The sequence below is a fragment of the Typopeltis vanoorti genome, chromosome 9, assembly GCF_054136105.1.
Source record: "Typopeltis vanoorti isolate ZY-2024b chromosome 9, IOZ_Tvanoo_1.0, whole genome shotgun sequence".
NCBI classification, from domain to species: domain Eukaryota; kingdom Metazoa; phylum Arthropoda; class Arachnida; order Uropygi; family Thelyphonidae; genus Typopeltis; species Typopeltis vanoorti.
The window spans coordinates 139,488,323-139,776,680 of NC_143557.1; the positions used below are offsets into that span (position 1 = coordinate 139,488,323).

Here is a 288,358-nt window from a genome sequence, read left to right on the forward strand (position 1 = left end):
TCCATCTGAAAAGAGCATTGCATTTACTATCTGCTAATAATAGGAATATGCTTACGTTATTAATATTTTGGTAACTATATTCTAATCTAAGTTAATAAATTTGCTTTAGTTGGATATTTTTTTTAATTAAATATTGTTACTGGGATCAAAAACAAAGGAAAGACTACTTTGTAATAAAAATACATACAGAAGTGAAAAATATTAAAAAAAAAATGCAGTTTTGAAAGTTGCATATAAAAAGGTCTTGCTAGCGTTTACATGGTACAGCTTTGTTTTAATTATTAAAATTTTTGTCTTGTGTAATTTGAAAATATAAATTATGCAAGGCAGTTTCCTTTTCAGCTTTGAGCTAATTTTAGAGTTCTTGAAAATACCTTTATATACCTAGACTGCTTTATTATTATTATTATGTGACACCTCCAGTGAGAGTGGTGTAACAAAATTTTTCCAGCTGCTATTTGCTTAAAAATTATTTGCACTGACAGTTATTCTTTTAAACTTTAATAGTTTGATTCAGTAAACCTCAGGGGGGGGGGGAATAATCACTGGTGCATGCTAAAGTATTATTATTTATACCGGTCCTCCATGGAGTCAAAAGACTCACCATGAGGAGACCCACATTATCCATTAACACAATACTTGTCATAAGTCTCCTTAAAACTTATTTACTGTTGGGGCACTCACAACCACCTCTGGCAATCCATTCCACTTATTCACTCTTAGACAACTTCCAAGAGTGACCTTATTTTTCCCCTACTCACCCCTGTATTGAAAAATTTCTTTTGCATCAATCTTATAGAATCCCTTTAATAACTTATAAGTTTCTAGCATATCCCCTCTCCTCTGCCTGTTTGCTAAACTCTACAACCCACACAGCTTTGTTGTGTCGTCCATCTTGCTAATTGATCCATTTATGTTGGTTAGTTGAATCTATTCTTATTTCTTTAAATTCCATTTTTATTTTGTTAGATGCTGATTGATACTGATCTGAATATAAGATAATTTATATTATACTGCGCCACTCTATATTCAGATTAGTCTATATAATACAGAGGAATCAATCATCAACTACCTTTTGCAATCTCACTTTATACAGGCCGAGGCTAATATTATCATTTAAGGCTTCCGCAAGATTCGAATAAATTTTATGAGCGGTGCAATGAAGAAAAATCAGGCAAATAACAAATTGAATTCAATAAAATAAACATTTAACACAGGGTTATAGAACATGTACATTTAAGCATAATTTTCTAAGCAAGATAATCTAATCGAACAATTTTCAAAATATCTCTGAGACACTAGTAGCCTCTTGGTTTGGTTTAAAGATTGAAGTTAAATTTACAGATCTTATTCTCCAATGCTTAAATACTATTATCACAACTTGTCTCTATTCAATGAGATAATTCAATTCTTTTATACATCAGCTTAGTTCAAATACTCATAACAAACATAAAACATTAGGCATTAAACATTCAGCTGTCAAGTCTATATTCTTGTGAATAATTGAAAATGGTTCACACAGTTCAATGTTCCAGAATTTTACAGTAATTATTCTTAAGGTAGAATTTTCTAATTCTCTCTTAGTCAACAAACACTTAATTTAATTATGAGGCAGTTATCATTTCAAGGGGGAAACACTTTAAAGCTCCATACTTTGGCTATTTTTAGTAGAATGCCACAGTTAATGTTAAGATATATCAGGCAGAGCTAACTCTTATTTCTTCACACTGAAATATAAAAAGGACTGTTCTTATCGGGTTACATCTTTTACACACTGGATTTACTATAGGCACACTTAAAACTGTAGTTAAATATTACTTTGAAGTAACATTATTCAAAAGAAATCTTCACTATAATAATTGAAATATTAAACATAGAGTTTCACAAGTCTTGACACTCATTTTAGGTAATTTACTTATTTCTTGTTTTCTTCTATGCATTAAATTCAGCTTTGCACTATTCTTCCTCGAAACAATTGAAATTCGTCGTAATTTTAGAATTCCGTAGAAATATTCCGAATTGCCTATTAATTTCCCGGTCTTTTCTTAATCTATTTACGGCATTTCCAAATCCCCTTTACTGCCAGCCGTTACTTCACTCCTTGCTGTCCCGAATGCTTCTCCTCTGTTTACTTTCGTTTTCCAATAAAATACCTTCATTCTTCCCGCCAAAATTCGGTTCTAGCCAATTCAGCACATATCAACTCCTCCTCCCTTCGAATACCACAGCTCACGCTCCACGCACACGCTATCTAAAATTAACTCCGTTTCCATGACAACAGCCAATCAAATTCAATCAGAAGTTTTCATAAAATTACTTTATCTTTCAGTAATGTTAAATAAAAAATATCATAGTTCACATAGGGTACATTAAACTTACATATATATAATTTCTTACAATATTATTATAGGAATAAATTAAATAAAATGAAGGACATTTTTATACAGAGTCCTTTTTATTACTATTACATTACTTAAGATTATATTATTAAATAATAATAAACAAAATTCAAGGCAATTATATGAATATCACACTATAAGTAAGAGACAAACAATAAATAATATTTACAAGTCTTGCCTTTGACATGGAGGATTATGTTGGATTCTGAAAGAAGTATTAACAATTTTCATTTCTCTTCATTTAGAATCCAACAGCTTCAATCTATCCTCATAGGGAACATTCCACAGACCTGTTACCAGTTGATCATTTGTCTCCGAATCCTCTTCACCACCTCCCATCCCCAAGAAACGCAGGTGACCAAATCTGTGCACAGTTGTCAACATGTGGCCAAATCATAGCCATATAAAGAAGGATAATAACCTCCCTATCTTTACTTGGCAATGTTTTCTTCAACATCCAAGTAATCCTCTGTGCTATTTTGCCAACTCTTGCAATATGCCCTCTAAATTTCAAATATCTATCCACCATCACCCTCATCAAGTTCCTGTAAACTAGTACCATCAATATGACACAAAGCATGTAATCTTCATGCATTTTACAACATTAAATTGACAACCATTGTCCTTTGGCCTCACTGCCAATTTATTTAAATCAACCTGTAAGATATCTGCATGACCCTTACTGACTATTGCTCTCCCCAGTTTTGCATCATCAGCAAACAACTGATTATCTATCTCCCTCTCTCAAATCTTCTGCTATATCATTAATGTACAAATTAAAGAGCAGTGGTCCTAGTAGCCTTGGGGTACTCCAGCAGTCACCCTCATTCACCTTGATTCTACTCCACTCTCTGATATGTCACCAGCCACATACCCATTCCCATTTGCTCCAGCTTATGTAATATTTTTCTATGCAGTATTCTGTCATATGCCTTTGCAAAATCCAGCAGTATCATGGGTAGCCATTTCCTTTATATAATTCCACTGTCACCTTATTATAAAATTTGAATAAATTACTGAGGCAGGACCTACCTTTTACAAAGCCCTGCTGTCCCCTATAGAGTATCATTCCTATCCACCCATTTCTGAATTTTACTTTCAACCAACTTTTCCAATACTTTATAATCACCACTCCAGAGATACTAATTAACCTGTAATTTGCTACTTCTGTCTTGTAGCCACCTTTATGTAATGGAATTATCTTACACCTTTCCATTCTCTTGGAACCTTGCCAGAGCTGAGACTTGGATAAACAATTTTGTTAGAAGCATTGCCAGTTCACTTGCACATTCTCATAGCACACGAGCTTGACGTACCATCCAGGCCCACTGCTGTATTCACATTGATATGTTTTAGTAAATATAAAATATTTATTGCATTATTTTTACATTCCATTTGTGAAAATATTGACATTTGCTCATGTTATTTCCAAATAATTATCTTTCTCAAAAATTTTATCAACATTGTAAAAGAAACAAAAAAAATTCTCATGCCTCAAAAGCTCATAAATTACATATGACATGACATGAAAGGCTGAAACTTGAAATTTTGCCTTTTTTACCCATTTTAGTTTCATAAGTAGAAAATGAAATAGTTTAAAACTTTGAAAGATTAAAGAAAAACAGTCAGCCAAAGCCAATAAGTGGCTTAATTATAGGATTTAGGTCACCCTGCATCTCTCCTGTTCCTTCTTTGTTATTGACGTGTACCTTCATGCATGTGTTTAATACCAGTGCATTAATCCCTGAAGGTGCCAATTTAACTTCGGCAAAATATATGATAAAGCCAATTTTAGCAATTGGTTTCAGGTTGATTTTCTGGGGCACACCTTAGTAATGCTGAATCACTAAACTTATCACTGAGATATTTCCCAGTGATTTCATTTGACAAACAATTTAAAAACCTAACCATCTCAGCCATATCCCCACAAGTTGTTGGAAGGTCTAGGGCTTGAAACATTTGTTCTATTTTATCACGACTTTTTTCAGATTTAATTTTATTAACTGTACAATAAAGAAGCCTCAATATATCAGATAATCACCAATTTTTTTTATCTCTTCCAATGCTGTCTCATGTGAAAATGATTTCATTATGTATACTTTAGCCTGCATGTATTCATATGCTGTAATCTTTCCATTGGCATCAGTATAGCACATAAGCGTGAAACAAAGTTTGGTGGTACTCTCGTTCAATGAACAGGATGCTTCCATTATCTTTTTAGGGTATAAGTCAATCATACTTTTTTTATGTGTGTGATATCGTACAAAGATATAGCTCTTCTTTTTGCTTCAAGATCAGCTGAGGAGCCTTCTTTAATTAATGCAGACATGTCACACACATGGAAACACATCTCTCTTACATCACCAACTTTGATTATACTAAACGCATCATCTCTCAATTTTATTATTATTATTATTATTAAACAAGACCTCATGGAGTCAAAGACTCATCTAGGAGGTCCTTTTATCTCACACACATCTCATCATACCGGGTCTTAAACACATTCAAACTCCCTGCAGACACCACACTCTCAGGCAAGGCATTCCAATCATTCACAACTCTGCATGAAAAAAACCTGCCTCTCACTCCCCTACTCACACCCTCTTTATACAGTTTCCAGGTATGACCTCTGGTTCTCCCCTGATCTCCCACTATTCTCTGTAGAACTTCTCCACCATTGATCCTATAACAACCCCTTACCAACTTGTAGGTCTCTATCATATCTCCCCTCTTCCTTCTCTCCACTAGACTCTGCAAATTACATCTTTTCAATCTTTCCTCATACTCGACATTCCAGAGGTCAGAGACTACCTTAGTCAGTCGCCTTTGGACCCTTTCCAACATCTCTTCATCCTTCTGAAAACCAGGTGACCAAATCTGGGCACAATAGTCCATGTGTGGCCTAATCAAAGCCTTATACAATGGAACAAGAATCTCCCTACTTCTACATGTCAGTGTCCTCCTCATCATTCCCAGAAGTCTTTGTGTTGTCTTCACAATTTTGGCGATGTGTCCCCTAAATTTTAGATCCTTATCCACTATCACTCCCAGATCTCTTATTTCCTCTACTTCCAACAATATATTCTCACCAAGCATAAATTCTGCATCCCATCTTTGTTTTCCAAATTTTAAAACCTTACATTTTGCAACATTGAACTCACATCCCCATTTGCTTGCCCAAGCACTCAATTTATTCAAGTCTTCTTGCAAGGCCACAACATCTTCACTACTCTTTATGGTTCGTCCCAACTTTGCATCATCTGCAAACAACTGAATATCTCCATCCAAATCTTCGCCAATATCATTAATATACAAGTTAAATAGTAATGGCCCTAAAACAGATCCCTGAGGCACTCCACTAGTGACTTTCCTTTTCCTGGATATTGCACCCCCATACACAACTTGTTGATACCTATCAGATAGCCAGTCTCCAATCCAATGCACTAATCTAATATCCAACCCCATCTGCTCTAGTTTGACTGTCAACTTATCATGAGGTACTCTATCAAAAGCTTTTGCAAAATCCAAGTATATTACTGTGTATCCTTCTCCTCTGTCCAAGGAAGCAGTCACTTTATTGTAATAAGTAAGTAGATTACTAAAACACGACCTCCCTTTAGCAAATCCATGCTGTCCATCAAAGATTATACCATTGTTGTCAACCCACCTCTGGATCCTAGTTCTCACAAGCTTCTCCAACAACTTAACCACAACACCTGACACACAGATAGGCCTATAGTTTGATGCTTGAGTTCGATCACCTCCTTTATGAAGTGGCACAATCTTGCCCTCCTTCCACTCTTTAGGGACTTGACCAAGTGCAAGACTCGTATTAAAAAAATATGTCAAGGCAGGTGTCAACTCTCTGGCACATTCCTTCAGAATACGCGGTGATATATTATCAAGTACCACAGCCTTATTTACATCTAGTTTACTCAACTCCCCAAACACCTCTTGCTCACTTACAGTCAGTCTCTCCTCCCCATCATCAACTGCTCTTAATCTCTCCATGAAGTCACATTCACAAGATTGAAAGATCTTTATGAACTGCTCATTAAGTATCTCCACCACACATTCTGCAACAGCTGTCTTTATACCATTTCCTCCAATCAATGTCATCCTTCCATAATCATTCTTTCTTTTGCTGGCTACATATCGAAAGAACTCCCTAGGATTCTTTTTAGCTTCATTAGCTAACTGCTGTTCATACCTCTCTTTAGCTACTCTCACCAACCAAGTCACTCTCCTTGCCTGGTCTTTGTAGAACTCATGAAATTGGTTACTTCCACTTCTCTTATGCTGCCTCCACAATGCCCTTTTTCTCTGTATTGCATGCTTAATCTCTTTATTCATCCATCTCACATCTAAATTATTTAACCTTCTCACCCGTGGATTTACAAGCACTATTGTCAATTGTTACAGTTATACTTTAGCCTGCATGTATTCATATGCTGTAATCTTTCCACTGGCATCAGTATAGCACTTAAGTGTGAAACAAGGTTTGGTGGTACTCTCGTTCAATGAATAGGATGCTTCCATTATCTTTTTAGGGTATAAGTCAATCATACTTTTTTTATGTGTGGAATATCATACAAAGATATAGCTCTTCTTTTTGCTTCAAGATCAGCTGGGGAGAATTCTTTAATTAACGCAGACATGTCACACACATGGAAATACATCTCTCTTACATCACCAACTTTGATTATACTAAATGCATCATCTCTCAATTTACAAGCACTATTGTCAGTTGTTACAGTTTTGAAGAATGTCAAATCAGTTCTGCGATTCATATCTATGGTGGAAGAATAGATACACTTGGAATAAGTTCAGTAAAATCTCATTTACTAGCACATCTAAGTTTATTGGATTTATCCTGTGATTCTTATTGGGAAGAGATTGAAAACAACTTAGATGTGCTAGTAAATGAGATTTTACTGAACTTATTCCAAGTATATCTATTAAGATGCCTTCAGGCAAGAGACTTTCTTTCTTCCACTGCACAGTTTGGCAAATCCATGTTAATATTTAACATCATCAGTGGGAAGTGAATATCAATGGGTAACAGGACATATTCACCTGTTGGAACTTTGAATACTGTTCCAGCCTGACAACTCCAGTTTCTTTGCAGAATACGGATTATTCTTCCAGAAGGAAGACATTCTTCTTTGCTGTTAGTATGATCTTGCTTCATATCTTCTGCATCCTCAACTGACCTTGGCAGTCAGTTGGTGAATTGAGTGGTGGAGACAGAGTGTAGAGCAGGTGCCCCTTCCTCGATGAGTCTTTGGACTCCCTGGAGGTGTCTAATAATAATAATAATAAATATAGGAAGTAAGTGATTAAATATTTTTAGTTGTTATCTAGTCTACGTTGTCAATTTCCTTAAACAACTATTAAAGAAAAAGGATCTGTTTTGAAACTTGGAAAATTTCATTTCATTTCATTTCAAAAAAAAATCAAGATTGAGCATTTGTTATTTATGAAGCAGTTTTTTCTTCTTACATCCTTCAGTATTATAACTTGAACTATTTTTGGATAGAGTAACTTGTTTTATATTAATTGAACACTTAATATGCATAAAGAATAGCAAAACAGCTATATTAAACAACTTCGTTACAGGCATTGCCAGTTCACTTGCACATTCTCATAGCAGATGAGCTGACATTCCTTCCAGGCCCACTGCTGTATTCACATTTCTTATTTCTAATTACTTGAATATCAAGGTGATTAATTTATTTCATTTTCTGTAAAAATAAAAATGGTCTCTTGAGCAGAAAAGCTTACCTTGAATGCCACATTAAATCCTTTTGCTGTAAAAGTGTACGCTTTCTAAGCACAACATCACTAATTAATATAAGCTAGTTGTGGTGAAATAAAATATGAACATCTTTTAATTAGTAAAATTTCTTTGATCAGTAAAATTAACTGGAAAATAAATTGCAAAATTAACTGCACCAGTGTTTGTTAGATTTATAATTTTGAAATAAGAATATTGATGTAAGCTCATAATTAGTATATTAAGTTCTCTGTTATTTGCTGCCTAATGGGAAAAGGGACCAGTTTTTTAACCACCTTACCGGCCATTATGGGTCAAATACACATCCTCATACACTTCGTATTCATCATATAATTCAATGTAATATCAATGGTATTACAATTTTAATATGCACTTTGCATCCATTGTAACTTGGACGTATATATATATACGTCCTGGCCAGTAGCGTGGTTAAATCATGTTGCCAACTAATATGTTGTGAAAATATTAGGAATGAATATCACAATACCTTATATCTCTTAGTTTTCTAATGGAGCATTGAGATTACTTACATTGCATGAAAAAAATTGAAGTAACTTCTCTAAGAAATAAATCAGTCGTGAAGTCGGGAAAGGTTCTGTGGGTTGAGACGAACATAGTTAGTCTTGAATATTCGGTGAGAAGTAGACATTTTCTTAATTATTTGATTTATTTTCTGTGATGTGTAGGGCGATTGTTATATATTGTAAATAAATGGGATAGAAGTTAAAATTTCTATTTTCATGAAGATTATATTATTTTAACCTATATATCTCTGCTATATAGTTTATCAAGATGAAATATTATGAATTATATAAAATTTATTTTAAAACCTGCTTTTAATTTTAGACTTTTTTTAGGACAACAAAGGTGGAAAAAATGTCATGTGTCTAGTCACATAGGTAACCAAATATTTTATGCTATGATTAAGTGTTACACCCAAAAACCATAAATATTACTACTATTATTATTATATGACACTTCCCTGGAGTCATTGCAAGAGGGGGACTTCACACATTCTACCATACATAAACCGTTCACACACTACATATTATATTATATTGTAGATTGCATAATATTCAACCTATTGTACCATGGATGGGTAGGAAAATCAAGAAGAAAAAAGAAACTTGCTGATGTTAGATTTAAAAATCAGATTTTAAAAGAAATGTAGTAAAGGGAATGAATGAAGAAGAGGATATGTTCTCTTCATAGAAAAATGTTCTGTGGGTTACAAGTTGAACTGGGCAGTTTTTTATTGTAATATGTTTATTTTTACTTGTTAAAAATAATTTTATTGAGTTTATATCTGGTTTATACAATAGGGCTGGATCTTAAAATTTTCAGATGTTTTCATCTCAGTAGAGTGTGGTTACATATTGGATGTTTCCATATATTTTTAAATAGGGTCAGCCAATCCATTATGAGTGTCTACTGCATTTGAAACAGATGCATGAAAAAAAAAAAAAAGAAATATCACTAGAAATTCACTTAAATAGGAAACAAAATGAATTATTAAACTTTGAGGATTATGCCTTATTATTTTGTGGAGAGGGGATCCTAAATATTAAAAGAAATTTTGTAAATGAACTTTCTATTTAGTTTTTAAAAAATAGATATAAATTTACGGTATTCCTATTATTCAACACTAGTTGTCTTGTTATGAGGGGGAAGGAAGAGCTGACTTCTTCCAAATAATTTGAAAAATTAAACATTTTGACACCCGTGATGGTGTGTTATTTATGCTACACGTTACTTGCCTCCATTCAGAGGTCTGTGATATTGTAACAAGTTTTTTCAGTCAGAAAGTTGATTATACTTTTTCTTCTGGTTCCCATCTGCCATACGGCCGTGGGAGGGTAGCTAAATGCTACCATTCTAGGGAGAGATGATTATGAGCAAGGTGGTTTCCCGTTGCCTTCCTTGCCGTAAGTATTTATGACTGTAACCTGTGTGTTCACGGGGCCGGTTTGCCTGCTTGCGGGATGAAAAACCCCAGATAAACTGGCGGAAAAAAAACCCTGCTGCCCACGCCCAAGACCGGCTAACTTGGCTATGGCTGAGGAAGATCCTTAAGCTCCTCATGTCGTGGGCGGGAATCGAACCTAGGACACTCCTTCCCCAGGCATATGGTTGCAAAGCGCAAAGCCACTAGGCTAACTGCGCGGACTTATACTTTTGAAGAAATTAAATTCTTGCTTTAATCCATTATATTAGCAAGCAGGTAGCCTTAATCATGAAGATACTTCATGTGCAAACTTTTTGTTGCTCATGCTTGGGTAAAGGATTAAAATATAATTTTTTGCCAAATATAATTCACTTTTTGACCAAAGTGGAAAATTTATTACAACTATCTCTCATCCTGAGTATTTTAGTAATATTATGATACACCATTTTGAAATGGAAAATATGACTTCTGTTTTTCCTCATCTCCCCAGGTATATTCCATTAATTGGAAACATTTTATTAAATGTATTCAGAGGATGCTTGCATAGAGCTGGTTTCTGCCAGACTTGTCTTGGCACTATGCTGTATGTTGCTGTCGCTTGGCATGCTGTAATTTATAGATCCAAATCACCTCCAGATCCTGGAATGATCTAGGTGTAGAGGTATCAGATTTTGATACCTATTTTTACATCACTTATTTTTTTGGAACCCTTGGACACTGAACAAATTGTTTTAAAGGTTAAAGGATCAAAGGAAAATTTCCTTGGCTTTTTTCATGTAAGGCATAACTCGATAGTCTTGGAGGTAGCAGAGTTTCCCAAAAACAGGCACACACCTGTCTGTGAACACACACACATTTCATTGACTGCTAATCACTTTACTTGTCAAAATTATATATATATATATAAATTAACCTGTTAGTAACTGGCTACTAGGTGTGATATGGAAAAGATGATGATGATAACAATAATAATTGACATTCCTAAAGAAAAGGTTGGCCAGTCCAGCTTTAAAAGATTTATTTTTATTTGTTATAGTACTGTTGTTTTGATCTACTTCAATATAGTAGTGAATGAATGATTGAAAGTAAATTGTCTGAAACTTTCCTTGTAAGGTTGTTTTTATATGTAAAGTTTTGATGCTGCTGATAGTGGGTGCTTTATGATATATTGTTTTAACCATATATGAATAGATTTGTGCCAAAGTGAACTAAGTCCAGTTTTTGAAAATTGGAGATAACATTTCCGTAACACAATAATTTTGTCAAGAACATTGCTATCCTTGTTGGCTTATTTCCTTGCTCACTAGTCCTGCATCATGTGCAGTTTGATCATCAGACAGTGTTGTTTTGTTACCCATATTTTCTGGTAAAAACAATTATGCAGAGGATTACTTTCAGACAGTAAAAATGTCTTATATATATATATATATTATTACCCCAAGACCTCATGGAGTCAAAGACTCATCTGGGAGGTCCTTTTATCACACACACATCTCATCATACCGTGTCTTAAACACACTCAAACTCCTTGCAGACACCACACTCTCAGGCAAGGCATTTCAATCATTCACAACTCTGCACAAAAAAAAACCTGCTTCTCACATCCTCTTTATACAGTTTCCAGGAATGACCTCTGGTTCTCCCCTGATCTCCCACTATTCTCTGTAGAACTTCTCCACCATTGATCTTATAGCAACCCCTTACCAACTTGTAGGTCTCTATGATATCTCCCCTCTTCCTCCTCTCCACCAGACTGCAAATTACATCTTTCTTCATACTCAACATTCCAGAGGTCAGAAACTACCTTAGTCAGTCGCCTTTGGACCCTTTCCAACATCTCTTCATCCTTCTGAAAACCTGGTGACCAAATCTGGGCACAATAGTCCATGTGTGGCCTAATCAAAGCCTTATACAACGGAACAAGAATCTCCCTACTTCTACATGTCAGTGTCCTCCGCATCATTCCCAGAAGCCTTTGTGTTGTCTTCACAATTTTGGCAATGTGTCCCCTAAATTTTAGATCCTTATCCACTATCACCCCCAGATCTCTTATTTCTTCCACCTCCAACACTATATTCTCACCAAGCATAAATTCTGCATCCCATCTTTGTTTTACAAATTTTAAAACCTTGCATTTTGCAACATTGAACTCGCATTCCCATTTCCGTGCCCAATCACTCAATTTATTCAAGTCTTCTTGCAAGACCACAACATCTTCACTACTCTTTATGGTTCGTCCCAACTTTGCATCATCTGCAAACAACTGAATATCTCCATCCAAATCTTTGCCAATATCATTAATATACAAGTTAAACAGTAATGGCCCTAAAACAGACCCCTGAGGCACTCCACTAGTGACTTTCTATATATAGTAGATGAATTTCATTGCCTGGTGCAAGATCACCCATCCTGCTTTTTGGCTGAAGTTTCATGCTTGGTCTCTAGAACAGGGGTTTCTGAATTATCTAATCCTTAGCCCTCACACATTATTAACATATGAATCCCATCCATGGAAAATTATAAACCTTCTATGAATAGAATTCACATTAAAGAAAGTTGCTTAATTCTCTTTGACATAGAACCATTTAGATGGTAATTCATAGTAAAAAAACTGCTTGACTCACTTTAGCATAGCATAATTTATTTATTAGTTCAGGATCTGCATCAACAAGTTGAAATAAACTGATTGATATATATACACGTATCATTTTCACTATCATGTTTTTGGTTAATTTTAGTTGTCAAAATAGCAAATTAATTTTTGCATTAATATGAAATGATTGAACTGTATGTGGTACAGTTTAAACTTTTTTCTTCATTGTATATTGCTGTTAGTTTCATTATACAATAGTAATAATGTATTTATATTGTATATGACATTTGTTATGATGTAGTCAGTATAAGGTATTGTATATATATTTCTTAGGTATGTTAGTAAGAATAAATGGTATAAATAGAAGCATTTGAACCAAGTGGATTAATATTAGCGGCATCATTATCCTGTAAAACAGTGCTAAAGAAAATTATTGCTAAAGAAAAGCATTTATTGTTGCAGTGGCTTTACCCAGTGTGTTCACCATTGTTTATCATGTGTTTGCCTTTTTCTACACAAGCACTAATTTTTATAAATACTTTTTATATACATTAAATGCATTATGCTCCATTGTGACTGCACCATATATATTTGAGTTATCTTTGTTTTCTGTTTCATTATATGGTATTTAAGTAATTACATTTTTAAGGCTATGTTTGAAAATGCTTTCTTTAGCTTTTGTTTTAAATGTATGATATAATTTCTTGTAAACTGTTAGGATGACTAACTTTTTTTGCATGCACACAGAAATCTTGTGGTACCTTTCGAGCAATTTTTTACTGCCAGTAATATGAACTTGAATTTCTTAAGCATTGTCTAAATTGTTGTCTGAACTTATTTGAACTTTGTTAAAATTTGTCTATATAATTCATTTCTAAAAAATAGTTTTTTTTCTTCTGTCTTATTGCAAGGTAGTGGTATTAAAAGGATTACATTTTTCTGTATCAAAATCTGTACTGCCAGAAATAATGTAGAAAACTGTAAAGTAATTTCTTGGTAGCAATGCATAACAGAGGAGTCTTATAAAGTGTGTGTTTAGGATATCTAGCAAAAGTGCACTTCCTTTTGCTAGATATCATAAGGTGATAACATTAGATCATCTAATGTTATCATACTACTTATTTACTTATTTATTCCTCTCACTCCTTATGGAGTAAGAGGAATAAATAAGTAAATCTCATGGAGAGCATAGGACCTCAACCACATATCTCCATCTAACTATTTTGTGCCTCTCTTCATCTGTGTCCAGTCTTTCCAACCACTTGTTCTATTCCTCTCTGCTAGCTCATCTTTGGTCTATCTCTCTTCTTCTTTCCTTGCAGATTCGAGTTTAATGCTTGTTGAGCAGATTTTCTGAGTGGTGTCATACATTATTGGGTTTTGTTTAGTTTTCTGGAAAAAGATACTCAATTCTTGATTGGGTATCTTTTCCAGCCATTTTGATTGTAGAATTCTTTTGTTTATTAGTTTCACGACTTTCTGTTGGAAACTCCTAGCCTACGGTTTTCACAGCATAATAGGCACATATCTGTATTAATATGTACTGAACATTACACAAGTTACAAACAAAAATTTATCCACTTTAAGTTTTTTCCTTCCATAAATTATTAATGTTAACAACTTGGGATAATTCTGTATTTTATCATGTGTGAAATACTTACCATTAGTTTAAATGGTGAGCCACCCTGTTTGGTTTGCATGGATGGTGTATCTACTTTCTGATATGCTTTGGGTTCACCTTCCATTTTGGGCATGTTGTTTGTGAGTTCTTTAGATAGGTAGTAGGTGAATCTATTGCCTCTTTTGTCATCATTCCTAATTGTGTGTGGGGGGGGGGGGGGCTGAGGTTACTTGAAAGTTACATGTTTGATCAAAAGAAAGATTAAATGCAAGTAGTTGAATCCTGTCTGCTGTTCTGTTTTGACAAATGCATTATTTTAAATACTGTAAAATTAAAAACCACAACATTAACCCATATAAAACCTATTACCTCAACTATTAGCTTTCTACATCACGTTGTTTCAGAAAATTTATAATGTAGACTAAATAATAACTAAAAATTTTAATTATCACTTCCTATATTTTGCCAAAATTAAATTGGCATCTTCAGGAATTAATACATTGGTATTAAACATGTGCACACAGGCACACTTCAGTAACAAAGATAGAACAGGAGCGATACTGGCTGGCCTAAAGTCCTATAATTACACCACCTATTGACTTTGGTTGGGTGCTCTTGGCCATAGGGTTGAATGTCTGCAAATAAAGATTTCCTGTATGAGAGGTAGTTTGTGATCAAACCATAAATTAAAGATATCAAGAAATTATAATTTTGGTTTAATCCTTTATCCAAGTGTAAGCAAACAAAGTTTGCACATGAAGTATCTTCATGACTGGGTTACTGTTATATTGAGGCTAATAACTTGACATCAATGACCTTAGTATCTCTAATGCAAAACACACCACTTTCAGATGTGTATGATGCTATGCATTATGAAAAAGGGCCACAATCCAGACCAGTTTCAACCTTTATTGGGGTTTCATCAGTGGGAGCCAGGCCCAGAAGAAATTCCAAAGTTGAAGTAATATATTTCCCATATACAGTACAAGTATTGAAAAGGTGTATCACCTTCTTATTAAATTACTCTAGATGAGAGATACTGTCTGCCCACTGTTGAGAGAACCGAGCTGGAAAAGTGCCAAGAAGTCAATTCATGTTGAAGGGGAGAAAAAAATAAAGGATATACGAATTCGCCACCACCTCCGTAGTGCAATTGGAAGAACGACGGTACATTGCGCCCTTCGATTGGAATAGGCCTAAGTTCGATTCTCGTCGCGACGGGAGGAATCTTTATCTGGACGATTTTCAATCGAAGGTGAGTTAGCCGATCTCATACGGAGGTAGCAGGGTTTTTTCTCCCGGAAACTCGGGTTTTTCATCCCGCATACAGACAAATCGGCCCTTCAGAACACACGCAATTTACAGACATAGAATACCAGTTGTGGTGGTGGAAATAAGCGGTAGATGGCGTTGATGGAGACGATTCGTAGTAGAGGTTCAGTGTAGTGGTTGAGACAGGTTTAGGTGTCCTCCCGCGATGAGTCCTCGGACTCCTTGGAGGTATCAGGAATAATAATAATAATATAAAATCACGTGCTTTACATGTAAAATTTTCCAACTGTTATACAAGCAAAAATAGTTGCCACTTTAAAAACTAGAATGTTTTTAAAAGAAAAGCTAATTTTCCTGTGTGTAATAATAAACACTCATCCAATGTAAGAGCTTGATTACCTTATTATTGGTATGAATTTGCCTCCTTCTGCCATGTACAGAAGTGTCAAGTTGGTCACACTAAATTAAAGATGCCAAGAAATTATATTCTTGGTTTAATCCTTCATCAGACATGTTGGGTAATTGCCCTTCCCATAATGCATAGCATTATATACATCTGAAAGGGGCTTTGCTTTGCATTATGGGATACTAAGGTACTTGTAAAGTCATTAGTCCTATATATAAGTAGCCCAGTCATGAAGATACTACACATGCAAACCTTGTTTTCTTATGCTTGGATAAAGGATTAAACTTTCTTTTAAACTGTTTTATAGCCACTTCTGTGTTTCTATCCTGAGCTTCTTGGTGCCAGGGAATTCCAATTGTTTTCCTTATATCATCTGGCCATCTTCTTTCAGGTCTTCCCCAGATCTTTTACCTTCACATGGCTGCCACTCCAGTGAAACTTTTTGTCCATCTGTTGTCCTTGAGTCTTGCAATGTGTCCTGCCCATTTCCATTTCCTTTTAAATATGTTTTCTCCAATATCTAAATTTTTTAGCTCTTATTTCTTCATTTTTGATTTTATCTTTGAATCTTATGTTTAGCAGACATCTTTCCGTTCTTCATTTTGTTTTTTGCATTTGTCTATTATTTCCTTTTTGATTGGCCAGGTTTCTGCCCCATATGTCAAGGCAGTGCACATTGGTTAAACAATCTTTCTGTGTTCTTAGGTTTTATTTTGCTGTTTAAAAATCTTTTCAATTTTCCAAAAGCTGACCATCCCATTCCTATTCTTCTTTTTCACTTTTTCCATGACTCCTTGTTTCTTCATTGTTAACAATTTTCATGTTTGTAGTAGATGAGTATACATACTCATCTACTATAAACCCAGAGTATAATTTCTTGACATCTTTAATTTATAGTTTAACCAAGTGAAAAAACTTTAACACGATAAAACCATATTTGTTTAGGTTGGGATAGTTGGTTAGAGCTGCAACAGAATTTGAGGAAATGCCTATCAAGTTTAAATTTGCTTTGGTGGAGTAAGGTGGCTTTTTTTCAATGGATGCTGTGGATATCCAGGGCATGGTCTACTAATCCTGTGCGACCATAGGTGGAACCAGATGTAGTCATGGTGTCCTTCTTGTTTGGCCATAGTATGAACAATTACAGCTGCAGGGTACCTAGTACACTCTAGGTAAATCTGGTGGTTGTAGTTGGTGTGTGGGGCTTTTGCTAGCTTTCTGTGCAGTTTATTAATGGTCACAAGATTGTGCTTTTTTAAGATCTCGGACACCTGTTCTGAGATACCATGAATATAAGGGATGGTGATAATTTGCTGTAATCTATATTTGGAAGAGGTGGGGGTATATGGTGTTACAATTCTTTTTATCTGGTAGGAGGTGTAGTCATAGGCTAAAAAGGTATTTATGTGGGTGAGTGCAGAGTTATCTGAGCAAATTTATTTTTCCCATTGGAAGGGTTAGTGATGTGACTGTTGATAGATGTACAGTATTTACTTGTGTGTTTGTCGGGGGGGGGGGGGTCTATAGACGGTGAAGGTCAAAGATCCATTTGGTTGTCTTGTAATAACAAGGATGTTACAATGTACATAAGAGCAAGTTAGTTTCTATTTCTGTTGTGAATTGGATTTTTAGATGTTGGCTGTTCAAATTGGATGGGAAAGTGTGCAAGTTGTCGAGGCCATGTGGCCAATCGTGAACATATCTTTTGCAATGTGTTTACACACTTTCCTATTCCATTCAGAGGTGGTGTAATTATTACATAATATAGGAAGTAATAATTAAAATGTTTAGTTATTATTTAGTCTATGTTGTCTATTTCTTGGAACAATATGATGTATGGTAATCAACAGATTCGCCTAAACACAACTATCACTTTTCTAGGAGATGGATAAGCACAGAAGGTCACAAATAATCTTAAATTCAGAATTAGTAACAGTAGTTGAATTGGAAAGATGGTCAGAACATGAGAACATTATTCCTCAAGTTTTGTGAATATTTGTCTTTTAAATTCGGTAAAAGATTGAATATCAAACACCACACCTAGAAACAGTCTAGACACTGCTATACTTCAAGTGACTTGTACACTCCTGAAGTGTGGCATCCTTGAGTATATATGTTCATTTTTGTCTGTCAGTGGATTTTGCCTCCCAGTCTTCTAGGATTAATTTCTCAGAAGAAAAACTAATTATTAAGTTTTATTTGCTGATCTCTTCATTCACAGTAACAACTTATATTCACATACCAAACAGGATGAAAATACAATGGTCATTTCAAAAGTTCTGCACATGTCTGCTTCTGTTGTTTAACCAGACATTTATTTAATAAAATGTTTTTTTTTTTGTTTTTTTTTAAATAAACTGCTACTCACCATTTCTGCGGGTCTGGTATTTTTGTTATGTGCAATAAGTCTGCCACTTTGGTAGAAATCTCATGAGTGGTAGTGAAGGGAAGAGACTGAAATCTGGATGGATTGTATCAAGATTCTAGGAGAGGTTGAAGAAACACTTGGCCTCCATACTTTCCATAAGATCCAATCTGCATTGTCTGAGAAAAATGTATAGTGTTCTGCCTGATTGAATCTTTTTCCATTTTTACGTCATATTTTATAGAACAAAAACAGAAAAGAAGCATGTGTTTAAAACTGACGCAAAGTTAGAAACTATTACATCTTACCACTAGTGATGTACGTAAAGCATGCACAATGCTTGAAATGATCTCATAATTGATGTCTGACTGTGATAGCAAATTTTATTTCATTCGCATTTCAGGTTGCAGCATGTAGCATTTAATCAGTTAATTGGCATGATTTAATTTATATTCTACATTACAAAGTTCAAACTAAACATGCAATAAAAATTATTTTTAATAAACAGTATTTGGGATAAAATTTCTGTGTGCCTGTGCATTCTTCTGTGCTTATTTTAACCTCACAGTATGATGAAGTACTCAACTGTATCATCTCTTGACCATGTTGTACTTTATTTCTTGATAAAACTTGAAAAAAGTTTCTGAATTTATACTTCTGCTCTTGTGTTATTGCTATTTTAAATAATCCCATTTACTGTGTCATTTAACACATCCCTCCATGCATTGCAAAGCTGTGATATCAATAGCTATTATTTAAACTACTCTGTATTGTGAAATCCATCATAATATAATATTCTTTGTATAGTTTTTCACTACTATTGTCACCAGTTTTTCCTTTCATTGTAAGTTGTATAGTTCCTGATAAATGCTTCCATAGATTTCTTTGGCTCGACAAAGGTCTCAGGGTCAAAGAATTTTTCCATCAACAAGAGTGGGGAGGATACACTTGTCATGTTTTAATGACAGTCAAACCTTTAGGTTGTATTAGTAATGACTGTTATATATGTAAAATACTCTTGTACATACACAATGTACATAAATGGATGTTGTATACTATAGTAGTTGCTTATAAAGATATCAAAAAGACAATATTATGTGGAAAGATGTATGCTGACTTGCATTTTACTGATGCATGAGTTATATATCACATTATTGTGATAACTCATGCATCTAATTGTGATGCTTTTATAGCAATTATGTTTTCAAATCAGTTTGTATGAATATTATTCGTTTTCTTGAACTTGCCTGATCATATTCTGCATTTGTTTTTTTTGTTATTACCAAAATGTCAGATAGCAAGTATGAATGTGGAAACGTTATGCTTATTACAACTGATGTCTCAGTGCTTTCTGGTAACTTCATAGTATGCAATGCCTTGGTAACAGAATACCAAGACATGTCAAATAATAATATGTGGAAACCACATATTATAATTTGACACCTCCAGGGAGTCCAAAGACTCATCGGGGGAGAGTGTGCCAACAGCATCGAACGATTGTACCCCTTCCAACTACTAACCGTGCTCAAACTTACTTAACTGAGCCATTAGTAGCAGAGGCTCTACCAATCGACCAACCTTTGCCGGCATATGTATGTAACATTCGGTGTATAACAACATTTCACTGGTAATTGTGATAAGCATTTCACATTTTGAAGGAACCATTAATAGCCTTTATTTTTAATGGAACATGTAAAGTTTCAGCCATTTTTATGTAACTTATAGATACACAATACTTTTAAATTTTTATTAAGGTATTGGTTTCAACTGTAAGCTACTCTTTTATTAGATAGTATGTTTTTTTTTTTTTTTTAAGATTCTTTACATCCAAAAATAAACAAAGATGTCTTATTGTGAAGTTCATTTACCACAAATGAATTATTTTGTCTCATATATGAAAGCTCTATCAGTATTCTGCTTTGAAGCAATCTTTAAAGGCTTTCAGTATTAGATGGGTAGAATGAGTATGTGCAAATCATATTGATTGTATTTTTTTTAGAAAATGTCATGATTTTGACATCAAAAAGATTCAGTTGATTGGTGAGCTCATGAGTTGTTGTTTTTTTTTCCCCCTCTGTGTGGTGTAAACCTGGTATATAAGAACTTAATTTGTGTATTTGTTTTAGTGAGCTGTGCAATAAATTAATGTAATGTTTTGCCTATCTTTCATGTTTAATGTAACGATTAAAAACCTTTAGAAATAACATGTTTATAATAAAATACTCAAGTAATTTTATCTTTATAGATGTTTATAATTGTTTCACTTTTTTTAGACACTTTTCACTTCCCTTATAGTTCAGCAATTCATTTAGAAAAACGAAATTTTTTTTTTTCTTTTGCCACATAATGGTAAAGTATGTTGCAGTTATTACTTATTTTTAATTGGATGCCCTACAATGTTAATTGATTTATTTGCTATTAGAATTGTATTTTTATACTAGTGCTCAGAATTTCTCAGTAGGAAGCAGAAAATATTTCTGCATAATTTTTACTTCCAACAAGGTATCATTCCATCCCAATAAAGTTTTATAATGGTTACATCTGCATTAACAAATGACAAATAAAAATGCAGTTTTTTGCTGTTAGCTCAAGTGATAGTTTGTTAGTTTTTTCCATGAAATAAATACAAAAAAAAAAAAAGAAAATCCTTTTGTATTTTTTTTTCTGTGCTATTTCATTTTAAATATGTCATATAATGCTCTCATAGATTTAATAGTGAAATGAGTCTTGTTTTGTGCTTATAGTGAAATAGGTTGTTGATCTTGCACCCGAGGCATGATTGTTACATAAACAGAAGCATTAGCTTTCTGATGCACGAAAAGTGATAGTAGGTACTGGATTAATCATTTCTCTATACACTTGCAGTAATATCTGCACAGTCTGTTAGAAAATTTATTGCTGTTTCTTACAGGGAAAGATAGTAATCTGAAGTAAAAGAAAAAAAAAATAGTTAAGTTAGGAACCTATTATAGATTTTCAGATTGTTTTCCCAGATAGAACTGATAGATTTAAAAGAAAAGAAAAAAGTTTCTTATTCTTGTATGTATATCCATTTTAAATGTCTTAGGTAGAGTGCTGTAATATTTCTATAGAGCTAGCTGGAATGAATAATCAAGTTCTGTTTTGATTTAATAATAAGCAGTTTTATTTTGAGTCTCTGATTGCATCAGTGTAAGTCACAGAGTTGAGTTGCACTTTTATTTGCTTCACTAGATTCGACAACATACAGTAATAGAAAATGTAAACTGTATATAAAGTTGAAACTTGCAGCTTTTTTTTTTTTTAGAATTCACTTTGCTATAAAGCTCAGATAATACTTTGAAACTCTCAGAGTTAAACTGTTACAAAATGTATTACAGAAATGAATTATGTCACTCTGTAGCAATTTTTTTATGATATCTCATCCACTTCCTTCCTGGCATTTGATGTTTTCTTCTAATTTCAATGATGATTGAGACCTCAGAATGGTAGACAGGATAAGGAATCTATAAAGCTTTATTTAAATAAGCTTGAAATATTTATTTCCCATAAAAAAAAAAAATATTTTTTCCAAAGATTGGATTTTAGCTCTAGTTTTCTTTTTATCTTAATCTGTAATTTTGTAATAGCTTACCTCTGAAGGAGATGAAATTTGTACACTTGCACAATTAATTTAGATTGGTGTAGTTGACTATGAAATCCTTAGCTTATCAAAGGAGAGCAGCTTACTCTTTTAATGTTATACACTCTCATTCATCCTTTCCATGCTTATCCACAAGTGAACTGTCTGAGGTAATGGATTACATCTATTTCTCCAAGATGAATTCATGCATTTTCAGTGCAGTTATCTATCCTGTTTACTGTGGCTCTATTCACATGTAATTTATACACATATTAGGAAATTTTGGCATTAGTCTCTATTCATTGCATATTCTTGTAACCTTCCTAATGTTTTATACCACTGCAATAAGCTGCTTTGTGTAAAAAGTTTTCAGAGATGCCACTGCTCTCTGATATATAGAATTTGTATAACAAATCTGACATCGACTCTCCTGCTAATGCAGGTTTAAACTGCTGGCAAAGTCATGGTTATACTGTTGCCAGTAAAAGCATTTCTAAGACCTCAGTTTTCTAAAGAAGTAAACTTTTTTGCATTATCTCACAAAAGCTAAAAATCATGAGTAATGCCTTAGATTGATGTACTGTGTGTTTGTATCATTTGATTTAGTACACTCACTATCGATATTAAGCAAATTATAATTTGAACAATGGTGTGAATATAGTGCTGTTCTAATATTATATTTTTGTAAATTCTGCTGCAAAGAAAAAAAAAAAGCAAAATATCTTTAGTTCCCTACTGTTAGTAGTAGCCAGCACCAGGTTGTAAGTTTTCATTATGTTCAAAACAACGAAATGAAAGTAAGAGTCCCTCATTAAATTCTGGTAGGAGGAGACTAAATAGCATGGGAAAATTAGATATGTAATCTGGTGTTTTTACTATCTTTACATTAGATGTCTTACAAGATTCCCATAGAGTTGTAGCAGCAATAAAAGTGAATAAAATAATTTCTCACATCAAGTTGTTTACTAATAAACACTTATTTTTAATGATGCTACATTATATTTACAACAAATGAATACACAACAAATATACAAAGATACATAAATTTATATCAGTATGTTTTGAATAGGCATGTTATGGTTTTGGCAAAAAGGTTATGGTTCCCCTGGCTTTGATCAGGCCACATATGAACAGCTGTGCACAGATTTTGTTGCATGGATTTGTGTGTGTGTGTGGGGGGGGGGGGGGGTGAAGATGTTTTGGAGAAGGTCTACAGAAGGTTTATTAAGTTAGTGTCGGGTCTATGGAATGTCAGTTATGAGGAGAGAGAGAGAGTGAGAGCAGGCAACTTACAGAGCCTTATGAACAGTGGTGTAGCTAGAGCTTTTGTTGCCCAGGGTGGTCCCCGAGTTTGCCACCCCTCTCGATACACATCAAAAATACTACAAAAAGTCACAACGACGTATAGGGAAATAAATTAAAACACTATGTTTATTTTTGAATTAAAACTTTAATTTCAACATTTTAAAATGTTATTTTTCTTGCTTTTCTGTTAGCAAAATTGTCGATGACATTGGCAGAGTCTATTTCATAATAATATAGGTAATTCTTAATCTATTTTATTTAGAAAAACTCTTCTCACAACTAGCAACACTCACAACAATTGTGAGGAAAATTCGCAATAGTATTACAATATTTGGAACTGAGTTCTTGAGACTGTATTTTAGAATTAACTGCAAAAGTTCAAAAAGGTTCAAAGTGTCAGCCGGGGTGGACCACTCCCTCTGCCTCTCCTTAGCTACGCCTCTGCTTATGAATAGAAGAAGAGGGGATATGATTGAGACATTTAAGTTGGCAAGAGATTTTTATCAGGTTAATGTGGAGAAGATATTTCATAGAGTAGGGGGAGGCAAGGGTAGAACTAGAGACCATCCAAGGAAGCTGTAGAAGGAAGGGAGTGAGAAGCAGATTCTTTGCAAGGGAAGTAATTGGTAAGTGGAATGCATTGCCTGAATTGTGTGGTGAATGCAGAAAAACTGTGAATGGGTTCGAGGGATGGTTTAATGATTTTTTTTCATGAGAGAGTCCTTTCACTCCATTGAAGTCGGATAATATCATCATCATTATTATTATTAACAATGATGATGTAATTTTATTGACTTAGCAACTTTTCATGCCTCACTTGCAGACTTCTACTTCATGCACAGTTTAATGTTAATCCTTAGTGTTAATTAACAAACACTTATTTTTATCACAACACTGTAAGATGAGTGCTTTCGAACTTTGTTGCTGCGATCCTAAAAAGAAAAATTTATACACACTTCCCTATTATAGTTATTACATAAAATGAATAGCTTTTTTTTGTGGTATAAAGTAGAAGACAGGGAATGATAGAAGAGGAGAGAATGGAAATATTGGAGACAGAGAATGAGAAGAATGCGAGGGAGTGCTGGAACCAGGGATAGAGTAATGCCAGGACAGCAGGTAAGTGGGGGAAACACAGAGAGAAAAGGTTAGAGGAGAGAGAGAGTGAAGGATGCAGGTGAGTAATCAAGGAACAGAGTGATAAGAGGTGTAATGTATGGAGACTCAATGATCCATGGCGTGCAAGATAGAATGCCAGAGGAGTGTTTGCCTGGGGGAACGATAAAAGAAAGTGTGGCTATGACAATTAAGTGGGGGTGAAAGGATGGATGAGAGGCAGTGTAAATTGGGTGGCGAGAGATCTGAGATTCATGCTTGAGGTTGTACAAAAGAAAGCACAGAAAGATGATAGTGTGTGTTATCCACGCATGATAATGACAAGTTGAGCAAAAGAGCAGTAATAATGAATAGCTAATAGTCAGAAGAGAGGATTGGAAAATCTGAATGCTTGGAGGACATTTGAGAACAGAAAGGAACTATGTGAGAGACCACTTGCATTTGAATGAGGAAGCACATAGGCATTTGGAGATATTGCTGTTTTCTGAACAAGTCGGTGTGCCAGTGCAGGGAAACTAGAATTCCCAGGGTGGATGGTAGCAGGGAGTGGCCTCTTGGGGGAAGGGGGACAACATCATGTAACACTGAGTCCAGTGGAGTCTGGAGGGGATAATGACAGGTTTAGAAGTGACATTTTTATGCTTTATACTAATGCCAGGAGTATCCAGAATAAAGGAGATGAATTGGTGTTGCTGATAGCATCAGCCTGTCCAGAGATTATTGGAATCTCTGAGACATGGTTGACGGAAGAGGTTATAATAACAGAAATAGAAGTAGCAGTTTTCAGCAGGATAAGAAGGGAAAATGCAGTGGTGGAGCACTGCTTTTGATAAGTGATGACTTATGTCCTCTAAGAGTGGAGGCTTTGAAGGCATGATTGTTATGGGATATTTTTTATAAGTTGGGAAGAGGAAAATGCATGTAGTAATAAGGGAATGGAATGTCTTAGGCAACATGTAATAGAGGGAACAAGAGTTTTGGATTTGGTCATAACATCAGAAGAGCTGATAATAACAGATGACATCCCTCCCACCAGTTGGGGAGAGTGACCCTGTGGTTTTGACTTGGAAGATGACTCGACATGCAGGAGTAGCAAAGAAAAGGGAATGTATATGGAATTATAAGGCAGGTGATTATAATAGTCTTAGATATCACCTTGGGGCAGTTCCATGGAGGGCAGTGTAAAGTGGATGACAAACAATACCAAACAGGAACTGTAGGTGAAAAAGAGGTTATGGAAGAGATGCAAGGAGATGGGTGGAGAGCAGGTGCATGAAGAATATAAAACTCGGGCCAGGAGAGTGACTAGTATGGTGAGGAAGGCAAAACTGGAATATGAGGAGATTGGCCCTAAGATCCAAAGAAAATCTTAGGCAATTTTTTAGCTATGTGACCAGTAGGAGAAGAAATGATTGTGGGATAAAAATGGGAATAGAGTGACTGATGCAGAGGACATAGTGGAGTTGTTCAATGAGCACTTTATTGGCGTATATCATCCTGGAGAAGTAGGTTTTAATACTAGAGAGACAGGGCAGTTTAGAGGTGCAAGAGGAAAGTGTGTTTGAAATGCTGAGTACTCTGGATGTCAATAAAACTTTGGAACTGGATGGAATTTCACCATGCTAAAGAACTGACAGCTCTGTTGACCTGGCTTTTCAATGAAAGTCTAGCTATCGGAAAGGTACCCGAGGAACAGAAGGAAGGTAAGATAATGCCATTGCATAAGGGTGGTAGCCCTTATGCAGTGAAATTATAGACCCGTTTGTGTTTCATCAACAGTTAAGATCTTGGAGAAATTAGTGAGGGACTATATGCAGCGTTAGGCAGATGAGGGTAATGTTATCTGTGTAGTCAACATGAATTTGTTAAGGGGAACTCTTGCTTTAGTAATATGATTGCCTTTTATAATAAAATGACAAGAGCTGTTGAGAGGGAAAGGTATATACTGCCATTTTTTTTGAATTTTGCAAAGGCATTTGATAGGGTACCACATGATAGCTAATACTTAAGTTGCAGCACATGGGTTTGGATGTCTGTCTAGTCAACTGGATTCATGATTGGCTGTCTGATAGGTATGGTGGAGCAATATCAAGTAGGCAGAAGGTTACAAGTGGGGTCCCACAGGGCTCAGTAGTGGGACCTGTATTGTTAAGCCTTTATCTATATCAATGACATTGTCAATGGATTGCAGGGGAATATTTAATTGTTTGCAGATGATGTGAAGCTGGGAAGGGTTATCAGTAATAGTGCAGATGTGGCAGCCCTGCAAGAGGATTTGAATAAACTAGACAGATGGGGAAATGAATGGAGATGTCGGTTCAATGCAGCAAAATGTAAAGTCTTGAGGTTTGGGATCCATCGATTGGAGCAGCTGTACTGGAGGAGGCAGGGGAGACAAGAGATCTGGTGGTGATGATTGATAGAAAACAAATTCAGGGAACATATTGCAAAGGTGATGAAGATAACCCAGTGGATTGCTGCAATACTGAGAAGGACGATGACCTGCAGAGATAAAAGAGTTTCGTTCCATTATATAAGACCCTGATTAGGCCACACTTAGACTGTTCTCAAATTTGGTCCCCAGGATTTGAAGGGGATAAATTAACTGTGGAAAGGAAAAAGAGGCAGATAACAAAGATGGTTTAAGGACTATACAATGTTAGTTATGAGGATCGGCTGAGGGAATGTGAAGTGCAGAGTTTGGTAGATAGAAGGAGAGGTGATATGATCGAGACTTTTAAACTGCTGAGAGTAGTTAAAGATGTGACACTGGTGAGTTCTTTCGCTTGGTGAAACAGTGGTAGGAAGGAGCGATGACCATGGAAGTTATGAAAGGAACATGTGAGGAGTGGTTTCTTTGCATGGAGGTCAGTCGAACCATGGAATGCATTGCCTGATAGAGTGGTGAGAGCAAGAACGGTCTAGGAGTGGTACGATAGACTGTTTCCTAGAAAGGACCGCTTGCAATGAGTTTTGACTCCATGGAGGCCTGAATAATAATACTACTAATAATGAATTTGTAATTCCTACATAAAGATTCCTCTTGTGATGAGAGGATTCTTTATATAGCCTTTTTTTTTTTTCGATTGAGTTAGCCAATCTCATGGAGATAACACTTGTTTTTTCTCCTGGAAACTTGGGTTTTTCACCCATGCACAGGCAAATCAGCCAGAGCGCTCACACAATTTAAGGTTTGTCGAGTGGTAGGGCCTCTATTACCTCTATTACTTAACTTGCAAAAAGTTAAGCAAGTTTGAGTGCGGTTAGTAGTTGGAAGGGTTCAGTTGTTTGATGCTGTTGGCATGCTCACCCTCCCTGGAGGTGTCGCATAATAATAATAATTTACAAAGAACACTATTTGCATTAGATATTGTGTGTGTTCACTTGAAGTTATATTGAAATTGATCATTAAATAGTGAATGGTGTTTGGAATGGAGTGGAGTACCTTCCCGTGATGAGGCCTGTTACATTTTGGAGATCGTGAAATAACATAAAATTGTAATTACCAAAAACCTATTATTATCATATTCAAAACTGTATTACAGAACATGGTTCATATTAGATTACATAAAAATGACACTATGGAAGAATTTCATAGATAAATACTATCAGATCTATTCCAACCCACACTTTGAGAATTACTGTAGATCATACATTTTAATTATGACTGTTTCTTGTGGAAGATGGAACATGTCTCAGCAAATACTCCCACTCACTGAAATGAGTTTTGTTCAAATTAGCATTGAAAGGATGGATATTATTGATAATTGCAGACCAGATTTGAGTAATACAGTCAGATATTTGAATGTACAGAGTTGGATGAGAGAGATCAGCTCATATGGAAAAGTGCAAGAAAAATGGTGCTCTCTCCATGTTCAAGGTCTCAGTATTGATAGGGTACCATAGGAGTGAACAGGCCATTACACAAAGGAGACTCCCACAGTACAAATTAAATTAAAGACTGTTTAATATTCAGTGCAGATAGGAATATGATACTAGGTGATAGAATGACTTTGTGAAGGAAAGGTATCATATCAATAACGTACTCACTTTCTAGTTAAAGTGATATCTGAATTGGGTAAGAGGAAAAATGGCTACACCATGATTGCAAAATCACTTGACAGGATACTGCACAGAGGCCTATTACACAAGTCGTGCAAATTGGGGTTGGATTTGAACTGGTGGCTGATGGATAAACATCAAAGGTAGTATATGGGGATAGGGTGAAAGTGATCAGTAGTGTGTCACAGGTTCTTTTGTATATATCAGTGATATTCTGAATGATTTGAGCAGTGGTGGCTCGTACATAAGCACTGCAGTACCCCCAAGGAAAAAATGAAAAAATTAAATTTTATTTGTGTTCATAAATAATAACTGCTTACAACATATAAATGCAATGCAACATGTTAAAGGTTACAGCTTATGTATTGACTGATTGAATAGTTAATAATTGGAATTGTTCGATTAATGCTTTAGATTACGACATAAATGCACTGCGATCTAACTCAGTGTCGGGATTATCACATTCAGCCAATTGCAGCTAGACTTGCCGATATTCGTTTGCACTTCTCATTTCATGTTACAAGTGATTCCAACACTGCTTGTTTGGGCAGTGTCGCTTACAGATAAATTGTATGCATGCATGCATTATTTCTGTGAGATACGAAACTTTTATTATTAGTGTTTGTTCATGGTGAGGGTGAAATGTTTTTAATAAAGCAATTTTTTAATATGTAAATAAATTTATTTATTAATAAATTGGTTACTGGTTAGGAAAAAAATAATTTTGTTTTCTATATGCTGTACTTCCACTTAAAATATTTACTGGCCACCACTGGATTTGAGGGAAAATATTCAGTTATTTGCTGCTGATACTAAATTGGGAAGAGCAATAGTTAATAAACGTGATCTAGAGATCCTGCAGTAATTTAGGCAAAGGGTAAATATGTCAAAGTGTAAAGTTGTGCTTTAGGATGAAAAAATAAAAGCAGGCTGTGTATTACATAAAGGGATCTAGGCCTGTGAGAAACAAAAGAAGCCAGAGAACTAGAAGCAGTGATGACTGAATTGAGTTTCCAAAGACATTGCAAAAGTGCACAAAATATCTCAAAAGATCATTTGGGTTTAAAATCAAGGTGGTGTAAGTTATCCCTCTTTGAAGGCTTTGATGTGAACACATTTGGTCACCTGAGTTTCTTGGTGATGTCAGTGGTTTGTGGGGTGCTTCCTGTTTGACACTGTATTTTTAATAAATTATTTTTCTTGTTCTCTTGTTTTTTCTATTACTACAATATAATTAGCATATTCTAATACTTCAATTAATAAATTGGGTGAGTTTGAGGACCATTGCTGTTTATTAATGATATTGGGAAGATTATGAGAATATACAGTTGTTTGCAGATAATGCAATGTTGGGATGAACCATGAGGAGTAGAGCAGATGTGGCCTTACAAGAAGACTTGAATAGTCAATGGGAGTGGGGATGCCAGTAGTTCAATGTCTTCTTCTTTATAGCAAATAACTGTGGGAAACTCCAACCTGCTTGTCTTGTTGCACAGTCTGCTGTTGAGGGGTAACAATTTTTATGACTAGAAATGGGTGTTCTGGGGAAGAAAAATCCTAGTTTCCAGATGAAAAACAAAAAAAAAGACTACTTCAATGAGACCAGCTAACTCACCTTTAGTCATAAGAGATCAGATAAAGATTCCTCACATCTTGGACAGGAATCAAACCCAGGTCTTACCAACCAAAAGGTTTCGTCTATATTGACTGAACTACAGAGGCACTCAATGTTGCGAAATGTAAGGCTTTAAAATAAAATTTGAAAAACAAAGATGGGATGTAGAATTTACTCTTGGCTGAGATATTTTGGATGTAGATGAAATAGATCTCAGGATGATGGTGGATAAGAATCTAAAATTTACAGGACATATTGCTAAAAGTGTGAGGACAACACGAATTCTTGCATTAATGTGGAGGACACTGACTTGTAAGCAGATACTGGTTCATTGTATAAGGCTCTGATTAGGCTGGATGTGGGCTACTGTGCACAGATTTAGTCACTTGGTTTTCAAAAGAATCAGATGTTGGAGAAGGTCCAGAGGTGATTGACCTAAATAGTTTCTGAAATGAAGAAAGGTTGAGAGGATGCAATTTGAAAAGTCTAGTAGATAAAAAGAAGAGGGGGTGATATGTTAGAAATGTGAATATGAAGTTAGTAAGTGGTTGTTCATCAAATGGTGGGAGATTGGGGGGGGGGGGACAAGGTCATCCCTGGAAGCTGTATAAGGAGAAAATGGACCTTCTAGTGAGTCTGACTCCTTGGAGTCTTTAGGATAATAATATCTCCTTGGTATACTCAGGGCCGTCTTAACACATTTGAGTACCCTGGGCTAAAAAAAAACCTGGCGCCTTAATTGGATTGGATTGAGCAATAATTAAATGATACATATAATGAATTAAATAACTTTCATTGCAAAAAAACATTATTTTAAAATATATCAACATTGTACATATTTATTTAATTCAACAATATTTATAATATAAAAGTAGTTTATTTGTATTTATAAAAATACACACAATAGAAAAAAGCTTTAAAAAAATCTAATTTAAAAAAATTGCAGCATTTACTTTCTACAAATCTGTTTATAATTTCAATATTATCTATCCTTTCTAATATATCATATTCTATGGATAGAATACTTAAATTATGACCGCAGATAATTTTTAATTCGTTCCAAAGTAGAAAATGACCTTTCCTCACCAGAGGCATAGCTAGAGGGGGGGGAGTCCGCCCCGGGCGGCACTTTGGACATTTTTGAACTTTTGCAGTTAATTCTAAAATACAGTCTCGAGAACTCAGTTCCAACTATTGTAATACTACAGCGAATTTCAACTACAGCTGTTGAAATACACATACCAAACCTTAATCACAAACTTCTACCACCTGATAACACAGATGTTGATACAGACTTCATTGAAAAGCTAAGTGAAGCTCCAACTGATACAACCATCATACTTGGTGACCTAAATACAAAATGCCCAACCTGGGGCTTACCCGATTTAGACCATAAAGGTCAACAATTGGAAGACCTCTTTACAGATTTGGAACTCACAACAATTAACAATGCACAGAGCACCTATCTCTCTAAAACTGTGGGAACTGAATCTGCTATTGACATCACAGCTATTAATTATAGCATTGCATCAAGTGTATAATGGAAAATTTTGGGAAATGCCATCAGTGAACACAGACCCATAATAACAACATTAAACTTCAAGATTGATCAAGAACAGCAAATGACGTGGAACTTCAGAAAAGAAAAGCCGACTGGATAAGGTTTACTCAAATCTTGGAGCCTCTATCAAGATGAACCTGTCTCTGGAAACCTTGACAGAAAATTATAAATCCTTACTTCACACATCAATAAAGCTGCCAAAGCAACAATACCAAGAGGCAAACGGAAAAAAAACCTGGATACCATACTGGAAAGATCACAATATTGATTCAATGATTACAGAGAGACAATATCAACGAACAATTGAGAATTAATAAAACCCATGAATCCAGAAAGAAATTAATAGACATAACATACAAAATAGAACAGGAAATTTGGAAGTGCAAACAAGAGAAATGGGCAGAGCTTTGGGGAAACCTGGACCCAAGAAAAGGCAGCCAACACTGGAACATTATTAGAATCCTAGACAACAATATCAAAGAAGAGAACCAACAAAAAACAAACTTCATTATAAATGCTGGGAAACAAGCTATTACAGATCAATAAATTGCAAACACAGTGGCAAAAACCTATTCAAACAACTCCAAACTTCAGTATAACAGAGAGGACAAGACCCTCGATAAACTCACTAGTAAAATAATAAAAGAAGCAAGAACATACCAAACTAATGACATATTCTCCGAAGAATTTACACTAAGTGAACTAAATTCATCAATCGAGAAAACTGCACCTAATAAATCCCCTAGTAATGATCTTATCTTTGGTCATATGGTCAAACACCTTGGCAAAAACGCCAAAGAACAATTTCTGAACATTTTTAATACCTCTTAGCGAACAGGCAAATTTCCAAAGGAATGGAAAAAATCAGTTATTGTACCCATCCTGAACCTGGACAGAAATGCTGCAGAATGTCAAAGGTATAGACCTATCGCATTAATTAGCATATTCTGTAAAATTACTGAAAGAATCATACACTCCAGGCTCGTGCACTGACTGAAAAAAAAAAAAAAAAGAAATTAACTACAACCAAACTGCATATAGAACTCATCATTCGACAACAGATCAATTATTCTCTTTCTGTCAAACAATAATAGACTCATTTCAGAAAAACCAACAAAAAAAAGACAACTGTCATATTCCTTGATATGATTGCCGCTTTCGGTCGTGTTTGGATCAAAAAAATAATAATACAAACAGTACACGATATTGGAATTAGAGGAAACCCTTTAATCTAGATTGCTATTTTCATTAGAGGAAGAAAGATCAAGATTAGAATCAATGCAGCAATATCAAGAGAGCGGAGAACCTGGGCTGATGTTCTCCAGGGCTCAGTACTCAGTCCCTTACTATTCCTTTTATATGTCAATAACATTCATCCCTATCTTGCACAAAAGTAGCTTGCTACGCAGATGATATAGCCATCTGGCACAGTAGTGATAAAATCAAAGAATCAGAGGAGATTCTAAAGAAATCCATGAGAGGATTAGAAAAATGGTCAGATGAACGTAAACTCAAAATCATCTCAGACAAAACAAAAATAAACACCTTTAGTACAGACAGGAAAAATAGACATTCCTAAATTCCAAAGTCATGATCAACAACAAGCTAATTGACATTCACAAATCCAAAATACCTTGGTATTACATTTGATCTGAAATTTCGTTTTGCACAACACATCCCTAATACTTCCAACAGAGCTCTAAAAAATTAAATATACTGAAAAGGCTTTCTGGAACAAATTGGGACACAAAGCCAAAAATTCTCAAAACTACTTACACTAATAAAGCCGATAATGGAATATGCAGCACCAATCTGGTCACCTTCGGCCAAGGCAAAATTGGTAAAGGCAAAATTAGACAAAATACAAGCAAAACATCCAAGATTATCATTGGTGCAGTCTCAACCACTAACAACATCAGTGCCCAACCGGAATGTCGGCTCGACTGCTGAAGGACAGACGAAAATTTGCCACCATAAAATTCATAAATAATATCAGAATCTAACAAAGTGACATATCTTCCTAAAAATTTATGAACATTGGAATCAAAAATGCAGATCTCACAGCTCATCAACTTTACAATATGATGACACTATCAGGAAAGAAATAGGTCTTGATCAGCTAAATGCCCACATAAACAAAGAACCTCTACTTTCCAGCCCTTTACCTTCAAATACCTCCATAAATCTAAACCTTACCAAACTCTGTACAAAAAAAGACCAAACGAAATGCTCAAAGAAAAAAGCCTAAATACTATCAACCTTCTTTCATCCTCCAAACAGGTTATTTGTAATACCGATAGATCATCAGACACCAATATGAAGCGCTGCTGTTTTTCTTCTACTCCTGAAAGGTGAAAAACTTTCAATAAAAGATGGATCAGGAAAAATTGTTTCCAATTTTACCAGAGAACATCAATAATCTGAGGGAATTATAATTTATGGTGACTCAAGATCAGCTATGGAGGCAATCAAAAATGGTCATAACAAGCTCACACAAGACACCCATAAACTCTTAAATCAATTAAAGTGTTTAGGAAAAGTTGCATTTTACAATGGATTCCTGGTCATGTAGGCATTGATTACAATGAAGCAGTTGATAAATTAGCAAAAGAGGCCAGAGAACTCAACCAAGAAATTCACACGATAACCCTTGCTTATGCTAACGCACTAGCAAAAGCTAAACAAATTCCACTGAAATCAGTGATACAACATCAAATTCCCGAAATTAATGCTGACAGAAAGACCTCTGCCACGATAGCAAGACTACGAACAGGACATTACAGAGGAATGAATATCAATACAGATGATAAGAGAACATATAGAAACTGCAACAACTTTCCCAATACTGAACTAACACCACTCGCATCGTTACCTGTTCAGCAATTACAACAGATTGCAAGAAATAGATCCTAATCCTGAATAACAGCTCTACACAAACAAAATCAGCAACATAGCCAGAGCAGTTGAAGGAGCACATGGAAACATCTAAGACTCTTCAAACGACAAGATCACAACAACAACTGATGCCATCTATTCACTCCTCTAATCTTTCTCAGGATTCTCATATCTGTGGTTTCTAGTCTTTGGTCAAGTATTTTATTTCTTACCCAGCTCTCAAATCCAAAGGTTGCTCGATTGGTAGAACCTCTGCTACTAATGGCTCACGCAAACAGTTAAGCAGGTTTGAGCGTGGTTAGTAGTTGGAAGGGATCAAACGTTCGATGCTGTTGGCGCACTCTCCCTCGATGAGTCTTTGGACTCCCTGTAGGTGTCACATAATAACAATAAGTTAAAATTGGTTTGAGCACTGTCTTGTATACAGCTAATTTATTATTTTGACTAATTTCTCTCTTTTTCCATATAAATTAATTCAGTTGACTTCCTACCATACCAGCTTTGCTGAACATGTTGTCTATTTCCATATTTAATTCACTATCTTCACTAAAAATCGTGAATCAGTAGCTGAAATGTTTTACTTGTTCTATAGGTTCTCCATTCACAATGCAGTTCATATTTTCATTATCTTTGCCTTGTTATTGCTGACCTTCACACCATATCTATTACAAACAGTTATTCTATTTAGTCAGGGAATCTTACAGAATTGTAGCAGATTCATTTAGAAGTATAATATCATCCGGATAAAGCAAAAGGTTGACATTAACATCTCCAATTTTGATATCATGTTTAATACCACATTCCTTCATAATGTGATCCATATAGATAATGAATAACAGAGGGATAATGTACATCCCTGTCTCACACCAGATTTAACATTAAACCATCTTCCTGTACTTCCTTCAATTCTAACTGCTGATTTACAACTCAAATAAAGACTAAGTATTGCTTGATATAATGTCCCCATTGACACCATATAACTGCAGCGTATTGAATAGCTTCTCTCTTGGCACCTTGTCATATGCCTTTTCCAGATCTACAAAACTTAAATATCGATCTTTGTTATTTCCCATTATTTCTCAGCTAATTGTCATAAAGTGAAGATCTGATCCTGACAGCCTCTATTTGGCCTGAATCCAGTTTGTTCTTCACCAAGCTTGTCTTCCACAATCCTTCTCAACCGTTTCTCAAGTATACTTGCATAGATCTTGCCAGGAACACTCAGTAGGGAAATACCTCTGTAATTCTCACATGCAGTTTTATTTCCCTTTTTATATATGGGTACTATGAGCGCTCTACTCCAATCATCCGGAATTCATCCCGCTGTCCAGGCTTTCTGAACTATACAGTGAGCCACTGTAAGACTTTTATACCACCATACTTTAGCATATCTGGTCGAATATCATCGACTCCTGCTGTCTTTCCACATTTTACGTCTTTGATGGTTTTTTCTACTTCAAGTATGGATATGTATTCCTGCCTGTATGCTGGTGGAGTGTTTTTTAACACTGCTCTATAACTGCTTGTTTCATTTAGCAATTTTAGAAGTAATTACTCCATACTTCAAGGATATCTTTTTCTCCTGTTTTCATGTCACCTTTATCATCTTTAATTCCTTTTACAGCACTCTTTCCTCCATTTTTAAGCTTCTTCATCAACGTCCAGAATATCTTACCAACTTCTTGATATTTATTTTTTATGTTCTTTCCAAAGTCCTCTCATGACTTTTGTTTAGCCAGTTTCCCACAGTGTTTAGCTTTCTTACTTTTTTCTCAGTATTCTCTAAGAGCACAAGCTGACTTATTTGCCAGGAACTTTTGATATGCTTTCTTCTTTTCCTTCACTGCCTCTTTAACTTCCCATGTCCACCATGGAGTTCTGATTGTTTTATCCTTGCATACAAGCTCACCACATGCCTCTCTGGCTGAATCAATCAAGGTTTGGCACTGAATCTTCAATGTTTGATTCCTGTTCTCAAACTCTTTCATATTTTCTTCGATAATCTTTGTGTATTTTAATCTACAGTTCACATTTGCGAAATGCTCAACTTTGGCTTTTTTTTCTTTCGCTAAGTGTCTGTTCTCATAGCCAGACTTCTTTTTCCTTCGTGGATTCATATCACTTGACAGAAATCATCATCATCATCATCATCATACGTATCAAGGATTTAGGCCTAGTATGGCCTGTTCCGGCCTTAGAAGTCATCGTTGAATCGTTTAAGAGGATGTCCTGGTTTTCTTTTTCCTAATGGCTTGTACTTTAAGACTTGTTTTGGTAATCTTTCTGTTTTCATTCTTTGAACGTGTTCCATCCATCTATGTTTATATTTTTTAATTTTTTCAATTACTGGTTCTTGGTTTAATTCTTTCATAATATCTTCGTTTCTTTTGTGATCAAATAGGGTATACTTTGCAGTTTTTCTCATAAACTTCATTTCTGCTGTTGTTAATCTTGGTTTGTCTTTTTGTTTTATCGTCCAGATTTCGCTTCCATACATTAAGACCGGTAGGGCTAATGTATTGTATACTTTTAGCCTGGTTTGTTTTTGAACTAGGTTTGGTTTAAATATAGAGTTAATTACACCTGTTATTTTTAAATATTTTGCAATTTTTACGTTTATATCTTTTTCATTTTCATATGTGATCGTACATCCTAGGTAGTTAAATGAATTCGCCTGTTCTAAGATCTTGTTATCTATTACTATTTTAGTTCTTGCTGGATCTTGTCCTTTAAAGGCCATCCTCTGCCTTTTCCGTTGATATTATCATACCATAATCTTTGGATATCTCATTTAGATCTAAAATAGCTTTCTGTGAGTTATCTTCAGAATTTGTAATTATTATTTGGTCATCTGCAAAGAGGAGAGTGTTTAATTTAACTGTAGGTGAAAGTTTAATTCCTTGATGTAAATTTTTACTCCATTTTATTATTATTTCATTTAAGTAGATATTAAAAAGAGTTGCTGAGAGGGGAAATCCCTGTCGGACCCCCTTGGTTTATCTCTCTTGTATATGATAGCTCATGAATTAATCTTATTTGTATTTGATTATTTTCATATATACTTGTGATAGCTTTTAGGATATTATTTGGTATTTGTCTTTCTTTTAATATGTTAAATAATATGTTTCTTTTAACTTTGTCAAATGCTTTTTCAAAGTCAATAAATGCAATATGTGTTTCTAAATTATATTCTCTTCTTTTCTCTATTATTAATTTTAAGCAGAAGGCTGGGTCTATACATGATCGTCCTTTTCTAAATCCATTTTGTACCTCTAGAATAAAGTTTTCAGAATATTTCATTAGTTTGTTATTTACGATTCTGCTGTATATTTTGTAACATGAATTTAGTATACTGATACCTCTATAGTTTTTAGGGTCATCTCTATTACCTTTCTTAAAGATAGGAATCACAATTGCTTTTTTCCATTCTATTGGGGGGAATACCAGTTGAGTAAATTTTATTTAAAAATAATAAGTCTCTTTTTGAATCTTGTTCCTGCGTATTTATATAGTTCTGAACCTCGTTTATCTTCTCCAGGTGATTTTTCATTTCTTGTTTCTTTCAGGCTGATTTTTAATTCTTCTTCAGTTATTTCCTTTTCATTTTCGTTAATTGTTTGCCAGTTGTCTTTTTTAAAATATTTGTCTGTCCACAGTTCTGTGTAGTAATTTAGAAATTCTTCTAATTTCAATTCAGTGTTTAATTTTATGTTTTCTTTGGTATCTGCATTTAGGTGTTTCAAAATCTTATATACATTGGGTCTTATTTTATATAAATCATGTTCTAAATTAGAAACAAATTTATTCCATGATTCTCTATGTCTTTTTCTGACTTCTGTTTTAGCTATGGCTCTTATTCTTTTATATTCTATTTCATCTTCTAATATTTTAATGCTTAACCATTTGTGATAGGCTTCTTTTTTCTTTTTGATTATTTCTTTGACTGTATCATCCCAGATCTTCAGTTTCTTTCTTTTATTGAATTCTTTGGTCTTTCCTAAGCTTTCATTTGCTGCTGCATTTAGTATAGTGTTTATATTAAACCATTCTATTTCTATTTCTTCATTTTGTTTTATTTTATCTAGATACTGGTTAATTCTTTGCTCGTATAGCCATTGTACATTTGTGTCATTCAATAGTCTAGTTTTATAAACAAATGTTTCAATTTTTCTTTCTGTTCTTGTTATTTGTAGACATTTAGGTGGTAATCTTAATTTTATTTTAACAAGGAAGTGGTCACTGCTTATTTCATTTCCTCTGTGAACTCTGACATCTAGTGAAAATTTTGATGTCTTTTCATTTAATATGAAGTAATCTAATATTGATTTCCATCCTCTTGCTGCCAAAGTATATTTATGTATGTCTTTATGTTTATATAAGGAATTCATTATTTTTAGGTTATTATAAACTACAAAGTCAATCAATTTTTTACCATTTCTGTTTAGAGTGTGTTCTCCATGTATTCCTATATCATGATTAATTTTCGTGTTTCCAATTCTTGCATTTAAGTCTCCTGCTAAAATTATGTAATCATTTTTATTTATTTTATTATATATGTTTTGTAGCTGATTATAAAAATCGATATTATCCTGTTCTCTTCCTTCTTCTGGGGCATATAAACCAATTATTGTTAAATAGCCTCTATCTATTTTTATTCTAACTTCTATTATTCTTTCATTCCATAATTTATAATGTTTTAACTGTTTTGAAAGGGAGTTATGAATCCAAATCATGACTCCTGCTTGTGCTCTTTGGTCTCTGTCGACTCCACTGTATATCACATTAAAATTTTCAGTTCTCATAGTTCCTTTTAATTTCTTTTTTGTTTCAGTGATTACTGCTATTTTAAAATTTCTTTCATTTAATAATTGGTCTAATTCTATTTCTTTATATGCTATTCCTCTTACATTCCAGTTTGCTATGTGTATTATATTTTGTCGTTTCCATTTTTGTTTTCCCTTTTCCATTCCAGGGTCGTTTCCCATAGATTCAATCCGATTATCTTTTTCTGGCAGCTTACAAGTATGGTTATGTTCTCCATGTCAGGGGACTAGCCTGACGATGGAATAGTTCAGTGGTAGCGCTGCTACCTTAAGGCTTCTGAACTCGCCTTCTTCCGAATTTAAACCCATAGGAGGAATAGGGTATATTGAAGGGGAAAGGATAGATTATAGAAGAAATATAGTAAGGTTTATAGAGAGGACATAGTTGTAAGGCCAGAAATGAAGAGACCCCATGGACCTCGAGTACTCTAATAGCACAAGGGTCATAAAATAAGAAGAGTTGGCTGATAAGGCCTTATAGGAAAGATTAAAGTGAGTGGGTCTTCCTCAAAGTAGAAGAAGGAGAGGATAGATCCAGCTAGGGGTCCATGGGAGTGCCGCTTCCCTTATAATCAAGATGATTGCCCCTTATGGCCCTGTTGGTCCACGAGTCCTTATTCAGTATATTCGGACCACCCCACCATATATATATATATATATATATATATATATACACACACATGTACTCACATGTACACACACACACATGGTGGGCTCCCCTATCCGCCACCCAGGGAATGCACTCTCTAGAGGTTATAGGGTCCCCTGAGAGCTTGAAAGAAATAAATTACAAAATAATATTTACTATATATATTTACAAAATATTTACAAAATAATATTTACTATGAGCCTGTGTAGCTCAGTGGATGTGGCGTTTGCACACCACCGTGCTTGGACGCACGAAGGAAGACTTCATTTCGAGTCTAGTCGGCGACTAGAGGAAATTTTTCTAAGCCTTTTTTCGACGGGTTCCCGAGTTAGTCGATCTCTGGCACGTGCAAGCAGGTTTTTCCTCCCGGAAACTCGGGTTTTTCGTCCTGTAAACTCAAGAAAATCGACTGTAGAACCCACATTATTTTCAGACATTAAATATATTGTGTTAGGGTTAGGGACCACGAGATGGCGGCACATTTGAGCCGTCTCTCTTCACTGCGTACCGCTTAATTAGTGATAGCTTTAGGCCATCTGTCTCTGATTGGGTACCAGTGAAGATTGAACTGCCCACTCAGTCTCCAAAAAGTTAGATAGGGCTAAATGGCCTTGCCTACTCCCGTATACGGGAATAAAAAGGCGTTAGCTGATTTATATATATATATATATATATATATATATATATATATATATATATATATATATATATATATATATATATATATATATATATATATATATATATATATATCAAGTTTTTTACCTTGGGTATACTATAGGTTAAAGATACCAAGCAATTTTATAAACTTCGTTTTATCTTTTTTCCCAAGTAAGCAAACAAGCAGGTAAGTCAAGTTTGCGCCTGAAGTATTTTCAGGTCTAAGGCAACTCGTGGTAAAGGTGGAATATACTCTGATCACTTTCTCTTAGTATCTCCACTAATGCAAAGCACATCTCCTTGTAGACATGTATGATGCTATGCATTAAGGGAAGAGTCACTATCCAGACCGGTTTCGACCTTTATTGTGGTTTCATCAGTGAGATCCAGACCCTGAGATATATATATATATATTATTTTATTAAATGGATGAGTATTATGAAATTTTCATATAAATATCATATAAACATAATAAAAATCATTGTGCACTCAAAATTGTATAATTTAGAAAATGTTTAAAAATGAAAAACTATTAATAAACACTTATAATTACAATAGTTTTATTATTGTCATGTGTAATTTTGAAAATAATTTATTCTGTTAATTATTATTAAATATTATATTATATCCTATGAATGTTATACACAAAGTCAATGTATTTATAATAATCACAATTCACTTTACAATTCACAAATAGCTAAGTAATAACACCACACACAATATATTTGTAAAGGTGATTCGAAATATTAACAATAGAAAAACCAGAAACAAAAAAAATTTTTTTTTTAAATCAGCTAACGCCTTTTTATTCCCGTATACGGGAGTAGGCGAGGCCATTTAGCCCTATCATCTAACTTTGGAGACTGAGTGGGCAATTCAATCTCCACTGGTACCAATCAGAGATAGATGGCCCAAGGCTATCACTAATTAAGCGGTACACAGTGAAGAGAGACGGTTCAAATGTGCCCCCATCTCGTGGTCCCTAACCCTAACACAATATAACCAGAAACAATATTATTATTATTGTTATTATTATTATTTGACACTTCCAGGGAGTCCAAAGACTCATCAAGGGAGAGTGTGCCAACTGCATCGAACGATATCCTCTTCCAACTACTAACCGCGCTGAAACTTACTTAACTGAGCATTTGTAGCAGAGGCTCTACCAATCGACCAGCTGATTTCTGAGTATAAATAAATAAATCAGCTAGCGCCTTTTATACCCTTATCGTTAACTTCTGTGGTAGATGGAGGGAGCCCTTGGCCCTTTATCCCTTTATCTCTATTTTACTTGAGGTAGCTGGGTGGGTATTATGCCCGCTCATAGTGAGCTTTTCTGGTGGGTTTCATTTTAAGATGGCTTTTGGTTTCTGTTTGAAGTGGTCTGTTGGGCTGTAGTTTGATGCCTGTCTTAGTAATTGGTTCTTGTGTTTTTTTTTGTTATTGCAAAGAATTTTTCTGGGACGGTTTCCATGAGTGTCTTAATGCTTGGTAGTTTAGTATTGCGATGAAGTTGAGCATTTCTGACAAACCAGGGTGCGTTTAGCGCCATCCTGAGACACTTGTTCTGAGTTGTTTGCAATTTTTTTAATGTTTCTTTCTGTCGTGTGTCCCCAGGCTGGTGAGGCGTAGATTAATTGGGGTCTTATTACTGTATTGTATATGACGATTTTGTTATTTTAGTTTATTAAGCTTTTCCTGTTTAGGAGAGGGTACGGCTGTACTATGGTCTGATTGACCTCTGTGATGATGTAGTCGGTGTGCGTCTTTAAATTTAATTTCCTGTCCAGGTGTTCTCCTAGGTATTTTGCTATCTTCTGCCCCCAAACATTTGAATGTTGTCTGCAGGTTCTGTTTTCCTTCTGCTGAATAATACTGCAGTACTCTTTGTTGGATCAGTTGCTATTCGCATTTGCTGTACCAGCTTTCTAGGGTGTTGGCTGCGATTTGAAGTTTCTTGGTTGCGAGTTTTGTTCTGAGGGATCTAGCTATGATGACTGTGTCATCGGCATAGAGTGCAGTGGTGGTTGGTGATAAGTTGGGGAGGTCTGCCATGTATATGGAGAAGAGTAGAGGAGATAGCAGGGATCCTTGGGGAACACCGCCCGTTATTTTTCGTTCAGTGGATCTGATTCCTTCTATTTTAATTCTGAACTTTCTGTTACTGAAGAAAGATTTGATGAGTTGGACAAGCAGTGTTGGGATTCTGGCCTTGTGTAGCTTGTACAGTAGCCATAGTGCCAGATCTTGTCAAACGCCTGGGCTATGTCTAAGAAGATTGCTCCTGAGTGTTGGCGCCATTCGTATCCTTGAGTGATATGTTCTATGACTCTGTAGACTTGATGGGTTGTTGAGTGTTCTTTTCTGAAGTCGAATTGTTCGTCAGCTATTATGTTGTTGTTTTCTGCTGCTTCTTGGATTCTTACAAGGATTATGTGTTCTGCTATTTTGCCTATGGAAGATAGTAAGCTGATGTGCCTGTAGTTTTGTGGGAATTGTTTGTCCTTTCCTGGTTTAGGAATGAGAAAGACATCTGCTAGTTTCCAGCGTTCTGGGTAATGTTTTAGTCGTAACATGGCGTTGGTGATGGCTACTAGGTGCATGATGCCCTTGCGGGGAAGTAGTTTGAGTGCTATATTCGGGATCCCATCAGGACCTGGTGCTTTCTTGGTTTTTAGTTTTTTGATGACCTGATATATTTCGTTTGGTGACGTGGGTTCTGGGTTCTGGATAGGTTTGGTGTTCCAAGTTATCTTGCGTACTTGTTTATGGATTTTCTGGATGAAGTTTAGGTCCGTGTTGTCATAATTGGGGCTGCATTGTCCTTCAAAGCTGTCTGTGAAGGCTTCTGTTTTTTCTTCTTCTGTGTATGCTATCTTATTCTCCCCTTTGATTGGGGGGGTTATGTGCTGTGCTTGGACCGAAGTGACTTCATGATTTTCCATATTTGTTGGTCGTCTGTGTTTAGTTGTTCTATTTAGTTGTTCCATTGTTGGTTGCGATGGTCTTTAAGCGCGTATCTGTCTTCGTTTGTTGCTTTGTTCATTGTTGTTTGTCTTTGGGGGTCCATGGTCCTCTGGTATCGTCTTCTCAGTCTGTTCTTTTCTTTGATGAGTTCTTTGATTTCTTCTGGGAGTTTATTTGGGGATGTCCTTGTGGTTGTGATTGTTATAAGAGGATATTGCTGTCTCTATTTGTTTTTCAAATGTTGTCACTGCACTTTCCATCTCTTGTGTGTTTGTTATGTGGGGTACTGGGCCAAGATTTTCTTGAAGGGCTGTGGGCAGTTGGTTCCAGTTTACTGTGGTGGTGCTGTCTTTTGTTGGGTCTTGTATGGTGCTCAGTTGTAGAATGATGGGGTTATGGTCTGAGCTCAGCTAGTTTACTGACTGTATTTGGTAGCTATATGGTATATTTTGTAGTATAGCTATGTCGAGGACACCTGGTAAATCCATAGTGCGTGGGTTCTGTTGGTCCTATTATTGCCATATTTCTTGTGGTGGCGTATGCGTTGAGTATTTTTCCATTGTTATTAGTGTTTCTACTGTTCCAGGTCGGAAGTTTAGCACTGAGGTCTCCGGCTATGATTACTGCCTTTCCTGTGTTCAGTATTTCTTCTAGGTCTCTTTCTAGGCGTTTTTTATTTGGAGGGGTGTAGGCTGCAAATATCATGATACTGCTTGTGTTCTCCATGTGTATTTCAATTCCTGTTGTTTCCATATATTCTGTTTGAGGTCTGGCTATTGCATTGTGTTTTATGCTCTTCTTAATGAAGATGGCTGTACCTCCTCCTCTTGCATAGGTTCTGTCTGTGCGGTATGTGGTGTAGTTGTTGATTCTTGTCTTGTCACTTGGGCGCAGGTGTGTCTCATTTACTAGGATGATGTCTGCTTGGGTCTCTGTTACGAATTCTTGTAGATCTATTGCTTTGTTGCGTAGTCTATTAGCGTTTCAGCTGATGATCTGTAGAGAGTTGGTTTTCTTTTGCTTTTATCCATTAAGGATTGTAGCGAATAAAATCTGTGTGTGTTTTAAAATGATGTCCTTGGCCTCTTATGTTGGGTTAGTTTGTTGGAGTTCTGTAAGCATCTCTCCTATGCAGCTTGTTATGTTGAGGAGATTGGTTTTGCTGTGGGCGGTTTGTTTGGGGTTTGGAGTCTTCTTGTTGGGTTGGTCTTGCAATTTCTCCATATGTTCTTCCGTTTGTTGTGGAGGCTGTGATTTGTTGGGTGGGTCTATATTTTTGTATCGGCTTGCTACTTTGGGGTTGGATCTTCAGGTTTTGGGGGGTGTTATACACCCTTTGTAGTTGTCGGGATGCGGGCCCCCACAGTGAGCACATTTTGCTGGCTGGGTGCGTGGTTTCTTGCATTCTAGTGTGGCGTGTTTTCCTCCGTATTTCACGCATCGGAATTCAGCTTTGTAGCATCGCTGTGCATGACCGAACTTCTGACATCTGTGACATTGTGTTGTTGTTGATTTGCGTCTCAGAGCCTCTACTTTTATTATTAGGTCGCAGATGGTCTGGAGGTCGTATATGTCTTTCTGGTCTTTAGAGATTTCGACTAGGATCAAGGGATAGGGAGTCTTGTCTGCTCTATGCATTCTGCTTACTTTAATGGGTTGAAATCCCTTGTTATGTAGGTCTGTGATGACTTCTGTTGATATTGTTTCTGTGATTCCTCGTAGTATTACTTTCAGATGTTTGTCGCTGTTGAGTTGGAATGTGTGGTATGGTAGGTTGCTGTTATCCAGGAATTTTGTTATGTTTCTGTAAGCTGTCGGTGTCTTAAGTTGGGTGCGTATATCTTCGTCTGTGTTTGTTGCTTTTTAAATGTGATTCCTGTTGTCTTTAGAGAGGTAGCAATCACCCTCCAGTGTTCCTTGGCCCTTAGGGTGACTGGAGGTATACTTTCTTTTGTTCCTTTGTCTGTCTCTGTTGTTTTGGTTGTTTCTGTCGATATTTTCCTTTTCTTTTGTACCTTCTGGAAGTCGGTATGCGATTGTGCTGTCTGGTAGATGCTGTTTTGTATTGCATGTTCTTCTGGTTCAGGGAAATGTGCTAAGTCTTGCTGTGGTTGTGTTTCGTCTTCGTTGTCGTCCATGATGTCGTCTGTGACTGCTGTGGGGGGGGGAATGTGTCGTACAGTTTTACCTTCCCTGGCCAGTTGTAGTTCAATAGTTTTCCTAGTCTTAGGAACTCTCTATAAACTTCCTCAAATGTTAGGGTCTTATCCATAGTTTTGGTAATGCTAGGTTAAATAGAAAATTTGCTTCTACTTACCTTAGTAGGTTTTCTCATCACTCACGATATTCTGCTGTATAGCTCTTTCACACAGAAACGTTCTTGACGTCCTTTTGTAATTTTGTAACGCTTTGAGATTAGTCCGTAATCTGAGAAATGAATGTGCACTATTCTCATCGGTAGATCACTCGATCAAGCCACCGTCTCTGGGCCCAATCGATCACTCATCGGTCCCCTCGCTGCTTATGCCAAAGATCGTAATCTCACTCTATTTCCTTATATGGAGTAGGTGAGGCCTTTATACCTATATACTAGCTTTTGGATACTGAGTGGGCAGTTCAATCTCTGCAAGTAGCCAATCAGAGAGCGATAGCCTATGTCTATCACTAATTATAGCCGGCATCGATCAAGAGGCTGGCAAACAAGTGCTGCTATCTCTTAGTACCTAACCTTAACAGGATATGATACTGTCTAAAAATAATGTGGGTAATATGGTGATTTTCTTGAGTTAACGGGACGAAAAACCCGAGTTTTCCGGAGAAAAACCCGCTTGCCCGTGCCAGAGATTGACTAACTCGGGAACTGGCTTAGTTAGAAAAAGATAGGCTTAGTTAGAAAAAGTTCCTCCAGTCGGCGACTAGATTTGAAGCTAAGTCTAATAATTTCGAGTGACCAAGCGCCAATTCCACTGAGCTACACAACTATATAATAAAATGCCAGTGGTGCAGCCGAAAATGAAATTATATATTTTGCCAGCAATTTTTAAAATAAATATAAATTCTTTTATTTCGAACAGCAATCGTTTACATTAAAAATATTATTGAAAATATTGTTAATGATTTGCTTAGTGGAGAGGTGGATGCCAGGCATCCTATTAAAAGATAAGAAGCGAAACACCTGGATAAGAAGCCAGACTCACATCACTGACATCATTCTTCACTACAAGCCTGAAAGGGACCGGACATCTATCCAGAAGAGAAGATGAGCGATGGACCACCATATTAACAAACTGGATTCCCAAAGAAGGGAAACGAGGCCGAGGACATCCTAAAAGAAGGTAGAGTGATGAATTGTCATATTTTGTTGGGGAAAATTGATCGACCATTGCCATAAACAGAGAAAGGTGGAAAGAACTGGAGGAGGCCTTTGTCCAGCAGTGGACAGAAAATGGCTGAAAAGAAGATTTGTTTAGTTAGCTGTATAAAAAATCCTAATAATATTTTTATTTAATTTTGCCAATATTTTCAAATTAAATAGAGATTTTTACATCCAAAATTGGAAAGAAAAAAATATTTCAGCCTACTCGGTTCTTAAACACCCTTGAATCAATGGCACCCCTGAGCTATAACCCATTTAGCCCAATGGATAAGGAGGTTCTGGATGTACTCCTTTATTTATTTGGATGGGGATGCTTTGTTCGTATATGAGTATAAGGATATTAGCAGTTATTTTTCTATGTACATTCTATTGCATGTACTGTATATAATGTTGATGTACTCCATATTTCTTAATTGCTATTAGAATTGCTTATTTTTCGACTGAATCAAATGTTTTTTTTTTTAATCTATAAAACCAAAGTATAGTAGTAAGTTGTATTCTCGGCATTTTTCTCTTAGATTTAATGTTGACAGATGGTCAATTGTGCTAAATCTCTTTCTGAATCCAGCTTGTTCATAAGCTGATATATAAACAGTTTACATACTTGTGATAGCAAGCTAAATTACGGACATATAATGTCCGTAATTTTTTATCTTCTGACCCTTTATGAACAAGGGTATTATGATAGCATTGTTCCAGCTGTTTGGTGTACCTTTATCTTTTAAGTATTTATTAAATAGATTTTTGTAGTTCTATTAAAGAACTGAAGAAAATCCTTCCAGCTCAACAGTCAATTTTTATTTATTAAAGAAACATCGAAGTCAAAGGTGACTGCAGTTACATCCTTCTGAAAGTCGATAGTAGATATTGGAGATCTTGTGTAAAAAATTAGTGGACATCACTGATGTAGACGATGAATAACAGCAGAGATAAGGTACAAAAATCAACTGCCTTACACCTTATTTTACATGAAGCCATCTTCCTATACTTCCTTCCATTCTAACTACTGACTTACAAATTAAATATAGCCAATTTATCATCCTGTATATGTAGCATTTTGAATAGCTTTTCTCTTGACACCATTTCGTCAACTACAAACTTAAAACAGATCCCCGTTATATCATATTCCCATAATTTCTCACTTATTTGTCTTACTCTGATCCAGACAACTGTTTGGCCTGAATACAGCTTGTTCTCCAAGTTTCTCTTTCCACAGTTTGTCTCAGCTTCTCAAGTATACTTTCAGAAATCTTATCTACAATACTCAGTAGTCAATTCTATACTTTTTCTTTACTAACCCTTTCTCTCCCATTTCGTTTAAGTGACAGTATTGATATTACTTCCAAACCTCCATGGAGTCCAGACTCATCGTAGGAGGTCGATTACTCACAGACAACAACTATCATATCTCACCTTGAATACACTCAATGTTGAAGCACTCACTACCCATTCTGGTAACACATCCACTCACTACCCACCAAGCAAAAAAAAAATTTTTTTCACCTCTTTACTCACGTGACTCTTGTGTAGCCCGAAGGATGACTTCTGGTTCTTACATCACCCATTATCCTATGCAATAATTCCTGTGTATTTATTTGATAGGCTCCTCTCATTAGCTTATATATCACCTCTCATATCCACCAAGCTCTGAAGACCACCTTTATTAATCTATCCTCATCCTTAATATTCCAGTTTTCCGGTTGCTCTTAGTTATTTTCCTCTGCACCCTTTAAAGTATTTCTCTATCACTGATGTAGTTAGGTAACTGGATCTCTGCACAGAAATTCAAATGAGGCCTAATTTGCACCTTATAAAGTGAAACTATCACGTTATCTATACATGTCAGCATTCATTACATTATAGCAGCGATTGTCTGGGTAACCCTTACAACTTTTGCAATGTGTGCCCTAACTTCAGTTCCTTATCTACTAAGCTGTCCAGATCCCATGCCTCCTCCACCTCTTGAAGCAAAGTTCCTCCAACATAGTAAACCTCATTCCATCTTCTCTGGCTAAAGTGCATAAGTTTATATTTAGCAACCTTGCAATGATGTCCCTATTCTTTAGCCCAAAGCACCATAGCCTATTTACAAATCCTCTTGTAACATGTCAGAATTTCCTGACATTATTCTTCATGGCATTGTCACCAAACAACTGAATATCTTCTTTCACACCTAACTTCAGTTCCTTATCTACTAAGCTGTCCAGATCCCATGCCTCCTCCACCTCTTGAAGCAAAGTTCCTCCAACATAGTAAACCTCATTCCATCTTCTCTAGCTAAAGTGCATAAGTTTATATTTAGCAACCTTGCAATGATGTCCCTATTCTTTAGCCCAAAGCACCATAGCCTATTTACAAATCCTCTTGTAACATGTCAGAATTTCCTGACATTATTCTTCATGGCATTGTCACCAAACAACTGAATATCTTCTTTCACACCGTGAACTATAATCACTGATATACAAATTAAACTGCAGTGGTCCCAGAACATAAAAAGATGATGAGTAGGATGCCCCTGTTTGTGGCATCCCACTCATCTTTTTTTTTTTGGGGGGGGGGGACCTCCATACACAACTCGCTGGCTGCTATTAGTGAACTAGGCTTGTAACCAAGCTACCAAATGACTATCTAATCCCATCCTGTACAATTTCAAGTTTATCATATGGTACCCAATCGAATGCTTTAGCAAAATCCAAATAAATAAACTTCATAAGCACTCCTCCCTGCAATATGAAAGTCATCTTATTATAAAATGCATGACCTTCCTCTAACATTTCTTGAATGTTAATGATGCAAAATTCTTTTCTAATATTTTTATTTTTAATTTGATTTTCTCATGATTGTCATATTTTTATTCCCACCATCCCAATTTTATTTGCATAACTTCCACATCTATCACTCCATGTCTAGTCTTGGACCAGATTCATAAGTTAAAATTGGTTTCAATATTGTCTTGCATGCTGCTAGTTTAAAGTTTTTGGGTAATTTCTCTTACTCTATATACACATATCAACTGATCATGTTTATTCTGTTATCTCAAGTATAATTAATCATGACTAGATGATACAATGTAGCTATAGTTGGTGCAGGGAATAAAATTTCCATCATTACTAATTTCATATAGTAATGATGTAACCTTTTCATATAGTACTATTAATATCCTGCACACCCTTGAAGATATTATGTGATACCTCCAGAGAGTCCAAAGACTCATTGAGGGAGGACACCTACTCTACAACTCTATCTCCACCCAATTCTTCAACTACAATCATCTACACCAATGCCAACTACCACCAACACCACTAGTATTTTCACAAACCATCACAAACATCCATGTCCACAGCAGGATTCAAACCCACAGCCTTTTGACTGGAGAGCGGATATGCTAACCACTCGGCCAACCAGGACGGCAATATAAAACAGCAATTGCAAAATAACATCACAGCTTTCTATAATTTAGAGTTCAAAAAAGAAATGGCTCTTTTTTTTTTATTGAAACAGAAATTTTACATACACACAAAACAGAAAAAAAACAGTGAGAACCATACAACACGGGCTCTTATTTCTTCTTTTAGTGAGAGAGATCAATTTCAAGTAGTTACGCAACCACATCATTTCAATAAATTTTTAAACATCCAGTATATTTGGCATTTAGGTTTCTTAATATCAGTTTAGTGTGATTAGGACAGATTCTTTTAGAAACCAAAATGTACATATTCTCAATATGTGGTTGCTCAATTCAAATTGTTGAATTGATACAGAATATTTGCTAAGCCTCATGCAAAACTTTTATACTACCATATTTCAGAATTTATATAACCTGGATATACATATAACCCTCGTATAACGCAGTACTTATACAACGCGGTCTAAAAATTGTAGTAACCCTTTATCTTTTCATATATTTTTCACCGCGCGACTTAAAAATCAAATTTTATCTTCGTTAAATTTGGACCTGCCGTATCGCGCATGTAGTTATAAGTAGCGAATTTATATTACGGGATATATCCTTTAGCACGCATGTGCGTGAATTGTTTACCGTATAAAGTGTTTATTGTTGAAAGTTGTCTTCGTTTTCTGCCAGGAAAGCACATTAAAAATCATAAGTGTGTTAATCTCAAGCTGAGCACTTTATTTTCGGGTGAGTTACAGACAACATGTAATGCTTTTTTATGTAAAAATTTTATTTTTATAGCAATGGTCACTTAGAGGGATTTTGCGATATGGTTGAAAACAAAATTAGTGAATTAACTGATGGGTAAATAGATTTAAATTAGGAAGTGGTATAATTAATAGATGACGCGGAAGTAAATGGCAGGGAAAGTGCTACCTGTGATGAATCCGTTAAAGAATTCAGTTTAAAGAAATTAGCGGGATTGGACTTGGCACGAAAGTTAGGAAGTTATTTTACGGGAAATGATCCCTCAGTGGAGCGCTCTGGAAAATTCACGAGACAATTGGATATTTGTTTAGCTCCATATTATGAACTTAATAAAAATAAAAAAAAAATTGCAGCATAGTGGTAAGCAAGGTCTTATTACTGACTTCTTGATAACTAAACCAGCCGAAGTATGCAATGAGAATTATACAAGTGATGTCCAAGAGATTTCAAGTGATGACGACGTCCGGCCACTCGTAAATAAAGAACATCTACGAAATATTCGTTTTGAAGACAGTGATAACGATTAAACTATGCGCTTTATTTTATTTTACATTATGGGCAATGAAGTCAACGTACAATTTGTATTTTTATAAGTTTATACTATGTATTTTGTTTCATAGTTTATGTTTTCTTAACTTACATGAATTACCTCAATCAAATAAAAAAAAAAATTGTTGGATGTCATTGTCATATAATTAAAAAATATAACGATTTCAAAACATAACTCTACTTTTTCTATATAATCTGAGTCTCGCATAACGCGGCATTTCTATGGAACCTAACATCCGCGTTATGCGAGGGTTACCTGTATATATACAGGGTGTTTCAAAAAGAATGTTCCGATTTGAAAATTGTATATCTCTGCAACCACGAAACACAAATGAATGCGAGTTGTACAGTGAACGGCCTTGGCCGAGTTTGATATGACGACCGCTAGATGCCACTACTAGCGGCCAAATAGCTGCAACGCTTAGTTAATGAGAAGATGGCATCTAGTCAACAGAATAAATATAATTATTTGAAATCGGGTCATTCTTTTTGAAACACCCTGTATAAGGAAATTAATGATGATTAGTTATTAACAGAATCTTGTGTTTGGTGTTCATCGCAGTAACAGCAATTATGCAGAAGCGTATTTAATTTTTATTTTTTTGTTATTGTTTTATATTTTAATGGAAAAATTCACACATTGGTATTGGTTCACAAATTTTAGCTATCAAAAGTATTTATAAAATCAAAGGTATTGATAAGCACAAAAAAAAAGCTTACAAACGCAAAACTCGCGCTCATTTAAAACGGCCAAGTTTTTCGCGCTTGAAATTAATGTTTCATTGTTAGTGTACACAGGTGCGGCGATGCGCGGGAAAGAAATACGCTTGGTGTGTATGTTTTGTATTGAATATAAATGCAATAAATAAATATTATAATAATATATGTCTGTATTAGGATTTTTTTTTTTTTCTTCGAAGGGGGCCGTGAAATCTTTTAATTTTTCCAAAGGGGGACCTTGACATCCATAAATTTGGGAAGCACTACTCTAGACGTGCTTTACATTATGGAAAATATTAAGGAAAGTGATCTGGAGCTTACTCCACCTTTAATACGAGTTTGGCCATAAGATTGCTTATGCTTGCATCCGCCAAGACGTTTAGCCTCTATATATTCGGCTCTGAAATAATGTCGGATTCAATATCCACTTAATTTATACCATCATGTATTATATTTGCAGTGTTTTTTAATTTTTGTGTTTTATTGCTTGTTTGCCAAGGTCTGGAGAGTGATTTTGCTTGTTATCGTAAAAATTTTTGTTGATAAGAAAAAAACTAAAACTGTTCAAACGACTCTTGATAACTTCTTTTGATAAAAAAAAATTGCAGTAAATAATGAAAGTACAAGTGCTAGGGAACGGTATTCCCAAAAATTTCAGTCTTTTGATGTCAACCAGATACCACTATCAGCTGTACAGAGGAGACATCGAATGGGTTTTTTAAAGGAACTCCGGGACATTTCTTATAGTATTTATTAATCATTTATCATTTACTTTGTATTCATTTTTTATCTTTCCTAAAAGAGTACCAACCACATAAAACGAATTATTAATACATTATCGATCAGGGAGGACGAATCGCAATTTTTACCATTGATTATTAGATTTGATATACGCGGTAACATCGAGGGATACCTGTACTTCTCATTTGATGATACCTACCTTCAATTTTGGTGATGTTGAATTTCAGTTGTTCAAACAACTGACTTATCATCTGCCCTAGTTCCCCTGATGAAAACAATTCGGGGGTGGCTTGTTTTGAAATCAGCAAAGCTTGCATGACATTTTCATCATGTTGTACCATAATTTCATATTTGGTTTAAGCTAAAACAGAATAGAATTTTGTTGGCTATATCCTAAACTGTCAGCTCATATTCATTAAGCATCCAAGTGAATACTTATAACCATACACGAGAACTGGACATTATTAAAAGCTCCAGTAGGTTCTCTGCAGTCCTTAAGAACTCTGTAGTTCTCCACTCAGTTATCTTTAATCCTTAAGCAATCCCTTTCACTAAGTACTATATGAAGTGTAGTCTTAGCAATATTCTTCTCCATACACACATTCCACCCCTCTTACTTTCTCTACAATATAGTAGTAGCAGCAAGATAATTTACTAGCACCTAGAAGCATTCTAAAGTGAAATAAGATTTTATCCAACAGCAACTAATGTGAAAGTAAAAACAGAGAATTTGGTTGCTGCAGACTCATCCCATTCAGTATACACTTGGAATGTGGTGGCATATACATCAATCAATTCTTTTGTTTTAAACCCATAATTAGGTTTAATACAGTTCATCATCAAATTCCTGACATTTACCCTTAAGGGGTGTACAAGATATGATAGTACTACATCAAAAATTTACATCATTACTAACTTCCTACCTACAATTTTCTGCTAAATCAATCTGTTATCTGTCAAAGCTACAACATTGTCAGATCTTATATTTCTATCTTCTAAGGCACTTTTTACCATACCAATCCACCTATATCTTGGTCTTTTTGCTGCCAACCTGGCAGAGAACACTTGTTTTGCTAATCTTTCCTCACCCATTCTGTTTAAGTGACCATACCACCAGATATTAGCTCTGCTAACACTTTCCTGGATGCTAACAATGTCAAGTTCTTTCCTAATATCCTTGTTTTTAATATGATATTGCCATTGATGCCATCTGTTCACGCCTTTAATCTTTCTCAGGACTCTCATATCTGCGGTCTCTAGTCTTTGGTCAAGTGTTTTACTTCTGACCCAGCTATCAGATCCATAAGTTAAAACTGGTCTTGTATACAGCTAATTTAGTGTTCCGACTAATTTCTCTCTTATTCCATATGAATTTATTCAATTGACTTCCCACAATACCAGCTTTGTTGATTCTGTTGTCTACTTCCATATTTAATTTACCATCTTCATTAAAAACTGCCAAAGTAGCTCAAACGTTTTACTTGTTCTATAGGTTCTCCATTCACAATGCAGCTGATATTTTCAATGCTTCTGCCTAATTTTATTATCTGTCTTGTTATTGCTGACATTCTTGTGATAGATATGGTATGAATGTGAGCAATAACAAGACAAAGATAATAAAATTAGGCAGAAGCATTGAAAATATCAGCTGCATTGTGAATGGAGAACCTATAGAACAAGTAAAACGTTTGAGCTACTTTGGCAGTTTTTAATAAAGATGGTAAATTAAATTTACCATCTTCATTAAACATGTTTTCATGAAACAGTTATTCAATTTAGTCAGGGAATCTTGCAGACTTGTAGCGGATTTATTTAGAAGTATAACATCATTCGCATATAGCAAGGAGCTGACATTAACATCTCCAATTTTGATATGAGGTTTGATACCACTTTCCTTCATAATGTGATCCATATAGATAATGAATAACAAAGGGGATGTGCTTTCTTGTCTGACACCAGATTTAATATCGAACCATCTTCCTGTACTTCCTTCAATTCTAACTGCTGACTTACATCTCAAATAAAGACTAAGTATTGCTTGATATAATGTCACTCACACATCCGACTAACGTTTTGAATAGCTTCTCTCTTGGTACCTGTCATATGCCTTTTCTAGATCGTCAAAACTTAAATACAGATCTTTGTTATATTCCCATGACTTCTCAACTATTTGTCATAAAGTGAAGATCTGATCCTGACAGTCTCTATTTGGCCTGAATCCAGCTTGTTCTTCACCAAGCTTCTCCCACAATCCTTCTCAACCATTTTTCAAGTATACTGGCATAAATCTTACCAGGAACACTCAGTAGAGAAATACCTCTAAATCTCACAATCAGTTTTATTTCCTTTTTTTATATATGGGTACTATGAGAGCTCTACTCCAATCCTGCTTCAGTTTCCTGCAGCATTTTTCCTTCAGTACTTCCTTCGATTCCTTCAGAGCTGTTGAATAAACTGCTGCTATAACAGTTTCACTTTTTTTTTGAGGTATTTGGTAAGGATTACATATCCATATTCCAAAAGACAATGGCAAGAACCTTCTTTAGCCATGGAGAACTTTTGTGACAGCACACATTCCCTCTTTTGGGCAGCATTCACACATTTGGGGACCCACTTCACTGAATTTCTGCATGTCCAGATGTTGGTCGATAATGATCCAAACTCGTTCCCTGGATATTCCCAGTCAATGCAATCATCTATCATCAAGTATCATGGCAAGCACTGCATCAATGTTTTTAGTTGCAATGATTTTAATTGGGTCTTCTGACTGAAGGCATCTGTTGTCTCCAAGTGCCCAGTTTTGAACTTGGCCACCCATTTGGCAACTGTTGAATATGCTGAGGCACAGTCCCCTAAAGTCTAACACAAAATTTTGTGAATCTCAGTTGCAGAGATTTCTTGCAGCAAGAAAAATTTGATGATGGCCTGACTTCTGTGTCTTCTAATTTCTTTAAAACCTCTGCCATGTCTTCTTATATATCCTAAAAGAAAAAGAACAAACAATTTTTGATGAAACATGGGGATTAAAGGGGTTTAAGATATGTTCTTCTTGTGGTTATATCAGTTGCATTAATATCATTTTTGTTCTAGACGTTTATCAGAACTTTTCAGTGGGATCTGTTAATAAAAGTTTGCCAACAGGAATATATACCCGAGGAATGGTGGGAAAGTACTCCTGTCGTCATGTACAAGAGTAAAGAGGATGCACAAGACTGTAAGAATTACAGAGGAACAAAGTTGATGTCCCACACAATGAAAATTCTAGAGAAGGTTCTTGATGGAAAACTGAGGAAGGAGGTGGAGATTGCAAATGAGCAATTTGGTTTCATGCCTGGTCGATCGATGACATGCTATCTTTAGGTTACGACAGATGATGGAAAAGTTTCGAGAGAAGCAACGGGAGCTACATCTGGTATTTATTGATCTGGAGAAAGCATATGATAGAGTGCCAAGGCAAGAAGTCTGGAGGTGTCTGAAGGAGAAGGAGGTACCAGAGAAATATGTCAGATTGGTGCAGGAAATGTACAGAAATGTGAGGACAATAGTTTGAACCTGCCTGAGAGAGAAGGAAAGTTTTCCAGTGACAGTTGGCTCATCAAGAGTCAGCATTAAGTCCTTTCCTGTTTAATACTGTGACGGAGGTGGTGAGAGAAGATGCACTTTGGACTATGTTGTATGCAGATGATATCATGCTGTGTGCAGAATCAAGAGAAGTGGAAGCTAAACTGGAAAGTTAGAGGAAAGTACTGGAAGAGAGAGGTATGAGACTGAGCAGAAGTAAGACAGAGTATATGTGTTGCAAAGTGGATAGCAGCCAGGAGACAGATCTGGAGCTGGAAGGAAATGTCATCGGGAAGGTCAGTGACTTTAGATACTTAGGTTCAACAATGAAAGAGGATGATGAGGCTGAGAAGGAAGTAGGATGCAGAATGGAGGAACTGGAGAGAGATGGCTGGAGTGCTCTGCGGTAAGAGGGTGCTGATCAATCTAAAAGGTAAAATCTATAGGACAGTAGTGAGACCAGCTATGACGTATGCTATGGAAACTGTGGCCCTGAAGAAAAATAACATCAACAGGATGGAGGTAGCAGAGATGAGAATGCTTAGGTGGATGTGCGGTGTGACCAGAAAGGATTGTCTGAGAAATGGCTATGTAAGGGGAATGGTGAAAGTTATGAATTTAGGAGCAAAGATACAGGAGGCAAGGTTGAGATGGTTTGGTCATGTGATGAGGAGGGAGGAAGAGTATGTGGGAAGAAAGGTCATGTAGATGGATGTGCAGGGGAGAAGGAGGAAGCACGGATGGCCAAAGAAGAGATGGTGGAGGACTTGAGGATGAAGAACTTGGATGTGGCTACAGCCCAAGACAGGAGGTTGTGGAGGAGACTCACCACAAACAGTGACCCTACTTAAGTGGGAAAAGCTGAGGAAGAAGAGAGAGAGTTGTCTAGCTGCATGGGTTAACATGCAGTGGGAAGATTATGAGAAATGTCCAAACTTCACAAGATTGGAATGCAGCCACCTGTTATTTTCAACACACTAAAAACACTCAGGATCAGTAGATGTTTGTGTATTGAGCTATTAACCATTATAACAATAGAAGCTGTATCTGACTGCCAAAGAACAGGTTGACCACACTGCATTAGGGCAGTGTGAAGTGTGCTTGTGAGGGCTGTGAAGGCATGCCTCTACTATAATCCTGTAAGAATGTAGAAAGTGATGTTGCGAGAGATGAATATTTTACAGCAAATTATGTCACATGTATTAACTGATGACCTGGGGTGAGATCTTATCATTGTTCTACTGGACACTTCCTAACACCACAACCTATGTGGTAGAGGGTGATAAAATCAAAGGCATTTCATTTCTCTGGTGGTATGCTAACAGAGACATGAGAACATTTTTACCATCGAAGAGTCATTTAACAGCCAAAATGATCAGGTACATGCTCCAGATAGTTGCACAGCACCTAGGATTCAGAGCGGTCATCACCCTGATAGTTTGGTGGGGTATCCAAGTTACATTTCTGTGAGAAAAGGGTCAAAACCTCTGCCAAAGTGTTACAAGATACTGTGCTGGAACCTGTGGTACGGCTCCTGAACAACATCTTCTTTCACAGTAGACAGTTGACTTTCTAACAGGATTCAGTCCCTGCACCTGCACACAAGGTGAGGACCACAAAACAGTAGTAGGGGTGAATGTGCCTGACCACATATCACCATCTGACTGGCCATTTGGAAGTCCCGATTTGAATCCACTGAACTTCAAACTGTGGTTGGAGCATGAGAGAGAGAGTAACATGCAAGAAACAACACCCCAGCATTACTAACCTGAAGGTGAATTTGGAGTGAGCAGTGGCAGTGTTTCTGTTGAATGTTGTGTGTGCCACCATCAACACGTAGCCTCACAGACTTTGGCTGTGCTTAAAGGCAAACATTTCGAACATGATGCAAGTTATATATGTGGTTTGTATGTGCTGAAAGCTGTAAATGATTTACTGATAGAGTAAAGATTTATGCTATTCAAGGTGTAACAGTATTTATGGCTAGAATGTATTCAAAATAGAGAGAGAGCATGATATAACTACCTATTACCTGTGGAAAATTTAATTGATGTTTACCATGTAATAAAAGTGAAAAGTATGTATTAAGATAACCACCAGGTCATCTTCCAAAATAATAATTATTCAACTTTATTAAAAATTTTATTAAACAAACAGTTATTCATACTTGACTTGTAAACCAGCAACCCATACAACAACTGTAACAAATCAAAATAAGAATAATTTAAAAAAAATTAATTTGAATGACATTTTTAAATATATACAATATTATATGCAGGTTGATATCTTTTCATTTTGCTGAGGGTAACTTTCCACTGAGCAGTTGCTTCATTTGAACAACTATGATAAAACCTGCTGTTATATTTGTTCATATAATACATTTAGGTCATGGCATTAAACAATTGTTTCAAGTAGGAGATTTTGATCAGCCATCAATGTATGAATAATTTTATTTATGATAAATTCAGTGTCAAATACTAACTGTGCAGTATGCACAGTTAATATTTGAAAATACATGTGCAGTATGCATTAATTTGATGTGATCATGCATCTAGCATGTTGGCATCATTTCCACACTTCATACTTGATGAAAAATTACTACTAAACTTTTTCTACTGATCAACTCACTTGGCAGATTTTTTTTGTTTGTTTGTCCTCCTACCGTGATACCCCCAGAAAGGACAAACAAAAAAACTGCTCCAGTGAGAAACTGTACAGATGTGTATAACAGACTTCCTTTCCTATAACTACATTCAAGAACATATTAACCTTGACAGGCAACAAGCCAACAATAGCCTTACTATTTTAGCAGTTGGGAAAAAAAAAATTGATTACAAACAATATTAATTATTCAGTATCTTGATCTATGGATTATTGTGGTCAAACCTTAGTAGAGAAAGAGAGGAGGGAGGAAGGGAGAATAGGTTAAGTAATAATACAGATAACAGTTGCAACTGTGATAACAGATAAACTGAAGAATGAAATAAGAGAATAGCGGAGAGATGAATATTTTGTGGAATGTAAAAACAACAAGAACAGAAGAAATTAATAAAAATATATTTAACACAGAGAATATATTTTGTGCACAGAATGATCAAATATGAGTGAGAAGAGCTTATCAGATTAGCAAGCTCATATATCAGTGCAGTGCAGTGCATTGGGAGAACAAGAGGTCATCCCTGGCAGCTGTATAAAAGGTACTGCAATAAGGAGAAAGACAAGATTCTTTGCCTGGAGAATGGCATTTGGCAAAGAATCTACTTAAATGGTTAAGTGTACTGATAATGAGGAAAAAAAAAAAAAAATTAACATAGGATATGACAGGAATTGGAATGTGAGTGTGTAGAACAGAAGAATCAGTTCCTTGTAATTAGTGTTGCATAGAGAATGACCAGTAAAAACAAAGATAAATGTCCATTTGTTTTGATAACATATTCCATTAAAAACAAAACTTGATAACGTGATATCTGATCATAAAATAACTTTATAGTGTGATATCCGATCATAAAATGGGAGGGACACAAGTTTGCCATCTATAGCATATTAAAACAATAACCTGACATCTCTTTTCTTATAATATAATGCTTGTAATATCATGTTCTTGTATTTCTCATTGTTTTATAGCTAAATGTCACTATATTTTATTGATAATAATTGCAGCATTATCAACATGTGTGTGTGTGTATATATTTTTTGTTTTTAACTAGTTAGCCTATTAAATACTTGTTCATTCTAGTCAGACAGTGTAATTCATGGTCTACTGTTTATCCAGTTATTTGATGGCCCTCAAAATAATCAGAACCTCAGTTTTACTAGTCCTTTAGATTAACATGTCAAATGATTTCTGAAACAGTTTTATAATTAAAATTCAGTTAACCAGCCAACAAATCTTATTTCTTGACATGACTAAATACAATAGATATTTAAGAAATCATTATTTGTTTTTTATTATACAAATTGTAAAAAAGTAAAAATCCACGGCAAAGAATAATATACTGCAAACGATATAATCAACTTCAAAAGTAAGGATTCCTCTTATATGAATTCAGTAAGAGAAAGAGAGCTGGCTAAAAAGCTCATGAAAACACTCAATACTAGCCACCACTTTAATAAATAAAATTAAAAAATTAAAAACCAAAAATCATAGCTGGCTATAATTTTGATTGACAGTACTATTCAAATAAAAAACCTGGTTCTTGATAAATCACTTGTTAATAAAAAGCCAGGGCAAGGACTTTATTCAATATCATCACAAAAAGTAACAGCTAATTTTCATCAAACCTCATTGTAAAATGATCACATTAAACGAAGCCTACTGCACATCAAATGCAGCCTATCAAACAATAAGACTAATATAATCTGGATTATTAATACTTTCATGTCATTAGGAATAACACATAACAACCCTAATACTTAAATGAAACCAAATGAACCATAATTCTAGTTCACTTATGATAATAAATTTCAAATATAGATATGTAAAAAAATAAATAAATACAAAAAAGTATACTGCAGTAATAATGCAAAAAATATGATGCAAAGAATCAAAAATGTGTTTTCAGATAATTTATGATAAATACATATATATTTAGGCCTTTTTTTTGTACATAAATACATTAATTCATCCAAAGTTGCAAGATGAAACTAGTGTGCTTTATCATATAATATAGTGAGAAGTTCTATCTAAATATGCAGGCTCATCAGTAGTGCAGGGATTCATAATGTGACAGGGGATTATTCCTACCATTTCATTTGTTCTGAAATCATTTTTGATCAAAATACTAAAAATTCTATTTACTGACAAAAAAGAGTACAAGAAGGTTAAAGCTTTGTAGTTTAGGATTTTCAATGTGTATAACTTTACAAACACCCAAAGAGCTACCGCTCCAGTTTTTTAAGTAAAGTGAATGATTTCATTTGGGTCAATGCAACAACTTCGTGTTACACAAATTTACTAAAAACAATATTTATTACATAGCAATCACATTGATGAACAGAACGTAATGCCTATTTAGATTACTATGAATGCACTTCTCACTACAATATAGTAACTCAAAACACTGAGAACAGTTGGTGAGAGTCAAGAAAACTTTTCAAACGATCAGTTAATGATGGAAGGGACTATTTGGGAGTGAAATCCATAAAGTAAGTTTGGCACTACACTGTAAAACTTTATCATCTCTTTAAACAAATTTCACAATTTTGTGAAATTAATTATATCTAGCAACGCAAAGTTGCTGCAACAGTAATTGGCATTTACTGACTCTATACTGACAAAGTGGTAATAGGTTCATTAATCACAAACAGGTAGAATTTTTAAGTGCTGTAAAATGACACATTGACATGATAGCAACTTACATATGATATCTTTTTCTGCATGTAGAAAGTCCCAGAAATGGACTATAAACAGAATGAGGGTCAGAGTTGATTTGTGCTTTCTTTTCTTCTAACAGAAACTGAGTAGTTCTAGTTGCTTATGACTTGACTTGAAGAACACAAGTTTCAAACTTGAAAGTTCCTGAAGTCTATCTCACATTAAATAAAAAAAAATTCTCTTTACTTTCTTTTCGTTTTTTTTACAAAAAAGGGAGAGGTAATTGCATATTTCAACAGTGTGAAGTTTTCAGGCCAGGAAAACTTAGGTGTAACACATATCATCACAACCAAATATACATGAGAAACAAAGAATTCATTAAGAAAGACAATTCAAATTTGAGAAACAGTTTTGAAAAGTTCAATTACATATATAAAAAAGGAAAACAAAGGAAAGGGAGAAGGACCATTTTATTTGTAAATTACCTCACAACCAGATAGGTCTATAATACAACTGGTCCTATAAACAAAGAATTACAATCTGGCATGTTATCACAGAAAGATTTCAATAAATATGCCCAAAACTTAACAGATTATTCATTTTTTGATGACTATTTGGTTATACAGATATTATAAAGGAGAGCTATTTTATTAGAAGTATATGTGAGATTGTTAAACTGTGAGGTTCTATAAATGAATGCATTCATAATATCTATATTTCTTTCTTTCTCAAATATACAAAAAAAGTTCATTTAAACTCTGGTACATTTCTATGATCTCTTTCCTAATTTCAAACTTTGATATTCAATATAAAATACATACATCTTTAAGGGAAAGATCTCACACTCCATTTTCAAAAACATGGAAGTAATGGGAACACTAAACTGGATTAAGTCCTTTGCTTTATAACTGGTTCAAGGCCACTTGAAACACACTCTAAATAAAGGCTCCTCAAGAAAAAAGAAACCTCTGGGGGGAAGTTACAGCTTGCACTGTAGTCAGTCATGAATGCATTAACTCCATGCCATGCTATAAACATCGTGAAATTTCCTCATTTATAACCTGGTTGCTCCAGTCCTGGGTGATATCATCCAAGTGATTATCAAAATCAACCAATTTCCTGAAGAGTTTGGAGTGTAGTAGAGCTGAGGTCACACTTAAGGTTTTATGGCCTTGTTCCAAATGCACACTGCAAGTTAAAGAAATGTATTAAAAATCAAAACCTATGTACTCATGTAAACAATATTATTGGTTGATGAATTAGCTTAACATGAAGGCAACACTTAATAAAGATTTTATCATTATTTCCTGATATGAACTCTGAAGGAATGTACAGGAGACTATTTTCACCTAAATTAACCTGTTATTTATTAGATCTCCAATATTATCAAATCTTGCATTTTGATCTTTTAAGGAACTACTAACTATACCAATGCACCTAGATCTTGGTGTAAAGATGGTTAAGTTTGTTTAAACATCTTTACATAATTTGTCTACAGAAAAATTTTATTTGTTAGTTCAAATTAAATTGAAATAAAATATTATATATCATTATGCTGATAAGATTTTAAGTTGTTTGTCAGAACAAATTCTATACAGATTGTAGTGTGGCATGAGAAAAACAGCTATGAACATGTGTATAAGGAGGACATGCTAAGAGAAGTGAAAAAGGAATAGATATATGTAAATGAGAATGAAGACTTGTAAATGATACCCTTAATGTGGAGAGTACAGCAACAGTGCTTGCAGTTTTGTTATCAGTAGAAGACTAGCAAAACTATAGTCTAGCTATGCCCCAAGGTTGGTCACCAATGGCAACAATACTTCATTCAACACCATCAAGGAGGAATTAAAATATACATACCTCTTACATCAGTGGAATTAAAATATCTATACATGCTGTTTTTCTGAAGATTATGTTAAACAGGCATCGACAATGATAACATGTCTTGTTTGCCATTACTGCCATGGTTGGGTTCGAGGCCATCTGGTGAAAAGACCTGCTGTTAGTAAGATCCTGAAAGATCTGTGCTTTTTGTTGATTTATTAAGTGTTTTCTTAGATGGTGTACTTTTAGTATATTATTATAGTTTTTAGTGTAATTGTTGTATTACAGCATTTCATAACATAATTGCAGAAATATCATTATTTTTTACTCCTTTTAAGAATGGCAGCAAAAACTCGTCACAACATGGCAGTGACGAGTGTCTAAAGCTCAATTTGTTATTACTGAGGAGAATGTTTGTCCTGATGAACAAAAACACTGCTGCAGTGATGATAATAATTAACTGAGAATAAGCTGACATTTGAAATATCTTGATTAAAAGAAATTATTAGAAAAAGTGGAAAAACTTAGGATAAGAAAAAGGATCAGAACAGGCAGGAAAGCACTGAACTTGGTAATCATTATATTAATAACAAAAGTATGTCAGTTAAAATCTAAGAAAAAAAAGAGGTGATATGGTAGGGTGATTCAATCTTAAAATTTGCACTTGCCAACCACTTCTAGTTTCCTGGGGACAAAAATTAAAGATATGACGAATGTAATTGAAAAACAAAAAAGAAAAGTAAAAGAGATGGTAGTTCTGGTAGGTACTAATAATTTAAGTAGCAACAAATATATTATGAAATAATATATTTGTTGCTACTTAAAAAATACACAAAAGATCTGTTGGAAGAAGTGAGAAAGAAATGTGAGAGAGTAAAAATTGTAGGTTTGCTACTCAGATATGATAGTATCGAGTTAAGAAGGAAGGTGATGATAGCAAATGATTTCACATGTAGACTGTGTAGAAGAAATGGATGCAAGCAATGTGTGGAGTGAGTTTGATGGAAGACAAGACTTGTATAAGAGGGATGGCCTGCACTTAAATAGATTTGGCATCAGGAGACTGGAAAAATTACTTCTTAGTATAAGACCTAATGCAGAGTCAGGGAGACTAAATCAGCAAAGGAGGAATGGGGAAAATGTGTGTAACAGTTTACCTATGATGTGCAAATGTCATAAAGATATGAAATATCTTCAAACATGACTATGTATGTGACAAAGAGGTGGAAATATATGCTTTAGGTTTGGACCTTTAAGTATGTCTGGGAGGAGGGGAAAAGAGAAAGTTCTACAACAAGGCCAAATGGACTGCATATCTAATTATAAGAATAGGAATTTGTCTATACACAAATGACAGGAGCATCAGAAACACAGGGGTTGAGTTCGTTGCTTTAATGAATATGATGTGGCCTAAGATTGTTGCCATTAGTGAAACCTGGCTATCAGAATCAGATATGGTAACTGGGGTCGAGTGTAATGGGTATACTATTCTTAGGAATAACAGATGAGATGGGGAGAGGAGAAGGAGTACTACTAATGAAATCAGATGACTTAAGTCCAGTTAGGGTAGAAATGCAAAAAAAAATACAATGTCCCATGTAGCGGTGAGTTTGAGTATCTGGTGGAGAGGCTAAGAAAATGAAAGACATAGTAGGGTATTGATACAGACCTGGCAGCTCAGTTGCAGGGGATGATGAAATGCCCTGCCAATTTAGCCTTATGGGTACCAAACAAGTGATCATTATGGGTAACATCAAATCAATGAGGGGAGGGGATAATTGAATAATTTTTCAAACATTGATTGGGTAGATGAGAAATCTCATCATAAGAAGAGGAATTTATTGAATTGTTGTGAGACAATTTTCTCAAGCAGCATGTGAAAGAAGGACTCGAGGTCAAGGAGTGTTGGATTTGTTCATAGCATCAGAAGGGATCTCTGTTAAGAATATCGCTATCTTACCAACAGTTGGTGACAGTGATCATGTTGTGCTTTCTTGGGAAATATCTAATTATGTTGATGTTCATATTAGAACAGGTTATATGCTGAACTACAAAGCTGGAAATCATGACCAACTTAGGAGAATACTATCTTTGGTTCCATGGTATCAGTTATTGAATAGTAAAAATCTCAGTAATGCATGGAAATCTTTGACAAAGTGCTTAAATGAGGTGGTATCCAAATGTATCCCTAGTGTTCGAAGAATAAATAGATTGGGCATGAAATGGACATGCAATCTTATTAAGCAAAAGATCCACAAGAAGATGATGTGGAAAAAATATCGTGAGAGTAAGAGCAAAAGAAGTTATGAAATATATAAAGCTCGGACTAACGAGTGTTATGTGGAAAGCTAAATCAGAGTATAAAAAGAAACTGGCCATGCAAGCTAAAGGCAATCCAAAAAAAATTTATTGTTATGCCGCAAGCAAAATAAAATAAAATGAATGTGCAAAAATAACTTTATTGAATGCAGATGGTCCTCTAGTGTTAGAAGCTAATGAGATTGTTAAGTTAACGAGTGCTCACTTTGCTAAGATGTATCAACGAGGTGTATGTAGCATAGTGCGCAGTGCTACTGCAACATTAGATGAAGAGTTTTAGAGGTTCATGAAAATGAGGTTGAAGAGCTGTTGCACAACCTGGATAAGAATTTGTCACTAGCGGCAGATGGAATATCAGCCCATTTGCTAAATGAATGTTCAGCTGAATTAGCAAGGATTTTCACATGTTTGTATAACTTAAGTCTCAGTTTAGGAAGTTATTTTTTATTTATTCATATGAAGTTTCCTCCCTTTTCTCCCTCGTCCCTACTGGGGTGGGTTGATCCCCCTCATGGGGGGTTAAGTATTTATGGCTGTAGATCCGTATGTTCATGGGGCCAGTTTGCCTGCTTGCGGGATGAAAAACCCCAGATAAACTGGGGGGGGGGGGGAACCCTGCTGTCCACGCCCAAGACCGCCTAACATGGCTATATGGCTGAGGATGATCCTTAAGCTGCTCACGTCAGCGATGGGAATCAAACCTTCCCCAGGCATATGGTTGCGAAGTGCATAGCCACTAGGCTAACCACATGGACAGTTTAGAAATGATACTACAGGAATGGAAGGAATGTATGATAGTTCCATTGTCCAAGGGTTGTGTCTAAAGCAAAAACTGATGTGTCTAACTACTGACCTATCAGTGTCTCTGGTATGGTAGTGAAGATTTTAGAGAAGTCGGTAAGAACTTGCATACAGAAATGGTTAGAGAAACAAGCTATACTCTGCAAAGAGCAGCATGGGTTTACTAAAGGAAGGTCATGTTTTAGCAATTTGCTCATATTTTATAACAATATTAAGGCAAAGTTGGATAAAGGGAATGGATACACTATAATAATGCTGAATTTTTCTAAGAAAAATTCAATAAGGCATTTGATAGGATATCACACAAATGACTGTTGCATAGTGAAGAATATGGGATTGGAATATAAACTCTTGACTTGGATCAGGGGATGGCTGACAGACAGATATCAAAAAATGTTATACAGTGGGTGTGAATCTGCCAGATTTAAGGTGATCAGTGATGTACTGAGGGTTCAGTTCTTGGGCCATTATTGTTCAATCTATACACTGACATCAAACAGGGTCTAACATCAGATGTGCAATTGCTTGTTGATGCTACAAAGATAGGCAAGGCAATCAGGGATGTTACTGATATTCAGCACATACAAAATGATTTAAACAGGCTGGAATTTTGGGCAAACGAAAATGGCTATCAGTTTAATGTTAGTAAGTGTAAAGTTATACACTTTGGCATGATGAGATTTCCAATGGCATATTGTACTAGTGGGGGCTATGCTACAAGAAACTGAGGAGGCAAGGGATCTTGGCATATTGGTGGGTAGGAATAGTTCAAAGGTCACATAGCAAAAGTTGCAAATACAACTCAGAGGATAATTGCAATGTTGAAGCAAACCTTGACATGTAAGAATAAGGAAGTCATTTTGCCTCTTTGTAAGGCTTTGAAAAGACCGCACATGGATTACTGTGCACAGATTTGGTCTCCTGGATTTCAAGGAGATAAAGAAGCTGTTGAAAGGGTGCAAAGAGAAGTTACAAAGATTATATCCAGATTATGGAATTTAGATTATGAGGACAGATTGCAAGTATGTGGATTATAGACTCTCGTTAACAGGAGAAAGAGGGATGATATGATAAAGGTCTATAAACTTTTGGTGTTATAGGATATCGTCTGATGAAATTTTTTGTTATATGGAAGGTGGAGAGAGAACATGAGGCCATCCATGGAAGTTAAATTTATTTGCAGTCAAGAAAGGGATAAGAGCTAGGTTTTTCTCTCGCAGAGCAGTGAGTGAGTGCATCTGGTGTGAATGAATTTAAGGGAAGGTATGACAGCTAGTTTTCAGTGGTTAATAGCCTCTCTTGATGAGCGCACTTGACTCCCTGGAGGTTTCAGATAATAATAATATTAATTACAAAGCTGCTCTTTGTGATACCTACCTTGCAGTGACATTATTCATACAGTTGTAAATTATTAAGCATACTCAGTATTCTTATGTAAATATTTCCCTTATGAAGATAAGAGAAACATTTACATATATCCATTCCTATTTTTCACTTCTCTTAATGTATGTTCTACATGTATCCATCAGTTGTTCTTTTCATATCATGACACAAGTAGAAGAGATACATTATGACAAGTGAAAAATAGGAATGGATATATGTAAACAAGAAAGGAAATATACATGTTTCCCTTATCTTCATAAGGGAAAAATTAAGTATCAGGAAAGAATATTAGTTTCCTGTATTTTCTTTATTAGAAACTTCCTATGGATAAATTAATTTACCTTTAGGGTAAATGTGTTGTAAAATTTTGTGCCTGAAGACTGAAATTACACCAGAGTTAAAGATCGGTACTATCAAGATAAGAAGCCTGAATGGCAAAGAAATGGAGCTAGCTGAGGAATTAGATAAGCACCAGATCGACATAATAGGGGTGACTGAAACAAAAAAGACAAAAACTGGTGAGATCTTTCTCAGCAATAAATACAAAATGTTATATTCAGGCAATGACAATCAAGGACAAGGCCATAATATTCAACACTAAATACGAGGCAAATCTTCTTGAATGGCAGGCAGTTTCAAGTAGAGTGATGTGGGCAAATATCAGAATGGGGAATTAGACAATGAGACTTATTTGTGCCTATGGTCCCACAGAAGGTTCTACTGAGGTAGAAGTGGAGGAATTTTTTGATGTTTTAGAGAAAGCAACTGACACAATGAAAAAGGAAAAGTTGGTCCTTGTTGGGGATCTAAATAGCAGAGTAGGAAATGATTGTCAGACATACAAAAATATTTTGGGAAAATTTGGAGAAAAGAGCAAAGCTAATAATAATGGCAAATACCTGTTGGATTTCGGCTCAGGACATGGACTGGTTATTACTAACACCATGTTCCAACATAAAAATGTGCGCAAATTCACATGGAGAGAAGAGGCAAGGAATAAGAAAAGTCTCATTGACTATGTTATTGTTGATAGTGATGTTTTCTCCATGGTGCAGGACACCAGAGTGTACAGAGGATTTGAAATTGGAAGTGATCACTATTTAGTCTTGAGCAGGATAAAATTGAATTTCATATTGAAAAGAATAACATGTAAGAAAGTTTTAAAGCAAACAAAAGTTGAGCAGCTCTCAGATGTGAAGTATAAACTAAAATACACAAAGATTATTTGAAGAAAAAATGAAGAGTTTGAGAACAGGAACCAAACCTTGGATATTCAGTGACACGCCTTGAAGAAAACCCTGATTGATTGATTCAGCCAGAGAGGCATATGGTGAGGTTGTCTGCAAGGATAGAAAAATCAGAACTCCATGGTGGACACAAGAAGTTAAAGAGGCAGTGAAAGAAAAGAAGAAAGTGTAAAAATAATCATATTAAAAATTCTGAATATTTTTACGTATTAATTTTGCTTGTTAGTTTTTGTTTTCATACACGCAGTGTCTGCACTTGTGATGTGCTCGTTATGAAAATATTGTGTTAGAAGTAATATGTAAAGAAGTAAAAATATTGAAGTACTTACTTAATTGATTATTTGTATTATTTATAAGAAAGTTTGTTGTATTTTTAAATGTTGAATTTTGTGTTTGTGAAAGACTTTCTTCAGCGCTGGTGGATACAGCGAGTCAGCCATATTATTACAATGCGTAGTTTCTGACGTTGTTGAAGTGCGCATGCTCCCGGAGTGAACTTGATGTTTGATTGACAGCTGACAAGAAAAGCGTTGCGTATCCAAGTTACAGTGGTAAACAAGAGAGCGTTCGGAAAGTTTTTAGAACACTGGCCGAGGAATATTCAAGCTGGAAGGAACTTGATTTTTTTGTGTGCGGCAGTTAAAAGGAAATTTCATATTGTATTCCGAAAAAGGAATAGTGGAAATAATGTTTCAAGAAGGAATAAATAAAGAAAAGGGAAATCTTGAAACTAAGTTTTTATAAACTGGCCAAGATATATTCAAGTAGGAAGGAACTTGATTTTTTTGTGTGCGGCAGTTAAAAGGAAATTTCATATTGTATTCCGAAAAAGGAATAGTGGAAATAATGTTTCAAGAAGGAATAAATAAAGAAAAGGGAAATCTTGAAACTAAGTTTTTATAAACTGGCCAAGATATATTCAAGTAGGAAGGAACTTGATTTTTTTGTGTGCGGCAGTCAAAAGGAAATTTCATATTGTATTCCGAAAAAGGAATAGTGGAAATAATATGTTTCAAGAAGGAATAAGTAAAGAATAAAAAGGAAATCTTGAAACTAAGTTTTTATAAACTGGCCAAGATATATTCAAGTAGGAAGGAACTTGATTTTGTTTTGTGTGAGGCAGTAAAAAGAATTTTAAAGGGATCCAAAAAAATGAAGTACAGAACCTTGTAACTTCTGGAAAGAGCCTTAACAGAAAGAGAAAAAGACTATGAACATTTTTTTTTGTGATTTTGAAAGAAAAGGTGTTTAGTCTTAAGAGTAAGTTTATATTTTTTTAAATAAGGCCTTGGATCCATATAATCTGTAATTATAGTTATGTATTTTTACTAGAAGTGTATATATGTTGTTTTAAGTTTTATTAAATGTGCTTATTTTGTACTTGGTATTGAGTCAATGATTAGTTGGATTCTGAAAGAGTGAGTTAAAGTCATTGCACCAATTGGAGTGAACTCTTTGTGCAAATATAATAACATATAGGGACACTCGGAGTCAAAAATAAAAATAATTGTTAGTAAATGAAATATTATTTATAATACACATATATAAATATTAACAATGGCACAGTCAGCCTATAGGATAATTCATTATAAATAACAATGGCGCAGCCTATATAGGATAATTCATTAAATATTAACAATGGCGCAGTCGACGACAGGATAATTGGTTATGACTAAACTATTTTAGAATCCAAAAGGCAAATCTTGACTCAAATCAAAAAAAAAAATGGCTACAGAAAATAGTAATATTAGTAGTAAAGTTCCTTCAGTTAATGATGAAGAATTTTTTAGGTTAATAAATCCAACCTTAGTAATACCTTCTTTCTCAGGTGATAGTAGTGAAAGCATAGAAACATTTTTTAGGTATGCAGAAAAAATTAAAGATTTAGGAAATTGGTCAGATTTTCACTTGTTAATTATACTTCGTAATAAATTGTTGGGAAAAGCCAAAACATTTTTAAATACATCTCCTTTACTAAGAGATACTGACAATTATGCAACCTTTAAAAGTTTGCTAATATCAGAATTTTCAAATGTAAGAGAATTAGGGCCTAACATTTGGAAGATTCAACAGTGTATCCAAGGTAATAAGGAATCTGTTTCTGAATATTATCATAGATTATGGACCATTGCTCATGGATTTAATATTTCATCTGAAGAGAAATCCTCTTTAGAATGGTTGCTCTTTAATCAATTTAGGCTTGGCCTCAAGGATAATTTAAAAGAAACAGCGTATAAGAAAAAAGTTAGAAACCTTGAACAATGTTTTGAGCTTGTTAAAGAAAAGGAAGAAAGATTAAGAGATATTTTTCATTCCTCAAGCAATAAGCAAGTAAATTCTTTTCAGCATAATCAAACTCATTCTTCTAGCATTGTGGGTACTGATAAAATGAGAGAAGAAAAGCTTCAAAGGGGTAAAGCTGAAAATAAAAAGAAAAAGTCTAAGGAAACTTCTGTGAATTTTACTAAAGATATTCCAGAATCTGATTCCAGGGTAAAATTACATGATTTGGAAAAATATGAGGAACTGAAAACATTTCTGAGTGAAGAAATAGAAAGACAACAGAGACCCATAGTACAAGGACAGGAACTTCTATTTAAGATGATGTCGGATTTATCAATATCCAAAAATCTTACAGATAATCTTTTTCTTGTAAATCTGATGGCATTAACAGGAATAAAGCATCTCATAGAAGATACATTCCAAAATGTTTTAGATGCAATAAACAGGGTCATTTTGCTAAAGATTGTTATGTTAGAGATAGATCTTGTTTTCAAAATAAGAAATCGGAGAATAAAAGTAAATCTGGAATTGGTTATTATTCCAATATTATACTGGCAAGGACAGAAATGTCAAACTATTCACTAAACATGGGTAAAGCCAAAGACAGCTATAACCATAAAAGAAAGTTTGATGTAGCATTAGCTCCTTATGCTAATGAAAGTAATCCTTTAACAGTATTACAAGGATTTATTGAAGATGTACCTTGTGATATCTTACTTGACACAGGTGCACACATTTCACTCATTTCTTATAGCTTATTTAACAAAATTAAATCTCTAATTCCAAATGATATTTCAGTTTTAAGCAATCCAATTAAGTTAAAAGGAATATTTGAATCTGAAATTTCAGCTTATAAGCAAATTAATGTCTTTATTTCAATTCCTTGTTTTCCATTGAAAGTTTCTCATTCATTAATTGTTCTTCCAGAATCTTCAAATCCAAATGTGCAAATAATATTTGGAATTGATTTTCTGAAACGTCATGGGTTTGTGTGTAATTTTGTTGATAATACAGTATCATTGTGTGGAGTAGAATGCTGTTTGGATAGGAAATCAGGTGACAGTGGAAAATTAGAGCAGTCTCCTGAAGTTTTTCTAGATACTAGTGATAGTGATCAAGTATTTAATATTGAAACTCTAAAGAATAAGGATCCTAGTATACAAATTTGGGAAAAGGATAAGATTATCCAAGCTCAGAAGGATGATCCCATACTAAAAACTATTTATGAGGCAGTATTGAAAGAGGAAACTCAACTAGATACGTTTTTGAATCTGGAAAACTTGTATTTAGATAAAGATGGGTTACTCTTATCTAGACAAATGGAAGATGGAAAGTTGAAGGTGAAAATATTGGCACCAACTGAAATGATTCCTTGGATTATGTATACTTTCCATGATTCTGACTTAGCAGGACACCAAGGGTTTTCTAGAACTTTGGAAAGAATAAAGGATCGTTACATCTGGAAAGGTATGAAGAGTGATATACTCACGTATGTCAAGTCATGCCATAAGTGCCAAATAAGATCCCCTTTTAGAGGAAAAGCTCCTTTACAACCATTTCCAATTCCAACTAGACCATTTCAAGCTGTTGCTATTGATGTAGTAGGTCCTCTACCAATTACTAAAAAAGGAAATAGGTATATTCTAGTAGTCATAGACATGCTAACTAGATTTCCTGAAGCAGTATCAATGAAAGACCAATCTGCAAAAACTATTGCAAGAAAGTTTTTGAATATGATAGTTTGGAGATATGGAACTCCTCAGACCTTACTTTCAGATCAAGGAGCAAATTTCACATCTGAACTATTATTACAGTTATGTAAATTGCTTAATGTTAAGAAGATTTTTACAACACCTTATCATCCGCAATGTAATGGTATGTGTGAAAGACTAAATAGAAACATAAAGCAAATACTTTCAAAGTTGGCAAACACCAAAATGAATGATTGGGATACACATATCTCTCAAACATTATTTGCATGTAGGTCTGCTTTTCATTCTGCTATCAAGGAAAAACCATCTTTTGCATTATATGGTTTTGACCCAGTTTTTCCTAATGAACTTGTTTCAGTTATTCCAAATACAGGATACAGTGATATAAATGAATATTTAGAATTAGTAATAGATAAGTTTTCCACTACTCATAGACTAGTAGGTGAGATAAGTAAATTAAGTGCTCAGAAAACTAGACAATATATAAATCGTTTTAGAAAATATAAATCTTTTGTACCAGGTGATTTGGTATTGTTAGATGATAAATCTAGTATTAAAAGAGTTGGGAAATTAGGAAAGAAAGCCTTAGGTCCATTTAGAATTTTAGACAATTTTTCTCCTGTGAATTTTAGAATTCAAGATGTCAATAATCCTAGTAAAATTTTAAATGTACATTCTGATAGATTAAAAAGGTACTTTTTGGGAAATAAAAATTAGGTGATAATATGAATTAGTTACTTAGTTAATATAATTAGTTACTTTAGGTGATAATATGAATAAAATATTGAAGGATGAATGTAGTTTTCCTAATACTAATTGTGAATCTTATTCAAAGTTAAATGATAGAAAAGGGAATAGATCTAATATTCATAATTCAAATATGCATCGAAAGAAAAAATTAAATTTTGGTAAAATGAACCAAAATACAAGAAATTTTAGAAATCCTAAGACACATGTTTCAGATGATGTACAATGTAGGAATAATGATAATCAAATTGATTCTAATATTGATGAAAGTATAGCGGAATTTCATAGGTTGATAAATATAGGATTAAATAAGAAAAGGGAAGTTAAAGATACCTCAAATTTAGTTAGTAAGGATAAGGAATCCCAGAAACTTATAGAATCACAAAAACCTGTAGAAACTGATTCTGATAGTGATGATTCTATAGATTTAGGACATCATTCAAGTAGTTTAAATGAAGTGTTTGAAAGGTATAAAAATGAAATTTTTAAGTATACTAATTTGGAAGAAGAAAGTTCAGAATTATCTCTAGTATCAGATGATTCTGAAACTAGTGATTCAGAAGATATACATAATGATTAGATAATTAGATTAGAACTTAAAATATAAAGATTTAGAAATAAATATTAAAAGTTTGTTTAGATGTAGGTTAAATATTTAAAAAAAAAAAATTTCTTTTAAAAAAAAATTTTTTTTCACAGAAAAATGAAACTGATGTAAAAATAATCATATTAAAAATTCTGAATATTTTTACGTATTAATTTTGCTTGTTAGTTTTTGTTTTCATACACGCAGTGTCTGCACTTGTGATGTGCTCGTTATGAAAATATTGTGTTAGAAGTAATATGTAAAGAAGTAAAAATATTGAAGTACTTACTTAATTGATTATTTGTATTATTTATAAGAAAGTTTGTTGTATTTTTAAATGTTGAATTTTGTGTTTGTGAAAGACTTTCTTCAGCGCTGGTGGATACAGCGAGTCAGCCATATTATTACAATGCGTAGTTTCTGACGTTGTTGAAGTGCGCATGCTCCCGGAGTGAACTTGATGTTTGATTGACAGCTGACAAGAAAAGCGTTGCGTATCCAAGTTACAGTGGTAAACAAGAGAGCGTTCGGAAAGTTTTTAGAACACTGGCCGAGGAATATTCAAGCTGGAAGGAACTTGATTTTTTTGTGTGCGGCAGTTAAAAGGAAATTTCATATTGTATTCTGAAAAAGGAATAGTGGAAATAATGTTTCAAGAAGGAATAAATAAAGAAAAGGGAAATCTTGAAACTAAGTTTTTATAAACTGGCCAAGATATATTCAAGTAGGAAGGAACTTGATTTTTTTGTGTGCGGCAGTCAAAAGGAAATTTCATATTGTATTCCGAAAAAGGAATAGTGGAAATAATATGTTTCAAGAAGGAATAAGTAAAGAATAAAAAGGAAATCTTGAAACTAAGTTTTTATAAACTGGCCAAGATATATTCAAGTAGGAAGGAACTTGATTTTGTTTTGTGTGAGGCAGTAAAAAGAATTTTAAAGGGATCCAAAAAAATGAAGTACAGAACTTTGTAACTTCTGGAAAGAGCCTTAACAGAAAGAGAAAAAGACTATGAACATTTTTTTTTGTGATTTTGAAAGAAAAGGTGTTTAGTCTTAAGAGTAAGTTTATATTTTTTTAAATAAGGCCTTGGATCCATATAATCTGTAATTATAGTTATGTATTTTTACTAGAAGTGTATATATGTTGTTTTAAGTTTTATTAAATGTGTTTATTTTGTACTTGGTATTGAGTCAATGATTAGTTGGATTCTGAAAGAGTGAGTTAAAGTCATTGCACCAATTGGAGTGAACTCTTTGTGCAAATATAATAACATATAGGGACACTCGGAGTCAAAAATAAAAATAATTGTTAGTAAATGAAATATTATTTATAATACACATATATAAATATTAACAATGGCGCAGTCAGCCTATAGGATAATTCATTATAAATAACAATGGCGCAGCCTATATAGGATAATTCATTAAATATTCAGTGACACGCCTTGAAGAAAACCCTGATTGATTGATTCAGCCAGAGAGGCATATGGTGAGGTTGTATGCAAGGATAGAAAAATCATAACTCCATGGTGGACACAAGAAGTTAAAGAGGCAGTGAAAGAAAAGAAGAAAGCATATCAAAAGTTCCTGGCAAATAAGTCAGCTTGTGCTCGTAGAGAATACAGAGACAAATGCAAGAATGCTAAACACTGTGTAAAACTAGTTAAACAAACGTCATGGGAGGACTTTGGAAAGAATATAGAAAATAAATATCAAGAAGGTGGCAAAATATTCTGCAGGTTGTTGAAGAAGCATAGGAATGGAAGAAAGAGTGCTGTAAAAGGGAGTTAGAGATGATAAAGGTGACATGAAAACAGGAGAAAAAGATATCCTTGAAGTATTAAATAATTACTTCAATTTATTCAATTACTTCAATTGAATAAAGAATATAGAGACAAATGCAAGAATGCTAAACACTGTGTAAAACTAGCTAAACAAAAGTCATGGGAGGACTTTGGCAAGAACATAGAAAATAAATATCAAGAAGGTGGCAAAATATTCTGGAGGTTGTTGAAGAAGCTTAAGAATGGAGGAAAGAGTGCTATAAAAGGAATTAGAGATGATAAAGGTGACATGAAAACGGGAGAAAAAGATATCCTTGAAGTATGGAGTAATTACTTTGAAAAACTGCTAAATGAAACAAGCAGTGATGATAGCACAGTGGTAAAAAACACTGACCAGGCATGCAGTCAGGAATACATATCCATACTTGAAGTAGAAAAAGCTATCAAAGGCTTGAAATGTGGAAAGGCAGCAGGAGTAGATGATATTCGACCAGAAATGCTGAAGTATAGTGATATAAGAGTCTTACAGTGGCTGCACTGCATAGTTCAGAAAGCCTGGGCAGAGGGACGAATTCCCGATGATTGGAGTAGAGCTCTCATAGTACCCATATATAAAAAGGGAAATAAAACTACATGTGAGAATTACAGAGGTATTTCCCTACTGAGTGTTCCTGGCAAGATCTATGCAAGTATACTTGAGAAACGGTTGAGAAAAATTGTGGAAGAAAAGCTTGGTGAAGAACAAGCTGGATTCAGGCCAAATAGAGGCAGTCAGGATCAGATCTTCACTTTACGACAAATAGTCGAGAAAGCATGGGAATATAACAAAGATCTGTATTTAAGTTTTGTCGATCTGGAAAAGGCATATGACAAGGTGCCAAGAGAGAAGCTATTCAATACGCTGCAGTTATATGGTGTCAATGGGGCATTATATCAAGCAATACTTAGTCTTTATTTGAGTTGTGAGTCAGCAGTTAGAATTGAAGGAAGTACAGGAAGATGGTTTAATGTTAAATCTGGTGTGAGACAAGGATGTACATTATCCCCTCTGTTATTCATTATCTATAAATATGATATCAAAATTGGAGATGTTAATGTCAGCTCTTTGCTTTATGCAGATGATATTATACTTCTAAATAAATCTGCGACAAGTCTGCAAGATTCTCTGACTAAATTGAATAGTTGTTGTAATAGATATGGTATGAAGGTCAGCAATAAAAAGACAAAGACAATGAAAATAGGCAGAATCATTGAAAATGTCAACTGTGTTGTGAATGGAGAACCTGTGGAACAAGTAAAACATTTCAGCTATTTAGGCACGATTTTTACTGAAGATGGTAAATTAAATATATAGAAATAGACAACAGAATCAGCAAAGCTGGTATGGTGGGAAGTCAATTGAATAAATTCATATGGAATAAGAGAGAAATTAGTCAGAACACTAAATTAGCTGTATACAAGACAGTGTTCAAACCAGTTTTAACTTATGGATCTGAGAGCTGGGTCAGAAGTAAAACACTTGACCAAGACTAGAGACAGCGGATATGAGAGTCCTGAGAAAGATTATAGGCGTGAACAGATGGCATCAATGGCAGTATCATATTAAAAACGAGGATATTAGGAAAGAACTTGACATTGTCAGCATCCAGGAATGCATTAGCAGAGCTAATCTCAGGTGGTATGGTCACTTAAACAGAATGGGCAAGGAAAGATTAGCAAAACAAGTGTTCTCTGCCAGGTTGGCAGGAAAACGACCGAGAGGAAGACCAAGATATAGGTGGATTGATACGGTACAAAGTGCTTTAGACGATAGAAATATAAGATCTGATAATATTGGAGTGTTGACAAGTAACAGACTGATTTGGAGGAAAATTGTAGATAGGAAATTAATAATGATGTAATTTTTTTCATGTAGTACTATCATATCCTGTACACCCCTTGAGGGTACATGCAGGAATATGATGATGATGATGATGATGATGATGATGAATAAATTCATATGGAATAAGAGAGAAATTAGTCGGAACACTAAATTAGCTGTAAACAAGACAGTGTTCAAACCAATTTTAACTTATGCATCTGATAGCTGGGTCAGAAGTAAAACACTTGACCAAAGACTAGAGACCGCAGATATGAGAGTCCTGAGAAAGATTAGAGGCGTGAACAGATGGCATCAATGGCAATATCATATTAAAAACGAGGATATTAGGAAAGAACTAGACATTGTCAGCATTCAGGAATGCGTTAGCAGAGCTAATCTCAGGTGGTATGGTCACTTAAACAGAATGGGCAAGGAAAGATTAGCAAAACAAGTGTTCTCTGCCAGGTTGGCAGGAAAACGACCGAGAGGAAGACCAAGATATAGGTGGATTGATACGGTACAAAGTGCTTTAGACGATAGAAATATAAGATCTGATAATATTGGAGTGTTGACAAGTAACAGACTGATTTGGAGGAAAATTGTAGATAGGAAATTAATAATGATGTAATTTTTTTCATGTAGTACTATCATATCCTGTATACCCCTTGAGGGTACATGCAGGAATATGATGATGATGATGATGATGATGATGATGAATAAATTCATATGGAATAAGAGAGAAATTAGTCGGAACACTAAATTAGCTGTAAACAAGACAGTGTTCAAACCAATTTTAACTTATGCATCTGATAGCTGGGTCAGAAGTAAAACACTTGACCAAAGACTAGAGACCGCAGATATGAGAGTCCTGAGAAAGATTAGAGGCGTGAACAGATGGCATCAATGGCAATATCATATTAAAAACGAGGATATTAGGAAAGAACTTGACATTGTCAGCATCCAGGAATGCATTAGCAGAGCTAATCTCAGGTGGTATGGTCACTTAAACAGAATGGGAAAGGAAAGATTAGCAAAACAAGTGTTCTCTGCCAGGTTGGCTGGAAAACTACCCAGAGGAAGACCAAGATATAGGTGGATTGATACAGCACAAAGTGCCTTAGACAGTAGAAATGATCTGATAATGTTGGAGTCTTGACAAGTAACAGACTGATTTGGAGGAAAATTGTAGATAGGAAGTTGGTAATGATGTAAATTTTTCATGTAGTACTATCCTTGTACACCCCTTGCAGGTGTACAAGGATAATACATGTCAGGAATTTGATGATGAGACTGTCAAGTTTTTCCATATTACTGATCCTTTTGTGCGCATATCTGATTTACTGATTGAATATGTTGAATTCATGTCTGCAGATATTTTAATGCTAATGTTAAAAATAGGCTTAACCCATAATTTTAAGATTTCAATGTGTGAGTGAGTAAAAGGGCATTATTTTATAAAGTCTTAATACTTCAATATTGAATTCACACACACACACACATGCACGCACGCACAGATAAAATATTGCAAAGACATATTTTAGTCTGATTCATTCAAATGCATGAAAACTTAATCTTAATTTCCACATATGTAGCATAGTGAAACACCAAATGCACAGGCTTGGGGATGGATAAGAACCTGTTCAGATAAAAAAAAAAGGAAAGAGTTAACACATTCGATGACACAGTCCATGACAGTATATATAAACTAATTTCAGAACCAAAGAGTCTTCCTTTGGTTATTTTTCTTCCTTACCATTCTAGCATCAAACACACATTCTGATAACATTCTCTTTCCCCATCATTCTGTTTAATGTAGTTTTTACTGTCAAGTGTTAGAATTTATTGAATTGAACAAGACATATCCTCATTCTCTCCCCCTTCACAGAGCCATTCTCAAGGTTAGAACAATCTTGAAATTACCATATTTGCTGGCGTATAAGATGCATCCCCCTTTTTTTTTGTAAAAGGGGGTGCGTCTTAGTCACATTTTTTAGGAAAAAAACTTTATCACTGAATATTATAATGAATTCACAGTATTCCAAATATAAAGTAATAAGTAGGTCTACTTTCAACAAATAACAACAAAGAGTGCCCAACTTTTAATCTTCTTCATCAAAACCCAAAAATTTATCGTAGGTTATATTTACTGTGAGTTGCTTTTTTTTAGATCTCTCTGTAGCCCTGTTTCCATTTTCTTGTATGCAATATTGTAGCAATGGCAATGTTTTTCAGCCATAATTTGCCAAGAAATTTAGAGAAAATTTAACAGCAGAAATTTATCACCGTTCACAACAACCGCGACAACAATTGGAAAGTTTGGAGCACAGCTGTTATTGTCGATGACAGTGCATGCGCATCCACTGAACTCTACGCAATTGGAATACTCTCACTCACACACACACACACACACACACACACTACAAGGAAGTAAGAAAGAAATCATGTAACTCGGAACAGAGAAATTTCCAGTATTGAAAGTAATAAAAAACTGAGTATTGGCATATAAGACGCACCCTGTTATTCAGACCTATTTTTAAAGAAAAAAAGTGCATTTTATATGCCAGCAAATATGGTAATCTCAAAGGTGTACAGAAATGAAGTTGAAGACAGCATTCTAAGACTCTCACATTGTCCTCTAGGAGCAGACAAAGATGTCTGGTTTACTTTTTTCTTTTTATTGGCTTGATAATGACTTTTCTTATAGCCAAATTTATTTAGATGAAGAGTATTTAATAGATTAGTCTCATTTCTGAAGTAGAATATTTTTAAGATTGGGGTTTTTCTCCATCTTACTTCATGAAGATGGTCTTGAGTACATGATCTGCTAGCTTTTTTTTTTTTTATCCCTAATCAATATGGGTTAATTTGCAATTATGTAGTTTGGGTTCTCTACTTTTAGATGGATAATCTTGCAGATGTACAGATATGACAGGCTACTATGAATGCAGCTTTATATATGGTTTGTACTTGCTACTTTGCATTTTATTTATTATTATTTTTTTTTCCCAGAAGTTTCTCTAATATAAACCTGCTACAGATTCAGAAGTGGACAGCTTGGCTAATCAGTGATCCCTCTCTGACAGACTCACTTCAAGAGTTCCCATAGTTGTCTAAGTCTATTATTATTTTTCAACAGGTATTTTCATGGGTGCTGTTCTCAGCTGCCATCCATTATCCACCCATTTCTACAACACATGTAATGTGAGCAGTAGTTGTCCAATATCCATTCACATCCTGCATTTGACTGCTCACTGGCCTGCTTCTTCTCCTCCCCCTCTTTCATTCTGTCCACCTCTGCTTTGATGTAGTCTTAATCACAAAGTGTTTCCCCACGGACTATAACTTCCAGTTATTTTTAAAATAACTGACCTCTCTCTCTCTACTTATATATAGTGCTAATAGTTAAAGGTGCTACACCATCTTGTGTGTGTTGAACAAGAATCTTAAACATACACACACAGACAAATAATCTACTGCTTATCCAACCTTCAAGATTCACTCTTGCATGACACTCAAATTCTGGTACAGTACCACGTAATTATACTTCAATTATCAGAATGGCAAACTCTCTTCCTGAGGTGATCAAGTAAACAGCAGATTACTGTGTGTGTTCAAGATTCACATTTCTAACAAAGTAATTAAAAATTTTAAAAAGAATTTACTCACAATTAAATGATTCATGACAAATGTTTAGGCTTATAATAAATTATATTAGAGATTCATAATTCTGAGAATTACACAACAAAATGGAAAAGTGAAAGGAATTAAATTAACTCAAACAGTTAAAAAAATAGTATGTATTGGCAATATATGAATAATGTATAAGATCTGGGGTGCTTAAGGGTCAAAGCTGTATAACTGAGAGGAGACCTCCACATAGCCTTTAAAGGAATGCAGAGAACCAACCAGGGCTTCTGACCTAATGTCCAATCCTCACCTTCTCGTGGTGCACCCTGTTGGGTATCTACTTGGATACTGAACGAACGAGCATAGGCTGGCAATTTGGGATTTAGCCGACCAAATTGTATTCTTATTGATTAAACCAAAATAAAAAATGATGGTACAACATGACAAAATTTCATGTCGGCTGGGGCATCGCCCGGTTAAACAAGGCCCCCGTTGTTTTCACCAGGGTGAAGAGCGAAAAGTCAGCTACTGGAACAAATCTGAAAACAAACCCCAACTCAATATCACCAGAGTTAAAGATCGGTACTATCAATGTAAGAATCCCGAATGGCAAAGAAATGGAGCTAGCTGAGGAATTAGATAAGTACCAGATCGTCATAATAGGGGTGACTGAAACAAAAAAGACAAAAACTGGTGAGATCTTTCTGAGCAATATATACAAAATGTTATATTCAGGCAATGACAATCAAGGAAAAGAAGGAGTAGCCATAGTATTCAACACAAAATACGAGGCTAATCTTCTTGAATGGCAGTCAGTCTCAAGTAGAGTAACGTGGGCAAATATGAGAATGGGGAACTGGACAATGAGACTTATTTGTGCCTATGGTTTCACAGAAGGTTCTATTAAGGTAGAAGTGGAGGAATTTTTTGAGGCTTTAGAAAAAGCAACTGACACAATGAAAAAGGAAAAGTTGGTCCTTGTTGGGGATCTGAATAGCAGAGTAGGAAATGATTGTGAGACATACAAAAATATTTTGGGAAAATTTGGAGAAAAGAGCAAAGCTAATAATAATGGCAAATATCTATTGGATTTCTGCTCAGGACATGGACTGGTTATTACTAACACCATGTTCCAACATAAAAATGTGCACAAATTCACATGGAGAGAAGAGGCAAGGAATAAGAAAAGTCTCATTGACTATGTTATTGTTGATAGTGATGTTTTCTCCCTGGTGCAGGACACCAGAGTGTACAGAGGATTTGAAATTGGAAGTGATCACTATTTAGTCTTGAGCAGGATAAAATTGAATTTCACATTGAAAAGAATGACATGAAAGAAAGTTTTAAAGCGAATAAAAGTTGAGCAGCTCTCAGATGTGAACTGTAGACTAAAATACACAAAGATTATTGAAGAAAAAATGAAGAATTTGAGAACAGGAACCAAACCGTGGATATTCAGTGACAAGCCTTGAAGAAAACCCTGATTGATTGATTCAGCCAGAGAGGATTATGGTGAGGTTGTCTGCAAGGATAGAAAAATCAGAACTCCATGGTGGACACAGGAAGTTAAAGAGGCAGCGAAAGAAAAGAAGAAAGCATATCAAAAGTTCCTGGCAAATAAGTCAGCTTGTGCTCTTAGAGAATACAGAGACAAATGCAAGAATGCTAAACACTGGGTAAAACTAGCTAAACAAACGTCATGGGAGGACTTTGGAAAGAATACAGAATATAAATATCAAGAAGTGTGGGAAAATATTCTGGAGGTTGTTGAAGGTTAGGAATGGAGGAAAGAGTGCTGTAAAAGGAGTTAGAGATGATAAAGGTGACATGAAAACGGGAGAAAAAGATATCCTTGAAGTATGGAGTAATTACTTTGAAAAACTGCTAAATGAAACAAGCAGTGATGACAGCACAGTGGTAAAAAACTCTGACCAGGCATACGGTCAGGAATACATATCCATACTTGAAGTAGAAAAAGCCATCAAAGGCTTGAAATGTGGAAAGGCAGCTGGAGTAGATGATATTCAACCAGAAATGCTGAAGTATGGTGGTATAAGAGTCTTACAGTGGCTGCACTGCATAGTTCAGAAAGCCTGGACAGAGGGACGAATTCCCGATGATTGGAGTAGAGCTCTCATAGTACCCATATATAAAAAGGGAAATAAAACTGAATGTGAGAATTACCGAGGTATTTCCCTACTGAGTGTTCCTGGCAAGATCTATGCAAGTATACTAGAGAAACGGTTGAGAAGAATTGTGGAAGAAAAGCTTAGTGAAGAACAAGCTGGATTCAGGCCAAATTGAGGCTGTCAGTATCAGATCTTCACTTTATGACAAACAGCTGAGAAATAATGGGAAATAAGAAAGTTTGAAATTTAAGTTTTGTAGATCTGGAAAAGGCATATGACATGGTGCCAAGATAGAAGCTATTCAATATGCTACAGTTATGTTGTGTCAATGGGGCATTATATCAAGCAATACTTAGTCTTTGAGTTGTAAGTCAGCAGTTAGAATTGAAGGAAGTACAGGAAGATGGTTTAATGTTAAATCTGGTGTGAGACAAGGATGTACATTATCCCCTCTGTTATTCATTATCTATAAACATGATATCAAAATTGGAGATGTTAATGTCAGCTCTTTGCTTTATGCAGATGATGTTATACTTCTAAATAAATCTGCGACAAGTCTGCAAGATTCTCTGACTAAATTGAATAGCTGTTGTAATAGATATGGTATGAAGGTCAGCAATAAAAAGACAAAGACAATGAAAATAGGCAGAATCATTGAAAATGTCAACTGTGTTGTGAATAGAGAACCTGTGGAACAAGTAAAACATTTCAGCTACTTAGGCACGATTTTTAATGAAGATGGTAAATTAAATATAGAAATAGACAACTGAATTAGCAAAGCTGGTATGGTGGGAAGTCAATTGAATAAATTCATATGGAATAAGAGAGAAATTAGTCGGAACACTAAATTAGCTGTAAACAAGACAGTGTTCAAACCAGTTTTAACTTATGGATCTGAGAGCTGGGTCAGAAGTAAAACACTTGACCAAAGACTAGAGACCGCAGATATGAGAGAGAGTCCTGAGAAAGATTATAGGCGTGAACAGATGGCACATCAATGGCAATATCATATTAAAAACGAGGATATTAGGAAAGAACTTGACATTGTCAACATCCAGGAATGCGTTAGCAGAGCTAATCTCAGGTGGTATGGTCACTTAAACAGAATGGGCGAAGAAAGATTAGCAAAACAAGTGTTCTCTGCCAGGTTGGCAGCAAAACGACCCAGAGGAAGACCAAGATATAGGTGGATTGATACGGTACAAAGTGCCTTAGACGATAGAAATATAAGATTTGATAATGTTGGAGTCTTGACAAGTAACAGACTGATTTGGAGGAAAATTGTAGATAGGAAGTTAGTAATGATGTAATTTTTTTCATGTAGTACTATCATATCCTGTACACCCCCCCGTGATGGTACATGGCAGGAATTTGATGATGATGATGATGTATAAGATCTCTGAATTAAAATTCTAATCTATGAAACAAATACAAAATGTTGTGCAACAAAATTAGATGAAGAGAATCCAGTGTCTTCAATGCTCATATCATCCATCAAGAAAAAAATAAAATAAAATAAAAATGGACAACTACTCAAATTCAATACAACTGAAATGTAAATTGTGTTTCTTCCTTCTACCTGAAAAAAAAAATCTCTCTTTATTTATTGATAATACCAAGATCATCAAACAAAAACCAGTATATCTCCATATAAAATTACACGGAGAGTATTTCTCCATATAAAATTACTTGTAATTTTGCATTCTCTTCTGTTTCAGGTATTAGTCTTTATTTATATAGATAGATTAACTAGCTGATACCCGTATCATCAGATTGTCAATCTGAAGCAGCCTTAAACATACCAGATTCTATTTAAAAGAGGAGAGCAACTGAGCTAACTGATGGCTAGGTCATCACACATGCACTCTCTCTCTTTCTCTCCTTCCTTGAATAAAGAAACAATCTACATGAAGTGAGTGAAATAAGTGACTTATTCCACTCATTGTTATAGATCGCCTCTTTATTATGTCTTTTTCAACACTAAGGCAGATGATTTTCGTCCCAGTTTTAAATATTTCATGTCTGGTCACTAGAGGGGGGGGGCGGATAATGGATTATATAATTAACAGTCTGCCAGTTTAATATAGCCTTTCATGGATTCAGGCCTAATAGCCAGTTTAGGCTTTTCCATTTTTTCTTTGGTTGTCCCTGCCTTCTATGTACTACAACTGAGTCGATCAAAGTATCTTTTTGGGTAGTCTCGAAATGTCCATTCTTTCTTTTATCATGTTCAATCGATTTCTTTCTATACTTTATCCAAGTCTATTTTTATTTCATTTCTCTATTTTCTATTCTTTTTTTTTTCTGTAGACTTTATATTCCATATATACATCCATTTTCAAGGCCCACTCTTCCTAATTGGGTTGTGGGGGCAACAGCTGCAGAGGAACTTCCAATGGTCACGATCCTCTGCCACCAAGCTCAGGTGTTCTGGTGGGATTCCCAAACGTGTCCACCCAAGGTTTTGGATATAATCTATCCAGTGAGTCCTTCGCTTTCCATGTGGCCTCCCACCCTCTGGCTTGGCAAAGAGGGCCTGCTGAGGGAGCCTCTCTCGTGGCATTCTGACCAGGTGCCCGTACCAGCGTAACTGTGATCTCTCAACACGGAGAAGCAGCGGTTGAGTATTGAGGGTTTCCCAAATTGCAGAGCTTCTGACTCTGTCGAGTTTTGTCAGCCCCGCAACCCCTTGAAGGAACCTCATTTCAGCCGCTTGGATTCGTGTCCGCATTCTTTCGGTCATCACCCAACTCTCATGACCATAGGTGAGGATGGGGACATAGACTGTATTGAAGACAGCCAACTTTGCCTTCTGGCTTAACTCCCGCTTCAATACTACCTAACGGTCAAGCTCCCGCAATATTGAGCTTGCTAAGCCAATTGGAGTATCTATCTAGCTCTACGTCCCATTTTCCATCATCCGTGAATATGGACCCAAGGTATTTAAACTTCTCCACCTGTCTCATTGGGACTCCACTTACATTTAGAGTGCACTGGGATGGTTGTCTTGAGACCACAAATGTTTCAGTTTTGGCCACACTGATCTTCATTCCGGCATCTGCACAAACAGCTACAAACCTATCCAGGGTCCGCTGGAGGTCATCTGCGGAAGAGCTAAGCAGAACTAGGTCATCTGCAAAAAGCAGACGTCCAATGCTACATTTTCCAATTCTGAAACACTCACTGCCTCGGCTGTGCCTATCGATCCAGTCCATAAATATTATTAAAAGGAGGGGTGACAGAACACACCCTATGGACCTATATATATTCCATATATATATATATATATATATAGGTCCATATTTCACTTCAATACAAGAATATATTGCAGAATTTTAATAAACTCTTATTCTCATGCTTTCAAACTTGGTTAGGTTTGAAAATATTACTGATCATTCCTGTTATCTTTAGGAAGGATGAAATTTTGGTATCATTGTCAGCTTCTTTTGTATCTGATATAGAGATCTGAAGTATTTGAAGCAGTTAATTTGTTGTAAAATTTTATTTGCAATCAGTTTACTTCTGAATGGAGATAGTCCTAAATCCATGATTTTCATTTGACTTAATGATATTTGCATTCCAAATTTTTTGGCAATTGTGTTTTAGGTAAGCATCGATCTCTGGAGTTCAAATAATACTAGTAAAAAGTAAAGATGGTCATCTGCAAACAACAGGTATAGTTCTATAATCTAGTTTACATGCTGCTTTAATAAACAGATACAGCATTAAAAAACTAGTTATTTTCATATAATTAATCTGGAATATCAAATATGCACTTAATTAATCAGCTCTTACCATAGTGAAAGAAGAGCAAACATCAATGTTAAAGGAAGTTTGAGGACTATTCTTTTCAGCAGTTTGTTATAATGAGTTCACTATAGTAAGAGTTGACTGTAGAGGAATTATTATACCATGAAATAAAATGTCTTGTAATTCCATTATGGTCTGCATAATGATGACATAATAAAATTGTTGTAAGTTATTATGAAGATAGATAAATACTTCTGGAAGTACTCAATGTTACCTGTTTTTATCTTTCAGTTTCCATTTGTTATCATGACACTGATACAGCTGAAAGGCCACTTCAGTGCAATCCAATGAAAGTTTCTGATTCTCAACCTATTAACATAATATTAATTTAGACATTTAACAAGCAAGAAATAGTGCATTTCACAACATCATTCTTATATACTAACATCATCATCATCATCATAAGTTAATCTAGAAGCATTGTAGCATATGTACTGTAGGTGCAGTGCTTAGTTGTAATTTCAAATGTATTTAATGAGTTATCTTATTTGTTTGTGCTACCTGAACACATAGCTGTTCCTATTGGCTGAAATTTATTGGTATTTAGTGAGATTGACTAAAGATGATATAATTACTGGTATAGAAATTGAAGGTTATAGTATTTTTAGTGTGAATAGAGCAAATAGGATTGGGGGGGGGGGGAATATTACTGATGATATCAAATGAGTTGCAGCCCAACAGACTGCTAGTGCAACAGGAAATCAATAAAATGGAAAACAATACTTTGAAGCTGTCTGGGTGAGAAACAAGCTAACACGACAAAGGATTTGGTTGGCTGCAAGGTGGATAATTATTATGGGTAACTTTAATTATGGGGATATACACTGGAAGGAGAAAAGGTCATATCTCATCTTCCTTTTCCCTCTTTTATCTTAGTGTTGAGGGTTTATTAATCAAACCTCAAACCATTCACAAGATAATGTGGACGCCCCGGTGTATCCGATGTCCGTAGTGTTGAGTTCTCAAGACCAGTTTGCCTGCTTTGCAGGATGAAAACCCCCCCAGGATAAACTGGGGGAAAACCATACTGTCCATGCCCAAGACCAGCTAATTTGGCTATGGCTGAGGAAGATCCTTCACGTCACTGATGGGAATCGAACCTAGGACACTCCTTCCCCAGGAGTGTCCTAGGTTCAATTCCCATCAGTGACTGCAAAGCGCACAGCAACTAGGCTAACTGTGCAGACAGAAAAGTTAGCCTACTGGCTGTGCGCTTTGCATATAGGTGGAGAAATGGAATTTATGCAATTTCTTAGGGATAATTACCTAAGGCAGCATGTAATGGAAGGCAAAAACGGGTTGAGAGTGTTGGATCTGAGGATTTGCATATAACTAAGATGGATATATCACTCTCAATTGGTGAAAACGATCATTCAGTTTGGACCAGGGAGGTAGTTAAGCATGCGGAATTTTCAGTAAATAAGGGTTGGATGTGAAATTATAAGGCTGAGAACTACAGGAAAATTATAAGACTGCTTGGAGTGATATCATGGGAGAATATACTTCAGGGAAAAGATGTTGGAAGTGCATGGGAAGTGGTAAAAGGGTCTTTGAAGGAACAAGTAACTAAGTGCATATCAATAATTAAGAGAATTAATAAACGGTAATTAAATGGATGAGTTAATATTAAGCAGGAGTTAAAAAGAGACCAGCAAGCCCATGAGCAGTATAAAGTACAGTTCAAAAAAGTGACTAATATGTAAGGAAGGCAAAATCGAAGTATGAGAGGAGATTAGCTGAATGAGCTAAGAATAATCCAAAAGAGTTCTTTCAGTATGTGGTAAAAAATGAAAGAATGCAGATGGAAGTAAATAATGCAGATAAACTAGTTGAATTATTGAATAATCATTTTGCAAGAGTGTATCAATCAGGATGATATTACAGTAATAGATATGTCAGGAATTAATATGGAGATAAGGATAGAGGGAGTTGATATCTCTGACTAGATTGATTAATCTAGTTCTCAGCTTGTGTAGAGTCCCAAGGGAATGGAAAGAAGTAAAAAGTGTATAAAGGTGGTTCCAAGACAGAAGTAGCTAATTATAGACCAATTAATATTTCAGGAGTGGCGGTCAAAGTATTGAAGACATTGGTTAAAGACAAAATTCAGGACTGGGTGGATAGAAATGGGATACCATATGGGGAGTAAAACATGGCTACGTGAAGGATAAGTCATGCTTCAGTAACTTACTCACTTTCTATAATAAGGTGACATCCGAGATGGATAAAGGTAATGGCTACACGGTCATACTGATGGGCTTCACAAAGCCATTTGATATGATACTACATGAAATCATGATACATGAATTACATCAAATGGGTATGGATATAAAGCTGGTGTTGTGAATAAGAGAGTAATTGATGGAGAGATATTAGACAGTAGTTTAAGAGGTGCAGTCCTGTAGAAAGCCTGTGACTAGTGGCATGCCACAGAGCTCTGTACTTGGGACCACTACTGTTTAATTTGTTCATAAATGATATAAGAAATAATTCTGAGGGAAATATTAAGTTGTTTGTAGACGATGCAAAATTAGGCAGAGCAATAGAAAACAAAAATGATGTTGATATTTTACAGGATGATTTAAATAGACTGGTGGCAGTATGGGCAAAGGAGAACAGATGCTGATTTAATGTGGCAAAACATAAGTTTATGCATTTTTGGATGAAAAGATTATCAGCTTTGTACCATATTGATGGAACTGTATTCCTGGAAATTAATGAAGCCAGGGATTTATGGGAGTTGAAATTCAGAAGGGATACTGCAAAAGTGGCTAAAACTGCTCATAGGATTATCTGATTATTGAGAAACATCCTGACATGCAAAGATAAGAAGGTTATCATTCATCTTCATAAGCCTTTGATAAGATCTCATCTGGATTATTGCAAACAGATTTGGTCATCTGGGCTTCTTGGAAATGCAGATGAGATGGAATGGATTCAGAGGTGAGTAACTAAGATGGTAGCAGGACTGTATGATGCTCCATATGAGGAGAGATTGAAGATTTGTGACTTACAGAAGATGGTTGATTGGTGGAGATACGATAGAGACATAAGTTATTTAGGGGGTTTACAGGATTGATATGGATGAAGTATTTCAGTACATGAATAATTTGAGAAAGACTAGAGGTCATCCATGTAAATCGAATAAAAGTGTAGTTAGAAGGGAATAAGCACTATTTTTGTGCATGGAGAGTGGTGAATGAATGGAACAGATTGCCAGTAACATTAACAATAGTTAGGTAATGTTTTTAAAAATAAACCTCCCACAATGAGTCTAGGCTCAATGGAGGGCCTATACGTGTGTGTATGCGTATACACACACACATACAGGATGATAAAAATTAAAGTATTCCTGTTTAAGGTCTTGCAGCATGTTATCCTGTGATCAAAATGATTCAGAACTTTGACTTTGCAAGAATACATTGTGTGTCATGCAGAAGTGATATCTGAGGCAGCGGAGGAGTAGTTCCAAAATTCACCATCACTGTGTGATGTAATAAATATAGTTATAGTAATTCTGTGTGTGAGAGGAGAAAGTAACGCAAGCATAAATAACACATTTTTATTCATTTCCATTATGCATTCACAGGCTGTACTGTTTAATATGCTGCCCTTCCTAGTATGCCACAAACCGCATCCTTTGCACGGTGTGTTCAATGGCAGATGCAGCTGGTCATGACTGATGTTGCACACATGTTGGGTTATGCTGTCTTTCAGCATTTGCAAGTTATCAGGATGATCCTGATAAACCGAGTCTTTGAGAAATCCCTAGAGCCAGAAGTCACAGGGGGAAGGGGATCAGATCAAGTGAATTAGGCGACCATGCAGTGGGAAATGCAGGGCTGATCACTCTTGCTTCCATGTAAAGTTCTTGAAGAACCTATTGTACAGATCGATTGATGTGTGGATGGTGCCCATCCTGCATGAAAATGACTGAATCCATGCACAGACACTGCTGTAGCTGTGGCATAAATTGTTTATCATATCATGATACCTCTTGCCAGTAACTGAAAAGGTCATAGGACCTGATTTGCATATATAGTTAAATGATAAATGAAGCTGTACTTTGGGTGAATGCAAAGGAATCTGCTGGATTGCATGTAGGTTCTGTGTAGTCCATACCCAGCAATTAAGGGTATTCACAACTCTGTTCAGGTGAAAGTGTGCCTCATCTCCTCACAAAATCATCCATACAGCATCCAACTTCACCAAAGCAAGGAATGTTAAAGCAAATGTCAGTCGACTTTCAAAGTCCTGTGGGAGCAACTCCTGTGTCAGGGTTATCTTGAATAGGTAGAAATGTAGAATCTTCTATAGAATTTTCCAGACAGCTGTGCAAGGCACATCCATGTGTCTTGATAAGCATGTTGTTATACTCTGAATGAAAGGAAAAGTCAAAACCTTTACCCTCATTCAGATTTAACACGGTTTATCAATTCCGGAGCCAGTATTAATATATCAAGAGAAAAATAACCAATTGTAATTTATCAGTTACGTTAATATTTAAGAAAGTTTTACCTAATGCATCATATTGAAAATAATTAAGTGTTTTGTGAAGTTTAAACTATGTGTAATCTATGTAAATGCTATTACAATGTTGAAGGCAAAGGACAATCCGATTATACAGCAATGGTCTGAAGCCATACACGTGCACCTAATAGAACGCGCATGCGGATGTCCTCCGAAGAGCATGCTAGGGGAGAGATTGGCACTAGGTGCTGAAAGGAGTGATGCGCCACGAGGAAAGGGAGAAATCAGGATGACGTAGGTAAGAAACATAGGGTGCGCATTTTAAAAGGCGCTGCAGCACCAGCTCGTGGCTTTTTTCTCGTTCCCTGTACTGGAGTGGTCATCAGCGGAGAAGTCCATCATGAGGTCATCGCAGCAAGTGGCAGTATCCATGGGCAGTTCTAGGCTATGGAATGACCCGACATGGTAAAGTTCCAGATCACGCCGGAGATCGAAGACCCATGCCCAGCTGATTGATGAGCGAGTGGGGAGCCAGAATTGCTTCCCCCGTCAGCGATGTGTCGTGTCCAAATTCAACTGATGTGTAGAAAAGCCGAGGTAAATCTGGAAAGTAATCTGGAATTTGAAGGTGCTGTAGGGATATACATGAAGGCCTAGTGCGTCCCCAACTACTGGTAATGTAGACTCTTATTTGTTATGTAAAACTGTGTAGGGGACAATAATTAGATATAGGTAAAATCTTCAACTCAGGACTGAGCCCTCATTGAAAGAACTTTAGGAGTTATGCTGATGAAACTTAGGAACTCTATACTTTAACTGGAATAATAGTGTGAAAATAATAGTGAATGTATGTGAATTATAGAAAGAATAGCCTTTAATGGTGTCATATATAGATGAGAGTTAGATCCTTGTTAGAATTAATGGTATGAAATTAGGATCTAATATGTTAAAGGAGATTTAGCAATCATAAGTGAAACTACTCGCTTCCCTATATTATCAAGATTAATTTTATGTCAGTAAAAATTTCTTATAACATGTATTATGTCTATTCAGTGAATTAAATGATTCCAATCTTTGAGTTTCTTATTCGGTTTTGAAACAATGTGGATTTTATATCCCCTTAATTTAAAATAAATGTTAACTTCTTTTAAAATGAACATGAAGACTTGCCTGATTTTCATTTTACTGAATCGTTCATAAAAGTTCGAACCAAAGTGGGAGGTAAGAATAACAATCATAAAATAGGGGACTATGACTGCGAGATAAATCCTAACAGTGAGATTAATTGAGAATACTCTGCTAAGTGTTTAAGAATTACGAGACAGTGTGCTTATCTAGACTTCGGTTCCATGAATAAATATTCATCAAATACATTTTAGGGTGGCGCAGCATAAATATAAATTTTCCCTAAAATTAAAAAAGAACCAGTACCAGAATTGAAACAAAGGAATTGGCGCCGATTAACGACATTTCCTTTGTCTTCATGGCCAACGTGCACTTGTAAAATTTCTCAACGGCCTAGATTGATAGTTAAGACATGACTCACTGATGTTAGATTAAGAAATTACTTAAAGGGGTAAGTCAGAACAGAAGACAAATATAAAGATATATATATATATGAATACAAGTATTATAATAAAATTGGAACCCAAGTTAACAATGTGTACTGCAGGAACAATGCTGTTATCATGGCCTGCTCCACAACAGTAGTAGCAACTTCATTCACATGTTGTGAATTGATTGATTTGTGACCCCTGTTCCTTGTTGGTGAATGACTAACTCCCAATGATCCCATTTCTTCAAAACAATTAATTATTCGTCATAGAGCACGTGGAGATAGGAACTCATTGACATTTGTTTAAGGCAATGAACAAAGCATACTGGGCAAGGTTAGTGCCATCACTGTGGACAGTATTAATAACCAGAATGAAGAGAAAATCCCATGTCCATCTTTTTTTAAACCCTCCTGAGTTGTGTGATTAGTAAATTTCACACATCGTTTATAATGCCCCTGGTGGTGCATTTTGGAACTGCTTTTATTTTTCTCTCAGATATCGCTTCAGAATGACGCACAGTGTATTTTTTCCTGCAAAGTTTCACAGCATTTGGATCAATGGGTGACACTCCACAAAGCCTTAAGCAGGGATACTTTAATTTTTATCACCCTGTATATATATATATATATATATATATTCATTGCGATATGAATTCTGGATAATCAATTTCTGTTCTTTTTTTTTTTTTTTTTCAAGATATATGATGTTATCCATGACAATTTAAAGTATTCAAAAAATTCTAATAAGTACTTTCATTGGTATTTTCATTATGAAAAAAAAAAAACATCTTGAAAGTTATAGCACACATATGACATATCAACCAGTTCTTGGCTATGTAAAATATACATATAATTTTGTTTTGCCTAATTTTGTCACAATAAATTATCCAAATGAACTGAAACCAAAGCTGAAATATCTCAACAAATTTTGATAGAGATTCTAAAATACCAAATTTCATTATATTCCACCAATCAGTGAGGAGTTATTATACCAATTTGAATTGTTTTGTCATATTTCAGTAAAACCCATTAAAAATATTCTGAATCACACACACACATCTTCTTGTGTGTTTATATATATACATATATATATATCATAAACTCTAAATGCTATTAAATTCTATCCAGTCAGAGCAGAGTATCGCAATACAAAATTCTGTCTGTTTGTGCCTGTATCTGGCTAACTAGTCTGAATGGGAAAAAAGTATGGCTCAACAAATTTTTGCACAGATTCCAAATATGAATAAAATCTCTCCAGCGAATTAGCCTGTAAACATAAAAATCTACTGGGTGCTTATACATTTAGAAATGTGCCCAATAAAGAAATACAACTGAGATATGCTTTAAAAATTGATGACAGATTGGTGAAACGTGGGTGGTGTATGAGGGTTTTTTTTTTTTTTTTGAGGGGGGGGGGGTCGACCAATTCATTGTTACAAAGTGTAAGGTTCTAAAATACAGAAGGTACAGATGGGATTGGTATATATACAGGGTGTTCGGGATAAATTTGACAGTTTCGTAAGGAAAAAGAAAATCTTCTTTGTATCTATTAAATTTAATGAATTGACAAAAAAACATTACAGGCAGAGTTAATTACAATACTATCAACAAGATTTACTCAAAATAACCACCATTAGCATCGATCACAGCTTCAATTCTGCTTCGGAACCTCGAACAAGCTGATGCTACAGTCTCCCTGGGAAGGGCCGCAAAAACTGTTTTAATTTTATCCATTAACTGGGCTTTTGTATTACTGGAAGTGCGATTGGTGTCTTTTTCAACTGTGCCCCATACAAAATAATCCATGGGGTTAAGGTCTGGGGAGTTTGGAGGCCAAACATTTGGACTGGTGAAGTCGTAGAAATTTTCAGACAACCATTTTTGACTTTTCCCAGAGGTGTGGCAAGGGGCCGAATCCTGCTGCCATACATACGGCCTACCATTGGCTACCCTTGTTATCCAGGGCTTGACTACAGTTAGCAACTCCACGAACAAAGCCCGAATTCCAATGCCAGGGTTCTTCAACACCTGTTCCTGCAGATTTGCGAGGAATTCTGCTGTACGAACGCAATCAGATCGTCTGCTAGGGATCTTTCTTCTTGCTACATCCTTGTAGTCACCATTGCAAGTCTCTAATTCATGCCTGATTGTTTTTACTGTATTCAGGGAGCATTGGGCAGCAGTCGTAATATCCTTATTTTGATGGCGGGCACGAATCGTCATGATACAAGTTATTCTCTTCCATGATTCAGGTGGGTTCCAGCTATCCATCCTTTCTGACATCTTGTATATGAATGAAGAAGGGTCCAAACTTTTAAATGAAGAGAAGTGTGTGTTAATACATGTAACTTACGGAAAAATATAATTAATTATAAATATGTCAAATTTATCCCGAACACCCTGTGTGTGTGTGTGTGTGTGTGTGTGTGTGTGTGTGTGTGTGTGTGTGTGTGTGTGTGTGTGTGTGACTATGTATGTTCTAATACACAAAACAAAAAAAAGTTCTTTAACTTTTTTAAAAAATATTTATATCAATTTTTATATCAAGCTCACACATAAAAGGCTGCAAAGACCTATAACACATCAACACTGTGTGTATGGACAAAACAAAGGATTGTGGCAATGGCAAACAGGACACTAACATATTATTATCATTCAGGCCTCCATGGAGTCAAAAGACTCATCGTGGGAGGTCCTTTCTAAGAAACATAAGTCTATCAAGACTCGTTGAGAGAGGTCCCTCCTAGGAAACGCAAAGTCTATCATACCACTCCTTAAACGCATTGACCGTTCTCGCTCCCACCACTCCATCAGGCAATGCATTCCATAGTTCAACCACCCTCCGTGCAAAGAAACCACTCCTCACCCTCTTTCTCAAAGTTTCCTTTCGTAACTTCCAGAGATGGCCCCTTGTCATGACTCCTTCCCGCTGTTCAACCAAGCGAAAGAACTCCCAGTGTCAACCCTGTAACCACCTCTCAACAGTTTAAATGTCCCAATCATATCACCTCTTCTTCTTCTATCCACCAAACTCCACACTCCCTCAGCCGATCCTCATAACTAACATTGTACAGTCCTGAAACCATCTTTGTTATCCGCCTCTGTACCCTTTCAACAGTTAATTTATCCCCTTCAAATCCTGGAGACCAGATCTGAGAACAATAGTCTAAGTGTGGTCTGATCAGAGTCTTATACAATGGAATGATAACGTTTTTATCTCTGCAGGTCAGTGTCCTTCTCATTATTGCAGCAATCCTCTGTGTTACCTTCATTACCTTTGCAATATGTCCCCTAAATTTCAGGTTTCTATCTCATCAACCCCAGATCTCTTGTCTCCCCTACTTCCTCCAGTTTAACCCCTCCCATAGAGTATGCAGCATCCCATCGACGTGTCCCAAACCTAAAGACCTTACATTTTACTGCATTAAACTAACACCCCCATTCATTTGCCCATGTGGTAGCAGGGCTGCCACATCTGCGCTATTACTAATAACCCTTCCCAGCTTCGCATCATCCGCAAACAACTGAATATCCCCTTGCAATCCACGGACAATGTCATTGATATAAAGGTTAAACAATATAGGTCCCAGTACTGAGCCCTGTGGAACCCCACTTGTAACCTTCTGCCTCTTTGATATTGCTCCACCATACACAACTCTCCGAAACCTATCGGACAGTTAATCCTGAATCCAGTTGACCAATCTGACATCTAGACCCATGTACTGCAACTTGAATATCAGCTTATCATGTAGCACCATGTCAAATGCCTTTACTAAGTCTAGGAAAATGGCAGTATATGCCTTTCCCTCATCTAATGCTCTTGTAACTTTATTATAAAAGGCTAGCATATTGCTAAACCAAGAGTGCCCCTTCACAAATTCATGTTGACTCTCACAGATAACATTACCCTCATCTGCCCAATGCTGTATATGGTCCCTCACTACTTTCTCCAAGATCTTACTAACTACTGATGACACAAAAACTGGCCTATAATTAGACACTTCCAGTCTGTTACGGCCCTTATGCAATGGCACTATCTTACCTTCCTTCCATTCCATGGGTACCTTTCCCGCAGCCAGACTTTCATTGAAAATCCAGGTCAAAGGCACTGTCAGTTCCCTAGGACATTTTCTCAAAACTCGTGGTGAAACACCATCCAGTCCCATAGCTTTACCGACATCCAGAGTACTCATATTTGGAACACACTCTCCTCCTGCACCTCTAAACCTCGAACCTGACCTATCCCTCTAGTATTCAAATTGACTCCTTCAGGATGAAATATGAAGTAAAGAACTTCATCAAGCTGCATTTTGACTGCTGCACACACATTTAGTCATCCATTTTTTTTGAGGAGATAGATTATGGAAAGGGTCAAAAGAAGAAGAAGAAATCACGGTATCAGAGCCTTATGAATAAACCACTGTCCAATACCATAAAATGTTTGCAAGTCAACCTCTTTTACTTTTTATTGACCTGAAGAAATCCCACGTGATGAGGATGAAACCGTGTTATCAAATAAACCACAAGGCATTTTTGTGTTTCACCTTAATTGCAGCTTCAGTCATAAGAACTTTTCTAACTACCTATCTATCTTCGACACAAAAGAGGAGACAGCACAACACCCCGAGAGAAGTATCTGCTTGCAGCTTTTAGACAAAAGATGAGATGCAGTCTTCTGCATGAGCATCATCACAGTGAAAATAATACTCTTGATCTCTTCTACCAATGCTAGAATAAAATTAATCAATTTCTGGCTGAGTTCCCCTAAAAAAAAAAAAGCTTTTTCTTGCCTATTTAATGTACTAAAACCACATAAACAATGATCCTAAAATTGACTTATTGTTCATCCATCTTGTAGTTATTTATACATAAGATTTTATTTTTATTATAATTATTAAAAATAATAATTTAAACAGATATATATATATATATATATAGAGAGAGAGAGAGAGAGAGAGAGAGAGAGAGAGAGAGAGAGAGAGAGAGAGAGAGAGAGAGAGAGAGAGAGAGAGAGGGAGTGCCAGATTAATACAAAACAAATTTTTCAGAATAAAAGGCCATACCTGAGATAGCAAGTTTTTTTTTTTTTTTAATTTGTAGAGGGGGAATGCACTGAAAGTGTGGAAAGTGAAGAAACAGTAAGCCAGTTTAAAGGTTGAAGTGAACTTCACCACTTAACAGTGAGGACTCCCAAGATGAAGCTTTTGACATTGAGATATGACAACATTACTTACCCCTCATTTGTTTTCATGCATCATATATATATATATATATATCCAGCTGATTCTCATGATAGCAAATTTTCTTTAGCATAGTATAATACAGAATAGTACTATACTATAACAAGCAAGTTTTATATATAAACAACAATACTAATATGTTCAACAGTGCTAAATTAGGTAACCATTATAGAAATCTTGAATTAGCTTGTCTTCTAGCCATAATAACTAATTTTTTCTCAAAGATAAAAAATATATAAATATATATATATATATATATATACACACAGTAGACTCTCTACTATCCGGCCTCCGTACTGTCCGGAGCCCGGATTTTATCATGGAGAATTATAATAATACAGTAATTCTCCATGATAAAATGAGGAATACGTACTGTAATTTACTTTGCCAAGGCGTTGCGAGCAGACGTCTGCTAAAAAAGAAAAAGTATCGTCGCCGTCTTCTCAGTTCGTTGATATCAGCGATTGATAATAATGAAGACTGTGTAACCACCCTGAAAAAGATTGACTTGCTAGATGTCATAAGGTGGTTGGCCGAAGCATGGGAAGAGATTCGAAACATATCACTTGTAAAGTCTTGGAAAATTCTTTTGGACCATGAAGGTGGACATTTCAATCTTGAACCCGTGTGTGAAACCGAAGTGGAAGATGAAAAAGATAAACTTGTTTCGTTGCTCAAAAATGCACCGAGCTGTGAGGATGTCAGTGAGAGGACATTACAGAATGGATGTCAAACGACGATGTTGATGAAATAAATGACAACGATATTGTGGAAATGGTGACACAGGGGGAAGAAGAAGAGGAGGAGGCATCCTTATATGACAGGAAAAATCTCATCCCACATTTGGAAGGGTTCAAGACAATTGAGGCAGCGCTGTACATTAGTGAGAAGGAGGAAGTGATGCCAGCTGATATCATCTGCTTGCTTAAGTGGAGGGATATTGGTCGCGGAAGAGGGCTAAAAGGATGAAGCAGTCATCTATCAAGGACTTTTTCAAAAACTAAAAACTGTAAGTTTTGACTCTTTCATCTTAGGCCTACCTTTTCACATTTGTGTGAAAAGGTAGGCCTAGAACTCCAGCCAATCCGGCTTTTGTGTTATCCGGCCTGCCCTTCCGCCACATTAGGCCAGATAGTCGAGAGTCTACTGTATATAAAATATAATAAAAAAACAAAGATAAAAAAAAAGAAAAAAATGAAATAAAAATATATAAAAAAAAAGAAAAACCTTTTCTCAAAGATAAATTAGGCTGTTTCAATGATCCAACACTAAAAGTCATCTCCATACTTTCAACTCTAAAACAATTTTTTGTCTTGATTAAATTTTTTTTGTCTTCTAGTAGGGTCGGATTCATCCATGTGCCACAAACTCCAGCCATCTTATATATTCTTTGAAGTAACTTAGTTCGCGTGGTTAGCCTAGTGGCTATGCGCTTCACAACCATATACCTGGGGAAGGAGTGTCCTAGGTTCGATTCTCGTCAACGACGTGAGAAGCTCAAGGATCTTCCTCAGCCATAGTCAAGTTAGCCGGTCTTGGGTGGACAGCAAGTTTTTTTCTGCCAGTTTATCTGGGGTTTTTCATCCCACAAGCAAGCAAACCGGTCCCATGAACACACACAGATTACAGTTAGGAATACTGACCCAGCCATAGGCCTGATTCGTCAGCTATGTCAGTTCTGGAGCCTGCATAAAATTTAAGGGGACTCAAATGGCCGTACATTCCCATAAAAGGGAATTCACGGTATCATCACATGGAAGGAAGGAAGGAAGGAAATAAATTATGGCAATATTCATCATTATTTGTATAATAATAACCATTCTCATCATTAACACAATTATCTAACATTGTTGCTCTTACACACAGATTCTTACGATTCCTGCCATCAGAATTCAGTTTCTCTGACTCTGTGACTTGTGACACTTAATAATTTTTCAAGACTCCTGATGCCAAATGCATTCAAGACTGTCGTATACAAATCCAATCTTCCTTCGAACTTACTTGACACATCCAAAAAGTTACATCCATTCCTTCTACACAGCCTCTGATACTTTTTGATTTTGGCGAGGCTTTTGACATAATACAGCATAGAATACTCTTGCATAAATTGGAGAATATGGGTTTGAATTATAAATTATTGGCATGGATAAGAGGATGGGTGGATAACAGATATAAATAAGTCATATATTCAGGAGTGTGAATCTGCAAGATTCTGAATAACCAGTGGTGTAACTTGAGGGTCAGTCCTTGATGTATTATTATTCAATAAGCACATTAATGATGTTGGGAAGGAGTTGACATTTGACATACAGCTATTTGCTGATGATGCAAAGATAGGTAGGGTAATCAGGAGTGCTGCTGATATGCAGTACTTGCAGAATAATCTGAATAGGCTGGAATTGTGGTCATGTGAAAATGGCTGTCATTTCAACATTAATAAATGTAAAGTTGTGCACTTTGGTGGAATTATACTTGACAGAGCCCATAGTTCAGTCGGTATAGACGAAGCCCTTTGGTTGGAACAACCTCGGTTTGATTCCCCCTCATGATAAAAAGGTTCCTCATGACATGAGGAACCTTTATCTGATCTTTCAACTTTCTAACTCACCTTTAGGTGAGTTAGCAAGTCTCATACAGAGGTAGAGGGTTTTTCACCTGGAAACTCAAGTTTTTTGTCCCCCAGAACAGGCAAAATGGTCTGTGAACACACGCACGAATCTACAGTCAAAAATAAAAAATCCTTCATTGGAGGCCCAACTAGTCCTAAGGAAGGGATGTGGAAAACTGGGGGAATCTCACATGACAACAACATTATGCTTGATGAAACTGATGATGCTAGGGATTTTGGAGTTGGTAGACAGGAAGGTGAAGTTCGAGGGTCATATAGCAAAAGTTGTAAATATAACTCAAAGAATAATAACAATGCTGAAATGAACCTTGACATGTAAAGATAAGGAAGTCATTTTGTCTCTTTACAAGGCCCTGATAAGACCTCACTGGACTACTGCATCGCACTCTCTCCACTGTATCAAAATAACCAGAAGACCAGATTATTTTGATACAGTGGAGAGAGTGCAAAGGAGAGTGTCAAAAATGATATCAGGATTGTGGAATATAGATCGAGAATTTGTAGGCTGCAACACTAGCAAACAGGAGAAAGAGGGGTGATATGATTGAGACTTATACATTTTTGAAAGGATTATACAAAATTTCGGTAGATGGAATTTTTCCTTTATATGAATGGTGGGGAAAGGTGAGGGCATCTATGGAAGTTGGGAATGAATGCTGTCAAGAACGGGGGGATTGGGGCTAGATTTTTCTCTCATAGAGTAGTGTGTGATTGGAATGGACTGCCATTGGATGTTGTGTGCAAGTTGCATGAATGAATTCAAGAACAGGTATAAGAGCTGCTGCGAATAGTATGGCCTCCCTCGATGAGTTCCAGACTCCATAGAAATTAGCTAATTGCTGCTGTCTGTATCTATTTAGGTTACCATGCTACAAGGAACTGGGTACCTCACACCATATCCTATAATCTCAGCACTCATATTTCATTATGAACAAATCAGTGATATCGACAAATCAAGTATTTGTAATGAACTGCATTCCCCTAATAGATGTAAATAGGTAAGGTCAACATACAAAAAACTATTTATGACATAAAACAAATATGACATTATGTAGATAAAACTAACAAATAGACCAAAACTTCTCTTCTGATTTTTACAACTCATCAACTGAAAATTCTAACTTGTCTGGACCAGCAGAAGAGTGCATTTTCCAAAGTCCTGACTTATTTTGCAAAAACATGAAAATCACTAAAGGATCCTAAAAACACAGGGAACTAACTATCAAAGAAATATAGACCATTCATTAAAACTATACTCACCATCACAAGACATGCATCACTGAAATTTTCATATATTCTTTCTGCTATCCTATTAGCTACAAAATCAGGGCTGTAAAAGACAAAAAAAAAAAAGGTACAGATAAATTAAGCAATTCAAAAAATCCCAATACTAAAAAACAAATAGTCAGCTCTTGCAAATAGCAAACCACTGAAAACTCCTAACCAAAATCCCACAAAAAATGCTAACATGAAAGAAATTCATGATTATTATTATTATTAATACTAGACTCATTGAGGGAGGCCCTAAAGATCATGTCAAGAACTATCCAACATTTGAGCAACATCTAGTATGCTTTACTTTGAACTCATTCACAGTCATGGCACCCACAACAGACTCTGGCAACCTATTCCACTCATTCACTGCTCTCAAACAAAAAACTTACTTCTAACATCCTTGCTAACTACACTCTTACTCAGCCCATAGTTTTCCCACCAACCTGAAAAATTTCCTCTGAATTAATCTTCTAAAAACTCCTCATTAATTTGCATGTCTCAATCGTATCACCTCTTTTCCACCTATTAACACACAAATCTTCAACCTGTTCTTGTAAGGTTCATTCCATAGATCTGCTACTATCTTGGTCAATCGCCTCTGGATCCTCTCCACCAAGAAGCCCTGGCACCCAGATCTACACATAGTAGTCAAGATGGAGCTTATCAAGGCTTGATAAAGAGGAAAAATAACGTGCTTGTCCCTGCTCGTCAAACTATTCTTCAGTAATCAAGTGATCTAATAAGCTGTTTTAGCCACTTTTGCCATGTGCGCCCCTAAACTTTAACTGCCTATCCACTAACACTCCCAAGTCTCTGGCTTCGTCAATTTCCTGGAGTGCAGTTCCACCAATGTGGTATACAGCTGATAATATTTTCATCCCAAGATGCATAACCTTACTCTTTGTCACATTAAATTGACATCCATTTTCCTTTGCCTAGTCTGCCAATCTATCCAAATCATCCTGCAAAATTTTAACACCATCTGTTAACTATTGCTCTACCCAACTTTGCATCATCAGCAAATAACTGAACAGTTTGTCTCAGATACTTTCCTATATCGTTAATGAACAAAATAAACAGTAGTGGCCTAAGAACAGAACAGAACCCTGTGGCATGCCACTAGTCACAGGCCTTCTTTTGAACTCTACTCCCGAAGAAACTACTCTCTGATATCTCTCCATCAATCACCCTCCTATCTATCTCACCAACCCTATATCCATCCCCATGTGCTGCAGTTGACTGATTAGAATTCCATGTGGTATCCTGTCAAAGGCCTTAAGAAAAGTCCAGCAGTATTACTGAAAATCCATTACCTTTATCCAACTTAGCTGTCAGTATATTATAAAACGTGAGCAAGTAACCGAGGCATGACCTACCCTTCACAAAACCATGCTGTTCCCCATACAGTATCTCATTTCCATCTATTCATTTCTGTATTTTGCTCTTGAGCAACTTCTAAAATACTTTGATAACAACTCCTGATATGCTGATCAGTTGGTAATGTGTTACATCAGTCTTGGAGCTTCCTTTATGCAATGGAACTATTTTTCCCTCTTTCCACCCTCTCGGGACTAACCCAGAGCTGAGACGGATTAAACAATATGGTCAAGGGCACTGACAATTCCCTTGCATGTAAAACTCGAGCAGGTTTTACGGGACCATCCAATCCCACAGCTGTATTCACATTAAGGTTCTGTAATATTTCATTTACCTCAGTTCCTGTATAAGCCATTAGCTCTCTCTTTCCTGCAATATCACCACATGGATGATATACTCTTGCAAAATGTTCACTTAGTAATTCTACTATTTTGACTGATTCGATTACCTCCCTACCATTGCCATTCCTTAAAATCACTCTGCCATATACATTCTTTCTTTCTTTAACTTGCAATGTATTGAAACGACTGTTAGGGATTCTCTTTAGTCTGCATTGCTAACTTCCTTTCATAATCTGCTTTTGGTAACAAACTTATTCCTGTAGTCCCTATAGTGGGAATCAACTGTACTACAGAAAATTAAAAAGCATCATGCCATTACTATTAGCTTTCATATATTGGAAGATTTCCCCCCCCCCCCCACCCGGTTAGACTATAATAAATTTAGTTTAATCCTTTATCCAAGAGTAAGCAAACAAAGTTTGTGACTGAGGCAACTCGTGGTAAAGGTGACCAAGCTCTCATCACTACTTGTCTTAGTATCTCCCATAATGCAAAGCACATCTCCTTGTAGACATGTATAATGCTATGCATTAAGGGGAGGGCCACTACCCAGACTGGTTTCAACTTTTATTGAGGTCTCGTCGGTAGGAGCCAGACCCAGAGGTGGCTCCACATAATTAGGAAATGACAACAAACTGGGCAAATTAACAAATATTTCAAAAGGAGTGGAAAGTGATATTTTCACTGGAAAAACAAACACCGGTATCAAAATTTAGTTAACTACACAGTTTTACTAATATTCAAAGCTAAAAATTCACTTTTTTTCTGTTCAGTACTTCATGGGTCCTCCTCTTGCCTCTATTACAGTTTGGCATCCGCAGGCATTGGCAAAATCTATTTCTTGATGGATGCAACTATCAATCCATGGTACCATACCCTTATAATGGCTTCTTGGAGCTTCCAAAGTGTTTTCGGCCTCTTCTTGTATATGAGTGTTTCAGTCTCCATTTGCTGCGACAAATTCTCCATGGGGTTGAGATCTGGGCTGTTTCCTGGCCATGGTAGCTGATGAATTCAGTGTTCATTCAGCCACTTATTAACCTGCAACAAAAATTAAACTTTTTTTAGTACTAAGCTCAATTTGTATGGTACATTTTAGGGTTGTAATAACTTTACTTACACTTTTTGCATATGACAAGGGGTAGAGTCATCCCGAAAGATGCAATTTATTGTTATGGTACAGCAATCTCTGATAGTAAGCAGCAATTCTAAAATTTTCTGGTACACATTCACTGAACCTTGTGTGAAATGCAGGCGACCAACACTATGATACAACATGCAAACCTAGATCATCTGACTGGTGAGAATTTGACTGCTGACACCTGATAGTCAGAGATGAATTTTTTCTCCCTGATCATCTTCAAACTGTCTGTCTGCCATAAGCACCCTGAAGTTTAAACTTTTTCTCATCAGAAAAAAATTACTCTTTTCCACTGATCAGGAATCCATTTGGAAAAAATCTTTTTTTTTTTTTTTTGCAAGTCTTCTTTTTAGGGTATGTGGCTATCAGTCCCTGTCAAATAAGTCATCTCCTGACAGTTACAGAACTTGCCACAACTCCCATTTCTTCTTCCCAGTCCCATTTCAGTTTTCCAGACAACGCATGGTGATTTTTGAGGCAGAGTAGCTTTAGAACTTGATCTTGGCATGGTGTAGACGGTGGCTTTCTTCCTTTCAGCAGATCTGGTTTTGAAAGCAGCAGTACCATGGCAGATTGACCTCAGGACACTGTTTAAGCTATTTCACAAGAGGAATAGCCTTCTCCATTCAAAGCTTGAATCACCTTTTCTGCGAGGTGTTAGCTGCATGTAACTAGCCATAGCGATCTCAGCAAGAAAATGCGAAAGCTAGCTCTTGCTGTTTATTTATAGCACAAAAAATTCTCATCCAATACAATGAAATATCAAATGGTAACCAATGAAAATGACCATTTAACTACTAAAAATTATATTTATGTAAGGTGATCGATTTCTATGAACATAAGAGTATGTGGTACAAAATGAAACATAGCATCGAATTCTATTAGAGTATATATATATATTTTTTGTTATATGAGGATTGTTCTGGACATATCATCAAACAATAATGTACATTTTGAATGGCCACTGTTGAGTGGTTTTGCCATGTATGAACCTGACTAGGTAAAAGAGTATTAAGTTCAAATCCTCTGTGATGGAAAGAACTGTACATTTTTTTTTTTTTTTTTTGGGAGGGGGTGGTGCTTTATATTGTTGCACAAAAGCATAAGACATACACATGTACTGCCATAATACTGACAGCCATAGACAGTGGCTAGTAAAATGAACAGGTGACCAGATTACTATTGATCCAGGTAAGGGCTTGGTGAAGATAAGAAAATGTGTACTCTTACTAAACAAGTAGGCAAACCAACAACAACAAGAGAAAAAATGTCATCTATCTTGTTGAAAGACAGCTAAATAATCTTTGAGATGTGAATGTGTAGTTTCTGAGAAGAAAAAATAATGTTTTGCTTAGAAGATACATCATCAATTTAGGTTTTTGATTTTCATTATGCAAATCCCACCCATGAAAGTTTGTAAACCTAGTGTACATTTAGCATTGTGGGTAGGCAAAGGATTACATAATTTGGACCCCCTTACCATTCTAAGAAGCCAAAGATGGTATTACTTCAAGCCAATTCATGTTCCTAATAAGCAAGGTGATGAAATCTCACTGTGTGGTAAAAACTGCCTGCCACTTAGACTTTCATCAACATTCATGGCAAAATAGGATCAAACCCCCACTTCTATTTCCACTACCATTAAAATCTTAATATGAAATAAGAAACAATTTATTAAAATAAATTCACAAATACAAAATCTTTATATACAGGAAAGTCTAAAACATGTAACAATTCATTTCTCTCTCTAACTACAACAAAATGATGGAAACAGGATCCTAAGCAAAAGTTAAATCATAAGAATGTCTAATAAACTGTTATGCTATATTTTGCTTATATACATTGGTGGTTCCCAGTTAAACTGTAACTGTCAATGAACAAATGTCACAGATCTGGATTCATAAAACGACAAAACACATGTGCATTCTGCTACTAATAAGACAACATTATTAGCAGAATGTGACTATGTTTAACATGGTGACTATGTTAAAAAAAAAGGAACCAAGTTCCTTTTAAGTACCCACTTCATTTCTGCAATTGTTTTCAGTTATTTTTTTTTAACAATAAAAAGAAACTTTAAAAAAAAAAAAAAAATTGTAAACCTATAGTGTAGTGGAACTTTTTGAAGTCGAGCACATTTAAAATCCTACAAATAATTGTAAGCACACTATATACAAATGTCTGAGAAATATGTTATAATAATTAAGTCAAATATTACAGAAAAAAAATAATGCAATAAAAAACAATAAAATGAAACATACCTTAAGTTCATTCATTCTTGTGTTTATGAGAAACATGAGCCTGATGTATCCTAGTAATTGCTTCAATGTTTGGGCATATATTTGAAAGGCAAACTCTCATTTCCTCGTCAATACATTGAAGAGTTCCTCTCTTTTTACACTTAATCGTCGCCGCTAGATGAATTCGTAATGTGTAGTGTTCGTGCAAGCTCCAGATAAGATAAGTATCATTTTCAGTTATCGATACAAATTACTTAATATTGTGTAGTTTTGTGTTGTTTGCCTTGCGTATTTCAGTGCGTCTGTTTTTGGTGTGTTATAACGTATAATTTGACAAAACACGTTGCAAATAAGTATGGCACCTGTGCGAAGGAAAATGGCGGCCAGTAATGATGGTTCGCCATCGTTATCAAAGAACGGTAGCATAAAAGAAATGAGTCAGTGTACTAGCTGTGAAATGTACGTTTTGCGGAGTGCGGTCGGAGTGTGGTTAGATGATAATAAAGGATTGAAAGTGTGTAGAAAATGTAGGGAGAATGAGGAATTGAAGTGTATTTCGGATCGTGAGTGTGATATTTTTGTCAACCTTCAGAATGAAGGAAATAGGGATATGACAAGAAACGGCAAGGTTGTACATGAAAATTGTGAGAGTGTGAATGTAGAAAGTGTGAATGATAGTATTAATGGTTTCTCAGAGAATAAAAAAGATGAGATAGATGCATTGAATGAGATCGCGTTGTTGAATGGTGCAATAGAAAGGGCAAAACAACAGCTAGAGTGCATGAACAAAAGTCGACTGAATGAACCAACCAATAATAAAAGGTATGACAGGAAAAATAGGCGTATGAATGTGAACATGAACAAAATGAAGGATAGAGTGCTGTATGGAGACTCGTTAGTACTAGGTGTGTTAGTAGAGGATTTGACAAAATCGTACCAACCTGGTGCGACCATAAAGGACGTAACTGAGTGTATTAGAGAGCAAAAGGAAAGGGTGAAAGAAATGATTGTTGTGGCAGGTACGAATGATTTGAAAGGAGATAAAATGGAAATGATAGAAGACCTGAATGAATTGTTCGAGGTAGCAAAAGAAAAGAGTGAGAGAGTTAGAATGATTAGTCTTTTGCCATGGTATGACAGTGAAATGTTTAAAAGGAGGGCCATAATTGCAAATGACTTTATGCGTGGGTTATGTATGACGAGTGGTGTGGAATTTGTGGATGTGTGGAGTGAGTTTGATGGGCGAAAGGATCTATATAAGATGGATGGCTTGCATTTGAATGGTTACGGTGTAAGAAGACTTGAGAAAGTGTTGTTGAATGTAGTGGATGTGCAAATTCAGGGAAACTAGATTTGTTAAGGGGGGGGGGAGTAGATATACAGTTCTTATGGAGGCAGTTGAATGTAATGAATATAATATGCCAGAGCAAATAAGGACAACAAATCTGAGTGGGATAGTTAATATTAGGTATCAAGGTAGGGTTGGGGCTAATGGGGGTCTTAAATTCATGTACACTAATACTAGGAGTATTAGGAACAAGAAGGAAGAGTTTTTGGCCATGGTTGGCACTTCCAGACCACAGGTTATAGGTATTAGTGAAACATGGCTGATTGTAGATGATATAACTAGTGGGATTGAATGTGATGGGTATAGTGTGTTCAGGAATGACAGAGAGAATAAAATGGGGGGAGGAGTATTGTTGATGATAGCTGATGAGCTCCAGCCAAGGAGAATAGAAGTTGAATTGCAGGATAGAAAAAAGAGCACATTTGAGGCCATTTGGTGTGAGATTGTGGCTAGCAGAACTAAATATACAATTGGGTGCTGCTATAGACCAGGTGATGGAAAAGATGGTGGTGACAGTATGCACAAGCAAATAGAAGAAATGGGTGGAAGGAGGGTGATTATTATGGGAGATTTCAACTATGGTCGCATTGATTGGAGTGAGGAGAGGACGCACGGAAGGAAGGAACTGGATTTTATGCGGTTATTAAGGGATAACTATCTGCGACAGCATGTAATGGAAAATACTAGGGGTCAGAGAGTGCTTGACCTAGTAATTACATCTGAGGATTTGGCTGTAACAAATATGACCACATTGCAACCAATCGGTGAGAGTGATCATAGGGTCTTAACTTGGGAGGTGGCTAAAGGTGTAGAATTTTCAATTAAGACAGGGTACATGTGGAATTATCGGGCTGGAAAGTATGACAAGCTTAGGAGTTTGATTGGTTCAGTGCCATGGCATGTACAACTGCAAGGACTAGAAGTTGATAGTGCATGGGAGGTAGTTAAGAAGTGCTTGCATGAAGCAATGGCTGACTGTATACCTAGAGTCCGAATAATAAATCAAGTAGGGGTTAAATGGATGAATAACACCATTAAGCTTGAGCTGCAAAAAAAGAAACAACTATGGAGGGAATTTAAGGAGAAGGGTGACCGGCAGGCACATGAACGGTATAAAGCGCAGGCCAGAAGGGTGACGAGTGTGGTAAGAAAAGCAAAAAAGGATTACGAAAGAACATTGGCCATGCAGGCTAAAGAGAATTCTAAACAGTTTTTTAGATATGTAGCAAGTAAAAGGAAAAATGTACATGGCAGATTGATTTTAAAGAATGCCGATGGTAGGGAGGTAACTGAATCAGTTGAGATAGTTGAGTTACTGAGTGAGCACTTTGCAAAAGTATATCATCCAGGTGGTGACATTGCAGAAACGAATAAACCAGTAGATTATACGGGAATTGTGGTTAATGAAGTGGAAGTGAGTAGTCTATTGCATAACCTCAATGTCAATACATCTGTGGGATTGGATGGTATACCAGCTCGTGTTGTACGAGAAGCAGCTAAAGAATTGTCAGTACCCTTGACCATTTTGTTTAATTTGAGTCTCGGGTCTGGGTTAGTCCCGAGTGGGTGGAAAGAGGGGAAAATAGTTCCACTGCATAAAGGTGGTTCCAAGACTGCTGTTGTAAATTACCGACCGATTAGCACATCAGGAATCATTGTCAAGGTCTTAGAGAAATTAGTCAAGAAAAGAATACAGGATTGGATAGATGAAAATGGGATATTGTATGGGGGACAACATGGTTTTGTGAAGGGTAGATCATGCCTCAGTAACTTGCTCACGTTTTATAACACAATGACGGCTTAACTGGATAGGGGTAATGGGTTTACAGTGATACTACTGGACCTTGCCAAGGCCTTTGACAGGATACCACATGGAACCCTAATCAGTAAACTGGAGCAGATGGGTATAGATATAGGGTTGGTGAGATGGATAGGAGGGTGGTTGAAGGAGAGATATCAAAGAGTGGTTTATTCAGGAGTGGAGTCTAAAAGACGTCTTGTGACTAGTGGAGTGCCACAAGGCTCTGTTCTTGGACCACTGCTTTTCAATTTGTTCATCAATGATATTGGAAAGGATCTGAGAGGAAGTATTCACTTGTTTGCTGATGATGCAAAGTTGGGTAGAGCAATTGTGAGTGCACAGGATGTCAAAATTTTACAGGATGATTTGGATAGTTTGGAGGACTGAGCTAGGAAAAATGGATGTCAATTTAATGTGGCAAAGTGTAAGGTTATGCACTTTGGGGTAAAAAGAATAGCAGCAGTATATCGCATTGGTGGAACCATACTCCAGGAGATTGATGAGGCCAGGGATTTGGGAGTGTTGGTGGATAGGGAGTTGAAGTTTAGGGGGCACATTGCAAAAGTAACTAAAACAGCTCACCAAATCACTTGGCTTCTGAAAAATACTTCAACATGCAGAGACGAACAAGTTGTTGTTCCTCTGTATCGAGCCTTGATAAGACCCCATCTGGACTTCTGTGCCCAGCTATGGGCACCAGAGTTTCTTCGTGATGGGGAGGAAGTGGAGAGGGTCCAGAGACGAGTGACCAAGATGATAGCAGGTCTGTGGAATGAACCTTATGAGAATAGGTTGAAGATTTGTGGGTTGCAGAAATTGGACGATAGGCGAAGGAGGGGTGATATGATTGAGACATTCAAATTACTGAAGGGATTTTATAAGATTGATCCAGAAGATATTTTTGAAAATATGACTGGTGGTGGGAGGACTAGGGGCCATGCATGGAAGCTGGGCAAGAGCGTGGTTGACAAGGGTGTTAGAGCTAGTTTCTTTACTTGGAGAGTGGTAAATGAGTGGAATAAGCTTCCAGAGTCTGTTGTGGGTGCTACGACCGTGAATGAGTTCAAGGCAAGGTATGATAGATACTGTGTGAATGTTGAATAGTTGTTCTTGACATGTTAGGGCCTCCCTCGATGAGTCTGTCGACTCCTTGGAGTTTCCCGGAACAACAACAATAATAATAATAATAATAATAATAATTAATTGTGGTGAGGGTAGAAAATCCTAATTCACATAAATATGATGTTGAAAATTGTAGTAAAATGTTCAAAGCTTTTTTAGATATTGACACATATTCTTCTTTTATAGAAATCCAAAAGGGCTTCAAGAGACAATTCCTTATGTTTAATCATCAATCCACGATCAGTGGATATAGCTGTCAGTTCTTCTTTTTCTGTTAATGTTAAACCAAAATCACTTGAAGTTTCCATAAATGGGTTTCTAATCCAATCGCATTGTTCAGTGTTAAGTGATGGAAAATAAGAACTCAATTTTTCTTCTAAACTTGTTAAGTGTTCAACTATTATTGGAAGTGTTTCATTTATGCAAGTGTTACTTACCAATGGAAACATTTCCAAATTACCTTCAACAGCTTTTCTTTTCCAAATCCATAGTTTTCTCTGAAATGCTTTCATTTTGTCAGTTGATGTGAGAATATTTTATTCTTTCCCTTGCATGCTAGTATTCAAAATATTGAGCTGCTGAAATATATCGGCCAAATACTGTAACCTGGCAATCCAAAATTCGCACCGAAGGAGGTTACAAAAATGTAATTGTTTCACTCTTCAAAAAATGCAAGAAGTTATTGTCATAGCTCGTGTACACAGGTAAGTACTTTCCCCCTTGACAGCCACCTCACCTCAGTGTGTAAAAGCAGCCGTCTGTGTCGTGAATCCATATCGATACAAAGCTTTTGGAATAAACGTGATTTGACAGGTCTTGTTTTAATAAAGTTTATCATCTGAACAACTTGATCTAAAATTTTTCTTAATTTTTCTCCCAATGTTTTTACCATCAAGGCCTCCCTATGAAGAAAGCAGTGAGTTAAGATAACATTCTCATTTTGGTTTATTACAAAAGATGTAAGGCCCTTAACACAGCCTACCATGGAAGGGGTTCCATCTGTACAAATGCCTACACACAACTTCCATGTTAACTGCCATTTATCAAGATAGCTATTCAAAATGTTAAAAAACGTCCTAACCTTTTGTAGACACACTTAATTCTTTGCAAAAAAGAAACTGATTTACTATTTGATCTTCATTAATAGAACGGACGAATGCTAAGAGTTGCACCTTGTTGGTAATGTCTGTTGACTCATCAACTTACAATGCAAAATTTGAATACTGAAGTTTATTACTGCATACATTTTTCTCGATATCAGAAGACATTTCTATAATATGCCTATGAACTGTATCGTTGGACAGAGGAATCTTGCTTATTTTCATTGCTGCTTCATTTCCTAGCATTGTCATGACCATTTTTTTACATGCAGGCAAAATAAGTGACTCACCTAAAGTATGATCTTTCATATTTTTTGCTATCAGTTCTGAGACTTGATAAGAAGCGATTTGAGCTTTATCAGAAACAGTCATTATACTTTTAAAAGAATTTGCTGCTTTTGTTTGCTGTTCAGACAATCTCTTGAAAAAACTTACAGATTTATCTTGTAAATTAGAGTGTATAGTTTTAAAATGTTTACTCAATTTACTAGGAAGCAATGATTCATTTGCCATTTTACGTCCACATACTAAACATAGCGGCAAAGGATGATCTTCACTTCCGGTCCAAGTGAAACCAAAGCTTAAATAACTTTCATTATATTTGCGAGTAGGCCGCGATTTTGCTTTCTTACTTGCACTTAACTTCTGCTTACTTCCAGAATCTGATTCTTCAATATCACGCTTGTTTTTGAGAAATCTATCCATTTTATTTGGGTGTATTTATCTGAAAATAAGTAATATGCACATAACATCCATTTCCAACACTTTTAAAATAAGTAATATACACAACAAGAATAAACCATATTCTTGTTCTCTTTGCAAGAAAAACCGCTGTTAATTAACACAATAATGATGTGTTGACAAAAAGAGCGGTATATCCGTAATGAAAAGGTATAATAGAGTAACTATATTTATTTTTATATCTGGAATACCACAGGGCGCACCCGGAAATCTTCTAGGGCACACCCTTTGAGAACCACTGCTATAGTGCATTAGTAATGTGGATGGGTTAAGGATTTTTCAATTTTTATGCTTTCAATTTTTAATCATTTTCCCACCCACCAAACTACAGTTTGGTGGGTGGGAAAATAAGAGATGATATGATAGAGCTATTCAAGATGACTCCATGGAAGTTATAATGCTAATCAAGGTGACTACTTGGCCTCCAAATGGGAAAGAATGATCATGCAGTTGTGACCCAGTAGGTGGCTAAGTATGTGGAATAATCCATTAAGAAGTATACAGTGATAATATCTGCCTGTTGTATCCCACTGCTTGGCAAAGGTCCCCTCAAATTTCTCTGCTTTCACTTCTCTCTCTCTCATGGGTCATACTCACTCACAGTTCCTGCTATTCTTATAAGTATCTCTCTCTCTATCTTCCTCTGGATCTCCTGCTTTCTATGGAAATCCAAAATAGAGTAAAGAATGTCTATTTGTCATCTTTCATCCTGACTACATGGTCAGCTCAGTTTCACTTTAATTGTTTCATATGAGCTAATGTCCGAATTTTTTTACTGTCTGATTTTTGAATTCCCAAAATACGTCTCTCCACTGATTGTTGGCATACTCTTTCTTTATTTTATTTTACTTTATTTTTTTGACAAAGCCCAAGTTTGGGCACTATATATGTCAATGCTGGAAATATAATGAAATCCAACTGCTTAGTTTTAAGTTGGGGGGGGGGGGGAATCACTTTTCATCCACTGATCCAATCCCCCAGTAATTAATCTATGCTTTAGTTACTTTAGACTGCATTTCTAGTCTTGTGTATTGTTGAAGGATTCTATATTGGTATATCCTGGCACACATTCAGTGCTGATGCCATCTAGTAAGACAGAATTCGAGCTGTTAGTCATGATTTTTGTTTAAGCAAAATTAATTTCAAGTCCCACCAGAAAGAGGTATATGCAGAACTAAAGTGCTGGTTATTATGTCAAACTGGGGATGCAGATTGGAGTCATGCTTTATAATGATTGGAAAATGACCAAGGAGTATTTAAAGAAAGCAGTATCTGATTGCATAATAGTGTTAAGAGGATAATATATAAGGTAGGAGGTAAATAGATAAGTAGTATCATAAATACTGCAAAAGAAGATAAGCAGGTTCATGAGCAACATAAAATGTGTAAGAAGGGTGACTAGAATGGTGAGGAAGACAAATAAATAAGAAACTTAGCCAAGCAAATGGAAAATGATTATGGAAGGATAAGTTAATGAATGCTGATGGCAGGCAAATGACAAAAGCAGAAGAAATGGTGGTTATTAAATTATTACTTTGTGAGTGTGTACCATCCAAGGTCAAGATAATGAAGTGACTGATGAGACTGATTGATATGGGAATAAAGATACATGAAGTTTGGGTGTTTAGGATCTCAATGTGAGGCGAAACATCAGCCTATACGTTATGGGAAAGTGCCCTAAATAAATAAAAACTTCTTAATTTAAGTCTCAGCACTGGCAGAGTGCCAAGGGAATAGAAAGGAGATGAAACAGTCCCACTACATAAAGGAGGATCTAAGTGGTGGTTAAGGTATTGGAAAAGTTAAGGACAGAATCTAGAGTTGTACCTGTAACACTTTAGTCAGAACATTTCAGCTGTTATAGTGAGAATGCCATTTTAGAGAATGGTAATGCAAGAAATCAATGAGGCTAGAGATTTAGGGGTAATGGTGGACAGAGTTAAAGTTCAAAAGAACATACTATCTGAATTTCAGAAAAACATACAGTCAAGTAGGTTATAATTCTTCTTTATAAAACTTTAATACATCCACATCTGGATTATTGTATACAGATTTGGTTTGCCTAGATTGGTGGAATGTATTCTGAAGTGAGTGACTTTTTTAAAATAGTGAATGGTTTGTGAAGTGTTATGAAGACAGAACCGAAGTTTTGTGGGTTACAAAGTTTAGCTGAAAACCAGGGATATGACAAAAAATTTCTTTGGTAATGGAGTGTTACTAAAGAAATTTTCCAATACATGACTGGATGGGAAAGAACATGTGTCTCATATTTGTGGTCTTTGATCAACTGTTTTCTTTCTAATTCAACTCTCATCAGATCCATAAGTTAAAGCTGATTTGAATATCATCCTGTACACTAATAGCTTAGTGCTTTAATTAATTTCTTTTTTATTCCATATAAATTTATTAAAAAATGGCTCTCAACCATGCCAGCTTGGATTATTCTGTTATATTCCCATAGTCATGCGCTATCATCACTAAATGGCATTTGGATCCAAATGGCTGAAATAATTTATTGTTTCTGAAGGTTCTCCTTTGAGCATGCAATTGATTTTTTGTGTTTCTGTCTAGTGGATTTATTTAGGAGTATAACTCCATCTGCATAGAAGAGATGAATTGAATATTTCCAATTTTGCTATCAGGTTTAATGCCATCTTTCCCTCACAAAGTGATCCATATAAATGAAAATAAATAAATAAAAAAACAGAGGCAACAGCATACATCTTCATCTTACACCTGATTTCACATCAGACTGTCTTACTGTATTTTCCAATTTTTACTGTTGACTTAGAGCTTAATAAATATGTCTTTTCCAGATCTACAAAACTTAAAAATACAGATACTTGTCTGATTTCCATGAATTTTAAACTGTCTGTTGTGAAGTAAAAATCTAATCCTGACAATCTCTATTTGATCTAAATTTGTCCTTTCCCAAGTTACTCTTCCACATTTTTTGGCCTTTTTACAAATATTCTTGAATAATCTTACTTAGAGCATGTGGTAAGAAGATTCCTCCATTCTTCTGACTTTAGTTCTCTCTCTCTCTCTATTTAAAGTACTATAATAGCTCTGTTCCAAATTATCTGACATTCCACTTTCTGACTAAGCCTGTGGTTTTAAATAAAGCATAAAATTTGATTGGTTAACTCACAATCTATCAATCTATTCACATTTGTTCAGTATTCTGGTGGACACAATAAACAAGAAGGGTATGTAATGAGAAAGTGAGGATAGGACAATTGGGTCACAGGTTCTCCAATCAGTTCTCTACATTCTTACAAGCTATGTGGAAGTCTCTTATAATAGGAGTGCAGGGATATATATATATATATATATATATAATAAGATCTTTCTTTCTTTACCAGTTCAACCTATTTCAGAAAGCTAGCAAACATTTTTAAAAGTGTCATTAACAGTCGTAATATAGTTTAACTATATTAAAACCTAGCAGTGCTCATATATTCTACACTACAAGATCTTCTATAATCAATGAATTAAAAAAGTAATCACTGTGCCATATTTCATTGGGATGAGGATAACCTTGCCCACTTCAATGTCACCAAAACACAGACCTATCTTTTTCATGTAAGACAGACCACACTTCACTTCCCTCACCTTTGATAATACTGAGATCTCCAGGAGATTAGATATCTCTTCCTTGAACTGCCTTATATTTCTAGCATCTTCTGGGATAAGCACTTCACACCCATGGCCTCCTTTTGCCTCTAAAAAATAGTTTTTTTTTTATTATTAATTTTTAAATATCGATCATATGTGAGAAATAGAAGAAACTATAGCATATCAGTGCTGTGTGTGGGATACAGAAGAGAATTGGAAAAGAAGTCCATTTCCACTAAAGATATTACTTCTCACCTGCAGTTGCCAAAAAAACTTTGTGTACTTTTTCACATAAGACACTTCATGCCTTCACAGCTGCTAACGCTATACAAAACCCAAATCCACTCAGCCATGGAATATTGCTCCCATGTTTGGGGTGGTGCACCAAAATCATCTCTAAGATTGCTCGATTCTATCCAGGAGAGCAATCCACATAATTAATGATCCCCCCCCCCCTCTCTCTCTCTCTTTCTCATAGATGTTCAGTTTCTGTCTTGTGCCTCTTCTACAGATACTTCCATAGACAGTACTCTGCTGAACTGGCCACTATTATTTCTCCTCTCCTCCAAAATCATTAAAACAAAAGCCACTGCTAACCAACATCCATTTACAGTCACTCTTGAAACACACTGAACCAACTTCACTGCCTCCTCTTTCATTCCATCTACTTCTGTCCTTTGAACAGTCTCTCCCACTCTGCCTTTCCTAAAGATTACAACCCTCAGCTGTTCAAGCAAAATGTGAACAGATTCCTCCTTTCTTCTATTCCTCTTGCCCAAACATAGCACTAATGTGCTATAGGTCTTGTGGCCTCTTGGTGTGTGGATCCCTTTATTTACCAGTTGTTCTCAGGCAGCATGACTTTACAGTTATTCTATTCCTATTTCAATAAGAGTTTCTACCCAGTTGTTATCACTGTTGCTTCCAGGCAACATTCACCTTCATGGATGCACAGCGAGACAATTTTTTGATTCATGTTTTTGCCACGGATGAGCCACTCTATTCACTATGATGAGAAGGAGCAGGAAAATGGAACAGAAGCTTTGTCATTTTTTTTTTGTTTTGTAATCCAGCAAGTATATCAAAGTTAGTGTTATTGTGTTTTCTTGATTTTATAAACATGAGTATCATTTTCCAAGTGCTTTTTTTTTTTTTTTCCCCAAGGAAGACAGATGAGTGGGAAAATTGCATTTTCTGCTAATGCTGCTTCCAGTTAACATTGCATTACAGTTATTATCCGGGAAATTATCTGTTACTATAGTTATAAGCAAAGAACAAAAGGTATGTTACCTTTTAATGCTGTTTCTTTTTATGGAAAAAAAAGAAAACATTGAGAAACTGTCATGCCACCACCAAATCCATAAACTTCAGATAGCGATAATTCATATTCTGAATGATCCATACAATTATCGAAATCAACTTCTCAGAGAGGAAGGTTTACTAGGTGTGTGTGTGCGTGTGTGATGATAGTGATTCTGATGAATCACTATTTATTGTTCCAAAGGTTCTTTTGGCTGGAATTGTCAATTGCCAATGAAATCTGCAAAACAATGGAACAATGAAGAAAAGAAGAAATCTGATGTGAAATGCCCAAATATTGTCACACAATACAAAAAACACATGGTGGAGTTGATTTAGCTGAAATACCATGGAAGTCAAACGGCTGGTATCTAAGGATTTTTGGATATTTGCTTAACCTCTGTGTAATGAACTTTTGGCTACTTTATCGAAGAGAAACGTGAGACCAAACGACCCTGCTAATGCAATTCAGGCTTCGCACTGCAGAATGCACTGATGCATACAAATAAAAGAAAGCCAGGAAGGCCATCAGTAGTTAAACAGCACCAAAGAAGAAGGCAGCAGTGCCAGTACCTGTACAGGATGTACGGTATGATTGTATGGATCATTGGTTAATTCATGGGGCAAAAGGTCGATGCCAACATTACAAAAATGGATTTTCAACTACATGATGTACAAATTGTAATTTAGTTTTGTGCCTCTAAAAAATAATTGTTTGTTGCTTTTCATACAAAGAAATGAAATTATGCTGTCAGAAACATTAAGAAATTGTTGTCTCAAATCTGGACAATGTTGATTCAGAACAACAATGCATAATAACTAAAAAAAAAAAAACATATACAGGGTGTTCGGGATAAATTTGACAGTTTCGTAAGGAAAAAGAAAATCTTCTTTGTATCTATTAAATTTAATGAATTGACAAAAAAACATTACAGGCAGAGTTAATTACAATACTATCAACAAGATTTACTCAAAATAACCACCATTAGCATCGATCACAGCTTCAATTCTGCTTCGGAACCTCGAACAAGCTGATGCTACAGTCTCCCTGGGAAGGGCCGCAAAAACTGTTTTAATTTTATCCATTAACTGGGCTTTTGTATTACTGGAAGTGCGATTGGTGTCTTTTTCAACTGTGCCGCATACAAAATAATCCATGGGGTTAAGGTCTGGGGAGTTTGGAGGCCAAACATTTGGACTGGTGAAGTCGTAGAAATTTTCAGACAACCATTTTTGACTTTTCCCAGAGGTGTGGCAAGGGGCCGAATCCTGCTGCCATACATACGGCCTACCATTGGCTACCCTTGTTATCCAGGGCTTGACTACAGTTAGCAACTCCACGAACAAAGCCCGAATTCCAATGCCAGGGCTCTTCAACACCTGTTCCTGCAGATTTGCGAGGAATTCTGCTGTACGAACGCAATCAGATCGTCTGCTAGGGATCTTTCTTCTTGCTACATCCTCGTAGTCACCATTGCAAGTCTCTAGTTCATGCCTGATTGTTTTTACTGTATTCAGGGAGCATTGGGCAGCAGTCGTAATATCCTTATTTTGATGGCGGGCACGAATCATCATGATACAAGTTATTCTCTTCCATGATTCAGGTGGGTTCCAGCTATCCATCCTTTCTGACATCTTGTATATGAATGAAGAAGGGTCCAAACTTTTAAATGAAGAGAAGTGTGTGTTAATACATGTAACTTACGGAAAAATATAATTAATTATAAATATGTCAAATTTATCCCGAACACCCTGTATATATATATAATAAATACATTCTTTTTATACCTTCTTTTTAAGTATCTAATTATTCAAAAAAAATTTTTTTTCTAATGTGCAATCTGCATCTTCATGGTATATCCTGTTAGCTATTATATAAGGATACTGAATAAACAAGGATGGTGTGCCAATTTGGGATTTAGCTGACCAAATTGTATTCTTATTGGCTTAAACCAAAATAACACAATGGTGCAGCACAATAGAACTTCATGCTGGTTGTGGCATGAAGTTCTATTTTGAATGTTATATTCAGACAAAAATCATCAAGGAAAAGAAGGAGTATCTGTAGTAATCAACACTAAATACAAGAATAATCTTCCTGGACATGCAATATCAAGAAGAGTGACATGGACAAATATCAGAATGAGCAACTGGACAATGAGATTTTATTTGTGCCTCTGGTCACACAGAAGCTTCTACAAAGGAATAAGTGGTGGAATTTTTCAAGGCATTAGAGAAGGCAGTTGACACATAGAAAAAGGAAAAGCTGGTCCTTGTTGGAGATATAAACAGTAGAGTAGAAAATTATTACAAGACACAGAAATGTTCGGAGAAAAGAGCAAAGCTAATAATAATGGTAAGTAGCTGCTGGATTTCTGTTCAGGATATGGACTAGTTATTACACCACTATGTTTCAACATAGATATGCACAAATTCACATGGAAAAAAAAAGAGACAATGTTGGTTAGAACACAAGAGTACACAGAGTATTTGAAATCAGAAGCGATCAGCATTTAATTTTGGGAAGGTTGAAATTCAATTTCAACCTGCTAACTTAAACAACACCAAAGAAGAAGGCTGGTTTAAGTTAGTAGGTTGAAATTGAATTTCAACCTCAAATTAAACGCTGATCGCTTCTGATTTCAAATACTCTGTGTACTCTTGTGTTTTAAACCAGCATTCACTTCTATCTTATCACCATTTCCTCCTGTCCTCCAAATTCTGCAATTTACAAATCCCTTGACTTAACCACATTAACATTTCTAGATCCTAATATTGCCTTGTTGATTCATCTCTGGACCCTCTCCACTGTTTGCATACCACAATGAAAACCAAGTGACTTAATCTGACCACAGCAATCCATGTGTGGTCTGACCACTGCATTATACAGTGGAATAACCACATTCTTATTTCTACTTGTCAATGTAGTCCTTATCATAGCAGCAACACAATATGCAATTGTGTAATCTTTACAACACTTGCAATGCACCCTCTGAACTTCAGTGCAATGTCAATGCAACCACATCAGATCTTATCCACCTCTGCACAGATCCACCAACATAGTGCACAGCTTCAAAGTGTGGCACCTTGTATTTATTAACATTAATAATACAACCCTCTCCTACTCATCTATTCTCATTAAAGTATATTCAAATCTTCCTGAGTGTAATTAATAACCAATATTACTGCAAACCTTCCCAACACTGAATCACCAGCAAACAATTGAAGATCTTCACTTAAAAATTATATTGAGATTATTAAATGAGATAAACAGTGATTACAGAATAGTGTCAAGGATTATTTAAGAGGATTGCAACCAAGAGTATCTTAACACTCCAGCTAGAAAAAGACATCAGAAGCATGAAATGTGGAAAGGCAGTTGGAGTAAATGATACTTGACTAGAAATGCAGACTCTCTTCACAGAGAGAGAGAGAGTGTGAAACCATAAATTACACCCCCACTCACTCAAGCGTCTATGAGAAATGGGTTGTCAATTACTGAAACCACTCTCTTCTGATCACCATCAAGAATTATATCAGTGCATTTTAGGCACATCACCTCCAAATGTGAGAATAGTAAACCAAGGTTGGACAGATTTTTAAATTTATACAGAGTAAGTAACTGGAGAAAAGGACAAGGCTAATAATTACTGGGAAGTATCTGCTGGATTTCTGCTCAGCATATGGACTATCACAATTTTTCAACATAAAGATGTGCACAAGTTCCCATGGAGAGAAAACACAAGAAATAAGAAAAAAGTCTCATTGACAATGTTATTGTTGATAGTGATATCTTCATGCTGGTTCAAGATACAAGCCTGTAGAGATGATCTGAAACTGGAAGTGACCATCACTTAGATTTTAAGTAGGATAAAAAGTGAATAGCACATTGAAAAGAACAGCACGTAAAAAAAGTTTTAAAAAGAATTAAAGTTGAGCAGCTTTTACAGGTAAACTGTAGACTCAACTATACAAACATTAGTGAAGAAAGAATGAAACAGTTTGAAAAGAAGAACTAGCTGAATCAGGCATTGTTTTCTTCAGAGTTTGCCAATAAGACCCCAAGGTTTGGTTGTAGTTTGGTTTTTCGAAACTTTGAAGAGGTATGTGGTGAAGTTATATGCAAGGATAGAAAAATAGGAATACCACGTTGGAACAAGAAATTAAAGAAACAGTCTCAGAAAAGAAGAAAGTATAAAAGTTCCTAGCAAATAAGTCGGCAGATACCCTAAAAGAATACAGAGAAAAATGTAAGAGTTAAACTGTGTGTAAAAGTAGCTAAACAAAAAAAGTCACAGGAAGAGTTTGGTGAGAAGCCTAGTCTAGCCATAAATATTGTTACAAATTGAACAGCACATAAACCTTTAATCTATTAATAAATCATTTACAACTTTTTTTTCAGCATATACAAATGATGTACAAAAATATTCGAGTGGCACACCTCAGGACTGTCTGAAACTAAAATGTCAAAAAGAAGAAGCATATACAAACCACATGTATAACATGCATATAGCAGCACTCAATGTTTGAAATGCACAACATTCGATGGAAATGCTGGCATTGCTCGCTCCAAATCCATCTTCAGGCTGGCAATGCTGGGGTGTCATTTCTACTCTCTCTAGCTCAGACCACAATTTGAAGTCCAACGGATTCAGATTGGGACTTCCAGACAGCCAATCAGATGGTAATATGTGGTTAGGCATATTCACCTCCTGCCACTGTTGTATGGTCCTCACCTTGTGTGCAGGAGCTGAGTCCAGTTGGAATGTCTACAGTCTTCTGTGAAACAAGGTGTAGTACCATTTACAAAAAACAAAATAAAACTGAATGTGAAAATTACAGAGGTATTTCTCTACTGAGTGTACCTGGTAAGATTTATCCAGGTGTACTTGAGTAACAATTGAGAAGGATTGTAGAAGGGAAGCTTGGTAAAGAACAAGCTGGATTCAGGTCATATAGATAGGCACTATCAGGATCAGATTTTCACTTTACAACAAATAGTTGAGAAATCTTGGGAATATAACAAAGATCTGTATTTAAGTTTTGTAGACCTACGTTCAGGGACAGTACCACAGGTTCCAGCATGGTGTCTTGATACACTTTGGCTTGGAGACACCCCTGATACATCACCTCCCCCCCAAAATCATGATGCAGGGTGATGACCTGTCTGAATCCTGGGTGTCATTGCACATACTGTGCAACCATCCAGGGTATACACCTGATCATTTTGACAACTCTTCAATGGTAAAAATTTTCTCATTTGTGAAAAGGATTTCATGTACAGTCAGAGAAGTGCCTTTGATTTTTGCATCCTCTACTGCATAAGGTGTGGTGTTAGGAGTCCAGCAGAATGACAATAGGCTCTCACAGGTCATCAGTGAGTACAAGTGAAATCGTTCTCTCTGAAACATTAATCTCTTGCTCCATCACTTTCTGCATTTCACAGAATTATGGCAGAGGCATGCCTTAACAGCTCTCACAAGCTGTTGCATCCTAATACAGTGTGATCAACCTGTTCTTTGGCATGTAACAATACAGATACATCTTCTGTATTGTTATTATTATATGGGCACCTCCATGAAGTCCGAAGACTCATCGGGGGAGACCCAATCTATCCACAATCTATCATTACTTCTCCTTGAACCCATTAGCAGACAAAGCACTCACAACTAACTGGCAACCCATTCCACTCATTCACCACTTCCCAAGCAAAAAATCTAGTCCTCACACCCCTACTGACCAAATCTTTATTCAACTTTCAGGGATGACCCCTTGTTCTGGTTCCTCTAGCCAGAACATTTCCCCTGCATCTACCCTATAAAATCCTTTAAGCAACTTAAATGTTTCTATCGTATCCCCTCTTTTTTTTCCCCTTTTTCTCATATCAACCAACTTCTGCAATCCACACACCTTCAATCTATCCTCAAAGGGAACATTCCATAGGCCACTCACCATCTTGGTCACTCGCCTCTGAATCCTCTCCACTGCTTCCTCATCCCCAAGAAACCCAGGGGACCAGACGAGCACAGTAATCCAAATGTGGGCATATCAAGGCCTTATAAAGAGGAATTACAACTTCCTTATGTCTACTTGTTAATGTGTTATTCACTAGCCAAGTAATCTTATGGGCTAATTTAGCAACCTTAGCAATATGTCCTCTAAACTTTAATCTCTCTGTCTACCAACACCCCTAAATCTCTAGCTTCATCTATTTCCTGGAGTACAGTGTTATCAATGTGATACACAGCTTGTAATCTATTTATCCCAAAATGCATAACTTTATATTTCTCGACATTAAACTAGACACCCATTAACTTTTGCCCATATTGATAGCCTATTTAAATCTTCCTGCAAGCTCTCTACATCACCTTGACACATTCACAACACCACTAGTCACCTGTTTTTGCCTCGATTCTGCCTCTCCATATACCACTTTGTGATATCTGTCCAGCTGCCACCCTCTTATCCACTTGTATATATATATATGTATATATATATATATCTTTTTCATCATATCCATCCCCATTTGTTCTAATTTGCATAATAGTGTTCCATGTGGTATTCTGTCAAATGCCTTCAAAATCCAGCAAAATCATTGTAGCCATTTCCTTTATCCAACGCAATTGTTACTCTATTATAAAAAGTTAGTAAATTACTAAAGGCATGAGCGACCCTTCACAAAGCCATGTTGACCCTCAAACAGTATTATATTTTTATCTACCTATTCTTAAATTCTCTTTTTTACCAATTTTTCTAGTACTTTTACCACACACCTGAGATACTGATTGGTCTATAATTTGCTACTGTAGTCTTAGAGCCTCCCTTATGCAAAGGAATAATTTTGCCCTGTTTCCACTCCCTTGGAACTCTACCAGCGCTGAGACTTAAACAACTTAGTCAACGGCATTGCCAGTTATCCCATCTAATCCCACAGCTCTTTTTACATTAAGATTCTGCAATATCCTAAGAACCTCTAATTCATCCACCTCTGTTTCCACATAAGTGTCTGTCATGTATTAAAGCAGTAACCTCACTAGAAAGATATATGCTTGCAAAAGTGGTCACTCAGTAAATCAACTATTTTATCTGCTTCTGTCTCCTTGTGACCATCATTACTCATTAAGGTTAATCTTCCATAGTTATTCTTCCTCTAACTTGCCACATAACGAACGAACTCTTTAGAATTTCTTTGGGCCTGCTCGGCTAAATTCTTCTCATAAACTGATCTTGCCTTTCTTGCCATGATTGGTCACCTGCAGGTCATGCATAATATTATTCATCCATCTAACTCCTATTAATACTGCTTCCTCTAGATCAGTGCTTCCCAACTGACGTGCCGCAGCACACTGGTGTGGTGCGAAAAATTTAACCGCAAAGTCCTGATTATGGGACGACGGTACCGGAGGGCTAAGCTGCCGAGTGGTCACCTTCACACTAGCTACGCACGTGTGAAGGCGACCTCCCAGAATGTCATAGGTGCCATTCCTCCTATTACTCCCTCCCTCGCATTTTGCATCTACAACTCAATCATTATTCTGCTTCAGTTCCAACTCATCTGTTGTGTTGTTAGAGTACCAGTCGAGTGTTTCAAGAGAGTATCATTTTTGTAAGAACTGCGTTCGAGTGGATGTTCAGGATTGCTAAGTGGTCTGTGTAAAACACCTTAGTGGGAATGTCTTATTGCATCTTTTTCTGAATTTGTGTTTTAACAAATGTGATAGTTTGTTAAAATTTAAAATTATTAGCGTCGATCTATAACATTCATTTTAACTGAAGCTATAACGGTCATACAAGAAAGAAGTACCTTCGCATGATAAAATAAACACTACTGAGTCATTTTTTTTCTTATAGTTAACCATTTTTTCATAATGTATTTTCTTCAGAATCAAAAGGTATCTGAGATATTTTTTGGACAATGGACACTGACATCATGAGTTACAAAATGATTAATGTGTAATTTGCATAGCTTAAGCTTGGTAAGTGTAGACTTTCTGTCATTAATAGGCATTTTCCTAACATAGTTTTGCATGTTCTGGTATTTTGGATGCCCTAGTTACAATGCTTATTTGATATCCTTGATTATAATGTAGTATTTTTAGTTTCATGTGATTTATATCTTTCTATTCAATGGCTTGTTTATTTGCATATATTTCAATTCCATTAAATTTAATTTTCAGTTACCCACAATAATGGAAAAATAATTAAAAAAATCAGAAAATCTATCAAATTCGTGAGCCCAAAAAAGTGAACAAAGAAAAAGTTTAAGGTGCAATATAGTCATAGACTATATAAAGAGGATGAGACTTTTCTTATTCCTTGCCTCTTCTCTCCATGTGAATTTGTGCACATTTTTATGTTGGAACATGGTGTTAGTAATAAGCAGTCCACGTCCTGAGCAGAAATCCAACAGGTATTTGCCATTATTATTAGCTTTGCTCTTTTCTCCAAATTTTCCCAAAATATTTTTGTATGTCTCACCTTCATTTCCTACTCTACTATTTAGATCCCCAACAAGGACCAACTTTTCCTTTTTCATTGTGTCAGTTGCTTTTTCTAAAGCATCAAAAAATTCCTCCATTTCTACCTTAGTAGAACCTTCTGTGGGACCATAGGCACAAATAAGTCTCATTGTCCAGTTCCCCATTCTCATATTTGTCCACGTTACTCTACTCGAGACTGACTGCCATTCAAGATTAGCCTCGTATTTTGTGTTGAATATTATGGCTACTCCTTCTTTTCCTTGATTGTCATTGCCTAAATATAACATTTTGTATTTATTGCTCAGAAAGATCTCACCAGACTTTTGTCATTTTTGTTTCAGTCACCCCTATTATGTTGATCTGGTACTTATCTAATTCCTCAGCTAGCTCCATTTCTTTGCCATTCAGGCTTCTTATGTTGATAGTACTGATCTTTAACTCTGGTGATGTTGAGTTGGGGTGTGTTTTCAGATTTGTTCCAGTAACTGACTTTTTGCTGTTCGCCCTGGTTCCCTGGCGAAAACAACGGGGACCTTGTTTAACCGGGCGACGCCCCAGCCGTTTCATGAGATCAGCCACAACGGTATCTAATGGAGCTCTAGAAGCAAGTTATAAAGTTGTGAGATTGATAGCTAAAGCCAAGAAGCCTCACACAATTGCCGAATCACTCATTTTATGAACTTGTGTCGAAATTGTCAAAACTATGCAGGAATTGAGGAAGTAAAAGAAATTGAAAAAGTATTGCTTTCAAATAATACGATCAGCAGGTGCATCGAAGACATGTCAGTTAGCATAGAAGGAACACTAATCCAGAAAATTTGTGAAATTAAGAAATTTTTCTTACAGGTTGATGAATCAACAATGTTAGCAACTGTTGTCAGCTAATTCCACTTGTTCGAATTCCTGATGAGAAAGGGTTGAAAGAGCATTATTTATTCTGCAAAGAACTTCAGAAACAAACAACTGGGAAGGAAATCTTTAAAGTGATCATGAATACTTTGATACAAACAAAATTTCATGGAAAAATTGCGTAAGTTTATGTACTGATGGCGCAGCTGCAATGACAGGAAGGGTCAGAGGCTTGGCGTCCGAAGTTCGGTCTGAAAACACTGATGTTAAAATAATACACTGCTTTATTCATAGAGAAGCTCTCATGTCAAATAGCTTACCTCTAGAATTAAAGTCCACACTTAATGACATTATAAAAATGGTGAATTTGATCAAAAGTTGACCACTTCAATCGCATCTTTTTTCAATTTTATGTGATGAAATGGGATCAGATCATCAATCTTTGTTGTTCCATACTGAAGTTCGTTGGCTGTCGAGAGGGAGAGTTCTGTCCAGAGTTCATGAGTTGAAAGAAGAATTAAAAGTATTTTTTGAGGGTAACTCTCAGTCTTCAGCTAAGTTGGAAGACAATTACTGGTTGCAAAAAATGGCCTACTTAGCTGACATATTTGAATACCTAAATGAACTTAATCAAAAAATGCAAGGACTGCTTGAGAAAATATTAACTTGCACTGACAAAATTAATGGATTCAAAAACAAAATTCAACTTTGGAAAGATGTGGTGAAAAATGGTTCCCTTGAAATGTTTAGTCAGTGTTATAGTTGGAATCCTAAAAAAAGAACTACTAGAACTTGTAGATCAACAGCTATGCATGCTTGAGAGAAAGCTTCATCACTACTTTGAATTAACAGAGACAAAGAAATTCGATTGGGTTCGAAATCCATTTGCATCTTCATTAGATCACATGGCATTTGATTTATCAGTAAACGAAAAGGAGGAGTTATTAGACTTAAAAAGTGATCGTATTCTTGAAGTTGAGTTTAAGGATGTTCCATTATCTCAATTCTGGGTCACTGCAAAAAAAAAAGGAGTTTCCATCCATCGGCAAAAAAACTATAAACATTCTTTTACCATTTGCTACAACATGCATGTGTGAACAAAGTTTCTCTTCTATGCTCACTATCAAGAATTTAAAGAGATCATCATTGAAGAGTCTTGATCATGAATTGTGTGTAGCTCTTTCGACCATAGACCCAGATATAAAAAAGTTGTGTTCACAGAAACAAGCCCAAGTATCTCACTGAAATAAGAAGGAAATATATGTATTAACTGTGGCAAAAGAATATTGTAGATATTTATATTAATACTTAAAATGTTTATTTTGTCATTAAATTATTATTATTAGCATATTTATAAATAGTCAGTAATTCTTTTGTGTATAATTAATTTTACTTTTGTATTTTCACATCATAATTTTATAAAATAAGTGTTCTAAAAATTTAATCACAGTTTCACTCAGTCAAATCTGACAATTTAGTTCATAGATGCGATATAAAAACTATGTCAAATTTCAATCACTGAGGAAGTATGGATTAGGTATTTTCATTCCATTTGTTTCGTTTATTTCGTGCTTATGACTCCATAAGAAGATTTATCTGAAACGAATGTCTAGCTGGAATGTTTATGTATTATAATACAAAAATATTTGAAAGAAAGGTCTTATTAATTGAATCCCTGTATGAAATAGAAGAAATTAATCATGTTAATAGAAAAATGTTCCTTCATAGTGTGTCGTAAAATTATTTATGCTTGTGAGGTGTGCCATGACGTGAAAAAGGTTGGGAAGCACTGCTCTAGATGACCCTTACCTATATCCCATGCACTACTAACATCCTTACCCTGAAGTGTTTTATGCCATGGTAGAGATTTAAGCTTCTTCCTAAGCATGTCATAATCACCTGCTTTGTAGTTCCACAGATACCCCTTCTTGATAGAATATTACTCATGTTGTCCCTTTCAACAATTGGAGGCAATGTTGTCACCTCCATTATGGATAGCTTTTTTGGGTTACAGGAAAATTCATCGAAAGACAATTCATCAAATGAACAATTCATCGAAAAACAATTCACTGAAAAAATTTTAAATTTTTGATAATGTTATGGTAAAAGTAATCCATTTAGAACAAAAACATGCAGACAGCTTCTTGTACCAACAACTTCTACTAAGTCATTTAAGTCAGAGAGTTTTTGTAATACAGTACATAATTTGGACACATTATTTCATTGTCTCCCTGAATATAGCTGAACTGAAAACTGGAACGGTTCGACATTTTTTTGTAAAAGTTTCAAATAGCGAATCTGAGTAAAATTCATCCCATAATAATTGCTGTATTGAAGTCGCATATTACTACTAGCAACAATAATAATGAAGCCCTCATAGTTCAGTCGGTAAAAACGAAGCCGTTTAGTTAGAAAGACCTGGGTAGTTGGTCCCATTTACGCATAATTTTTATCAGTCCTGTTCTGCTAAAGGTAAGTTAGCAGTCATAATATAGATACGGCTGGACTTTTCTTCCGGAAACAGGCAAATCAGTCCCATGAACAGACATGAAACAGTTATCGGACAAGAAAGACTATAAGAACCATATTGTTCTATAATTTTTCCCTATGAAAGTAGCATTGTAATCTCCTTATTCATGGTTCAGGTTTTGTTCTAAATGGATCAATTTTCTCATAACATTTTCGAAAATTTTAAATTTTCGATGAATTGCATTTGCGACGAATTGTCGTTCGATGAATTGCCTTTTCGATGAACTCTCCGGATACCCTTTTTTGATCCTATGACCAGGTCCAATGCTCTCCCACCCCTAGTCCCCTCCATCACATGCTTTCTTAAGTAATTATCCCTCAGCAAGTGCATAAATTCTGTTTGCTTCCTGCCATTTGATCTTTCTTCCTTCCAGTCTATATCTCCATAGTTGAATTCCCCCATAATAATCACTCGACCTGTACTCGTACTAATTTGGCAATGCACATCTTCCAGACCATCTGTGAAACTCACTGGCCTATAGCAACAACCAACTGTATATTTTGTCTTATTGGTCTTAATCTCACACCAGATTGCTTCAAATGAATAGCCACCCTCCCGCCTGTTATTCTTTTTGGTTGGAATTGATCTGCTATCATCAGCAATATTCCCCCGCCCCCATCCTATCTTCTCTGAAAATACTAAACCCTTCACATTCCAGAACTACATCATCTGCTGTTAGCCAAGTCTCACTAATCGCTATAACTTTTGGCGAGGTTGCACTAACCAATACCAAAAATTCCTCCCTCTTGTTCCTGATACTTCTGGCATTAGTATATAGAAATGGCAACATCCCTTTATTCCCCCACCCATCTTAACTTTCTGAACTGACTACCCTATTCAATATTCTCCCTTGAGAGACTAGATTCTTCGCTTGGTTATTATAATGGCTAATAGCTCAATAGACAAATACCCCACTGATCTCGAGTATTTTTAGTATGCTGAAAATAACAGGTGGCAGCATTCCAATCTAGCAAAGTGCTATTATAGCTACACTGTTCTCATAATCTCCATGCTGTGTGTTAACCTGCACAGCTAGGCAACTCTCTGCTGATAAACATGTGAATATTGGCCACACACAGTGCCACTGGGTTTGCATAATTCAGTGGGAATTACAGGGGTGTGCGGAAGTTGTAACAATATTTATGGCAAGACTGTGTGTGTGTAGAAGGTAAATATCGAGAAGGTGGCAAAATGTTCTAGAGACTATTAAGAAGGCTTAGAAATGAAGGAAAGAGTACCATAAAAGGAATAAAAGATAACAGTAACGTGAAAACTGAAGATAAGGATATCCTAGATGTCTGGAGTAATTACTTGGAAAATCTATCATATGAAACAAGCAGTAACAGAACAGTAAGTAGAAAATTTTCTAGAAAAATGCAAACAGGAGCACATATCAATACTTGAGGTGAAAAAAAGCTGTCAAAAACTTGAAATGTGGAAAGGCAGCTGGAGTAGATGATATTCAACAAGAAATGCTTAAGTATGGAGGTATAAAAGTTTTGCATTGGCTACACTCCATAATTCAGAGGGCCTGGTCAAATTCCCAGTGATTGAAGTAGAGCTCTCATAGTACCCATCTATAAAAAAGGAAATAAAACTGAATACGAAAATTACTTTAGTAGAGGAATCTCTAATAAGTGTTCCAAGTAAAATTTATGCAAGCATACTTGAAAAGAGACAGAAAAATTGTGGAAGAGAACTCGGGAGAGCAACCTGGATTAAGGCCAAATAAAGGTGAGGTTGTCAGAATCGGATTTTCATTTTATGACAAATAGTTGAGAAATCAAGGGATCTGTACTTAACAGTAGCACACTCAGGATTTAATCTTTTTTTTTTTTTTTTTTTTGGGGGGGGGGGGGGGGGGAACTGACACTCAAGATTTAATCTGGGGGGGGGGGGAGTTGAGTAGACAATTTAAGAATAGACGCTATGCATTGCATACGATCCATGACTGAGCACCTGAAGCGATCGCTACACAATACCCGTGATCTCCTCTTGCTCGACTCGGGCAAACGAAGTAGTGCTCGGTCCACACGAGCACTACCTTGTTCACCTTGCATTTACAGCAGCCGTGATTCCCCGAGAAGTATAGCGTATTCCCACCTTATGTGACAGCTAATTCGTAAGTGGTATAGAAATAAAACACACAACAGAACACAAATTTTAAAAAAAAATTATTTTAATTAGGAAAAAATTTTTGGAAAATTTTCTAGTATTTTTTCCCCTTTTCTTTCTTTTTTTTGGGGGGGGAGGCAGCCTCCAATGTATGTCGTCATTATCTGGACATAGATGGCATCTAGAACAAATAACTATCTTTATTATACAGAAATAGTTATTTCTGTTTAGTTATTATTTTTGAAAATGGATAGTAATATGCCATCTGACCAATAGATGCCATTTTCTAGTATCAGGATTAGCTAATTCTGCAGTTATCTAATCCTTCGCATTTAGAATGGAATTCAATTCTCTTCTATGAGAATTTTTTCAAGCCCCTTAAGACACCAATAAGTGGAATTGGTAGTCTGACACCAATAAGTGGAATTGGTAGTCTGACACCCGAAGACGAAAATTATCTACACTTATTTTCATCGTGTATTGAAGAGGCGGCTATTCTCTATTAAGCTAGCACTTGTAATTATGATAAACGAAGCACAAAATTATTGCAACAAAATCATAAGGAATATGTCAAATTTAAATCATGATCAGTGTATTGAAAGACATTTTGAAATAAACATTATTATTTACAATGTCGCAGTATCAAGATCATATTCACATGAATGAAATGGGAAAATACAATATGGGCTCAATGGATATGGTCTTTTAAGTTATATGCATGCTTCAAGAAATCTTTCCCTGCCAATTGTCCACAAGTGGCTATCACAATAATTAAACAGTGATTTGTATTCCGGCTATAGAAACTTTTTTTTTTGTTTGTTTTTCAAATGATTCAGAGATTCATAAAAAATAGAAAAAAAAATCCTTAACTAACTCATGGTATAAATAAATAAAAATCCAGTACAAGTCTTCAAAGACAAAACTGTGAAAATAGGCACAACCATGGAACGCTTGAACTGCATTCCCAATGAAGAACTTATAGAACATGTAAAATATTTCAGCTATTTAGATACAGTTTTTAGTGAAGATGGCAAATTAAATATGGAAACACCAGAATTATCAAAGCTTGTATTTAGTGGAGATTCTGTTGAATACATTTATATAAGATGAAAATTAGTCAAAACCGTAAACTATTAGTATAAGAGATAGTTTTAACTTTTAACTTATGGATCTGATAGTTGGGTTAGAAATAAAACAGTTATTCAGAAACTGGAGACCACAGATAGGGCAGTTCTAAGAAAAATTAAAGTCACAAATAAAATAATATGAAACAATTATGTTAGAAGATATAGAATTATCTGATTGTTATGTGTGAGCAGATCTCTGATCTTGGAAGGTATGGGGATTTAAACACAATGGGAAAGGAATAGTTAGCTAAACAGTATATGATGGCAGGGAAAAAAGGCCCAGAGGAAGACCAAGATGTGGGTGGATTGATGCACTGGTACAGTAGCACACTCAGGATTTAATCTTGGGGGGGCAAGTTGAGTAGACGATTTGACTACACATCGCATACGGCGTATGACTGAGTATCTGCAATGATCACTAATTCATAAGTAGTATAGAAATAGTAGAAGACACGATGCAACATAAATAAAAAAAAAAAAAGGAATTTTAATTAAGGAAAAGATTTTTGGAAAATTTTCTAGTGTTTTTTTTCCCTCTCTCTTTTCTTTTTTTTTTTTTTTTGGGGGGGGGGGGGGGGCTGGTCCCCCTCTGGGTGTTTACCTGGCACTTAAGTTCTGTAGATCTGGAAAGGCATATGACAAGGTTCCCAGGGAACAAAACATTACAGTTAAATGGAACATTATATAAGACAATAGTCGATTTAAGTTGTGAGTCAACAGTTAGAATTGAAGGCAGTACAGCAAGATGGTTTGATGTAAAATCAGGTGTAAGACAAGGATGCACATTATACTTGATATTAGAATTGGAGATAAAAACTAGTTCTTTGCTTTATGAAGATGATGATGTACTCCTAAACACATCCAATACAAGTTTCCAGGATTCTCTAAACTGAATAAGAACTATAACAAATTTGGCATGAAAATGAGCAATAAAAAGACCAAAATTATGAAAATGGCAGAAACATTGAATGTATCAACTGCATTCTGAATGGAGCTTGTAGTACAAGTAAAATATCAGCTATTTAGGCACAGTTTTTAGTGAGGATGGCAAGTTAAATCTGGAAATAGACAACAGAATAAGCAAAGCTGGTATAGTGAGGAACCAGTTGAATAAATTTATACGGAATAAGAGAGAAAAATTAGCCAAAACACTGAACTACCAGTATACAAGAAAGTATTCAAACCAGTTTTAAGTTATGGATCAGTGAATTGGTTAGAAATAAAGCACTCGATCAAAGATTAGAGTCCGCAGATATGAGGGTTCTTAAAAAATTAGGTTCTGTTTAAGTGACCATACCAACTGAGCTAATCTCAGGTAGTATAGTCACTTAAACAGAATGGGAGAGGAAAGATTAGTAAAACAAGTGTTCTTTGCCAGGTTGACAGGAAAAAGACCCAGAGGAAGACCAAGATATAAGTGTACTGATAATACAGTAAAAAAGTGCCTTAGAAGACAGAAATATAAGATGTGATAATATTGGAGTCTTGACAGGTAACAGACTGATTTGGAGGAAAATTGTAGATAGGAAGTTAGTAATGATTATACTAGGAATTTGATGATGATGATGATAAAAAATTAGAAGCCTGAACAGATGGCACAATCACATTAAAAATAAAACATTAGAAAGGAACTTGACATTGTTTGCATTCAAGAATGTGAGAGCAGGGCTAATCTCAGGAGGTATGGCCACTTAAATAGAATGAAAGAGGAAAGGTTAGCAAAACAGGCATTTGATGTCAAGATGGCATAAAAAAGACCCAGAGGAAGACTAAGATCTAGGTAGATTGATTCAGTCCAAAGTGCCTTAGAAGGATGAAATGTTAGATATGACAACATTGGAGTGCTAACAATGAACAAGTATTAGAATAATTTGAAAGAAAATTGTTAATAGATTAATATTCATGTAAACTTAATCATGTAGTGCCGCCATAGTATGCCTGAACACACACCTTGAGGGTACATGTTAGGAAATTGATGATTTTGGAAGAAGTATTGTGACTAAGAGTTGTTATCTCACCCACTGAATGATAGTATGGAGATCAGTGTTTGGGGCACTTACTGTATATAATCTTTGAAGCTTGAGATGTTTAAGTACTGCAAGGTTTTCAATGTGAATAAGATGAATGGAGAGTACAATCAGGAACAAAACTCTGAACAGGGTTTGAGGTCAGCGAAAGAAGATCATTTTATGTATATGAGGAAGAGGATGGATGAAATAACAGAACCTCAAGGAATACCTGCATTAATAAGAAAATCTGAAGAAACTATTACACATAGTAAATGACCTGAGAGAAAACTGGTAATCCAATTACAAACAGGAAGAAAGCAGACCATAAGATGGTTTCAATCATTTGTCAAGAAATGTCAAATTTTTCGACCAGACCATTCACGAGGACAAAATACTTCAAAATAATGACTATACAAAATAATAACTCTACTCTGGCTGGATAGAATTTTATGAAATTTAGTATTTAGGAAACACACAAAAATTTGTCTCTATTTGCATCATTTCTGGTTTCAATTGGAGTAGTGACAAAATTAGTCAAAACAAAATTATATATATAGGCCAAAAACACATCTAGATTCAAATGTAATAATGGATGGATGAATGAATGACTATACAAAAATGATATTATAAAAACACTTTTTTTAATGGTTATTTCTGATCATTTTCATCATTGTTCAATTATCTGGTTAATTGGTATAATTTAAGAAAAAATAATTGCTAAAAATTTGTTTTAATTGAAGTCTGCGAATCTCAGTATACTTTCATGATGAAACTTTTTGAAAGGTGCACACTGTAAATGTGCTCATGTAAATATTCCATTTAATACCAAATTAAATATTTAATCAAAACATAATAAACTATCATCATCATCAAATTCCTGCCATGTACTCTCAAGGAGTGTACAGGATATGACAGTACTACATAAAAAATTTTCATCATTACTAACTTCCTATCTACAATTTTCCTCTAAATTAGTCTGTTACTTGTCAAGACTCCAACATTATCAGATCTTATATTTCTATCGTCTAAGGCAAGGATGGGCAACCTTTTCAGACTCGCGGGCCACATTCAACTTTTATTTTTAATAATCGGGCCGCAAGCATTTATTTAAGAAAAAATAGTGAGTGAAAAAAAGCTACATTATCTACATCCACTTTATAACCTGAGGTGCAAATTCAAATCGAAGCATGCAAATGTTCATCAGTCAGTCAAGAAGAAATTTTATTTTTTCTAAAACTCATGGCAGAAAATGCTTATTTGCAAATGCGACTATCATCTTTGCGAAACTGATTAATCTTTTGAATTTTTTTTTTTTTTTTTTGGTAAGCATCGATCAATGTCGACATTAAAAGCGTTCAAACATAATTGCATTTTGATGCTATTTTGTAAGAAAATCCACAAATATTGTTGAAAATTCTGTTTGTAAATCTTCACTAATATCAGCAAAAGCTTTTGTTGGTATTTTCAAGTTGCACATGAGATATCATGAAGTATTTAATTTATTATTCACATTATACGATGTATTATTTAAATAATTCAACATACGGGACACACACGCCATGTAAGTATGGTCAACCTTTTATGGGCCGCCAAAAATGCACGTTTGGCCTGCCGGTTGCTGACCCCTGGTCTAAGGCACTTTGTACCGTATCAATCCACCTATATCTTGGTCTTCCTCTGGGTCGTTTTCCTGCCAACCTGGCAGAGAACACTTTTTTTGCTAATCTTTCCTCACCCATTCTGTTTAAGTGATCATACACCTGAGATTAGCTCTGCTAACGCTTTCCTGGATGCTGACAATGTCAAGTTCTTTCCTAATATCCTCATTTTTAATATGATATTGCCATTGATGCCATCTGTTCATGCCTATAATCTTTCTCAGGACTCTCATATCTACGGTCTCTAGTCTTTGGTCAAGTGTTTTACTTCTGACCCAGCTCTCAGATCCATAAGTTAAAACTTTTTTGAACACTCTCTTGCATACAGCTAAGTGTTCCGACTAATTTCTCCTCTTATTCCACATGAATTTATTCAATTGACTGCCTACTATACCAGCTTTGTTGATTCTGTTGATTTCCATATTTAATTTACCATCTTCACTAAAAATCGTGCCTAAGTAGCTGAAATGTTTTACTTGTTCCACAAGTTCTCAGTTCACAAGGCAGTTGATATTTTCAATTATTCTGCCTATTTTCATTGTCTTTGTCTTTTTATTGCTGACCTTCATACGATATCTATTACAACAGTTATTCAATTTAGTCAGGGAATCTTGCAGACTTGTAGTGGATTTATTTAGCAGTATAACATCGTCTGCATAAAGTAAAGAGCTGACATTAACTTCTTCAATTTTGATATTATGTTTAATATCAACTTTTCTTCATAATGTGATCCATATAGATAATGAATAACAGAGGGGATAATGTCTCACACCAGATTTAACATTAAACCATCTTCCTGTACTTCCTTCAATTCTAACTGCTGACTTACAACTCAAATAAAGACTAAGTATTGCTTGATATAATGCCCCATTGACACCATATAACTGTAGCGTATTGAATAGCTTCTCTCTTGGCACCTTGTCATATGCCTTTTCCAGATTGAGAAAACTTAAATACAGATCTTTGTTATATTCCCATGATTTCTCGATTATTTGTCATAAAGTGAAGATCTGATCCTGACAGCCTCTATTTGGCTTGAATCTAGCTTGTTCTTTACCAAGCTTTTCTTCCGCAATTGTATTCAACCGTTTCTCAAGGATACTTGCATAAATCTTACCAGGAACACTCAGTATGGAAATACCTCTGTAATTCTCACATTCAGTTTTATTTCCCTTTTTATATATGAATACTATGAAAGCTGTTCTCCAATCATCAGGAATTCGTCCCTCTGTCCAGGCTTTCTGAACTATGCAGTGCAGCCACTGTAAGACTTTTATACCACCATACATCAGCATTTCTGGTCCAACAGGTATTTGCCATTATTATTAGCTTTGCTCTTTTCTCCAAATTTTCCTAAAATATTTTTGTATGTCTGACAATCATTTCCTACTCTGCTATTTAGATCCCCAACAAACTACTGTCTGTAAAATTTATATAGTAAAATGTTTTACATAAATCAGATATGTAAAAATAATCAGTGCTAAATAAATACCACCTTTTATTCTCCAAAGGAAGTAGGCAGAGCTCATTTAGTCTTACCTTTTTGAAAAAATAGGTGGAAAGCCCTTCGCTGATAGCAAACTCAGGCTATCAATGAATCAAGGATTTTCAGTAAAGAGCGAGAGAGAGAGAGAGCAGCAGCAGCAACAGGCAAATGCCTCCATGTAATGGTCCTAAACCACAATACTTGTGTTTGCTTTAACAATAATTTTGTGGACTTTATTTCAAAATTATAATTATTATTATTATTTGACACTTCCAGGGAGTCCAAAGACTCATCGAGGTTGGGCACCTGCTCTACAACTACGTCTCCAAAACTTAATCCACCAACTGACTCCAACTACACCAACACCATTTACTGCTGACCACCGCCACTGGTATTTCCACAGACAATCGCAAACATCCATGTCCACAGCAGGATTCGAACCTGCAGCCTTTTGGCTGTTGAGCGAATACTCTAACCACTCGGCCAGCCAAAAAATATAAGAATAGGTTTTACCGAATAAAGGAAAATTAAAATGTGAAAAAGAGATTAATTAGATTTTTAAATAGTGATAATGAAAATCACTCGGTATATACTGTATTGATAGTGATGATAGCAATAATTAATACAGACTAATGTTTAAGCACAGCAATTTTTTCAAAGTAAAATATGCAATTATCAAGAAAGATCTTACAGAATCACAGGCTAAAGGATGATGTGGCACTAAAGATGTATTGAAAGTATGAATATATTCCATATGCATGCGTAATATTATATTAATATTACACATATTAACATAAATTTAACAAAATATATAAAACAATAACAAAAAAACCTTCATAAATAAATCATTGTGAAACTTGAGCTTGTGATATTCTAGACTTCTTTGCTATTTCAATTTGCAATAGCTCATTCACTAAGCTTAATAACAGCAATTGGTTCTCTAAGAGTTACATTCATTTTTTGTGACATCACTGAGTAAAAATAACATGTTTAAACTATGTATACACTCAGTGTTCATAATACAAAAACATGTTCTACAAACAGCTGTTTTACAATGCAAAGGAAAAATCTTGTAACAAACATACCCTATGTAATATAGGAACATAGATACATGCATTGTACTATATTATTGTATGTATGGAGTTCATGTCTATATGTCAGAAACATCTTGAAGAACTAGCAAATTTGAAAAATTTTGAAGTCAAACTTTTGAAAAAAATAAAAATATAGGGGGAAAACAATGTAAAATATAAAAAAAAAAAAAGACAAGAAAAAGCATTACATGTGAATAAACATTACACATTAACCAAATTTTAAACAAATTTGCAGCAGAAACAACAGTTTACAACTGTTACTTTGTACACATAAAGTGTACACACATGTGAAAATGAACATTGGGCATTTAACCAACAAATCTGCAACAGAAATAGCAGTTTGCAACTTTTACTTTTTTTAATGCAAATAAGCTTTAAACAAATTAAATTTATGTGTGTGCAAATTAATAAAGTTTGCAGTTATTAACAAGATTATATTCCATGCCATGTTGACAGTATTTTTTTTAAACTTTCTTCCTTGTCATTAAGCTGTTTATTTTATATGGTTTCATGCAGTATTCCCTCTAATTTTGCCAGTCTCATGTGCAAGTTTCTAGTTTCAGACTCAATGTGTATGGGAGTCTGTGCATGTTATTCTGTCTAGTCACTCAAATTTAAACAAACATGCAGTTCTTTTCTACTTTAATTTTGAGTGACATTTTGAGGGTTTAATGGACTAAAACCGCTAATGTGCTATTTTTCTCATATTAATTGCTCCTTTTTTTTTTAATTTTCCCTAGCTATAACCTACAAAACTGCAAACATTAAATCAGCTTGCTTAAATCCATCATTATTTGCAAGAGTTTGAGTGACTATACTATTTAGACAGCAGACACTAAACAAATACGACTCTGCATCTTGCTGACATCAGCATCAGTTCACCCACACAGTTAAAAATAGCTAATTAGAACATATCAGGTTGGAATGAGTAGAGTAATATTGGTGTGGAGACAATGAAGAAATTACTGAATAAAATAAGTGACAAGTATGATTTATCATAATTAGTTTTCATAATACATTCCAATTATTGACTGTAAATTAGAAATTCTGAAATAAAAAATTTTGTGCATGCCTTTGTAATTTTCACATGTGCTCATTTTTGACTGGTGTGCACAGTTTAGAAAAACATTGTTCCATAAGTTAAAAAGCGTTTTATGTTATTTCCTTTATTATTTACATATACAAAGCATTACTCCAGACGTGCACACACACACACACACACACTAACATCCTGTAGGTTCTTCTACCTCTCTTGTGAGGAATCGATATTTAAAATAAATAAATTAAAATAAATAACTAAACATAAACTTCCAAGATTTAAAAGAAGAAATCAAGTGTTGCGATGCTTTAAAAAAAAAAAAAAGAAAGAAAAAAAAAAAAAAACTAAGAAGCATTCTTCAAGTTATTAAATTTGTGTCTGTGTGGGGGGAGGGTGGAGGGGAATTCCTACTTTTAAATATAATCAATCAATTTCAAAAATCAAGAAAATCCTTCTTAATAAAACAATGAATATAAACACAAACTTACGTAGAATCTCTGTAATTTTCATTAGCCTGATAGTATCCTGCTATAACCAAACCATTACTTTTGCAGTACTGCTCAACCTGCAAATAAATAACACTCCATGAAACTAAAAATACTTCTGCATGCATCGTGTTGTTTCAGGAAAGTGACAACAAAGAGTAGATAACTAAAATATTTTAATTATTACTTCCTATATTTTGCTAAAGTTAAATTTGGCATCTTCAGGAGTTAAATATCTCATACAGAGGTAGCAGGGTTTTTTCTCCCAGAAACTCTGGTTTTTCATCCCGCATACAGACAAATCGGCACTTCGGAACACATGCAATTTACAGGAGAAAGATACTTGTGGTGGTGATGAGTGGTAGATGGCGCTGATGTAGTTGATTGGTAGTAGAGGCTCAGTAGTGGTGGAGACGGACAGTTGTACACTAGGTGTCCTCTAGCGATGAGTCTTCGGACTCCTTGGAGGTGTCACGAATAATAATAATAAAATATACTGGTATCAAAAACCTAAACACCAGGACTAAAAAAACTTCTAACTTCTTAAAATTGACATTTATATTAAGTAAAGAGATTTTCAGCAATATAAAGTTCACTGAGCAACAAAGTTTTTTTTTTTGCCTGAATCTTAACCATGGAAATGTAAGCCCATAGTACTTCAATACTGTGGACTGAGAAGTTACATAATTCAGAAATTCTGCTCTCTACAGGAACTAAACATGAAAACTTTTTCAAGACACTTCAGCCTTTCAGTAAGCAGGGTGATGGTCTCCCACCAGGAAATGAAAATCATTTAGCACATAAAGGCATTTGCAAATGCCACTGGCAAGACTCAGACCCACAATTATATACTTGATTTTAATACTTTTCCCAGGGAAGCAAAACAATGTTTTGCGCATTAAATATATTCACATCTGAGCTACTTGTATATATAGAGTATATATACTTGTATATATAGAGGCTAACGACTTCACATCACTTGCCTTAGCATGTGTTCCATAATGCAAAGCACCCCTCCCCTTTCACGCGTGTATAATGCTATGCATAACAGGAATGCATTACGCTTAATGCATGTTTGTAAGTCATCATCATCATCATCAAATTCCTGCCATGTACCCTCAAGGGGTGTACAGGATATGACAGTACTACATGAAAAAATTACATCGTTACTAACTTCCTATCTACAATTTTCCTCCAAATCAGTCTGTTACTTGTCAAGACTCCAACATTATCAGATCTTCTATTTCTATCGTCTAAGGCACTTTGTACCGTATCAATCCACCTATATCTTGGTCTTCCTCTGGGTCGTTTTCCTGCCAACCTGGCAGAGAACACTTGTTTTGCTAATCTTTCCTCTCCCATTCTATTTAAGTGACCATACCATCTGAGATTAGCTCTGCTAACGCATTCCTGGATGCTGACAATGTCAAGTTCTTTCCTAATATCCTCATTTTTAATATGATATTGCCATTGATGCCATCTGTTCACGCCTCTAATCTTTCTCAGGACTCTCATATCTGCGGTCTCTAGTCTTTGGTCAAGTGTTTTACTTCTAACCCAGCTCTCAGATCCATAAGTTAAAATTGGTTTGAACACAGTCTTGTATACAGCTAATTTAGTGTTCTGACTAATTTCTTTCTTATTCCATATGAATTTATTCAATTGACTTCCCACCATACCAGCTTTGCTGATTCTGTTGTCTATTTCTATATTTAGTTTACCATCTTCAGTAAAAATTGTGCCTAAGTAGCTGAAATGTTTTACTTGTTCCACAGGTTCTCCATTCACAACACAGTTGACATTTTCAATGATTCTGCCTATTTTCATTGTCTTTGTCTTTTTATTGCTGACCTTCATACCATATCTATTACAACAGCTATTCAATTTAGTCAGAGAATCTTGCAGACTTGTAGCGGATTTATTTAGAAGTATAACATCATCCGCATAAAGCAAAGAGCTGACATTAACATCTCCAATATTGATATCAGGTTTAATACCACATTCCTTCATAATGTGATCCATATAGATAATGAATAACAGAGGGGATAATGTACATCCTTGTCTCACACCAGATTTAACATTAAACCATCTTCCTGTACTTCCTTCAATTCTAACTGCTGACTCACAACTCAAATAAAGACTAAGTATTGCTTGATATAATGCCCCATTGACACCATATAACTGCAGCGTATTGAATAGCTTCTCTCTTGGCACCTTGTCATATGCCTTTTCCAAATCGACAAAACTTAAATACAGATCTTTGTTATATTCCCATGCTTTCTCGACTATTTGTCGTAAAGTGAAGATCTGATCCTGACAGCCTCTATTTGGCCTGAATCCAGCTTGTTCTTCACCAAGCTTTTCTTCCACAATTCTTCTCAACCGTTTCTCAAGTATACTTGCATAGATCTTGCCAGGAACACTCAGTAGGGAAATACCTCTGTAATTCTCACATTCAGTTTTATTTCCCTTTTTATATATGGGTACTATGAGAGCTCTACTCCAATCATCGGGAATTCGTCCCTCTGTCCAGGCTTTCTGAACTATGCAGTGCAGCCACTGTAAGACTCTTATACCACCATACTTCAGCATTTCTGGTCGAATATCATCTACTCCTGCTGCCTTTCCACATTTCAAGCCTTTGATGGCTTTTTCTACTTCAAGTATGGATATGTATTCCTGACTGCATGCCTGGTCAGTGTTTTTTATCACTGTGCTGTCATCACTGCTTGTTTCATTTAGCAGTTTTTCAAAGTAATTACTCCATACTTCGAGGATATCTTTTTCTCCTGTTTTCATTTCACCTTTATCATCTCTAATTCCTTTTACAGCACTCTTTCCTCCATTCCTAAGCTTCTTCAACAACCTCCAGAATATTTTGCCACCTTCTTGATATTTATTTTCTATATTCTTGCCAAAGTCCTCCCATGACTTTTGTTTAGCTAGTTTTACACACTGTTTAGCTTTCTTACATTTGTCTCTGTATTCTGTAAGAGTAAAAGCTGACTTATTTGCCAGGAACTTTTGATATGCTTTCTTCTTTTCCTTCACTGCCTCTTTAACTTCCTGTGTCCACCAGGGAGTTCTGATTTTTTTATCCTTGCACACAACCTCACCACATGCCTCTCTGGCAGAATCAATCAATGTTTCCTTCAGAGTTTGCCACTGAATCTCCAAGGTTTGATTCCTCTTCTCAAACTCATTCATTTTCTTTTCAATAATATTTCTGAAAAGTCAATGAGACTTTTCTTATTCCTAGCCTCTTCTCTCCATGTGAATTTGTGCACATTTTTATGTTGGAACATGGCGTTAGTAATAACCAGTCCATGTCCTGAGCAGAAATCCAACAGATATTTGCCATTATTATTAGCTTTGCTCTTTTCTCCAAATTTTCCCAAAATATTTTTGTATGTCTCACAATCATTTCCTACTCTGCTATTTAGATCCCCAACAAGGACCAACTTTTCCTTTTTCATTGTGTCAGTTGCTTTTTCTAAAGCCTCAAAAAATTCCTCCACTTCTACCTTAGTAGAACCTTCTGTGGGACCATAGGCACAAATAAGTCTCATTGTCCAGTTCCCCATTCTCATATTTGCCCACATTACTCTACTTGAGACCTGACTGCCATTCAAGAAGATTAGCCTCGTATTTTGTGTTGAATACTATGGCTACTCCTTCTTTTCCTTGATTGTCATTGCCTGAATATAACATTTTGTATTTATTGCTCAGAAAGATCTCACCAGTTTTGGTCTTTTTTGTTTCAGTCACCCCTATTATGTCGATCTGGTACTTATCTAATTCCTCAGCTAGCTCCATTTCTTTGCCATTCAGGCTTCTTACGTTGATAGTACCGATCTTTAACTCTGGTGATGTTGAGTTGGGGTTTGTTTTCAGATTTGTTCCAGTAGCTGACTTTTCGCTGTTTGCCCTGGTTCCCTGGCGAAAACAACGGGGGCCTTGTTTAACCGGGCGACGCCCCAGCCGGCATGAAATTTTGTCATGTTGTACCATCATTTTTTATTTTGGTTTAACCAATAAGAATACAATTTGGTCGGCTAAATCCCAATTCTTTGATATAATTCTCTGATACTATCTTAAAATGCTCATGCTTTTGTGTTGTTTCTATTTCTCTGGTTCGGGATATCAATAGTACCGACTAATAAATAATGGTCTGAGTCAATACTGCATCCTCTGTATACTCTGCAATTTCTTACCATCTTCTTTAGTTCCCCCCCCATATTATATAGTCAATGATGCTTTTATATTTTTATATCCTCTAGCTTCCCGTGTATACTTATCTTGACGTTTAAAGAAGCTGTTGGTGATTTTCAAACTATTATAGGCCACAAATTCCCAAGTTCTTTTCCATTATTATTTATGGTGTTTTCTCCTTGATTACCTATTAAATTTTTAAATGTATTTGATCCAATTCTAGCATTAAAATTGCCTGCAATGATTTGTGTTCTGAATTACATTTTGGAGTTTTTTTATAAAATTCTTCTATTTCTGTTAATGTATAAATAACAGAAGATGGTAATAGTGTTGCTACTAGTTTTTTAATTCTACACACAAAAGGTAGAATAACCTGTAGCACATTCCACTCATAAGAGTGTAGTAGCTGAGAGTAGTTGGGAAAGAAGAAATCTGTTGATATTTTTCTTGAAAAGTTGTAGTTGGAGAATACTTCTGTTTGCTCTAACAGAGATGGACAGAATAAAAGCAGGTTCAATGCATTTGCAGCTGGACTGAAAAGGGAAGTGCTGAGTAGATATACTGCTTATGTTTTAATAGGCTCAACAGAATGTAAAGGAATAATGGATGCCACTTTTGTAAAGTAGTGTCCATGGATGTATCTGTAGAAAAGACAGAACTGAATAGATTGTTAGAATGGTGGCTGCAGTGAGTCTGCAAAAAAAAGGAATCATCTATCAGATAACTGCTCTCATCTGGACAGAATTAAGAATTTTTAGAAAGGTATTGGGTGAACCACCCAAACATGTCAGAAGTATGTTTATGCCACAAAAAGCTAGAAGTAAACATCATCAAGGAGAGAATCTAATCCTGTTTGGTAATTTGTATATTAATTGAAAGTAAAAGAAGGTATAGTATGCCCACTGTTTGTAGGTCTTTCCTTGGCATTTTGCCAAGAATAGTTGATTCATGCTGAAGGGGAGAAAGAAATGAAGGACGTATGAATCGGTCGCCAACATGCGAAATCACGTGCTTTCTGGTCTGTCGCTGTACTAGTATATAGTAGCTTGATTTTTGTTGTTGCTTTTTTTGCATTTTTTTTTATTAATTTGTATGATGGATCCAGTACAGTCAACAAGTTCTGTTGTTAAACGTTTCAGTAGCTCTTGCAAAAGAATATTGAATAATGTGCTGACATTCTGCAAAAAAGAATAGTCAGAAGGCTGTCTCCTTGTTTCCCTTTCTCAAGTCATAAAACGTGCAAGTGCAATTGCGGGCATATCAGGGTCGACTGTTAAAAGAATTCATAGGGAATCAAAAGGTGAAGGTAAGCCAAAATTTAAATCTCCTAAAAAAAAGCGCCAGAGAAAGAAAACCATCGAAACCGTAGCTTTGAATGATTCGGATGTATACGTTATAAGAACTATTCACGAATTTTACATGATCGAGAAAAGAGTGCCAACTGTTCTGAAAATTGATTCCTGTGCTTAAAGAAAAAATTAATTTTCCTTAGAAAAGAGAAACTTTAAGGAAAATACTTTATGAAATCAGATTTTGTTTTAAAAAGTCCCAGAATAAAAGGAAACTTATCATGGAGCGAAGTGACATTGTTTTATCTAGAAAGCAGTATTTGAGAGCAATATGACGTTTCAGGGAGGAGAAAAGACCGACTGTGTATCTAGATGAAACTTGGATTGATAGTAATTTAACTTATGGAAAATGTTGGCAGTCTAAAGAAGAATGTGGAGTGCCACAAATCGGAAATGCCTCGTGGCGCATAATAATTTTGTGTGCGGGTGGAGAAATGGGTTTTTTACCGAATTCAAACTTACTATACAAAGCCAATTCAACTACTGGAGATTACCATGGGCAAATGAATTCTACAGTCTTCAAAAAGTGGGCAGAAGAAAAATTGATTCCAAACCTACCTAAAAATGCTGTTGTTATAATTGATAACGCTTCATATCACTCTATTCAATTAAACAAAGTTCCAAATTGGTCTAATAAGAAGCAAGTTCTTATGGATTGGCTCTCTGCAAATAACATTTCTCATTCCCCAGATATGCAAAAAATTGAATTGCTTAATTTGGTCAAAAGAAACTCGCCCACAACTAAACTATTTAAATTCGACACAATGCTCAAAGAGCATGGATTTCTAGCTTTGAGGCTACCACCATATCGTTGCGATATTAATGCTATTGAGTATGTTTGGGCAGAAGTGAAAAGTTTCATTCGTCATCGCAACGTAACTGGGGATATTGACATGTCGAAACTTTTTAAGCTTTCAGAACAGGCGATTGAAAGTATTACAGTTCAAAACTGGGGAAAATATTGCTCTCATGTCACCTCATTTGAAAATATGTATTGGGACAGAGACGGAATTATCGAAGAATTATGCTTTGGTGATCAGTTTAAGTGAAAGTGATGGCGATTCAGATGACTCTGAAGATTAAAAAGATTTGATAATGGTATTTTTTTCCAACATTTTTTTTGCATGGGTTTGTTAATAGTCACAACAAGTCATAAATAATTAATCGATTTAGGACATTAAAGTGTCTCAGTTCTCTCAACTGTAAGTTTAGAATATCTAAGTTCATTTGAAAAAATTTCTGTTTTTCTGTATAATTATTTTTATTTTATAGAAAACTTTCTTAAAAATAAACTTAGTTAAATTTTTGTTTTATGCTATACCTTTTTTAATTTTGTTAATACTCGACGTACATTTTCCCAACTGTTATACAAGCAAAATAGTTACACTTTAAAAACAGCAATGTTTGTAAAAGAAAAGCTAAATTTTCCCTATTATCAGAATGGATTCTCCTTTTTCTGACATGCGCAGAAGTGTCGAAGGATCTCTAATCGGTGGGCAAACTATAGGCTGCTGGAATGGAGAGGGGAGTTGTTGCAAAAAAGAGGGAATGAGTGTTTTCATAGCAATAAATATAATTAGGTTATCGGTGTCCCAATGAAGAACAGAATGGAGATCAGTGTTTAAGGCATAGTTTTAGATGATCTTGAAGCTTGGGATATTTGAACACTGAATGGTTTGTCAAATGAGTAAGAGAAATAGAATGTATTACCATCAGCAAAACTGTGGAAAGGATTATCAGTCAATGACAGAAAATTGTTATTATACAGGAGAAAGAGAGTGGGTTGACAAAACAGAGGCTTGAAACACTTGCATTGGTGAAGCTAGGAAAAATGAAGCCATTCATGACATACACAGTAAATAGCCATAGAGAAAGCTGGCAACAGTTACAGAGAGAAAGAGAAGAGAGAGGCAGACTGAAGGACAGCAATTTAGTGAGCAGTATCAGTAGAATTCTATACTAGTGGATTCTACCATTCTAGATCCAAGGAGGATTATTAGCCTACATCACTCACCACTGGGCATGTGCCATGAAAAGGTTTAGAGAAAAGCATGCTGTTCTTCTGGCAGAGGAGGAAACTGATTGTTGACTAAGCTTTGCCATATTTTGGAGACTACTGAAATGAGAAAAATGGGTGAGCAGTGGAAAGAGAACTGGAGTAGATGATATTCGACTAGAAATGTTCAAATATGGAGATATAAGTTTTACAGTGACTGCACTGCATAATTCACACCTGGTCCAAAGGTCAAATTCCAGATGAATGGAGCTCCCATGGTACCATCTATAAAAAAAAGGGAAATAAAATAATGCAAGAATTAGAGGTATTTCTCTACTGAGAGTTCCACATAAAATTTATGCAGGCATTTCTGGCCAAATAGAGGTTGTCAGGATCATATTTTCACTTTCAGACAAACAATTCAGAATTTAAGGGAATACATCACTAAAATACATATATAGTACATGCTATATATGTATTTTAGTGATGTATTCCCTATTACTTAAATTACTTATTAAATTACTATTACTTAAATATACATACATATTTAAGTTTTGGAGATCTGGAAAGGTATACGACAAGGTGCCAAGAGAAGAGCTATTCAAAACACTAGTTATATATTTGAGTTATGTCAGACATTTGAACTGAAGTACAGAAAGATGGTTTGATGTTAAATCAGTTGTGAGACAAGAGTGCACGTTATCCCCAATGTTTTTCATCATCTATATGGATCACATTATGAAGTGGCATTTAACCTGATATCAACAATGGAGGTGTTAATTCCAACTCATAATGCAGATGATGTTTTACTCCTAAGTAAATCCAGAATTTCCTGACTGAATTGAGTAACTGCCATAATAAATTTGGAATGAAAATTAGCAATAAAAAGAACAAAAATAGGCAGACACATCAAAAACATCAACGTATCCTTAATGGAGAACAAGTAAAATGTAAGATATTTAGGCGCATTTTTTGTTTTTTAGTGAAAATGAAAAATTAAATAGGGAAATTGACAATAGAATTAGCAAAGTTGGTATGGCAGGAGGTCAACTGAATAAATTTATATGGAATAAGAAACAAATTAGTCAAAATACTAAACTAACTCTATATAAGACAGTGTTAAAACCAATTTTACCTTATGAATCTGAAAAAGATTAGGGGGAGTGAACAGATGGCAGTATCATCTTAAAAACTAGGATATTAAGAGAAAACTTGAGATTGTTAGCATTCAGGAATGTGCGAGTACAGCTAATCTCAGGTAGTATGGTCACTTAAACCAGTGTTTCTCAACCTTCTTTCATGTGTGTGTGTCCCATTTTTTTTAATATTAATTTTTGTGGCACCCCCTCCCCACATGCAATTCTTGTGTTGAGACACTGACAAAACCCATAAAAGTTAGTAAAACAAAACAAAACAAACAAACAAAAAACTAGAAATTAATTAAAATGTTTAAATATTCAATTTATTTATATATTTAAATATGAAAAGCTTTGCTCCACAACACAGGCTCAAGGAAGCATTAATTTTTAGATTCATTATTATTGTTTAGTTTTAATTAGTTGCTAGGTATATTTTGCAATATTGATATGTTCCTGTAAGTGTAACTAGTTTATGCGATACAGTTGATTTTATACATTTATTTCATTATTTTATTTTCAGAGTGTATTTTATGTTTTTGTGTCAATAAATAGTTTCATTAAATGGTTTTGTTTCAATAAAGTAGTTTTTCATTTTTTCCTTTGATTTCCACTTTCTTCGCCCCCCTTTGGGGTGTGAAGAAAGCGGAAATTAAACCCCATAGGTTGAGAATCACTGACTTAAACAGAATGAAAGGATTAACAAAGTAAGTGTTTTTTATTAGGATGGATGGCAGGAAGACCAAGATTATCAGTCAAAGTAACAAGTGCCTTAGAAGACAGAAATATAGGATTGATAATGCTGGAGTACTGACAGGTAACATTAATTTAGAGGAAAATTGTTGACAGGAAGTTAGTAATGATGTAATATTTTCATGGAGTACTATCATAATATCCTATACATCCTCTGAGTGCATATATCAAGAATTTAGTGATGATGATATGATATACCAAATTAATGTGAGTGTATCATCTCCCTAATTTCTGATATTGTTGGCATTTGAAAATAAAGTTCATTTTGAATTTATAACCAGTCCTATGTATTCTACCTCTCAATAATGACTTTCTATGCTCAAGCATGTTAGTTCATGTTTATGTAGACTATCTCTATACACATTCACTACTGCTTCCAATATCCACTCTCCTTATGCTGCCTTGTATCCATCCCCCAACTTCCTTCCCTATTTCCTTACTCACCTTACATTCCTGTTCTATCATTCTCATCTTTTACATTACGCTCTTCTCCATTCACAAACACTTTAGTTCAACCAATTCCACATCACATCTTGCCCCCTCTGATCTCTTATTCACGTCACTCATTACTCCACCTTCCAGGAATAGTTTCCCCAGTTAACTTTTATTAACTCCATTTAAACGTAATCCTTTTTTTATAGTTCTAACTCTCCCTTGAACTCTTCTTACACATCAACAGACTGCACTCCTTCCTTCTTACATAGCTTCCAATATACTATTGATGCTCAACATCTCGATTCATCATTGTTCTATCTGGGCAACATAATCTCATAACATCCATTCTTACATTCTCCCTTCGCTCAACCCAGATAACTTGTTTCCACAACCTCCACCAACTCTTTTGCTCATTTACTCTTCATATCTAAGGCATCAATGACATAGTTCATCATTCCTCCTAGAGAACAAACCTTGTACCTCATTCACCATACCTCTAATAATGGAGTCTCTATACAATGCTACTTGAGTCATCTATCACTTCATTATCTTCTAATCTAATGCACATGTTATGTTTCTCAATCTTGATCAACCATTTTTGAAGTCTTGTATTCCAATCACTTGCATTCATACTCTCATATCATTAATCACATTCTGAACCTCAGCTAGAACACGTTCAATACAGTATTGTCTGGAAGGACTAATGCAAGAGCTCTAGTTTTTGATCGCAATATCTAAAACTACAGCAGTGTGAGATTATTCTAGATAATTTTGACTTTTAGGTTCTAGTATACTAGATGTTTTCTGAGTTTTAGGAACTCCTGGGACCCTTTCTGAATAAAATGGAACCTTAAGAGAGAAAGGTAATCTAGGAACACCCCCCCCTCCCCATCCAAAAAAAAAAAAGAGAGAGAGAGACCCAGTTCCTGCTGGCTTGAGCCTAGCACACTGTCTGGCTTTTTTTTTGTCAGCTGTCAAGTAGGATCAAAGATGGATCAGTGATGCATGGCAGATTTATCTTGCTGATGCTCAGTAGTAAAGTGACACAGCCATTGTTTCTGCATTGATATTGCAGCTGTGTGGCAGGATCAGTGCAAGAAACTTAGTATCTTGATCTAGATCTAAAACAATGAGAATGATTTTTTTAGGCTACTCATAGTTTATTCAGTTTTTGGAACAACTGAAACTTTTTTTTTTTTTAAATAAACCACACTACTATAAAGATCAAAACCAATCAGGTAGTGATCCCACAATGTATAACAATACACATTTAAAAGAAAACTGTGCTGTGCATTATGGGATACTAAGGAAATGTGATGATCATGTCAACTGCCTCTATATACAGTCGTCCCTTGACTTACGTCCGTGATCCCATAAAAGAATAAATAACATTTTCAGCTATACTTTCAAACACGATGCAAGCGAGCGTAATGTAAAGCATGCACAGTGGCAATAGCGCTTTCAGCGGCAACCTCCATCAGCAGTCAGCACGTCTTCAACAGTTCCTCTGTTGATTTTATGTTTGAGAAATGGGCTATTTGTGTATCTATCATTAAATATTTTGTGATGGTCTCAATCTACAGAGATGGCCATTTTGAAAAATAAGGATAAAATTGTAGAGGCTGTGAAAGGATCTGCTTCCATTAAATCAATGATAGTGACGATGCAATGACAAGGTCCTGTCGGTGATATGAAAAGCTGCTTGCATCATGAATAGAGGACCTGAACCAAAAGCGCATACCCCTTAGCACTGTGATCATAACCACTAAGGTACTAAGTCTCTCCAACATGCTGAAGGAGAAAGTAGAACCCAATTATGACTACGAATTCAATGCTTCTTCCGGTTGGTTCATGAGATTCAAGCAGCATTTTGTGCTGCATAATATGAAAATTCCACAAGGGCTCACTTTAGTGAGTACGGGCATGGCAAACCCGAGGTACCCGATGCTCGACCATGCCTTACTTCATGTAATATACATCTGTTATATTATCTGTAGACTGGTCCCTCCTCTTCCATCCTTGCTTCTTTCTTCTCTTCTTGTTCCTTACCCCCAGAGCTATTAGAGTATTCGACGACTAGGGGTGAATCTTTCCTATTTTGTTATGTCATTTCAACTTATGCATTATTGTGAGGCTCTAACCTGTCTGGCCAGCATGGTACTATAAGGCCAAATACCTCCCCGTGAAGCCAATGCAAATGATGAATAAAATAGGAAAATTATATACTGGCTTGTCCATCGTCAATAAAAAGGGATACGTCCTGGACGACAGAGGGTCTAAGTCGAAAAATATGCTACAGTCTCCACTAGCTACAATGAGTCCACCTACAGTGCACAATGATAGAAGAATATTAGTAGGAACATACAACTGCAGATCTCCACGGGATGATGATAGATTGGAAGAACTGATGAAGGAATTGGAACATATAAAATGGGACGTTGTGGGCCTTTCAGAGATAAGAAGGAAAGTAGAAACTCTCATGCGATTAAAAGATGGACATCTACTCTACCACTGTTACATCCTGAATGAAGAACCTCTAAAAGGAAACGATTCATTCAGGATTTAACAAGTCAGAAAAATCAGCTGAGAGGAAAAATCTTGTACTCTAGCAGTAGAATTGTAATACTTTAGTAGAATTGTAATACTATGTAAAGAACTTTGTGTGCAAATTAATGATTCTATGTAAAAGAAAATATTGGCTTAAATTTGTGCCCTATTAAGCTATCTAAAATAGCGTAAATCGCCAGACAGTAATGAGTAACAGTGCAAAGGTCATGACTGAAACGCACGTATTGGCCGTAACGCCGGAGGCTACAGCATACGCAGAAATAACGTAAGCACGCTTTCCTTGAAGACAGCACCTAACAGCAATAGGGAGAGTAAGGATCATCTTAAGGGCATTAAAACTAAGGGTCGTGCAAAAAAAAGGATACAGCAAAAAGAGGGGGCTAGAACATAGAATATAAGGCAATGCGCGCCATATTGCAAGCTTTTTTGTTCCGGATTTCATCTCGAGGATTCTTGACCAGTGGTCAGAGAAAGGACGAGCCAGGGTTCTATGATGTTGGACAGCAGGCCGTTTTCCTGATTATGCTGAACAAGATTCCATGTGGAGCCGTAAGCAAATCATCAGCCTATGCAGAAATCGTGCCAGCCGCTAGATGTCCCATCGGAAAGGAGCGGAGATAGACCTCAGTCGAGGAAGAAAATAGTTCGAGTCCGGCAACACTAGAAAGGACGACGTAGCCATAAGCCCAGCGCTGAGATAGCCGATCGAAGGATGACCAGAACAACACGTGGTAGTTAATGGACTTTCGGAAAGAACTGGGTAATGTAGAGATCTTTGTTATATGTTACGGAAGTGATAGAAGATTGAAATTTATGTTTGATTAAGTAATGTGGACAATCCTTTAGAGAACTTGGATAAGATTTCGTATTTGAGACAGCAAAATTCTGTTGGACAAGGAATTGTCAGGAACGAATCTAATTGTATGTAACTGAAGTAATAAGTGTATTTTGTTTAGTAGATAACTTAACTGAGAAAGCAACAAGTTGTATAGTATGTACTCTATGAATAGCATGCATGAGAGAATCTTGATTTAGTGTAATATTGTCATTGCTTTCTATTGTTCTGTGTGATTAACAATTTGATCTGTCTAGGTGAACTTGATTAATTTAGAATTGTTTAATTATCTTAGCATGAGATTTAACTTAGCAAGAGATTTAGAAGTTTTAGTAATTTGATTCAATTTAGTTGTAATTGTCATTTAGTTCCAATAAACATGTTTTATTGCATATGCCTGAGTCATGCCAGAGTGAAAAATGTAGGGCCAAACCTTTGGAAGCTGCAAAAGATGATAGAAGGGGATAGGGAGAAGGTATTGGATTTTTACAATAGACTACTCACTCTTTCAAATACCTTTGATGTCCCCAGTGAAGACAAGCGTCACCTAGACTGGGCAGTCTTCCAACATTTCTGAATAGGCCTGAGACAGGAGTTGAGAGAGACAGCCTTTGGAAAAGGCATATCCAATTTAGCTGAATGCTACAAGGCTGTAACAGAGCGAGAACAGTTGCTAGGAGACATTAGTCCTGCATCTGCTTCTGTGCATGTCAAGGTAATTAAGGAAGAAAAAGATAATGGTAGAGACATAAGCACTATAAAGGGAGATAAGGAAAAGGGTGAACAACAGAAAGCACAAAAACCAAGTGAGAAGAGTAGAGTTAAGTCAGTTTGTCAGATCACAACAGGCATTCCCGATCAAGACGAAATCCATTCCATAATTAAGCAGGAGGTTGAGAGATTGCAACAGCCTGTAATGGACCGTCTTGATGCTGTACCGAAACAGCTGGCAGCAGTCACAAATAAGACTTCAAAATCGTCTATCCCTCAACCAGAGAAGACTAATGAATTAATCAGACTAGTAGAAAGACTTCAAACAGCCTATGTTGAACCGTCTGGATGTTGTAATGCAAACGTTGGTGGCAGCGACGGAACGGAAACCTGAGGTGACTCTACCTCAATCACAGAGAAATAATGAGCAAGGAGACAAAAGAGAGCCTCCTGGATGTTTTAATTGTAACAAGACAGGGCATTTAGCTTGTAATTGTTTTAGTAATAGAAGACCCTCCATGAGAAATAATAGAAATGAGTCAAAGTTTGGGCAAACTCCTCATAATTATGAAGGTAGACAAAGAAATCATGAACAACAAGGAAGGTCAAAAATGATAATTTAGGGCAGGATTCAAGGATCGCATTGTGATGTATTGTTAGATACCGGTTCCCAGGCCTCTGTCATAACGGAAGATTATTTCCAAGGAATAAAATCCTGCATATGGCGAGGTATTTCTAATCTAAGGAGACCGATCAGATTATCGGGGTTATCGACATCTAAAGTTTGTGCAACAAAAAGGGTTAGAGTAAAATTATACTTACCTGAGTTTAACGTGTGTTTGGCAGGAGTTGTTGGTCCTCCCTAGGACATCTCGCCCACACGTACAGATAATTTTGGGATCTAACTTTCTAGAAAAATACAAGTTCTCATGCGACTTTTCTAGAAATGAAATATCTCTTATGGGAAGGAAACGGTTTAATAAATGGAATCATAATTTTAAAATTAGGAATAGAAATGAGAGATCTCGTGAAGAAAGAATGCAGAGAAAAGGGAATGTCATCCAACTGATAGAGTTAATGAAGTGTCTCAAAATATCCAGTTTGATTCTGAATTAGCATCAACTTCAGAAGTGAACAGTCAATCTGAGACTTACCAAATATCAAGCGTAAAATTAGCAAATGACCAAGGTGTTACAGAAGAAAATTTAGGTGAGGATTGTCCGAGAACAATCGGGGTAAACTACATTGAGATAATTAATAGATTTAGAAGTTCCTATAGCAGACCGAGACGGAACAAGAACAGAAAACATGAAGTTAGTATACAACATCAGCGGCAGTTTGATTATGCAAGCTTCCTCTGTTTTCTTTTTTTTTTGCTTAGAAAAGCTAAGTGGTTTATTGTGTTGAAATTTAGCAATTGCTAAAAAGGGTGCACACTTACTAACTGATTGTGCAAGCTTTATGAATAAAAATAATGGAGAATTAAGTAGGTCCAAAACGTTAAAAGAAGCACTGCATATTCATCATGGGAATGAGCAAACTCAGTCATGTCATGAGGAAACAATACAGTCACCTGAGCCGAGATACGAATTAAGACCCAGGCGAAATGGAAAGGTTCTTCCCGGAGAACTGAGGGATGCATAAGAAAAAAAATTTATCTTTGAAAAAAATTTTTTTCTAGAAAAGGGGGACCTTTGTTACATCCTGAATGAAGAACCTTTAAAAGGAAACAATTCATTCAGGATTTAACAAGTCAGAAATATCAGCTGAGAGAAAAAACTAATACTCGAGCAGAAGAAATAAAGTACTAACTGTAAATAGAATTAGAATTACATTCTTTTAGTAGCATTATACTATGTAAAGAACTTTGTGTGCAAATTAATGATTCTATGTAAAAGGAAATATTGGTTTAAATTTGTGCCCTATTAAGCTATCTAAAATAGCGTAAATTGCCAGACAGTAATGAGTAACAGTGCAAAGGTCGCGTCTGAAATGCACACATCAGTCATAACGCCGGAGGCTACAGCGTATGTGGAAAATAACGTAAGCGTGCTTTCTTCGAAGACAGCACCTAACAGCAATAGGGAGAGTAAGGATCATCTTAAGGGCATTAAAACTAAGGGTCGTGCGAAAAAAAGGATACAGCAAAAAGAGGGTGCTAGAACATAGAATATAAGGCAATGCGCGCCATATTGCAAGCTTTTTTGTTCCGGATTTCATCTTAAGGATTCTTGACCGGTGGTCGGAGAAAGGTCGAGCCAGGGTTCTATGATGTTGAACAGCAGGCCATTTTCCTGATTATGCTGAACAAGATTCCATGTGGAGCCGTATGCGAATCATCAGCCTATGCAGAAATCGTGCCAGCCGCTGGATGTCCCATCGGAAAGGAGTGGAGATAGCCCTCAGTCGCGGAAGAAAATAGTTCGAGTCCGGCAACAGTAGAAAGGACGACGCAGCCATAAGCCAGCAGAGATACTCCAAGTAATCTTCTTAGCCAACCCATTTCAGTAACTAATAATTTTTTCTCTTCAGCCTTTTTGAGATTCCATTGAGGAGTATTGGGAGGACCATTGTTTCATAGCTTCTTACTTTTGTTACTTGTTTGTTGTCTCCTGCCTTCTATACTTTATTAAGTCGTCCAAAAGTTTAGGATGCTTGACTGATTCATCTGTTTATATCTTTTATAATTTCACCATTGTACCCAATAACTCCTCCAAGGTAGGTGAAGTTCTCTACCTGCTCTAGATTCTTACTATCAATTTTGTAAAAAAAGGAGGTTTTTTATATATCCTGGGATGCTTTAGTTATATATATATATCCGGGTGATGCTGTGACAGTGTAATATATCGTCACTTAATTTTATACGTTCGCCTTTTTATACTATAGATTCCTACCTTTTGTATTCTATACTCCTTCTACTCAAGAGCAATGGAAATATTTATTTAGATTTTATGACTGCGCCATCCATGCCTCGATATGGTGCAAGAAATATAGTACTTCCAGTAGGGTATTAAATCTTTCACAACAAAATCTCTTTATCATCCCCCCAAGTTATTGCTTTGCAATCCTGGCCCTTTTCTCACTTACTATTTATATCAACGTTTCCCGCTTAGGTTTGAATTTTTATTTTTGAATCAGTGCATTGCAAAAGACAAGAAAATGAGACCAAACCATTATGTACTAATATATAAACAAAATTTAATTACTGATATCTAATAGTTACCATACAATACATGAATTCAAAACTTCATTCATACAAGAAATTCATTAATCTTGAATAATTACTCAAATGTAATACTTAGTGAGCTCTCTTATTTTTTTCTCTAATTAAATCTCAGATAATACATTCTATATCAAAAATACTAAATATTATTCACACAGAACAAGAAATTTCTAGTTGCACATTAACAATCGTAATTAGTCATCAACCATGCACCACACACACATTATATGACTCTCAGATTCTCATCTTAAAGACTTAGTTAATTGACTGATAATCACATTGGTATATTTCATTCCCTTTGATTAGAACAGCTCTATGATGTGATAATAAGCAATTAATTAACACACATTAATCAAAGGAAATCTTAATTAGCCCAATCTTTCTTAGGGAAATTAACTACGCCCACGTTAAACTCAATAATTCTTACACAAATCTATGAGTGTTTCATGTACCTTAAACCACTATCTTTCTATATTAAATAGTTCAGCATTTCCTTGAGGGGAATTCTCTTAAATCACAAACATAAAATAATCAACATTCAGACTCACATGGGTCTCCGACTGTCTTGCATACGTCTTCCCTCCTTGTTTCTTTTCCGGGGCTTCAGGGGTTTCTTCTCCGTTCCGTGTTTTCTTCCTTGATGGGAGTCACAGGGCACTATTGAGGGATCGCGTCAGCCATCGGGATACTGGATAGGTTTCCTTCAGCATCTTGAACTGACCGGCAAGGAACTGCGTAGGTTGGTGGGCATGCACATACTCAAACAGAGCGACAAGGCTTGAACCAATACGGCAAGAATTCCCCCTAGACTGTAGCCTCTGGTTTATCCTTGGCTTCGGACTGGAAACTCCTTTTGTGGACGGACTCCCATCACTCCCCCTCCGGAACTAATCGACACCTCTCCTTTTTGACCTCTTGTGGACAGATCATGCAAGATGAAAACAGGAAGCTCTTCTCAACAAAATTCCAAGCCTTATATTCCCAATACCCCTGTACTTTGGGTTACGTTTATTGGACCCCAAATGTCCCCGTACATGTCTTGCGCGTAGTTACGAGAACCCCACACAACAGCACATGACTGGCAGTTCTCGAACATTTGCCGACAAATCTTATTCTTCCCCTTTGATGTCCTTAATATGGCTACGTGGCCTATGGAACTTTCCCACTGATGGAGGCCGTCCCTTTTCAATACTAACCTTGAAGGACACCTGCTAGGACTCGTAAATACGTTCCAAAAGGAACTGCCGACTTACAGACTCTACCCTTGGTTTCAAACATCCTACTTCTGCTCTTAAACAATGAGCGAGTTAATTCCCTTTGGGCTTATTTTGATCTTTATACAAAGTTTAAACATACAAAACATAGATACATTATATACAAGGTTTTTAAGGTGTGTTCCTACAGTGAAAATCAATGTACTAGAGATTTTATTAATTTTCGTAACATCGAGTTTTTACAATTTCAATTTTCAGATTGGTGCTTCTTTTTCCTATTTGCATAATTTTTGTTTTGTCTATATTTATGTTTAATCCAGATTTTATACACTCCTTTATTTTATCAGAAATTCACTGTAGATTTTCTTCTGTGCTTGCAAGTAATGCAATGACGTCTGCAAATTTTAAATTTGTCACATTTTCCCCATATATTTTGATTCTGGAGTCTTCATTGTTTAAGGCCTTATTGGTTGCTTCTTCCAGTGTAAGATTGAACAGGTCTTGTGACAGATTGCATCCATGTCTTACTCCGCTCTCTGTGTGGAACCAGTTGGTTAAGGTGTCCTCCATTCATACTGCACTTTCAGATTTCTCATACAGATTCTTTATTATTCTTATGTTGTTGGGAATTCCAAATTCTTCCATAGTTCTCTTCTACGGATTGAATCAAATGCCTTTATTACATAAATTTCATAGATGTAAGTCTATGAAATTTATGTAGCAACTTTGGTTGTACTCTAGTGTCTTTTCTATTAGTTATCTTAAGGTGATCAATTGTGTTCAGCCTGGTCTGAAACTGGCTTGTTCTTCTCCTAGTGCCAGTTCTATATATGGCTTAATTTGTTTTTGGAGTACTTTCGTAAAAACCTTACTTGGAATACTGAGGAGGTTAATGCCTCTGTAATTATTGCATTCTGTTTTATCTCCTTTTTTTGTATATAGGAGTTATGACTGATTTGGTCCAATCAGTAGGCACTGCTTCGTTTTTGTAGAGCCTTTCAAATAATGTTTTTAAAAGTTGTTCCTTTCCTGCTTTTAAGAATTCTGCATGTATTTGATCAATGCCAGGTGCTTTCCTAGTTTTGAGTTTTTCTATGCTGTATGCTATTATTTCTTTGGTAAAGATATTTGTTTCCTCTTCCATTTCAGTGGCTGGAATCGTAATATCCTAGGAGCTGTTTTTATTATATAAATCTTTGAAGTATTCTTCCTATCTGGCCATTCTTTTTGTTTTACTTTCAATTAGTTATCCCTCTTGTTTTAGTTCATTATAATTTTTTTTGTCCGTGTCTTACTAATTTGGTCTATTTGTTTATATAATCCATGAAGGTTATTTTCTTTTGATAGCTTTCTGCCATTTTGCATTTTTCTTCTAACCAGTTATTCTTGTCTCTTTTAACTAGTTTTCTAATTTCTCTGGTTAATGTATTATATTCATTTCTGTTATAGTTTCATGCTTTTCCTTCGATCGCTTAACCTTTTTACTTCATTCTTGATCCAATCCTTTTTACTTTCTCTTTCTGTGTAACCTATTGTTTTTTCTGTCGAATTTAATATTATTTCCTTTAATTTGCACCAATGTTCTTCGATGTTTATATTCTGTTTTGGTTGTTCCTTCAGGTTTTTATCTAGTTCTAGTTAATATTTTCTTAGAATATTGTTGTCTTGTAGTTTTTTTACATTCAGTCTCCTTTTGACTCTAAAAGTGCTTCCAGATTTTAACTTTATTCTTAGGTTTGCTAATACTAGCTTATGGTCTGATCCACAATCTGTAGAGAAGGATCTGCAGTTTAGGATACTTGATTTCCATCTTTGGTTTACAATAATATAGTTTATCATATTCTTGGTTTGTCTGTCTGGTGATATCCATGTCAATTTTCTTTAGGGTTTTGGATGTTTAAAGAGAGTGTTGGTTATTGTTAATCTATTATTTGAGCAGAAGTTTAGCAGTCTTTCGCCATGTTCATTGCTTTCTCCATACCCGAACATTCCGATTACTCTTGGCCAGGTATCCCAGTCCTTGCCTACCTTTGCATTTAAGTCCCCCATTACAATTAGGAGATCTTGACTTGATGTCACAGCACTAGAAATAGGAGGTGTTAAAAGGCACCAAAGAGAGGAAAACTAAGACAGGAAATCTTAGATCTGATGAAGATTTAAAAGAGATTTGAATGACACCGATAAAATAGAATATGCAGAAATTTGTAAAACTATAAAGGATAAAACATGAACTTAGATCGTATAATACTAGGAAAATTAAAGAAACAATAGAAAGCAATAGTAATATGAAGGTCCTAAGACGTCCACGAGGTTAGCCTAGTGGCTATGCGCTTCGCAACCATATGCCTGGGGAAGGAGTGTCCTAGGTTCAATTCCCGTCGGTAACGTGAGGAGCTGAAGGATCTTCCTCAGCCACAGCCAAGTTAGCCAGTCTTGGGCGTGGACAGCAGGGTTTTTTTTCCCAGTTTATTCTGGGGTTTTTCATCCCGCAAAGCAGGCAAACTGGCCTTGAGAACTCAACACTACAGGCCATAGGATACACCGGGGCATAAGGCTGACCACCTTATCCTGTAAACGGAATGAGGTCCGATGATCAGTGGACCCTCGACACCGCAAGGTAAAAGAGGGTATAAGGAAGATGATGATGAGGTCCTAAAACGAACATTATCAGTTGGAACAAAGGAAATAGCTGCTGTAAGAGGAAAAAATGGTGAACTTATAAAAAATAGAGATGCAATGATCAAAAGAACTCAGGAATTTTATACTGAACTCTATGAAGACAAAGATCGGGATATCCAAGAATCATCTACGGATAACTCGAGTGAGGAAGAACATGATGACCCTGAGATCTTACAAGGTGATGTGGAAATGGCACTGCAGTAAATGAAGAATGGAAAGGCCCCAGGAGACGATGGAATTATGGCAGACTTCTTAAAACTGGGAGGAAGCCCTGTCATCAAACAGCTGACTAAACTCTTTAATAAATGCTTAAAACAGAGAAAAATTTCAAAAAATTGGAACAATTCACTTCTAATATTAATTTTTAAAAAGGGCAATAAGGAAGAAATCAAAAACTACAGACCTATAAGCCTACTCCCCACCATATATAACATTTTCACAAAAATTATAAATAACAGAATAAAATCTAAACTAGAAAGAAAAATGCAATCCTATGAACAAGCTGGATTTAGAAAGAATTACAATACTTTGGTCATATTTACACATTAAGACAGCTCATTGAAAAATCAATTGAATACAATAAACCCTTATGAATATATAGACTATGAAAAAGCATTTGATTCAGTTAAAACATCTGCAACACTTGAAACCCAGGGAACTAAGAAACCATATATTGAAACACTAAAACATATTTACAATAATGCAACTTCTGTAATTAAATTATATAAAAACAGTGAACAGTTCCCAATACAAAAAAAGGCATCCGGCAAGGCAACACCATATCTCCCAAATTATTTACAGCTGCACTAGAGGAAGTCTTTAGAAGCCTTGATTGGGAAACAAAAAAGGAATAAACATAAATGGAGAAATGCTGCATCATCTAAAATTTGCAGATGATATTGTCCTAATAGCAGATAATCTTGAAGATCTGGAAGAAAGGCTAAATCAGCTAAATGAAGCTTCCAGAGTAATTGGATTAAAAATAAATAGAGAAAAAAATAAAAATAATGATGAATAAATATATTAACCATAGAACTGTCAAAGTTGGAAACCATGAAATAGAACAAATTACTTCATATGTATATTTGGGCCAATTGTTATCCTTTGAAGAGTGCCAAAGAAAAGAGATTGAACGAAGAATTCACCTTGGATGGCTTATGGGAAAATGAGAGACATATTCAGAAGTGACATCCCTATGAGTCTGAAAAGGAAAGTTTTCGACCAGTGCATACTTCCTGTCCTAACATATGGAGTAAAAACATGGACTTTAATAGAAGCCCTAAACAAAAAGCTGAGAACAACACAACATCGCATGGAAAGAAGAATGCTAAAAATAACATTATTATTCCTGATACCTCCAAGGAGTCCGAAGACTCATCGCGGGAGGACATCTACAACTGTCTCTACACCTAACCTCTACTACGAATCATCTCCATCAACGCCATCTACCGCCCACCTCCAACACCACCACAACTAGTAATTTTTGTCTGTAAATTGCGTGTGTTCTGAAGGGCCGATTTGTATGTATGTGGGATGAAAAACCCGAGTTTCTGGGAGAAAAAACCCTGCTACCTCCATATGAGATCAGCTAACTCACCTTCGATTGAAATCAAGAGATAGGAAAACAAATACTTGGATAAGATCTAAAACAGGTGTTATGGATGTTGTAAAATACATTAAACAGGCTAAATGGAGATGAGCTGGCCATATTGCCAGATGCAGTGGCGGGAGATGGACTATAAAAACAACAGAGTGGATACCAATGAATGGAGCAAGACAAAGAGGAAGACCGAGAAGAAGGTGGAGGGATGAACTGGAACAAATTGCAGGAGTGAGATGGATGGGAGAGGCAGAAAACAGAGTAATCTGGAAAATCATGGGGGAGACCTTCGTCCAGCAGTGGACAGAACCAAAAGGTTGAGGAAGAAGAAGATTATAAAAATGTATTGGAATCTGCAAGTGCTGAGAAGGCTGCCAAGGAGTTCATGGAAAAATCAGATAAAATTATTACGGAGGAATATTATTTGCCACAGCAAATATTTAATATGGATGAGACGTCCTTGTTTCGGAAAAAATGTCCAAGTGGACACAAAAAGCTAAAATCTATACCTAATGTGAAATAAAAAGCTACTGTGTGAAAGAAAATGTAGAATTTAAAATTTTATTAATTCTAGATAATGCTCCAGGTCATCCGTCTTATAGCGGTGATCTTCACCAATTTGAAGGTCATATTTCTCCATCCAAACACTACTTCATTGATCCAACTGATGGATCAGGGAGTTCTTGCAGTGTTTAAGGCTTATTATCTATGGAGAACTTTTTCACAAGCCATTTCTACTACTGAAGGAAATGACCAGACTCTCATGCAATTCTGGAAAACATTCAATATTTATCATGCTATTAAAAATATTGCTGTGGCTTAGGACAAAGTGACCTCTCAATGTATGAGTGGCATATACAAAAAGACATTAAAAAAGGTTTGTGCATGATTATGGAGATTTGTAATAGTGTGCTTAGCAAACAATCTGAATCTTGATGATAATGATAGAAAGTTCCCCTGAAGAGTTGATCAAAGAAGAATCAGTCGAACTGGAGGAACAACTGTTGCAGAAGAGGGAAAAACAAGAAAAGGAAGAGGGGGGGAAAGAGAAATAGGAAGAGGAGTTAAACAATTTTCAGTGAAGGGTCTTGCAGAAATGTTCTTTGCAGTTAGCGATGTTCTCAAAACGGCTGAAGACATGGACCCTGATGTTGAACACCATTTATTAGTAGAAAGGCAAGTATATGATGTGTTTGCTTGCTATGAACAAATTTAAGATGAAAAGAAGAAGAAGAGGAATAAGCAAAGCACATTGAACATTTTCATCAAAAAAATAAATAAAGGTTACACCAGAAGAGCCACAGTCTGATCATTCACATAGGGAAGGTAATGAAGATGTGATTGTGGAGGAAGATTTGGGTGATTATTCTCCTGTTTTATGGCAGTAACACACAGTACAGTTTTATAATAAGGTTTAAAAATTAAAATGACAGTATACTTACTACAGTTAAGTCCCTAACCCCTATAACTCTGTTGATTTAATGTATCAACTTACATCCTGCTGGATGGAATGGAATCCCGACGTAAGTCGAGGGATGACTGTACAAGTAACCTAGTCATGAAGATACTTCACATGCAAATTTTTCTCTCTCACACACAGGTTAAATAAAAACACAATTTAACTTCTTGCAAAGCATCCAGAAGAAAAAGAACCTCCTGGGATTGTTGGTTTGTTATAATAAAACAGTCCCAAAAACTTTGTTGTGACACTTGAGAAAAAGTACATCTTGTTTTCATCATTTATCTGTGTATGTATTATAAACATTTATAACATGCCCAAAGAGTCACAGAATCATACTAGAGGTCCCATTCAACCAGTAACCTAACATATGTTTACAACACACCAGCAAAACATTCCCTCACTCACCGTTAAACAAAATAAGGATTAAGTGTTGCTTCAACTAAATGAACAAATCGAAACTATTTCATGTGATAACATATTTATATTTTTCATATGATATGATAATAACATTCATCATCATCACGAACCATGGGCTCACTGCCCGTTGATGTCTGATGCCTGTTTCACTATCTTCTTCCACCTTTCTTTGTCCAGATAACAACATTACTGATTTAGAATGTCACAGCGATTCATTTTACAATGTAATCAAGACTGCTACCTAAGAATATTTTATCTTCCCCCCCCCAATTCATTATCGAAACGTTATATTCCATTTACCGTAATGTATTTAACTAATATTAGTTGCGCATCCAAACACGAATGATTTGCTTGTTTCTTGTTTCAGACAAAATGCGTTCTGGTTTTCCTCAATCGCAATACGGACACCCTAAGAATACAGGAAATAAGCACAAAGCAGATAAAACTTGTACAAAATAATATATGACTCTCAAAGAGGATGATGATAGAATGTATTAATTCTTATAGGCTATACCATCCCACAAATCCTTCAAATAAGCGCAAAGTTGCCTACCAGAGATTCAGAAATAATTACCTGCATCAATGCCACTTCTAGCATGGAAGTTAAGCTTAGACTTAAATGAAAAAGAGGTACACAATCGACTATATTAACCATCCAACTGCCAGGTTCTTTATTCTTTCTCTTCTCTGCTAAAAATATCCCGTTCACAGATTTATAGGGATATTTCATCACATGTAACAACATCTTACAATATGCTCGTACCTCTATCACGATATCCGCCATTTTCACAGAGGTGTATAATAACAGCTCGCAGAAAATGATATTTTAGTGATATTTGTAAAGTGGTCGTTCTTTGTTTTAATTTTTTAATAATATATAAAATTAATTTTAGCTTTAATTTTAAAATAAATATGTAACAGAATTACTTAATATTTTTAAAGGTGCGTAACTGTTGCCATGATCAGCGGGACAGTTGAATGGTGTAGGAACAACATTCGTTCATATGGAGATATATTTCGCTGATGTTGGATATTTTCTGTAGTCGGTGAATGTGGTCGTTAAAGTATATTCCCCGTTCGTATTATTAGTCAATGAAAACTGTTAAGCCAGAAAGTAGGACCTGTTATAAAGCAGACTTGTAGTCAATATGGAAACTGAAACAGGTTAAATGAAATGAAAGGAATGCTGTTTTCTCTTATATCTGGGCTGCTGGCAGCCTCTGCATCACTATGTGGAAAATTTTCAATGGCTGCAGAAGAAGCACTTTTTTTATGTGAAACAGTCTTTCACTTTTTGTACAGCGGTGACGATTATGCAAAATTATACCCACATTCCTTTCCTCCAACTTGTGTAAATGTGGGTACTCATATTTAAATACTCCAAAACAAATTACTAACATTTATATAATATTTTGATTATTCGGAATAGGCAGATGAAATTAGAATCCCTATAACTTTTTTTCTTTTTTTTGTTCTTGTTGTTATAGTCTGATGTGTTTAAGTCGTTTAATTTAAAATAATTAGCTACACGCAGTTGATTTGATCGTTGATCACGTAGAGTATTGAAATTTTCTGTTTTGTAATGATATTTGATTTGCATCCTAATTTTTTTTTTTTCTCACTGCAAAGAAATAATTTATTTTTTAAGTTCAATTACATATTCATTTACTGGAGGAGATAGTCATTTGGCAAAAAAAAAAAAAAAACATCAAATATTGGAGTGAAATAAATTTTAACTCTTTTCTAATAATGCTGAGAATTTAAAATTATTTTATTTACATTGAAAAAGTGAAGCCTTTCAAGGGAAAAAAAACTTGCATGAAATATTTCATGAGCAACTAAGTTAATGCGGTATAAGTTACAGTGAGTGAAATTAGATCTAAAGAATTATAATGGAAAGAATGCATTTGAATCAAAAGAAAATTTGTTTTATTTTGATTGAATATTAAGTGGTAGTTCTATGGAGTCCAAGGATACATTGTGCATTTACACCATACAATCCACCATCTGCGCTATCTAATCCACCACTACCAACTATTAATAAGTATTCTTGTGCTTATAGGGAGTATTGGTTCTCTACAGCTGGAGTACTTCCACTATTCAAAAATACAGATGTAAAGTGGTTTCATAGGCCAGTCATTAGATATATGGGACCAATTCTGATGGTAATGCATCAGGAGGATTTCTAACCAACTAGCAAATAATTTCCTATTATTTATTTTGCCAAACTATGCTTGAAGGGTCCAAGTATGTATGGAGGAACTGAGACTGCAGTGGACAGGAGACTGGATGTTCTCTGTTCAAGAGACATACTTGTGAATCTTTTACCCCTCATTTTTTTTATGAGCAAGGCACTGTAATGAATTTCAATAATGGATAAAAGAAATCTTCAGAAGAACTATGGAAAAATAAAAAAAATAAAAAATCCATTAAAAACAACAATATATTAAAAATTGTTAAAAAAAACAACTAAAACATTAAAAATAAAACACTTCCACTTCACCAGTATTTGTATCCTTAATCCAAACAAACAAACAATAGCAGCCTCACCACTACTTGTAGACATTTAAACCTTGTTACTTTTAACAGAACTTCAATTACCACTACTGTCCAATTCACTACCTTTTGCATTTGTTGGTTCTGACATTGGGAATGCCCAACTTAGAAATGTCCTTATGCTATGCTCTAGCTCAAAATTTCTTTATCCTTTTATTGGTTGCAGCCTTTAGCACTCCATAATGACTTTTTTGATAATTACTCTGTTTACTGTAATTGCATTATCCGTACAATGTGATCATTTTCCATAGGAAATGCTGCTCCCTACCACAATTGGAAAAATGACAGTACATTGTGCCCTTCAACTAGAAAAGGCTTAAGTTTGATACGAGAGGAATCTTGGTACAAGTTTTTTCAATTGAGGATGAGTTAGCCAATCTCATATGGAGGTAGCCAGGTTTTTTCCTCCCAGAAGTTCAGGTTTTTCATCTAACATGCAGACAAAATCAGCCTTGAGAAAATATGCAATTTACAGGCAAAAAATGTGGTGGTGGTGGGCAGTAGATACCATTGGTGTAGATGATGGTGGTTCGCTGTAGTTGGTGGATTAAATGGTGGAGATGGAAAGCTTTAGTGTAGGTACCCTCCCTCGATGAGTCTTTGGACTCCTTAGCGGTGTCATAATAATAAAATTTAGTATGCCTAAATGAAGACCCCTTCTCCAGCTCCATTGGTCAAGCTAGAAGAGAACTGAAGTATTTGCTATTAGCAGTGATCTAAAGAAATTGCCCCAACTACCCACCAAAATCGTGCATAATCCTCACCATTCTTCCACAACTTACTGTGGATGTTCCCTTCCTTTTGGTAGCCTCATTCATTTCCTCCTCCCCCTTTCTTTAGAACAGCTTTCACCAAGCCATGCTGTCTTGATCCTGCATGATTTCTGTTTTTCCTTTACATGACTTGATTCTTCTCTCCTGACAGGAACACATGCTCTAATTAAATAACTGGAATGAAAGCTTAACTACTGTTGAAGCTTTGGTTCTTCAACAAGTGTGCCATGGCAGTCTGAGAAACAAAAAATGGTTCAAGATCAAAATTCTGGCTTTACGCTCAGACTATGCTGCATTAACATTTCAGTTGACGTTGCCTGTAGCATACAATCATTAGCAGCTTCAGGATGTTGAAGAGTTTAAAGCATTGTTATTTTCCATAACCAATGCTTTGCATTCTGATTCCCTTGTATTCTTCAGTGGGGTAGGATAATCTTGAACCTCAGTGCTACTCACCTGTATAATTGTTAACAGTGTATAAACTTCATATGGACCCATTCTTTGAATACTGCTTGCACATTTAAGGCACAAAATCTCCCTAAGATTGCTTGATACTGCCCAGAAATAGGCTTTCTGATTAATTGGTGCTCCTTCTCTTACAGGGTCCAAATGCTCTCTCTTTCTCTGATGTTCTCTTTTTGCCTTATATCTTGTTTCCATGGATAGTATTCTACTAACCTGACCATCATTCCTCCACTTTATTCAAAAAGTTTAACAACACAAGCACATTTTCTGCTCAGCTTCAAACTTATACAGAACCAACTTTCCTTCTCTTTCATTGCGTCTACCTCTGTTCTTTGGAAATATATCAAGAGATTCCTTCTTTCTTCTTACTCTCTCTCTCCTACACATAGCGCTGTTGTGCTATAGATCTTTTCAGCCTTTCATGTATGTGCTTGCAACAGCTGCAAAAAACAGTCAACAAATCTGACTCTGCAAAAGACCAAATGCAGATAATGTTGTACCCTTGTACAGCAAGGGACGGTAATAAATAGTTCTGCAGGTCAGTTGAATTTCTACAAAGTCTTTGGCTTGAAAGTGTCACTTATAATAGTGGGGGAGAAACAGATTCATTTCTGTTGATCATATTGAAGAAACCCATTAATAGTTAACTTCATCATCTGGAGGCATTCCACTTAATCTATGACCGTCATTATGAATTCTGCCACTACTCTTGATCCACTGAATCTCTTAGTCAATAACCACCCATCTTTGGAGATGATATTGAAAGGATTGGGAAAACTTGTCTGGCTATTCTTGACACTTCTAGGGTATTTGATCGTGTCTGGTACAGAGACTTATTTATCAAAATTAGATTGCATGTTTCTTCTCTGGACAATCACGACATGTCATGGTGGGTGGATTTCCCCTTCAGTGCCAGAGTACTCAAGGCTCAGTACTTTTGTCTGTGCTTGTATATATATTAATGTGCTTCTTTCACTGACCTTGAATATTATGGATTCACCATTCATATAGGTCATGACAGTTTATATTTACTCCATTCTTCTTTTTTATTTAATAAACTTTGTAGTGCTCAAACACTCCTGCTATAGGGTCTTCTGTAACCTGATCTTCTTGTCATATTCCTGTACTATTAAGACATCCTTGTGAACTTCAGTGTTAGCCAAATACAGTGTTGTCTTATTTTGGGCACTAAAAATCACACTATCTCCCTTCCATGTATAATACCCACATCTCTAGGCAAGATCATGTCTCTGTTTTGATTTGTACTTCTAGCCTTTTCTCGTAGTGCATCACATTTATAGATTCCTCTGCCTCCAAAAAACTAGGTGTCTTTTTCTGCTCAAGACATCACTTCTCACCTGTCTCTGCTGAACTAGCCTACCATTCTTCCACTTTATTCTTATCTTGTAAGAACTAGGACAGCTCCTGGCAAACACCCATAGACAGTTCAACTACAAACATAATGAACATGCTTTCATCATTTTCTTAACATTCATCATTTTGGAACAGTTTCTCCCATACTGTTTTCCCACTTAGTACAATCACCAATGTTTTAGTAAAGATATTAATAGATTGCTTCTTTCTCCTCAACCACTTGTGTGCACATGGCACAGTTGTGTTATAAGTCTTGTGATGACACCTCCAAGGAGTCCAAAGACTCATCGAGAGAGAGGGTACCTTCAACTCTGACTCTTTGTCTCCACCACTCAATCGAACAACTACAGCGAACCACATCATCTACACCAATGCCATCTGCTGCCCACCACCACAACTATTTTTACAGACAAATCACAAACATCCATGCCCAATTTGCTTAAACATTTTACAATCAGTATTCTCTGCGTTCCCTGGCCTATAACAGCATCTTATCAGATATACTAACCTGTTATTTCAATTTCACATCACACAGATTCAAAATCTGTGCATGCCCTCTTTGTGCCATAAAAATCAAAAATAACTAATTGTAGAATTATGTATGATTTTGTTGCCTCAGCCACTCTCCTATTATATGCCAGTTTCTCCTTTTTGCCCATTCTAAAAATTCTGTTCTCACTTTTTTTTTTTTTTGGTGGGGGGGTTGCCAAAAATACTTGGTATTATCCAGAAGAGGGTTAACTCTTAACTTGTTAACTGATAAGCCCTTGCTGAAATATTCACCTCTGTCATTTTCTCAGAGACATTTTCTTTCTGTCTTGTGCTTCTGTTTTCTTGCTATTCTGATGAACTAGCTACCATCATTCCCCCTTTTCCTGTAGCCCTGAAACAGTGAGCAGTTGCTGGTCACTATCCATTCACTGTCCAGCTGCTCAATAAACATTAAAACAAGCTCCTGTTTTCTACTTGAACACCTGCTCAATAGCAGAACAAATCTACTATATCAGTTCATAAAGTTCTGGGACAATTTCTTTAAAATGTGTGCAAAAGCTTATGAGCTATGGGAACATATCCCTTTGAAATATCCTACTCCTCTCGTTATTAAGGAAAGGATTATCCTTTTGGAAGCATCTCTGAAACTGTTCTAAAGGAAAGGAAAAGTTTTGAATTACTCTGTTGCATTCTGTTTAATGTAATTGACATTCTGAAACCTTCATCCTTTAAGTACAGATTTTAGCTTAGGAAATAAAAATAAACAAAAAGTCACAGGGTACCATATCTGGTGAGTAGAGTGGGTGAGGTACAATTGTGATGTTCTTTTGAGCTAGAAACGTGCAGGATGAAAGAGCTGAATAAGCTGGTGGAATGAGATGACTAGGCCTTTGTCTCTGGGTCGTAGCCATAAACTCATCTTTTATGCATGATGATGCTCCTATCCTGAGCAACAGGGCTTTGAGCTCTTGACAAACTACAACTCAATAATCCTTTTGGTCCTGAGTGAGAAGTCTCAGCAGAGACTTTGCAGCATTCCTCAGTTGCTGACCTTTCGAACCACTCGAATGTCTTTAAACAGCTTAAGGCATTATCCCTGAAAGCCATTTTAATCATTTGATAAGTTTCTGTGGCTTTTTTTTTTTTTGGCCAAGTTTGGTGCAAAACTTGATGCACACACATTGTTCATTAATTCCTGACATTGGGACACTTAAAAAGAAAAACTTGTGTTGTTCTGCAAGTGATGCAATGAACTTCAGACTTGTTTTGTCATGTTACGATGTGTCTATATATGTATCTGCTCATAAAATAATATGTTTTTGAACAGATCTCATGCAGCACCACTAAGCTAGATTTTGCAATCTCTTGTGTGTTGGAGTTCAAATTAATATATATTATTAACACGGTCGCTGCCACGCTCCGCAGGCATAGTTTGCTACCTCACACCAAGCACTTTCACTTCTACAAGGTAAGTACCAGTTATCTCGTAGCTGGCTTATCAGACAGAATTTTGTTTCATGTGCCAACTACGAGTAATCCCGTATTACTACTCCACCTGTCTTACATGCGCTGATGACTGTGTAACTTGAGCTCAGAGTCAGTGATGTTCAGCATTCAGTGCAGTAAGGTTTATTGCATCTAGTCTTATAATTATTTAAAATTATCTAAATAAACACCTTCAATTACACCATGGCTAGTAAAAGAAAGCTTACTGATGAAGAATTAGAAGCTTACGCTAATATGAGCAATGATGAATGGAATGAATTATTTGGTTCCGATTCCAAAGATGAATATAATCCTACAGACAACTCTAGTGATGACTCGGATGATGATGATGATGATGATGATATATCATATATAAATATATGTATATGTTGAAAAAACTTCAAAAAATTGCTTTATTTGCATTAATAAATACACAGTTTACTCAACAATCCCTCTTATAATATACTATACTTTTGCCGAAATGATTTTCCTTCTGCCAATCCCCCAGACGTGCGCTCCACTTTATTCACAAGCCCAGAGTCCAAATTAATGTGCTTATACTATGGGTTAACTCGTGCTTGACATAGGAGGTCGGTAATCGACATACGAGTATGCTCGTAGTTGGCAGCGAACGTGTTAATTGGGTTGAGGCCTAATGCAGAGAGTCAGGGAAGCGTCATGAGAGGTAAGTTCAGCTATGGTATACAAATATGACAATACTGTGAATACCATTGAGTATTAATTACAAATCTGGCGAAGGGTTGGATTTATTGTTTGGGTTCAGACTTTATGAGTGTGTCTGTAAACGTTAAAGAGAAAGTTGTCCAACTGAGATAAGCAAACTGCACATATATACATTGCCAACTATATGAAAAATCCAAGAGGTAACTTGTTATGCCTGTACACAAATGCAAGTGCATCAGAAACATAGAGGTAGAGTTGAATGTGTTTAGGCTTAAGGTTATTGGCATTGGTTAGTGAAACCTGGCTATCATCTTCAGATGTAGCAGCTGGAATCGAGTATAAAGGGTATAGTATTTTTAAGGACAGAAAAGATAAAAACGAAAAGTGGAGTATATTCCTAATAATATAACTTATGTCCAGTTAGGGTAGAAGCTCATGAAAACAATGTCATGTGTAGCAGTGAGTTTGAATCTAACTGGATAAAATATCTTGTTGAGTTTTGCAACAGACCGGGTGGTTCAGCTGCAGGATGATGAAATGGATTGCAAATTTATTCTAATGGGTACTATGTTAGCAATCATGGGTGACTGAAATTATCTAAACATTGATTGGGTAGATGATAAATCTCATGATAAGAATTAAAGAGAATTTATTGAGCTCTTGCAATACAACTTTCTCAAACAGCATCTGAAACAAAGAAATTGCGGTCAGGGAGTGTTAGATTTGATTATAGTGTCAGAAGGGTTCTCAGTTAAGAATGTGAATGTTTTGCTACTTGGTGACAGTGATCATGTTGTGCTGTCCTGTTCATTTAGGGCAGGTTGCATTCTGAACTACAAAGCTGGGAATTATGACAAACTCAAATACTCTCTTTTGTCCCATGGTATCAGTTATTGGAAGGGAAGATATCAGCAATGCATAGGAAGCATTCAAAAGATGCTTAAATATGGCAGTATCTGAATGTGTCCCTAGGGTTCAAAGAACAAACAGGATGGAAGTGAAATGAATGTGCAACCTTCTTTAGCAAGAGATCCATAAGAAGAAGATGTGGAAAGAATATTGTGAGAATAAGAGGAGTTATAAGACATATAAAGCGCAAGCCAGAAAAGTTATGAATATCGTATAGAAAGCTAAATTGGAATGTGAAAAGAAATTGGCCATCTGGACTAAAGGCATCCTGAAAGAATTTTATTGCTGTGCTGCAAGTAAAAGAAAAATGAATGCGGAAGAATAACCTGCATTCGCTGAAGGGAATGCAGATGGTACCTTTGTCTCAGAAGCAGAAGAGATTGTTCAGATTATGAGTGCTCACTTCACTATTAACCAGGTATGTGTAACTTGGTGCACGATGCTACCACTACATTGGATGAAGAGATAGAGGTGTATAAGAATGAGGTTCAAGAGCTACATAACCTGGATATCATTTCATCAGTAGAGTGAGATGGGATATCAGTACATGAGCTAAAAGAACATTCCACCAAAATACTTGACATGTTTGTATAACTTGAGTTTCAGCTCAGGAAAGATCCCACAGGAATAGAAAGAATATATGATAATTCTGTTGTACAAGGATAGTACAATAACTGATGTATCTGACTGCTGACCTTCAGTATCTCTGGAGCAGTGGTGAAGATTTTAGAGAAGCTGGTGAGAACTCGCATACAGAAATGGGTTGACAAACAAGCTATACTTTTGCAAAGAGTAGTATGAGTTTAATAAAAGGAGACCATGTTTTAGCAGTCTGCTCATATTCCATAATAATGTTATGGCTGGATTGAATAAGGGGAATGAATACAGTATGATAATGTAAACTTTGGCAAGGCATTTGATAGGATATCACCTGAAAAGCTGTTGCATAAACTGGAAAATATGGATTGGAAATAAACTATTCACTTGAAGTGGGTGGTTGATGGATAGGTATCAGAAAGTGGTGTATGGTGGGTGTGAATCTACCAGGTTTAAGGTGACCAGTTGTGTTCCTCAGAGATCAATCCTTGGACCATCATCAGATTCCTGACATGTACCGTATGGTTGTACAGGATATCATGATAGTACTAGAAAAAGTTACATCATTACTAACTTCTGATCGACAATTTTCCTCCAAATTAGCCATGCTACCGGCTAAGACGTCTATAGACGTCAAGGTTATCATGGATGCGAAGTGCATATTAAAATTGTAATGCCATTGATATTACATTGAAATATATGATGGATACGAAGCGTATGAGGATGCTTATTTGATCCATAATGGCCAATAAGGTGGTTAGTCTGTTATCTGTCAACACTCCAATATTATCAGATCTTATATTTCTCTCTTCTGAGGCACTTTTACTGTATCATTCCACCTAGAACTTGGTCTTCCTGTGGATCTTTTTTTTTCTAATATCCTTATTTTTAATATGATGCTGCCATTGATGCCATTTATTCACTCCCCAAATCTTTCTCAAAACTCTGATATCTGTGGTCTCCAGTCTTAGATCAACTGTTTTATTTCTAATCCAACTCTCAGATTCATAAGTTAAACTTGGTTTGAACAATGCCTAATACATAATTAGTTTAGTGTTTGACTGATTTCTCTCTTATTCCATATAAATTGGACCATTGTTATGTAATTATACATAATGATATTGGGAAGAACTTGACAGGGAGAGTTTTTTTGAATGATTTGATTTTTCATGGCATAAAGACATCAAGGATCACACTGTGCCATGACACAGCAGTACATATGGTAATTGGTTAGTAGGACAATCACAAATATCCATGCCCTTGGCTTCGAAACTCACAGCTTCTTGTCTGAAGAGTGGATACACCAACCACTCAACCAACCAGGCCAGTTGACTAGGAGATGTTCAATTGTTTGCTGATGATGTAAAGATAGGCAGGGCGATCAGAGATGATACTGATATGTAGCACTTATAGAATCATGTGAATAACCTGAAACGGTGGTCAAATGATAAGTCACTGTTAATGAATGACTGTCAATTCAGTGTTGGTAGGTATAAAGTTAAGCACTTTGGCTTGATGAGATTTCCAACAGGAGAGAGGAAATGAGAGGAATGCAAGGGAGCACAGGGACTAGGGGTAGAGTGATGTCAGGAAGGTAGGTAAGTAGGGGAGCACAGAGAAAAAAGTGTTACAGAAGAGAGAGTGAAGGATGCATGTGAGTAATCGAGGAATAGGGTGGTAAGAGGTGTAATGTATGGGGACTCGATGATCTGTGGTGTTCAAGATAGAATGCGTGAGGAGTGTTTGCCAGGAGGAACGATAGAAAGTGTGGCTAAGTAATCTAGGAATAGGGTGGTAAGAGGTGTAATGTATGGGGACTCAATGATCTGTGGTGTTCAAGATAGGATGCGTGAGGAGTGTTTGCCAGGAGGAACGATAGAAAGTGTGGCTATGGCAATTGAGAGGTGAAAGGGTGGATGAGATGATTGTGATGGTAGGAACAAATGACTTGAGTGGTAATGTAAGTAGGGCAGTGAGAAATATGAGATTCTTGCTTGAAGGTGTATGAAAGAAGACAGAGAGAGGAAAGATAGTATGTGTGTTGCCTAGGCATGATAGTGACAAGCTGAGCAGAAGAGCGGTGATATTGAATGGCATAATAGCGAGAATGTGTCAGAAGAGAGGATTGGAATATGTGGATGCTTGGAGTGCTTTTGAGAACAGAGAGGAATTGTATGTGAGAGACTGCTTGCATTTGAATGAGGAGGATGTAGGCATCTGAAGAGATTGCTGTTCTGAACGAATCAGTGTGTCCCAGTGTAGATGGTAGCAGGGGTGGCCTCTTGTGGGAATGGGTACTTGGGAGAAGGGGGACGAAATCAGGTAACGCTGAGCCCAGTGGAGTCTAGAGGGGATAATGCTGGGTATAGAAACATTGGCATTTTTATGCTTTATACTAATGCCAGGAGTATTCGGAATAAGGGAGAGGAATTGGTGGCACTGATAGCATCAGCCTGGCCAAAGATTATTGGGATCACCGAGACGTGGTTGACAGAAGAGGATATAATAACAGGAATAGAAGTTGCTGGGTACAACATTTTTTGGCAAGATAGGAAGGGAAAGTGTGGTGGTGGAGTACTGCTTATGATAAGTGATGACCTATGTCCTCTAAGAGTGGAGGCTTTGGATGGCTGTGACACTTATGATTTTCAAAGCATATGGTGGAGGTGGACAAGACAGGATATTTAATGGGGGTGTTGCTATAGACCAAGGAGCACAGAGGGTGGGGACCAGGAGATGTTGAGACAGTTGAGCATGGCAAGTGCAAGAAGAATGATTGTTATGGGAGATTTTAACTACAGCAGTATAAATTGGCAAGAGGAAGATGCATGTAGCAATAAGGGAATGGAATTCCTAGAGTTCTTGAGGGACAAATGTCTTAGGCAACATGTAACAGAGGGAACAAGAGGTTCAAGAGTTTTGGATTTGGCTATAGCATCAGAAGAGTTGATAATAACTGAGATGACATCTCTTCAACTGGTTGGAGAGAGTGACCATGTGGTTTTGACTTGGAAGATGAATAGACATTCAGAAGTCTCAAAGAGACGGGAACATATGTGGAATTATAAAGCAGGTGATTATAATAGTCTTAGACATCAACTTGGAGAAGTTTTGTGGAGGAAGGAATTTGAAGGCCGGGATAACATTAGTGCTTGGGAAATTGTGAAGGGATATTTGTTAGCAGCAATGGAAAGCTGTATTCCACGAGTGAAGAAGAGGACACAATTTGGAGTAAGGTGGCTGACAAACAATATTAAACAGGAACTGCATGCAAAAAAGAGGCTATGGAAGAGATATAAGGAGACAGGTGAAGAGAAGATGCATGAAGAATATAAGACACAGGCCAGGAGAGTGACTAGTATGGTAAGGATGGCAAAAGTATAATATGAGAAAAGATTGGCCCTTAAATCCAAGGAAAATCCTAGGGACTTTTTAGCTATGTGGCCAGTAGGAGGAGAAATGACATTGTCGGGTAAAAATGGGAATAGAGTGACTGATGCAGAGGGCATAGTGGAATTCTTCAATGAACACTTTATTGGAGTATTTCATCCTGGAGGAGTCAATTTGAATACTAGAGGGATAGGGCAGGTTCGAGGTTTAGAGGTGCAGGATGAGAGTGTGTTCCAAATACTGAGTACTCTGGATGTCAGTAAAGCTGTGGGACCCGATGGTATTTCACCACGAGTTTAGAGAGAATGTGATAGGGAACTGACAGTGCCTTTGACCTGGCTTTTCAGTGAAAGTCTGACTGCGGGAAAGGTGCCCTTGGAATGGAAGGAAGGTAAAATAGTGCCATTGCATAAGGGCGGTAGCAGACTGGAAGTGTCTAATTATAGGCAGTTTGTGTGTCATCAATAGTTGGTAAGATCTTGGAGAAAGTAGTGAGGGACTGTATACAGAATTGGGCAGATGAGGGTAATGTTATCTGTGAGCGTCGACATGGATTTGTGAAGGGGTGCTCTTATTTTAGCAATATGCTAGCCTTTTATTATAAAGTTACAAGAGCATTAGATGAGGGAAAGGCATATACTGCCATTTTCCTAGACTTAGCAAAGGCATTTGACAGGGTATCATATGATAAGCTGATATTCAAGTTGCAGCACATGGTTCTGGATGTCAGATTGGTCAATTAATTCAGAATTGGCTTTCCGATAGGTATCAGAGAGTTGTGTATGGTGGAGCAATACCAAAGAGGCAGAAGGTTACAAAAGCGGTTCCACAGGGCTCAGTACTGGGACCTGTATTGTTCAACCTTTATATCAATTACATTGTCAGTGGATTGCAGGGGGGAGGGGATATTCAGTTGTTTGTGGATGATGTGAAGCTGGGAAGAGTTATCAGTAATAGTGCAGATGTGGTAGCCCTGCAAGAGGATTTAAATAAGCTAGATAGATGGGCAAATGAATGGGGGTATCAGTTTAATGCAGCAAAATGTAAGGTCTTAAGGTTTGGGACACATCGATGGGATGCTGCATACTGAGGGAAGTAAGGAAGACAAGAGATCTGGGGTTGATGATTGATAGAAACCTGAAATTTAGGGGACATATTGCAAAGGTAGTGAAGGTAACACAGAGGATTGCTGCAATAACGAGGACACTGACCTTTAGAGATAAAAGGGTTATCATTCCGTTGTATAAGATTCTGATCAGACCACACTCAGACTGTTGTTCTCAGATCTGGTCCCCAGGATTTGAAGGGGATAAATTAACTGTGAAAAGGGTACAGAGGTGGATAACAAAGATGGTTTCAGGACTGTACAATGTTAGTTATGAGGATCGGCTGAGGGAGTGTGGACTGCAGAGTTTGGTGGATAGAAGGAGGAGAGGTGATATGATTGTGACTTTTAAACTGTTGAGAGGTGGTTACAGGGCTGACACTGGGGAATTCTTTCACTTGGTTGAACAGTGGGAAGGAGTCATGACAAGGGGCCATCCCTGGAAGTTACGAAAGGAAACTGTGAGAAAGAGGGTGATGAGTGGTTTCTTTGCATCGAGGGTGGTTGAACCATGGAATGCATTGCCTGATGGAGTGGTGGGAGCGAGAACGGTCAATGTGTTTAAATGCGTTGACCTTTCTCTTTCAAGGAGTGGTTTGATAGACTTTGTGTTTCCTAGTAGGGACCTCCCTCAATGAGTCTTGATAGACTTGTGTTTCTTAGAAAGGACTTCCCACGATGAGTCTTTTGACTCCATGTAGGCCTGAATAATAATAATATTGTATTGGTGAGATTATGTTAGAAGGAATTCATATCTTTCTAGGATCTCAGAGTTATAGTGGAGAGAAAATTGAAGTTCAAAAGTTGCATTGCAAAAATTGCAAGTACAACTCAGAGGATATTTGTAATGTTGAAATGAACATTGACATCTAAGGATAAAGAAGTAATTTTTCCTCTTTACAAAGCCTTGATATGACCGCACTTCACTACTGTTTGCAGGCTTGGTCTCCTGGGTTTGGTGGGGATAAGGAGGTTGTAGAAAGGGTGCAAAAAAGAGTAACAAAGACATCAGGATTATGGAATATAAATTATGAGGAGAGATTGAGAATATGTGGGCTGCAGATACTGGTAAACAGGAGAAAAAAAGCGGTGTGTGTGTTATGATATGATAGAGATCTATAAACTTCTGAAAGGTTGTTATAGGTGGATGAAAAGATGAAAGATGAAATGGATGAAAGTTTTCATTAGATGGAAGGTGGGGAGAGGACATGTTGACATCTATGGAAGTTAGATTTATGTGTAGTTAAGAATGCAGTGAAAGCTAGCTTTTTCTCTCACAGAGCACTGAGTGGGTGGAACAATTTGCCTGTTGAAATAGTGAGTGCATTCAATGTGAATGAATTTAAAAAAAGGTACGATCCTAGGGATCTCTGGTGTGGGTGATCTATAGTATCCCTCAATGAGTCCTTAACTCCCAAGGGATCTCTGATGATGATGATATTTAAGGCAAATATTAGGAGAATTAGAGGCATATCAAGTGTTGCTTTGATTAGATGTAATTAGATTGTGGGAATGGATGACATATCACCGCACATTTTGAAAGAGTTAGTTATGCTTTTGACTTGTTTATTGAATGAAAATGTCAAATCAAGGTCTTGCAGTGAAAAAGGTTCCTGAGAAATAACAAGTAGGCAAAATAGTACCACTCCACAAGTGTCATTCTAGGACAGTTCCAATTAGAGACTAGTCTGTACATCTGCAGTTATGGTCAAGGTATTGGAGAAACTGGTTAGGAATAGAATACAGGATGTTGTTAACAGAATATAGGATTGTATGTGTTGGTCAGTAGGGCAAAGCTTGTTTTATGCAATCTGCTTACATTTTATGATAAGGTAATGAATGTGTTGGACAATGTGTAGTGTTTCACAAAATGTAAGATTTATATACATCACTGTATATAAATCTTACATTTTGTGAAACAAAATTTATTGTGTATGAACTTTGCAAATGCATTTGATAAACATCAGTAATTAGGTAGAATTTGTAGGATTATTGCTGATGTTAATTCCTATAGGAAGATCTGAATACGTATTTTTCTTGGACCAATGAGTGGAGTTGTCGTTTTAATATTAATAAATGCAAGGTGGTGCAGTTTGGAATACAGAAAAATAAGGCTGTGTACTGTATTTGTGAAACTGTACTTAAGGAAGTCGATGAGATTCAGGATCTTGGGAGTGATGGTTAACAGTAGGCTTAAGCCCTGAGGGTACATTTCAAGTGTTGCAAAGACCATGTCATATTGCTGCTATGATAGGAAGTGCATTGACAAGTGGGAATAAAGAGGAAGGGGTGCCACTGTATAAGGCATTGGTCAGACAATACATGGACTATTGTGCTCAGATTTGGTCACCTAGTTTTCATTGTGATGTGGAAATACAAGGAAAGATCCAAAGATGAATGACCAAAGTAATATCAGGACTTTGGAAAGCTGGTTATGCAGAGCATTTGAGGAAATGTAGATTGTAGTGTATGATGAAAAGAGGTGATGTGATAGACGCTCAAGTTAGTGAAGAGATTTGACCAAATTAATACAGAAGGGATTATAAAAAGAGTGAAGGATAAAGAGGAAGAACAAGAGACAATCCCTGGAAGTTGTGTGAAAATATAGTGAAGAAGGGTATGAAGAGTAGACTTTTTACACATAAAGTAGTGGACAAGTGGAACTCATTGCCAGAATGCATTATGAATTATTATTATTATTATTATTATTCAGGCCTCGATGGAGTCAATAGACTCATTGTGGGAGGTCTTCGTAGCAAACACAAAGCCTATCATACCACTCCTTAAACTCATTGACTGTTCTTGCTTTTACCACTCTATCAGGCACGGTTCAACCACCCTCCATGCAAAGAAACCACTTCTCACCTCTCTTGCTCACATCTTCTTTTCATAACTTCCAGGGATGGCCTCCTGTCATCGCTCCTTCCTGCTGTTCCACCAAGCGAAAGAATTCCCCAATGTTCACCTTGTAACTGCCTCTCAACAGTTTAAAAGTCTCGATCATATCACCTCTCCTTCTTCTATCCACCAAACTTTGCTGTCCACATTCCCTCAGCCGATCCTCATAACTGATATTGTACAGTCCTGAAACCATCTTTGTTATCTGCCTCTGTATCCTTTCCACAGTTAATTTATCCCCTTCAAATCCTGGGGATCAAATTTGAGAACAATAGTCAACATGTGGTCTAATCAGGGTCTTATACAATGGAATGATAACTCTTTTATCTCTACAGGTCAGCATCCTTCTCAGTATTGCAGCAATCCTCTGGGTTACCTTCACAACCTTTGCAATAGGATTTCAGTTTTCTATCAATCATCACCCCCAGATCTTTTGTCTCCCCTACTTCCTCCAGTACAGCTCCTCCAATTGCGTATACAGCCTCCTATCGATGGGTCCCAAACTTCAAAACTTTACATTTTGCTGCATTAAACTGAAACCCCCATTCATCTACCCATCTGTCTAGTTTATTCAAATCCTCTTGCAGGGCTGCCACATCTGCACTATTACTGATAACCCTTCCCAGCTTCACATCACCCGCAAACAACTGAATATCTCCCTGCAATCCATTGACAATGTCATTGATATAAAAGTTGAACAATACAGGTCCTGGTACTGAGCCCTGTAGAACCCCACTTGTAACCATCTGCTTCCTTGATTCCTGGATACCAATCCCATATCCAGTTGACTAACCTGACATCTAAACCCATGTACTGCAACTTAAATATCAGCTTATCATATGGCACCCTATCAAAATACCTTTGCAAAATCCTAAAAAAATGGCATTATATGCCTTTCTCTCATCAACTGCTCTTATCACTTTATTATAAAAGGCAATCATATTCCTTAGCAAGAGCTTAGTAATATGATAACTCACAGATAACATTATTGATTGTGTTGATTCTCACAGATAACATTACCCTCGTCTGCCCAATGCTGTATATAGTCCCTCACTAATTTTTGCAAGACCTTGACAACTACTGATGACACACAAACTGGCCTATAATTAGACACTTCCAGTCTGCTACCATCTTTAATTGAGAGCCAGGTCAACAGAGCTGTCAGTTCTTTAGCACATTCTCTCAAAACCCGTGGTGAAATACCATCCAATCCCACAGCTTTACTGATATCCAGAGTATTCAGTATTTGAAACACTCTCTCTCTTCTTGCGCAGAAGTGCAAGAAAACCTGAACCTGCCCTTTCCCTCTAGTATTAAAACCTTCTTCTCCAGGATGAAATACTACAATAAAGTGCTCATTGAACAACTCCACTATGTCCTCTGCATTAGTCACTCTATTCCCATTTTTATCCTGCAATGTCATTCTTCCACAATCATTTCTCCTCCTACTGGCCACATAGCTAAAACATTCCCTAGGAATTTCTTTGGATCTTAGTGCCAATCTCTTCTCATATTCCAGTTTTGCCTTCCTCACCATACTAGTCGCTCTGCTGGCCTGTGTCTTATATTTTTCGTGCATCTGCTCGAATGCGGTATGATTTCAAAGTTCAGTATGATAGACATATCTCTAGTTAAAATAATAATATGTTTTCTCTTATTGAAATCTCTAGTTTCCTATTTTTCCTGTACTAAAGCTTGCAGTAGTTGCAAACATGTTATCAGTGTCTTGAAAGCTGAAGGAAAGGATTATCAGCATCTTGAAAACTGACTCTGAACAGAAAGAATTGTGATAAACTTGTCATCAGCCTTAAATAGCAGTGGTTCTGTGCTAAGCTAACTGATATGACTTTTGTCCATTCCTACTTCCACTTCTTTTGTATCTATTACAGCTTATATGGCCTCACTAGCTAAATGGATAGTGTCTTCAGTTTGGAATCAGCACACTGTGTATTTGAATCTCTACATAGAATTTTATGAAAATCTTTAGATAGTAGGTGAATTTCATCACCAATTATGGCATGCACACATAGCATTTAATTCTTCCTTCAAATTTTGAACAGCATGCAATCAGAGCTACTTTTTTATGTGACTCTCAGTCACAAAAGGTTGCCAACCTATAATACATTAATACCTTGTGTGGGTAAAAGAATTTTATTATTTTATACATTGAGTAATCTCAGTACCAAAAAGCTCTCTGAACCTGGTTGGTTTTGTAGGCTATTCTTCAAAGTTGATTCCTGTTTAGTATGAACTTTTTTTTGTTGAGTTCTCTTACTCCACTTAGCATTTCAGGTAGATTGGAAAGTGGCCCATATTAAATACCAAAGCAGATGTAACTTTCCTATAAAATTACTATTCCTATGTTCTCATTCGAATGTTTTTAGGAGTGTTTCACAAAATGTATAAGCATTTTGAAGAAAGAAATGCTACCCATGAGGACAGTTTGTTTATCTGTTAGTAGGCATGTTATTCCTTGCTCTATCTAGATGGATGGATTTTATTGAAATTCAGTACCCAAAATAATTATGAAAGCCATCTCAAATTTTATTTCGAGTTAGATTATCGGAAGGAGCAAAATTCTTTGAAGATACACAAACAAATTTATGAAATTTTTTTTTAGTCTAGCAATTTGCTTAAGCCCCATATATGGGCTCAACACATTAAAAAAAAAAAAATTGTCAAATCGTCATAATTTTGGATTTTTGCTTAATTTGTTTTAGAAATACAATTTTATTAATACAGACCAGTTTACAATAAAACTTATATTAAAACCTACCAGTTTCGGCAGCAAACTGTCTGGCTTTTTCAAGGCATTTACGGAGATATGAAAACTAGTAAATGCAAATTGAAAGGAACATAAAAAACGTTGTAAACCAACTAGTAGCTATGGTTACACGTTTCGCGTGACAGAGAGGACTAATTGTTCTTATTCATTATCACGCATGCGTTGTAGACGTGTAATGTGATTACTGGCTAGCTGTAGTTCAGATTGACTGAGAGAGAGAGGATCAAGTTTTTCCACGAACTGTTTAGAATTACACCCTGATTTCTGTTGAGGTTTCCACCGGTTATTGATACTATTGTGGCTTCCTTAAATAAACGATGCCTGTAGTCGTCATCGAGATATGGCATGGAGCTGTTTTGCCAATCTATCGTGTGGTTAGACGTACAGAAATTATGTGCTAAGCCGGAAGAGACGCTTCTGTTGTGGTTTACATCACCAGCATATTCTTTTTGCCTAATTTCTAAACTACGTGAAGTTTGTCCGATGTAGGCAAGACCACAGGAACAGGGAATGTAATATACTCCTGGATATTTGTAGAACAGCACTTTATCTTTTGAGGATCCTAAAACTTGTCTGATGTTGGTGGTTGGTTTGAAGACCACTCTGATGTTATGGGCTCTTAGTATTCTTGCTATTTGATAAGAAATTGACTTGATGAAAGGTATCACTACAGTAGAAATGTGCTGACAGTGGGATTCTTCTTGTCTGGGGTTGTCATTGTATAGATATTTTTTGATGATGTTTTGAGGATATCCATTTTGTGATAATGTGTTGGCTATTAGTGAGAGTTCATTCTGTGTATCCTCCTCTTCTGATATAAACTTTTTGGCTCTATGTTTCAACATGTGGATAATGCTCAGTTTGTGTGTCTTGGGATGGTTTGAAGTATAATGAAGATTATACTTCAATTTTTAGATATCTTGATAAAAAAACAACCTAATAGTGTCAAATTATCCATTTACAGAAAGCCCACAGATACTGGAAGATATCTTCATTATACTTCAAACCATCACAAGACAACACCGGGCAACTCCCTTGCAAAGTGCAAGGAGTTGCCCGGTGTTGTACCACTCTACCCCAGTCCTGAAGATACTTTCAGGCGCAGACTTTGTTTGCACACACTTGGATAAAGGATTAAACTAAATTTATTATAGTCTGACCAAGTGAAAAATAAACTTTCAAATGTCCCATGTAGCGATGAGTTTGAGTCTATATAGTGTGAAGTGGTGGTTAACAGAGTGAAATATATGATGGGGTGTTGCTACAGACCTGGTGGCTCAGTTGTAAGGGACGATGAAATGCATTGGCAATTTAGACTTATGGGTACCAAGCGAATGATCATTATAGGTAACTTTAATTTTCCAAACATTGATTGGGTAAAAGAGAAATCTCATGATAAGAAAGAACAGGAATTTATTGAATTATAGCGAGACAACTTTCTCAAGCAGCATGTGAAAGAAGGAACTCAAGGTCAAAGAGTGTTGGGTTTGCTCATAGTGTCAGAAGGGATCTCTGTCAAGAATATGGCTATTTTACCACCAATTGATGACAGTGATCATGCTGTTCTTTCTTGAGAAGTATCTACTTGCATTATTAAAGCTCCGATTAAAACAGGCTACATGAAGCTAGAAATTATGATCGACTTAGAAGAATACTATTTTTGGTTCCATGGTATCAGTTACTGAATGGAAAAAAATGTCAGCAATGCATGAGAATCTTTGAAAAAGTGCTTAAATGAGGCAGTATCTCAATGTATCCCTAGTGTTCAAAGAATAAATAAGTTGGGAGTGAAATGGATGTGCAGCCTTATTAGGCAAGAGATTCACAAGAAGAAGATGATGTGGAAAGAATATCGTGAGAATAAGAGTGAGAGAAGTTATGAAATATATAAAGCTCAGGCCAGAAAAGTAACAAGTATTGTGAGAAAAACTAAAACAGAGTATGAAAAGAAATTGGCCATGCAAGTTTAAAGGCAATCCAAAAGAATTTTATCGTTATGCCGCAAGCAAAAGAAAGAACGAATGTGGAAGAATAACTTTATTGAATGCAGATGGTACACGAGTGTCGGAAGATAAGGAGATTGTTCAGTTAACGAATGCTCACTTTGCTAAGATATATCAACCAGGTGTATGCAGCATGGTGCACAGTGCTACTGCTACATTGGATGAAGAGTTAGAGATTCATGAAAACGAGGTTGAAGAGCTCTTGCATAACCTGGATAAGAATTTATCAATAGGGACAGATGGAATATCAGCCCATTTGCTGAAGGAATGTTCAGCTGAATTGGCTAGGCCTTTCACACATTTGTATAACTTGAGTCTCAGCTCATGAATGATACCACAGGAATGGAAGGGATGTATGATAGTTCCATTGCACAAGGGTGGTGCAAAAACTGATGTGTCTAACTATTGACCTATTAGTATCTCTGGTGTGGTAGTGAAGATTTTAGAGAAGTTGGTAAGAATGTTGGAAGTTTTATTCCACTTGGTTAGACTATAAATTATAAGTTTTGTTTAATCCTTTATCCAAGTGTAAGCAAACAAAGTTTGCACCTGAAGTATTCAGGACTGAGGCAACTTGTGGAAAAGGTGTACCAAGCTCTCATCCCTTGTCTTAGTATCATAATGCAAAGCACATCTTGCAGACATATATGATGGTATGCATTAAGGGAAGGGCCACTACCCAGACCGGTTTCGACCTTTATTGAATGTTCAAATACAGGTCAAACTCCAAAAACCCAGCGTTGGCTCTACCCTGTTGCAGGCTCACCCCACCACCGAGCATAGCCTCTTATTTGCTCATATGTCATCTGAGGAGTAACAGCAACAGCCATTCATTACCCCCCCCCCAAGTACCTGGGTGACAGCAACAGCCAACCTTCAGTTAAAACTTCATGGGCTACAGCATTGCCATTCATCACCCAAGCTTCCAACCAGTTTCGGCCTTTATTGAGGTCTCGTCAGTGGGAGCCAGGCCCAGAGGTGGTGATACTAAGTTGGAAGTAATGGAGAAGTCATATTTACCTATACGAGTTGCCAAAAGATGTCTCACCTTATTAAATTACTCTGGATTAGAGGAAGATGTTCGAAGTTTTTTTCCATTTGGTTAGACTATAAATTATAAGTTTAGTTTAATCATTTATCCAAGTGTAAGCAAACAAAGTTTGCGACTGAAGTATCTTCAGGACTGAGGCAACTCGTGGTAAAGGTGGACCAAGCTCTCATAACTTGTCTTAGTATCTCCCATAATGCAAAGCACATCTCCTTGTGGACATGTATGATGCTATGCTAAGGAAAGGGCCACTACCCAGACTGGTGCCGACCTTTATTTAGGTCTCGTCAGTGGGAGCAAGACCCAGAGTTGGCATACAGCAGTTTTTGCTGTATGCCAACTGATGTAATAATGCAGAATGCTAATTGGGGACTGCATTTTAGGGTGATTGGTAGTGCAGTATGAACACTGGCATGCCTTGAGATTGATGGACTAAACTTTTATGAAGAACTAATTAAGAAACTAGTGATATACCTCAGGGGTTCAGTTCTTGGGCTAAGGAAGGTCATGTTTTAGCAATTTGCTCATATTTTATAACAATATTATGGCCGAGTTGGATAAAGGAATTGGATACACTATGATAATGTTGTATAAATCAAATAAGGCATTTGATGGGATATCACACAAAAGACTGTTGCATAAACTGGAGAATATGGGATTGGAATGTAAACTCTTGACTTGGATCAGGGAATTGCTGACAGACAGATATCAAAAAGTGATATACAGTGGGTGTGAATCTGCCAGATTTAAGGTGACCAGTGGTGTACCTGAGGGTTCAGTTCTTGGGCCATTATTGTTCAATCTATATATTGATGACATCAAGCAGGGTCTAACATCAGATGTGCAATTGCTTGCTGATGATACAAAGATAGGCAAGTCAATCAGGGATGTTACTGATATTCAGCACTTACAAAATGATTTAAATAGGCTGGAAATTTGGGCAAACTAAAATGGCTATCAGTTTGATGTTAGTAAGTGTAAAGTTATGCACTTTGGCATGATGAGATTTCCAGTGGCATATTATATTAGTGAGGTTATGCTACAAGAAACTGAGGAGGCAAGGGATCTTGGCATATTGGTGGATAGGAATTTGAAGTTCAAAGGTCACATAGCAAAAGTTGCAAATAACTCAGAGGATAATTGCTATGTTGAAGCAAGTCTCGACATGTAAGAATAAGGAAGTAATTTTGCCTCTTTATAAGGCTTTGATAAGATCACACCTGGATTATTGTGTGCAGATTTAGTCTCCCGAGTTCCAAGGAGATAAAGAAGCTGTGGAAATGGTGCAAAGAAGAGTTACAAAGATTATATCCAGATTATGGGATTTAGATTATGAGGACAGATTGTGAGTATGTGGTTTGCAGCCTCTGGTTAACAGGAGAAAGAGGGTTGATATGATTGAGGTCTATAAACTTTTGAATGGGTGTTATAGCATTTCAAATGATGAAATTTTTCATTATATGGAAGGCAGGGAGAGAACACGTGGGCATTCATGGAAGTTAAGGTTGTTCTCAGTCAAGAGAGGGGTAAGAGCTAGATTTTTCTCCCAGAGAGCAGTGAGTGGAATAATTTGCCCTTAGGGGTAGTGAATGCATCTAATGTAAATGAATGTAAGGGAAGGTATGAAAGCTGGTTTGGGTGATTTACAACCTCCCTCGATGAGTCCTTGACTCCCTGGAGGTCTCAGATAATAATAATATTTGCTATAAATATTGAAAAGATAGCACAACACATGCAACCTTTTTCTAATGTCTAGGCCTGTACATTTTCTTCTAAATCTATTGATAGGTTTCAGTTAATATATTCATTACTTCATCCCCAGCTATTCTCAGTACTTCAATTGACCCCTCCATTGGCTCTGGGAGATTTTCCTTTTTGCATCAGTTCCATTGTCCATACCCTTTACTTTTCATTATCATAGGTTTCTTGACAAATTCTCCTTCAACATTAATGTCATTCTTGTACAAATCTTCTACATAATCTTTTCATCTTTTTTTCATTTCTTTCATTAAACTTTTTTCCAAATTCCTTTTTTGCTACTCCTGTTTTATTTTATTTCTACTCACAGTTCTTCTAATTCTCTTCCTGTCCTAATCAACTGTTTTAATTTCTTTCCAGTTTCAGCTTTAAATGCATCATTTATATGATTTCAATCAAATTTGATACTGTCCTTTTGTTGCTTTTTTGCCCTTAATTTCAATTGAATTTTTTCTTTTCTTCTTTCTCATCTGTCGGATGACTGGTTTTGTCCCTTATGAAATCTTTGCCACCTGTCATTTCTCTGAAGCTCAAGAATTGTGACCTTTCCTTTAAAGACTGTAGCCTTTTTGGCATGCCTCTAGTCTTCCTCCATGATTCCGTTCAACACTATATTTTGGTAATCTCTGAGGGGACATTCTCTGGAAATGTTCAAACCATCTTAATTGCTGTTTAAAAATTATACCTATGATAACTATCTGCTCTAGTTTGATAACTATCTGCTCTAGTTTAATTCTTGTTTGGCTTACTCATTGTTTTTGTGTTCTGACCAACAAGTCATGTTTATTTATCTTAAGCATTTCATTTCAGATGCTCTGATTTTCTGTATTTCTTTCTGATTGAGTCTCCATGTCTCGGCTCTATATGTTGCCGTAGGTATAATAATGTTTTTTTGGAGTTTCAGTTTGAGGCTTTTTGAAATGTTGTTATTTTTCCATATTTTTTTCATTTATTCATATTAGACCATCCTTTTAGTCTGTATTTTGCTGTTTCTGTGTTGTCAAGGTAGTGATTAATGTGACTGCCAAGATATGTAAATTATTATTATCATCATCATCATCATCATAAGACCCCCATGGAGTCACAGGTTCATCTAGGAGGTTCCTTTTGCCAAACACACAGCTCATCATACCAATCCTTAAACACATTCAAATTCTCTGCAGACACCACGCTCTCAGGCAATGCATTCTAATCATTCACAACTCTCCGTGCAAAAAAACCTCCTTCTCACTTCCTTGCTCATGCCCTACTTATATAGCGTCCAGGGATGACTCTTGTTCTTCCCCCCATCTCCCATTGTTTTATGAAAAACCTCTTCAACATTAATCTTATAACAACATGTTACTAACTTGAACGTCTCTATCATATCACCACTCTTCCTGCTATCCACTAGACTCTGCAAATTGCATCGCCTCAACCTTTCTTCATATTCAACATTCCAGATATCAGAAACTATTTTAGTTCAGTCGCCTCTGGATCCTCTCCAACATATCTTCATTCTTTTGAAAACCAGGTTGACCAAATCTGTGCAGAAATTGATTCAATTGTTCAAAGTATATGATTTTCTAAATTTATTGAAATTTTTCCTTCATCTCTTCCCATTTTCATTGTTTTAGTTTTGCTTAGATTGATTTTAATTCCAAAAGTTTTGCACTCTTCGTTTAAAAGTTTTGTCTTTTCTATTTGTACTCTAGAGTCTGGAAGAATAATAATATCGTCTACATATTTAATTATTATTATTACCCCAAGACCTCATGGAGTCAAAGACTCATCTGGGAGGTCCTTTTATGACACACACAGCTCATCATACCGTGTCTTAAACACACTCAAACAACTTGCAAACACCACACTTCCAGGCAAGGCATTCCAATCATTTACAACTCTGCACGAAAAAAACCTGCCTCTCACTCCCCTACTCACACCCTCTTTATACAGTTTTCAGGGATGACCTCTGGTTCTCCTCCTGATCTCCCACTATTTTCTCTAGAACTTCTCCAGCATTGATCCTATAACAACCTCTTACCAACTTGTAGGTCTCTATCATATCTCCCCTCTTCCTCCTGTCCACCAGACTCTGCAAATTACATCTTATCAATCTTTCCTCATACTCGACATTCCAGAGGTCAGAAACTACCTTAGTCATCTTTGGACCCTTTCCAACATCTCTTCATCCTTCTGAAAAATGTGATTGATATTCATGGCATTTATTTATAGTCCTGGTTCTTTGGTTATGGTTTTGCATATTTCTTTGGGATAAATAATAAATAAATTTTGTGAGAGCTGGCCACCCTGCATAACTCTTTTTCCTCCTTTGAATTTGTCTGTTTTTATTTGATTAAATTTGACAGTTGCTTGGTATCTTTATAATAATTTGTACTAAAGGTTTGTGTTTCTGAATCTAATGTCATAAATTTTAGGATGTTTATCATTTTGTTCCTGTCAATGGAATCAAATGCTTGTTTGAAGTGTCAATAAAACTGCAATATATAGATAAATTGTAAATACAAAATTAATGACAGAAAATCTCACGTAAAAAGATTTTCTTAATAGTATAATTTTCGCCTGTATGTCACAGGCATCTTCAGTACATGTTAAGCTGAAATTAAACAATAACTGACAATTCCAAAAAGCGCCACCTAAGTAGCTAGTGTAAGATAACTAAAAAGGTCAATAAAATTTCCTAACCAAAAAAAAAAAACCTATATATATATATATATATACAATAAAAAGTTAGGAAAGATTAGCTGATTTGTAAAGTACTATCTCCCATAAAGGGGATAGATGTAAACCATCAGATCTGTTTAAGTTAGGAGAGTGGAATAAAGTTTCACATGTTTCTTTATAAAGCCGTTCTATGAGGAACCCACTTTTGTGAAGGACTCTTGTCTTTTTCCATTGGATTCTATGTCTGGTTAAGATGGCATGTTCTGCAAGTCCAGACTGTCAGGTTTAAGGTACTGAATATAAGACTGGTGTTCTTCTAGTCCAGTGGTCGCCAAAGTGGTTGATATCGACCCCCAGGGGTCGATAGAAAAATATAAGACATCATTGTACGGGTAATATTTAATTCGGTTAACTTGGATTACCTCCTTCCTGAATGACAACGCAATTAAAAGTGAATCGTAGGAACAGTGACATGAATAAGACCTGTAAGGTCGAGCAAGGTCATGAAAATAGTTACGGAGGCCAATGAAGTAGGCCAAAATGACGTATTTACCAATAAACGGATGTCTGTGGCGCCTGCCTGGCTGGCGCAGTGGGAGCAAAATGGCAACACATGCGCGGTTGCTTATTTACTTATACTTACACGTATTCGATCCCAGTCTCATTTTTGCCATTAACATAAAAGTGAGCGTTAATGTTCTAAAATTCATGAACATACATATTATAATTCAAATGTTATTCATTCACGAACTAAACTTCTCTATGTTAAAGAATTGAGAAGTGCTGGTAATAATACCTAGTAATAGTAATATAATAATATATATTATATTATACATACAATAAACACTGTAACTATAAAATAAACAATCTAAAAACGAACATAAGCATATTTCGCTTGTCCTATTATAATTACGTAATAGTAAAATAGAGGGGGTTGATAAAACATCAAGAAACTCTTGAAAGGATCGGCGGTCAAAGAAGTTTGGTGACCCCCGTTCTAGTCGAATAGAGGCAGATCTTCCTTTTTGTCCGAAATAAGATAATCCACAAGAGCAAGGAATCTGGTAGACACCTGGATAATTAAGATGTGGAAGCTTGTCCTTAGGAGAAGTAAGAAAGGTGGAGATTTTTCTGACCGGTCAAAAGGCAACAAAAATATTCAATGGTTTTAAAACTTTTGCTATATGTTCACTAATTCCATGTACATAAGGGATAGGAATGCGTGTTATTTCTTCTGTATTTGAAGAGGAAGACATATTAAAACTACTCAAAGCACTTTTGATGAAGGAATTCTTGTATCCATTAGATAGAAAGGAAGAAATAATATATTGTAGTTCTTTCTGTAAGAGATTGTCTGAAGAACAAAAGGAGTTGGTCCAATGAACCAGTGTTTTAATAGTTCCTGCCTTTTGACTGGGATGGCGATGAGATTCAGCATCGATATAATGGCCACTATGAGTCTTCTTTCAAATAGCTCTTCTGATGAACTTCAACAGTTTCTCACTAAGTTAAATGCACTTCATCCCAGAATCCAGTTTACCCTTGAAATAGAATCAAATAAGCAGTTAGCCTTTTTAGATCTTCTAATTCGTCGCCAACCAGATGGTAACCTACATTTCTCAGTCTATAGAAAGATGGTAACCTACATTTCTCAGTCTATAGAAAGATGATAACCTACATTTCTCAGTCTGAATCTCATCACCATCCCAGTCAAACTATTAAAACACTGGTTCATTGGACCAACTCCTTTTGTTCTTCAGACAATCTCTTACAGAAAGAACTGCAATATATTATTTCTTCCTTTCTATCTAATGGATACAAGAATTCCTTCATCAAAAGTGCTTTGAGTAGTTTTAATATGTCTTCCTCTTCAAATACAGAAGAAATAACACGCATTCCTATCCCTTATGTACACGGCATTAGTGAACATATAGCAAAAGTTTTAAAACCACTGAATATTTTTGTTGCCTTTTGACCGGTCAGAAAAATCTCCACCTTTCGTACTTCTCCTAAGAACAAGCTTCCACATCTTAATTATCCAGGTGTCTACCAGATTCCTTGCTCTTGTGGATTATCTTATTTCAGACAAACAGAAAGATTCTATTCGACTAGAAGAACACCAATCTTATATTCAGTTCCTTAAACCTGAAAAGTCTGGACTTGCAGAACATAAAAGTCGGTTCCTTATAGAACGGCTTTATAAAGAAACGTGAAACTTTACTCCACTCTCCTAACTTAAACAGATCTGATGGTTTACGTCTATCCCCTTTATGGGAATAAAAACTACTGAATATATATTTTAAAAAGTTCAAATATATGAACTTTTTAAATATATATTTAAAAAAAAAAAAAACCGATTTCAGAACCTTGCCCTACTTTTTCTATGTGATCTGAGTCTCACATAATGTGATTTATATAACGCGGCATTTCTATGGAACCTAACATCCACGTTATACGAGGGTTACCTGTATAGCAAATGCATATATTCTTAAGGGGCACTCCCATATAGAAACACTGGTTTTTCCTATGATTTATGATTTACGAAAACATAAATGACATATATTTAGATATACCTTAAAAGTATAATAACATAAATTATGTATTTTCAGGCATAACTTTGGTAAGATCTTTTTTATTCTTGTCTTGTTAACTTTAAAATTTTTGGAACATAAATTTGAGAGACATCATTGGTAAATATAAAACTATAAAATGAATTCATAAAGGAATAATAAATTATGAGAGGGATTTAAAACTGAACTGTAGCATAAATTAAAAAAAAAATTTTTTTTAAATGCATGGAAAATTTTTCTTACCAGAAGGAAATAAGGATTAAAAATATATAGAAAAGTTTAAAAACATAGGAATACATATTGTGGCAACATAATGGGATTTCTATAAAAAATGAATGAACAAAATAAAAATGTGCCTTGTGGTGTGAGCTATTTCGACTTAGGAGTCATCTTCAGACGTCATCTTTGAGCACTCTTCATGATGATGAAGAGTGTTCAAAGGAAATTGAAAAGGTGAAGTCTGTGTTAAGTTTTCTTTTATGGTTGCATTGAATTTTTAGTCATTATTTATTGACATAAATCTCAGATTAATTTGAATAGTTGGAGCTTCCATTTCTCTGAAAATCGCATAGAAGCAATGGACGTTAATTCTACCTGAAGCAGGAAATCTTCAATGTAACTGACTGTTCAAAAAATGTAGAATAACAATAATGGATTTCAGTACACATGCACAAAAAAGTTCTTGTTTACAATTAATAAGAATCAGATTTCCTGATCATTATTAATTAATTCTGTGATCCAATTTTTTTATAAGGAAACAGTCATTCTGGTTCCAGTCAGGGTGATGTAGTAGCGCTTCGGAGTTCTCTTTGAATAAGCACTCAGATTTAAAATGGCATCTATATGAAAGTAGAGTCTTTAACCAGAATACTGGTTAGTAGTAACTTTTATTTTTTAAAACTATAACACACGTGTGTGTGCCAAGGAAATGAAAATGGTCACCCTGTGTGGATGGTAGTCTTAATAGGTATTGCTTTAGGTGGTGTTGCCTTAAATACAGTTTTCTATATCTTTGGAGGAGTTGTACACAATTCATATTTATTTAGGTTAGTGTGATTTTGAAGGGAAGCTGCATATTCTAAAAAAAAGTTTCATGTTTAAATCTTGACAGTTTTTTCACTTACTAGTCACATAAATTAAAGTTGCCAAGAAATTATATTCTTGTTTAATCCTTTCTCCAAGTGTAAGCAAAGTTTTTGTGTGAAGTTTTGTGTGCAAACTTTGTTTCAAACTGAGAGAAAAAGAGATTGATTCTGTGGAGGGGTGGATGTCTTTTAGAACCTGAAGCTGTCCTACTTGAGGAGATCCTACATGGTGAGGTGAAATCTCAGAGAAATTGTAATTCAAGGTCATTTGGTTTTCATTCCATTATGATGATTATCATTGTTATCAGTTTTCTTCTGATAACACATTACTTTTTTTTTCTTCCTTCAAAATTGGGAAATGTGATTTATCCACAGGCATGGGGCATTCCAGAAAATATAATATTTCACACACTACTGTCTGTTCTTTTATTGTTTAGGCAAACTGGTATTATACTTCTTTTATTAGGAATACTAATATTCTGAATAACAGCTTATATTTCAATGTTAGGTTGTGTATACATATCACTTATCACTATTCCTCAGAGGTTGGTGAAGTGGCTATTGCATTTATTGACCAATTGTATCCCAGTAATTGGAGTTATGCTAAAATGCCTTTTTTTATTCTCTGATGCTGATCTCTTCTTTTGCACCAGTATTTATTTTAGAAGGCATACTAACTGTGGACATAATCAAATGTAAAATTTTTGAAAAGTGACTGTTTTCAGAGATGCTTCAATGCAAAGTTTTGTTTTCTTACACTAGAGTAAAATATGGATGAAAACAAGAATATTATTTTTTGTCAAGTATACCACAGATTATTTTATCTTATCATAGCATTCTGGGTTATACTGTTGATATATAGATGAAAACATGAATATAATTGTCAAGTATAATGTTACATGTATGAGTTATCTTATCATAGTGTTCTTTTCTCTAGGTTATATTGTTGATACGTGTCATGTTCTTCCTTTTAATGTTACTTTCCAATGCCTTAATGTGGACAATGTTCACAAAAGCATTAAGATTGTGTGCTACAACCTTAGAAGCTACTGTTACAAATACAGCTGCAAATTTCTTCTTCACGGTAAGTAAAAAATTTCTGATTTAATATTTACTTTTTCTTCTTTTGTTCTTGTTTCTAAACTGATTTTTAGACGACAGATTAATTTGGTATATATCAGTTAGGATTTTTATTGTTGTTTATTTAGATTACACAGAGTAAGGAGTTTGAAATACAGAACATTTGGTCCTTAGGTTTCTGGCTTTTGAACAGTGTGCACATAATATATTTGACATGAAATTATATTCTCCTTTATCCAAGTGTAAGCAAACAAAAGTTTACAGATGAATTTGAATTATTTTCATAACTAGGCTTCTTGTAAATACAGAGTCTTGTCATAAATACTGTTACAACTTCTGCATACACACCCCTGCTGTCAAAAGAATCGCATGAGTCCGGTTCCCTTAGTGACGCTGTGCGCAGCAAACATTCGCGTATTTATCAGTAGAGAGAGTTATCTAGCTGTATGGAGTAACATGCAGTGGGGAGATTATGAGAACCATGTAGCTGTAATAACACTTCACAAAGTTGGAATGCAGCTACCTCTTATTTTCAAAACACTAAATATTTGAATCATGTTGCTTTGTCACTTAGTTTAAGACAGAGATCAGGTTTTTCTCAATGTGTCAAATTTTTAATTTTTTTTTTTTTTTTTTTGCTATGGCCACTGCATCTTCTCAGTTTACATAAGTACATAATGTAAACTGTACTATTAAAAAAATGAATAAAAATATTTCATCACCTTCTCTCTGATATGGTTGGACACTGAGAATTAATTCTTATGACTTTTGTTTCATATTGGAATACTGTGAGATTTAATTTAGAGGAAAATTGTCAATAGGAAGTTAGTCAAGATGTAAACTCTCATGTAGCACTGTTATAATATCCTGTATCTCTGCTGAGAAATTTAATGATGCCTTTTGTTTCAAGACATCTGAGGTGATCTCCAAAATCTTTATTTTATACTTGACAAGGAATTATATATTCTTGTTTTAATCCTATATCCAAGCATAAGCATAAATTAGCTTCACTCTTCTTTCACAACTATCTCATCCTGATTATTTAATAATTAGGTGGTACACCTTTCTTCATGTATATGGAAAATATATGACTTCTGCATTGATTAAACCATAGTCTATATAAAAATAGACTAATCATGAAATTACTTCATGCTTATGCTTGGGTATAGACATAAACAAGAATATGAGTTCTTGTCAAGTATATATTACATATGACAAGAAATCAAACTCAGAAATCCTTGTAATCAAGTGGGGAAAACTTGCCACAATTTCAGAATCTTTTGTTGTTCTAAACGTGTCAGGTTATTTAATTATACTCTTGTTATTTTTAATTCATATTTAGTGATCTGTCTTTCCTCAGTAATAACTGAGAAATCATGTGTTTTTTATCACTCCCACACACATACACACACACATAAGAACACATAAGACCTATAGCAGTGATGGCGAACCTATGACGTGTGTCAGTACTGACCCACTTTGAATGTTGAAAAATATTGGTATTCTGATGAAAAAACTTCGATAAATCATGTAAGATCGCTCTTGGTTAAGGCGAGGGTAGGTTTCGGTTAATTGAAAGAATTATATTTTATAGTTAGCCTATTTCTATTTTATTTTGTAGTTAGCCTATTTCTATTTTATTTTGTAGTTAGCCTATTTCTATTTTATTTTGTAACTAGACTATAAACGAGCGTTTTGAGTTTACATTTTCTTTCTTAATCATTATAATTTCTGCATAGTCATATGATATTATAAAAACTTATCAAAATTATTATCAATATTATACGATACAAACTTATAAAAATTATTATCAATATTATACGATACAAACTTATAAATATGTGCTTTATATATTATAAACTTAAAGTTTTCATTTGACTTCTGTGTGAAATTCGTTCATGCATGCATTCCAAGTCTCTCGACTGAGTAATACACGTTCTAAACATATTTAAAACCTCTTTAACAGAAAATATAATTTGCAGCATTAAATATTGAATTTATCTCAGTAAATAATGAAAACATTTTTATAGTTGCAATAAATTCAGTAAATTTTGTTAAATTGCAAATCGCAACAAAACCTACTAAATAGCATTATAGAGAGTAAAATGTAACAAGGTTGCTACGAACGTACCGGTAATAAATCTGGCAACCCTAATGAAAGAAATAGTGGTAGTCTTGCATGGTCTGCCATTTAAGTAATTTGAGTTGCTGGTGTATAATTCGTTTTCAGTAATTGTTAGTTATTAATTATTACTGCTTAATTACCGCTGTATATAATTGTGCTCTTTTTTAATTTGTGAACCCTTTTACAATGGCAGCTAGCACTAATTTCTTTGCGTTCTTCAAAAGTTTTTTCTAGGAGCCATTTGTGCTTAGTTTTAAAATGTCTTCTTACATTCCAAGTTCTATTCACAGATAGCTCCTAGAAAAAACTTTTGAAGAACGCAAAGAATACATATCGCAACATCTAAAACTGGCAGAATCACAATCAGGGATTTCAATTAAATTTGTTTCAGGACCTTCAGATTTAGTAGCCGCAAGTTACAGTATTTCACATACTATTGTTGAACATGGGAAACCACTTAGTGATGGTAATTATATTAAAGAAGCTTTTGTAAAGTGTGCACCATTTTTATTTAGGACTTTCATAATAAGGAAGCTATTGTAAAGCGCATGAAAGAGTTGCCATTAAGTAGGAATACTATTAAAGACAGAGTTATATCAATGAATGCTAGTATAGAAAATCAAATACAACAAGACTTGAACTCATGCCATTGTTTTTCCATTTGTCTCGACGAAACTACAAATATTACATCACCAGCTCGATTGGCTATTATTGCAAGGTATGTTCACGGTGATTCTATGCATGAGGAATTGATAAAGTTAGAAAATTTACCTCAAAACACAACAGGTAAAGACATATGCACTGTGTTGTTAAAGTGTTCCATGAGAAACAGATAGATTTATCGAAAATATTTTTAATTACAACTGATGGCGCGCCTAATATGGTTGGCCGTAATGTCGGTTTTATGAAACAATTTACAGAATATGTTGGTCATCCCCTGGTTTGTTTCCTTATACATCAGGAGACACTGTGTGCGAAATCAGGCTTAAAGGATTTGGATAATGTGATGAGAATTGTGACAAAGGTAATTAATTTTATTGCTGCCAGGGCTTTAAACAAACGAGAATTTAATTCACTTTTAAGCGAAGTTGAATCAGTGTACAATGGTCTATTAATGTACAATAATATTCGATGGTTGAGTTGTGGCCAAGTACTTGAATGGTTTGTTAAATGTTTGAATGAAATTAAATTATGTTTAAATACGAAGGGCATGGAGCACGAATTTTCTCAGTTGAATGATTCTGCTTGGCTCGGTAAGCTGATGTTTTTCACAGATTTTTCATTGCACCTGAATGAATTTCTGGTCGGAAATTTTCTGAAGGAAAATCTGTCGATGTTATGTTTGGCACGATCAAGAGCTTTGAGAATAAACTCAAAATATTTCAACCTGATTTAGAAAGTAACAATTTTAAGTATTTCCCAAGAGTGAAAATTTTTTTTAACGAAACCAGCCCCAAAAATCGTGAACAACATATCGACCAGTCTATTGAAGTTTTAAAGTCAGTAACTGAGAGTTTTCTTCTAGATTTGAGCAACTTTTAATACTGGAACAAACAATCCAATTCACACAGTATCCTGATGAAACAGAATTCATGGATCTTAAATTAGATGGCTTAGAGTGGTTGGATTTAAAAGATCTAGAAATGCACCTAGCCGACTTCCAGTGTAATCCTATCTGGAAAAGAAGGTTTATTGCTCTTAGAAATGAATTAGAAGAACTTGAGCATCTGTATGATACTGTGTGTAAAAATTCAGACTGTGAAATTCTAAGCGTGTGAAATAGCCTTCCCGAAAACTTTCATGCTCTTAAAATCTTTGCTAAAACTCTTCTAACAATTTTATCTTCTACATACTCTTGTGAAACTCTAATTTCTGCCTTAAATAATATAAAATCGAAAGGGAGAAATAAATTGAGCAATGATTTCAGCACTGCCTGTGTAGCATTAAAATGTACACACTATAGCCCTTCTATAAAGCAATTTTCTACCAGTACTCAGTAACAGAAAAGTCATTAAATGTAATGTAAGTTTGTAATTTCACTTTATTAAATTAATTGTATAATATGAATTCATAGATTTTATATCAATGTCCTATTAAATAAATAGCCTAATACAATATGTATAAGTCATCACTATGATTATGTAGTTAAATTTATAATGCATGTATGCAAGTGGCACATCAACAACGTCAATATTTAAAAAAAAAAAAAAAAGATGTTTGACACACCTGGGTAAAAAGGTTCGCCATCACTGGCCTATAGCAAAGAAATGCCATTTGTGGGCTGTGATCAAGAGCAAAGTAATCCTTTGACGTTCCTCTTGAAGTTATAGAGGTTGTAGTCCTTTGAGAATACTTCATGGGGAAAACCATTCCACAGAACTGAGGAAGATAAAACGAAAGACTAGATCAGTGGTTTCAGCAAGTCAGCATTTCAAATGTAAAAAGATGTTGAGCAGCTGTTGCTGTAGGTTTAGCAAAAAAAAAATTAGAGGCATAGTAGATTCTACTTCTGCTGAACAGTGCCTATCGAAGGCACTGTTCAGCAGAAGTAGAAGAAAATATCTGTAGAAGAAACACACTGCAAAAACTGACCATCTGTTACAGTGATTGAATAGCATCAAAAATTTTTAGAGAGGTTTTTTGATGCATTACCCCAAGTGAGAGAGCAGTATTTGAAAGTTGGGTAGATTTGGGATTTGTATAGAATACAAGTAGCTGAGTGGGACAGTGAAGAGTAATGTCCGAAACAAAAAAGAATGCCAAGTTTTTTGAAGATGAAGATGCAATAGAAGTGATGTGATTATGTGAGGAAAGGCTAGGAGTAAGAGTCAACACACCAGATCTGTACTAAGAGTACAGATCTGGTCTTGACTGCTAAGTTGAACATTGCACTTTCTTTCTTGTTTTTTTTTTCTTTTTTTCAATTAAAAAAAGATAAAACTGTTTTGGAAGCACTGAAGGTGACTAGGTTGTTATTGTCATGTTGAAGATGGTATATTTATCAGTGTTCAGAACACATTATTGATATATTGAAGGTGGATACATTTGAGTACTGTGAGGTTTAGCATATACGTAGGATGAGTGGAGAGTGCTATTGTCTGCAAAACTGTGAATTAGGTTTGAGGTCAGTGAGAGCAGTTTATTTATGTATATGAGGAAGAAGGTGGGTGAAATAACAGAGTCCCGAAGAACACCTGCATTAATAGCAAAATCTGAAGAGAGAAAGAGATAACACTTTCAACCATTACTGGTAACAAATGACCTGAGAGAAAACTGACAGTCTAGTTACAAAGGGAGAATATCAAAAGATGGCATTTTGCTGAGAAGCAATTGATGCTAAACCCTATCAAATGCCATGGAAATGTTAAGTGTAACAGCACAGGTATCTACAAACCTTTTCATGGCATATGTCCAGACATAGGTGAGGAGATTTGCCTTTGATCTTGATTAGTGAAATCCATATAGTTAGTAAATGATAAATTGACTGTTGATGACCTTTTCCAGTACACCGGTGACATAGGTGAGGAGATTTGCCTTTGATCTTGATTAGTGAAATCCATATAGTTAGTAAATGATAAATTGATTGTTGATGATCTTTTCCAGTACTTTAAACAACACTGAGATGGGAGCACTTTCATCAGGTGCATTGTCCTGATGAAAGATGATCTTTTTCTTCTGCAAACCATGTCTTTTCTCACGAATTTTTTTTTTTGTCTAGTCTGGTTAAAAGATCGGAATAACATTCCCCAGTTATTGTTTTGCTGCCCTTTTCAAGATAATTAATAAACAAAATGCCTTTAGCATCCCAAAACACCGATGCCATGACCTTTCCTGCTGATGGAACGAACTTTATCTTCTTTGGTGCTGAACAACCGGCTTCTGTCCACTATTTTGACTGCTGTTTGGATTCTGGTGTGTAATGGTGAATCCAAGTCTCATCCATAGTAATAAATCAGTTTTATTCTTGTTAAAACGCTGCAAGCACTGTTCAGAGATTTTCATGCGAGTCTGTTTTTGATCTGATGTGAGCAAGCATGGCACCCATCTTACGCAAAGCTTTGTCATTTGCAATTCTTCATGCAAAAGATATATCCTACATGTTCTTTTGAAATGCCTATAGTCTCAGCAGTAGCAGCTCGTGGCTTGTAATCATGGTTTGCTACATCTTTCGAAATGTTCGTGCAAGCTCCTGATAAGATAAGTATTATTTTCAGTTATCGTTGATAAAATTAGTTAATATTGCGTAGTTTTGTTTGCCTTGCGTATTTTAGTGCGTCTGTTTGTGTGTTTTTGGTGTGTATAACTTATTATTTGATAAAACACGTTGCAATAATTATGGCACCTGTACGAAGGAAAATGGTGGCCAGTAATGATGGTTCGCCATCGTTATCAAAGAACAGTAGTATAAAAGAAATGAGTCAGTGTACTAGCTGTGAAATGTACGCTTTACGGAGTGCAGTCGGAGTGTGATAGATGATAATAAAGGATTGAATGTGTGTAGAAAATGTAGGGAGAATGAGGAATTGAAGTGTATTTCGGATTGTGAGTGTGATATTTTTGTCAACCTTCAGAATGAAGAAAATAGTGATATGACAAGAAACGGCAAGGTTGTACATGAGAATTATGAGAGTGTGAATGATAGTATTAATGGTTTCTCAGAGAATAAAAAAGATGAGATAGATGCATTGAATGAGATCGCGTTGTTGAATAGTGCAATAGAAAGGGCAAAACAACAGCTAGAGTGCATGAACAAAAGTCGACTGAATGAACCAACCAATAATAAAAGGTATGACAGGAAAAATAGGCGTATGAATGTGAACATGAACAAAATGAAGGATAGAGTGCTGTATGGAGACTCGTTAGTACGAGGTGTGTTAGTAGAGGATTTGACAAAATCGTACCAACCTGGTGCGACCATAAAGGATGTAACTGAGTCTATTAGAGAGCAAAAGGAAAGGGTGAAAGAAATTATTGTTGTGGCAGGTACGAATGATTTGAAAGGAGATAAAATGGAAATGATAGAAGACCTGAATGAATTGTTTGAAGTAGCAAAAGAAAAGAGTGAGAGAGTTAGAATGATTAGTCTTTTGCCACGGTATGACAGTGAAATGTTTAAAAGGAGGGCCATAATTGCGAATGACTTTATGTGTGGGTTATGTATGACGAGTGATGTGGAATTTGTGGACGTGTGGAGTGAGTTTGATGGGCGAAAGGATCTATATAAGATGGATGGCTTGCATTTTAATGGTTATGGTGTAAGAAGACTTGAGAAAGGGTTGCTGAATGTAGTGGATGTGCAAATTCAGGGAAACTAGATTCGTTAAGGGGGGGGGAGTAGATATACAGTCCTTAGGGAGGCAGTTGAATGTAAGAATGAATATAATATGCTAGAGCAAATAAGGACAACAAACCAGAGTGGGATAGCTAATATAAGGCATCAAGGTAGGGTTGGGGCTAATGAGGGTCTTAAATTCATGTACACTAATGCTAGGAGTATTAGGAACAAAAAGGAAGAGTTTTTGGCCATGGTTGGCACTTCCAGACCACAGGTTATTGGTATTAGTGAAACATGGCTGACTGTAGATGATATAGCTAGTGGGATTGAATGTGATGGGTATAGTGTGTTCAGGAATGACAGAGAGAATAAAATGGGGGGAGGAGTATTGTTGATGATAGCTGATGAGCTACAGCCAAGGAGAATAGAAGTTGAATTGCAGGATAGAGAAAAGAGCACATTTGAGGCCATTTGGTGTGAGATTGTGGCTAGCAGAACTAAATATACAATTGGGTGCTGCTATAGACCAGGTGATGGAAAAGATGGTGGTGACAGTATGCACAAGCAAATAGAAGAAATGAGTGGAAGGAGGGTGATTATTATGGGAGATTTCAACTATGGTCGCATTGATTGGAGTGAGGAGAGGACACACAGGAGGAAGGAATAGGATTTTATGCGGTTATTAAGGGATAACTCTGCAACAGCATGTAATGGAAAATACTAGGGGTCAGAGAGTGCTTGACCTAGTAATTACATCTGAGGATTTGGCTGTAACAAATATGACCACATTGCCACCAATCGGTGAGAGTGATCATAGGGTCTTGACTTGGGAGGTGGCTAAAGGTGTGGAATTTTCAATTAAGACAGGGTACATGTGGAATTTTCAATTAAGACAGGGTACATGTGGAATTATCTGGCTGGAAAGTATGACAAGCTTAGGAGTTTGATTGGCTCAGTGCCATGGCATGTACAACTGCAAGGACTAGAAGTTGATAGTACATGGGAGGTGGTTAAGAAGTGCTTGCATGAAGCAATGGCTGACTGTATACCTAGAGTCCGAATAATAAATCAAGTAGGAGTTAAATGGATGAATAACACCATTAAGCTTGAGCTGCAAAAAAAGAAACAACTATGGAGGGAATTTAAGGAGAAAGGTGACCGGCAGGCACATGAACGGTATAAAGCGCAGGCCAGAAGGGTGACGAGTGTGGTAAGAAAAGCAAAAAAGGATTACGAAAGAACATTGGCCATGCGGGCTAAAGAGAATCCTAAACAGTTTTTTAGATATGTAGCAAGTAAAAGGAAAAATGTACATGGCAGAATGATTTTAAAGAATGCCGATGGTAGGGAGGTAACTGAATCAGTTGAGATAGCTGAGTTACTGAGTGAGCACTTTGCAAGAATATATCATCCAGGTGGTGACATTGCAGAAACGAATAAACCAGTAGATTATACAGGAATTGTGGTTAATGAAGTGGAGGTGAGTAGTCTATTGCATAACCTCAATGTCAATACATCTGTGGGGTTGGATGGTATACCAGCTCGTGTAGTACGAGAAGCAGCTAATGAATTGTCAGTACCCTTGACCATTTTGTTTAATTTGAGTCTCGGGTCTGGGTTAGTCCCGAGTGGGTGGAAATAGTTCCACTGCATAAAGGTGGTTCCAAGACCGCTGTTGTAAATTACCGACCGATTAGCATATCAGGAATCATTGTCAAGGTCTTAGAGAAATTAGTCAAGAAAAGAATACAGGATTGGATAGATGAAAATGGGATATTGTATGGGGGACAACATGGTTTTGTGAAGGGTAGATCATGCCTCAGTAACTTGCTCACGTTTTATAACACAGTGACAGCTGAACTGGATAGTGGTAATGGGTTTACAGTGATACTACTGGACCTTGCCAAGGCCTTTGACAGGATACCACATGGAACCCTAATCAGTAAACTGGAGCAGATGGGGATAGATATAGGGTTGGTAAGATGGATAGGAGGGTGGTTGAAGGAGAGATACCAGAGAGTGGTTTATTCAGGAGTGGAGTCAAAAAGACGTCTTGTGACTAGTGGAGTGCCGCAGGGCTCTGTTCTTGGACCACTGCTTTTCAATTTGTTCATCAATGATATTGGAAAGGATTTGAGAGGAAGTGTTCACTTGTTTGCTGATGATGCAAAGTTGGGTAGAGCAATTGTGAGTGCACAGGATGTCAAAATTTTACAGGATGATTTGGATAGTTTGGAGGACTGGGCTAGGAAAAATGGATGTCAGTTTAATGTGGCAAAGTGTAAGGTTATGCACTTTGGGGTGAAAAGAATAGCAGCAGTATATCGCATAGGTGGAACCGTACTCCAGGAGATTGATGAGGCCAGGGATTTGGGAGTGCTGGTGGATAGGGAGTTGAAGTTTAGGGGGCACATTGCAAAAGTAACTAAAACAGCTCACCAAATCACTTGGCTTATGAAAAATACTTGAACATGCAGAGAGAAGCAAGTTGTTGTTCCTCTGTATCGAGCCTTGATAAGACCCCATCTGGACTTCTGTGCCCAGTTATGGGCACCAGGGTTTCTTCGTGATGGGGAGGAAGTGGAGAGGGTCCAGAGACGAGTGACCAAGATGATAGCAGGTCTGTGGAATGAACCTTATGAGAATAGGTTGAGGATTTGTGGGTTGCAGAAATTGGACAATAGGCGAAGGAGGGGTGATATGATTGAGACATTCAAATTACTGAAGGGTTTTTATAAGATTGATCCAGAAGATATTTTTGAAAATATGACTGGTGGTGGGAGGACTAGGGGCCATGCATGGAAGCTGGGCAAGAGCGTGGTTGACAAGGGTGTTAGAGCTAGGTTTTTTACTCGGAGAGTGGTGAATGAGTGGAATAAGCTTCCAGAGTCTGTTGTGGGTGCTACGACCGTGAATGAGTTCAAGGCAAGATATGATAGATACTGTGTGAATGTTGAATAGTTGTTCCAGACATGATGTTAGGGCCTCCCTTGATGAGTCTGTCGACTCCTTGGAGTTTTCCGGAACAATAATAATAATAATAATAATAATACATACACACTGTAAGTACAATGTATACTTGTTTGGATAAAATATCAAAATATGGTAAAAATTTAAAAAAAATTAAACATGTAAAAATATTGTTTATTATCGATAAAATTATACAATTTGGTATAATTCAAAATTACTTAAAAATAAAATATATTCTTGAAATTTTTTTTCTACTTGGTTAGACTATAATAAATTTAGGTTAATTCTTTATCCAAGTATAAGCAAACAAAGTTTTCATCTGAAGTATCTTCAGGACTGAGGCAACTCATATTAAAGGTGGACCAAGCTCTTATCCCTCCTTGTCTTATTATCTACCTCTTGGTCTGGCTCCCACTGACAAGACCTCAATAAAGCTTGAAATTGGTCTGGGTAATGGCCCTTCCCTTAATGCATAGCATTATACATGTCCATAAGGAGATGTGCTTTGCATTATGGGAGATACTAAGACAAGGAGTGATGAGAGCTTGGTCCACCTTTACCATGAGTTGCCTCAGTCCTGAAGATACTTCAGGCCTGAACTTTGTTTGCTTACACTTGGATAAAGCATTAAACTAAATTTATTATAGTCTAACCAAGTGGCAAAAACTTCCAACATCTTCCTCTAAATCCAAAGTAATTAAATAATAAGTTCATTCATCTTTTGGCAACTCGTATAGGTAAATATAACTTCTACATTGCTTCCACCTTGGTATCACCACCTCTGGGTCTGGCTCCCACTGATGAGACCTCAATAAAGGTTGAAACCTATGTAGTGGCCCTTCCCTTAATGCATAGCATTATACATGTTCGTAAGGAGATGTGCTTTACATTATGGGAGATACTAAGACAAGGAGTGATGAGAGCTTGGTCCACCTTTACCATGAGTTGCCTCAGTCCTGAAGATACTTCAGGCCTGAACTTTGTTTTCTTACACTTGGATAAAGCATTAAACTAAATTTATTATAGTCTAACCAACATCTTCCTCTAAATCCAAAGTAATTAAATAAGTTCATTCATCTTTTGGCAACTCGTATAGGTAAATATAACTTCTACATTGCTTCCACCTTGGTATCACCACCTCTGGGTCTGGCTCCCACTGATGAGACCTCAATAAAGGTTGAAACCTGTCTATGTAGTGGCCCTTCCCTTAATGCATAGCATTATACATGTTCGTAAGGAGATGTGCTTTACATTATGGGAGATACTAAGACAAGGAGTGATGAGAGCTTGGTCCACCTTTACCACGAGTTGCCTCAGTCCTGAAGATACTTCAGGTGCAAACTTTGTTTGCTTGCACTTGGATAAAGGATTAAACTAAATTTATTATAAAATATATTCTTATTTTTTTTCATGAAAAAATATTGTTTATTATCGATAAAATTATACAGTTTAGTATAATTCAAAATTACTTAAAAATAAAATTCATTATCACAACCCCAATAATGTTCTAAAATAAAAACTATAACAAATGTTATGTCTTTAATTGTAATATCCAAATATTTAAAGAGACAGAGTAAACACAATAAGCACTACGAACACTCTACTGGCACAAACTGCATATAAACAAAAGTGGAACTGCGCGACTGACAGTGCCACATTACGCTAATAGCTTGAATCTCACTATGACGTGCATATGCTTTCGCATGTAGCAAATGCTAGCAATATGACACTGTACTCCTTGTGCTATAAGATGGATTTTTATTATTTTTTATACAAAATAAGAGAATTGTATAGGATTGTTGATGATAAAATTAAATATTACAAGCAAATATAAATAAATTAATAAATATATTTAATTATCAAGAAAAATTGGGGATGCTGCAGTTCCACAGTGCCTATGCATGAGCTGCCTCTAATCTCAGCAATTTCATGCACTTTGACTCGCCGGAATCCAGTACCATATCGTTCACTTGATCAATGATTTCTGGTGTTGTCACACTTTTTGGACATCCTTCACGTGGATCATCTTCAAGGCTGGTACGGCCACATTGAAACTTGGCAGCCCATTTCATAATTGTCAAAAATGAAGGAGAAGAGTGCCTGTATATGTTTATGAACTTCAAATGAATTTCTTTTGGTGTTAAACCTTCTTTTACAAAGAATTTTATCCATTTGAAGGGATACAGACAACACTTTTGCTTCAGACAGCTGTATAAAACAAAACACTTGATACAGTGACTTGCAATGCTATGTGGGTGCTTATGACAGATGCACCAACTTTGAAAAAAAAATCGTGCTGATAGTGTTGCCATCTGTGGTCGAGGCTGAGAACTTTTCAGACCACCCTTGTATATAGAGGCTAATGACTTCACAATAATTGTCTTAATGTCCCATAATGCAAAGGACATGCTCTTTTGGACTTGTATAATGCTATGCATTATAGGAAGGACCACTACTCAGACCAATTTTGACCTTTATTGGGGTATTTTAAAGTGCAGGGATATCTCTCCAAAACTCTGGGTGATCTACAAGATCACTGTAGATGTCACTGAGTGACCCTAAAGGATCACTGCTAAACTCATCACTCCTGACCTGATTCACTCCAGGACAAGACTCAGCAGTGACTACTCAGTGACAGGCAAAAACTCACCACCAAGCAGTGCCTCTCTATTCCCCAAGAAGCAAGCAAATCAAAAAACAAACATTATTACACATCGTTAGTGGGAGCCAGACCCAGAAGAGATACCAAGGTTAAAGTAATGCAGAAGTCATATATTTTTCATATACAACTAATGAAAAGGTGTATCATCTTATTATTAAAAAACTATGGATCAGAAATAGATGTTGAAACTATAAAGTAAAGATGCCAAGAAATTATATTCTTAGTTTAATCCTTTATCCAAAATCTAACCAAGTGGAAATACTGTCAGCATTTATCTTTAGGCGATGTTATTTCAGGTGAGCTAGCTGGTCTTGTACGGAGGTAGCAGGTTTATTCACCCAGAAACTCTGGTTTATCATTACCCAGAAAGGCAAACGGTGCTGTGAACACACATGGATTTACTGCCACAAATACTTATGACAACATGTGGAAGACAGTGTTTTCACCACATGTCGTAACACCCGTAGTTAACTATGAGTCACATCATGGTAGTCAACCTCCTAGATAGGAGATGGCACTTGAATGGGATGAGATGTTGCACTACAGTTTGGTGAAAAAGAAGTGGAAACATGGATGGACAAAAGTTGCACCCTTCATCTTCTTTGCAGTAGACTAGAAGACATGATTGCCATTGGTACATTGAGTTTTCTACATTTAGCTCATTCAAAATCTCATCATCATCATCAAATTCCTGCCATGTACCCTGAAGGAATGTACAGGATATGATAGTACTACATGAAAAATTTACATCATTACTAACTTTCTATCCACAATTTTCCTCCAAATCAGTCTGTTACTTGTCAAGACTCCAACATTATCAGATCTTATATTTCTATCGTCTAAGGCACTTTGTATCGTATCAATACACCTATATCTTGGTCTTCCTCTGGATCATATTCCTGGCAAAGAACACTTGTTTTGCTAATCTTTCCTCATCCATTCAGTTTAAGTGACCATACCATCTGAGATTAGCTCTGCTAACGCATTCCTGGATGCTGACAATGTCAAGGTCTTTCCTAATATCCTCATTTTTAATATGATATTGCCATTGAAGCCATCTGTTCACGCCTCTTATCTTACTCAGGACTCGCATATCTGCAGTCTCTAGTCTTTGGCCAAGTGTTTTACTTCTGACCCAGCTCTCAGATCCATAAGTTAAAACTGGTTTGAACACTGTCTTGTATACAGCTAATTTAGTGTTTCGACTAATTTCTTTGGGTGCTTAATAGTCAAAGCTGTATAACTGAGAGGAGACCTCCACATAGCCTTTAAAGGAATGCGGAGAACCGACCAGGGCTTCTGACCTAATGTCCAGTCCTCGCCTTCTCGTTGTGCACCCTGTTGGGTATCTACCTGGATACTGAACGAATGAGAATGGGCTGGCAATTTGGTATTTAGCCGACCAAATTGTATTCTTATTGGCTTAAACCAAAATACAAAATAATGGTAGAACATGACAAAATTTCATGCCGTCTGAGGGCGTCACCTCGTTAAACAAGGCCCGCGTTGTTTTTTTCGCCAGGGAACCAGGGCGAACAGCAAAAAGTCAGCTACTGGAACAAATCTGAAAACACACCCCGCCTAAACATCACCAGAGTTAAAGATCGGTACTATCAACATAAGAAGCCTGAATGGCAAAGAAATGGAGCTAGCTGAGGAATTAGATAAGTACCAGATCGACATAATAGGGGTGACTAAAACAAAAATGACAAAAACTGATGAGATCTTTCTGAGCAATAAATACAAATTGTTATATTCAGGCAATGACAATCAAGGAAAAGAAGGAGTAGCCATAGTATTCAACACTAAATACAAGGCTAATCTTTTTGAATGGCAGGCGGTCTCAAGTAGAGTGACGTGGACAACTATCAGAATGGGGAACTGAACAATGAGACTTATTTGTGCCTATGGTCCCACAGAAGTTCTACTAAGGTAGAAGTGGAGGAATTTTTTGAGGCTTTAGAGAAAGCAACTGACACAATGAAAAATGAAAAGTTGATCCTTGTTGGGGATCTTAATAGCAGAGTAGGAAATGATTGTCAGACATACAAAAATATTTTGGGAAAATTTGAAGAAAAGAGCAAAGCTTATAATAATGGCAAAAACCTGTTGGATTTCTGCTCAGGACATGGGCTGGTTATTACCAACACCATGTTCCAACATAAAAATGTGCACAAATTCACATGGAGAGAAGAGGCAAGTATTAAGAAAAGTCATTGACTATGTTATTGTTCATAGTGGTTTTTTCCCTGGTGCAGGACACCAGAGTGTACAGAGGATTTGAAATTGGAAGCGATCACTATTTAGTCTTGAGCAGGATAAAATTGAATTTCATATTGAAAAGAATAACATGTAAGAAAGTTTTAAAGTGAATAAAAGTTGTCCAGCTCTCAGATGTGAACTGTAGACTAAAATACACTAAGATTATTGAAGAAAAAATGAAAGAGTTTGGGAACAGGAAACAAACTTTGGAGATTCAGTGGCAACCCCTGAAGAAAACCCTGATTGATTCAGCCAGAGAGGCATGTGGTGAGATTGTCTGCAGGATAGAAAAATCAGAACTCCATGGTGGACACAGGAAGTTAAAGAGGCAGTGAAGGAAAAGAAGAAAGCATATCAAAAGTTCTTGGTAAATAAGTCAGCCTGTGCTCTTAGCAAATACAGAGACAAATGTAAGAAAACTAAACAAAAGTTATGGGAAGACTTTGGCAAGAACATAGAAAATATTTTTTTTTTAAATAACGAAACCTGTGGTGAGATCATAATTAAAAGAAACACACGTATTAATGTGATATTAATCCTAAGTATCTTAGGATATCATCAGTACAGTAGTTTAAACAATAATAGGAATAACATACAGTTAGGGCGCATGATTACAATAGAATCTCATTAAATGTGCGTAACGTGTTACAGAAGTAAGTAAAAAAAAAAAAAAACTAATAATTATTTTACACAATTTTGTATGACAATTTCCCATACTTTAGGAATAGTAAGAACATCGTTGCAGTTTAAATTTGGTTTGTGTAGTGGGGCTTCAGAACTTTCTTTATAAAAACGTTCATATTTATATAAAGATCTATGTAAAAGTTTATACTTTTCCCAATGGATCCTATGGCTTGGATTTCAATTCCGTGTTGAGAGAGGCCAGATTTTTGCAGTTTAAAAAGACGAATGTGGTCTTGATGTTCCGAGATGCATATCTGAACAGGCCTACCTGTCTGTCCAAAGTAAGACAATTTGCATGAGCATGGAATCTCATAAATGCCAGACAACATCAAACGTGAGAGTTTGTCCTTAGGAGATGGTAACAAGTTGTAAATTTGGTTGATAGGTTTACTTGTTACCTTCTAAGGACAAACTCACCTATGATGTTGCCTGGCGTTTATGAGATTCTATACTCATGCAAATTGTCTTACTTTGGACAGACAGGTAGGTCTGTTCTGTAGATAAGTATCTATCTGGTACTTATCTAATTCCTCAGCTAGCTCCATTTCATTGCTATTCAGGCTTCTTTTGTTGATAGTACCAATCTTTAACTCTGGTGATGTTTAGTTGAGGTGTGTTTTCAGATTTGTTCCAGTAGCTGACTTTTCACTGTTAGCCCTGGTTCCCTGGTGAAAATAACGTTATTTTCACCAGGGAACTTGTTTAACCAGGCGACGCGCCAGCCAGCATTAAATTTTGTCATGTTGTACCATCATTTTGTATTTTGGTTTAAGCCAATAAGAATACAATTTGGTTGGCTAAATCCCAAATTGCCAGCCCATCCTCGTTTATTCAGTATCCAGGTAGGTACCCGGATACTGAATAAAGCAGGGTGCACCACGAGAAGGTGAGGATTGGACATTAGGTTAGAAGCCCTGGTCGGATCTCTGCATTCCTTTAAAGACTATGTCGAGTTCTTTTTCTCAGTTATATAGCTTTGACCCTTAAGCACCCCTTTCAAAATCTTAGTCCTGTTAATAATGGTTTTTCAAGTGTCACAGGCTTTGGTGTGGGCTGTGAACAAAGCTGTAGTTTTCATCTCAAGTCACTTACGATAAGCTGTTTTTCTTTTTACTTGGGCTCTTCTGGTACATTTTTTTGAAAACCATGCCTTGAATATAGATTGGAATTTGCTCACATGAATAATATCTGTAAGAAGATCACAACAAATATCTGGATTCAGAAAACAGAAATAGTAGTCTAACTATGGAAAGAAGGAGTAATATTCTCAGAGAATTTCTATATTTGACATTGTGTTGTAGTTCCAAAGTACATGAGATTGTGAATGGCTGATGGGAGGGCATGCCATTGAGGTGCAATGTGTGATGAAATTGTGATCTTAATTACAAAAACAAGCAGTTATCTCAACAATGCATGTAGAAGAAGAATTTCTTATTAAAGATTTGTGCATCTTGTCCCTGGTTGTTGCATATCAAAGTAGTATGCCTGAATCGTTCATTAACTTTTTAGTTAATATCACATATTTAGATCTGTGATATTACAAAAAAGTACCAAATACAAATCATAGAAAATACAAAAATAAATCTTTATTTACAAACAATTAATATTAGTGTAAGTTTATGGTATTGCTTTAACAATGCATGTAAAATGTTTGTTTTGTAAGTGTTATATACAAATTGGCATTAGAAATAAAAACTTATTTCCTTAAGAGAAAAGGGCTGGTGCACAAACTTAATATTAGACTTAGAGAACATTAACACCACACAAGATTTTTTTGTGTGGTGTTTATGTTTGTGTTAGAATTTAGGAGAATACACAAACTTCAAATTTATAAGGCACAGTTTCTTCGCCTCTAAGCATTAGCCATAGAAATCTAATTAGCTCATTGTTTTTTCTTTGAAAGCAAAAACATAATTTGTCCACAACTTTTCTTAAGAAAGAACATATTTCTTTTTTCATATCTTCTCTGCAATACCAGTTCCTTTTCTATTTCCTTTGGATGTTAAATTTCTATTTCCTTTGAATCATAAAATGTCTAATCAGAAGAGCCAATACTAATTGTTCTACTTCTAATTTTCTACAGAAAGAACATTCTACTATCCAACAGCACATGAAACTCGATGGCTTTTCCGAAAAGAGTACACAACATCTTCTTGATTCTTATAATCCACCACTAAACAACAAAGATTCAGTACATCGAGTTCCAATTCCATACATCTCTGGGATTTCAGAACCTATTTCAAGAATTCTGAAGAAATATGAGTTAACAGCTACTTATTCACCTATTAACAAATTATCTTCCCATTTTCCTTCTTCTAAAGACAAACGCTCAACTATGTCTCTTCCTGGAGTTTATCAAATTCCCTGCAACTGTGATCTCTCCTATTTTGGACAAACTAGACACTCTAGAAAAAAAGAATCCAAGAACATCAATCCTCCATTCATCACAACAAACCTGAAAAATCTAGATTGGCTCAGCACAGGATAGAAACTAACCACAACATCCTTTGGTCAAAAACTCGCCTCTTACATAGATCTTGCTATAAATTTGAACATTTACTCAAAGAAAGTGTAGAGGCCTTACTCCATCATCCTAACCTGAATCGAAATGACTATATCTGTGTCAAAAATCTGGGAAAGTCTAATCAGGATAACTCATTAATTAATATTTTTAATTCAGTCATGTCTCTGCTTAAAAATATTTCTCTTTAATACTTAGTGATATAACATCACACGGCTTGTTCTATTTATAAATTATCTATTGTTAGTATTCCACTGTGTATTTTAAAACTGTTCTTGTATTGCCACTGAAGATGGTCTGCAATTTTCAGACCGAAATATTTGACTACTTAAATATCTTTCTTGTGTCTATGTGATTATATTATACTACATGCACGTATGTATGTATAATACTGGTAGGGGGCACACAATATTCTTTTTTAGAACTGATTTTGGTCATAATTTAAATGAAAAAAACTGAAACTTGGAAACTTAGCATCATGTTTTTTATATATGAACTGTTAAGATTTGAAATTTTTATCTCCTAGGCAATTTTTGGACAAGTGTTCTTTGGAGAAAATCTTACTTTACTTTGGTGGCTTGGAACAATGATGATACTCGTTGGACTTCTCTTGATGCACAAAGGAAACCAGAGGGTGGCATCAGTAACAGCAAAGAAAGCTAAATAAATATGGAAAAATTTTAGAAATACACTGCACAAATTGTGTGCTATGCGATGCTGTTATCTCTTGTTTAACTCAGCTTCTATTGTAAGAGGTCAGAATTGCCTGTTATGCTTTTAAAAATTAGTGGAATCATTTTTGATGTTCTCAGATATGCATTTTGTGTGAATACTACATTTTAATCTTTTGATAAATGAAACTTTCTTACCCATTCCAAAAGTTGAAACACATAAGTTTTAGTTTTATATCTTTGTTTTAATGATTGATCATTGCAAGTGGAATATAACAAGCAACACTGTAATTAATTTAAAAGGACATTATTTAATGCATTTTATACTTATTTTTGTTAGTTGAACAAAAAATATATATTTAGACTAATTATATTATGCAAATTACTTTCTCAGAGAATATTTTCTGGTTTATGCCACTTCCTTAATAGTGCACTTAGTGCATAAGCACATTTATGTATATACTGAAGTGCACTAAATTAATTTCAGATGTTATTGTATTTGATATACTGTTATTTTGGGAGTTGTGCATATACAATCATAGATGGTCGAACTTCAGATGCAGCACACTCAGATAGAATGAAAAAGTAATAATATACAGAAGAAGAGGTTTCTAAGTTCATATATTATAGAAGCTGTTGATTATACATACACACACATGAACATTCTGCTATTTTGCAGGAATGATAAATGTTTCTTTGTGATATGTTTTGAATTGCCATGATTTCTGTCTTGCGAGGTTAATATTTTCTTGGCATATTAGGAGTGCCTTTGTAATTTAGATGATATTGGTACTTTAGTGCTTAAATCATATGCTTAACACTAATTTAATATGGTTCAAATGCAGTACAAGATAATATGCTAAATTACTACACAGAAGAAATGCTAGTAACTTTAAACACTGGAGATTTTTTAGCTTTTTTTTTTTCTTTTTTCATTCAATATATATTCTTTTAATAATATCATGTTATGTTTGATATTCATTTATCTGATATTCATATAACATACTGAAATACTTTAATACTGAAAAGAAATTTAGGTTTATTACAAACATATTGCTTTTAAAATTTAGATTGTTATATAGATTGAAGACAAGTGAATCTGAACTCAATGCTCATTTTCCTTATACACTTTCATTGTTCTATTGATTTCCACTCAAGTTTAAAGAAGGAAATAATTAAATGGGGAGGGGGCAGGGTAAAAATAATCATTATAATAATTATTAATATGGAAATATATTTCAAAAATTCTTCTTTAAAATCATATTGCATGTATAAAGCTAATACCAATGTATTTAATATTTCGAGTAAGATTACTTTCAATTCAAACACTTTTATGAAATAACTCTTTTCCACTACATCAAAATTAAAAGTTCGATTCTTCTGTTTTTTGAAACATCATCTGTTATGCAATACGAAATCTAATTTATCTACCAAGAAAATAAAGAAAAGAAATAAGTCAATTCCTGACAATTAAGGAAGGGAAAAGTGAATAAAATGTGCTGTGTGCTATACCCTTAAGCAATATCAAATATGTATGTAACATTTTATTTATTTGACACTTCATTGAATATGTGCAGTGCTCCTGCTTTATACATCTGGCAAAGAAAATGAACTTATCTAAACTTTGAACTATTAGTAACAAAAATAAAAAAAAACACTTTTAGGAGTGTGAGTCAAAATTATTTGCCAAATGCATTCTCTGAATACATTTAGCACATGTATTCTCCGAATTGTAAAATATATTTTATACCACAGCAGAGTAGCCACAAATTATTGTAAAAATATATATAATGTTGAGTACTAATGATCTTGTAGGCATAAAAAATAACATCCAAATTGAAACTTAAAATTGTAAATTAAAATGTCATTTGACATGTACACAAAACAAGATTATTTTCTAACATTGCGTAAGATAACAATATATATTATGGAATAGCATATTACCATTTGAGCAAACAACTGTATTGTATTAATGCTCATTGTGTGCTTTTTAAAATATGTGTTATGACTTTCACAAGTCCTTCCTATAACTTTAGTGCCTTCATAATGAAAATCCTTTTTTGTATTGGAATGTTCTGGAGGACATAAAAAGCAAATTTATCAATGACAAATGAACAAGTTAAAATTTAGTTAGTGGGGAAAAATAATTCATGACAGAATATATATATAACAAATGCAGAATTTAGATATGTTCTTACTGTAATAGCATTTAGAAATATTATCTAAGATGTAGCTAAAATTCCCTAGTAAATTACTTTACATCGTAGCATTTAAATGTGTAATCATTATTGTGAACCACCATGTTTACTAAAATTATATCCTAATTTATTAGTGTAGTTTAATATAAGAAGTAACAATTCTAATTTAAAATAATGAGAAGTGTGAATTTTTATTGCATCAGTGTAACTTGATGCAATATTTTGTGAATATTTGAGGATACTTAATGAATTTACTTTCACGTCATGAAAGTAAATTCATTAAGAAACCATAGTGGATCTCTTATGAACTTGTCTGTCCTAATTCCTGACCTCTTGAGCTTATAAACTGTTGGAAGGGGAATTGCAGGGTATTTATGCCAATTATTGACATTAGCTGCTGCAGCAGTAGCATTTCAAACTTTGAATATAAGAGTTAAACTAAAATCCTTTGTCATCTGTTCATTTATAGCAGGAATTATGTTTTTGTTATGAACTATTGTATAGACAAAGTATCCATTTACTATAATTCATATCATGAAGACTATTATTAATATTAGAAATCACTGACAGTAAATTACTGCAGTATTTTCTGCTTCTATATTGAATTAAAGATAGTTTTCTTTTTAACTGTTTCAAAAAGAAAATTTATTAGACTGTAGTGGATGGAGGGGGAGACCAAGGCAAACAGGGGGGGGGAGATAATTAGTAGTGAAGCCAGTTCAAAAGTGATATGGTAGTATATGAAACAATACAAAGTATCTTAAAAATAAATAAAAACATATGTGATGTGATGATAGTTACTCTTGTATATGCATACATGAGAGAGAGAGAGTCCCGCTTATGTAAGATCATAAACCTATTTTACCATGGGGGTGAGCTATGGACTAGATAATCTGAAAACTCTAAGAGACTAAACTTGGAACTTTTTCAAGCCACTTCAGGTCTCTAATAAACAGGATGGTGGTATTACACTAGGCAATGAAATACATCTACCACCTATAAATATTCACATCCTCCCATGTCCAGTAGGATTATTAATAAAAATATATTAATATATTTGAGATTAGTTAAGTATATATTATTGTATATATATATACTGTGGTATCTCGATAATCCGAACTAATAAAAACTGTGTCCGTTTGGATTAGCGAATTTTCCCCCAAGAGACAATAGCGTTTAAGACAAAAATAATCAGATTCTAATGGTACATCAATTTAATTCTATAAATAAGTGAAGTAACTGATAGAAGAAAGCTACTGTACTGTAATGTAAAATTTTTAAAAAAATACAGTACACAAGTTTATTTTAGTAAAAAATTTAGTTTGTATGTACCTGTATGTTGAGGATTCTGATTTAATAAAATTGCATAGTTCAGTACATAACTTAATTTGCATAAAAAGTATCACTTTCTTGTACACAACACAAAAAAAGTGTTTTTATTTCTTTGTAAAAAAAGTCATTGATTTCTTTTGCTTCTTGGAAGCTAAACATTTTTCGAATCCTTTTCTTGGAGCTGCATTAGCAATAAAATTTTGTGGAATGGCGTATCATTCTGCTTAGCCCATTCTATATGCATATTAAAACTGTCAACTGCCTCTTCTAATTCATTCTGTAGTATCATATTTATAATTTCAGCATCTGATTTGATTTCAAATTCACTTTCGGTTTTACCTGTAATCCATTCCGTAAATCTGTTTGTGAAATTTCAACATCTGGATTTATATTTTTAACCAAATTATGCACGTTTTGAATTTCTTTCTTTTCGTGTATATTTGTGATTCATGCCGACAATACAGTACGTACTGTACAGTATAAAAAAGCAAACGCGAACACACAACAAATCAAAACATGCCTCCAGTATAACCGTACAATCGACAATATGAAAAAAATACTATACTGTAATAATAATAAAATAATAATTATTAAATAAAAATAATAGTACACAAAATAATAATACGCAATAAAACTTTTTTTCTTTCAAACCACAGTTCGGATTACTGGAGGGTTCAGATTAGCGAGATACCACTGTATAACTTATGGCCTAATTTCATGTGATCAGATGACCCTCTGCACCATTTACTCTAAGTGGGATATTGTATTTCATTTTTATGTTCAAGTATTTTGTGTACTTAATTTTTCAATTATAATTTCAAATTTTTTTTAAGATGCTGTTACACATGAAAATTTGAATGTTTGTAATTTTATCTGTCATGCGATTAGCCAAGTTGTAGTTTTTATTAGTTAAAAAATTTTTAATCAAAATATATTCTGTATAGTTGTATTGCATAACCAAATACCAGTTGCATAAACAAATTCCAAAGTAAAAATTATAAGTGCACTTTACAGTATGAAAGTTCTATATTAAATTGTGTATTGGAATGCAATTTTGCATTTTCTATGTAATATCTGATTGAAAATTAATGCTTTTTTAAAGGGACTCATCAAGTATGTTTTAACAGCATTATAATTTGTAAAATTATTTTTTTAAACTTGATAGACTATAAGTTTTTATACATAGTACTTACCTTGGGCTTGTCTTCTGTATGAACAGAACTGTGAAAACTGTATTTATAATTCCATTTTAGATTTGTTAATAAGAATAGCGTGTGATTAATTTCAGTATATAATAAATTTATTAACTGAGTCTCCACTCATTTTTCAGTGTCAATTTATTGTGTGTGTATGTTTTATTGTTATCATTATTTTAATGTGTAGGAGAGCTCACAAGACAGTAAAAATATGTTCCAAGTAGCATAATTTGTATCAGACCAAGCTACAGAGAAGCCTTCTCTTGAAAAAATATTTTAGGTACATTTACTAATATGTTTAATATTAATTTATCTTACATATTTAAAGGAAGTTTCCATGGATTTAAGAAAATGAAAGGCTCCATTAATTCATTAATTATGTTACTCATTCTTTGCAAATGAGTAACATAATTTTTATTTAATAGAAGTTAAATATTTATATAGGTTTCATTATCTCAACTGCTGATATCCATTTCAAAATTGAATTAACTCTAGAATATATTTGATGTTGACTTTAGAAGTGGGAGAGAACTTTTGTGGCAGTAGGTCTGGTAGTTACTATACAATAATACCTCATGTTCTGCAAGTAGTAAGTTCTGCAGTAATGTCATGCTACTTAAAATTGCATACCTCAAATATTTTTAAGAAGAATGGAAACAGAAAAAAAAGAAATGATTACTTTCATTAAGGGATGACTTAATTCATAAACATAATAAAAAGTATATATACATTATAGTTTAGCATGATATGAGATCATAGAAATTTCATTGCCAGGGAAAAAAAAGTATTAAAACTAGTAAGCAAGAAGGAAACAATAATTTAAACTGATATTTAACAACCAGCAATTCATCTTTGCTACACATTTAACATGAAGACAACACTTTCATTGCCAAGCTGAAAATTGGAATTTCGTGTGGTGGCCAAATTTTTATTTTATTATTATTTTCATTTAGTTAGCGACGTCCACGCGATAACGCGTGATCGGCCGTTTGGTGAGAACTCGCATCGCATGATTGTGCGATATCGTTAATTGCCAAGCTGAAAATTGGAATTTCGTGTGGTGGCCAACTTTTTTTTATTTTTTTTATTTAATTAACGACGTCAACGCGATCACGCGTGATCGGCCGTTTGGTGAGAACTCGCATCGCACGATATCGCGTGATTGGCAATGAACGTGTTAAACAGCATTCTTATTTTACTGAAGTTGTCTAAGATTGTTGTGTCTAGCATCATTTTTCTTCATTTGCATCCTTTATTAATATTAATCTTGAAACTTTCATGCTTCTTTCTACAGTGGAAATAATGTTCAGTTGGGCATGTATTTGCAAAATAGAACTGTTTCATCTAAGCCAAACACTTTTCTGGGTTCATAATTTTCATAATCGATTACTGCTCTGAATATTATCAGTTTTCTGGTGTCTCCATAGAGTCAAAGACTTGTCTCAGGAAGTCCACATTAACCACTATTCCAGAAATACCTATCATATTGCTCCTGGAACTCATTCACTGATGCATGCACAACCTCCTCTGTCAACCCATTCACTACTCTCAAGCAAAAAATGTAACCCTTGCTAACAATGTTCTTATACAGCTTCCAAGAGTGACTCCTTGCTCTTCTTCTTGCCATGTAATCTTTTGTCAAATAACAAACTCTAACTGCTTTGAAGTGTGATTTGCCAAATCCAGTTATTATCTAATTAATAAATCAGATTAATATCTAATCCAGTTAATCAGTAATTGGATTAGATATTAATTCATTGAATTGGAGGAGGAGGAGGGAGACACCAACTTCATGTAAATTAAAATCTGAACATAAGCAGTACAGAAATAAACTGTGTACAGAACCAGAAAGTACCAGTGAAAAATGGAAATTTAAAAAAAAAAAAAAAAATTAACATAAAATCATAGAAGTCGAATAAGTGTAACTTGAGGTATTACTGTATTACATGTGGCAGTTGTAATAAGAAAAGGGGATCAGAAAAATTCATAACGTTATGGACAAGCTCTGAACACTTCCTACTTATCCCTCTCCCCTTTAACCTAAGTAATTATATTGAGCTTGAGTATATTTAGTCCATTCCAAAAATAAAAGGGAGATAAAAGTCTGCCATCGAATTGTTCTAATCAGTTTCTTGAAAAGAGTGGAGAGGGTCATCAGCAGCCAACTTGCTCAATACATAAGGGGTGTTGAAGACTAATTAATTGGTACCACTAATTAATTAGTGATCACCAATGTGAATTCCACCACTCCACATTCAGAGCAGAAATCCTGGCCACCATTACTACCCATATTTGAATAATGGAAAGATTTGGGAAAATGTATGGTCACTTTGACATTTCTAATGCATTCGGTCAGTTAGAGGTTTTGCTCACCAGCCTTTTGATGGTCTACCTTCCATCCTATCCAGTTGAATCACCAATTTTCTCTCTTCAAATTGCACTACAAATGCAGGGGTACTTCAGCGATCTGTACTATGCTCACTTGACCTCTAATCTTTTCCATTGTTTTGAAGATAATACATGACTCATCTTGAGTTTGTAAACACATTGGAGTGCTGTAAAATGAAACAAGCTTCAGTTGAACTGGCTATATATAATTTGAGTCTCAGAACAGGGAAGATTCCCAGGGAGTGGAAAGAATGTATGTTAATTCCATTGCACAAAGGTGGTGCAAAGACCATCAACCTAGTAGTATCTCTGAAGTAGAGGTGAAGAGTTTGGAAAAGTTGGTTAGCATCTGCATTCAGAAGTGGGTTGACAGAGAATCTCTACTTTGCAATGAACAGCATGGGTTTACTAAGGAAAAGTTGTGTTTTAGCAATTTGCTCACATTCTATAATAATGTTATCATTGACTTATACAAGGGGAATGGATACACCATGATAATTTTGGATTTTTTTAAAGCTTTTGACAGAATATGGGTTTAGATTGTAAAATAAAATATTAGCATGGATAAGAGAATGGCTGACTGACATCAGAAAGTGGTATATGAGGGATGTGACTCTTCAAGATTTAAGGTAATCGGTGTACCATCAGTCCTTGGTCTGCTGTTATTCAATCTGTACATGGGGATTTGACATGCGACATCTATTTGCTGCTGACGCAAATATAGTAGGGTAATCAGGAATGATTATCCTGCCTTTGATTTCTTTGCCATCTGATATGCAGAACTTGCAGAATGATTTGAATATGCTGGAATTGTGAGCATGGGAAAATGACTATCAATTCAATGTTAGTAAATGTAAAGTCATGCACTTCAGTCAGATTAGATATTGAATGTCATATGTTGATTGTATTATGCTAGAAGAAACTGATCAGGCCCGGGCTCTTTGAGTTTTAGTAGATAAGAAGTTGAATTTCAACAGCCATTTAGCAAAGATTGCAAATACAACTCAAAGAATAATTGCAATGTTGAAACAAACTTTGACATGTAAAGATAAGGATGCCATTTTGCCTCTTTACAAGGCCCTGATAAGATCTCACTTAGACTATTGGTTTTCTGGTCTTCTGGTTTCCATGATGATTCTGATATAGTGAAGAAAGTGCAAAAGTGAGTGTTAAAAATGATATCAGGATTGTGGAATACTGATTATGAAGGCAGATTGAGAGTTTGTAGGCTACAGACTAGCAAAGAGGGGTGATATGATTGACTTACAAACTTCTGAGAGGGTCATACAAGATTTCGATTGATGGAATTTTTCATTTTTTGGAGGCTGGGGAAAGGATGAGAGGGCATCCTTGGAAGCAGAGAATGAATTCTGCCAAGAAAGGAGTGAGAGCTAGATTTTTTCTCTCATAGAGTTGTGCATGATTGGAATGGATTGTCATTGTGTGTGCAAGTGGTGTGAGTGAATTAAAGAAGTGTGATAGCTGGTGCATGTAGTATGTGGCCTTCCTTGATGAGTCCCTGACTCCCTGAAGGTCTCTCTTAATAATAATAATATTTTCCATAACAAATGTCTTAAACTGATTTCTTTGCCATTTCTCACTCGAGGACAACCTGATGAATTTCAAAAATAAGATTGAAGTGTACTATAGCAGCATTAAAACAGAGCCCTATCTTATTTCTCATAAGACTTCACTTCCCTTTATATCTGATGATATTCAGAAGAGAAATCCTCATCAGGATTTCTCTTCTGCTGATTTACACTTCTAGCCATTCCTGGCAAACACAGCACTCATAACCTCTGGCTTCCAAAACATGTCCTGTTCTGTTCATAATCCTAATTTTCTACTGCACAGCAACTACAAATTTGCTCATTGTTAAAACACTTCTTACATTTCAGCAGAGTACACCAAAAAGCTCCCTAAAAATGTCTGAACTTATTTAGAAGAGAGCAGTCCACTTAATAGATGATCCCCCCCCCCTTCCTTCCCTTCCACCAAACAACAGTGGCAGATGAGAAGGTGGTTTGGTAAATTTGAAGTTGAACTGTTAGGGATGTTGACTTTGGAACAGCCTTCATTTTTTTTCCCCAAAAAGTTCCAGCTTTTTGGAAAAGTAGTGATAATTGCTGTTTAAAAAAGAAAAGTAAGCAAGGGGAGCTCCAGTTGTTCATGAAATACGTGAGCAGGTTCCTTCTTAACCACTTATCTCCTATGCCCAACACTGTTGTGTTATAGATTTTGTAAATTCTAGTGGGGTTTATATTTAAAAAATTTCACTGTCGTTTATTATCAAAACACTACATTACATTTTACATTTAGCCAGGCACTATCAGCCCGGGGGGGGCTTTTGGCCTCAAGCACCACATGTCGCCACTGGGCACGGTCCTCTGCAACTGTCAGCCACGTTCGGGTCTCCAGCCCGACAGCCTGCAGGTCTTCCTTCTCCTAATCTGCCCATCTCCTCAGTCTCCCTGATCGGGGTCGGGCCTCCCACACTTGTCTCACAGTCCTTTCAGGACCCATACAATACAGGTGCCCCAGCCACTGAAGACGCCATGCTCGCAGCTCCATCAAGACGTCTGCCGAGTTGTATAAAGCGTATATGGCAGCATTGGACTGCCTCCAGATTCCGTCTGCCATGACTCCTCCATAGATACATCATAGCATCTTGTTCTGGAATACTCTCAGGTGATCGGCTTGTCTTGCCTTGAGAGTCCACGCTTCAGCACTGTAGAGGAGAACAGGCCTGATCAAAGTCTTATATAGTCCCACCTTTGTAGTCCAAGACAGCAAGCGCGAGGCGAAAAGGGGATGTACCTGATAATAGGCCACATTCGCAACATTTCCCCGACTCTGGACATCAGCCTCAACTTTGTCTTCAGTCACGAAAGAACCCAAGTACCTAAATACCTTCACTCTCTCAAACTGTGCAGCTCCCTCTGGATCTTGAGCAGCATGGCAACTCAAAAAGGTATTTTGTCTTCTCAGCGTTTATCTTCAGGCCAACTTCTGCAGCTTCTTCAATAGTAGTAACCAATGCCACTGTGTCGTCCCGTTGATGCGCCATGACGTTCAGGTCGTCCGCATAGCCAAGAATCCTAACTTGCACCCCATGTCGACTCCACCTGCCACTTGCTGTGTGTTTCTAATTACTTTTTCCAACACTAGATTGAAGAGAATCGGAGAAAGCCCATCACCCTGCTTCACACCAGTCTGTACTTGAAACGGGTCCGACAGGTCACCTTCTGCTTTCTCTTGCTCTCAAACCAGCTACGCACACCACCATTTTTCGGAGTTTTCGAGGAATTCCCCCAGCTCTTCTAACACCTGCCATATTTTTGGGCATATTATTGAGTCATAGGCTTTAGAAAAGTCTATGAAAATATTATGAACTTCCCAGTTATATTCCCAGAACTTTTCAAAAACTTGGCGCAGCGTGAAGAGTTGGTCTATTGTAGAACAGTTCCTCCTGAAGCCTGTCTGGTAGTCACCAAGGCACTCTTCTGCATATGGTGTGAGGTGTATTAGCATGATGTTAGACAGCACCTTGTAGCCAGTCGACAGCAGTGAGATGCCCGTATAGCTGCCGCATTGAGCCTCATCTCCTTTTTTATATACTGGGGTGATCAGCGACTTCTTCCACTCGTTTGGCAGCCGTTCTCGGTAGATCATCAAGATGAGCTGGTGCAGCTGCTCCAGCAGGACATCCCAACCATTCTTCATGAAAACACTACCAAGGCAATTTCTCATCATTATAATGATAATTCAGTCATAAACAGGGTATCAGCAAGTTACCGAAACTCTTTCCCTTTGGAACTCTACCAGAGCTGAGACAGCCTTGACAGATGCATTGTTAGTTCCCTTGCACATTCCCTCAGAATGCAAGCTGATCTAATTCAGTTGTATTCACACTGAGATTCTGTAATATCCCAAGAACCTCCAATTCATCCACCTCTGTTCCCATATGTCTCTGTCACATGTCACGGCATTAATGTCACTTGCATGATATACCCTTGCAAAGTGGTCACTCAGTAACTCAACTGTTTAATCTGCTTCAGTCACCTTGTGATCATCACTACTCATTAAGGTTATTCTTCCATTGTCATTCTTCATCTTGCTTGCCACATAGCAAAAGAACTCTGGATGATGTGGCTGACCCACTTGGAGGACTCATATAATAATATCTTTCAGCCCCAAACTAGAGTTTTGAAGTCCTGACAGCCTTGGAAGAGATATCGTTATGAAATGCAGAAAATATAGTAAACTGAAAAGATATTTAAAATTATTCCTATCTTTTTTTAACAGCGCGCGCGCGCACGCACGCACGCACGCACGCACACACACACACACACACACACACACACACACACACACACACACACACACACACACACACACACACACACACAGTATTATCGTGTTAGAGGAAAAAATGGTTGGTTTCACAAAATTTTTGAAAAATAACTGTCTCATAAATGTAGAACCAACCAGTCATGAATTCATGCATTGCAATCAGCAGACTCAATATCCATACTACAAGAGAAAAGTGTTCCCGAGGCATCGTCTATACCACGTTCATTAAACATAAAGAGCGTATAGCCTGAATGCATGTCAAAGGGTTCATTTTTCATTGCTGTATGGTCCTCATTCCGCATGCCATGGCTCATGCTAACACACGAGACAAGTTGGAAGAAACACTTATATGATTGTTAATGGGTTGTAGCATCTCCAAATTCATCTCGCAATTAAAGTATGTCAGCAAATATTTTAGGAATCCTGCTTATAGTTCAAAAACAAAATCGAAATTACTTCCAAGTGAACTGTTAAGTTCTCTCTCTATAGGCCGCCGAACTTGCATATTTCGTAGTCGCATCCATTTCACTGCAATCAAAAGGGTTTCGTTTTGATAGAATTACAAGTATGCCATGTATATAATTTCCGAAAAATCAAAACCATAGCAACCAGACCATTATTTGGAAGTACGTGTTCTTTGGTAGTTGATCTGCAAACTCCAGAACCGCAGATGGATGCATTAATATGGTACAACATCCAATAGTGCTCAGTAATTGTGAAAGCCACATTGCTGGATATTATTAACAAACACAAAGCAAGCCTTGAGTTTGCTACTAGCAGCCACTCAGCAACCGTACTTGTATCAATTTAAATTTAAATTATCCTTTTCAGACTTCCGATAGGAAATTTGTTGGAAGTGGATAATGAAACAAAGAAATCTTAACCATTTTGAAGTCCTATTTAATTTCTCTCCCATTTTTGAGCCGGTTAAAATAGGATCAAATCTTCAATCTCTCCTCATATGAAGCATCACAGTCCTGTCACCATCTTAGTAAGTCTCCTCTGCACCTCATCCTCTTAGAATTTTCCGTTCTTCAACCATTCCACGAAACAGCTTTCAATGTAATTTTCCTGATATTGCAGCCTATATGGTTTTAATAAAGATATTAACATAGTTTCTAATTTTCGTCCATGCGTTTAACCTTCAGTGATGGAAAATCCTCCCTTCAAAAAATCCGAGCAAAATAATATTGTCTTTTTAAATGAAGAAAAAAAAAAATGTTCTTTTTAATCATAATGCAAGTTAAAAATATAAAACAGTCATTATTAAGAAGGAGGAAGCAAATTGTATTAATAAAACAATGTTTAAAAACCGAATAACATTTCACAAATCTCTCATAATATAATTTCCTGTCTAAATTAGTCTGAACCAGCAAGTGGTCCGAGAGTATGAGTTACGCATATTTTGATGTACCGATCGTGATTTTTATCTTTCTATAAATGTCAGAATACAATTTTAATTATGAATGTAAACAATTAAAAACTCTGCGCAAAGTCAAATTAAAAATTTGACTTGCGCAGAACTTTGTAGTAAGCCTATCTATTACAGGAAAACTTTGTATGGACAAAAATATTTCGATCAGATGCTTCGTGAAGTATAACTGAATCACTAATATTAAAGACTGTCTAATAACACGGTTTAGGAGTAAATGGTCTCTATAATGGAAAATTAAGTGGGCTAGCATAATTAGCAAACCGTTAATCAAAAAAGAAATAAAACAATATACTGGTCATAGCCAGATCATGCTGTCAGGTGTTTCGTGATTAGCTCATTCTGCTATCGCTAAAACATTGCAGCTTTCTGCTATAATTAGCAGACGAAGCTAACAGAATTCCAATCATTTCGTAGCATTTCCTGATTGCTTGACAGATTTATTTCGCGCGATAGCAGATTGTCACTTAGTTAGTATCTTTATCTGCGTGTCAACCAATAATTCGTCGATCCAATCGTTTGGGATGGGGGTGGCAGTGGGTGTGACATTAACACAGTGCTGTGTCATTTTTCGAAATTTCAACATGAAGTTTTTACAAAGTGTTTTTTATGAAAATGCTTGAAAGTAATCTTATAGATTTTGTTTAATTTGCAATTATAGTGGAGACGATATCGTGGAGTTCGAAAACATAATGACTGTCGGGCGAATGCCTTCATCTCAGATATGCAAGGCTTGTTGGTTGGTTGGTTGCTTGCTTGCTTGGACCACCATCGTCATCGTATGTTATGCTTTCGCGCAGGCCTGCACATTTTGCCGTGTAACCTTCCGTAACCAATAATCCCGAGGAACAGGTTGGTTGCTCCTTATTCCTTCCCCAGGCACATATCTGTCGAAGCGTGTGTTCACGGGGCCGGTTTGCCTGCTTTGCTGGAGGAAAACTCCCAGGATAAACTGGGGGAAAAAACCCTGCTGTCCACGCCCAAGACCGACTAACTTGGCTATGGCTGAGGAAGATCCTTGAGTTCCTCACGTCTCCGACGGGAATCGAACCTAGGACACTCCTTCCCCTGGCATATGGTTGCGAAACGCACAGTCACTAGGCTAACCACGCGGACTGTAGGTGCTTGTTAGGGTTAATGGTCAATATGAATGTGTGTACTTGGTGAGTGACGCCATTAAACTCTTGATACCATTAACTCTTGGACCACCACCACATTGTAATTAAAGAAGCACTTGAAAGGAGATCCGTGTGTAATGAAAGGAGGGTACAACGGCTCATATACGGGCAAATAACAGGCGACACTGCCATAGATGTGATGTTACAAATCACAGGAAGTGCAAGAAATATATTCCATATATGATCCCCACACTCTCATATAGAGTGTGGAACTTCAAACCCAAAGATCCACAAAACATGCTCTTCACAACAAAGATCATCCTTGGGCTGCCATGGGTGTTGACAGACACGCATTAGATACTAGTGGACATGAAAAATAAAGTGCTGGTCCGAAGAGTCCTGGTTTCTGCTGCACCACTCGACGGTTAATACTAAACAGATTCATAATTCAATATTATTATATTGGTAGTCGGTGTGTGTGTACTATTGCGCTTTCCCCCATAATGCACATGTGGAGAAACAAAGAAAAGGAATATTTGCACTTCTGCACATTAACCCGAGCATGACGTCCATATAATGCTACTGCTGTAACCTTTGGTTTTGCGTAGTATGACCTTTTTTGTCCTTGCACCAATAACCACCAATCGACCACCATCTCTATCCTGTTCATACAAGGTGAGAACACGATAGGGTCAGTTGGTTGATTAGTGTCACATGGTGCTTGTTAGCGTTAATGGTCAATATGTACTTGGTGAGCGACATCATTAAACTCTTGATATCAATTACGGCTTCAGCTTTGGACTGCGACCAAGTATGATGGGTTGTCGCCATACTTTATATTTTCTTCACAAATAATAGGAACTGAAAATCTTCACTCAATAAGATTTTTCTCCAGTCCTTTGAAGTCCAATGTGACGTTCTTTCATGCACCTTAGCCACAGCTGCTTAATTTTGCCTAATTTTGCTTAATTTGAGAAAGAGATTCCATCGTATCTGTGTGTTAGTAATATTCCCTTGTGGTCCACAGTTATATCATGAAGTCATTTGACTAACTGTATCTTTGGATCCCGGTTTCAAAATCAATTAAACTGAATTCACGCTTAAACTTGAAAACTGCAGAGAGTTAGGAAGGATCCTTGATATCCTCTTAGAAGTAATGTATATGAAGAAAAGAGATTGAATTTTTCAGTACACAGAAAGCCCACCGCCACTTGTAGATTTTTACATGCATTTATAGCTTCCTGTCGATAACTTTTTTTTAATAGGAAGTGCTTTCTTTCTTTCTTTCTTTTTTTTTTTTTTTCGAACAATAAATTTTAACTCTGGAATAAAACCCTTGAAAGCGAAATCTGAAACGAACAGCAAAGATGTCCTTGCAAAATCCGCTTTTATTATCTAGAGAAAATATTCATTACAGGATCAGACTTTCGTTTTGAGAAATGCTTTTAAGATGTTAGGATGGGTAACAGTACAGTAACAAGGATATGAAGCGCCTGTGGCAAGTGTCTAACTTGCATCCCCCTAACCTAAAGCAAGTGTCTAACTTGTGTCCCCTAACCCAAAAATGACAAAAATATTGAAAAACTTAAACGTGACAAACTAAATTTTATTAAATGCAATATGTCAAATACTTACTATTAACAGCATCAAAATGAGTTGCAGAATCTGTGTCTAAAGCGGTATTGCCGAAATTTAAAAATATGACCGCACGAAGAAAGGATTTGGTGGTTCGAATCTAGTCGCTGACTAGAGGAAATTTTTCTAAGCCTTTTTTCGAGCGGTTCCCGAATTAGTCGATCTCTGGCACGGGCTAGCGGGTTTTTTCTCACGGAAACTCAAGAAAATCGACCTTCGAACACACACTATTTTTAGACATTAAAAATATTGTGTTGGGGTTAGGGACTACAAGATGGCGACACTAGCTTGCCGCCTTCTTCACTGCGTACCGATGAATCAGTGATAGCCTTGAAGCCTTGAGCCAGCAATCTCTCTGATTGGCTACCGGTGGAGATTGAACTGCCCACTCAGTCTCCAAAATTTAGATAGGGGTAATAGTGGACTTTTATATCTATTTTTTTTTTTTAATTTTTTACGTTTTGCGCCTCAAACCTAGTTGCGCCCGTGGCGGGCGCCTCTTTCGCCACGCCCTCGTTACGGCACTGATGGGTAAGGCGATTTAGAAATACTTATTTGGATTTCATTAACATTTCTTGTATAAATAGAAGAGCTTCCTTAGCTAAATGGATTTCGACAATGTCATGGGTTCGAATCCCGTCTAGAATGCGTTAAGAACCTTTATCAGGAAATGAAAGTGGGTTTGCAGATCTCACACGGTGGAACAGGTTTTTTTTCATCCGAAAACTCGGGTTTTGAGCCCGCATACAAACAAGCCGGCCAGGAGAATACATGCAACTGACATATACAAAGTACACGTACAAGCATAGGGTTGACCACCTTATTCTGGAATCAGGGTTAAGAAGAAGAATTGCATTACAAGAATTCACTAACGCTCGTGTATTGTATTCTTCAAAGGAAGTAGGAAGCATCCTTTATTCTTTTTTTTTTTTTTTTTTTTTTTTTGCTGGTATTGTTGTGTTTGTTTTGAAATCGGTTGGAAGTTGGTCTTCTACCCTGCATTAATGCAATAGTTGAATATATTCAAGAATTTTTTTTTTTTTTTAGTTCAGACGACGACCTACACGCTCGAAATGACTCGCACCCCTTCAATCCTCTCCCCGGCTCCCTTTCCCATAAACCCTTCCCCTTCCTCTAAAAAAATAGTTTCTATTTTCAGCCCCCTTTTTCATCATTTTCCCCACCCTACAAAAAACGCTCCGCCCACCCTTAAATCTAACATATGTGTATATATTATATATAAAAAACCGGGTTTTTCAAATTTTTCAAATTAATTCTCCCACATTGCCTAATCCTCCCCCCACTCCCCTTTCAACACCATAACAGCAGAAGTATGCACACTGCAGAAAGAAGACAGGCAACAACATCCAAGAAAAGATATGTGCGAATTTTCTTCTATTATGCTACATATATTTGTCTCTAAAATACATCTGCAATGCCCTAAGAATTCTTGAGTAAAAAGCCAATGACATAATAAAAAAAGGGCACTCCTAAACAAAAGCAGGCAAAATAGCCGTAATTTTTTTTTTTTTTTTTTTTTGTCTCTCTCCAGGGAGAGAAACTGTTTACCAGAGCTCCACTAATGTACGAACTGGTTGAGAGAAGATATAGAAAAAAAAATTTTCTTCCAATTCTAGATTCAAACCTTTTGCCTATCTAGGGTCATACACAAGTGCATACTCTAACACTGATTCACATTTTTTTGGATTATAATTTTTAAAAAAATCATATAAATGGTCGTGATATTCATCGCTTGGTGTGAGACCACAACCCTGCTTATTACAAATATATAAAAAAAAAATCAGCTAACGCCTTTTTGTTCCTGTATAGGGGAGTAGGCGAGGCCGTTTTTTAGCCCTATCTAACTTTTGGAGACTGAGTGGGCAGTTCAATCTCCACTGGTACCCGATCAGAGATAGGTGGCCCACGGCTATCACTAATTAATCGCCACGCAGGGAAGAAGGCGGCTAGTGAGTGCCACCATCTAGTGGTCCCTAACACAATATATTTTTTAATGTCTGAAAATAGTGTGGGTTCGACGGCCGATTTTCTTGAGTTTATGGAACGAAAAACCCGAGTTTCCGGGAGGAAAAACCCGTTAGTCCGTGCCAGTGATCGACTAACTCTGGAACCGGTCGAGAAAAGGCTTAGAAAAAGTTCCTGTAGCCGGCGACTAGATTCGAACACCTTTCGTCGGACTGTTAACGGCTGTAGAGTGCAAACACCACTTCTAAATATTATTATTATTATTACTATTATTTTATTTTTATTTTATTTCTATTATTCAGACAGACCTCCAGGGAGTGAGCGACTCATCGAGGGAGGCCACATACAGGGTGTTCGGGATAAATTGGACAGTTTCGTAAGGAAAAAGAAAATCTTCTTTGTATCTATTAAATTTAATGAATTGACAAAAAAACATTACAGGCAGAGTTAATTACAATACTATCAACAAGATTTACTCAAAATAACCACCATTAGCATCGATCACAGCTTCAATTCTGCTTCGGAACCTCGAACAAGCTGATGCTACAGTCTCCCTGGGAAGGGCCGCAAAAACTGTTTTAATTTTATCCATTAACTGGGCTTTTGTATTACTGGAAGTGCGATTGGTGTCTTTTTCAACTGCGCCCCATACAAAATAATCCATGGGGTTAAGGTCTGGGGAGTTTGGAGGCCAAACATTTGGACTGGTGAAGTCGTAGAAATTTTCAGACAACCATTTTTGACTTTTTCCAGAGGTGTGGCAAGGGGCCGAATCCTGCTGCCATACATACGGCCTACCATTGGCTACTCTTGTTATCCAGGGCTTGACTACAGTTAGCAACTCCACGAACAAAGCCCGAATTCCAATGCCAGGGTTCTTCAACACCTGTTCCTGCAGATTTGCGAGGAATTCTGCTGTACGAACGCAATTAGATCGTCTGCTAGGGATCTTTCTTCTTGCTACATCCTCGTAGTCACCATTGCAAGTCTCTAGTTCATGCCTGATTGTTTTTACTGTATTCAGGGAGCATTGGGAAGCAGTCGTAATATCCTTATTTTGATGGCGGGCACGAATCATCATGATACAAGTTATTCTCTTCCATGATTCAGGTGGGTTCCAGCTATCCATCCTTTCTGACATCTTGTATATGAATGAAGAAGGGTCCAAACTTTTAAACGAAGAGAAGTGTGTGTTAATACATGTAACTTACGGAAAAATATAATTAATTATAAATATGTCAAATTTATCCCGAACACCCTGTACTACACACACCAGCTATCATACTTATTCTTGAATTCATTCACACTGCTTGCACCCACAACATTCAAAGGTAATCCATTCCAATTACGCATCACCCAATGAGAGAAAAATCTAGCCCTCACTCCCCTCTTAGCAGCCTTCATTCTCAGCTCCCCTCTTGTCCTTTCCCCACCCTCCATAAATTGAAAAATTCCATCAATTGAAATCCTGTATGACCCTTTCAGCAGTTGTAAGTCTCAATCATATCATCCCTCTTTCTCCTGTTTGCTAGTGTCTGCAGTCTACAAACTGTCTTCATAATCAGTATTCCACAATCCTCATATCATTTTTAACACTCTCCTTTGTACTCTCTCTCTCTCTCTCTCTCTCTCTCTCTCTCTCTCTCTCTCTCTCTCTCTCTCTCTCTCTCTCTCTCTCTCCAGTATATCAGAATCACAACGGAAACTAGACCTGCGCACAATAGTCCAAGTGAGGTCTTATCAAGGCCTTGTAAAGTGGCAAAATGACATCCTTATCTTTACATGGGAATGTTCGTTTCAGCATTGCAATTATCTTTTTAGTTGTATTTGCAATATTTTTCTACACCGCCCGTTAATTTCAACTTCCTATCTACTAACACTCCAAGATTCTTAGCCTCATTAGTTTCTTCTATCATAATCCCACCAATATAATACGACATTGGGTATCCAATCACGCCTAGGCGAATGACTTTACATTTACTGACATTGAACTGACACCCATTTTCCCATGACCATAATTCAGCCTATCCAAATCATTCTGCAAGTACTGAATATCAGCAGCATTCCTACCTATCTTTGCATCATCAGCAAATAGCTGAATGTCACTTGTCAAATCCTTCCCAATATCATTAATGTACAAATTTAATAACAGTGGAGCAAGCACTGATCCTTGTGCTACACCACTTGTTACCTCAAATCTTACAAACTCACATCCCCCGTATACCACTTTTTTTTCTTTTTTTTTTTTTTTTTGATATCTGTCAGTCAGCCATCCTCTTATCCATGCTAATATTCTATAACCCAAATCCACATTCTCCAGTTTATGCAACAGTCTACCATGCTGCATTCTGTCAAAAGCCTTAGGAAAATTATAGTGGTGTATCCATTCCCCTAGTCTAGTTCAATGATAAAATTGTCATAGAATCTGAGCAAGTTGCTCACATTCTATAACGCAAATATGAAGTGCACTGAAAAAAAATACCAGTTTTAGTATCTAGGGCAGGAGAACCAGATTATTTAACCTTACATTAAAGTTTATTTATCGTTGTTATTGAATTGAAAATGCGAAATATTATTTGTTCTAGTTTGGTAAGGGGAGCTGCAATCGCTTCTATCTTTCCCCTATTAGCTTTGACCGAGTAGGAAAGTATGCGCTGACGCTCTCAAACCTTTCAGTATTTCATGCTCTTCATTTAACCTTTGTAAGTAGGATATAAAAACAAACAGGACTCCATCGTAACCGAAGGTCAACGGAAAGCGAGGAACAAGCCACTGGGCGGTCTTCGATTTCCGTTATGCAAGTAAGAACTGTGCTTGTCAAACTCTTGCAGCGAATTTCCCGATTAATTCCACTTCTGCACGTCAGACGAATGTAAAAACGAGAAACGAAACGAAGGCGATCGCAACTTTTGATTAAAATTCCGAGACATCCGGGGAATAACAGAGCGGCAGTAAAACGCTTTAAATATTAATACTGAACACTCGAGAAGGGAAAAGAAGGGAGGGGAGTTTTTAGAAGAGCGTGAATTATTAAACAGCAGTTAAATTACTTCGGTGAATAAAAGATTAGCACGTGGTGTGACCAAACAGCGTGCGGTTCTGTCGTTTGGTTGCTTTGCAGGAACTCACGTGACGCAAATCAAGCATGCGTCGATGCGACGAAACAGTTCAGTATTACTTACATTTATCACTACGATCTTCCGAGAATAGTCTATGGTATGATTCAATTTCACTTTATGATTTTTTTTTCTTTTCAGAGGACCAGATCAGTTAAAAAGATTCCTAACAAACAGCTAGCATAGTTGATAATATTTCCTCTACTGCTACATAGCAAAGACATCTTGCATAGAAGCAAAGACGCTTGTAATAAAAAGCCTACGCGTTTTTGGGTACATAAATATGTATGCCAAAAAATAAATAAATACAATAAAATAAAAGGAAATAATATAATATAATATAATATACTGTAGGATCAAACTTGAATAACCACAGCTGTTCTTTATACTTTTAATTTACTTTAATTACTTTTTATTAATTAGAATCTCACTTGTAAAGTTTGTAACCCTAATCCTGGAAACCCATTCCAGAGACCACGCGTGGTGCTTCTAGGCTTTCAGTATGCATGTTAGCTGTCTTACAGCGAGGTTGGTTTTGCTCCAGATGCTCTGGTTTTCCTCTCACAAACATAAAACCAGCATTGAAAATATATAGTAGTAGTTGCATGTGCCGTAAAAGGAAAATGTATGAATTTGGGTAATTCTGTGAGTTTATGCCGTTGCCACCTTAAATGGACTTAAAAGTCTCCTAGTGGGAGGCAATGTTTATTTATTTATTTTTAGGTTTATTATTATTTATTTTTAAATTATTTTGTCGGGAACAAGTCCAATTTCAAATATTTCACTTATTGATTTTAGTACCAAGTCTAATTAAGTATCGTATGTTTCGGCTTGATCCTGCCAATCCTTTGTATGGATTAATTTGATGAACTACAGAGAACGTGTTGGCTTCTGTTGGAAACCACAGTGTTTAGTTTGCTTAGGATCTGAGTGGAGGGTCGCACTTTGTGAAACTGCAGAAAGAGAGAGAGAGAGAGAGAGAGAGAGAGAGAGATCTTTGTCTGTTATATATTCGGTCTTCTTTTTGACGTTGTTTTGAGTGAAGTAACTTATTTAGATCTTATGAGATTTGATTTGTATTAAAAAAATATTATCATCCATGTATAAGTTGACTAATGTGTATATTCCAACTCGTAGCTTATCGTCTTCCTCTTCCAAATATCCTTTATAATTTACTTTTTGGCATCCTGATCCTGATCCTGATTTACGCTCACACATAGTTACGTTGTAGGCATTCAAAACCGAAATCCTACGGAATAGGTTGGTTACTCCTTATTCCTGGAGGTATCCTATGTCTGTAGAAGCGTGTGTTCACGGGGTCAGTTTGCGGGATGAAAAACCCCAGATAAACTGGAGGGGAAAAAACCTGCTGTCCACACCCAAGACCGACTAACATGGCTATGGCTGAGGAAGATCCTTGAGCTCTTCACGTCTCCGACGGGAATCGAACCTAGGACACTCCTTCCCCAGGCATATGGTTGGGGAGCTCGTAACCATTCGCCTAACCGCGCGGCTATCTTTTTGGCATACACATTTAAAATAAGAAACCTCAGTAGCTCAGTTCGTACATAGCTAGCCCTTCGATTGGCAAAACCCGCTTTTCAGTCCCATCTATGACATGAGGAGTTTATCGGTGAGTTAGCCGGTGTCACAACCATTTAGAGGTTTCTTTCTTCTGGACACTCGGGTTTCTCGTCCCTCAGAACTGGCAACCAGCCCGTGATCTTCAGCCATATTTCCTTCAGCCATAATACTTCCCTTAGGGGTCTACAACAGAAGAGTGACGCGCTGGCTGCATTGATTAGTTGGGACCCTAATCAGGAGACTCTTCCAGTTCTAAGGGAAAGATGGATTGAAGAAGATTTATACAGAAGCACAAACTATCAATAACACTCAAAGAAAAGTTTTACGGGAAGAATTTATTTACTTATTAAGACAAGTCACATACACCGAAGATGCATTAATTCAATGAGGAGTTTCCAGAAGAAAGAAACCTCTAAATCGTTATGATACCGGCTAACTCACCGATAAACTTCTCATTGATCTCATCGGCACTTTTGTGCCTTTGCTCGATGAGAGATTCGATCCTTTCAGGTTTGACATTCATCCTCGTCAACTTTTGTGGACACTCATCACGGATGAGTGTTGATACGTGGAATATTAGTAAAAATGGGGGAATATTAGTACAAATATGTAATAACATTCGCCATAAACTCATGAATACGTGTGACTAAGAAATCCGTGGCATTCAAAACACTGTCAATGTTGCGCTGAGCGCGAACCACAACGAGAGTGCAACATATGCAAACACGGATGGGCATTGCTGCGTCACATTAGCACCGTGGACACCAAAACAACAATTTCACGATTCTGTCACGACAACTATTAAAAAACCATCTTTAGTTCTAGAGCCTGATTTACAGTTATTGTTACCCTAAGCTATAGAGTTTTATGAGATCCCTCCATTGAGTAAATTTTATCTCAGTAAAGTTATGTATACCGAGGTAGAGACCCACACCCCTTGTAATATGAGGCCGTAAGCTATAGCTTGTCTAGTTTATGTTAAATCCGGTCCTGGCCATATAATAATAGGCTGCGGTTTGTCAACTACTTATCTAGGGACTAAACTAGAGTTTTAAAGCAGATTTTTTTTAAACGATGTACATAAATCATCGAAATCGGCCAAGTAGTTTTCATATTATATATTCAAAGTATTTTATTTATTCGTACGAGATCCCCCCTGCTGTTCCGTGACCGTCTCTTAGGACTGTTCCAGCCCGCCTGTATATTATGACTGTAGATCCGCGTGTGTTCACGGGCCGGTTTGCCTGTTTTGAGGGACGAAAAACCTGAGTTTCCGGGTGAAAAAAACCTCTACCTGTGTATGAGACTGGCTATCTCACCTTTAGTCGAAAGGGACCAGATAATGGTTCCTCACGTCGTGGACGGGAATCGAACCCAGGTGTTTTCGACCAAAGCGCTTCGTCTATACTGAGTGAGCTACGGAGGCTCATGATTGGAATAGTAAATCTGAAACTCCAATTAAGCGTTTTTATGTCTCAAAAAATAATTCCTTACTTCTCCCTCATTCCCAAAAATCTGTTTGTACACAATTATATTCTGTATTTTGTTAATAAAAATTATGTAAATTTCTTTTCTATCCTATAGATGAGTACAGTACGTGATATTTTCTTGGCCCTCGAAGCTTTCAATATTTACAATCCTGCCCTTCTTAGAAAAAGTTTCCATGCTTTACAACATGGACATCTTACCCTCAATGTAGCCATCGTAGGAAATGTAAACCAGATTTACATCCTTTTGAGGGCGAAATTACCTGAAAAAAAAGGGGGGGGGGGAAAGCGGCATTCTTTTTGCGATATTCTTTCATTACGAATTATGCTGAGCAGTTTTTTTTTCGTGTGTGTGTGTGTGTGTGTGTGTGTGTGTGTGTGTGTGTGTGTGTGTGTGTGTGTGTGTGTGTGTGTGTGTGTGTGTGTGTGTGTGTGTGTGTGTGTGTGTGTGTGTGTGTGTGTGTGTGTGTGTGTGTGTGTGTGTGTGTGTGTGTGTGTGTGTGTGTTGAAAGTGAAACCACTCAAAGAAATTTATTTCTGCTTCCAAAAAATACAAAATATACACCGGATTGTCAAACACACTACTCGCACTTCAACTGTTCAACGCGTATTATACAAAAACGCATCTGATTTTTATTCTATATTAACACTTTCGTTGATTATTTTATATTTTTAAACATTTCAGGAACGACTGCCACTGAGAGAGACGCAATTTGTGGAGATTAAAAAAAATGCAAGATGTCGAAAATTGATAACTATGCCTAACTCAGAGAATTAAAGACGCAACAGACAATGGCAAGTTCAAAGAATCCAGAAATATCGGAAAAGGGAACTGTGAACAAACAAGATTCGCCATGGAAGTCAACAAAAAATGGAAAAACAAGATGAAGGAGGTCTCTTGCATAATGTTTTCTTTTATCTTTTTATTTATTTTTTTCGACACGTGCATCCAACCCATGAAAGGTTTGTCAATGTACAGTACATGTGCATTAGTACAGTTTTCGTGTGTATGACCCTTCGCTCATAGAGACGAAACGTGCAACAACTTTTTGAAGATACTTTACACCAGCGTTTCCCAGATTTTTCCTACGACGGAACACTTCACAAATCCTGAAATTTTCACTGAACACCTTTGTTAATTTGTAATGTATTAATTAGTAATTAATTGTTAATTTAGCTGATTTTTATTATGAATTAATAATTGATTATTTATTATTAATTAGTTAAGCACCAATTAAACATAACATCATTAAATTAATTTGTGCTGATTTTCATTGACATATCCCATTCTGATCACCAAAAATTTATAATATTATAATAAGTACTTACGAGTGAATGCAGACTTTTTCTCCTGTGTGCTGGTAGTTTTCCCCTCCTTTTGGACATCCTGGAGATCACTTTGTAGGCTGGTGGTGGATAATTCACTATCGGTTTCGTCACAAACACCTTCAATAAGAGATTTCTTAACACCAAAATTAAACAAAGTCCCTTGTCTCTTATTCATATTGAAATTTAAATCTGCAGGCCTCTTACTTTTAAAAAATCACGGCACTACGGTTTCCAAACAAACACTACGATACGAACCTGTGATCACCCTACAATACAAACTTGCGAAGAAAGTATCAGTATTACTAGATCTGAGAACCGGATACAGACTACCTTGATCTTCAATTTCAGTGGAAAAATTCTTTATACTTCCTTGCTGATTGGTCACTAACATTTGCAACACAGATGTTATTTCGTTCAGTTTTGAGAACAGAGGATACGCCACCCATTATTGTAATCCGCTTGCATGCAATTTTTATGACGGATCATAAACAGCGGTGTTCCCTTTCCCAAATGTTGAAAGGTTTCGATGTGTGAAAATTAACGATAATTCATGAATTCTTCCACGTTTAAAAATACACAGCTTGGTCACTAACATTTGCTACACAGATGTTATCAGGCGTTCTGGGGGTCTGAGCTTTTCGACATATTCACGAATATTATTCTCCTCAGAATATTTCCACTATGAAATATTTATTCATGCGAAATGCTTAAAAAACTAAAATGACAAATTCCAGGAGAACTTCTCGCGGAACACCATTTGGGAAACCCTACTTTAGACATCCAATAAATATCCATTCTTAACGTAGAATTCAAGCATATGACCTGTTGGCAAAGTAAGCGGATATACCATCCCGTCGAACAACCCAATCGGAACAGTTCCTCATCATCGTTTTGTAAGTTCAATGCGAATACTTCCACTGTCAAGATGCTACGAGGAACTTCATATGGAAAGGTGTAATGAAACAAAAGAGTTTTCCACGTGATTATTATTACTTGTACCTCCAAGGTGACTTAGGACGTGGCAATTTTTTTTTTTTTTTTTTTTTTCAGAGTATTGTATTATTTTTCTCGGTAACCATCGAACAAGACATTTTGCCAATTTTTGGAACTTCTATGCAATAGCCTAATTTGCATGATCGTAAACAACGGTCACAGCCACGATTATTAACTAGAGGGTAATTTGTAATATTTGTGTTTTGTTAATAATTTTAATCGTACTCAAAAGATCTTTCGAATGCTAAAACAGTTGAGGCAGTTTCTCGTACGTTTCATAATTCACGATGAAATGGAATGCAAAGATTTGTGCAGAGTTGGCAATATAGAAAAATTATTAAGCCATTTAGAATACCGAAATGTAGATTATCTGTAAAACAAACCGCATTATTGCTTTGAGAGATGAAAGAAGTCGAATGGAATTAAAATGAGTCGTGCATACTGTAAAATTGGCGAGAGACGTCATCACTTCCGTCTCAAACAAACTACCAAGTACATTTTTATGCATTCACATATAAAGGGATTATATGAGTACATTGCTGAAGTCGCTGAAAGTTAGAATCGGTGCTATTACTGTTTTTTTTTTTTTTTTGCATTTACCAGCGTACAAAAGGTGTAGTTCACTGCTTCACACATAGATGACACTGGCGTTCTTGTTCTATGCGATTTGTCTTTTTGTTGTAGACATAATTATCAAAATGTATGTCGAGTCATTATCTAGACATAGACACCTAGAACAGACAACTATCTTTGTTAAACAGAAATATAAACTAGAAAATGGATAGCAATGTGCCGTCTGACCAATAGATGGCATTGGCATTCCTGAGACGGACAACATGGCGTTATCTAGTATTAGGATTAGATAATCTGCAGGTATCTAATCCTTCGCATTTAGAAGGGAATTCTCTTCTACGAGAATATTTTCAAGTCCCTTAAGACATCCAATAAACAGAATTGGTGGTTTCACACCGGAAGACGAACATTATCTACACTTATTTTCATCGTGTGTTGAAGAAGTGGCTATTTTCTATTAAAATAGCATTTGTCATTAACATAAAAGAAGTACAACATGATTGCAACAAAATCGTAAGGAACATGCCAAATGTAAATCATGATCAGGTATCGAAAGACATTTCAAAATTAACATCATTATCTACAGTGGTATTGAGATCATATTCACATTAATGAAACGGGAAAATACAATACGCGCTCAATGGATATGGTCTTTTGAGTTATACGCATGCTCCAAGAAATCTTTCTCTGCCAGTTATCCACGAGTGGCTATCACAATAATTAAACAGTGGTTTGTACTCCAGCTATAGAAACTTTTTCTAGGCCTTTTTTGTTTGTATTGCAAACGATTCCGAGTAAATGAATAGATATAATGAGATGGCATCAATTTTTATTGGCAGAATTCGTTTGTGGGGTCATTCTTCTGCCTGCATAGTTGGTCTATTGGTTAACGTATCGTTCCCCCAGTGGAAGGTTGTGGGTTCGAATCTGCCATGGGCATGGATATGTTTGCAGTTGTCTTTAGGTGGAAGATGAATTTCTGATGTGACACCACTTCCCCGCTTTTGGCAGCGCTGAGTGGCTTAAAAAAGTTCCATTTTTGGTTATGGATTACATAAAAAATAAAATGACATATGAACTAATAAAAAATAAAAAAAAAATCCTTAACTCACTCATGGTATACAAATAAATAAAAATCCACTACAAGTCTTCAAGACAACTTTAACTAATGATTTCAATCACTACTAAAACAAACTTAGCATGAATATCCGCAATAAAAAAAAAAGACCAAGCTGGTGTATAGTGGAGATTCTGTTGAATACATTTATATAAGATGGAAATTAGTCAAAACCGTCACAAATAAATTAATAGAAAAATTATGTTAGAAGATATAGAATTATCTGATTGTTATATGTGAGCAGATCTCTGATCTTGGATGGTATGGGGATTTAAACAGAATGGGAAAGGAATGGTTAGTAAAACAGTATTTGATGGCAGCAAAAAAAGACCCAGAGGAAGACCAAGATGTGGGTGATCGATGCACTGATAAACACTAGAAAGCGATATGTAAGATCTGACAATATTGAAGTCCTGACAAATGACAGACTTGATATACTGCAAACAGCTTTTTGGAACCATGGACAATTTGAATTTTTAAAATCTATTACATTTTGAACTCGTTCTTTGACCTTTCACATCGATTGACCTTCTCTGCTATCGCTTCGACTCTGCAGCTATACTCGGTGGGGGTGACAACAGGTAACGCACATCGCAGTGCAACCGATCGTGTGGGCGTTCATTCAGCATCGTCCACGTGACCTGTGTGACTTGTCCGGAGTGAAATCGCTTCGAGTGGAACTGCGCCGCTCAAACCCGCGGTCTCGTGACGCTCCCGTTACGGTGTTTGCTCTCCCGTTACGGATATGTCGGAGGCAGCGGCAGAACAGCATCGATCGGTTACGTCAAAGCAGTGGCCCGAACGAAGCGGAAGGGTTGGCGTAGTGGAGGGCGGACGGAGGAAACGAAGACACGGCTTCGACGGACGGATGGACCAGCGAGGTAAGCAGTAGTTTAAGGTCGTCCCCTTGTTTGCACGAGGGACATTGCCGATTTGCAAAAGTCGCCTTTCTTAAACAGCTAACGGGTACAATGGGGTTTAGTTCAAATTCAGTTCGCTGGGGCGGTTAGCATGCAACCGCTACGAACATTGGCAGCCGTCACAGTTGACGAACCAAAATACTGAAATAATTAAAGCATGTCTTTTTAGCGCGTGTTTGGAAAGCGAACTTGTACGCTTGGAGTCCAAGAAGAAGACAATGCGATGGTCTTCTTCACGATTGCACCCCATTCCTTCGCATTTTAACTTTTGATAGAGCCTTTACTGTTAGCGCGAGGGTCCAATAACACCTCGTGGTGACAAGCGCTTCCTAAGGCATTATGCACATGAAGGTAAGCAGTATCTAATATCAATTACGGTTCGACCATAACACCCCTTCCAACAGTTCCAAATCAACCCCGTCTGAAACTTTACATAAAAATAATTGTACCTCGAGGTCACAAAGCCCTTCCCCGCTATTGTAATATTCTATAAAATGAAATGGCGTTTTATTTAACGTAATGATTTCTTGTTGTTGTTCTGTTCCATCGAGTAGTTTTTCTATATATGCACTCTCCTTTCAGTTCGGTCCCTGACGATGTCTTTCAGAATTTCCAAGCGCACTCCAGTTGCTTCTTTAACTCCATCCACCCATCCAATTCTTGGTCCTCCTCTTCTCCTGCTTCCATCAACTTTAGCAAGCATCATCATCATCTTCTCCAGACTGTCATTTGCTCGCATAATATGTCCGAAGTATGACAATTTCTGGATGACGATGATAGCTTCGAGGGAGCAATCTGGCTTTATTCTGTCTCTCACTGATTTATTGGTTTGCTTTGTAGTCCATGGTATTCTTAGTAAGCGTCTCCAAACCCATATTTCAAATGCATCGATCTTCCTTCTTTCACATCCATGCAGCACCACAGGGAATCCCATTGCTTTCACGATTCTGATTTTTGTTGCGAGGCTAATACCTTTATCTTTAAAGATCTTGCTTAAATTTCTCATGGCTTTCTTTCCGAGTAATAATCTTCTTCACGTAATTCTAACGTAATGATTAGGTATTGGTTATAAATATTATCAAATTAATATTGCATACATTGAAAAATGCAACATCCGTATTAATCAGCATTATTTAACACACTAATTAATGTTAATTTAATTGAGATATTAGTGGTCAATTGCTAATAATGAATTAGTGGCCAATTGACCACTAATTAATTATTAGTGGTCAATTGGCCACTCTTTATATATTTGTTCATACAGTTCAGTATTTTTGATTGTGAGATGGTCCAAAAGTTTCTTCTTGGTACTTTTCTTTCAAACGTGATAAGTTTTCTGTTTCATTCTTTATTGTTGACCATATTTCACGACCATAGTTTAATATCGGTGGATAGCTTAAATAGAGGTTTTCTTTGGCTTTTCTTTATAATATTCCAGATTTTAGGACTTGCAAAATATCCACAGTTGGCTTTCTCAATTCTCGCCTGTATTTCTTGATGCATGTCACTGTGGCTGTTAATGTCGACTCCTAGATAATTAAAATGATCCATTTGCTCAGAGATGTACAACTATCAATCAGATCAATTCTGATTGATCCTGAAAGCAGAGGCATGTAAGGGGTGGGGAGGAAGAGATTGGCTAACAGAAAAGCAAGAAAAATAACATTTTAGAATGTTGAAATTAAAGTTTTATTTCAAAACTTGATTTAATGTTTTAATTTATTTCCCTATACGTCATTTGACTTTTTTTTAGTATTTTTGGTGTGTATTGAGAGGGGCGGCAAACTCAGGGACCACCCCGAGCGGCAAAAGTTCTAGTTACACCACTGCCTGAAAGTGTACATATATTTAGTCTTTTCCTGGTTTATGACAAGTGAAGAGTCTCCAAGGGTAACGCTGTAATGTTCTTCCCATCGATTTCCATCCTCTTTTGTTCATTTAGGTCACTAAAGACTTTTTTTTCCCAATGCTAGGTTGAACAGGGTCAGTGAGAGAACATCTCTTTGACGAAATCCAGTTTTTATTTCAAAACTCGATGCACCTTTTGTGGGAAACGTACCTTGCAGAAAGTGTCGCGTTTACATAGTCTTATCATATTTATACACTTGGTGGTATTCTAAAAAAAATCTCAATTGTTGGAGTTTAAAAATATAATGAGTTGGCAACTTTCCCTTGCAGAAATCACAACGATAGGATCTTATATATTTGAAACATAGACTTGAATTCTTTTCCAGATCAGTGTAGACACTATTTTGTAGCCAGTACCTAAGAGGGACATACTTGTGCAGTTAATGGTGACCACTGGATCTCTTTAAAGAAAAAATGGAGACAGTATGGTGAAATTCACGCTTGCTCTTGTTATCATTCAGAGAGTGAGAGGTGTGATTGAAGTCTGATTAGCGGAATAATGAATTACTGACCATTTAAAACTATACATTTAGAATTTTATGTACATTTAATCATACAAATACAACATTTATTTTACAAATGATATTCTATCTTTTTCAATTTAGCTACTTGAATACAAATTCTACCCTCCGGTTCTTCTTTATGAACTGGTCAATCACATCGTCATAAAAAGTTGGTCGTAACTTAATTTTCCCAAGCAACACGCACACTTGTGAAGGCTGGCTGAAGCTCACTGGCTACAGATACTTTGACTGCGTATGGCCTGTGTTTAAAACCACGTGAAGGGAGCGGAAATGGCTAGGCGTGCGCATGAAATCACAGGGTTGCAGCGAGGACCTGGAAGCTCCTACAACCGAGCAAGCCCAGATAGCTTTTACTAGACGAACAAGCATCGACCTTCGATACACAACGCAAAGTTTAATTATTGCAGCGCAAGCTTAAGACGTCTTCGTCTACAAAAATAAAAGCCTAAATGGAATGCTTATAAATGCATGCATTTATTGACAAATAAATAGTACTTCTTTCTCAAATAATGAGCTTGCGCAGCCAGCATAGCAAGCATGGAGAATTTGTACCAGACGCAGACGTTTTAGACATTTTGCAGCCTTTTCACTGAGACTCTGCTCCGAATTTAATTAAGATGATATCAAGAGTCATCTTATTTTTATTTTTTTATTTTTTTTAATGCAGAAGGAATTGCGCGTCATCACTTTTTACCAATACAATAAGACAGATATCGACAGCACGCTTAATGGCAAAGCAAAGTTAACCTCACTTTCCCATTAAGTTAATGTTCTGTTTCGGCTTTCCTAACTCTCGTATTTGCGCTGTTTGTTTGTGTTTTTTTTTTTTTTTTTTTTTTTTTTTGTTTCAACAACGCGAGTATTGATGTTGTTTGCTTCCGCTGAAATAGTTGCTAGTTTTGGTGTGACGAAGTTGGATATATGGCTCCTCCATCCCATTGTTTTTTTAAGAAAACATTAGGACAAATTTTCCTCTTTTTTTTTAAAATCTGAAGTGCCCCTTTTCTGTATTTCACTGGACAATCCATTTTCAATGTTGTTCGTTAAAAATTTCGGGATGTGTTTATTTATTTATACGTATTTGTGATATCTAGAATTGTATATTTACACTTGTGTATTATATTTCTTTATATATGTCTTACAGTAATCTTAGATTAAGACCTCTAAAAAAATGGTTGCCAAGAAAGTTATAGTTAATAGAAATCGGAATCAGTAAAATAATTTTTTTTTATAAGTGGAGGTTTCTGCGGTTTAGAAGTTCATAAGGCATATTCCGGTAATTGGACCACATTTTTTTTTTATTAAGCTAAAAGCACAATAAAGAAATAAAACCCGACAAGTTTCGTAAGTCGTCTGATTTACATCTTCAGGGGTAAAAGGTAACTGAAGGTTAAAACTACAAAAAAGAGAAATTAATAGTTCATTCTATACAGTTGTAGACGTCTGACTGGTTATAAAATTAAAAAATCAGAATGCAGATTCAAAGCAGTGCTGAATTTAAACAATGCTGGATGATGCCACGTTCTGCTGTTCACGTTCATAATGTCCGAGGTCTGAATGAGGGATATTTTTTTATCGAAGCTGACCAAACTTGGTGCTTGTTGTAGAATTAAGTCTTCGTTTTTATTTGCATTGTGTTGGAATTCTAAGCATGTTTGCAGCTTCTTAAAATTTCCTTATGTAACAGTTTTTTTCTATATAAGACATGTTTGTTTTCTGCCAGAGGACATTGTGGCCGGTGGAAGTGGTATGGAAAGCTAGACCTGATTTGTGTTCTCTTCTGTTTTGTACATCCTTTTGGTGTTCGTTCTTGCGTATTTCCCCAGATCTTCCTGTCTGTCCTACGTAGCAAATGCCGCAAGAACAATAAATTTTATAAAAACTTGGTTTTTTTAAAGGAGGTTGTGGAGGTTTCGGGGGATATAGAAATCTTGAAATTTTTTCCAGTGGCAGAAACACTACTTTGATGTTATGTTTTTTAAGTAATTTAGCCATCTTCTCTAACATTCTTGATATATGGAAGCGTGATGGAGTTTTTGAAATCTTGTTTCTGTGGGATGCTTGTAGGGGGTGTGTGGAGGATTTTTTTGATAGTCTTGGGTTCATAACCTTTTTTTTTTTTTTTGAGAATCTGTGTTAATTATTCCAATTCTTATTTCTCTGTTTTTCTGTGCTGGAAATATGATAAGCTCTGTCCCTCAGGGTTTTTATTAGACCTATTTTTTGCGAAGGGTGGTGGTGTGAGGCCGCATTAAGAATTCTTCCTGTGTTGGTGGGGTTTCTATATATTGAGAAAGAACGTTTATTATCTTTTTCATTGACTTCTAATAGGATGTCAAGTTTTCTAAGTTCTTCTTGTTCTAAAGTAAATTTTATATTCTTATGTAAATTATTCAGGTAAAAAAAAAATGTGGTCCAATTACCAGAATATGCCTTATAAATATTTTTTATAAAAGAGGTTTACCAATCAACTCTGAAATCCAGGTTTCTAAAAGTATTTTATTATTATTATTATTATTATTATCTTACTCTATGTCCCTACTCCCTTGCAATTCTCAGCGATGGCCCCTAATCCTTGTCCTTTCCCATTGCTTTGTCATTGGAAAATCTCTCTCTCGTATCCATTTGGCAAATACCTCTCCACAGCTTAAACGTCTCAATCCCATCATTCCCTTGGTGTTCTATCTGCAAACTCTACAGATTATATTCTCAGTCTATCCTCGTAGAATTCCCAAGTCCTAAAATAATTTTTGTTCAACTGCATCTGTACCCTCTCCAAAGTTTTTTTCATCTCCTCTAAAACCAGTTGATCATTTTGAGTCCAGATGTACAAGGTCTTCATCAGAATCTGATGAGGGTTTTGTGCAATGGAACTACTACCAGTTTGTCTCTGCTGAAAAAAATGGCTTTGTTTGAAAAGATATGGGTTAGAATCCTGTTTTCGACTGAAGGTGAGTTAGCCGGTCTCATATTGCGATGGCAAGATTTTTTATCTCGCAAAGCAGGCAAACCAGGCCACAAGAACACACATAATTTGCAGACATAATAAACTGGCACCATAGCCTAAATAATAACAACAACAGCTCATAATGTCCTTGTATCGTACATACCAATGAGTTGTCTTTTTTTTGCAGTATATTTTTTCATAACTTCTTTTTCATCTGAAGTTTCCTGTTTGATTCGCTACTCATCCATTTTCTCCTAAATTTCTTTATTTTTTCACTCGGGATGTACGGTTTGCCATCGCTATTAATAAATATTTTTTTAATTTCTAGTTCCTATGCACTGCTGATCTCTTTGTATGCTATTTATCCTTGAAATCACGACGCCATCTTGGGCAAGGATTGCACAGAAAAACAGTAAATTGCCAGCTCTCCCCATCATGTCAGGTGTCCAGTACTCCCAATCATCATTTACTGTCCTCTTCAGTCTCTCCTGTATTTCTGCTATCCTTTACATTATCAATTCCATTTTCTCTGGAAAAACACTTCTTCTTCTGCAACTTTTCCCACTTAAGTAGGGTCGCTGTTTGTAGTGAATCTCCTCCACAACCTCCTGTCTTGGGCTGTAGCCACATCCAAGTTCTCCAATCCTCAAGTCCTCCTTCACCATCTTCCTCCATCTCTTCTTTGGCCGCCCACGCTTCCGCCTTCCTTGCACATCCATCTGCATGACCCTTCTTCCCACATATTTGTCCTCCCTCCTCATCACATGACTAAACCATCTCAACCTTGCCTCCTGTATCTTTGCTTCTAAGTTTGTAACTTTCACCGTTCCCCTTACATAGTCATTTCTCAGACGATCCTTTCTGGTCACACCGCACATCCACCTAAACATTTTCATCTCCGCTGCCTCATCTCCTGTTAATGTTATGTTTCCTCAGGGCCACAGTTTCCATAGCACACGTCATAGCTGGCCTCACTACTATGCTATAGCTTTTGCCTTTTAGATTGAACGGCGCCCTCTTATCGCACAGCACTCCAGCCATCTCTCTCTCCAGTTCCTCCATCCTGCATCCCATTTCCTTCTCAGCCTCTCCATCCTCTTTCGCTGTTGAACCTAAGTCCCTCAACCTTCCTGATGACATTTCCTTCCACCTCCAGATCTGTCTCCTGACCGCCGCCCACTGTGCAACACATATACTCTGCCTTACTTCTGCTCAGTCTCATACCTCTCTCTTCCAGTACTTTCTTCCATCTTTCCAGTTTAGCTGCCACTTCTCTTGAATCTGCACACAGCACGATGTCATCTGCATACACCATAGTCCAAGGCGCGTCTTCTCTCACTTCCTCCATCACAATATTAAACAGGAAGGACTTAATGCCGACCCTTGATGCAAGCCAACTGTCACTGGAAAACTTTCTGTCTCTCCCATGCAGGTCCAAACTCTTGTCTTCACATTTCTGGACCAACACTCTCATTTGCAAAAAGAATATCAACTTCTCCAAACGCCTGCATCCTTCCACACATCTTTCTCTTCTGCCATCAAATGTACTCCAGACATCTACGTATTCCAGACCGCTCTTGTTATATATTCTAATTATTATTCATGACCACTGCTCTTCTATTCAAAACCTTATCATACGATGTAACAACACTATTATTTCAGTCTGACACTTTTTTTGCTTTTTATTCTGTGTGGCTCATTGAAAATGGTTAAGACAACATCATTAGCTTGTGCGAAGTAGATGCAGATTAAAAAGGGAAAAAAATGATGCCAATCTGAAGATGGTAGGATTATCCCTTCTGGAAACTCGGTTTTGGTAAACATGTCGGAAAATACGAATAGAATCAAGTGGCCTAGCAGTCTACGTTACTACGGCCTTGACTCCAAACAGCTGAACTTAGTTCAACTCCAAACAATTCAACCTAACTCCTCTGTGTCTGTCGGAGAGTTAGAGCGTACTCTTTGTGCACACACTCCATTCGTAAGAGTGCAACGTTATTTAAACGACTTCACTCAAGGATGATACCTAAGCGTAGCAAGTTGCTATGGCAGCAGAAGTCAGATAAAACGAGAACTTCGCTTTAACGAGGTTTTGGATTCTGGTCAGTGCAACAACGTTAAACACACAATTATTGTTTACGTCTACACCACGAGCATTTTTAGGTTTATTCGTTTTATTTATTCGTGTGGGGGTTCCCCCCGTTCCTCGACCACCCCTTGGGACTGGTTGAGCCCTCCTAATGAGGGATTAAGTACTATATCCAATGACTGTAGCCTGTGTGTTCATGGAGACGGTTTGCCTGCTTGAGGGATGAAAAACTCCAGATAAAGTGAGGAGAAAAACCCTGCTGTCCACCCCCAAGTCCGGCTAACTTGGCTATGGCTGAGAAAGATCCTTAAGCTCCTCACGACGGGAATCGAACCCAGGACACTCCTTCCCCAGGCATGTGGTTGCGAAAAGCATAGCCACCAGGCTAACCGCGCGGACGTTTTATTCATTATTTGCACGTAGCAAACACTTCTGATCATTTTCCACAGACGGGTAACAATAAGTCTGCAAACCTGGGGTAGTTGTTGGTAGCAAATCACCACAGATTTAATTTTTGACTAACAATTGATATTAGTTAATATGAAATTAATTTCTTATTAATCATAATCAAATTAATTGAATTAACATGAGTGCGATGGTTAATATGAAAGTTCATACGAACTTATGTCTAATTTACTGTACGTTTATGTTGACTATTCATTCGGTTTTATTCTTTTAGTTTATTCATCCTGCAAGCTGAATTACGTTCAACAATCATCCTCCACAGTGAACTCCTTTTCTAGTGCCTTATGGTCTCAAACGCATCAAAATAATAAAAGAACACTCGAATGGGAAAAAGGTAAGTTGTATATATATATATTCAATTGCTATATATATATATATATTTGTGCTCGCATTTTCTAAAGGATTTGAACCCGATTTTTCCAACTGAAAGATTACGATTTTTTATTATATTTTTTCATTTTAACCCACGAACGTTTGAAATCTACGGCATATTTAGCATCATTGGTGGATAACATTGACTAAAACTTTAATTTAAAATACTACGCTGTTTCATAAATAGGACTAAATGGCATTAGAAGCATTAAGCTGTCGAGCAGGAGAGGGGGAGAGTTGAAACGCCTGTAGGGCATTGCTATTATTTATACCAGTTTAAGCTGTTACTTGTACTACTAATAAAAACAGCTATGATCTTCCTGCTTTGTTCTAACTTTTCTCATTTTCAATCAGCAATTCATAAAGGTTTTATCTTCAACATTGAATTATCCTTCCCAAGTTAGTTGCGATCTCTTTCTTCATTCAAATTGTTTTCTTCTTTCGATTTTCTCTTGGTTTATGTTCCACTTTTCAGAACAGGAGCAGATGAGGAAAACTCAGTAGGTGAGTCGGTATCGACGGTGCCCTTTACTTGAAAAAAAAAAAGACCTGTATTCGGTCCCGTCTGGAACATGAGCAACCTTGATAAGGACTTTTCAGCTGAAGGTTATCTAGCCGGTATGATATGGGAAAGCATCAGGGATTTTCAACCTAAAGACAAACCAGCAAGACGAATATACGCCATTTACAAACCTAATTCACTGGTCTCCTAGTCTTAGTTGATTGGCTTTAAATCCAACCATCCCAATCCAAACAAATCATGAAATTTTCCACTTACGAGGTGATCATATTCCTGGACATACGGGAATTCTGATGTCCCAAATGATTAGGCCACTAATGTCCCAAATGATTGGCCCTGATGTCCCAAATGATGGACCCGATAATAAATTACGACAAATACTTTTAAAATGTAGAGGGCTTAAATAGCTTTGGGGGTGGGGGAGAAGAGAGGTCCTTCACTCGCACATTCTTAAATATGACTACTCGCTGGCATCTAAACCGTCAAACAACGAATTTGAGCTGATATGACCAGTAGATATACACCCACTGTCCAAAAAGAAACCGATCTTTTCAAAAATAGAAGAAACTAGTGGCGCCACCTGTTGTATCTTTTTGTTCTCGAAAGTGGCAACCTTCATTATTGTTGTGAACTGTTTATGACATCTGTTTCATTAGAAGCCGAATTATAGTGCCAAGAGTGACAGTGTGTTTCGACGAGCGGTTGGTCGTCACGATATTCATGCCATAAGCGACGAATTCTCGCTATCAATCGCTTCAAAACTTCGAGATAAAACTCACTATTGACCGTTTAGCCAGACGGAACGAATTCTTTGTGGATAATGCCCTTGGAATCGTAGAAACAAATCAACATTGCCTTTACTTTTGACTTCTCCAAGCGACTTTTTTTTTCGGATGCCCCTCTTCTGGTGGTCTCCACTCAGCTCTGGCGCTTTGTTTCGGGTTCATACTCAAAACACCAGGAACATTCGTTTCAAGGAAGTTTGAGTCCTTACGAGCGGTTATAATGAGGTCCTTGCACTGTTCAAGATATATTTTTTTTGTCGTCAGTCAACTTGTGGGGGAACAAATCGCGAATTCAATTTACGAAGGCCCAAATTCTCGGTCAAAATGTTGTGCACAGTTGATTTTGGAATCCCCAATTCATCTTCAATCAATCTCACGGACGCTTTCGGGTTTTCTTTGATAAAATCATGCACTTTTTTGGATGTTAACTTCGCTCAGTCCGGTTTTTGGACGGCCCCGCTTTTTGTCGTCCTCAAGCGTCTCACGACTATTTTGAAATCCCTTAAACCACTCGTAAACTTGAGTACGGGATAAGCATGCATCACCGTATGCTTTTTGAAGCATTTAATGCGTTTCGGTAAAACTTTTACCAAGTTTAACACAAAAGCCAATCTCATCTCTCTGTTTGAAACTCATTTTCCGACCGTTCGTCAAAACACACTGTCACTCTTCGCACTATAACTCGATTACTAAAAAAAGCGGAATCATTACTACAGTTAATATCGGCGCCATACACCAGCGGTTGTACTTTTAATATAATTCCCTTCACTGGTGATTGATTATCGGTTTATACTTCTCGCCTACGAACAGAGAAATTACCAACATTACTTGGTGGGCGTGTAACATTCTTTGCGTGATTGGCAAATATTTAAATTCCTTTTAAAAACAGTGTTCATTTCCTAAGGGAGCTTTTCGTATTCATGGTCCCCAAGCGATAATTTACGAATGCATCAGGTAGGAGGGGTGGGGATGAAGCGACGCCTGTTGACCAATCTAATGACGTTGCAGGCGGGGAAGAAACAGGGCAAAAGAGGAAGTTGAATCACATTCATCTTTGCAGGAAGTCATCCCTTCGCCGCGCGCGCACACACACACACACACACACACAGAGACGGCAAATCGACCCAAATTGGGTAGAGGTAGTCTTCTCTCTCGCTCACTCTTTCAAGGACACAAAAAGCAGCCGCGCGGTCAACTCTCTCTCTGTCTTTCTCTCTCTCTTTGATAAACCGTTTATGGCATCACCATTTAATTTGCTTCGATAGCTTGACAGCCAATAAACAGAGACTTAATTGCTCCGAAACATGCGCTCACTCCGTTGAGGGAGGTGATTATAGTTGCTTCATAAAGAGCTTGGACTCAGTGGAATTGGTAGATCGCTTTTTTTTTTTTTTTTTTAACGTATTCTGTCAGCAGCCCTTTCTTACCGGCTGTCCATCTAATCAGTACTTTTTGCCTATCATTTCAACAGTTAAACGCATTCGTCTCACACCAAGGACTTTTTCCCCCCTCATCACATTATACACGTAATAGTTTAGGTCACTTTTTTTTTTCGCTTCAAATTTCACAAAAATTGCGAGCTTGATTCTCTGTTCCAGATTTTTTTTTCACTTTTGGGAGTTAAATACAATCTCACTTTATTACAGAAAATATTCCGAGTATTGTAAGAATAAATTCCAATACCTATTATCGATCTAGTGGCAATGCTAAGTTAAAAAAAGTCTCCCCATCAGAGCGTAGCTAGGGAGGGACCGAGGAGGCGATCTCCCTGGGCGACACTTTGAACTTTTTGAACTTTTACAGTTAATTCTAAAGTACAGTCTCCAGAACTCAGTTCCAAATATTGTAATACTACTGCGAATTTTCCTCACAATTGCTGTAAATGTTGCTAGTTGTGAGAGGAGTTTTTCTAAATAAAATTTGATTAAGAATTACCTACATTACTGTGAAATAGACTTCGCCAATGTCATCGACGATTTTGCTAACAGAAAACAAGAAAAATAACATTTTAGAATGTTGAAATTAAAGTTTTACTTCAAAAATAAACATATTTCCCTATATACATCGTTTTGACTTTTTGTATTATTTTTGATGTGTATTGAGAGGGAAGGCAAACTCAAGGATAGCTCCGGGCAACAAAAGCTCTAGCTACACCACTGCTCCCCATCTTATTATAAAATTTCTTATCAAGGGAAGTCGACTTACAGTTTTTTTATATTATTATTATTTACAGTCAACACAAGCTCTAAACTCAAAGCGCTATCTATTCGGCCAACCAGGCCTTTAAATTTCTAGATGGGGGGGGGGGGAGTACTGGGAGACTGATAAATATTAAGAAAAGCATTGAAGCAAGCACTGGAGAGGAGCTACTAAGTAACACAGTTGATTGGATCGCTTAATATTACTAATATGACGTTCTTCAAAATTTTACTCATAGAATTTAATTTTCAAAGGGTGTATGCGTAACCCTGTAGAAATGGTGTTTGCTTCCACAGTATGTTGCACTCTCTCCAGAGAAAGACCGTTATAGGTTTGATTCTACTTATTAACTAATCTTAAGCACAGACGACCCCTCCCGGAAAAAAAAAAAAATCATTTAAAATTTTCGTTGTTCGCATTTGCTACAGTATTATGTCTAAATCTCTCACCGTTTTAGACATAATACCTGTTAGGTTTAGGACCACAAGATGGCGGCGTCTGTCGTCATCTCTCCCTTGAAAGCCTTGGATGAAGGATGGAGACCGTTTCCTCCCTATCTTCAAAAAGTTAGGACTAAAGAAGCTCTGCATGTTCCCTTTGAGATTAAAGACGTCAAAAGATTTATTTAGTGTTGCATATGTGCAATTTCCTGGGCTCAATTTATACGTTCGTTTGTACATTTACAAAGAGCCATCTAGATGGATGGATTTTGATGAAATTAGATAACTGCTATCTCTTCTTGGGTGATTGAACCATTTCAATTTTGGCTGCAATTGTACAAGTCGTAGCATTATATTACGCAACGCATTCAGATACATCTTAGAGTTCAATATTCGTGGCACCATAAACAGTGGTCCGAGGCCAAACGAGGAAAAACAGGACCACACCAGCACACTGTGTGTGTTATGTTCCATCGAGTCGTTTCCGACTCCTGGCGATTCCACAAACACACACTCACAATTCTGATCTGTTCCTGACCATGTCTTTCAGAACCTCCAAGCACACTCCAGTGGCTTCTTTAGCTCCATCCACCCATCTAATTCTTGGGCTTCCTCTTCTCTTGCTTCCATTAACTTTAGCAAGCATCATCATCTTCTCCAGACTGTCATTTGCTCGCATAATATGTCCGAAGTATGACAATTTTTGCTTGATGATCATAGCTTCGAGGGAGCAATCTGGCTTATTCTGACTATCACTGATTTATTGGTTTGCTTTGCAGTCCATGGTATTCTTAGTAAGCGTCTCCAAACCCATAATTCAAATGCATCTATCTTCCTTCTTTCAATCTTTCTCAGGGCCCAACTTTCACATCCAAACAGTACCACAAAGAATACCATTGCTTTCACTATTCTGATTTTTGTTGTGGGGATAATATCTTTATCTTTAAAGATCTTGCTTAAATTTGTCATGGCTTTCTTTCCGAGTAATAATCTTCTTCCTACTTCTTCAGTACAAAAAACTGCTTCCATTTTCTCCCCATCCACTTCAAAATCATTAAGTTCACATGTTGCATAACTCTTTTTGAGGTTAAGTTTAAGACCATATTTAGCACTTTCTTCTTTAACTTTCATAACCATCGCACTGCCACATTCGAATTTCATAGTTAGGGTTAGGCACTCTGCTAACAGATGTTCACCAGGCACCAACCACACTTACATCCTTCTGTCTGTCCAGTAGAGGGGTGAGCATGATTCGTCCTTCCATACCACAGCTTTCCAAGCTTCCATGTCGCACTGTACACGCTCTCTGCACCACTGCATGTTGGTTCGAGTAATGTGGGGTTGCATATTGTGTCCTACTATGGAGACCCATGTTGTGAGCATCAGTTCAGCATGTTTTTATTAAGCAAAAACATTCAGAACTGTGTTCCAGCCAGTCGATGTCCGTAACTCCGCATTCCATCTGTGGGCCGACAAATGGTGGTTTTATATACTGTATTATCATTCATCACCCTAACGGTCACGTTCGTGAGTGTCGTGGATCGTCCACTGCGGGTAGCACTTGCAGTTGACTCCCTGATCTTCAATCTCGGTGTGGTATTACTGAACAAATAAATCTGCAACGTGACATCCTATTACTCTTTTCTACTCCGTCAGTTCCCTTCTAGCAGCGCCATTTTACCAGGACTTGACGTGTCGTGGGAATCACATTGAAACAAAAAAGAATGTCATGTTAGTCAAGTGGGTTAGTGCACCCGCTGTCCAACCAACAGGCTGTGGGTCGAATTTCGCCGTGGATATTAAGGTTTGTGTGTCGTCTTTAGGTCGGAGGAGAACGTTATCGTCAATCCGAGACCACCGCTGCGGCTTGGAATGTCTTGATAAAGTACCTTGTTTGGTTTCCGGATTATTTAAAAAATACATAAAAATACAATAAATAAATAACATAAAACTAATGATGAAAATTTCTTATCCCGTCTATGGTACTCACATTGTGTAAGTGAATAACTTTTTTTGGGGGGAAGTCACAAAATATTTCTTCAAACCATCCGTTTTCACCATGCTGCTTTGGTTTTTCCAATTTTAGGCCACTTTTTTTTAATGATTTCCAATACATGCACATCACAGCGCCCTCTGTCACCCTTAACAACAAATAGACCACAGGGCTAAAAACGTTGGCTTAGAGTTTAAGGTGAGTAGATTCCTTTACTGTCACGCGATGGACTCCTACCCTCTTTTGGTTTTGCCTTTTGTAACTCATAACGTGAAAACAGATGGCGCAGAAATAATTTTTCTTTCCTCCCATCCATTGAACCATCAAAGATTATGAAAGCAATTTATGTGTTTGCGCAGTAGGCAGGTCCTTGTGGGAAAAAAAAAAAAAAAAAAAAAAACCATGTTTATGTAATTGCCGAGAAGCAAACAAAAGAGGTTCGACATTCCTCCATTACAACAACATTAAATTGTGTTGAGAGATAACAGCCCATCTCATATTCACTCATTTTAATCATAATCTTATCTTAATTAAATGTTAGTTAATGAGTAAACTGTTAAGTTAATTTTTGAAGCAAATTACCGAGATTTTATTCACCATTTTTAAAAGGTGAATACAATAAAAAAACTAATGAAACAGTTTAATGTGTGCATGGATTGGAGCGGTTATACAAACTGTGAGAAACACGGATAATCTCAATTTTAAAACTGTATTCGGAACTACATTATAATACCCGTTAAGCAGACTATCATAACCCTTCTAGGAGGTAAGAAAAAAGTGGGGAAACAAAATCAGAATTATCGTGAGGAGCTGAAATAACATCGAATCTCCTTTTATCACATCATTTCTTCTACCATTAAGCTGAGATTAAAATCAGTTAGAATGTCAACACGAACACAGGAATAAATGTAACATTAAGAGCCTGTGTAGCTCAGTGGATGCGGCGTTTGCACACCATAGCGCTTGACCGCACGAAGGAAGACTTGCTTTCGAATCTAATCGGCGACTAGAGGAAATTTTTCTAAGCCTTTTTTCGACCGGTTCCCGAGTTAGTCGATCTATGGCACGGGAAAGTGGGTTTTTTCTCCGGAAACTCGGGTTTTTCGTCCCGTAAACTCAGGAAAATCCACCGTCCATAAAACCCACATTATTTCAGACATTAAATACGAGTGTTAGGGTTAGGGACCACAAGATGGCGGCACTTGTTGAGCCGTCTCTCTTCACTACGTGCGATTATTTGGCGATAGCCTTGGGCCAGCTATCTCTGATTGGGTACCAGTGGAAATTGAACTTCCCACTCAGTTTCCAAAAGTTAGATAGGGCTAAAACGACCTCGCCTACTCCCTATACGAGAATAAAAAGGTGTTAGCTGATTAAAGAACACAAACGGTTGGAAAAGAAAAGCTAATAGCCACAGCGCATCATTTGGTAAAACGTGATAATCCATATATGGTATATACACCATAAAACCTGATATATGGATTATCAGAAGCCTGATAATCCATATTCACCATCACTACAATGTGAGCCACTTGAAAACTCCACCATGACAACGCACCTGCACATTCAGCCTTCATATACTACAATTTTTGGCAGCACGAGGTACCCTAATTCTGTGCTTCCCATTCCCTGGAATGGTTTCGTTGATCTTGTCAGTCGTATAGAAATTGACAGACAATACGCTGATATGTATTTATTTTAGTTGCTTGTTCTCGTCCGATTATAATGACTACATTTGATGAACAGAAAGTGAAAACAAAGTAGCCAATGAAATAGTTCGTTTATAGCCATGTCACGCTTTTCTGATAACCCCAGAACGAACTTATTGGCTTGGGTGTTGTATGTGTGCGTGCGCTCTCCATTTCAGCCAGGCACTGTTGCTAGGATGCCACGAGGTACAAACTCGTTGCTCAGATTTTTTACACACAAACAACTATTGAAGAGATCGCAGAGTGGTCTCTCTTCATTTGCTACTAAATAACGTACAGCAGAGAATGACTGAATATGGTAATCAGAAGAGAGAAGTTATGGAACACGAAAATATTTTCGTTATTTTTTATTTTATTTTTTCAATTTTAAAATCCTATCACCATAAGTCCAATTTCATAGTTTAGTGTAGAAGCTTAATTACCTTCATTTCTCGTATTTTGATGATCGTCAGAGTTTCGTGCAAGCTGTTTATCGGTCCAGGGTCATTACATGAAGTCGACTTAAGCATAATCGAATTTGATAGAACAAAATCCAAAAACGATGTAAATTTGATTCTATTTGTTTGATACCAGCAATAAAGATAGCGTTGAATAATAAACTGATTGATGTTTTAACCAGTTTAAAATATAGAAACTTAATTAAAATCCTAGATTCGAACCCAGGGGTTTCTTTTGACGATATAAAGGTCTCTTTTTAATAGACTTTCGCAAGAAGGGGGGGGGAGCCACCCCTCTATTTAATGTCTGCGATTTCACTAATTAGTTTGATTAACTTCAGCTTGTTTCTTGACTTTCTTCAATCTATAAAATTATATTTTAAGAACGACATTTGATGAATAAATGTTGTTCTTAATGTCCTTATTGTTTCCTATCTTCACCCCCACTCCTTAGTTCTTCGTAAGAGTCTGTCAACCATCCAGTAATGAGTCAAGTGCCGAAAGAACTGGCAAGACATTACAAGGGAAGTCATTTGTGACTTAATCGATGGACCTCTTGCATAACCTGCTTTCCTTCATTACTAGAAATCCAGGAGTGACCAGTTGATCAGATTAATCGGTAAAATATCAGCTGTCCCTGAATCTGCCTGTCTAGCACACCGATTAAAATGAAACAAAGCAGTATCTACCACATTTCTAAAACCGATGGAAGTTTAACCTCTTAGATGAGGCGAACAAACAAACAGCCGCTTAGAGTTTGTATAACGAGAACATTTATTTATTGCTGTGTTTAACATATAAGTTTGGATCACTGTGAATTGTTTTGACACTAAAATGGTTTAGTTTCAATAGCCTAAACTAGAAAATCAGTTGACAGATCCGAAAAATCAAATCTCAGTATTCATTCACGCGAATTTGAGAAATGACATGGATACGGACGGACAGAGCTGATTAAATAGGCACTGAATATCTTCTAAAATAAGTATACTTTAATTTAATTATATCATATTAATTATATTTCCATTAAACTGAACCTTTACTGGGATATTTTAGATCCTTACTACAAAAATCTTTGTGATTTTTTCCTGAATAATTTCCCTTTATTATTGCATTTTAAAGCGAGGTGGCGCCAGGTGCTATCTGCTAAGTTCTAAATACCGCGCTGATTTTATTTTTATTGTATTTTTAGCGTACGAAGTTGACCCCGTTGTTCTCACTGTAAAAGAGAAAGCCCGTGCACATGTAGGTATTCGTATGCTTATACCGATGAAATATTAATTTCTGGTTTCCATTTGATGCTAACCTAGTTTGCGGCGAAGTGAGTATAACTGGAACGCCTGCCAGTTATAATAACGCGTGCATAATTTGCTCTTAAAACTCGCTATGGATTATTTTGTGTTTTTGTCATTGGCAAAACTTTACACCGGACAAGTGATTTGCCTTCGCGATGGAAGAGCGGTTGCCATGGTAACAAGGTAAAGCAGTCAGTGGGAGATCGTGGTCTTTGTGTTGCGTTACTTTAATTTCTTTGTTTCTCTCATTGCAGAACAGGTTAATTGCAACCACACGAGCTTTGAACGAGGAGAATGTTAATTAAAATATAATTAATTCATTCCAAATGGGATTCTCTTTAAACTGTTCCCATTCGACGAAAATTTAGAAACGCTGGGTGCAAATGTGACTGTCCTCATAAGGTTATTGGATGAGCTTGGCGAGAGGGTTTGGAAGCGTGATTAAAATTGACTATGAGGAAAGGGTGATGTACGAAATATGGCTCTGTTTATGCATTTTGTACTGGGGGGGGGGGGTCTGAATAGCAGTCAAGCATGGCTCTTTGTCTACTATTGATTGCGGTGCATTGTTCTAACGAAAAAGAAATTCAAGGAATGATTGCTGTATTACGAGATGGGTTACCTGGAATGAGTTTATTAGGCGTATACCACTACAGAGAAACTGTCGAAACTCAGTAAAGATGCGTCATATTACATTCTATGAGATGTACGGAGAATGCGCGGATTGGTTCAGTCAAGAATTAGAATTTCTTTTCTAAATATGAGGTCTGACAGAATATCAAGAACATCCAATGAAATCTGAAACTCTCGATACAAAAAAAAAAAAAAAAAAAAAGAATTGAAATCTTTCATGTTAAAAATCCTCTTGATATCTATTACACAACGAACTAGAAGAATTTTTTCCCCTTTATATATTCCCCGACGAAGCTCTGATTACATGCACCAATAAAGGTCTGGATTATTGTTTTGAACCACTGGAACCGTACAATTAATATTTAACATCTCTTCAACCGTACAATTAATATTTAACATCTCTTCAACCGTACAAGTTAACATATTAAGAGCTACAACAACATAACATACATCAGTTAGAAACAATGGAATTGCCAAAGCATACACCATCTACCAATAATTGTCCGGACACCTCTGTTATTTGAAGTTATGGAACATTCCAGGTTGGTTAATAACATAAAAACTACTGTACAGAGAGTAGGAAGCAGTATTTCATCGTAGCAGTTGAATACAGGTGGTCAACACGACGTGAACTGGGTGACTTCGAGAGAGGTGTCATCGTGGGCTGTCACATTGGTGGCATGTCCATACGTGCCATTGCCGCTCAACTGGTGCACCCGTAATCAATGGTTGGCGATGTGATCAACAAATGGAGACGTTCTGGCATCACTAGTGCAGGAAAACACCCAACGAAGAAGTCGAAAATGACTGACAGCGAAAGGAGGGTGTTAAAACAGGTGGCAAACAAAAACCTGCTACAATCGGCACAGACCATCCGTGATGAGTTTCAGAGCTCCAGTAACAGCATGGTGAGCACTAATACTGTACGAAAAGAACTCCATTTACTGGGTTTCCACGGAAGAGCAGCGGCACACAAGCCGAACGTCACAACAACGAATAAAAGCCGCTGGTCTGACTTGCTGCAAAGAGCGTGTGAACTGGACAATTGACTAGTAGAAAGCGATACTGTAGAGCGATGAATCAAGGTTAACCTGTTTCTAGTCTGATGGCAGGGTGTGAGTGTGACGGCAGCCTGGTGAACGCTTGTTCACCAGGCTGCCGGTGGCGAAGGAGTAATGGCTTAGAGTGCATTCAGCTGTTTTGGAGCGGGGCCACTGGTCGTTGTCCGAGGTTCCATGAAAGCAGTTTAATATTTTGATATTCTGGATAATGAGGTGCTGCCTACACTGTGGAGTTTTTATGGAACGGACCCGTGTTACTATCAAGATGCGAGTGCCTCATGTCACAAAGCTGCAGCTGTTATGGAATGTATGAAGAGATGGGTGTTAGACTATCCTGGCCTGCACAGAGTCCTGACCTCAAACCCATAGAATACCTGCGGGACGAATTAGAGCGGCGATTGAGCCAAGAACAGCACGTCCTCCATCTGTCGCTGAACTCAGTGCTGCTTTCATAGAGGAATGGAGACAAATTCCACCTGATGTCTGCAGCACATTAGTGGAACGCCTCCCTCAAAAGATACAGGACGTGATCAAAGTCAAAGGTGGACATACCCGATATTAGGGTGCGCCTGTTGATATTAACTGTAAATTTTGCTGAAGGATCCAGACAATTATTGCTAGATAGTGTAGAGTGGTAATATTACAACAGTGTGTAACCGTTGTGTCGATAAAGAAAACAGGAAAGGATATCCTATTATACCAGTAAATCAAATTAAAAGACAGCTTTTTTACGTTTAAATGTTCCTTTTATGAATGGTGACTTCCACACATCGGCAAAATATGGTTCTGCGGTCATTTTCATTAATGTTAATTAGATCGGTGGATTCAAAGATTCTTTGACCAGCCTCTCGAAGTGCAGTAGCGAAGCAGAATTATTTGATCTCATTTTATTCTGTTATCAGGCGAGAGGACATTGTCAGCAGGGCTGGACACTCCAGAATACAGATATTTTGTGTAATTCATGTGTTCTTTTCTGATTTCATTTCTGATTTCTAGAATAGAATTGCGCAAATCCTTGTGGAATCTAAGAGTGAAAAACGACTTCTTGTAGACGGACAAGCACAGGATGTCGTTTGGAATTTTAGCAAATAGACAATCAAGAAAGGATTATGAATTATGAATAATAAATGACTGTATTTGTTTCCTGAAGTTGATTGATGTTATTTATGTTTACCAAAAAAACACGGAGATTCCGTTAAGGATCAACACAGGTTTTTTTGGTGCAGAAAAGTTGATACAACAAAAATAGTCGTGGTCGAACCCGATCGTCTTTGGCTTGGAAAAAAAATAACTTCAGTTTGTTTCCATAAAGTTCTTTTTTATACATGAAGTAACCTCTACGATGGATGGATGGATGATGTCAAATAAGCGGAATGCATCCACAGGAAACGTCTGCCATAACAATTTTAGCGCTGTCGTTAAATGGTGAGTTAACCGATCTCATATGGAACTGAAGGGTTTTCTCCTGGTCCAAATTTAGCTTTTCATCCCTAAAAGCAAACTGGCTCCATGAACAAACTGGTCTACATCCCTCGCAGATCTGTGTGTTGTACGTCATTTCCGTAGGTCGAAGGACATTTCCCTTAAGGGGAATGCAGGAGAGGATAAAAAAACAGCCGAATAAATTTCCTAAAACAACCTCTAGTTCAGCGACTCAACCAGTCTTGAAGGAACAAGAATGGATCGGAGGAATAACTAATATTGCATTCCCCTATCTTTTCTAAAACATACAAATTTAAATATTTGGGTTACCAAATTCTAATTCTGATGTAATAATCCACCTTTCTCATTAACAGAAGTAATCCACCTTTGTTAGTCAAGTGGCTAACGTCTCTGCACTCCAACGAATAGGCTGTGGATGCCAACTCAATATGACATTGAAGTTTGTGAATGTCTTTACGCCGTAGATGAAGTGTCCGATGTGGGTCCACCATTACTCTGCTTATTGGAGCGCTAAAGTAGCTCGTAAAAGTTCTATGTTTAGTTTCTGGTTTAACTTATAAGGCCCGTGAGAGAGAGAGAGAGAGATTTATGATTTTCGTGTGTCATTATCATCACCAAATTCCTCACGGGAGTGTACAGGATAACTATGACAGTACTAGATGAAGAACTTACATCATTACTAACTTCCTATCCACCATTTTCCACCAAATCAGTCTGTTACCTGTCAAGACTCCAATATTATCAGATCTTACATTTCTGTCTTCTAAGGCATTTTTTTACTGTATCAATCTACCTACATCTTGCTCTTCCTCTGGATCTTTTTCCTGCCAACCTGGCAGAAAACATTTGTTTTGCTAATCTTTCCTCACCCATTCTGTTTAAGTGACCATACCAACTGAGATTTGCTCTGCTAACGCATTCCTGGATGCTGACAATGTCAAGTTTTTTTCCTAATATCCTCGTTTTTAATGTGATATTGCAATCTGTTCTTCCCATAATCTTTCTCAGAACTCTCATATCAGAGGTCTCATTCTTTGGTCAAGTGTTTTACTTCTGACCCAGCTCTCAGGTCCATAAGTTCAAATTGGCTTGAACACTGTCTTGTATACAGCTAATTTAGCATTCCGACTAATTTCTCTCTTATTCTATATAAATTTATTCAGTTGATTTCCTGCTATACTAGCATTTCTAACTCTTTTGTCTATTTCCATATTTAATTTGCCATCTTCACAAAAACTTGTGCCTAAATAGCTGAAGTATTTTACTTTTCTATAGATTCTCTATTCAGGATGCAGATGAAGTTATCAATATTTCTCTATTTTCATTGTCACAATGTTTTTATTGCTGACCTTCATACCATATATATCACAACAGTTATTCAATTTAGTCAGGGAATCTTGCAGACTTGTAGCGGATTTATTTAGAAGTATAACATCATCCGCATAAAGCAAATAGCTGAGATTAACGCCCCGATTCTGATATCATGTTTAATACTACTTTCCTTCATAATGTGATCCATATAGATAATGAATAACAGAGGAGATAATGTACATCCTTGTCTGACACCAGATTTAACATTAAACCATCTTCCTGTACTTCTTTCAAATCTAACTGCTGACTTACAACTCAAATAAAGACTAAGTATTGCTTGATATAATGCCCCATTGACACCATATAACTGTACCGTATTGAATAGCTTCTCTCGGCACCTTGTCATATGTCTTTTCAAAGGCAACAAGACTTAAATACAGATCCTTGTTATATTCTCAAGATTTCTCAACTGTTTGTTTTAAAGTGAATATTTGCTTAGGGCAACTTCTATTTGGCATGAATCCAGCTTCACTAAGCTTCCCTTCCGCAATCCTTCTCAAACGTTTTTCAAGTATACTTGCATAAATCCTATCAGGAACACTCAGTAGAGAAATACGTCTGTAATGCTCACATTCAGCTTTATTCCCTTTTTTTTATAGATGGCTACTGTGAAAGCTGTATTCCAATCATTTGCAATTTAACCCTCTGACCAGCCTTCTAAAGTATGCAATGAGGCCACTCTACAAAACGTTTTCATCTCCATATCTGAGCACTTGTGGCCGAATTTCATCCGCTCCAGCTGCCTTTCTACATTTCATGTTTTCGATGGCTTTTTCTACTTTAAGTATGGGTATGTATTCCTGAGTGCATTTTGGATATTTTCTACTACTATGTTGTCACTGCTTGTTTCATTTAGCAATTTTTCGAAGTAATTACTCCATACTTCAAGGATGTCTTTTTTCCCCATTTTCATGTCACCTTTATCATCTCTAATTCCTTTTACAGCACTCTTTCCTCCATTTCTAAGCTTCTTCAACAACCTCCAGAATATTTTACCACCTTCTTGATATTTATTTTCTATGTTCTTGCCAAAGTTTTCTCATGACTTTTGTTTAGCTAGTTTCACACAGTGTTTAGCTTTCTTACATTTGTCTCTGTATTCTATAAGAGCACAAGCTGACTTATTTGCCAGGAACTTTTGATATGTTTTCCTCTTTTCCTTCACTGCCTCTTTAACCTCCTGTGTCCACCAGGGAGTTCTGATTTTTCTATCCTTGCAGACAACCTCACCACGTTCCTCTCTGGCTGAATCAATAAGGGTTTTCTTCAGGGCTTGCCACTCAATCTCCAAGGTTTGATTCCTGTTCTCAAACTCTTTCATTTTCTTTTCAATAATCTTTCTGTATTTTAGTCTACAGTTCACATCTGAGAGCTGCTCAACTTTTACTCGCTTTAAAACTTTCTTACATGTTATTCTTTTCAATGTGAAATTCAATTTTATCCTGCTCAAGACTAAATAGTGATCACTTCCAATTTCAAATCCTCTGTACACTCTGGTGTCCTGCACCAGGGAGAAAACATCACTATCAACAATAACATAGTCAATGAGACTTTTCTTATTCCTTGCCTCTTCTCTCCATGTGAATTTGTGCACATTTTTATGTTGGAACATGGTGTTGGTAATAACCGGTCCATGTCCTGAGCAGAAATCCAACAGGTATTTGCCATTATTATTAGCTTTGCTCTTTTCTCCAAATTTTCCCAAAATATTTTTGTATGTCTCACAATCATTTCCTACTTTGCTGTTTAGATCCCCAACAAGGACCAACTTTTTGTTTTTCATTGTGTGCGCTCCCTTCTCTAATCCCCCTCCTAATAATCTCCCATTTCTTCCTTAATAGAATGAAGTCGCCACTCAAGATGGCGTTGGAAGTATATCAAAATTCAGTTTTCTCTTAAATGGGGTTAATATTAGTACCTAAATACAGTATGGCGCAAAAAAAAAAAAGAAAGAAAGAAACCGTACTGAACAACTAGAACGATCAGGGTAATACAATTTTCCCGAGGCGCTAGAGTACTCTGGGGCCCCAACTTATTATTTTTGGGTCCTAAAATTGACCCTACTTTTCCAGGGCCAATAGTTAAAGTCTCGTGCGCCCGTGAAGAAGTACGGCCCTGATAAAAAAAAAAAAAAAATATATATATATATATATATATATATATATATATATATATATAACTACATTTTTACCTGTATATGAAAACATAAACATTTTCATGACTATAGCCAAATGTGACATAAATTTATTGGAAGCATTTGTGTAGCTCAGTGGATGTGGCGTTTGCACACCACCGCGCTAGGCCGCACGAAGGAAGTCTTGGTTTCGAGTCTAGTCGGCGACTAGAGGAAATTTTTCTAAGCCTTTTTTCGACCGGTTCCCGAGTTAGTCGATCTCTGGCACGGGCAAGCAGGTTTTTCCTCCCGGAAACTCGGGTTTTTCGTCCTGTAAACTCAAGAAAATCGACCGTAGAACCCACATTATTTCAGACATTAAATATATTGTGTTAGGTACGAGATGGCGGCACATTTGAGCCGTCTCTCTTCACTGCGTACCGCTTAATTAGTGATAGCCTTGGGCCATCTGTCTCTGATTGGGTACCAGTGGAGATTGAACTGCCCACTCAGTCTCCAAAAGTTAGATAGGGCTAAATGGCCTCGCCTACTCCCGTATATACGGGAATAAAAAGGCGTTAGCTGATTTTTTTTTAATATTACAAAAATGTGTTAAAATTTCGTACAAATTAAATACGTTTTTGACAAAAGTTACAGAATTCCTAAGGACTTGGTTAAGGAATTAATGTACAGTGCTTACAGAAAACTATGCGGAGAGACATTTCAGTATGGAATATGTCCATCCCGAATTGCGATGCAGCTCTCACAACGTCGTACTAAGCTTAGCACCAAGTCATTCAGGAATTCTGAGGAATTCAGAGCAAGGATAAGGCCGTGTTTGTTTTTTGGAGGGGAATTTCGACCAGTAATGCCTTTCCATATTGCGTCCCAAAAGTGTTCTGTAGGATCTGAGGAGGGGGGAGGGGCTGGCTACTCGATTCAATTAATATTGTCGATTTCCAGAGGTGTCCTGACAGCTCGTGTACGATGTGTTGTGGCATTGTTATCCACAAAGATGAATTCTTCGCCTACAGTACCACGGAACCATCGAACATGACGTTGAAAAACTTTTTGTTGCAATATCGTTCAGCAGTCATACTGTCTCTCTTTCCAGCACTTGTAGCTCGGTGCGTCCATTAAACATAATGCCTCCCCACATCATGACCCCATCACCGCCGTATCTATCCCTTTCAAGAACATTCTCTCGATGGCAAGCAATACCACTTTCACGCCAGATCAAGTATCGTCTACAATTAGAGAAAAGACTGAAAGGATTCTCATCTGTAAAGAGTACATTAGCTCATTGGTGTCGTGTCCAATTTTTATGGATACAACACCACTGACAATGTGCTCTATAATGAGCTGTGGATAAAGTGATGCAGACTACATACTTTCGGGCTTATATGCGTACTTGTTGCAGACATCTTTCCACAGTTTGTCGAGATGTTCGCGTACCTGCTGCTTGAATGGAGCTGACTTGCAAACTGACCTGCCGCAGTGTGTCGATTGCGTTTGGTTGTTAAAACCAAAAATCTGTCTTCTTGCTCCGTGATATAGCAAGGGAAATCTGTTAGCAATCTAAATGATGTCTTTGAAACATTACAAGACATCCCAGTTTGCAACATTATTCCTTCACGGAAAAAATCTCCCTTCAAACACAATTCGCTTAGCGCAGCCTTTTGCGTTGTATTTTCTGTTTTCTACTAGAAATCGTCAGTTATACAAATTATCACAAGCTGATTCGTCTGAATATGTAGTTGCAATCTTTAGAAATAATGTTCGTCTTAGGTTTTGGACACCAGTGTATTAAAGTATACTCAACGAAGCACTAAACAAATTACGAAATAACTTCTTAATGGGCCATTTAGGTTCTAATGCATCCAACATTAGGCTTCTCCTTGTGTCTGTCAAAGGCTTCATCTGGAGTAAAAGTGTCCACCCAGTTGTCTTTAGAGTTTCATTAGCACATCCAGCCATCGTGTTCGCAGGCTTCCTGCAGCTCTTTTCTTGTCAATTTTGTTTGATCAACTTGCCATCTGTCCTCTAAACATGATCAAACCATTGAATTCTCTTCTTATAAATGGTAGAATGTTGGGTCTTTGAAACAGCTTTCGTGGTTCCTCATTATATCTTCATTCATACACACCCCAGCACTTTAATCGTAGGATGGTCCAAACATTTTCTGAATACTTTCTTTCAAATCATAAGTTTTCTATTATTTCCGTTTGTTTTTGAACATGTTTCACAACCATAAGCTAATTTCGGGCATATGTAACATAAATAGAAGTTTATGTTATATATGCTCGATTTTTGGATAATATTCTTGATTATAGAATGTGTTAAAAATTGCAAAATACTCACGACTGGGCTTCTCGGTTCCCTCTGCTATCTCTTGATGAATAATGAATATCATTGTAGCCGTTGATGTTGACTCCTAGGCAGTTAAAATGATCCATTTGCTCAAATATATAATTATATCAACAACCAAGCTGATGGCTCCACGAAATGGACGTATATTTAGTCTTTTATTCATTTATTACAAAACGCAAATATATATATATATATATATATATATATATATATGGTCCAAATATATGGCCCCCCCGTCGCCTACGGCTCCCCCGTGTTCCAGACTGGTAGGCCCGTTCTCCTTGAATTCTGAAGACTCGAATTTCGAAGACTCGACATTCAGGGTAGCCCCTGAGTTTCAAAACGTTTCCAAAAACGTGACATAAAAAGGCTTATCATTTTATATATATAGGGTATATATATATATATATATACGTGGGTGGTCTGAAAAGTTCTCGGCCCTAACAATGAAAAAACGAATTAATAATTTCAAAATTATTTTTATTTTTCAACATAATCTCCCTTAAGACTAATACATTTATTCCAGCGGAAATAAATAAATTATTCATAAATAAATAAGTTATAAATAAATTATTTAAAAATAAATTATTTTTATATTTAAGTTAAGGGATATTACATCCCATATTGTTTCTTAGCCGAATAAGAAACTCAAAGAGTTTCATGCCGAATATAAAAACTATATAAAGTTCGGCGATTCCAAGCGTAAGCAAATACCTGGATACTGCAGCAACTGACCCTAAAGGTAGTGCAAGCTGAGGCAACTCATGTAAAAGGTGGAGCAAGCTCTGATAATACTTTAATAGGACACCTCTTGGCAATTCTCATAGAAGGGATGTAAGTTCTGTTCGCTACAAACTCGGTATTAACGTGGTCTACCTACTCACTGATGAGACCTCAAAAAAGGTCGAAACCGGTCTGGGTAGTGACCTTCTCTCATAATGTTGAACAATAAACAGCTCCTAGGCGTCAAGTTCACATTATGGGTAAATATCAAGAATAGTGATCAGAGCTTGCTCCTCCTTTTACACGAGTTGCCTCAGCTTGCACTACCTTCAAGGGTCAGTTGCTGCACTATCCAGATATTTGCTTACGCTTGGAATCATCATCATCATCATCACGAATCATGGGCTCACTGCCCGTTGATGTCTGATGCCTGTTTCACTATCTTCTTCCACCTTTCTTTGTCCAGTGCACAGTGTCGCAGTTTTTGTACACCCATTCCACACCAGTCTTTTATATCGTCTATCCATTCTCTGTATGGTCTACCTCTTCTGTTTAAACCATCCAAAATACCAAACATAAATGTCTTTATCTTCCGGTCCTCACTCATTCTACAGATGTGTCCAAATAATTGCAGCTTCAGTTTTATAATCTTCTGCATTAGATTCTGTTTGTGTTCTATCTTCTGATAGAGCTCTTCATTGGTGATTTTCTGTATTCATCCTATTCTTAGAATCTTCCTGTAACAAATTCTTTCAAATGACAAAATTCTTTTTCTTGATTCCTTATTTATTACCCATGTTTCAGATCCGTACAGTACACCGCTGAAGATGCATGTTTCCAATACTCTTAGTTTTGTTTGCAGACTGATCACTTTACTTTTCCAGATGTTTTCCATGGCCTTCAGATTTGTTCTTCCCTTTGCAATCCTGCTCTTTATTTCTTTTTTACAGTCCAAGTCATATGTCAGTTTACTTCCCAAATATGTGAATTGTTCTACATTGTCTATATCAGTTCCATCCACTTGTATCTTTTGTTTCATGTTCTTCTCACCAAATACCATTGTCTTGGTTTTTTCCAAGTTCTAACAAGTCCAAATCTCTTCCCTTTCTCATTTAACAGTTTCAGTGTTTTTTGTAGTTCTCTTTCGTCTTCTTCAATAATAACAATGTCATCTGCAAATCACAGATTGTTAATTCGCATTCTGTGTACAGATATTCCTTTGGCATCTGCTTTCATTTTATCCATTGCTCTTTCTAAATGTGCGATGAAAATGTTTGGTGATATTGGGTCTCCCTGTCTAGTACCTCTACTTGTTTTAAACCATTTCCCCAAATCATCACCTATTCTAACTGCTGCAACTGCATTCTGGTAAACATCTTTTAATATAGCTATTAGTTTTTTATCAATTCCATAGGATTCCAGAACTGCTAATGTCACTTTCTGGTCAAATGCTTTCTGAAAGTCAACAAAGCAAGTATATATGTTTTTGTTTTTTTCTCCTAACTTTCTCTGCTATTAACCTCATTGTCAAAATCTGTTGAATTGTAGTTCTATCCTTCCTAAATCCTGCTTGCTCGTCTGCAAGGTATGCTTCCAATTGTGTTCTCAATCTTTCTGTCAATATGATCATCATCACTTTACCAAGGTGACTTATCAAGGCAATTGTTCTATAATTTTTACATTCTAGCTTATTTCCTTTTTTGTATAATGTTACTAATATCGATTTAACCCACTCCTCTGGAATTTTCCCTTCTTTCCATACCATATTGCATAGTTGGTGCATTTCTATAAACATACTTTCACCACCATATTTAATCATTTCTGCAGTAATGTTATCGTTACCAGGACTCTTGTTGTGTTTTAGCCGCCCTATTGCTTTTTCTCCTCTTAAAATGTCCATATCATGCTCATTACCTGGTGGTGATATCTGCTTCAATTCTTCAGTCAGTTTCCCAACGCCATCTGAATCTAGTTTTTCTTCATATAACTCACTACAGTATCTTATCCACCGCTGTACAATTTTTTCTTTATTCATCAATACTTTGCCCTTTTCATCTTTAATTGTCGTCTGTTTTGGTTGCCACTTTCTATTAATGCTTCTGATCACTTTGTATACCTCCCTTGTTTTATGCTCTCAATAGTACTGTTCTATATTGTTGCATTGGGCTTCGAATCGCCGAACTTTATATAGTTTCTATATTCGGCATGAACCTCTTTGAGTTTCTTATTCGGCTAAGAAACAATATGGGATATAATATCCCTTAACTTAAATATGTTCATGTCACCGAATTGAAGCCTTTGCCTCTTCATTATAATTAAATTATTTTTATTTTTCAACATAATCTCCCTTAAGACTAATACATTTATTCCAGCGATGCTCCCGCACCATTATCACGGCCCTGTAATAAGATCTGCAAAATACCAGCAATCACATCTTGATTCGAAGGAAAACGCTGACCAGCGAGGAAGAGTTTTAGTTTTGGGAAGAGACAGAAGTTAGAGGGAGTCAAATCTGGGGAAAATTCCTAGTGCAGATCCCTTAATTTTCCCACTGCCAAAACACCTTTGTGGGCAGGTGCATTGTCCTGATGAAAGATGATATTTTTTCTTGCAAACCTGGTTTTTTCTCTCGAATTTTTTCGTCTAGTCTGGTTAAAAGATCAGAATAATATTCCCCAGTTATTGTTTTACCCTTTTCAAGATAATTAATAAACAAAATGCCTTATGCATCCCAAAACTCCGATGCCATAACCTTTCCTGCTGATGAAATTGACTTTGTCTTCTTTGGCGCTGAACAACCGGCTTCTGTCCACTGTTTTGACTGCTGTTTGGATTCAGGTGTGTGATGGTGAATCCAAGTTTCATCCGTAGTAGTAATTTCATACATTTTCATGCGAATGAGTTTTTGATCTACTGTAAGCAAGCATGACATCTATCTTGCGCAAAGTTTTTCATTTGCAATTCTTCATGCAAAATATATCCTACACGTTCTTTTAAAATGCCTGTAGTCTCAGCAATTTCACGAACTTTGACTCGCCTGTCATCCAATAACATATCGTGCACTTGATCAATGACTTCTGGTGTTGTTACACTTTTTGAACGTCCTTCACGTGATCATCTTCAAGGCCGCTACGACCACGTTTAAACTCGGCAGGTCATTTCTTTGTCGAAAACGAAAGAGAAGAGTGCGCATAAACTTTTATGAACTTCGAATGAATTTCTTTTGGCGTTAAACCTTTTACAAAGAATTTCATAACCGCACGATACTCGATTGTATCCATTTCAAGGGATACAGACAGCACTTTGGCTTTCAACAGCCAAAGTGTTTCAGACCACACACATAGGTAATGTACCATATATAAATAATAATATAAATAATAATATAATATTATAAAAAATAAATAACATATATATATATTATTAAAAATATTTAATGACTGATACCGAGAGATAAAGAGATGACATGGTATATTTGAAAAGATACTACTAGTTTACTAGTTTCGTTGAATTGATCAACATCCTCAGGTATCACAATCAAAGAAATATATAAAGAATTACAGAGACTTAAAATTGCATTAACAGAACAATTACAAAAGACAGTAGTGCATTTGAAAACAGAATGCGAGCTAGAGTTCCAAATAAACGTAGACTACGTGCTGTCGCGAGTGCGCCAATACTGAACAGAAGCAACGTGTACGTCAGAGAGATTGAAACTTTGGCTGTTATTGACATGGGAAGAATCTAAAGAAATTTCTCTAGATTCGACAATCCTTCTCTCAAGCTCATTATAGCACACAAGGATGTTCGAAGTTTGTGTCCAGTCCACAATGTGTTGGCGGCCTTCGTCTGAGTTAGCTGAAAAGAGAACGTGGCTAGAGAGAGCGCTGGCTCTAGTCCTGTTATAGGAGATATCTCTACGGTGTTCTTCCAAACGTAGAAGGATGGATTTTGCAGTCCGGCCATAGTATGGCTTTCCGCAATCACACAAAATCTTGTACACTCCTGGAAACTGAGTTGGAAGATGTTTCTCTTTAGGTTTACCAAGTATTGAACGAAGTTTTGGGAGCGTAGTGAAGCAAGTTCTGAAGTTAAACTTCTTGAGAATTTTTGCCAGTTTTGGTGAAAGAGAGCTGATGTAAGGCAAAGAGATGAAGGCTCTGGGGGAAGAGGGATCTTCAGAAGTAGTTGAGTGACTCAGGGAAAGAAATTTGTCAATCTTATTAGGAGTGAAACCATTATTAATAAAAGTCTTTTTAAGAAAAAGGAGTTCATTTTCAATTTCTGCTTCTTCTGTAAATAAAGATTTGGCTCGGTGTGCTAAGGTGGAAATAATACCACATTTTTTAGGGGGTAGTGATGGGAGGAAGCATGAAGGTATCTGTCAGTATGAGTAGGCTTTCTAAAAATTGAGATTTTAATGCTCTCAGCACATCTGGTAAGTTTCAGGTCTAAAAAGAGGAGGCAGTCATCTGATTCCAGTTCGAAGGTGAAAGAGATTTTTTTTATGGCACTTGTTTAGGTGGTCTAAAAATAAATTGAGGTTGTTGACATCATCTTCCCAGATGAGGAAAATATCATCTATATAACGATACCAAAATTTTGGTTTAAAAGGGAAGGAGTTAATAGCTTTTTCTTCAAAATCGTTTATAAATATATCTGCGAGAATCGGAGAGAGTGGGCTGCCCATAGCCAGACTTGAGTTTTGTAAGTAGATGTTATTGTCATATTTGAAGTATCCTGATTTTATGCAATGGGAGAGTAAAGTAAAGAGTTTTTTGGATAATTTGTTCTTGAGAAGATCGAGGACTTCTTGAGCAGGCACATTTGTAAAGAGAGAAAAAATATCGAAACTGGCCATTAAATCTGTTTTTTTAAGTTTGATGTCCTTGATTTTAGAAACAAAATCTGCAACGTTCTTAATATGTGAAGAGGAAATTCCAGAAAGATTTCTTAGAAAACTCGCGAGATATTTGGAGAGGTTATAGGTAGGAGAGTGTATGCCCTCAACTATTGGTCTGAGTGGGCAGTTTGTTTTGTGAATCTTGGGGAGACCATACAGTCTAGGGATCAAGGGATGAAGTGACCTAAGAGAAAGACGAATGTTTCTTTGTAACTCCAAGGTGGTTTTTAATAAATGATTAGTTCTATTGTGTAATTCAATCGTAGGGTCACTATTAATCTCTGAGTAAGTATCACTGTTTAAAAGTTCCAAAATTTTGTTATGGTAATCAGACTTGTCTAAGATGACAGTCGCATTCCCTTTGTCAGCCAGTAGAATAACGATGTTATTATTATCGTTTAAAGACTTGATAGCTGCTCTTTCAGAGTAAGAAATGTTGCTGGTGGAGGTCTAGCTTTATTTATGGTGAAAATGGCTTCCATACGGAGGAGGTTGGCTTCTTTGTTAGGTAATAAAGACGCTGCCTTTTCTATCTTCGTTAAGAGATGTTCTTTAGGAATGGAGGTTGTTTCAAAGTTGAGACCTTTAGCAAGAATGCTTTCTTCTGCCAAAGACAGTTGATGGGAAGACGTATTGATAACAACTTTCTTTAAATAGGTAGAGTCAAAATGAGAAGTTTTGCTATCCTGTATATATTTAAGAGAATCGAATTTTCTAATGAGTTTGATTTTATTTAAATTCTGTATTTTAGAAGCTTTAAGGGTGCTAATTTCCTTTAAATGGTTCCAAGATGAACGTCTAGAGACTGAGATAAACGTGTTTCATGATAGGTCTTCTTAGAGAAATAAGCGGGAAGACAACGTTTGGTATCACAAATGCGTTGCGATAAAAGATCTAGTTTTGTTCTCCTGTAAATCCTTTCAGCTCTAGCGGTTTTTATCGATTCTTTAAAATTAAGGAAGCGTGGAATGATAGAATTGCACTTACATCTTTTGAGAAGCACAAGTCTGTTGATGTATAATCCAATCGCCTTGAGATTCTCCTGATATTCTTTGACCAGTGAGTTTAATTCCTCGTCATCAAACGTAGCGGTCCCGGAGCTGCTGCCTGTCGCTATTTAAACCGTGAGGTACGTAAATTTCAGATGTAGTGAATACTGAAGTTAAACTTTCAGCATTTAACGTTTATTACTGAAGTTAAACGTTCTGTCAAGGTGAGGCCTGTTATCGTTACGAGATAAAGCACTTTTAGTTAAGCTCTATTATCAGAACTCCGAATGTGCAAGTGTGGCTTTGCGCACCTATCGTTCGATGCGGGGTATTAGAAGTGAAAGAAGATGAGATGAGAAGATGGGACCGATGTCTTGTTCCTCACTGACAGCTATGATGAAAAGCTTTGAGGACACTGGCAGTTTGGAAGCACGTGCAAGAAGCGGGAGACCCAAAAAAAAACTATCGCAGTTGTGCACGAGGTCGAACACGAGACCGACACACAATCGGCAGCTTCCGCACATGGGGAATGCAGTGTGCTTGAAATTTCAAGACGAACTGGCATTTCGTAAAACTGAAGCGCCACCTGTCGGTGGCAAATATAACTATTCTGGTAATAAAATTTTTTGTTATTAAAAAAAAATACCATGTTTTTCTGCGCATTTTTGTGAAAACCGCATCGTGCTACTGTCTGTACTTTTCGAATTATTGAATTCTTACTTTTTCTGTTACTTTTGGATCACCCTGTATATGTATATATATAATATATTTAAATAATTTAATTTAATTTAATAAGAATATGTATTAAACTAAGCAAGACAAATATCACTAAATAAATAAGTCTATTTATATATGAGGCCAGATTCTTTATCTGATGTTGAGACAAATATTCATGACGTTTAGTTAATGCAATGGCAGGTGGTATCATTACTAATGTGTCACCTACGCCACCTGGATATTGGATCTAATGGCTAAAGTTATTATTATTATTATTATTATTATTCCTGACACCTCCAAGGAGTCCGAAGACTCATCGCGGGAGGACATCTTCAACTATCTCTACACCTTACCTCAACTACGAATCAACGCCATCTACCGTCCACCTATAAGTTATAATTTGAAAGTAAAAATAAAATAAAATAAACATTCATTCTATATTTGGAACTCCTAATTCTGGAATCTTTTATTAATTCATCAACCTTAGCTCTTTGTATCGAATTCCTGTCATCTTATAAAGTCTGTTTCATGAAAGTTGCAAACGTTGAAGGACTTGCGTAATAGGTCATCAATATAATGAAAGCTGAAGAATGTCGAATATAAATAAGAGAGAGAATTAAAACAAAGATGGCGCTGGTGTATATATTTAAATAACACCGGTGAACAAATTATTATTATTTTGTGACTGAAATTAATTTGCTTGATTCAAATTCGTTTTAAATGCTAATTTGAATCAGAAATTTCACGATGTAGGGATTTGTTACTACTAGTATGTATAGTTTTTGGAATATTTTATTAGGAAATAGTCAGAAATTGCCATTTAATTGCCTTCTTGTAGCGGTAGTTGGAAAAAATTAATTTAGGCGTGCTTTAAACTCGTCTAAACCTCTCGTAAGCGAAAAATACTGTACAGCCTGTCTTTTAGAGTTTCACTTACGTTTGGGTTGCTTTGAATCTCTCTTTTCTTAATGCGTTGTTATGTTTAAAATTTAAAACATAATAATGTGTGTGTGTGATTTTTAGTCGAAATCTCATCTTTAGTCGAAAAGATAACTTTTCGACTAAAGATGAGCTAGCCAGTCTCATATGGAAGCGATGAAGTTTTTCTCCCTAAAACGGTTTTTTTTTTATCCCTCAAAAAGGGTATATCGGCCTGTGAGCATACATTAGAATTTGTTACTGCTGGTTAGGTGGGATTTGAAGTGCGACCAAGCAACTAAGGCTAGACGGTCAATATGATACATTTGTTAAGTGCGTAAAATCACTGGCCTGCCTGCCTATTTTACGATATGATTTGTTATTGAGTTTGTATACTTTAGAAAAATGAATTAAGCCCGTGAGCGAAAGATTGGCACTCCCAAAACTGGCTTTAAAACTATTTTTGTTTACATAACAGTAATGAGAAGTCTTCAATACCCCTCACCACGTAATAAGTATGTGGAGTGCGGGAGCTCCTGAAAATGTACAAGTTGATAAAATACATCACTCCTCATACAATTCATATCCATCGCTTATTTCGATGTGATATCAATGGTGTTACAATTTTAATATGCACTTCGCTTCCATGGTTACTTGGACCTGTATACGCGTCATGGCCAGTTGGGTGGTTAAAAGATTAATTCGTGAAGAGTCTCACTAAAACAGAAGTTAAAACTGTTCTGAGGTATTCTTAACTGGTTTGAGCAATATATTGAAAATTATAAAAGATAAGTTGGTCAACTCATATCAAGATCGTACAGGATGAGATTGCGAGACTTGATTCGTATTTCAGTTGCACTGGGAAAGATGATCTGAGTGACTAGCAAGATGAGCGGTCCCTCAAGAATATTTGTACCAAAACAATGATACCACGGAGAATGGAATGCTATAGCACAGGCAAAGACTACCGTTGCTATCTTCGAAAAGGTTTCTTTGCTTACAAGAGTAAACGACGCACTTGTGTATGAATGGGTTTTCTTTTCCTACTTATTGTCAATGCAGTAAAATTCGCAGTTAGTCTTGGCTGCTTATATTCGTTTTAGAAAATGCAGTTTTTTTAGTGTAATCTCTGCGATAACATAGAAAAAGTTAGTTAATAACTAATAAATATATTGTAAAGATTCATAAATATATAATCTGAGTATTTTGTAGTTTAGTTTATTTAGCATTGCTTAGCAACATCAGCCCGTGCTAAACATAACATACACGATGATAAGTTCTTGGATTGTCACCAGTGTTTGTAATCGCTAATATAATGAAATTTTATTTTAAGCAGGTATTTTCAAGTGAATATCACGCACTCTATTCCGTTTATTCTCCGCTGGGAATCGTTGCATAGCAAGTTGTTTGTTTGCACAGATGGCAAACACTGTTTTTCGTAACTACCAAAAATACATCAAGGCGAATATTTTTTCCGTTTTTTTTTCGAATAAATATTTGGTAGCGTTCCCTTAGCTACGAGAGGAAGTCGATATAATTTTCTTTTTCCGTGTACATGTCGTGTTTCGTCTTTCTTTAGTATCCAGTAAATTAAGAGGATGTCATATGCAACGCCATGTTGCTGTTTTAATTATCTGCGTTGTTCCTTCTTCCGTTTATTTTGAGTTATATGAGCCTCGGACACGTAGCTTTGCGTTTTGCCATTGCAGCGTCATCTGGCCAAAAAGCACTATCACTGTTGACATAAAAATAAATAAACAAAAGCTAAATGAAGTACCTGATGGTAATACAAACTCTTGTCTTCCCACGTGAAGCAAACGTCACCGAATCCCAGTTCTACCTGGGTGACCGGAGATGATCAGGAAGAACTCGAGAGGATCGCGAAACAGCAAATGTTTATAATTCAGGTATTCGTATTATTTAATCTTTTTCGCTCGTATCCGTAGCAAAGTGACTTGTCCACTTATTACGAAGGGCGTGTTATTACTGTTCCGCAATCTTATGATAGAATTCCAAACTGCGCCCGCATGTTAGGTCCTAACTAGCATATCACGTTTAACTGCTGTACGTTGAGAAAGCTGCCAAACCACGTTGACATCTACAACCACTATTTTATTTATTTATTTTTTCTTTTCTTCGTGTTGCGCGTTTGGAATTTCAAATCGTTGGTCATAATTCAAAGAGAACTCCATCCAAGGTCAGTGCCAAATGCTTGGCTCAAGTTCGCAGCGGGTAATAAATGTTTGAATATTTTTTCCATCTGCGTTGCCGGCAACGACTGTATTTTTAGGTTGCATAGAATCGAATCACGTGACCGGCGTACGGACCAGGTTACGCTCGAAGAAAGGATTAATGGAAAGTCGTTAGATTAGATGCCGACTTGCTTAGCACGTTGACAAAAGCAAAGGAATCGTCGGAACTAAAGTGCGAACGGGGAATGACGCCCACCGCACTCGCGAACTATGCACGAGCCTTTCTTTTTTTTAAGGTTATCGCGAGACTTAATGACGATTAGTAACTTATTGGAAGCGAAAGCGCTGACTTGAATGCCCTGCACTGGACGGTTTGCACGTAATTATATAGACACGTGGAAAATGGCTGATTAGAATATATCAGAGTTTTATTTCTAAACCAATATTAATTATAATTTTTCGCTTCTTTCTGTTTAAATAATTTTTTCTAGGCCTAAAAACGAAAATAATTAGCATGACGTCTGGAAATTGCATGTAAAATACATTTAAAAATTCGAATCTTTTCAAGAGTAGGGTGCCTATCATTGCGACCGGCTACGGAGAGTGTTGTCAATATCTTCTCAGAGACCCTCCGTTGAGTTTACAGACTCATGGTAAGCCGAACATAAATGTGTCTCAAAATCTTAGCATTGCTTCATAATCTTCATACTCACCATAGCTCTGATAACGCAATCTGCTCATCTACCACCATACAGAAAGTAAATGGAAATTCCTTTATTATTATTATTATTATTATTATTATTATTATTCAGTGCCGTAACGAGGGCGTTGCGAAAGAAGCGCCCGCCACCGTCGTAACTCGGTTTGGGGCGCAAAACGTAAAACATTTTTGTCATTTTTCGGTTAGGGGGACGCAAGTTAAACACTTGCCACAGGCGCTTCATACCCTCGTTACGTCACTGTTATTATTATTATTATTATTATTATTATTATTATTATTATTATTATTATTATTATTATTATTATTATTATTATTATTATTATTATTATTTTATTCACATAATTGATACACAGTCAAAACAAGATCATATAAATAAGAATGTGACTGGTGATTCAGAACAATTCAGATTATTATTATTATTATTCCAGTATCAGTTTGGTAAACTTCTATAACCAGATTTGAGCAATCAAGCTATTTTAGCAAGTCACATTCTTTCAATCTTCTCTCATAGCCAACATTCAGAATAGGAATAAATTATTTAAAAAGCTTACACAGAAAAAAAAAAAAAGAAAAAAAAGTAGAAAATAAGGTTTTATGTTTGAACTGTTCCAAACTGTGACTTATTTGAAAGCGGGGAGAATTATAAACTGTAATCGTGAAGCACTTACTGCAAAAAACAGAAAAAAAGAAAATGATTTCTATATATTCTAATAAAGACTGCAATAACAGATTTAAGAAATGCGACACCGGGAAGTAATGCCACTCAACTTCTCTGCACCCCTTTGCAAGGACGCAGTTATTTGTTCTTTTAAGAAGAGGGGGTGTTTCACATCTTAGTACTCGTTATGAAGATTCTAAACCGGAAAAAATTAAGTGATCAGATCTGTACACGAAAGTGTTTTTTATTTTATTTTATTTTATTTTATTTAATATTGATCCCATAGACGAGAGGTCGTGGGTCCCCATCAGTGCCGTGTGTACGGTGTAGATGAGGACTGAGATAGAAGATTATTAATGTTATTATTAAACATTATTAAGCTAGAGATCCACAAGAAGAAGATGATGTGGAAAAAATATCGTGAGAATAAGAGTGAGAGAAGTTATGAAATATATAAAGCTCCGGCCAGAAAAGTAACGAGTATTGTGAGAAAAGCTAAAACGGAGTATGAAAAGAAATTGGCCATACAAGCTAAAGGCAATTCAAAAGAATTTTATCGTTATGTCGCAAGCAAAAGAAAGAATGAATGTGGAAGAATAACTTTATTGAATGCAGATAGTGCAGGAGTGTCGGAAGCTAATGAGATTGTTCAGTTAACGAGTGCTCACTTTGCTAAGATATATCAACCAGGAGTATGCAGCATGGTGCATATTGCTACTGCTACGTTGGATGAAGAGTTAGAAGTTCATGAAAATGAGGTTGAAGAGCTCTTGCATAACCTGGATAAGAATTTGTCAATAGAGACAGATGGAACATCTGCCATTTGTTAAAGGAATGTTCAGCTGAATTGGCTAGGCCTTTCACACATTCGTATAACTTGAGTCTCAGCCCAGGAATGATACCACAGGAATGGAAGGAATGTATGATAGTTCCATTGTACAAGGGTGGTGCAAAACTTCATGTGTCTAACTACCAACCTATTAGTATCTCTGGTATGGTAGTGAAGATTTTTGAGAAGTTGGTAAGAACTCGCATACAGGAATGGGTAGATAAGCATTCTACACTCTGCAGGGAACAGCATGGGTTTACTAAAGGAAGATCATGTTTTAACATGCTCACATTTTATAACAATGTTACTGCCGAGTTGGATAAATGGAATGGATACACTATGATAATGTTGGGTTTTTCAAAGGCATTTGATAAGATACCACACGATAGGCTGTTATGTAAACTGGAGCATGGGATTGGAAGATAATCTATTGACTTAGATCAGGGGATGGTTGACAGACAGATATCAAAAGGTGGTATACAGTGGGCGTGAATCTGCCAGATTTAAGGTAACCAGTGGTGTACCTCAGGGTTCAGTCCTTGGGCCATTATTGTTCAATCTCTACATAATGACATCAAGCAGGATCTATCACTAGATTTGCAATTGTTTGCTGATGATGCGAAGATAGGCAGGGCAATCAGGGATGCTACTGATATTCAGCAATTACAAAATGATTTGAATAGACTGGAAATCTGGGCAAACTAAAATGGCTGTCAGTTTAATGTTAGTAAGTGGAAAGTTATGCACTTTGGCGTGATTAGAGTTCCAGTGGCATATTATATTAGCAGGGTTATGCTACAAGAAACTGAAGAGGCAAAGGATATTGGTGTATTTGTGAATAGGAATTTAAAGTTCAGAGGTCACATAGCCAAAGTTGCAAATACAACTCAGAGGATAATTGTGATGTTGAAGCGAACCTCGACGTGTAAGTATAAGGAAGTAATTTTGCCTCTTTATAAGGCTTTGATAAGACCACACCTGGATTATTATATGCAGATTTGGTCTCCTGGGTTCCAAGGGAATAAAGAAGCTTGCAAAGAAGCGATACAAAGATTATATCCGGATTGTGGGATTTAGATTATGACGATAGTTTGCGAGTACGTGGATTACAGACTCTGGTTAACAGGAGAAAGAGGGGTGATACGAAAGAGGTCTATAAATTTTTGAATGGGTGTTATATCAAATTAAAATGATGAAATTTTTCGTTATATGGAAGGCGGGGAGGAACACTGGGGCATCCAGGGAAGTTAAATTTATTTGCAGTCAAGAAAGGGATAAGAGCTAGGTTTTTCTCTTAGAGAGCAGTGAGTGGAATAATTTGCCCTTAGGGGTAGTGAATGCATCTAGTGCCAATGAATTCAAGGGTATGTATGATAGCTGGGTTTGGTAATTTACAGCCTCCTTCGATGAGTCCTTGACACCCTGGAGGTCTCAGATAATAATAATAATAATAATAATAATAATAATAATAATAATAATAATAATAATAATAATAATAATAATAATAATAATAATAATAATAATAATAATAATAATAGTTGTTGTTGTTATTATTATTATTATTATTATTATTATTATTATTATTATTATTATTATTATTATTATTATTATTATTATTATTATTATTATCTTGTTTTAAAATTTAAAACAACAGGCACATCTGTCAGAATAATCCACCACTCACACAAATGCTTGTCATGCATCTCCTTAATTTCATTCACCGATCATGCACTCACCACGCTCTCTGGTAAATACATTCCACTCTTCCACCACTCGCCAAGAGAATAATCCGCTCCTTATTTACCTCTTCACCGAACTCTTGTTCAAGTTCCATTAAGGATCTCTTGTTCTTTCTCTTCCTGTTATATACTAAACATTTTCTGTCGATCCTATAAAATCCCCATGACAGTCCCCATTAAGTACAGACACCTGTACTTAATCTGTTCCTATGGTTAGCATCCCATCCCATCCCATAGTCCTGAAATCATCTTGGCTATTCGTATTTGAACCTTTTATAACATTTCTTCATTTCTCCTTAAAGCCAGGGAACGAAATCTGCGCAGACTCACCTAAATAGAGTTGAATCGATATCATAGATGATGGCATAAATACCTCTTCGTTGCGACTTACCAATGGCCTTTCCATTATGTTCGCAATCCTCTGTGTCGTTGCTGTGTGTGAATGATGAATTTCACTCCCCTATATGCAATCATTCCAAATTCTTTGCCTCCTCCAGTGGACTTCTACTATTAATCAACATCATCAACAGCTTTCTTCAGTCCACCACTGGATGAATGCCACCCCATGCTGCTTCCATTTTAATCAGTCTTGCTCATCTCTCCAGCATAAATGTCCACAATATCTTGTTATCTCATCGTCCCTTCTTACCACTGGTCTTCCTTGTTTCCGATAACCAGTTCTTGGTGTCTATGCTGCTGTT

At 36.2% G+C, this 288,358-nt stretch overlaps 2 protein-coding genes across 2 annotated transcripts; one reads left to right on the forward strand and one right to left on the reverse strand.

Annotated features, from left to right (window-relative positions):
• Positions 1–58,881: 58,881 nt before the first annotated feature.
• Positions 58,882–167,728, reverse strand: EMC8-9 (ER membrane protein complex subunit 8/9). Its single transcript, XM_090398345.1, has 5 exons — positions 167,527–167,728; positions 142,366–142,442; positions 103,348–103,417; positions 88,408–88,502; positions 58,882–63,263 (listed from the first exon to the last, which is right to left on the reverse strand). Exons 1-5 carry the CDS (start codon positions 167,695–167,697, stop codon positions 63,104–63,106), a joined length of 573 nt encoding a protein of 190 aa, XP_090254471.1. The 5' UTR covers positions 167,698–167,728; the 3' UTR covers positions 58,882–63,103.
• A 220-nt stretch (positions 167,729–167,948) lies between these two features.
• On the forward strand, positions 167,949–222,695 carry LOC150103623 (uncharacterized). Its single transcript, XM_090398346.1, has 3 exons — positions 167,949–168,309; positions 198,531–198,677; positions 217,699–222,695. The coding sequence occupies exons 1-3, from the start codon at positions 168,127–168,129 to the stop codon at positions 217,837–217,839; spliced, it is 471 nt and encodes a 156-aa protein (XP_090254472.1). The 5' UTR covers positions 167,949–168,126; the 3' UTR covers positions 217,840–222,695.
• The last annotated feature ends 65,663 nt before the right edge of the window (positions 222,696–288,358 follow it).

Bases quoted from the DNA above. Each gene is read 5' to 3' on its own strand.
- LOC150103623 (XM_090398346.1), top strand. From the start codon at position 168,127: ATGAAAGGAATGCTGTTTTCTCTTATATCTGGGCTGCTGGCAGCCTCT. The intron at 168,310-198,530 runs GTGGGTACTCAT...TCTTTTCTCTAG, and splicing joins TTCCTCCAACTTGTGTAAAT to GTTATATTGTTGATACGTGT. The intron at 198,678-217,698 runs GTAAGTAAAAAA...TTTATCTCCTAG, and splicing joins CTGCAAATTTCTTCTTCACG to GCAATTTTTGGACAAGTGTT.
- EMC8-9 (XM_090398345.1), bottom strand. From the start codon at position 167,697: ATGTTGTTACATGTGATGAAATATCCCTATAAATCTGTGAACGGGATA. The intron at 142,443-167,526 runs GTAATTATTTCT...ATTTATTTGCAG, and splicing joins TAGAAGTGGCATTGATGCAG to GTTGAGCAGTACTGCAAAAG. The intron at 103,418-142,365 runs GTAAGTTTGTGT...TGTCTTTTACAG, and splicing joins GAAAATTACAGAGATTCTAC to CCCTGATTTTGTAGCTAATA.